Raw genomic sequence first — 273,317 nt, 5'->3', positions numbered from 1 at the left:
CCGCCAAGATCAATTAAATTGATGAATTCCCGCAGAAGTGGGACTTTCAGCGTTTCATAAAACACTCTGAATGGCGGGATCCAAAGAGCTCTTCGGCTGCACAAGTCTCACACATGTCTGCACCACTTCTATTTCTGTTTCGTTCCATCTGCGTGGGGCAGTTCAGAAACGTTTTACTCTGTCACAATCATTTCTAAGAAAGCGTAAATCTAAATCTGACCATCTAGGAGTCCATCCTTGATAAAATATATTAAGACTTTTCTTCTGACAAACAGAAGAAATGCATAACCCGAATTGCCATCATTTATTTTCTTTCACAATTCTTTTCTTCTGAAGGAAATATCTTTCAACTTTGAAGTCCTGAGGAATTATTTTTTGGCATAATTTATTCACTCTGTCCCAAGTGACTGAAACGTTCGTAATTTCTCTCAGATGATGATCCTTTTTGGCTTTTAAAAGACAAAACATCTATAGTTTCACTTTGAAGCACTTTAGAAAAAATTCCTGTGACCCTTACCATGTGGTAAAGAAATTTAAAACAAAAGATAAATTCAAATTTGGAAGCAGGGCCATGGTTTGGACCCACTGATCAACATCAGGAGGGAAGACTCACTCACTACAACTTCCGTGGCCTAAGGGCAATAGAACATGCCTCATCGCAGCTGAGGGGGGAGGTGTTTTAAGAAATCAGCTGCCTTCTGCAGGATTTGTTCCCTGCCCCACTTCCAACGGTTTGGAAAACTCGTTCAGTAGGTACATCGTGTTGTGCCAAGAACAGAACTGAGAGCATCTGAGGTCCCTTCCTCCCTTCACAAGTCTGCATTATTACCAGAACCAGAAGCTGCACAGAACAACTCAAGCCTCCTTCAACCCTGCCCAGTGTTCTGCCTACTCTAGATGTGTTGTCACAGAACTGGGAGCGCATTTCATTCAAGTCAATGCAATTTTTTTTTTCTGCTAATGTATTTTTATAAGCCTGGACGAAATGATTGATCCCAGTCATCTCTTCAACGTCCACGAAACTTGAGAACTTCTCTTTAATTAAGCCTCCTGGATGAGGACTGCCCTTCTTTCCAGATCCAAACACTCTACTGCAGCAGAGCTCAAGGTTAGCCAGCAGCCAGGCATGGCAGAGTGGGCAGGTCTCCAGACTGAGAGGGTTGGCTCCCACTGGGGCTGGCAGCAGCAAGAACCTTGGGTGAGAATTGGATCTCCTAGGTTCCAGGATAAAGCCTGGCATCTACCAAAGACCTGGGGCCAGCAGCTTTGTTTGGTTCTAGGAAAACTGCAGAAGTTCCCAGCCCCAAGACTTGGAGAGGGGGGATGCAGGGTAGTCTCTCCAGCAGCACATCAAGGCATGGCCAGCCTGTCACCTGGACCTGAACTGTGGTGGTGCTTAGAGCTGCAGGGAGCCTCCCTGGTGGCACAAGGGCTTAAGTCGCAGCACTATGAAGCTATCCGCTGCCACTACAGCACGAATTCGATCCCCAGCCAGGGAGCAACCCACATGGCGCAGCAGACCTCTCCTGTCTCGCCCACTGCTCCCCTCAGCAGTGTATTTCAGTCAGTCTGCCTGTTCTGTTCCCGGCTCTGTCTCTGGTGAATCCTCTCACCGCCCCCCCCCCACCCCCGCCGCACCTCTAGCCTGCACCCTGGCTCTTGTATGCATAAATAAATAAATCTTAAAAAAAAAAAAAAGGAAGTAAAAAGCAATAAGCTTCCCGCTTAGTACTGCTTCTGTTGCATCCTGTAAGTTTTGATATATTCTGTTTTACTTTTGTCTCAAGGTATTTTTTTAAATTCTCTTTTGATTTCCTATTTGACCTAATGGTTATTTAAGGGTGTATTGTTTAGTTTCCACACATGTGTAAATTCCTGTTTTCTTGCTGATTTCTGGTTCCATTTCATAATGGGTGGAAAAGATAGACAGAATGATTTCAAGACCCACATAAGAAAAATGTGGTATTTGTATGTTCACATAGACATATGTGAACATATGTGTGTGTATATATGTATATGTGTATGTATATATATACATATATACACACACATATATACACACACACACAGAGAGAGAGAGAGAGAATGGCGTATTATTCAGTTTCTAAAAAGAAGGACATCCTGCCACTTGTGGCAACATGGATGAATCAGGAGGATGTTATGCCAAATGAAATAAACTAGACACAGAAAGACAAATATTGCATACTGCATAATCTCCTTATATGTAGAATCCAGAAAAGTTGGACTTTAGTCTCATTTATACAAGATGAGTAAGTTCTAGAGATGGAAATTACAGCATGGTGACTCCAGTTATAAAGCTGTATTGTATACTTGAAATTTGCTAAAAGAGTTGATCATAAGTGTTCACACACACAAACACACACACAAAGTTACTATGATGTGATGGGTGTGCTGATAAGCTTGATAGTGGTAATCATTTCACAATGAATGATGTAAGTATATAAACATGATGTAAATCTTAAATGTAGATAATTTTTATCTGTTGTTTATGCCCCAGTAAAGCCGGGGTCAGGGGAGGGAATTGGAACTTAATTTATACTGCAGTTCTGAAGAACAAAAAAGACCAGTTGAACAAAACAGGTAGCTGAAGGAACCCAACAGTCAGGAGAAAAAGCATTTCACTCAGAACTGTATAAGCAGACAAACTACCACCTGCACAACAGGAAAAAGAAAACAAAATAGTAACAGCACTGTAAAAAATATCAGAGGCATTAAAAAAAATACTTTGCTGGGGCCTCCCTGGTGGCGCAGCGGTTGAGCACTGGGTTGCAAAGCTGCCTGCAGCCTCTGCAGCGCTGGTTCTATCCCTGGCTGCTCCCCGGCCACTGGAGGAGGGTCCCGCATGGCGCACAGACCTCTGCTGCCGCCCGCTGCTCCCCTCAGCATTGTACTTCAGTCCTTCTGCCTGCTCTGCTCCCCCCTCTGGCTCTGGTGAATTCTCTCACCCTCCCGTGCTTCTGACTGTACCCAGTGCTTGTATAAATAAATAAAAATGAATCTTTAAAAAAAAATACTTTGCTGAACTTTAACTAGGTTAGGAAACATGGTTTTAAATTTATTTTTTTTTCTTTTTTTTTTTTTAAAGATTTATTTATTTATTTATACAAGCACTGGGTACAGTCAGAAGCGTGGGAGGGTGAGAGAATTCACCAGAGCCAGAGCAGGGAACAGAACAGGCAGACTGATGAAGTACACTGCTGAGGGGAGCAGCGGGTGCAGCAGGAGAGGTCTGTCGCGCCATGTGGGACCCTCGCTGGTGGCCGGGGATCGAACCAGCGCTGCAGAGGCTGCAGGCAGCTTCACAGCGCAGCGCTCAACCGCTGCGCCACCAGGGGAGGCCCCATTTTTTATTTTCTTAATATTTTACATCTTAAAAGGACAGGCTTATTAGGAAGAAAAGAAAGAAAAAGAGGCACCTGCACAGTCACAGAGGGACAGGAGAGCTGCTGCTGTTGCTTTGCAAAGGGGGACAGAAGAAGAAAATGGTGGAAACCCTAAGCACAAAAATTGTGTGGATAAAAACAGGCGCCTGTGATGAGAGAGACTCAGGAAACATAACGTGTGAATAATAAAAAGCCTGTAAGGAAAAAAATGGAGGATAAGCAATAATTTTTAAATGAGAAAGAAAATTTTCCATCATTTGAAGAAAGATTTGGTTTTGAAAAGGGTTCGCTGAGTTCCAGGCATACATGATGGAAAAAGCCAGACGTCTAGGCGCAGCCTGGGAAGGTTCCTGAATTCCATGATTAAAGGGAAAACTCTTACAAGTTTTCCCAAATGAAGAACAAGTTACATCGGAAGAAAAGAGAAGCAGAAGGAAACCACCCATCTCATTTGCAAAAAGAGAAAAGCATCCTACCAGCCAAGCTGCTGTTGATCTACCCAGCGAGAAAATGAAGCGCTTAGAGAATTTCTCTATGCAGGAAAATACCCAAGAAACGGACCTTAGTTAAGGCCCTCCAGGCCCAGCAGCTGCCCGGATAGAACCCTCAGGCCCTCCGACCAGGCCCTCCAGCCCCCAGCTTTCTGGGAGAAGCGGGGTCACCAGGACCACAAGTTGGCCTCTTCCCAGTGGCTCTGAAGGGAACCTTAGATACCATTTTGGGGGGGGCAGCGAGTGCCCCCTGAGCTTGCCCTAGGGGGCCAGTTCACCCCATACTCAAGCTGGGAAGGGGCAGCAAACAAAGGGAACACCCCAACAGTGTCCTACCCATCAGGGTGTCTCCAGGTACCTCCAATTTGACGTGATGGCTGCGGGTCACACCCGTGCCCCTGCTCTTTCCTTACCTCAGTCGAATGGACTCCCAAGCCGGAAGCCCAGAGTCATCCTGGAGCCCCTCAAAAGTCCTGAAATTCCACCAGTTCTTCCCTTACTCTTTTTGGCCATTTTCCATTCTCTTATGACCAAATTCCGGCCTGACCGTGGACCCCAGCACAGCTCAGAACAGACACTGCTGTCCCTGCCGGGTCCCCCTCCCATCGCCCACCCAGGCACGCCACAACTTTCGCTGAATGAATGAACCGTGTCTTCTAGCTGGGTCTCCCTGGGGCCATGAGGACGGTGCACCAGGGAGGCTGGTGCATCTGGGGCTGCCAGTCAGGAGGGGACCTCGATGCAGAAATAGACGATGACAGCAGCAGGAAGAGGCAGGTGAGTGGATCTGTGGGGCTGAAGCCCAGACATCCTCTGCCCCACCCTGGGCCCCGGTCTGCACGCTCCCAGCCCCCTCCTAAGTGGCTTCCCTCTCATTGGAACTAGCCCCCTCTCTCCTCCCCAGGCCCCTTTCCTGACTGCCCCTGGGACTTTGCCCAATTCTCAGTTACTCTGTACCCCCTAGACTTAGGCCTCAAGCACAGAGCTAGGGCCGGCTATGCTTCTGCCACCGCGTGGGCACCCAGCAAATGCCCCAGGCAATTAAGGAATTGAGACAGAGTGAGTCTGAGGGAGGGCAGCGTCTGGGTGGAGGTCAGATTTTGCCTATCCAAGCATGAGGTTTCCATGGCAACATTTCCTCCCCCCCCACACACACACACCTCCTGCCAGTGTTGGAAGGTAGCCTTCTCCCAGTCTGGCTTGGCCTCTTGGCATCCACCCCTTGCATGTCTACCTCCTCCGTGGCTTTTACTCCAGTGACCATGAATGACAGTTAGAGACGAGAGGAGCAAGCCCATCCCAGGGCCTTGTACCCCGCCCCTCCAGCAGGAGCAGCACCGGCCCCACTGGCAGCAGGCCAGCGTGCCACCCACTCTCCCCAGTGCCTTCCAGGGCCTCCTGCTTAAGGCTCGGCCTGGCTGTGGCTGCCCCGGGGCGGCACAGGAAAGCAATCCCTGCCCTCTACATCTTGTTAGGCCCCCATTTTCCCCACCATGTGACCACACATCATCACCCCTCCCCAGTCTGACATTTTGTTCCCCTTCTCCTGGCACCTTCCAGGATCCTTCTCACACCCATAGCCCCAAGTCAGTCACTATGACCTGTCAGCTCTCTGTCCTGAAAGATTCTGGAATCCACCCTGGATCCTGCACCTCTCCCCCACCCCTGGAACCCCTGTCAGCCTGGTCAGGATCTTGCAGCTGAGCTCTGCGCAGCTCCGCGCAGCGGCTGTCAGGGGAACTGCTAAGACACAAAGTCCAGCCTCTCCCTGGGGCCCTCAGGGCCCCTCTTGTCTGGCCCCTGCCAACCTCCTTAGGGCCTGGCCCCAGAGCTCTGCAGGCAATCTCCTGCCTCCAGCCCTGCCCAGGCCACTCCCATCACCTGGGATTCTCCCCACTCCCCTTTCTGTCTCAGAAAAAAAGACCCCAAACCAGAAACCCAGAGTCATCCTGGGGCCCCTCAAAGTCCCCAAGGCCCACGAGTTCTCCTCACCTTTCTGGACACTTTCCCCCGGCTTCTGTCTCACCTACCTGACACAGTTTCCACCTGGTCCTGGGCCCCAGCACCACCCCCAGCCGGCAGTGCAGCCCCTTTCCTTGTGCCCCTCCTGTGACCCACCCAGGCTCTCCACAGTGGGTGGCTGGGGGGACCTGAGGAGGAGATGGAGGGAGAGGAGGTTTTGCGGTTGAGATGTGTCATTGGGCAGTGTGGCCAGGGTGTTCCCAGCTCGGGGAGACAGCGATGGCCCTTCTCCCAACCCAGGCTCTTCTTCCTTTGTGGCCCTGCAGTCCTTGACCATACTAAGCCTAGCTCCTCTCTGCTTGTAGCCCTGTGTCTTGGGTGGGGGTCCCCCAGAGGCACAGTGGGAGACAGGGATTCAGGAATATGCCATTTATCAAAGGAGGACGCTTAGGAGAAACACGTACTAGAGGGAGGAAAGCAAGAGAGCGAAGGGGCAGAGAACAGAGAATGGGATCTCAGGTGGAGTGCAGATAGGGCTGGATCTAGGGGGCCTGGAGCAGAAACCACTGCTGAGCTGTAAGGCAAGGGGGGCAGTTTCTCTGTTGTTTCTCTGCACCCACCAATCACCGGTGGGGAGGGAGGGTTTGTAACTTCCTAGGCCAGGTGGCTCTCAGGAGTGCCAGCTCTGAGCACTGGCAGCAGCGGGTGGGTGGGTGTACTGGCTGGGGCTCTGTGGGATTCCCAACAGCATCCCCCCTGGGTGGGGCCGGCGACAGGTTTCTGAACGAATGAGCAGCATGTGGATTCTTGGCCCATGTGGCACAGACCTCCCCCCAGCCCAGAGCAGTGCTGCCCCCTTCCAGAGGTCCTGCCCGGGGCCCTATGGGATGCAGCTTCCAGTTCAGCAGGTCCTACCCATGGGAAAGACACTGGGCCTTGCTCCACTGGCGGTGCCCAGAGTGAGGATGGGAGCTTTAGCCAATGTTCTCATTTTTTCCTCCTAGTAAACATTTTACAGATGGGAGGACAGAGTCTCGGAGGGGTGAAGTGACTCCATGAAGGTCACGCAATTTGTGAGCAGAAGAGCTGCGGGTCACACCCAGGTCTGACGCCTCCCCCTGGTTCCTTCCCCCACTGTGAACGACCTTGGAGCTAAGCCCTCCTGTCCATCATAAGTGACTGGTGAGTCCAGGGTGGTGTGTGTCTCTCTCTGTCCCCTAGCAGGGCTCAGCTAAACTCAGGGTCCCCAAGGGCCACATCTAGCATTTCCAACAGTTGGGACGCCCATGCATGTAGTTTTGCATATTATTTGCATGATGATTGCATCTGGTTTGCATGTGTTCATGCCGAGGGCCCATCAGTGATGCACAGTTTTTTTTTTTTTTTTTTTTTTTAATAAATTTTATTGTTATATTCCCCATACAATTGCAGCCCCCCCATTCTGACCCCAATCCCTCCCCTCCCACCCCGCCCCCCTAAAAGTGTCTCTGGTTCATAGTTTTTGTTGATTTTGATTTTCACTTTCTTATAGTTATTCATTTTCCTGGTCCCTTATTTAAGTTTTCTAGATTCCTGCTATGAGTGAGACCATCCGGTATTTTTCTTTTTCTTTTTGGCTTATTTCGCTGAGCATGATCCCTTCCAGCGCCATCCATGTTGCTGCAAATTGCATGTGTTTATCTTTTTTGAATGCTGAGTAATATTCCATGGTATATATGTACCACATCTTCTTGATCCAGTCATCTATTTTTGGGCATTTGGGTTGTTTCCAAAGCTTAGCTATTGTAAACAGTGCTGCTATAAACATAGGGGTGCAGGTGTTCTTTGGAATTGATGTTTCTGTGTCCTTTGGGTAAATACCTAGGAGTGGAATTGCTGGATCATATGGAAGTTCTATGTTTAGTAGGTCCAGAAATCTCCATACAGCTTTCCACAGTGGTTGGACCAGTTTGCACTCCCACCAACAGTGCAGAAGAGTTCCTTTTTCTCCACACCCTCGCCAACATTTGTTGTTGCTAGTTTTTTTAATATGAGTGATGCACAGTTTTTAAGTGGCTTCTAAGCAACCCTCACTCAATGGAAGCCTCGTTCACCAGGCTTTTCAGAGTCCAGTCGCCTTGATTTCTGGATTCTCCCAGGCCTTCGCCTTGAGCCTGTACATCTACCCACCCCAGGGTCCTGGAAAAGCCTTGCTTGTGCCCAGCGGTAAGGGGCTACTCCAAATCCCTGCCCTAGAAATGCATGTGGATTGGACCATAACCTTTCTCGATGGTGTGGGAGTAATCACAATGCCCCAGCCGGCTTCGAGCACACTGGTGTTTATGTTTCCGAGAGACCGAGACCCGGCAAAGAGCCTCGTGACACAGAACTGCCAAACAGTGGCCCTGCAGGGCAGAACAGTGGAGCTGGGCACACGAAGAAAGGAGACAGGGTGGAGAGTCGGGAGCCCGTGTCCCAGGGCCAGTGCCACCGTCTCTGGCTCAGGGGCTGTGCTTCTCTGAGTGACAGGGAGGGAAGGGCTTGTGCCAGAGGACTGGCAGTTCCAGTGCTTTCTATTTCTGTCTCTTTTAGGGGAAATACATTTCATGAAACTCTGTGTGGCTCCCAGTGATCTCATGTGTGGGCCCTCGATAAAAGAGGGAAGACACACGCTGGGTGGGTTGCAAGGAGCCTGGCGAGGAAAAGGAGCCTCTTGGGATTCTGCGAAGAGCAAGGGCCAGGGAGGGGCGACCCCCGCGAGCAGGGGGCCAAGCCCCAGGACTAGGCGTGACCCCACACCAAGCAAACCCGACTCAGCAGCCTCCCAGCCCCATCCTCATCTTCTCTGCCCCATAGCCAGTTCTTTCCTTCCGCCCCAGGAGGCCCATGAGGAAGGAGGGGTGCTCCAGTGTCTGTCCCCCCACTTTCAATTCCTCCCACGGTGCCACTCACTGATGGACCCTGAATACAAGACTTTTCACTCATGCCTTCCAGGGTTATCTTGTCCTGCCAGCATCGTCCATCCTCCCTGGCAGGTGGCACTTCTGCCGCCAGAAAGAGTGAAGGTTGCTTGCAAGTGGTGTCTGGATACGGCCGGGCAAGCCCCTGTGAACAGAAAGCCCAACCCTTGCGCGGCCCCTCAGCTCGCCATCCAGGTGCGCAAACTCCCTTCCGAGTAGGGGAGGACAAGACCGTCTGCCTCCCTCCCCTGCCCTGGCCTCCCTAGATTTCCTGTCTGGCAGATGCAGAGTGGCCTCATCTTCTGGGGGGGAGACCCCCGCCTCTGGCTGGATTCAGCCAAGACCCTGAGCATCTCCCCCACTGACGTCCTCCACCCCCTCCCCCCAGACCGGGTCCCAGTGCTGGCTCCCGAAACTGTTCCAATTAAAGATGGAGCAGGGTGTTTGATGTCGACCACCTGGGGAGGGGGAGGCAGGGTTCAGCTGTCCTCTCAGCCCCTGTTATGTGGGCCTTCCAAGTGCAGACAGGGTCCAGCCTCCGCCGGGAGATGTGGGCCCCACATCTGGGGCTGGGGAAGGGAGAGAAAGGAAGGGGGGAGGCCTTGGAAAAGGATCACAGCTTCTGGGGTGGGGATGGGGTGGGCGGTCCTCTCCCAGAGCCACCGGGCAGCGCAGCCCCCCCAGTCAGAACTGGGCGGAGGGCGTGGAGCTGGGCGGGCTCTGGCCTCCACCCCTCTGATGCCTCTTGCTTTCAGAAAAGCAGACATGCGGGGGTTACAAGATCAAGAGCACGTTAGAGCAATAGATGCTGTGCATCTTGTCCCCAGCAAAATGGCTCGTAACAGTCATCCCTGTTAAAGGCTCCAGAACAGGATAGCACCTCCGTGCATGTGTGACAAGGATGAAAGTTGTCTTAGTCGTCTCTGGGCTGTCGGATCAGAAACCCCCCAGAGCCAGCCCAGGGGCGGTGCACTAGTGGAAGCAGAAGGGAAGCCTCTCACCAAACGGCTACGCCACACCCTCGGGGACTGCAGCGCCTCCACCCCACCCTGCTCTGCTCTGGCGACTTCTCTCCCTCAGCTTCCTCATGAGCCCCGCAGCCTGATGGCCGCTGCACCCCATGCTCTGACCTGTCACCATTCCTCGGGGACCCTGCACTAGACTGAAGGGTGTTTCCCCAGAATTCAGGTCCACCTGGAACCTCAGAATGTGGCCTAACTTGGAAATTGGGTTTTTCCAGATGTAATTACTTCAGAAGGTCAGGCTGGATTAGACTGGATCCTAAATTCAGGAGCTTGGGTCCTTGTATGATGAGGAAAGAGGAAAAGGCTGTGTGAAGACAGCAGTCGGGGAAGACACCAGAAGTCAAACCAAGTCCAGCACTGCCCACAGCTGGCAGCTGGCGGAGGCTGGAATCCTTCTCTAGAGTCTCTGAGGGACGCGGGTCCTGCTGACACCCAGGCCAGACCTCTAGCCCTCGGGATAGGGGAAGATTAAATCTCTGTTGTTCTAAGCCACCAAATTTGTGCTGATTTGTTTCAGCAGCCCCTCCCCGCCTCCCCCCAGGAAGCTGGGCCCCCTCAGCCTCTGTGTTTCGATTCCAAAGTCCAGGAGAGAGAACACTTGGCCTGCTTGGTCAGGTGTCTGCCCCCTCCTCCCTGCCCCAACCACAAACCGCTCTGGTTGTGAGAGGTGGGGTAGGGGTGGGTTTCTGATCTGCCCCATTCCAGCACCCTTGGGATCATCGTATTACCCAAAGGGTGTGGATTTACATTTCAAAGTCTGGGGGAGGGCGGTCTCTCCAGGTGTGCCCTGGGGTTTTGTGCCTTCTGCACACCCATCAGTCACTAGTGTGAACAGGGCTCCAGTCACCTTGGTGGATGAGACAAAGCAGGGAGACTGCCACTGTCTTGGATGACAGGAGCAGGATTCAAAAGGCTCTTTCCAGAAAGTAAAACAAGGTCATGTGGAATAGAGAGGCTTGCAAAGGCCAACTCTGAGGTTCCGAGAGTCAGTTTCGCAAGGAAAAAAATGGAGGTGGCTTGTGAGAAAGGCGACGTTCTTCGAGCAGACACTAATAGTGACACAGTGCTGTGGACCTGCCAGCAAGCAGGGGAGCTGCACAGGGCAGCAGAGCATCCTGGGCCGGGCTGCTGAGGTGGGGTGTGGCTGGAGGCCGTGGGATAACCTGTCCCCGCCAGGGCGCCAGCGGGTCGCCTGGCCACAGGCACAGGCTGCAGAGGGCCGCAGCCTCAGGGATGGGTAGGCAGATTTGTCCTGGGCACATGGGGACAGCGGCGGTGAAAGGGTTGGCCTGGAGTCTGTTCCAAAGAGGTGGCTGGAGTGCTGCTGCCGGTGCACCCCAACACACGGTCCTGGGTCACCTCCGCTCCCGAGCTCTGGACCCAGGACCAGTGTGACCTGCTGGTGGCGACTGCCGGGGAGCCCCGGGCCCCCGCCAGCCCCAACCGTGTGGCTTTGCTGCTCCTCGGGTGCACACGACGACGGAGAAGCACGGGTGTGTTTGGGGGGCCTCCCAGGGCGCGACGGTCGCGCTGCGGCCATCCCAGAGCAGCCCCCCTCTTCATCGCTCGCTCGCAGGCGGCCCCTCGGGCGTCGGCTCGGAGCTGGGGCGGGGGGCTGGCCGCGGCGAGGGGCCGGCGGAGGAGCGCGGCGCGGCCCGAGTTTATGCTAATCCGCGCAGAGCCCGCCCCCCGCCCCCCGCCCCCCGCCCCCGCCGCGGCCCCGGCCGCGAGCAGCGCCGGCCACTCCGCGGGACGCAGCCGCTGCGCAGCGCGGGCGGGCGGGCGGGCGAGCTCCGGGGGCGCGGGGGCGGCGGGGCGCGGGGGCGAGCGGCGGGGCGGCCGGAGACGCCCGCGGGGTGCCCCGCGCGCCAGGTGGAGCCCGGGGCGGTGATGGGCCGCCGCCGCCTGCCGGTCTGGCTGTGCGCCGTCGCGGCGCTGCTCTCGGGGACGCAGGCCAGAGGCACCCCGTTCCCCGCGCGGCCCGCGCCGCCCGGCGCCCCCCGCTACAGCCTCTACGCGCCGGGATGGCGCCCGCGGCCGCGCCCGGGGCCGCACAAGTAAGCGCGGGCGGGGGGCGGGGGGCTGCGGGCGGGGCGCGCCGCTCCCACCTGCCCGGGCGCGCGCGGGGGCGTCGAGGCGCCGGGCACCCGAGGCCGCGGCGCGAGGGGGCGGCCCCGGCCGAACCCCCGCCGGGCTGGGCGCCCGCGCTCCGGGAGGCTGCGGGGCTGGCGAGGGAAAATGAGCCGAGGGGGCCTGGCGCGGCGGCGGGGATCCTGGCAGTGCCCGCGGAAACCTTTCCAGCGAAGTAACATTTTCCAGCTGCGCTTGTGCAAACTCGGGCGCAGCGGACCAGGTGGAGGGGCAGGAGGAGGGCAGTTGGCTCGGGGAGCACGCGGGGCGCCCCCCCCCACCCTTGCCAGCGCCGTGCCTGGGCCTCCCATCTCCCCCCTGCCCCACCAAGCCAGGTGAGAGGTGGAGCCATGCGCCCCGCGACCCGCCCCCTCTCGCGGTCAGCCTGGTGCCTGCACCCCGCTGGGAGCCCCAGCTTCTGGGCTGCAGAGCTGGTAGGGTTGCTGGGTCCTGGCCCGCGCCGCGGCTCCAGAGCGCAGTGGTAGTCTAGCCGCAGCTTCTGGCCTTCAGGAGACATGGCTGGCTAACCGGCCTGCAGGTGAGCTAAGGTTTCTGCTTGGGATGCGAGCTCAGTTTGAACTCTCTGAATTTGAGAGGTGCTAAAGGAGGAGAGGCTCGCCCACCCTGGTGACTGAGCCTGGAGCTGGGCACATCAGAGCAGGCTTCCTGGTGGAGGTGATGCAAGAAGTGATAAGGGAGTGAGGAACCTGCTTGAGGGCAGGGGTCAGAATACTGCAAGGTGGGATGCATTTCCTCAGGAATCAGGGTAGGAAGGGAAAAGTGTGGTTAATAGGCATTTGGGGGGCCTCCCTGGTGGCGCAGGGGGTTAAGACACAACCTATGAAGCTGTCCGCAGCCACTGCAGTACCAGTTCAATCCCCGGCCAGGGAGCAACCCACATGGCGCAGCAGACCTCTCCTGTCTCGCCCGCTGCTCCCCTCAGCAGTGTATTTTGTCAGTCTGCTGTTCTGTTCCCTGCTCTGTTTCTGGTGAATCCTCTCAATCCCCTCCACCTCTGGTCTGTACCCCAGTTCTTATATGCATAAATAAATAAATCTTAATGAAAAAAGGCATTTGGGCAGGAAGTTGGGATATCAGAATCCTGTAAGACCAAGAGAAGGAGTTGAGAGGTAGCAAAGTCGTTGGTGAAGGGTGGAGGTTGTGGCAAGGCCTTTGAGAGGGAATCTGGGTGGGCATCTTCTCCAGGCATGGAGGCAGAGGAGAGCCCACAGGTGGAGCAGCCACATCTGGCTCCTGGTTTAGTACAGAACTTAGCCCAGTGATCAATCCATTTGGGAAACTGGAATCAGGGGCCATCAGTAGGGCTGCCAGGGAACCAGCCTCCCGGGAACAAGAAGAAGGGACCAGAGAAAGCTAGGGATCTGGTCCCCTGCTGAGGTCCGCAGGTAGGGGATGGCGTAGGTGCCTAGGTAGGCCGGCCGTCCCGGGCTAGCTCTTCTAAGCATGCCATTCTCCCTTGCAGGGCCCTCTGTGCCTACGTGGTACACAGGAACGTGACCTGTGTCCTACAGGAGGGAACGGAGAGCTACATAAAGGCCGAGTACCGGCAGTGTGGATGGGGGCCCAAGTGCCCTGGGACAGTCACGTGAGTGCCCCTACCCCCCAACTCTGGACCCCTGGGCATGATCCCAGGCCTGCCTGTGAGCAGCAGCCAAGTCCACAAGAGGCTGTAACTCCTTGGACTCCCAAGAGCCTACCCAGCCCCCACACAACCAAATGGAGGAGGCCAGGTTGGGGTCCAGGAGCTCAAGGGAACCAGAGGAGGGTTCCTAGGGGAGAGGGCGCATGAAGCAAGGAACAACAGAGATGAAGCTGGGGGTGGGGGGGCAGGATGGGAAGGAGAGAGCAGAGGACCATAGTGACAACGGTTGATTCGAAAGGGACCCTGGGCAGACCCAGGGAGGGCTGTAGTGACCAGTGGGAGGTGTGAGGGGTGAGGGCTTGAAGCCAGATTGCTGGGGCTTAGGCCAGACAGATGGGGCTATGTGGGGACCTGTGGTATTACACACAGGTGTGATGCACAGGCCTGTACTTGGAGAAGTTCAAATGCATGTCTGAAAACAAGCCTGTTGGCTCCAATGTGTCAGTGGGTGAACAGGTACACAGCTGAACAGGTGACCCTAGAGTGGAATTTTTGATGACACTGTGAGCTAAAGGGGTCGAACTGGGCTTGAGATGTTTGAGGCTAAATCCTTTCTGGCTTTCTCCCCAAGCAGGATGGGTGGGGCTCCACCTACACCTTCCCCTGGCAAGTCTCTGAACTCTAGGGGGCCTGCCACCACCCCCACAGCCATCACCTTCACCACAGAAAAGGGAAAACCCCTGGGGGCGGTATGGATATGGAGAAACAAGACCTTTTGCAAGTGTCTAAGAGGGTTCTGAAAACCAGCCAGGGGCGAGGTCACTTGCCAGCGGGCAGGAGCCTCAGCCCACAGGTACAGTCCCGCCCTCTCCCACACCCTGGTCCAGGTACCGCACAGTGCTCAGACCCAAATACAAGGTCGGCTACAAGACAGTGACAGATCTCGCCTGGCGTTGCTGCCCGGGCCTTGCTGGAGAAGGCTGCCCTGAGCATCTCACGGACCACGGGGTGACCCCACCCCAGCTGGAGCCTGAGCCCCAGATTCCGTCAGGACAGCTGGACCCAGGCCCCAGGCCCGCTCCTTCTAGCAGAATGCTTCCCAGCCCCCACGGTGAGTCTGCCCATGGAGACCCTAGCAAGGTGATCAGGATTCTTGGGGAAGGGAAGAGAGGAAAGGGAAGGAAGGGGCTCATCCAGACTGGCTGAGCTCTGGCAGAGGAGGCATCTCATGCTGGGTGTGAGGGTGAGCCCCAGGAGCCGCTCCCAAAGCTGAGGGAGCTACGCCCAGCAAGAAGGGCAGTAGAGAGCAGAAAATCTCCCGGGTGGCCTGGCAACAGGACAAGCTGCAGGAGTCACACCCCTGGGTGTCTCTTCTTTCCCAGGAAGGAGAGGCCCGGGGCTGATAGGTGAGCGGCTGGAACGCCTGGAGGGTGATGTCCAGCGCCTGGCACAAGCATATGGTGCCCTCAGTGGCCTGGTGGCCAGCCATGAAGACCCCAACAGGATGACGGGTAGCCCCAGGGCTCCTGCTACCCCTGTAGGCTTCGGAGGCATCCCAGAGGGGTTTGTGCACCCTGGAGACAGGGCTGGAGGGCCACTTACACCTCCTCTGGATGAGATCTTGAGCAAGGTGACAGAGGTGAGCGACACACTCCAGACCAAGGTGCAGCTGCTGAACGAGGTGCACGGGCTGGCCCTGGACCACGAGGCCCACCTGCAGCGACTGCGGAAGGCTCCCCCATCTCCACTCACCTCCCTGGCACTGCTGGATGAATACGTGGACCAGCGGCTGCACAGACTCTGGGGGAGCCTCCTGGATGGCTTCGAGCAGAAGCTGCAAGATGTGCAGAGTGTGTGTGACCTGCGTGTGCAAGAGGTGCGGCAGCAGTGTGAGGAGGGCCAGGCGGCCAGCCGGAGGCTGCACCAGAGCCTGGATGGCCGGGAGCTGGCCCTGCGCCGGGAGCTGTCCCAGCTGGGTAGCCAGCTGCAGGGCCTGAGCGTGGCTGGCGGGGGCAGCTGCTGCAGCCAGGTGGCCTTGATCAGTGCCCGCGTGGACAGCCTGGAAAGGAACCTGCAGGCTGTTGAGACACAAAGGGGTCACGGCCCCCCCACCAGCGATGAGCTCACACAACTTTCCGCCGCCATGCTAGACGGGGGTGTGGATGGACTGCTCGAAGGCCTGGAGACCCTCAATGGGACGGAGAGTCGGGGGAGGGGCTGCTGCCTGGGGGTGGAGGAAGAGGGGTGGGGAGTGGGCGGCTTCACAACCACATTGGAAGAGCGCGTGCAGAACCTAGAGGAACGCTTGGTGACACTGGCCAGGGAGCTGGACCTTGACAGCACCCCCCCAGGCGGGGCAGCAGGGCCCCTTGTGCAGACAGAGCTGGCCATCTTGGAACAACGGCTCGTTTCCCTGGAGACCTCGTGCACTCCCAGCACCACCTCAGCCGTTCTGGACAATCTCGTGGCAGAGGTGAAGGCCTGGCAGGGCCGGAGCGAAGCGCTCTTACGCCAGGTGGCCAGCCACACCACCCTGCTCCAGCAGCTGAACGGCACCATGGCTGAGGTCCAGGGACAGCTGGCAGAAGCGACAGGCAGTGCACTCCAAGGCGAGATCACCCTGCTCAAGGTCAATCTGAACTCGGTAAGCAAGTCACTCACGGGCCTCAGTGACTCTGTCAGCCAGTATTCTGATGCCTTCCTGGCCGCCAACACATCCCTGGATGAGCGGGAACGCAAGGTGGAGGCCGAGGTCCATGCCATCCAGGAGCAGGTCAGCAGCCAGGGCTCGAGGCTCCGGGCTGGCAGCAGGCAGGTCCTGAGCCTGCGGGGGGAGCTGGAGCAGCTCAAGGCTGGTGTGGCCAGTGTGGCCGGAGGGCTAAGCCGCTGCCAGGACACAGCCGAGGAACTCCAGCATGTGGTGGGCCACTTTGACCAGAGGGTGGCACAGGTGGAGGGTGTGTGCGGGAGGCTGGGCCTGCTGGCTGAGGGCCTGGACAGCTTGCCCATGGAGTCACCGAGGCCCAGGGATGGCTTGTGGGGCCATGTGGACCAGCTGAATCGCACGCTGGCCCAGCATGCACAGGACATCGCCCGGCTCCGGGATGACCTGCTGCAGTGCCGGGCCCAGCTGGCTGAGCAGGTACAACGGGGGCAAGGTGACTAGGTGGGCCAGAAAGGACCCAATCCCCAGATCTCACCAACCCTGGGGACCTCACCCCAGAGCCCAAAACTTGCTTCCAGCCTCCTCTGGCCAGCGCAGGTACCACTTTAGAGGCCACCGAAGGAAGAGTCTTGGTCCAGCTCCATGTGACTGTCCCAGCCACCAAAATCCACACTCGGTGCTCTATCAACTGGACAGTTCAGGATAACGTCAAGCCAAAGACGTCACACCTGAAGGCAGGGTGGACCGGGGACCTCACAATCCCGTCTGCAGATGGCTCCAGCAGACATACCTGGACAAAGACCTGCAGGTGCAGTGACGGGTCTGTCACATCTCCCACTCCCCAGCCCCCGGGGCCTTTGGCTTCCCTCCCCGGCCGTGTGGGTTAGGTTTCTGCAGGAAGGGGGTGCCTCCTGGCATTTCCTCACTCCAGGCAGCTTCACGGATATTATTTTTCAACCAAGGAGCAGAGGTTTCCACTGCCTCACTGGTCCTTCAGGATGGAACAGAGGCACAGACTCAGCCCAGAGTACTCTTCATTCTTTTTGATCTTCCCCCAAGGTGAGAGCTTAGGCAGCTACAGAATCCCAGGGGAAGGGTTTGGGGCCAGGGGATTTGTTGATGTATCTTTTCCCCTACCTTCCCCCCAATGTTTTCAGGGCACTCTGGTATACACATGGTCTTCCCTTTCCATTTTGGGGAGTCCTCCTTGGGGTTAGGGCCTCTGTCCAGAGTGTCCCTTCTATACGTCATGGCCTGCATGAGGCCAGACCTTGGCAGGAGACTGAAGGGGAAGGGCACCTGGCCTTGATCCCAACATCCCTGCAAAGCCCCTGCCCAGCCAGGATGTTCTGGAAATAGAAACTCAGGTACAACATCACCACGGGTCAGCCTGGAAACTGCCTGCGCAGTCCCCAGACCCATCTCTGCTGAGGATCCAGCCTCAGTTTCCCCCACAGCAGCATGTGGGTCCCTGTAGTCCTGCCTTCTGGTTGCTTGACATGTGGTATTCTGCCCTCCACTGTGGTGCTGTTGGGGGAGGGCAGCCCTGGATTAAAGCTTTTGACTCATCTAAGGACATTTTCTTTGCCAAAGACAGGAGGAGGGAAGGCTGGGAGGGGATCAGTCCCAATTCCACAGTTTTTGGGGCAAAAGCCTACTCAGCCATGTGGGCTAAAGCTGGGGAGGGTGGCAGACAGGCCCCCACATGTCCTCGCAGGGTTGGAGCTGTATCCCCAGGGAGGTGCAGAGAGGACGAAGGGCAGTGGGTGGGTGCACCATGGTCCATCGGGAGCCCTACTCCCTTGGACCTTGCCCTGGCTTGGAATTCCCTAATGCCAGAGGGGCTCTGGAGGACTGGGGGTGGGCGTACAGCATGAACTGAGATGCCAGGGCACCCACAAGGGAGAGCAGTGCTGTCTGGCAGGTAGAGGCCAGGGCTATGTTAGGGTCTAACTTCAGAGGGTGTGGCCCAGACCCCCAGAGAGGGTGGGGGGACATTGTACTCCTCCCAGATGCTGCTCAATTCCTCTCTGTTGCTGCCCCACCCCTTCCCTGTACGGAGGGGCCTTGAGTCTCAGTGGGGCCTCCTTTATCTCTGTCCTGTGGCGAGTTGAACCAAGGTCCCAGGATGGCAGGGACAGAGGTGTCAAGGGCAGGGAGAACCCTGCAAAGGCTCAGGTGACAATCATTTAATTGCCGCAGGGCAAGACCAAGCTGAGGCCTGGAGCAGCTGCCCCACCCCTCCAGCTCAGCTGGCAGAGGCAGGACGGCTGGGGGGAGGTGTCTGGCCACCAACAGGCCCACAGCCCCCTGCTCCCTTTTGGGGTTGGTTTTGTGGATTCTACCCACTATACTCAGTCACTTCTGGGCCAGGCCAGGGAAGAGGGGCAGGCGGGGCTGGTTCAGGTCAGAGCGTCAAGGTCCACCATGGCCAGCGGCTCCCGCCAGTAGCAGAAGTTGCTGTATTCAGGATTGGCCAGGTCTGTGCTGGGGCCACGGGCCACTGGCGGGAAGAGGAGCTCCACCACCTCACCGAGCCGCTCGTACCTGTGGGCAGAATGGGATGGAGTGAGCCTGAGCTGCCGCCAGGCCACACCCTCTGCTCTATCAGGAGACTCTGAGTCCTGTCTGGGGGCGCCGAGCAAGGGAGGGAGTCCCGTGTGGAGAGGCTGGGCATGGGGCCGCGGACACGTGGCAGGGTGTGGCCTCACGTGGACTTGTGGTTCTTCATGAGCTCCTGGATAAGCTCTCCCCGGGGATTGACTGTGAAGATGCGCGATTCAGGTAGGCCCACCTGCCGGTAGGCGATGACATCCTAGAGCACAAAAAAGGAGGGTGGGTGAAACACACCACCGGAGGAGGGCAGGAGCTGGCCCAGTCACAGGGAGGGGCACACTCACGTTGGGCCGGTTCCCGAAGGCGGCGTAGAAGGGCTGTCCGTGGGGCAGAAACAGCTGTTGGATGTCACTCAGGCAGGCGATCTTGAACACCTCTGGTTTCTTCTCAATCACCTCCCTGGGGTAGCCAGGGCCATGGGCCAGGAGAGGGTTAGAGGGAGGGGTAGCAACCAGAAGATGCCAGGGTCAGGCATCTGTCCCAGCCTGCAGCTGGCCTGGCCTCGCAGTGGCCCCCTGGCACCTCCCCCGCACCTCCCGGGGGCTGTGGGCTTGCCTTGTATATGAGTGGTTACCTGTGCAGGGCGGAGAAGAGGCTGCTGGGAGACAGCAGAATGGGGCCCTTGGGGAGGCCACAGCCCCGCTCGCTCACCCACCGCAGGTACCCCTTGGTGAGGTCAGCCATGCCGATGGCCCGAGCCGAGCAGTACAGGAACTTGTACCCATTTCTGCAAGAGGTGCGGGGGACACCAGAGGTGGTGCAGAGACATTGGAGATCAGCCATCCCCCATTCTGCCCTGCTGGCTTCAGCCAGCTCTGCCCAACCCTGAACGTGGCCTTCAAACCCAGAGGCCTTTGCAGGGAGGCAACCTGGGGAGAAGAGCAGGGCCAGGCCTGAGAGTGGTGGCCTCAGTAGCTGTCCCAGTGACGGATGAGGGCTCTGGCCAGTCTACAGGTTCCCTAAGAGCATGAACCTCAGAGCCAGACTGGGACCTTAGCCCCAGGGGACGTGTGCCAGAGAACCAAGGACCACTAGTAGGTCTCAGTGCTGCGGGACCTGTCCAGGCCCTTCCTTTGTGGCCCTGCTGCTGCCCAAGCCTGACTTCCCAGGGCAGAGCTGAGACATGCTCCCAACCCCTCCCTGAGACCCTGGGCAGCCCCGTCCAGACACTCACAGGTGAATTTTGTGGTAGAGGCTGGTGATGCCCTGGTGTGTCCAGTCTTTCCCCAGCTGGGGCAGAATGTGGCCCAGGGCGTCCGACCTAGAGCCACAGAAAGGGTCACTCCCAGGCAGCCCCCAGCCCCAGGATGGCCCACTGGGATGGAAGGGGAGGGAGGCGAGTCTCCAGGTGCCCCCACCTGTCCCCCCCATGGGGCCTCACTTGGTGATGGTGCCGTCGATGTCTGAGATGACCACCTTGTCGTCCCATTTCCACAGGTAGATGGTGGCCTTGCAGCGGCAGGTGCCCTGGTACTGAGTGGTCACACTGAAGACCACATCGTTGGCGCCTTCTTGCAGGTTCAGGCGCCGCTGGGAGCCAGGTAAAGGGGGAAGCTGTGACCTGCCACAGCCAGTGCTGTCCACCCCATTCCCATTCCAAAATGTGGTCCACAGGCGTCTCATTCTCTTCTCCCCCCCAACTCCAGAGCCTCCCTGAATTTAGAGAGAGCCACGTGCACACATCCATGTGGGCGGGGTGGCCTTGAAGACACGAAGGAGTGCGGGGGCCAGCCTGTGGCACAGGAGCCCACCCCCTCGTGCTCCTTGGGGATCGAGCTCACAGACCAGGCCGAGCCCGTGAGCCTTGCCCAGGTTCCTCAGGTCAGCCCCAAGGTTGCCTTGGCCTTGGGCAGGGAGAAACCCCATTCAATGACAGGATCCTGCTGGGATCTTCACAGACAGCCCCCCACCAGGGGCGGGGGTACCTGTGACGTCCCCCCAGAGAGAGACCTAGCCCTGTCCTTGTTCCACAGAGGGCAGGCCTCAGTCACGGCCGGTGACCTTGGCTTCCAGACCCCGACCAGCCCGAGATGGGTGTGAGCCCCTGCTGCCACAGCCTGTACCAGGCTGGCCCGAGCCTCTGGGCACCTTTCTGATCGGGAAGAACAAATCTGCGGGGCCACTAGCCCTGAGGGTGAGGATATGACCCACAGGCCTGGGGTTGCCAAAATCTGAGGGACTATCATCAGTATTTAGTCCCTTCACTGTGGCTTCCAGGGGCAGACCCAGAGTCAGCCGGCCCACGGCAGGTGGATGTGTTAAGGGGACACAGTGCCTTTCATGTGAGGGCATCCAAGATGTGGGCCGGCAGGTAGAGAATACAGGCCTCCTGCCCTGGAGGTATTAGAGCAGAGGCTGGCAAGGAGGCTGCCCAGTGGGTGGATTCTGGGCTTTGGTGAATGTGTCTCGGCTGGGCCTGACGGACTCAGGAGGATGCTCTTGGCCCCCTCCTCCCCCAGCCCAGGCACACTTAGGAGCGGGTCACACACAGGCGCACGTGTGTGCACACTTACAATCTGATCTGAGGAGAGGCGAAGGGACTTCTTGAAGGCAGGAGTATAGACTGGAGAGGAGGGCGGCGGGCAGGGGGCCTCGAGGATCACAGGGCTGTCTGGGGCGTCGTCCTCGCTGCTCAGGACCTCGGTCTTCTCCCTGTGGGCATCTTGCCTCAGGCCACTTCCCCCAGCTGAAGGCCCTTCACTCCCAGCAGATGCTCTGCCCTCAGCCCAGGAGCCCTCAGAGACTACCCAGGGGATCAGAAACTCCTCCCTCTAGATGCCACCTGTTTTGGGGGAGGTGGCAGACAGGCGGGTGCAGGCCTGGCAGCTATACCCAGGAAGTGACAGCAGAAAGGAATGGATGAGACCAGGGGCTCCCAGTGCTCGGCACTCGGCACAGTGGGGTGCTAGGCCCTGCCAGGGAGGTTTATTCCCAAGCCACCTGCTTTGGCTTCAGTCAGCCAGTCCTTGACCATCACCCCCCTGCCAACCTTGGGCCTTGTGAGTCATGCCACAAGGATGACATGGATGAAAAACAGGATGAAAAGCATGAAACATGAAAAACAGGATGCAAGGATGCTGGCCCCTGGTGGAGAGGGAGGCCCCATTCCTTAGTAGGGTGGCCTTGTCTGGGCCAGGAGTCTGGACACCCCGTCTGCTCTGCCACTTCCTACTGTGGGAGCTTTGCTGTATTTCTAGTCTCAGTTTTCCCTCCTGTAAAGTGGGGACATTTCTCAGAGAAAAAAGTAGAAGTGGCTGGAAAATGACAACCACGGCTGGGGGAGGGGTGCTGGCTCTACCCCTGCCCACCCTCTGCCCTGTCCACCCTCACCCTGATGCCACCCCCGCTCCCCAATCCAGTTGCAGCTGCAGGGCCCCAGCCAAATTCACTCACCCCCGCTGATCCTGGGCTGTGCTTTTCTCCCTCTGGGTACTGCGCTGTGGGAAGAGCATCCATCCAGTGAACCCCACTTCCTGCTGGCCCTATTTCCTGCCTGTGCTGGCCCCACCCTGTGGCCTTGACCACCCACCTCCTCCACTGGGAAGTCCCTGCGTCGCCAAGAAAACCACCACCGCCCACTCTTCCGGGGCATCTTCTCCTTCTCCAGCTTGTCCAGGGTGTTCTGTGGGCAGATGAAGACCATAGTATTTCCCCCGACATCACAGAAACCCACCTTATTTTGCCCTTGTATTGAGAATCTGGGGCTCATGAGAGAGCCAATTGCTGTCAATAGCTGAGGGCTGAGGAAGGCTGCCCGCTCCTATTCTGGGGTTCTGAGCAATGCTTTATAGGGCCAAGCACAGGAGACCAAGGGACATTCCCACACACCCTCACTCCACCCCAGTCCATACCCCCTAGCTCTAGCTTAGCCTCAGCCTGGCCTCCAAATCTTGTGCATCAGTGTCCCTACTAGAGTAGCTGAAAGCAGTGCTCTGGGAGTCGAGCAAGATCTAGCGCTCCCTGCATGATGCCACCAAGTAGCAGCAGGAAGCACAGCCTATAGGCAGAACTCCCTTCAACCTCCAAGGCCATGGTCAGTGATTCTCTCTCTATATATATGCTAACATCACTGTCTGGAGGGGGTTCCATGACCTTGTGAAAATGCAGATTAGATTGATCTCAGCTGACCATAGGGAGAGCCCAGGCCAAGGCTCACGTGGGAGACACATCAGTTTCCTACAAATACAGAATGAAGGACCCAGGTCAAGAGGATATGGGCTGGGGGGCTACATCTACTGGGCGACCACTTGGGCTGGGAACAGGTTGCAGGAGTCTTCCAGGGGTCTCAGGTGGTGGGTCTGTCTGTGTAAGGTGAGGAAAACCAAGCAGGAGAGTGGCCTTCTTCCTTCCCATGAGCCCTGGGTCCAGAGCTGAGCGTCATCAAAGGGAGGCACCAGCTGTCAGCATCTGGTTAGTGATGTTCTTTGAGCAAGCCAGAATCCAGAACAATGGGCCAGGGCGGGGCAGCACATGGGCGGCTCCCAGAAGGTAGAAGGGGCAGATGCAAGTCAGTATGGGTGGAGGGGGTGGGAGGGGATAAAGAGGCTGGGTTCCTTCCAACCTTTGAGCATTTGCATATGCTGTTCCCTGCCCCTCAGCTGCTTAAAGCCTAGTGCTCCTTCAGATATCTGCCCAGTGGGTGCTTGCTCAGCAGACCCCCTCCTGTGGGCTCTCAAATCATCGCAGTCCTCTCCTCCCAATACTCACAGTTGATTTTTGTATTTATTTGGTTAAGTCTGTGATAAACTGTCTTCCTATGGAGACATAACTATTCCCAGCCTATGCCCAGCACACAGTAGGTATTCAACAAATGCGTGCTGAGAAAGCCAGCGAACATCCATAGCCTAGCCTGGAGGGGTAATCAGGGTCAGGTGAGAAGTGGAACCCCTGTCTTCTAGATCCCAAACCTCTGACTGAAGGCATGTCCCCTGTAGAAAGTTTATCCTTCTCTGGTTTGATCTCAGCTCTAAAGTCCAAATCCAACATGATCCAGCCATGACAGGAAACCAGGGAGTGTTTAGCTGTCTACACAGCAAGGGACAGGACTTCAGGGGACCTCGGTCTCCTCTCCCAGAGTGAGTCTTGCAGCCAGTCAGCCGCCTGCCCATCTCTGCCCACCTTCCACTTCCAGGTGAGACCCCTCTCCCCTGAGGCTCTGACAGTTTCCCCAGGAGGTCCACTGCTGCGCTCACCATTACCTTGGGCAAGTTTTTCTGGAAGGCTTGCAGGGAGAGGATCATGGGGGCAGCTACAGCCCAGTTATAATGCCTGGGGAAACAGGACAGGGTGTCGTGGGGCAGCAGTCACTGCAGGGGCAGGAGGGCAGGCTGACCTGGGGGTGCCACAGCCCAGCCCAGCACTCACTTCTCATTGACTTTGATCACCAGGTTTGGGTCATCCAGGAGGCCAGGGTTTTTGCTGAGATCCTGGTAGGAGACGATGTGCTGGTTGAATTTCTCTGGGCACAGAGGCAGAGAGCGAGGGTGAGGTTGGCCTATTCCACTGCGCCAGCTCCTCCTGGCGCCCTGCACTCTTCTGCTCAGGCTTCCCAAAGGTGGGTCCGTGACCTAGCGGTGCTCCCCCGACCTGTGCTTTGCACCTCTGTCCCACCCCAGGCACTGGCGAGTGAGGATTCACAGGCAAGTCACAGCGCAGCCTCAAGCATGGCTCCACAGGACCTCAGGAGTGCCCTGCCCTGCTGGTTGAGTGTGGGCTCCACAGAGCTGCCCAGCGCAGCCCGGGGGTCTTCTCTGACTCTCCTTGCACCCTGCGCTCACCGCCAATCCTCAGAAGGGTGGGGCCGTGGTGGCTCATACCTAGGGAGATGTTCCTGCTGTCAGCCAGTCCTCCACAGAGGGACAGTACTATTTTGTCCGGGGTGTCTGAAGTATGTTCTGGCTCCTGTTCGGGGATGGGGTCCCCCAGGGTCTTCTGGTTGCCGGGTTCACTCCACCTCCTGACCCCCAGCCCACAGTCACTGGGGGCAAAGAGGCCCCACAGTGTCATGAATATTAAGGGGGCTGGTGGGGGGGTACCCATCCCAGGCTCTTGATAGCCGACGCCCATCCCCCCTCAGAGGCCCCAATCCCAAGACAGACTGACTGGCCCCCAGAACCCAGGCACCTCTGGGGGAAGTAAAGGGCTGCATTCTCGGAGTCCAGCGAGGGTAGGTCATCCAGGTAGATGTCACTGGGGCCCAGGTGCTGGCTTCTCTTTAGGGAGCCTGAGACCAAAGAAGACACCTGTAGACCTGACATGTGCTCAGTACTGTGAGCGCTACGTGTTCCCCTCGCCGTTGGCTGACCTAAGGCAGTGCCGTCCAGCTGAACTTTCTGTAACGACAGACACGCCCTGTGTCCACGCTGTCCGAGCTGGTAGCCACTGGCCATATCTGGCTATTGAGCACATGTGGACACAGGTGCTGTGACAGAGATTAGTTGATTTTAATTTTATTTTTTTTTAATTTTTAAAATTTTTTGAAGATTTTTTTTTTTTATTTATACAATAGCTAGGGTACAGGCCAGAGGCATGGGAGGGTGAAAGAATTTACCAGAGACAGAGTGGGGAGCAGAACAGGCAGACAACCGAAAGCACTGCCGAGGGGAGCAGCAGGTGAGACAGGAGAGGTCTGCCGTGCCATGTGGGAATCTCCCTGGCTGGTCGGGAATTGAACCCGCGCTGCAGAGGCTGTGGACAGCTTCACAGCGCTGTGCTCAACCTGCTGCACCACCAAGAGGCCCTGATTTTAATTTTAAACAGGCATATAGAGCTGGTGATCACTGAGGTGGACATACATGTCTAGTACTGAGCCAGCCTCTGCTCATCTCTGTTTTCTCTCTCAGCCCTGTCCCCTGCCTCACTCAAGACAGGCCAGCTCAGTTCCTAGAACATGAACCCTCTCTCCCTCCTCATGGCCTTGACACATGCGGTTCCCTCTGCCTAGAATTCTCTTCCCCTGATCTCCACCTGGCCAGATCTTTGTTGTCCGCATCTCAGCTCAAACATCACCCGCTCAGAGTAGCCATGTGATTCAAACAGGCCCCATCCCAGCCAATGACTCTGTCCCATATGGCCCAGGGGATGCTCTTCCAGTTGATGCATGTCTGCCCACTGGACTGTGAACCCCATGATGGCTGGTGCCAACACAGTGCCCGGCACATAGTAAGTGCTCAAAATGTGCTTGAAGGTCCAGAGTCCATTTACCCCAGGGGATAAACTGAGGCCAGAGATGCTATGAGAGGGTCCAACCAACACTCACCTTTCCTTCTGGACACCCCCTCTGTGGGGACAGGGATGTCCAGAGTGGTCCAGCTCCATGACTTCAAGGCAGGAGGGGGGTGCATATCCCTGGAGCTCTGAGTCCTGGTTTCCAGTCTTTCAGGGACCCGGGGACAGTGGCCCTCCAGAGCAGGAGTCTCTGTTTTAAGCTGAAGAAGGTCAGTGCCAGTCCCTGTTTGCAGGGTTGGGGGCCCTGAAGGACCCACACCAGCTCCAGCGGCAGGAGGGGAGCAGGACTCTCCCTGGCAAGGAGAGGCTGCCCCAAGGTGGTCATCCAGGAGCACTGAGGACTCGGGTCGCTCGGCTTTAGCCACCTTCAATCAAAGAAATAGGAGAAGATATAGGCTGTGCAGGGCTGGCTCCCACACCCCACAAGGCCTTAGGGGGATGACCCACATCTCAGTAACTCCAAACCTAGACAGCAGGGGGTGCCACAGAGCCACTGACAGGTAGGAATGGGGACTGAGGTGGAGGAACTCACCTTAGGGAGCCTCCCCCAGGCCCACTGCATGTGGGACTCAGCTCTCAGGGGGCTGGGCTCAGGGGTCCTCAGCTCCAGCTCTGAGTCGCTCTTAGGGGAGGTTAGCTCACTGGACGAGAGGCTGCAGGAAACAAGAATTAGAGGCTCCCAAGCCAGCCTGCCATCCCCTGCTGCCTGCTCCAGCCTGGGGGTATTTGTGACATATATTAACGCTTATGTTGCGGCTACACTATAAAAAGAACATGTAAGAGATAAAAAATGCATAAATATATATAAAGAACTCTGACAAATCAACAATAAGAAGGCAATTCAGAAAAAACAAAAACAGGCAAGGCTGAGACTGCTTAATGGTACAGGGTTTCCACGGGGTGATGAAAAAGTTCTGGAACTAGATCATAGTGAATATACTTGATGCCACCAAACTCTGCATTTTAAAATGGTTAGAGTGGTAGATTTTACGTCGTTGTGTGTATTTTACCATAGTAAAAAATATGGGCAGAAAACTCGAACACTTTACAAAGGAGCTACACAAATATGTTTCATGGTGTTAGTCATCAGAAAAAAGTAAATGGAAACCACTCTGAGGCCTTGGCCTGCTTGAGTCCCCGCCTGCTGTCCACCTGGATTCTCACCTGGCTTGGGGAGGCCACTCGCCATCCGAGTAGGGGTAGATGTCTTTGGGCTGTGGTGAGGGCTCGCCGTCTGGCTGGATGCTGCTGAGGGGCCACAGGGACATAAACGGTCACTGAGAGGGCAGGGCACCCCGGGCAGGGCATGGAGTGGACAGACTGGGCAGAGGTGGCACCAGCATGACCTGGACAGCTGGGTTCAGGGAGGTGGAAGCCCAGAGAGGTCAAGGCCCCTGCCCAGGTTCCCATAGCATCAGCAGAGGGAACTTTGACCCCAGGGGCATCCCCACTCCCCCGACCCCCACCTGGTCCCCGAACTCCTCGGGGCCTCTGGACTTGGCCTTTCTAGCAGGGACGGGTCATTCTCAGCGCCGGCCTCCAGCTCCTCTGAGCTAGAATCAGTTGCTACGGCGTCTTCCTTCCGCCTGAGTTTCCTCCTGCGGAGCCTCTTCTTCCGCCCCATGTTGGTGGTGCCCGCAGTGACCACTTCTGGCTCGCTGGCTGTGCCCATTTGGGAGTCTGAGGGGAACCCAGACAGGCCCCCCCAAGGGATGGGTGAGGTGCACAGACGGGGAGGCACGTGTTCCTGTGGAGCAGACCAGGGCAGGCTTAGGGGGTTACAGCTGGGGTGAGGGGAGGTGACCTCACAACAGTCATCCTGAGCACTGAGTCCCAAGCCCTGGAGTGCACTCATCTGGGGTCAGGAACACAGGTGTAGAGACTGGACAGAGGTGGTACCAGCATGACCTTGCCACTGCTGCTAGCCTCAGAGATCCCTAATAAATAAAGCAACCCCAAGCCCAGTGGCTGCATGTGCCCCAAGAAGCCCAGGGTGCCCCATGATACACACCGTCCAGAAAGAAAGCATGCACTTCCCCTTTAAGACTCAACCAGGTGTCACCTGGTTCAAAGAGGCTGCCCTGACTGTCCCCAGCTGAGTTCCAACCCCCTTTGGTGCAACAACAGATCCATCTTCTATTGTTTACACGCCTGTCCCCCAGGTTAGTCTGGGAACCTTCCCTAAAAGCAGGGGTCATCCCCCAAGTGAGTCCACTGCACAGTGTCTAGCATATAGTAGGGGCTCAATTAAAGTTTGTTAAGCTCAAGCAGTTGAAAAACTTCTGCCTCCCTTCTGCAAACACCCCCTCTCTTCACCCCTACCCACACACTTCCAAGGTCCAGCTGTGCACTGACCAAGCCCATCTCCTAGCCATTCATCAGCACCCTCCTCTGTCCAGGGTGCCCAGGAAGGCTCCTTTTCACCCTCTGGGGTCCAGCTGTAATGTCCTCTTCTGAGAAATCTTCCTAGAAGTGAAGTCCGCCTCCCTGCCCTCCCCAGCTCTGCACATGGCTCCTCCAGAAGGATCCTCCCAGCATCATATCCCCAGATGGGCACTCCCAGGGGCGGGACAGGGACATCTCAAGACCGTGCCCAGGAAGGGGTGGGGCAGTGCCAGCCAGGAACTTACCTCATCATTCTCTAGCTCCTGAACGAAGAAGGCCTCTCCACTGTCCCCCAGCTTCATGTGCAAGTCGACCGGCTCCCCGTTGATCTCGATGTCCACCTATGACAGGGGGTAAAGGTCCCACCTTTGACCCTCATACCCAGGCTCCAGTCCAGTGGCCTCCCAAGCTGGTCTTGGAGACCCCGAGGGCCACACTTGCTGAGACTCTTTCCCCCAGACCTTGGTGTGCCCAGTGCTCCCCACATGGAGGGTCTCTGCTTGCTCCCCTTTCTCCGAAAGGCACCTCCGGGCTCTCCTTGACAGGCTGCCCACATTCTCTGGGCTCTGTTGCATGCATCACTCCCTCTGTATCCCTGAGTATGCCTTGGTTTCTGTGCGTGACACACAGGTGACTGTCCCCGGAAAGTGCCCGGACTGAGCACCTAAGCAGTGGTAAGAAGGACCATTTCTTAGAGATTCTATGGAGATGTACATAGATTCTCTCCTTTATCTCCACTGACACCCCTGCAGTAAATCCTGCCTTTCGCTCCACGTGGTAGATGAGGAGACTGAGGCTTGGAGGGATGAAGGAATTTGCAGGGAAGTGGCCAGGTAAGATCATGACCAGTCTGAGTCGCTTCCCTCCCCCAAGCCCTTAACCACTGAGCCACACTGTCTCCTACCAGTACACTTTCCTACTAGGATTCCAGAAAGTTCAGTCACCCCCACATGGAAGGGATGTATTCACACAGCAGACCCTGGTGTGAACTGTCACGTTCACCTGAGCCCAGGGAAGACAGCACAGCTTTACTAAGGGAGAGGAACTGACCTTTGAGTGGCACCCACATACCTGGCCCGGGGATGGTTACTAGCTCCTATTTAATTCTCTCAAATCCTCCCACCCTCCCCAGGCAGAGGAGAACATATCCACCGTGCAGGTGAAGTGACTTGCCAAGAACGCACAGGTGAGGTCTCAGTAAGCTGGAGACAAGGGTGACCGTGGTGCTTGGGACTGTCTACTGCTGCTTCCAGGGGAGAGTGGGGACCTGCTCAGAGCAAACTCCCAAACCAACCCATGAAAACACAAAAGAAGGGGCGCCTCGGCCCTCTCCTGGGAATCATGCCTACCCAGTGACCCCTCCGCTGGCCAGTACTCACCACCTTCTCCCGGGAGCGCAGGACGCCCAGCTTCCCGAAGCGCACGTGGAAGGGCGAGCAGCGGAAGGAGCCGTCCACCTGCTTCACCACTAGCACGTCGATGCCGCCGCTCAGGGTGGCCGGGTTCAGGCCCCGGTACAGCTCCTTCACCGTGCCAAACACGGTCTCCGCCAGCTGCCCCACGTAGTTCATGGCTGGTGCTGGGAAAAGACGGTGCTGCCACTGGATCCAAGGCCTGGTCCTCTCCTGTCCAGGGGAGGCTCCGCCGTGGGACCCCCAGACCCCAGTTATGGTGTGTCCCCTCTGGGGTACCTTTGCGGAGGGCAGCAATCACGTGATGGGAGGTGCGTGCAACGTGGGTCTAGCCCCGGTTCATCCGCTGACACGCTGTGAGACACTTGAACAGCCACCCTTCTCCAAAGGCCAATCCCCACATCTGTCAGACAAGGGCACAGCGTAAGGTAATGGGGAACCTTGTGCCTCTAACGCCGTGAGTAATGATTGACCGCGGTGCCCTGTGGCAGGGCTCATTACATCCTCACCACAACCTGCGTGGCTCGCCGAGCAGGTGTAATTCCTGTTTGTTATTATTCCTGTTTACAGACAAGCCAAGAGAGGCTCAGGCAGGTGGAGTGATGTACCCAGGATCTCCAGCCAATATGGAGAGAAGGCAGGATTTGAACCCAAGCCCATGTGGTTGCAGAACCCTTGGTGTGAACCACTGGGACAGCCTAATTGTGGGAGCAGGAGGGGCTAAGCACCCCTTGCTGGGGTGCAACAGTTGCGGGGGGCAGCCTGATGATTTTTCAGGCCCTAAACCTGCTGGGAAACCAGCAACAGCTATGAAAGCTGATCTCTTCCCAGAAGTGGGGGGTCTCAGTTTTTCATCTGAGAAATGGGTTCAGCTGTCTTGTCTTTGGTCCTAGGAATTGAAAGGGTCGCTCCTGCGCCATCATGGCAGACTTGTAGGAACCCACAATAAGAGGGGGCATACCAGCTACCGAAGGCTCTGCCTAGGTCTATTCCTGGGGTTAGATGCTCTAAGCAGGGCATCCCCTATAAGAAATGGAGGGAATCCCCAGTTTCAAGCCCCAAACTCCTTCCCATTTTCCCAGAAGCCCATCCATGACCCACAGCCTGACTCCAGGGCTATAGTTCTCACCCCTCAGCTGGCCCCACATTCAGCCCTGGGCTGGCCGCTGGCCCATTGAGGCTCTCCTCCTTCCCCCAACCAGACCGGTCGCTCCAGCTCTCCCACACCAGCACACCGGGCAGGGCTGGGCGAGCCGGAAGCAGGAGGTTGTGGCAGTCTCGGAGTAAAACCAGCGTCATAATGAGAGCCGCCTCCACGCTGGCATGGTGCCCAGCTCCCCACCAGCTTCAGCCCTTCCCTGCTGGAGGCCAGTGGCCTCTGCCTCTCTGACTACCAGGCTGCAGGCTGTACACCTCCGAGGTACTTCTCTCTCTCAGACCCTGCATCAAAGCCCTAGAGGACTGCCTGCCATGCCAGACCACACCTCGAAGAAGTTACAGGAGTTCCGAACCCTGTTAAGGCTATTTGGCCAGAGATGGGGGAAGGGCGCAGGCCCACAGCCTGTTTTCCTGACTCCTTTCATTCCGGGGTCCCCAAGCCACACCGCAAAGGGGGCAGCCTGGTCCAAGCTCACCTCTCTAGCCCTGTGATGCCTTGCCATGCAAAATGGGGTCCAGCCCAGAGGTATCAGAGACACGTAGCACCTCAAGCCCCACTCAGCCTCACAAATCAGCATCTGCATTTAACAAAAGTCCAGGAGAGACTTTTGCCCACCAGTGCTTGAGAACAGCCCTCCTCGGTGTGCACCGACCAGGGTCCACTCTGCAAGGGCCGTGATGCCCCGGCCCCAGAGAGCATTTCCCAGAGGCAGTAGATTCTTCTGGCATATGTCAGCATGGCACAAATATAGGGTACGATGAGAATTGCTAAAATAAAAATATGGGATACAACGAAGCTCTTTGAACCCATGAAACATCACTCAAATTCAATACACAGTTTATCTGCCAGGGGCCTAGATGTGCAAGGTGACACTGCCTCTTAGGTTTCTTCCTATCTGACACCAAGTTCAGTGACTGGAAGGTTGGAAGTCAGATAAACTGACAAGGACAGACATATGGTGGCAGGCCGCTAGACCACAGTGCCCAGGAAAAGAGGGGAGGACTCTGGCCAGCAGGATGGGGGTGGGGACTGATTAGCTGGAGGCCCAAGTCTGAGCTGCATGCGCTGCTCAGCTCAAAGAGCTGCGAGAGGGAGGGAGGGGCTCAGCGTGACCTAGTGCTGGATAATTCTTTGTTGTGAGGGAGGATTGTCGGGTGTTTAGCAGCACTCTGGGTCAACACTCGTTAGAGCTGTGACAACCAGTTTGTCTCCAAATATTGTCAAGTGTCTCCTGGGAGACAAAAGTGCCCTCAAATTGAGGGCCACTGAGGTAGGCAGAAGAGATGAATGGCAGATGGCACCCAAGGGACACTTGGTTCCTACTCTAAGCCACCCACAAATATCTCAATTTCCCCTTCTATGAAACATGGCCTCCATTTTTCAGACCCTTCTCAGCTCTGACATCATGGCAGCCTAGGAGTCATTCCTTTCCTTATTCCCCCAGTGCACAAGCAGGTGCCCACCACAGCTGTCTGCTCAGCATTTAAGGGGACTCCTGAGAGGCATGCCTGGGCCACACCTCTCTACCCACACCTGGGCCACACCTCTCTCCCTGAAGGCCCCTCCCCTCCCTGGGACCTGGCTCTGCCTCCGTGGCCTCCAGACAGAGGAGAGGGTTGCTGGCTCCCCTACACCACCCTTCACCCTCAAACTAACATGTCTAAAATCAGTCACTTCATCTTCCCCCAGGGGACCTCAGTCAGCAGAATACTTCTCAGGATTCAGGGGGCCCCTCTGTCCCAAGCCCTCTAAATCCTCTCCCCCAATTTCCTCTTCATCTAGCGCTTCCTTTTTTCCTCCTGCAGCCCTAGGTCAAGGCTTTATTACTGGACACTCAGATCACGGGTGGTACAAGGCACTGAGGGGAAGGCTCTCGACAGTCTATCCTCTGCCACTTACTTACTGGCTGTGCCCAGGGCAAGTCACTTCGCCTCTCTGAGCCGTCCTTCCAGCCCCTGAAATGGGGACCACAGAAGGGATGCGTGAGTGACTGCGGAGCTAATTCGTGCAAAGCACCAGCACACCATGACTGCCACACGCACCACCTGCAGCATCAGCATCTGTGTTGGCATTGTGACAGCCACAGGCTGTGGGTGCTACAGGTCCCACTGATGCACTGCCACTGCCCACAGTTGAGAAAGGCTAGTCTCCCTAGCTCAGCACTCCTAACTGCAAGATGGTGGCCCCTCTAGCTGCCAAGCGAGTAGGGGAGCCTCAGTCAGGCCTCATGGGGCGCCCAGGCCTCAGCACCCACTCTGGGAACATCCGCCCAGCTCGGCCCCACCACAAGGCAGCCAGAATGAGCGGCCCTGGGTCTGAGTTCTCAACCCTTCTGGACTCCCAGATTTAGGGAAGTGTGGGGGTGCACCTCCAAATAAGCACTCACTCGGGCCTTCACAGCAAAGCCTCAGCCCTGCCAGTCTCAGAGCCGCCGGGCAAGGGTCAGGTCAGGTCCCGTGCAGCAACTGGGGGTCCTCAGGACCAGGAGGGTGGGCTCCCCGCCCAGGGTCACACAGCCGGCGGGGGTGAGGCTAGGCCAGCGCCCCCTGGGGGGTTGCGATCTTGTCCTCCCCGATGCCACACGCTGGGTGTCCCGGCTCCCCGCCTCCGTGGCCAGCGGGGGTAAGCGCGCGCCCGACCCCCCTTCCGATGGCCAGAGACGGACTCCGACCTGCGGACAGAGGGAATGAGGTTCCGACGGCAGGACAGACCGGCGGGAAGGGGGTGCCTCTCTTCCGCCCGGGGTCGGCCTACCTGGGGAACTGCCCCCTGGACCTCCGGGACCCGGAGGTGCCGCCTCTCCCGAGCGCGCGGAGCCACAGGTAAGTGGCCCCGGCCCGGCACGCGCGGGGCGCTTCCTGCCCCTCCAGGACCCGGGGCGACCCCGGCTCCGCCCCTTCCAGGAGCCCCGCGCCGCCGCCTCGGGCCCCAATCCGTCCAGGCTCCGCCCCCCGAGAGGGCCGGCCCCGAGCCGGTGCCCACGCCCAAGGGCGCCCTTTCACCTATCGAGGCTGGGGCGGAGCCAGGGTGAGGCCCCGCCCCGCGCGCCCCACCCAGCCCCCTCCTGCTCCCCGGTCCCGGGGGCGACCCGACGCCACGCCCGGGTGGCCTGCCACCTCTCCACGCCCAGGCGCGGCGCGAACCGGGGCTTTTCGAAACGGGAAGGCTGATTTCCTTGCAGGCTTTGCTTCCAGCTCGCGGTGTGACCTAAGGAAATTCTTCCCCAGGCTGAGCCTGATCTCTGTCTCGCCCAAGGAGATAGCCAGCCACCTGCGAGGACAGGATGTGACTTTGTAAAGCACCTGGCGCTCAAGCATCCCCTCCTAAGGGGCAGCTTTCCCCGACACGCACGCATATCCACTCTGCGCCCTACCTGTCCCGTGCAGTGTGGACCCGTGTCACATACTCACCTGCCCACAGGTGTCACTGCAGGGTTACTCGAAGGACTTGACTATTGTCCGTCTCTTCGTTTGAGTTTGGACTCCGTGGAAGCCGGTTGCGTTCATCCTTATCCCTAGTGCACAATTCAGGACCTGCACACAGTAGGAGCTCAATAATGCACAGTAGGAGCTCATTAATGCCCGCGGCTCCTCCCTCCGTCCATCCAGCCCACCGGTGGAGCGGCAGCGCGCGCACTACCGCCCCTGACCAGCAGAGGGCAGGCGCTGACCAGCCTTGGGCCGGGCCGTCGCGCTCTCCGTGGGCCGGCGCCGCGCGAGGCGCACAGGTGAGCCCAGGTGCGCGCGCGCCTGGAGGATCCGTCTGCCCTCGCGCTTCTGGAGAAGTTCGAATCAGGGAAAGGTTTTTTTCCCTTTGGATCTGCGGCTCGCGACCTGTCCGGGATCAAAGACCTCTCCCATAACTTGTGAGGATGTACGCCCCAGCGAAGATGAGCTGAGAAGGACAAAGAGGTAGGAGTTTGCCATATAAAGAGCGAGCGAGGGTACCGGGGGAAGGCTTGCAGGAGAGCAGGCGCACTGGCGCAAAGCCAGGCTTAGAATGGATTGGGTGGTGGGGAATGAGAGGTGTCTGCCAGTGTTCTGTGACCCAACTTGGCGGGACCTGGTAGGAAGAGACTGCCCTCGGTTGGCTTTAGGGCAAGTCATTGGTGTCAGTCCTGAACCGGGGCGCGTAGGGCTGGTATCTCCGAAAAGCCCCATGGGAGATGAGCTCAAGATGGCCTGCGGGCAGCACAGTGCCACAAACGTGTCTGTGAGGGCATTATATGTAACCGTGACCCCCGGAAACATCCCAGCCTCCCAAAGAGCCTGTAAAGGACAGGTCTGAGGTGGCAGCTGCTGATGCCACAGTCATCTGCTTCTTTGGGCCTCCATTTTTTCATCTGCAAAATGGAGCTAAAATCTACCTAGCCGGATTGTATTGTGTGGATTAGGTGGGGTGAACCAAATCAGTGGTTCTCAACCTTGGCTGCGCTTTAGTGGAAGGAGCGTGCCCTGGGCAAACATGGATGCCTGGGGGGCTGGATATTAAACCTTTCTAGGTCATTGTAATGTGCAACCAAAGCTGAGAACTACTGAACTAAATAAAACGCGCTAACACAGCACAGGACACACACTAGGCATTTGATAATATTCATCACATATGTTTTTAAATGGAGCACAAGTTGTTTTCTTTATTCCTCATAAGAGAAAAAAATGATATAAAGGTTCTTGCAGAAATTGGATTTCTGACAAGCTTGTTTCCGGAACTATATGAATCATCTGGGATTTGGTGTTATTATGGGGGTGGGGAAGACAGAGCAGCCTCTGGCAGTGTGACTTGTTCTGACACCCAGCTGAGCTGAACAAGTCAGGGACCACCCCTTCAAGCTTGTGGTTCACATCACCATGTTCAAGACATCCTCTGAGAATGCAAGCAGCGTGGGTTTCTCCCTCCATCCCACCCCCATTTGGGGATTTAAGGATAGAGGGTTTTCTCCCTTCCCTGACTATGCTCACCAAGTGGGTAATGCCACTGGCAACTGTTCGCTTCTTGATTAATCCAAGTGCAGGTTGCTCTTCCTTCCTTGTAGAAGTGGTAGCCTTGGGTGCTTTAGGCCACAGGTCAAATGCCTACTTCCTGTGCTCTAGGACTTTCTTTCTGGGCGAAACTGGCATGAAGTGAGAACCCGCCCACACAAGCCTGCAGCTGTAATCACTTGTCTTGGGGAGCAACACTGGATGCAGGTGCAGCTCCTCAGCCACTCCTAGGGGCCCTGTGGAAGCTGGGAAAGAAGGTAGAAGATCTTGGAGCTGGCTCTTTCCAGCATGCTAGGTTTGGGGGTTGGGGGCAGGCAGCAGTATTTTGCTAGAATTGCTAGACTCAGCAAATTAAGGACACCCAGTTACATTTGATTTTCAGATTAACAACAATTTTTTTTAGTATAACTGTGTCCCATGAAATATTTGGGTCATGCTTATTCAAAAAAAATTAACTATCGTTATCTTAAATTCAAATTAACTGGATAGCTTTTATTTTTATTTGCTAGAGCTGGCAACCCTATGCCTAGCCAAATAGCCAAGAGAATCCAACATGTAGGGTTTGCTGCTGGCAATGGCTTCCTGCCCATTGTTGCCACATTCAGCTTCCACCTGTCACTGTCCTGCTCCAGAACTGTGTGTGGATCCCAGCTACTCCCACAATGCAGTGAGGCTTCTCTGGCTGCTGGCTGGGCCTTGCTCTCCTGCCAGCCCAGCTGACCTGCTAGGGCCCTTCCTTACCTCTGTGCTTGGACATATTTTTCTGCTGAGCGTGTCTCTTGCCCACTCCAGCAGTAATTGAGAGCAGGTATTGAGCACCTTGTGGGTACAAGCACCATGCAGAGTCCCTCATTTGCACTGTCTCATTGGAATTTCACAAAACCCATGGTAAGGGTGGTGGTTCTCTTATTTTACTGATGAAGAAACTGATGCACTAAGAGAGTGATTCTTAGAGTGTGGCCCCTGGGCCAGCAGCAGCACCTAGAAGCTTGTCAGAACTACAAACTCTCCACACCTGATGAATCAAAAACTCTAGGGGTGGGTTAGTGCAAGCAGCCTGTATTTTAATAGCTTCCCATCACCAATCCACCCAGGTGAATCGGATGCATGCTCTAGTTTGAGACCCCTGTTGTAAGAAATGAAGTGACCGTAGGAGTCCCCTGCCTGGGCGGGGGGTATGGAGGAAAGCAGGGGACCGCACACACAGTGCTTATGGTCCAGGTCTGATCATACCTAGACCAGGCACGGGAAATGCTGCAGCCAACCCACAGTTGGGGGGAGGAGGGAGGAGAAAGGAGGACAGTGTCGATCGCTTGACTCAGAGTAAAGCAATTGCTGTGTAAGATGATGAGGGCCCAGGTGGGCCAGGATGGGAGCAATCAAGGAAAGCTTTCCCGAGTAGATATGTAAGCCTGAAAAACAAATTGGAATGAATTAAATGAAGTAGGGGAAGGGTGTTCTGGGCGCAGGGTAGTTTGTACAAAGACCGAGCACCTGGAGAGGGTTCAGTACTGAGGATGGAATGTGAAGGGAGGTACAGGAGTGGGGAGGTGCAGGGATTCCTCTGCCCTCAGGGCCAAGAAAGAAGTTTAGGCTTCTTTACTGATATTAAGAAAAGCCTTCTGGGGCCTCCCCTGGTGGCGCAGCGGTTGAGCGCTGGGCTGCGAAGCTGCCCATCAGCCTCTGCAGCACCGGTTGGATCCCTGGTCGCTGGCAAGGGTCCCACATGGTGCGCAGACCTCTCCTGCCGTGCCCGCTGCTCCCCTCAGCAGTGTATTTTGTCAGTCTGCCTGTTCTGTTCCCCGCTCTGGCTCTGGTGAATTCTCTCACCCTCCCGCGCTTCTGACTGTACCCAGTGCTTGTATAACTAGATAAATAAATCTTAAATTAAAAAAAAATGTTAAAAAAAAAGTCCTCTGGCTTGAGGTGGAGTGAAGATATGGGGGCAGGGACAAGCAGAGACCCAGTGCCAGGCTTTTCCTTGCCCCTGTAGCCAGTAGGCTTCTGCCCTCTAGGACATCTGCACAGACTCAGGCTGTAATCATTGCAATCAGCGCCAGGTTCCAAAACCAGTCAGAAGGAGCTGGGAAGCAGCCTGAGTGTGAAGGGGTGGGGGTTGGGGTTGGAGGGTGGGAAGGGCCCTGCCGCAGGCTCTGCCTCTGCACCCCACCCCACACCCCCCAGCATCCTAGAGGAAGCCAGGCCACTGCCCTGGGTTGCTTTTGTCTTCCAAGTTCCCTTTCCCTGCTGATGTGGCTAAGGCTGCAGGGCTGCTGGGACCTCTCCTCTGAGCCAGACCCTGGGCGTGGCGAGAATCCCTAGGTTGAAGGGAGGAGACATCCCTTGCTATCCCCCACTGTTGTCAAGGAAGCCTGTGGTGCCAGTGGAGAACTGACCTCTGACCAGATTGCCTGGCAGTGTGGGAAGCGTCAGGGCGGTTTATGGCTCCGGCTGTCCTTCCCAGAAAAGCCATCAGTTTGGCGAAACTCCTCTGAGAGGTCTAGGTTAGGGGAGAATACTGAAACATTGTTAGCCACTGTAAGCAGTGGAACTTTCTGTGTGTTCTAAAATTCCTGCAGGATTTACCGACTGCCCCATGGGACTTGAACTTCAGCAAGGGGACTGGCCTCCTATTGGTCCTCTTTTTATTTGGGGACACTCTCTGCCCCGCCCTCCAGCAGGAGGACCATGTCTCATTTGCTTTGCATTTCAAGGAGGATCTAGCCTGGTGCCCTCCATTTTAATAGATCTTCCAAAATACTGTTCAGGGAAAACGAAATTATGCTGAGCATTGAGTCATACATAGAGTGGTCTAACTCTGTGGAAGTGGTGGTCTAAGTGCTGAGACTGGCCGTGAATATGGGCCATGGGCATTAGGAAGCCGTCGATGGTTGTTGAGCAGTAGAGGCTCACAATGCTGCTAGTCCCTGAACTAGATCCCGTGTAAATGGACTGTCCTGCCCTCGTTGTTCCTCCATGTGAACAGCGCTGTCTTCCCCCATCCACGTAGTTAATGCCAGCTCACTGCTGAGGCCCCAGCTCCACTGTTACTCTTTCTGGGAAGCCAGGAGTCACTAAGGTGACTCCTAGATACTCTAAGGTACCTCACACCTTGTAGTGTTCATGACTTTTTTTTTTTTTAAATTTTTTAAAGATTATTTAGGCATACAAGAACTGAGGTTCAGGCTAGAGGTATGGGGGTGAGAGGATTCACCAGAGACCAAGTGTGTACAGAATAGGCAGATTGACTGAAATACACTGCTGAGGGGAGCAGCAGGGAGTCAGGAGAGGTCTGCCGCAACATGTGGGTCACCTCCTGGCCGGGGATTAAACTCGAGCTGCAGGGGCTGTGGATAGCTTCCTAGTGCTTAACCCCTTGCACCACCAGGGAGGCCCCTGTTCATGCCTTTGTATAATCCCTTCCTCTTGAGTGGGTGCAGAACCTCTGACTTCCTTTTAACCAACAGACTATGGCCGAGGTGATGGGATCTCATTCCCATGATTATATCACCTCATCTAAATGTCTTCCAGCACTCTTCCTGCAAACTCCCCTTGCTGACTTGAAGTAAAAGCCACGTTAAGCTCATGGCAAGGAGCTATGGGTAGAGAAGTGGCAGCCTCCAGTTGACAGCCACAGGAAACCAGGGTCCTCAGTCTGACAGCTGCAAGAAATATATCCTGCCAACAACCTGAGTGAGCTTAGAAGCGAGTCTTCCCCACTGAGCCTTCACATGAAAATGCAGCCCAGCTGTTACCTTATTGGCAGCCATGAGTCCTTAGATGACCCAGCTAAGCTGTGCCCAGACTTCTGATTCTATTAGCTACAAGCTAATAGATGGATGTTGTTCAAAGCTTCTAAGTTGGTAGTGACTTGTTACATAGCAATAGCTAACTGCTATACTTTTGGGCTGTTAAATTTCCCTTATATAAGTTTCTGCACCACCATGCACCCCTTCATTTAATGCTTTATGTGCTACTTTATTATATATGTCATTTGATGAATGCTGTGCCATCACAAGGGCACTTTTTGCCCATTACCATATCCCAGAGCCTCACTTGGTACCTGGCACACAGAAGACTCCCAAAAAGTATTAGCTGCATGTGTCAGTGAGTGATGCTCCTATTTAATCTTTACACCAATCTGCTGAAGAGGTAGACATTGTTACAGATGAAGAAAAGGAAACTGATTTTTTTTTATTTTTATTAATTTTTTTCTCACTTCGTCTAGTCCCCATAGCTCTCCTGCCACCTTATCACCATGACCCATCACCATATTCCCTTGTGTTCTTCCTTCCCCTGTTTTGCCCCACCTCCCACCCCCTCCTTTGCTGTATGCCTCAGTTCTGTGGTCAGCCTGCTAGTTTTGACTTTTTCTTGACCTTTCGTTTGGTTTCTCTATATGCTATATATAAGTGAGACCATCTGGTATTTATCTTTTTCCTTCTGACTAATTTCAGCTAGCTTAATCCCTTCTAGCTCCATCCATGTTGCCACAAATGGCATGAGTTTGTCTTTTTTGATTGCTGAGTAATATTCCATTGTATAAATATACCATGACTTTTTGATCCATTCACCTATTTTGAGGCATTTAGCTTGTTTCCATATCTTGGCTATTGTAAATAGTGCTGCAATAAAAATAGGGGTGCAGGGGAAACCAATTATTAACCTAAAAGTATACTGAATGGAATCTTACTGTATTCTTAACAAAATTTTGGTTATACTTGTCAAACAACCCTAATTTTTAGGATGATCAAAGAATAATTTAAAGGATTTGAGAGCAGGGTGTAGATTGCACTGTTGCATAGTCTGGCATCTTCGCGTTGCACGGTATTTTTCCCCAAAGCTCAATCACCCAAAACTACTTCTGGGCTCCTTAGGTTGCCCCAAGGCTTCCCTTAACCCTTAAGTCTTAATTCTTCTGAAACTCCTGCCGGCTCATTGTCCTTTTCTGACCTAGCACTGCCAGCCCCTCCTCCGCAGGTGACTTCTATGACCCCAGCCATTCTCCAGCATCGCTCTCATCCACTTCTTAACATTCTGCACCTTTGACAACACTTGCAGTTTCATTTTGTACTCCATTTGCATTGTCCTCTCGGAGGTCAAAGCCATCTGTGAAAACCAGTCAGTTCTGTCGAAAACCCCTCACCTCCTACCTCTCTGCCCTCCTCTCCTGCTGCACTCCCCTCACTCAGCCTGCAGCGCAGCGTTCCCCACAAACACCAGCACTCTCCCCTCTCTGCCCTGTGTCCGGTGGTGTCCTCTGCTCAGGATGCTCTTTCCCCAGCCCCCACGTGACTCACCTCCCCTCCAGCCTACTTAAATGTCACCTTTTTGCCTTGATCACCCACCTTTTCCTGTTCTAATCCTTTCCAGTAGCACCAGCCACTTTCTCATATGCTATTCGTTTACTTTTTATTTTTTTAAAGATTGTATCCAGGCATTACAGCCATTTGCTTTTTTTTTTTTTAAGATTTATTTATTCATGCATGCAAGAACCCGGGCACAGGCCGGATGCACGGGAGGGTGAGAGGATTCATCAGAGACAGAGTGGGGAGCAGAACAGGCAGGCAGACTGAAATACACTGCTGAGGGGAGCAGCGGGCGAGACTGGAGAGGTCTGCTGCGCCATGTGGGTAGCTCCCTGGCCGAGGATTGAACTCTAGCTGCAGTGGCTGTGGTTAGCTTCATAGTGCTGTGTCTAACCCCTTGTGCCACCAGGGAGGCCTGATGTCTGCATCTTTGATGGTGTCGCCTCTGCCCAGAGTCTCCATCCCTTGCTGCTGGCCTGTCTCCCTCTGGCCTCTCTCTCCAGTACTCTGGACCCTGCCCAGGTGACGTGTTGCAGGTACCTGCCAACTCAGGAGGGCCTTCCTAAGGCACCAGTGTTTTGACCTCATTGTGTCCCCACCAAATCTCCCGCAGGTATGAAATACTAAATTCCAGCTTTTTTTTTTTTTTTAAAGGACCAGTTTGTTTTAAAAGGAAGGAGAAAGAAAGGAGACAACGTGGGAAGCAAGGAGCAGGGTGAAGAGGGTGGAGACAGAAGACAGGCAATGATTTTCCTAGGCCCCCCCGCCCCCCACCAGCTCTCCAGGCACCTCAGAGTGGCACCAGCCGTGGGTGCGGGCTGTGCCACGTAGCCTGAGTGTGTGCCACGTGGCAAGAGCAGTCCCGTTGAGTCATGGGACGCACAGCCACGCTGTTTTGTAGTTTGGTGTGTGGAGTATTTTTATTTTTTACAGCCCAGCTGTCTGGGTAATGACTTCCTTCCAGCGACCTTGTTCACTGAGGTGTCCCTGAGCCACCAGCTGAGTCACTGCATTCCTTGCAACTCAAAACACTGGCTGGAACACCAAGGTCCAGTCCCTTCATGTAGGTGGGACCTTGGAAAGCTGCCAGGGAGCACCCCAGAAAAGCCAGGCTGCTGAGGCCCCATCTCTACCCTGTACAATGGTCCACTATTAAAGAAGCAGGCAGACAGGCTGGGCCAGACTAGGACTGGGGAACGTCCCTAGTCATCGAGATGGCCACCCTGGCAGAGGCAGCTGCTGGGCCTAGAGAATCTACTCTGGCGGGGTGACTGGGAACCTTGGTCCTCAGAGTTACCCCCAGCCACATGCTCCACTTCTTTGAGTCCAGGCTTCTCCTCCTGCAGGTCTTATGCTCTGTGCAGCCTCACCGGTCTTTTATTTCTGGATCTCATAGTACTGTGCACTATGTTTTTGATGATTTGGCCAATGTCTGACTTACTTACTAGACTGCAAAGTCCTTGAGGATCTCTGGTTTTATCCAGTGCTGTAGACCCTGAACCTGATATGGGCAGATGCAGAGTAGGAAGAGAGTGGTCAGGGGAGACAGGTAATATCTTGAGCTGGGGGGCCTCCGTGGTGGTGCAAGGGGTTAAGCATCAGCACTATGAGGCTATCCTCAGCTACTGTGGCACAAGTTCTATCCCCCGCCAGGGAGGTGACCCACATGGCGCGGCAGACCTCTCCTATCTTGTCCGCTGCTCCCCTCAGCAGTGTATTTCAGTCAATCTGTCTGTTCTGCTCCCCACTCTGTCTCTGGTGAATCCTCTCACCATCACCCCCCCCCATACCTCTGGCCTGTACCCCAGTTCTTGTATGCATAAATAAATCAATCTTTAAAAAAAAAATCTTGAGCTGGGAGAATCTATGGGCACTCAAGCTCATTTATGGTCCAACAGAAACTGCATGTTTAGAAATGAGATGACTCCATGCCCTGCCCTGTGATAGGACTGGGGCGGGCTGCCATACCTGCCTCAGGTCCTGGGACATTGGGGCAGCAGTGTCCCAGCTGTGGGGGCTGGCAGACAACAGACTCTGACGTCAGACCTTACTCTTGTAGTTTTCTTATAGTGTTCTCTGGAGGATAAATTCATGACTTTATAAATTACTGTCATAAACACAATTGACCCCCCACCCCCACACATGCACCAATTCCTCTTTAATTGCAGAAATGTATTTACATGGCAGTTGGAGATCTCTTTGTGTTAAGCCGGGGGCAGGAACTATATCAATAATTTGTACAAGGAAACATAAATATAAAGGGGAGTTGGTTGCCTGAACCAAGCTGTCGGCTACCTTAGCCAGCCCTGGCATCTGGCATTCCCTGTGTTGCTTACCTGCCTCCCTCCCCTGGGCTCTTCAAGGGTTGGGAGTTGAGGGGATGATGCTCTGGAAATGTATTGGACCTTTATAAATTCTGGTTGACCTAGGGGGGAGTGGTAGAGGAAATGAAGCAGAATATAAGGAATGAGACAGGTACCCAAGGGGAAAGCAAGCTTACAAGAGCCTCTCCACTGACCCAACGTTGAGATTTAGGCCTTATTGGAGAGAGCAGGCATCCAACCCACTGGACAGTGGATAGGTTTGCTGTATGGCAACAGGATAAGTCAGAAACTGGCCATTGGGATGACAGAATAACTCAGCAGAGGGTGATCAGCACCTGGTCTCCCATAGGCCACTGCAACCACAGGATGTGGGAACAAGATCAACATTGGAATAAAATATTAGAAATTAGGAAGTCCCTGAGGCTTCTCTGCCATGCAGAATCCCTTTAGCACTTTACTGATAAAACCTAAGATTGTGCCACTGGCAAAAGAAAAAAGTTCAGTGAGTTGGGCTCTAGTGTCACAAAGGTAGGCAAAGCAGCATGGATTGAGGGCTAAGAGGCAATGAGTGGGTTAAATTGGAGGTAGAGCTTTTCCTAAGAAGATTAATGGGACTTCTTTTTTACCTTTGAGCCCGTATAATGCATCAGACAACATGCTAGTAGCAGTATGTAGACTATCTCATTCACTTCTCATAACATTAGGAGGATAAGTTAGTTATTCAAACTCACACTGGGGTGACTAAAGAAGACAGGAGCCAAGCCCAGGAGTTCCAAATTCAAATCCTTACTTATAGACTCCATTACATAGTCTCCTGGATTCTTTCTTCCAGATTTAACAAAGGCAACATTGGGATTAATGGAGAGTGTCCTTTTCCATGAAAAGAACCTTCTCTAGGAAATGAACTATTAAGTTAAGGAATCTGTCACTATTCTGATCCTATAGGAATCTAATTCTAATCCTTGTTTCTGAGCCACTGTTCCAGCTCTGTGCTCTGCCTGTGATACTCCAGTATCACTGGAGTATGGTGATACTCCAGTCTTGGGGGAAAAACAACAACAACATATATATATATATATATATATATAGAGAGAGAGAGAGAGAGAGAGAAAGAGAGAATGAGAAAGAGTGTAGACTTTTCATGATCTCTGCCTGCAGTTGTTCACAGCTGAGACTCTGCCTCCTGTGATTCCATAGCGCTGACTACTACTCAGAGCTGTGCAGTGAGTAGCTAGAGACTGAATGCTTTTGGTTTTGAGTAATAGTTCACTCAAAGTAGAATTAATAATAAAGGGACTTTATTGATTTATATACCTTTATTTGGTATGTCTGTCAGCTGCTTTGCCATGCCATGGAATCAGTGTAATGGGATGTCTAATAAGCTCTCTCCTCAACTCAAAACAATTCCCTTTTGTGTGGTTTTGCTCCACTGAGTTGAATTCCTACTAAACTGCAACACCTGTAAATTGGCTGTGATTGCCCTGGGGGTGGGGGCACTTGATTTAGGTTGTGTCAGTTAGAGCTTCTTTTCTGACACTTTGGAATTGGAATCCTTAGGGACTTGTAGTTTCTCCCTGGGTTAAATTTAATCATGTACCTGAGCAAGTTTGTTAGACATACTTCTCATTGCATTACCTGGAAGCAGAGAAAACAAGTTTGCAGGGAAAGGCCTACTACACCTCTTTGCTTCTAAACCATCCAGAAGTCCAGCAGGATTCTTGCTTTTGGCCAGAGACATTCCGCCCTTCTCACCACCCCCCCGAAAGCCTTAAGATGTATTTCCCTTAAATTTTTCTTAAACTGACCTGATGGGTTACTGGTATTTGCAGCTAACTCCTAAGAGACTGATACATGTCCTTTACTTCTGGTCCCTTATGGAAAAAAGGTCACAGTTGGCTGTAGCTCATTCCAATTAAATAGAGATCAGGTTGTAATTCTATTGCATCAACTATTTTTTTAAAAAGATTTATTTATTTATGCATACAAGAACTGGGGTATAGGCCAGAGGTGTGGAGGGTGAGAGGATTCACCAGAGACAGAGTGGGGAACAAAACAGGCAGATTGACTGAAGTACACTGCTGAGGGGAGCAGCGGGTGAGTCAGGAGAGTTCTGCAGCGCCATGTGGGTAGCTCCCTGGCCGGGGATTGAATTCGTGCTGCAGAGGCTTGCGGAGAGCTTCATAGGTTGCGTCTTAACCCCTTGCACCACCAGGGAGGCCCTGCATCAACTATTCTTCAGGCAGATTCTTTCCTGCTTGAGAAAGCTTATCAGAATATGACTAAGGGCAGGTGACATTATAGAAATCACCTGGGAGCTGCTTAAAATATTTTTTTTTTTTTTAAAGAGTTATTTATTTATTTGTTTGTTTGTTTATTTGTTTATTTATACAAGCACTGGGTACAGTCAGAAGCGCGGGAGGGTTAGGGAATTCACCAGAGCCATAGTGGGGAGCAGAGCAGGCAGAAGGACCGAAGTACACTGCTGAGGGGAGCAGCGGGCGCTGCAAGAGAGGTCTGCGCGCCATGCGGGACCCTCCTCTGGTGGCCGGGGAGCAGCCGGGGATCGAACCGGCGTCGCAGAGGCTGCGGCCAGCTTTGCAACCCAGCGCTCAACCGCTGCGCCACAGGGGAGGCCCTTAAAATATTTTTAAAAGGAGAATAAGTTGCCTCCTTCGGTAAGCCTTAATTTGTGACATACCTCCCAACACTGATATCAAGTATATGCTGTTTCTTTGCCTGAAGTCCCCTCCTTATCAATGTTTTAGACCCAACCTCCAAGTCACCTACTCTGGGAACCCTTTCTGCACTCTCCTGTGTAGTATTAATTATGTCTTTCTCTGTACTTCTCAGAGCTGTTGGCACAGCCATCTAGTGTTAGATATTTTCTTGCAGAAGTAATTCCTTACATGTCTGTCTCCTCTGAAATGCTGAGTTTCGCAGTGCTTGGAAGAGTGCCTTGTTTATCTTTGCATCCCACAGTGTCTCGAATGGAATAGATGCTCAGAAAAGCTTCATGAGTAAATGACATTAAATTGGAGTAACACGTCCATGTATACTTGTATTCATTCAAAAAAATACGTATAGTTACCTAACCATGTCAAGCCACGTTCCACATGAGGTAGATGAGCAACACAAAGTCCCTGCCCTCAGGACATTACAGATGATATTCAGAGCCTAAGGCCTGAGAGGAAAAGTGAAGCACAGTGATGAGGGTTGGGATTTGATATTTTAGTTGAGGGGTCTGGAAAGTCTTCTGAGGAGGTGGGCTTTTTATATTAAATTATTTTATACTATGGCAAGATTGGTTTACATCACTGAATATGATTTAAGGGTACACCTTTTCAGTTGGTGTGAACCATGATACAATTTCAGCTCAACACCAAAGCACCCATAATTCTCCAGCAGAGTCCATTGGACTCTCTCTGCCCTGTGCTCTGATATAGCTGTATTTGTTTATTTTTGCTTTTGTTTCCCTTGTCATTGTATTCAGGTCCCCAAAGATATCACTGAAGCCAGTGTTATGAAATGTTTTCCTTATATTTTCTTCTGTGTATTTTATGGTTATAGATTTTACATCTGACTCTTTAATCCAGTTTGCATTAATTTTTGTGTACAGTGTTAGATAATGGTCTAGTTTAATATTTTTGCATATGTCTGTCCAGTTTTCCCCACCCCATTTCTTCAGTCTAACCTCTCCCAACTAAGTTATTTCAGCCACATCTTCCCAACACCATTTATTGAAGAGACTTTTCTTCCTCCTTTGTTGGTTCCTTTGTTGTCAATTAACTGTCTATATAAGTATTGGCTTTTTTTCTGGGCTCTCATATCTAATTCATTGATCTTTGTGTTTTTTAATTCCAATACCATACTGATTTGATTATAATAGCTTTATAGTATAGTTTGAAGTCTCTGAGAAGGTGAAGAAATTAGAAGAATTTTGGAGTAAATATACATGTCTTTCTGATACTGTTGAGGAAGGAACACCAAATGCAAAAGTCCTGAGGTAGGAGTGAATTTGCATGTTCCCAGAACAGGAAGGAAGCTATGAATGGAGTGAGAGCGTAGAGTGGAAGGAGATGCAATTAGAGAGGTGGGGAGGGGGAACATCACATAGATTCATGTAGTCCCTAGAAAACAAGATTTTGTCTTTCCTCTGAGATGGGAAATCACTGGAGAATTTAGAGTAGACGAGGAATTTATCTCGACTTAGGTTTTAACAGAATCCTTCTGGTTGCTTAAGAACAAACCCTATGAGAGCAGAGTGGAATCAGGGAGAGCAGGTAGATTATTGTGATATTTCAGGACAGAAATGCTGGGGGCTCAAGTAAGGGCATTTTAAAGGTAGAGCTGACAGATTTACTACTGGATTGTATATGGAGTTTGAGGAAGAGAGGAGTCAAGGATGAATTCAGTAACTTGGCTAGCGCAGAAGGATGCAGTTGACATAAACTAGGTGGGGAAGACTGTCACTTGCACAGTTTGCAAGTCTGGCTTTGGATATGTCCAGTTTGTTATATTGCTCAACGTGTGTTTGTTCCCTGGTTTTCAAGATCTGAAGGTTATAGTAATGCAGTATGAACTTAAATCAGCCTTATTTACTAAACACCAGGTACTGTGCAGAAAGCTTCACACGTGCTGTCATTTAATCCCTTCACTCACTTCTACTGGCTTAGTTACTAATATTTTGATTGCCCTTTTATGGATGAGGGATTAAATAGCATGTCCAAAGTCGCACAGCCAATTATTGACCTGCCGGTGTAAGACAGACCCGGTATTCCAACCCAGGTATGTCAGACTGCAGAGCCCTATTTATTAAGCCCTGGATACTAAAGGTGGAGACCACTTTCTGATCGTGCTTGGAACGTGTGACAAGACCTCAGAAGTGGGACCCCCATCCCAGTTTTTACAGCTTACACGACAGGAGGTGTGAAGGACAGCATTATTGTACCTTGGTGGGGAAGGGGGGTACCTGATGCTCGTAGCTCTCAAGTACCTGAAGAGTTGTTAAGAAAGCCGTCATCAGAAGTTGATAGGAAACTGAAGACCTCAAAAGCAGCAGGAAGCTGGCGGGGCGGGGTGGGGGGAGTGGGGTGTGGGGGTGTGGGGGGGCGGGAATAAAAAAATCAACTCCAGGGAGATGTTTGTGCGACACTGGACTAGGGGGACAGGGGGTAGAGGGGCCAGGCAGGGGCCAGGGTCTCAGCGCTGCCCACAACCTTTTGAAGGTGTAGCCCGGGGTGGCCTTTCTTACGTGGTCCCCTAGAAAGGCCAGGCTCTGGAGGACAAGCCCCGAGAAGCTCGGGGACCACAGCATCCGCCTCCGTCCCCCTCCCCCGCCCCCCTCAGCGTCCGAGCGGGGGCAAGCAGGGCGCGCGCCGGCGCATGCGCCCAGGGCAAAGTCCGCTCTGCTACGTCAGGGGGCTCGCGCCGCGGAGGCCCCGCCCCCCGGGCGCCGGAGGCGACCTGGGCGGGGGCCTCGGGCCACGCCCCCAGCCGAGTCGAGCCGGGCCGAGGGGAGCCGAGCGCCTCCGAGCTCGGCCGAGCGGAGCCGAGCGGTCGGGAGTCGGTTGGTGCAGCTGCGTCCCCGCCGCTCAGCGGTCCGCGGCCCCGGCGTCGCCGCCGCCGCCTCCGCGGGGCCTGCGCCGGCCGCCCACCCGCCCGCCGGGAGGCCGGGAGGCCGGGAGGCCGGGAGCGCGGGGAGCGCGGCCCGGCCCCGGCGCCCCGCCGCCGCCGCCGCCAGGTGAGCGCCCGCCGCGGCCGCCGGCCCCGCGCGCCCCGCGCCTGTCAGCCCCGCGCCCGGGCGCCCCCCGCCCGCCGGCCCCGGGGTCCGCGCGGGCCCCCCGCCCCGCCGGCCCCGGCCCCGGCCCCGCCGCGGGGCCCGCCGGCCCCCGCCCGCCGCCCGCGGTCTGTCAGCGGCCCGCACCCCCATGCTGGGAGGCCCCGCCCCTTCCCCCCGAAGCCCCGCCCCGCGCCCCATCTGTCATCACCCCCACCCCGGCGCGGGGCGCGGCGCTGGGCGCGAGGGTCCCGCGGCCCCGGGAGGCCGGGCGGGGTTCAGTCAGGGGGCCTTCGCGGGCCGCAGGGCTGCGGGGGAGTGACGGGGGCCGTGGCGGGAAGTGGGGGCCGCGGGCCCCGTGGCTGCGGAGTGCGCGCGGCGTGGGCGCCCGGCCGGGGGAGGGCGGGGCGGGCCTGGGGTCTGGGGGCGCGCTCGAGCCCCCTGCCCCAGCTCGCGCGCGCCCCCCGTCCTGCGGGATGCGCAGCCCGTGCCCCTGGTGTCCAGAGCTGCGGCTAGGCCGGGGGGCCCGCCGAGCCCCTCTCCAGCCACTCGGGGGCAGCGCCCCCCGCGCCCCGCTGGCCCTCGCCGGAGCGGGGAACCGTGGCCCGAGGCCTGGGCGCCCCGGGTGCGCGTGAGCGGAGTTGGGGCTGGTCGAGGCACCCCGGCCTGGGGTTTCCTCAGGCCCGGGCAGTGATGGGGGGCAGCGGGCGGTGGGGCTGAGGCGGGACGGGTTTGCGCCTCCGTCGTGTGGAAGCGGGAGGTTTGCGGCGCCGAGCAGGGAGCCCCGCCTCGCCCTGGGGAGCTGCTCCGCGAGGGGCAGGGGCCGGGGCCGCGCAGGTGGAGGCTAGGCGAGGGCGCACGACTTTCTGGTTTTGTCTGGGTCGTGGGGACACTTGTTTTTCTTCGTGAGCCGTCCGTGCATCCTCGATTTTCAAAAAGGATCACGGGGGTTTCCATGTAGCGTGTTTCTGTATAATGTTATCTTGATGTTCTCTAAGAGGTAGTTGCAGTATTGCAATACTTCAAGACCGAGAGAAGACGCCCCCTAAAACAATTTATATTTTGGTGTGTAGTTCTGAACCACCGGGAAAGAGCCCAAAGCGCGCTTCATTAGTTGGAACAATTTATTCGGGCTTAATTTGTTTCTAAGAGACAGGCAGTGGAAAAATCCAGCAGCAGCGGAGTGGTGTCAGCGTCTTCGGAAATTAATAAAAAGGGCCCTTCTAATTACTGCCTTGGAAAGATGGTATCAGAGCTGCTGCGGAGGACAGAGCTGCTCTGCAATGATAAACATATTAACCAAGTTAGTTTTGTGACCTTGATACGTCAAGCCGCTTCATTTGTGCAATGCTGCATAACCGGCCAACTTTGCATGGGAAGTGAGGTGATTTTGGGAGAAAATTCTCAAGTTTTGTGGGTTGTTTTTTTTTTTTCATATGTAAGATTTCAGATTCAGGCAGTCTCTTTGTGGGAGTGGGTTTTTTTCTTTTTTGGAAGATAACATTAAAATTACAAAAAGAATTAATGTTTAAGACAAAAGTTAGCAAACAAAGAAAGAGGTAAGAAAAAAGTCCAGCAACCCATAAACCTCAGTAAACAATGGTTCAGTTTTTAATCCTTTTAATCTTTTGTTCCCACGTGTAAGTATTTTTTTGTCCATAGATGCTACTATACTAGAAGATTGTTTTATTGTGGTTTTTTTTTTTTTTTCACTTACAGATTAGGAGAGAGCTGTCTTGGTTTATGAGTAATGACTTGTTTTGCCTTGTGATCCTTTAAAAAAAAAAAGTAAATAAGATCCTCTGCTAAGAGAGCTGCAATAGCTCTCAAAATCTGGAACCCTTTCTGTGGCTTCCATGCTCCTTCCCAGCCCTCACTTCCAGCCTTGCCAGGCAGTTTTCTTTGCTATTCCTTAAAAGCCTCAAGCATGCTTGAGTCTTAGTGTCTTTGCATTTGATGTTCCCTCTGCTTAAAACTCTCTTGCTTCAGATGTCTCTACATCTATAGAGCCTGACGAGGCTTTCCCTGACCACTCTGGAAAATACAGCCCATTCCCTGTCCTCCTCACCCATTTTACTTTCCTCCACTTGCTAAATATTGTTGGTTTTTTGTCTCTTCCCCCCAACTCCTCAAAAAAAAAAAAAAAGGGTGAGGATTTTTAAAAAATACTGATGTAGCCTTAGAACAGCCCCTGACACATTGTAAGTGCTTCATCAATATTTGTTGAATAAATGAATGCATGTTCTTAATCTATCCATTCTTGTGACCTTGGTAGCTGCCTAGACTTTTAGATAACTATTTCATGGAGTAGGATAACAATGCTTTAAAAGTCAGGATAGTTGTCTTCTTTACATATCCCAGAAGAATTTTACAAAGTAAGACTTAGAGTGTTAAAAGGAATTACAGTCTTAATTTAACTTGAACAATTGAAGGAAGGAACATTTTGGCAAATGTTACTTTCCTTTTTATAAGTTATCCCGGTGTCGTTGGCAATCCTTGAAAAGTATAAAGTATCCCAGTTATGTTTACAGCTATGATTTCAATTTGGTAGTTCCTTGTGATAGTATGAACCTCAAGAGCATAGTGAATTTTTTGTGTGTGTGTGTCAACAGATACCCAGAGATATAATTACAGCTTTAATATATTTTCATTTGAGCAGTAACTGTTATGTTTACTTTATTTTCCTGGCAATTCTATCCTTTTCAACTCCCTGCTTATCAGTTTTTGGATGGTCTGGTAGGTATACTTAAGGTTTTTCTTTTCTTTAACATTTTAAAATAAATCCTTGACCATTTTACATCTCTCATGTGACTCTTGAACACTTCGGAAGTGCCAGTTTCGTCGTTCAGGATGAAATGAGATATGTAGTAAAATATATAATTACATTTTCACTATACAGATAGGAAAATAGTACCTTTGGGCAGAATTTTTTACAGAGAGGATATAGTTTGAGTGTAAGCTTTTTAAAGGATTGAATTTTAAGAATGCTAGTTTCAATTTTAGTGAATTTTATAAAAAGTCATCTTTTTGCTCTTAAGGAAAATTATCCTTTTGAACACATTCCAAACAGATATCAAAAACATACTTTTTTTTTTTTACCCAAAATATACAAGAGCTTGGGCTAAAAAATCCTAAATGAAAATTTTATTCTAAAGGGAATGTGTTCAGAATTTATTTTTATTTTTTTCATAGGCATTTACTGAGCATTTATTTGCGACAGCTCTATGTATTTTTGTATGGGCTGTATTATCATGTTCAGTTTTTGATTACCAACTTGGTTTCTTATTTTTTTTTCTCTTTTCTAACTCTATTTCCTGCTTTCTCTCATCATAGTCTCTCCTCAAATGATCTCACCTGTTTCCAGGACTTTAATGACTTTGGAATGTAGGTGACTCTCTCAGTTAGACTTTCCACCTGGACCTTTTCAAGTTCCTGCATTTTCACCTACTGCCTTGCTGTTAACTTCACTTGCTGCTTCACAGTAGTCTTCATTCCTAGCCCTGACCCAAGTCTTCCATGTCTCAGTGTCATTACTATCCACCTGTTGTTCAGTGGGCATCCTTGATTCTTCCTGATCACTTCTTCTGCAGCAGCTTCTTCCCCCGTGCCCCCTCTCTCACTACATGTGCCTGTCCTGTCAGTGCTTTAACAAAATTACAAGCATTTCATTTATGTGTGTTTCCTTTTTTTGGTCTACATCCCCAAGAGACTCAAGCTCTGTGAAGGCAGGGATGGTCTTGTCTTGTTTATGGAATAGTCCTGATACCTGCCTAGAATCCAGTAGGTGCAGTTCCTCAGTAGTTTATTATTATTATTATTATTATTATTATTATTATTATTATTCCAACTTTCTTGAGACTATGTGCCAGGTCCATTGCTAAGTGTATTTGTTGTGCATTATTTCTCAGTCTTGGAAGAGGCCACTAATATGGTATCATTTACAGTATCATTTGTTTTTTAGTTGAAGAAATTGAAGTTAGAGAATTTAAGTAATTTTTGAAGTTACACTGCTAAAAATTGATGGAACAGGAATTTGTATCTATGTGTCCTGACTGTAGGAACTTCCTTCTTATTCATTACAGGTTTCTCCTATTACCTGAAAGTAGAACATTCCTCATTCCTATTCAGTGTGATTTCGTAGGTTAGGCTTTGGGTCTTGGAATGCTCAGAAAGTTTCCATATAAATTAATGGTAATAGCATTCCCAGACCCAAAAAATAACCTACCAAATAGGGAAATTCTGCTCTTGAATAGCAGGGAAAACTGACAGTGCCTTATCATATGAATGTAAGAATGAACAAATTGAAATGTGGTATAATACTAATATTTTATGATTCCTCATGCTTGTGTTTCTAAGCATATATTGGGGTATAAAAAAATAAGAGTTCTTGGTTTAAGGGGTTGCATTCTCCTGGGAAGTAATCTGTTTATAACCACTAGGTCAAAGTACATAGATTAGTTTGTATTTAGACTGTGTGTTTTAATTTTAGTTTTGCCACTTACTAGCTGTAAGCCCTTGGGCAAATTAACATGTTTGCATGTGTTTGTTTAGCTGTAAGTGGAGAAAAATAATAATTCTATCTCATAGGGCCATTGTGGGGAGCATAATTATATATCAGAAACAATCAGTGTTAGCTAATAATAATATGAGGAAAAACCCTCAGGAAAAACTTGTAACTGCCTCAACAAATTAGAGTTTGGTTAAGAGTAGACGACAGACAGTATTGTTTCACTGACTCTGGTTGAAATTTATCAAAATTATCAGAACATTGACTATTTGACGTGGAATTTTAAGTATGATTGTGATTTTGTTGGAGCATGGTGACTTTATGTTTGGGTTTAACTTGATCAACTGCTGGTAGGTAAAATAGTTTTCCAAATTCTTCTCTATCTTAAAGATTCTTAAGGTAAAGAACTCTTTGCAGGAGCTGGTTGTTTTTGAAAGTCTGGCCACTTTTTGTCCCTTTTACTAGAAAGGTACTTTCCACCATTATTGCTTGCTTCAGTAGTGATCATCAGCAGGGATCCTACTTGAAACAACGAAGCAAACCCTAGACCCACTGCAGGCACATTGGACTTGGCAGTACTTGTGAAATGTCTGGGTACAGTTGTGTTTTCTGGTGGGATAGTTTATGAGTAAGTTCTTATCTGATGGCTTCCATTGTCTCTGTAAAATAGAGGGTGAGGCTGTCTGCTAAGAGTGTGAAGAAGTCAAAGGAAAAACAGGAGATTTGACATACAACTGAGGTCAGAAAAAGGGAGGGTGAGTGTGGGGCAGCCTTCATGATCCCCAGGCAGTGTACAGGGCTCTGTTGAGGTGGGATACATGGGTTTATGGGGGCACCGGTAACCTTCAGCTGGCTGGTTTAAGGAACACAGAAGGCAAATAGTTGGATTGAGCCAGGGTTAGGGTTTGCTGGATATAAGTGGCAGAAGGAGAGTGCAGCAGATGAACAAGGGTATTGGCCAGGGAGTGATTAACATGGCAGGGAAGGGTCTCTAGGCTGCATGAAGAGGAAAGAATCCAGAGGTGTTGATGAAGTCGGGAATGGGTGTATTGGAGTGATGGAGTGTTAGAAGGATGTGATTGGAGAGGAACATGTGAGTGGAAGAGTTCAGAGTTGGAGAAATTAATTATAGGACGTGCTAGGCTTCTGTGTTATACCATAGACATGAATGGCTGAAGTGAATTCAGGGAAGATGAATGAAGTCGAGGAGGTCAAGTAACTGACAGGCTGGAGAGTTCTTTGGGTCAGCCATATGGTCAGAGAGGCCATCAGAAGGATGGTAGAATATTTTGGTGTAGAGAGTAGAAACTTGTGCTAGGGCTTCAGTGATTGAAGTACCAGTAAGGAGAAGAGGTATTATGGTCTGTCTCTGTAGCCCCAAGAGATGAGGAGATTTTGCCTGAGGACAGTGACCTGGAAGCTTTATTGGTTGCAAAGTCTTTCTAGAAGTTGATGTTAGCCCAGGTTTATTATACTTCTGAATGAAACCCATTGAAGTGGTCAGTTCCAATGGGATATAGTATTGTCTTTCTAACTTGATCATGAAAATTATGCATATTAAAAATGTGGATTCCAAGACTCCATCCCAGATCCACTGAATTAGAATTTCTAGGAAAAGGAATAGAGAAAATGTATTTTACTCCCCTTTCCCCACCCCACCTCCAACCTGGTAATTCTTTTTAATAAGGCAAGTTTGGGAAATGCGGCTATAGTGGATATGAGAACATGGGGTCTAGAAGCCAACTGCATTGAGTCGAAAGGAGGCAAGACTAACGAGAGCAAGCCTTAGCCCATGATGCTTGATAGCTTGGCTTTTTAGTTCTCATACCAGAAGCAGTGAATTAAGGGACACTCCACTAGAGGCAGATACACTAAAAACAGCAAAAAAGGGGCCTCCCCGGTGGCGCAGCGGTTAAGCTCTGGGATGCGAAGCTGCCCCCAGCCTCTGCAGCGCCGGTTCAATCCCCGGCTGCTCCCCGGCCGCCGGAGGAGGGTCCCACATGGCGCGCAGACCTCTCCTGCCGCCCGCTGCTCCCCTCAGCAGTGTACTGCGGTCCTTCTGCCTGCTCTGCTCCCCGCTCTGGCTCTGGTGAATTCTCTCACCCTCCCGCGCTTCTGCCTGTACCCAGTGCATGTATAAATAAATAAATAAATCTTAAAAAAAAAAAAAAAGACAGCTCTAAAAAAATAAAAAAATAAAAAACCAACACAGCAAAAAAGACTGCTCGTAATGACAGAGACAGAAACCTTATACAAAATAATTCAAAGCATAGTATCTGGATGAGGAAACAGCCCTGTTTATTTCATTATTCTCTGAATAAAGTATTGAATCATAATTACTCTGTTGAACAAGGATAGGTCAAATTATGGCTTGATTAGTTCAGAAAGGCTGAGAAGGAAGTAATGCAACTTGGAAAGCTTTCCATCATAAACTAGCATGTTTTATTGCTTCCGTTATCTGCAAAATCAGTTTATGTGATATGATTTTGTCTCTGAAAATATTGGATTAAAAGATCACTTGGTCAATGGTGACCTAAAGACAATAGCAGTTATTGTCCCCAAGGGCTCTCATGAATAACATACTTAATATCATGATACCAGAGGCTCCTGCCACTCCATTCTTCCCATTTTCACCTAGAAAATTCTGTTCCTTTTCATAACAAGGAAGATGAACCTTGCAAGAAAATAGCTGCAAGGAAGGGATCTTGAAGTTAACCGTCCTTGGCTGACCACTTAGAATTCCCTATTGCTAGTAAGGAAATTTTGAATTTGAATTGTTGTGTTTAGAATGTTTATACTTAATACATGGCTTGTCATATTCAAACTCTAACACTTTGGAAGAGTATGTTGTCAGTCCTACTAGAAGTAGTTGCTCTGACCTTGAGCCTAAAACTTGATTTGCTCCATCACATGTTGCTGTTCTTACTTCCTCTTACCACCGCTGGTACTGAGAAGCCTGGCTTCTCAACTGGTAAACTGGGTGCCAGACAAGGGGTAGCGTCTTGGTAATATGCCTGTCACCTAACACATCCTTCCACTCATTTTCTCATCTCCTTGGTGAACTGCAGGGAGCCACTTGAATGCTCTTCTTGAGAGAGAGAAAATGGCAGTGGAAGTTTAGCAATGCCACTGCAACTGGAACTTTTAGTTTGTAAGTTGAGGTTTTTAAAAAGTAGTCCCATTTAGGAAAAAAATAGGAATTTAGAGTATTTTTCCTTTCTAAAAAAAATATTTCCTGCTTAAGTTGAGAAATAATGAAGATCAATGAGAATTTTAACGATAGTTCTATATGCTTTTGTATCACACTCTTGCCATACAGAGCCCAGGAGCCCTTGGAGGCTTTGCTGTGTTTGAATCAGAGTATTCAGTTCGTCAAGTAATTGTATGACTGCTGTGAACTAGATACCTTGAGGGTAAAAAAACAAGGTTCTTGATCTTGAGGAACTTTTTTTTTTTAAGGTTAGACAACTTCATTTAAATCTCTAGCCTCAAGGAGACCATCCTGTGTGCTGCACAGGATGATTATGGGTATAATCAATATGTAGGATCACAGATTAGAAGAAGTTATTTCTAGAGGTGATTGGAAGTAACAAGAGGAAATTGGAGGATTTCAGGATGTGTTTGTTTTAAAACTGGATCTTGAAGGTGGGGTAGAATTTTCACTACTGTATTTGATAGTCTTTGTTTACTGAGGCATTATTTATTTTAGCAAGACCACAGAAATATTATGGTGCTTAATGAATTAATTTTGAGTTGTCTCACTGATCCAGAATGCCTCGTTTCTTAATTATTTTGGGTAACTTGTCTCTAATATATGAAGTACTCTTAAGGAATGTGTGGTGGAGAAGAGCTTTTAGGGAAGCCCTTTAAGTCATTTTGGGATTATAGTGAATTACCTCAAATCACACAGGAACTGGAAATACAGTGCTGTGGTGGTGAATAGAAAATGAGAAGAATAATGGAGTGCATATGTTTGACTACATGGATTAGGAATTGGGGGAAGATGGCGCTCTAAGCTTTGATGACGAGGCCTTCCCAGGAAAGGAGAGTTTGCTAGATTAGGAAGCCTCTTCAATAGCCACCATGTCATTTGTGATCTTTCTCAGGGATGCTTAGCTATGAGGGCAGCTCTGAAGGAGGCTAGCTCCTTGTTCGCGCTTACTCTAGCATGGCTGAGCACAGAGAGTTTTACAGAAAGGCTGTGAAGCTTTGCCCAGAACGGCTTTTTCTGCTCCAGGCCTACGTGTGCCTTGTTTCTCAGCTTGGCCTGCCACAAAGCTGTGTCTGCTGCCGTGGAGTGGATTCTCTCAGGTTGACATGTGTCTCTCTGGGTGAATACTCACTGCTTTGGTAATAAGCCCATTTCTTGCCTGTAAGTTAGTTTGTAGCTGGACCTCGTTGTGCCTGATAACTTGCAGTCAGTTCTACCGTCCTGTGTTAAGGCTCTGTTTTCACTTTTGTACTTGCCCATCAGTTCAACTCTTAATTTTCCAGGAAGGTTGAAAACATACTACTTGCTACCTTTTGTGCTGTAATGGAGCTTTGGCTCAGAATTCTGATCTCTTTGCGAATCAACATACATGGTTTTGGAAAAATCACATTTTCCTTTTTGCTTATTTCTGATAATGCCAATTGCATTTCAAAAGCCAAGATATTTGGCAATGCTAAAAGCCCCGTTCTACCATGCAGGTGGTAGAATGGTGGTTAAGGAAACTTTAAGAAAATGAATTTGGGGCCTCCCCGGTGGCGCAGCGGTTGAGCGCTGGGTTGCGAAGCTGCCCGCAGCCTCTGCAGCACTGGTTCGATCCCCAGCTGCTCCCCGGCCACCGGAGCAGGGTCCCGCATGGCGCGCAGACCTCTCCTGCCGCCCGCTGCTCCCCTTAGCAGTGTCTTCGGTCCTTCTGCCTCTTCTGCTCCCTGCTCTGGCTCTGGTGAATTCTCTCACCCTCCCGCGCTTCTGACTGTACCCAGTGCTTGTATAAAATAAATAATAAAATCTTTAAAAAGAAAAGAAAAGAAAATGAATTTGGTCACTTACTGTATGCCAGCTGTATGTCGGGTACTCTGCTCGAAATCATGGTCTCTGTCTGGCCTAATGGTGCTCACAGCCTGGTGGGTCCATGGTAGGAAGCCATGACAGATTTTAAGATAACTGTAGGCCTGGGAGAAGAAAGGCCAGGTGTCTAGCGCTACTTTGCGATTTCATCATCACCTTAGGCACTTGCCTGTATTTTCTGTCACCTACAATAAAAAAGACTTTTAAAAAGGTGTATGAGGGCCTCCCCTGGTGGCGCAGCTATTGAGCGCTGGGCTGTGAAGCTGCCCGCAGCCTCTGCAACGCCAGTTCGATCCATGACCGCGGGCGAGGGTCCCACATGGCCGTAGACCTCTCCTGCTGCCCGCTGCTCCCCTCAGCAGTGTGTTTCATCAATCTGCCTGTTCTGTTCCCAGCTCTGGCTCTGGTGAATTGTCTCACCCTCCCTCGTTTCTGACTGTACCCAGTGCTTGCATAAATAAATAAATCTTTAAAAAAAAAAAAAAAAAAAGAAAAAAGGTGTATGAATTTTGTGTTTTGGTGGTGTGAGTAAAGCATGTGTGAGGGTATGAAGTTGTATTTCCAAAATTATACAGCTCTGTAAGTGACCAACAAATTGATACAATCTGAGAAAAGAAAAATGAATTTTATAATGCATGACATTATGCGGAAAAGAGCTTTGCAAAAGTCAGGTTACTCTATATGCAAATACAGATGGGGGTAATCCATCCTTGTTAAATAAGAATGACTAATGGAGGGTTCCCACTGCTCTGTGACTTCAGAGAATCTTTAAATACAATACTTGGACTAAATATTATTACTGTTTTCCTAATTTTAATGCTTAATAATAAGAAAACTATCTTTTGGTGCCTAGGGTTAATAATTAGGCTAGTCGTTGCTAAAGAATTACACATAGGTTTAATACACATAGACATTATTTCAGAAAATAATGCTTTTAGATATTTACTGTGCAAGGGGAATTTTTTTACTACAACAATGGATATATGATAATGCTAATAATCTAATATAGACCTTGGTATTACAGTTCGTTAATGATGCACTGTAATAATTGTTTGAACAGTGACTGTAATTAAAGTAGACTTTGTAACTAGAATGTGATCTGTAGTTTTTATAGGTTCAGATCTGTAGGGAGCTTTGAACTGTGTGCTTCTTTTTTGGTTCTGACTTTCTATTATTTTAACAGCCTCTCTTACCTGCCCTTCACTGAAGCACTAGGCTCTTTCATTGTAGGTAGTCTCTGCAACAACCTAGGCAAGACCCTTAGTCCCTCTGACCCTCAGTTTACTCATAAAATGCCACATTTTCTTTGCCTTGCCAACTTAACAGAGTTGTTGAGATATTCAAATTCAAATGAGTGTGGGAATGGATGTGCTTCTATTTGAGTGATGGTCCTCATTCAGGCATAGCTGTAGTGGTCAGGCCGTTTTGGCAAATGAATGCTTCAGAAGGGTTGTGTCTTGAATCTTATAGCACAGCCCTGATTCAAGTTTCCTGATTCTTTCACGTCATCATTCATGCCTTCTACATCTTGTCGTCCTCTCATTTAATAGCATTTCATTTTCTATCTGGTGGCTAACACTAAGTTTCTACGCTGTATCAGATGCTGCTCAGGGTTCTGAAGATACTGAAGTGAGAGGGCCGTACCCGAACTCCAGATTTCCAGCTGGAAAATGAGCCTGAGACTGAAGCATCAACTCTTGCCTGAATTCTAACCTCCCTTACAGATTTCAGACTTGTCACCCCTCTCATTGCAAGATCCCATTCCTCAAAATAAATCTGTGTGTGAGAGCACGTGCATGCGCATCCTATTGGCTCTGTTTCTCTAGAGAATCCTGACCTATTTGGTACTCAACAAATGCTGTCATTATTGGTGCAGAAAGAAAAGGATGTAGTATATTAAGCAAGATGCTTAACATGGTTTTAGCCGTGTCAAATTTGAGTTGTCCATAGAATCTGCATGCAGATACTGGTAGGCAAATGTAGTTCGGTATGGAGGGATCATGATATGTGTAGTCTGGACTGCTGATATATAAGTTTGAAAATTGCTAGCATATAGCTGTCAGTTAAAGCTATGTTTGCAGATGATTTCAAGCAGAGAGAGTAGAGTATGTAAGAGAAGAGGCATAAAGACAGAGCCCTAGGAAATATCAATATTGAGCAGGAAGGTGGAGGAAGAGGATCCTGTGAAGGAAACTAAGAAGGAATTGACAGAGGAGGCTCAGACGAGATGTTGGAGATCGGAGATCCTGGAAATGATGGCAGGAGGTGATCCAGCACCATCAAATGCCATAAAAAGGTCAAGAGAAATGTTGGAACATGCTCACTGAATTTAGCTTCCAGGAGGCTTCATTAGAGGCGACCATTTCTATGTCAGAAGGCATTAACAGTATGTGAAATAGAGCATATGGTGAAGTGTGGAGTTGTTTGTTTGCCGCTGCTGTTGCCGCTTCTTACAGGATCCTGGGTTCTAAAGTATTGGGGGGAAGGGGCTGTGGGCTTCCAGAGGAAGGGGTGGGGTGGTGTTAGGATGAAGGGGGCTCTAGCATGTACCTAGAGTGATTAATAAGTGGTTAATCAAGGTCTTTTCTGTGAATGGAGTTCCATGCCCAGGGATGGTCAGTGGGAAAGATGGTCAGCAGAGGAAAGATGACTCTTCATTTGGTGTGGGAAAAGGATACATTTATGGAAGGTAGGGAACTGGAAGTTTTGCCCTCATAAAAGTTTCTCTTTTCTTGGACCTTTGGCACCAACTGATAGCCAAGGGGAGATGGTCAGTAAAGTCTTTGAAGACAGAGGTGAAGGTGTAAAATTACTGGTTCTTGAAAGTGGAGGCTGATTATTGTTCCCATTGTCTGGTGAATGAAAGCTATACTCCTCAATCTGCCCTTAACTAATTCTGCCAGACTACTTAGCTTTAAAAAAAAAAAATCATTTAGCACCTTTGCATTTCAGCAGAGTATCTCTGCTTAGCTCTAGAGTATGACTTTGAGAGAGTAGAGTCTGTGCTGAATATACCATTGGATTATGAGTTGTGTCCTGTTGTCCAGCCTTGGTTCCTTTATTTACTAACTACCTGAACTTATCTGTTTCTAATTTGTAAGTTGCTAACGGCAACAACAACAATAATAGCCAATGATGACTTTAAAGTAGTAGTAAACAAAGGGAGGATAAGTAGTAAATAAATGGAGATGGTTTCATAGAAGGCCCCGAGAAATCCTACAGGCTTTTGTATACATTTGCTTCTTTATCACTGGAGTTCTCTGTCTTCTCTCCGACTAAATACTAGCTGTAATAGATAAGCCCTGCTGAATTCTCAAAGAGTAGATGTTTTCTTGCTCACTTCAAATCCAGTCAACTCAGGGATGGGGCCCAGAATGACAGAGGCACTTCCAGCTTCAAACCATGGTTTCCAAGGTTACCTGGATATTGATGTCCAGCAGGATGGGGGAAGAGAGAGGGAGTGGATGACTATTTGGGAGGTTTTTATACACCAGCCTAGGATGGGGAATAATGACTAAGGTCCATGGAGAGATGGCTGAGAGGAGACATTTACTGGATGAGAGATGAGTTGAGGTATATGGGGTTTTGTGGGCGCAGAATGGTGGAGGGGTCTCTGAGAATAGTGAGGCAGGACCTGTGCAGCTTTAGGACAGAACAAAGAGGCTGCTACTTCTGCCCCAGTGGACAGAGCTTGGGAAGAGCCAAAGAGCCAAAGAGCCTAGGACTGATTCCTGGTGGAGGCAAGCATTGCAAGGATGGGAGAGAGGTCCCTGGGTCAGGGGAGGAAGGTGTATTTCCTGTTAGCTGACTCCCTGTTCCTAACCAAGCTTCCTGCCAGTTCTTCTTGCAAGTAGCCTTTTTCACAGACTCTACTTTCTCAACTCCTCAGCTCAGCCCTCTGTGCTCCGGATCTGTTGCTACAACTTCCCTGAATTGTTTTGGGCAAAGGGCACCCAAGGCCCTTTGTGGCTAGCCAAGTCCAGAACTTGAGCTCTCACCTGGCTTGACTTACAGCCAGTCATACTGGGAGTGGTTTTGACATGCTCTTCTCCTTAGTGCTCTGTCTCTGGTCCCTGATCCTGTGGCTCCTTTGTGGTTCCCTAAGTCTTTAGCTAGTCCTGAAATCATAATGCCCCAGGCTTCTGACTTTGATCCTTCTGGGTTTCCTCTGTGCCTTTTGGAATAGCAAAAGCTTTCCTGTCCACCAAGCCAACATCTACTTGCTTTCCAGCTTCATCTCAGTGCTCCTACTCCAGGCAGTCTTCCCTAATCCCTCATGCTGGCTCAGTGCCACCTCTTCTCCTTTGCCGTTTTCTTTTTCTTTTTTAAGATTTATTTATGCATACAAGACCTGGGGTTCAGGCCAGAGGTGTGGGGCGTGAGAGGATTCACCAGAGACAGAGTGGGGAGCAGGACAGGCAGACTGACTGAAATACACTGCTGAGGGGAGTAGCAGGTGAGACAGGAGGGGTCTGCTGCACCATGTAGGTTGGCACCCTGGCTGGGGATTGAACTTGTGCTTCAGTGGCTGTGGATGGCTTCAGAGTGCTGTGTCTGAGCCCCTTGTGCCACCTGGGAGGCCCCTCCTTTGCCATTTTCTACTGAAGAATTTAGTGGATATGATAGCACTTAGCACAGTTTACTTATTTGTATTCCCAATCTAATGGTGCTTGAAGGATAGTATTACAGTGAAATAGCCAGTGATCTAGGACAAAGATTGCTTTCTCCAGTTCAAGTGAAAGCAGTTCTTTATAATGAAGGTATCTACACTTGATTGTATATCCTTTAGTGGAGCATTCATTTCTCACTGAGTCAGAAATACAGTGAATATCTCTGTGAATAGAAGGAACTAATTTAGCTCAAAAGAATCAGTGGTTGTCTCCGTCTTCTGAAGGGAAACAAATCTGAAAGTTTGAGAATATTAATTGCTTCAGAAGAGCTTCCAAATACCTGCATTGCCAGATAATTTGGTTCTCCTTGTTCTTACTCCCACCCCAAAACCTGTGACATGTGTGTCCTATTTTGTTTTTCCACAATTCTGGGTCTGCCATTACAGTTGCCTCCATGGTGATGAACACTAATGTTCTCCAGGGCTGAACTGTGGTAGCCTTTGAAGGCAGCAAATGGAATGAATGAAAGATGAGCTGCTGCTTTTATGTTTTTCCTCCTACTAACCAGATCGTTGTGTGAATGAAAAAAAAAAAAAAAGACACATAGAGACTGTGCAGTGTACACTCAGGCATACAAGCCCCACAGCTGGAATTTCAGTAAGGTTTTGGATGATTAATGTCACTGTGCTTCTCTTTCAGATGTTTCCCCCCACTACTCTTTGAATTCATTCTTCTTGCCTTTTTCTCAAATCCACTTTATCTTTTTTGGCAGGTGGAACAAAGGAAAAAATATTGAATCACTTTCTTCCCAGTGTTGTGATTTTTAGATCCTCTTGATTTTTTTAGTGTTTCGTTTGCTGAGCCTGCAGGAGCAAAGAGAAGTGATGCCTTAGATGAAAACGAAACTATTAATATTCATTACTCAAAACAATTCTACTGCAGTACTTGTACATTTTTGATGCAGTGTTGGGGTGATTACTTTTTTTATTTTTTATTTATTTATTTTTTAATAGAGGCATGTTTTATTTATTTATTTATTTGTTTGATTGTTTTTGTTTATACATGCACTGGGTACAGTCAGAAGTGCAGGAGGGTGAGAGAATTTACCAGAGCCAGAGCTGGGAGCAGAGCAGGCAGAAGGACCGAAGTACACTGCTGAGGGGAGCAGCGGGCGGCAGGAGAGGTCTGCGCACCATGTGGGACCCTCCTCCGTGGCCGGAGAGCAGCCGGAGATCGAACCGGCGCTGCAGAGGCCGCGGGCAGCTTCGCAACCCAGCGCTCAACCGCTGCGCCACTGGGGAGGCCCGTGATTACTTTTTTTAAAAAAAAGATTTATTTATGCATACAAGAACTGGGGTACAGGCCAGAGATGCAGGGAGGCGAGAGGATTCATCAGAAACAGAGTGGGGGAGCAGAACAGGCAGACTGACTGAAATACACTGCTAAGGGGAGCAGCAGGTGAGACAGAGGTCTGTTTCGCATTGTTGGTTGCTCCATAGCCGGCCTGGGATCGAACTCGTGCTGCAGAGGCTGTGGATTGCTTTATAGTGCAGTGCTTAACCCCATGTGCCAGCAGGATGGCCCAGGGCGGGGAGGGTGATTACTTTTTAAGGGAGAAATACTGCAGGGTTGTTGTCATTTATTGTCAGCTATAGACATCTCTCCAATGAAAAAAGGCTGCCTAAGTATGTGTAATAGTGGGCAAAAATTGAGTCTCTGTATCATTCTCTCATAAATGTATTGTTTTCAGAATGAGAAATGCTTACATGAGCTGCATACTATGACTCCCATTTAATGTTTATTTCTGGTGTCCCAACAAGACATTAAGATTTTAGACTCTGAGACCATAGGATTTTCATTATGCCCACCGGTAAGATGCCAACTCCCCGTCTTATATGGGGGGAGTCTCTATTAACCCAAGAATATTCATTGGAAACTACTATCTGTGTCTTAGAAATTTTACCCATTGGGCTTCCTTAGTCTTTTTCGACATAACTTCAAGTACTTGGCGATAGCTGTCATCTTTTTATCCACTAGGTCCTTGTTTTTGTGGATCCCTGGTTTCCTCATATGTAACCCCCTTCCTTATTTTGCATATAATAATCTTAATAGCTTTTCCCAAGGTTTTGTGAGTTCTTTTCTGGTAACTTTCTCTCTTACTGAATTTATTCTCAGGTGAAACCTGCCCTCATGGAACTCACCTTGAGTAGAGGTACTAAAATGTCTATTTAATGGAATATTTCTTATCCCTGTGGGTTTGCATTTGATAGCAGTGTAATATGTTTATTCCTAAAAGAAAACAAAGATCTTTAAGTCCTGCGTTGCAGGTAGAATTGCCAGTAAGGCCATGGAATTTGTCTTCTAGCCAGAGGAGCAGCTTCAGCTGATCAGATGATAAAAGGTAGCATTGATGGAGCCTGCAAGGCATGCCAAGGACTGTTACACATATCATTTAGTTTAATACAACAGCCCTGGTTAATACTGCTATTGTTAATAGTAGATACTGTTACTGACCTCATTTTAATGAGGAAGAAACTGAGGCTTAGAGAGGTTAGGACTTGCCCCGTTTCACATGTCGCATCACATGTTGCAGTCTGATCCAGACCTTGAGCTCTCAGCACCCCGCAGCACTGCTTCCCTTAGCTCCTTTCTGCTCAGTAGAGTTCTGTGCACAACTCTCTTCTTCATATTTAGCTTTCTGACCTTCTTAATTAAAATGTGAGTTTAAACAACAACGAAAAAAAGGAATGGAATGGTTCTTTACAACTCACCAGGGGACGTACAAGAGCGTTCTGTACATTTTGGGTGTGACAGTGGAAAATGAAGTTGTTAGTTCTATGTCTTGAGGTCTGTTAAAATAAGATTAGACTTCTGAGTTCCTGGGCTTCCCCTGGGGGCGCAGTGGTTGAGCGCTGGGCTGCGAGGCTGCCCGCAGCCTCTGCAGCGCCGGTTCGATCCCCCGCCGCCAGCAAGGGTCCCACATGGCGCACAGACCTCTCCTGCCGCCCGCTGCTCCCCTCAGCAGTGTGCTTTGGTCCTTCTGCCTGTTCTTCTCCCCGCTCTGGCTCTGGTGAATTCTCTCGCCCTCCACGCTTCTGTCTGTTGCCAGTGCTTGTATAAATAAATAAATAAATCTTAAAAAAAAGAGAGAGAGAATAGACTTCTGAGTTCCTTAGTCTTGGATGGCTAGGGTCACTTCAGACCTGAAAAGTCCATCTTAAATCTGTGAAAGTCAAATGCAGTCATGGTGAGCTAGGAGTAAACTCAGAGGAGGGTTCCTTTTGATTTGCCTATGGGTGGCTGACTATCATAGACCAAAATGGGAGAGAGTATAACTTTTGTAGTTAAAAGTTGAACTGGCAGCCAGATACTTCTGTTAAATTCTATTTCTGACTTCTACACTTAACCCCTGTGGGCCTCAGTTTACTTATTTCCTGGTAGTTGAGAGGGCAAGAAAGGTATGAGGATAGGACCATTTGGTTAACCCACATTTTCTCTTTTAGAGGTTCAACTAGCCATTTTGGCATTGGCAAGTCAGTCAGTTGTGCCCTGTTTCCCAGCGCCGTCCTTGGAAGAGTGGCACCGCTGGAAGGATGCTGCTGAGTTGGGGAGACTGCTATTTCCCTTTTCCCCAGTCCATAATAGATTGCCCCCTTGGATACCATTGTTAACTTGAGATAAAGCTGGGATTTATTCATGAGCTTGGGCTGAAAAATTAAAATATAGGTCTGCCTCGAACTTCTCCCTCAGTTCACAGGACTCCAAGTGTTTAGAAACTGATGCTAATTTCCCTGTGGTCTGAGGAGGGTAGATGTTGTGGGGCAACTTTAGGCAACTGGGGACCATAGGCTTACCTTGTGCGTCTGGCATTGTGGAATTGTGCTTGCTTGCATGTGCATCTCAGGTTGGGGTGAATTCTGGAACTGCCCATTTCCTGTGATTCAAAGGTATAAATGATTCTGGAATGCTATAGATAGGATTTTTCCAAGAGGAAATGTTCATATTCTGGACTTAGAATAATTGTGGAGAGTTTACTTAATCAAGTATGGGTAGGATGTAGAAGGACAGTTCTGGAACCTGAACTTATGGCAGTGGTGGACCTATCACCACCCCTCATTCCATTGGGAAAAAATGAATCATGTTGTTATCAGAAGCCATAAGGGGTTGTCACTTAGAAGTGGCCACCATAAGAGGAGCAGTGACTAGGTTGAGGGGTAAACCCAGCTCAAGTGGAATGAATTTCCTGATCTTATCCCTTCCTTTACCTCCCCCACCCCTTTTCCCCCTGTATTCTTTCTGGAACCCAGCATTGAATGAACTCAATCAGAAGGCAAAGGGCACATGGGCCTGTCAACGCCAGCCATAAAGATCAGCCTGCTGGGGCAGAGAACATAAGTAGCAAATGTTGACGAGTACATCTGGAGGGGCAGTAGGAAGATATTTCAGTTTAGGATCATGCAGTTTCATAGTGGATAGGACTTTGTGTGTGTGTGTGTGTGTGTGAGAGAGAGAGAGAGAGAGAGAGAGAGAGAGAGAGTGTGTGTGTGTGTATATAGGGAGAGAGGAAGGTGGGGAAAAAGGATAAGACAAGCATTTCTTGAGCATTACTATGTGTTAGCGACCTTTTTATAACACAATCATCTTTTGGGGTAAGTGGTATTGTCTCCATGTGCGATATGGAAAAGTTAAATCTAGAGCTCTTGGCCCTAAGTAAGCTCAGTATTGGTAACAGAGGGTAGCCAGATAGCCCTCACATCTGACTCTGTAGCCCATTCCAGAAAAACACAGTTCGTGGTATTGCTGGGAGAACAGGGAAGGACTGTAAAAGGGCTGCTGTGTATTTTTTTTCCCTTCAATCTATGAACTTGAAGGGAAAAACTCAACTTGGCATGAATGTTAAGTGAGATCAAATAAGGTGAAAAGCAAAATAGAATCCAGAAATTAGTTTTGCATTTTACCCAAAGTTCATGGGCAACTGCTGTACAAAGTCCTTTTTACTTTCCACAAATGTTAAGCACTTTTCATAACACGAATCTCATTATCTTTTCCTTTTGGTTGTTTATAAACTTAAATAGTTTTATAAAAGACAACCAACTGAAGATTAAGGTTAAACTATGTGTCACCTTTGTTATTTTATTTCTTGCTAATGTACACATTCTTAATGAGTTTTAATTATTTTGGCTGATATGTTTAAAGTATTGAATAATTAACAATAAAAAAGACATTTTAAATTAAGGCCTCCTAACACCCTAGGAAGTAAACTTTAAAAATTTCTCTTTTTCCTAGTTTTTGTTGTATGTATGAATAACTTTTATATGGCTAGTATTGTTCAGGTTTTTTTGTCATTATAAGTATTTTTCCATGTTGTATATACACTTCAGAATTATTTATAATAGTTTATCAATTTACCATAAACATTCTTCAACCTATTGGAGAATGTTATTTTTAAATAAATAGATTATGCTATTTATAAAAAGATTGACAGTTTTGTTGATCATTTAAGAGCTTTATTTTTCTTTAAAACATTGTTCATTTGTATTCCTGTTACTGGTTTCCCTCCCCTTCTTTTATTCTTTTTTTTTTTTTTTAAATATTTATTTATTTATTTATACAAGCACTGGGTACAGTCAGAAGCGCGGGAGGGTGAGAGAATTCACCAGAGCCAGAGCAGGGAGCAGAGCAGGCAGAAGGACCGAAGTACACTGCTGAGGGGAGCAGCGGGCGGCAGGAGAGGTCTGCAGGCCATGTGGGACCCTCCTCCAGTGACCAGGTAGCATCCGGGGATCGAACTGGCGCTGCAGAGGCTGCGGGCAGCTTCGCAACCCAGCGCTCAACCGCTGCGCCACCGGGGAGGCCCTCTTTTTTTTTTTTTTTTTAAAGATTTTTTTATACAAGCACCGGGTACCGTCAGAAGTGCGGGAGGGTGCGAGAATTCACCAGAGCCAGAGCAGGGAACAGAACAGGCAGACTGACGAAGAAATACACTGCTGAGGGGAGCAGCTGGCACGGCAGGAGAGGTCTGTTGCTCCATGTGGGACCCCCGCCGGTGGCTGGGGATCAAACGGGCCCTGCAGAGGCTGCGGGCAGCTTCGCAGCTGGCTGCGCCACCAGGGGAGGCCCCTCTTCTTTTATTCTTTCTGGCAGAGGGAAGGGAATTTTTTTTTTTTTTTTTAGGATAATTTCTCAGAGGTGGGTTGAGCAATTCTGAGGGTTATCAAGGAACATTGAAAATAGAAGTTTTAGGGATTGCTGTGAGAAGCAAGATTATAAGTGAAGTAAGTCATTAAGCAGAGTTGTTGCTTAAAATATTAATGTGGATTTTTATTAACTCCTAGGCTTTAAAAATTATTGCTGGGCCTCCCCGGTGGTGCAGTGGTTGAGCGCTGGGTTGCGAAGCTGCCCGCAGCCTCTGTGGCGCCGGTTCGATCCCCGGCTGCTCCCCGGCCACCAGAGGAGGGTCCCACATGGCGCGCAGACCTCTCCTGCCGCCCGCTGCTCCCCTCAGCAGTGTACTTTGGTCCTTCTGCCTGCTCTGCTCCCGGCTCTGGCTCTGGTGAATTCTCTCACCCTCCCGCGCTTCTGACTGTACCCAGTGCTTGTATAAATAAATAAATAAATCTTTAAAAAAAATTATTGCTACAAGAGAAACTAGACATATATGTTAACTTACAAAATTTAGTTGAAACTCTTCTCTCTGTGGTCTTTGCTTCTGGCATAATGCCAAATCTGGTTTCTATCAAATCTGGTTTCTTCCAAGAGGTACTTGTACAATAGTGTTTCCTTCTAGATTGGTGTTGCTTGGACTTTAATGAAGCCTCTTCAGCATCTTCATGTGTCATCAGTAAAAATGACGAATAAGAGAGGTCTAGGGAAGAGCTTTGTGGAAACCTTTCTAATCTCATGCAACCCCCTAATCCCATGCTTTTTAAACTGTGATGTGCATACAGATTACCTGGGAATGGGCTAAAATGCAGCTTCTGATTTAGAAGGTCTGGTTGCAGCCCAAGAATCTTTTTTTTTTTAATATTTATTTATTTATTTATTTATACAAGCACTGGGTACAGTCAGAAGCGTGGGAGGGTGAGAGAATTCACCAGAGACAGAGCAGGGAACAGAACAGGCAGACTGATGAAGTACACTGCTGAGGGGAGCAGCGGGCACGGCAGGAGAGGTCTGCGCGCCACGTGGGACCCTCGCCTGCGGCAGGGGATCGAAGTGGCACTGCAGAGGCTGCAGGCAGTTTTGCAGCCCAGCGCTCAACCGCTGAGCCACCGGGGAGGCCCTACTTTTATATTTTAGACTATGGAAAAATTGCAGAAATTGTACAGAGTTCCCATATACCTTTTACTTAGCTTGTACCTGGTTTTCTTTGGACTTTGCCCTATGTACCTATTCCTCTGTTTATTTTACTTTATATGCTCTTGATGTATAAACCATAATCATGTGTGAATCATTGAGCATGAGAAGAAAAGGTATTTTAAAAATATATGCAGGGCCTCCCTGGTGGCGCAGCGGTTGAGTGCTGGGTTGTGAAGCTGCCCGCAGCCTCTGCAGCGCTGGTTCGATCCCCAGCCGCCAGGTGAGGGTCCCACGTGGCGTGCAGACCTCTCCTGCCGTCTGCTGCTCCCCTCAGCAGTGTATTTCGGTCCTTCTGCCTGTTCTTCTCCCCGCTCTGGCTCTGGTGGATTCTCACACCCTCTCACGCTTCTGACCGTACCCAGTGCTTGTATAAATAAATCTTTAAAAAAAAATTGATGCAGCCAACTTTTCCAAAGCTATATTAATTTAATTTAGTACAGCACCTACTTACATTCACTGCTGTAAACCTACTTCTGCAAAGTCATTTATGTTCTTTTCAATTTGCCTTTCTCTGGCAGCATTTCTCATGTATTTTCATATAATCTTAAACTTTCAGGTGAATTCTCTTCCCTGAGCTTCTGTTTTTCATGTGGGTAACCTTGAGATTATGTGACTTCCCTTTCAGTTTTAGGAGTACTACTGAGCTCAAATCTCATCTCCACCACTTTACTGACTCTAGGACTAGAGATGTTGCCATCACACAATACCACAAATTGTTTAAAATTACCTAAAAGCTTCCCACACTTAACAGGGAGGAAACAAATTATTGGGTCATCTTTCCAAATTGCAATTTAGGGAGCATTGCCTAAGGAGCTAGGAAGGGGAGGACACTAGATGAAAAAGTGGGAAAGGAGAGGGAGGAAGGGAGATGGTAATTAACGTTTACTGAGTGCCTGTGACCACTTCTCCGTGTGTTCATTTGGACCTCACAGCTACTCAGGCAATTTTATTATCAGAGGAACTTTGTCTCTGCCAGTATCACCGAGTGATTAAGAACAATATTCTGAGTTGAAATTCCTGCCTTGCTAACTGTGTGACCTAAGACATGTCCCTTCACCTCTTTGTGTCTCACTTGGCATCAGTAACGTAATACAGCATCTACTTGACAGAGTGTGAGGATTAGATGACATAAGTGTGTAAGGTGCCGCGCACAGAGGCTGGTAAACTTTAGCATTCAGCATAGCAAGTTATTTATTCTTTACTACCTTTTAGACCTATGGTATTTTAAAGGAGAACTGGAATTTTAGTAGCTTAAAAACAAAGTTGTGGCTACGGATTGAACAGGTTTTCCAACAACCATAACAGTACTTTTCAGACATGAAAGTGCTTTCTTTTTAAACTGGTCATCTCGAAGCCCACCTACTTATTCTGGTATTGCCTTTGCTCAAATGTGTTTGGATTTCTTATTACTGGTTTTTAGTATGTTGGTTTCTCTATTAAAATTACAACTAGGACAGAGATGATTATCCATAAAGTTAGTTATTTGTTTATTCAACAAACTTTTATTGATCACCTACTATTTGTTAGACATTCTGCTAGGCACTAAGAATATAGGATAGGATCATTTCCCTGTGGTATTTGTAATCTAGGGGAACAAAGGCCTTTACCAGCACCTGGGATTTTATCAAAAATGTCAGAGTAGGGGCCTCCCTGATGGCGCAGGGGTTAAACACAGCGCTGTCAAGCTACTGCCAGCCACTACAGCACAAGCTCTTCTCTGAATCCCAGGCTTATAATATAGTTACCCGTGGGGAATGTTCGGACTGTCAGTATAATTTTTTCTCCAGATAGCATTTTGGTCAGCTAAAACTTGTCTTCTGTAGTCCAGTTTATGCCTGTCAACCTCTAGCTTGTTACCCTTCCAGTAAACTTTGACATTGGCTAGGGAAGCATTCCAAGGTTTTTTTATTTTTTTAAATTTGTAATTAACATTACATCATACAAATCTAATCATGTATTCATGGAACAAATACTAAGTGTTGTGTACAAGTCACTGTTTTGTGCAAAAGGGATGATAGCACTGAACAAAAAGTCACTGCTCAATCATAGAGATTTCAAGTTCATGAAATAGTTTCTGAACTTGTAGTCAAACATGAAATAAAGGAAATGGATCATTCTGAAGGAGATGATGATGTGGTTTGGGACATACTGAGCTTGGGAGGCAGTGAACCATCTAAGAGCAAATATTTGGTGGACTACTGGCTCTGTGGTTTTGAGAACGCTGATTTTGGGGATTACTGGCATGTAAGGTGGGGCTTGAAGCAACTGGAACAGAAGGGGTGGTCAGCAAAGGAAAGTGAGTGGTCTGAGAGTAGGAGAGAGATCAGTGCCTTGTAAGTACCAAATACACGTTTATGAATTTATTTGATCAACAGCCATGTTCCTTAAGTGATTATGTAATAAGCATTCCTTATTTGGTAATGTGACATTGTGAAGCAAGGACAAATTTCTCGTTTGGGGGAAACTTTTTTCTTTTTTTTTTTTTTTTTTTTTTTTTTTTTTTTAAGATTTTTTTTTTTACATTTTTTTTTTTATTTATAGAGGCATGTTTTTATTTATTTGTTTGTTTGTTTGTTTGTTTTGTTTATACATGCACTGGGTACAGTCAGAAGCGCGGGAGGGCGAGAGAATTCACCATAGCCAGAGCGGGGAGCAGAGCAGGCAGAAGGACCGAAGCACACTGCTGAGGGGAGCAGCGGGCGGCAGGAGAGGTCTGCGCGCCATGTGGGACCCTCCTCCGGTGGCCGGGGAGCAGCTGGGGATCGAACCGCTGCGCCGCAGAGGTCGCCGGCAGCTTCGCAACCCAGCGCTCAACCGCTGCGCCACCGGGGAGGCCCCGAAACTTTTTTCTATTACAAAGGTTTGAGAAGTAGAGGTTTTTGTATAATAACCTTTCCCATTTTTCCATTTTAGAAGTAATGTGCGTGCACACGTAACATCCAAAAAACATGCACATAAAGAGAGTAAGGTTTGTTCCATTTCTCTCTCTCTTCACCCTTTGCTCACCTGGGACCTTTTTCTGTGACTTTCCATGTCATGTTCCTAAAGGAAGCTGTGTTCTGAACAGAGTTTAGGTTGGAGATTGAAAAATGTGATTCCTCTTGTCTTTGACTCACAGAGACCATAAGTAAGTTACATTACTGTTGAGTGACTGCTTCCTCCAGAGATGTACTTGCTTTTGCCTTTGGTGGTTGATGACCTTGCTTTTATAGGACACCTTTCAACTGCATAGTTGAAATGGGGTTAGCTGAAGTTCCACACTGGACTTGGGGAAGCTCTAGTATAGCCCCACAAATGCAGGTGGAGGGGAACAGCTCACTTCGAGGATATAAAAAATCATTGGCATGTGAACACATGAGCATCCCCTGGCCCCAAAGCATACACCCTGATGGGATGTCTGGAGTTGGGAATTATCATTGGATGCACTGAATTTTAAGTATTGCTCCTTGTACCAGTCTTGAACTTTTTGAGAAAATTAACTTTAGGGAATGTTAGTGAGAAGTAGTCATGAGACTCTGTACATTAAGTTCCTTATTTGTCCAGTTTCACTGCATGTAGTGAATTTAGGTTTTGAGAGTTGATGCTTGGCTATCATTGAGAGGTGAACTCACTAGATAATTGTATCTAATGGCCTCTGAGGCATTGCTTCCATGGACTTAAATATGCATGGAAGTATGTACTAGAGGACGATTGTTGCTTGACAGAGAAGTTGGAGAAAGTATGTGACTGATCTTGGTGTTTGCAGCATATCGTAGGATCTAGAATTTACTTGTTTTTAAATATATATACAATCATTGTTCATTTTTGTACAATGTTTGATTTCTCCTCTCAGGTGTAGTCCCATTCAAACCGAGCACCATCACCATAGTCCCTTGTGCTCTTCCCACCTCCTGCTTTAATCCGTCTCCCTCTCCCTCCCCTGCAGAATGTCTCTGATTTATAATTGCCTGTTAGTTTTGTCTTTTTATTTGTTTATTTTTCCTGAGGGTCTAGAGTTTAAATGAAAAAATAGTTGAGAGCAAACTCACTTGAAAGGATATTTAGTATTTCTTTGACAACTTACTGCTCTCTGCTCTTTCCCATCTTAGCAAAATGGTACATTCATGGACTTTGTTGTTAAAGTCAGAAAACTGGGAGTCATCCTTGAAGACTCTGCCTGGCGCCCAATCCACCAGGAGATCTGTTCATCCTACCTCCAGCACATACAGGACATCCATCTTCCACTGCCGGGATCTTAAGGCAGGCTGCTGTCACCACTGTCCAGACCTTATGCAATAACCTTCTCTTTCTTCTATGCTCTTACTAATCTCCCACCCATTCTACATGCTTGAAACTCTTGAAGTGGCTTCTATTGGACTTAGGATAAAATTTTAAAATCCCCAGCTTGGTCTGTAAGCCTGTGGGTGACAAGGCCTTGTACTGTCTAACATCATTTTAAGCCCTCTTACCTCCGCTCAGCACCATCCATTCAGTTCCCGGAGCAGGGCATTCTTTCATTTGAACCTTTCTCTGTAGGCATCAAAATTTAAATAACATCAATGTTTTCTCCACAAGTTAAAAAAGACTTTAAATCTATGTCTGCTTATCTTCTCTTTCTTCTTTGGTTCCCAGAGTTTTTTCAGAGTGTCCAATTAGTTAACTACATTATGCCTCTTTTCTCTGAAGAATTCTTTTCAGCAGTTGCATAGCTCTTCACATTCCATTTGACCAATAATTAAGATTTAACCATGAGTTTATTTTATTGATCAACACTGTCTCTTGCATCCCAAACCAATTTTTATTTCTTAAATTCAAATTAAATTTGCTATAATGCAACTTGGAGTGTCTTACCTCTCCTCTCCCCCTCTCCCTGCCCCCCGCCCGAAATGCAGAGGTGGGGAACTCCATGGACTTCTTCCATAACCTCAAATATCATTATTTTGCCTTCATACTTAAATGATAGTTTTAGGTGGTATGGGATTCTAAGTTTAGATCTGTTTCTCCTTCACAGCTCTGTAGGAATGTCTTCATTTTTGTTTTAGCATCTGGTGTTACAGATGAGAAGTCTGGCGCAAATCCAGTTTTCCTTCTGTTATGGTTAGCACTCCCACGCCCCCTCCCACCTTAGAATACAAAAATCTCCTCATTTTGGCAATGAAATTTTTTTTCCTAGTTGTATTTAGGTGTTTCATTTTTCAATACTGTTCTAAACCACTGGCAGACCTTTACAACCTAGTGCTCAGATCATTCTTAAACCCAGATAAATTTGGTCCTGCTATTTGTTATTCTTGGATAATTTCTTTTAGTAGTCCCTTTAAAAAAAGTTAGAAATATTATGTATCTATATCACATATAATATAAGGTATATATTGAATCATGTAGATTTATCTTCCTTTCCTCTGGTCAGAGTTCCTTTCTCTTGGCTTGGGATAATTTGTCAGTTCAGTCTTCCATATCAAACTGTTTTTGCTGTTCTGCTATTCAGACCTCTAATTTTGTCATTTTGTTTCTTTGTTTCCTACTAGCAACTCTAACTAGTATTGCTCTCTAGCCCAGTATCTAGGTTTTTAAAGTGGTTGGTGTCTTTATAGAGCTTTCAAGAAATACTAAAATTATTTTGTTTCCTGTGTTAATTCTTGTTTCTTCTGGGCTTGGTTCCTCTGATTTGGTGTCACTTTTCAATAGATTTCCTTAGTGTTTTAGTCTTAGTTGGTTTTCTGTTCATACTTAGAAACGAGGAGCCAGACTAGTGGTCTTCAATCCTGAAGGTGCATTAAATAATTTAGAGAACATTTAGGTACAAGTACTAACCTCTGTTGGGCATCCTGGTTGTGTGACGGTAGTTATAGTGGGTTCCCTCAGCACAAATGGGAAATATTGTTCCTCTAACAGTAAATTCAGAGTACAGGAGCCCTGGACCTGTTAACCCTCTAGGGTTCAATGGGGGTGTATGCCTTGCTTGGTTTGGGTTGCTTTTTCTCCATTCTCTAATCCCAGCACTTAGTGGGTGGTCCCCTACTGCTGACACCTTTACTTCTTTATAGAGAGCTGTTCTGACATCTTAACCTTTCTGAGAACACTGGAAAATATAGCTGTCTGCAAATCTTCATTATTCCAACAATCTCTGGTTCACTTCTGTTTCCACATCTAGCTTCTACTGTTTCTGAATTTGGGTTTAGTTACCCCCAGGGTAACTCACATTTTTAGAAGTCTCTCCTTTGGCTTGGTTCAAGTTGAAGGTTCCTCTTAGCACTGTCATCATTCAGTTCTGATTGCTTTTTTTGGCCCAGAATTTCCACTATTTTCCTGATGGCATCTTTCCTATCTTTAGCTTGTGCCACTGTGGACTTATTCTTTCTTTTATATTTTTATAACATATAGTCTTACTGTTGTAATAAATAGTATTTTACATTTGTCACTTTAAGGAACAGAGAGAAGTATGTGCTTATGCTCCATTATTTGCTGTGAACCAGAAGTCCCCAAATATTTTGGTTACCTCTGAAAAGTGTTAGACATCTAAGGAATTTAGCAGACTGTTCTTAGAAGAGGAACTACAGGTAGTTTAATCAAATGAAAAACTACATTCCAATTGTGGAAAATGCTTTTAAAGTTGTAAGATATCATTTTCACATCAGCAAAGAGTGTTTGAGGGTGGAAACTATGGTGGGAAGTATTGTAGGGAATTTAGGAGTGTGTGTATGTGCGCGCGCGTGCGTGCGTGCATGCATGCATGTATGTGTGAGAGAGTGTGTATGTGAGAGAGAAACAGAACTTAATGCTAACAAAAGAAGTACATTCTTATATACTCCTTGTAGAATGCAAATTAATATATATCAATGCACTTTGGCAATACAGGCCTTAAGAATGTTCATACCCTTGGCCAAGGGATTCAGATTCTTGCAATTTATCCTAAGGAAACAGTCATAAGCTGAGTCAATAATTTATATGCAAAGTTCTTTATCTCCACATTATAAAATTAATAAGCACAAAAAAAGGTAGGTATTCGATACCTAGGTACTAGGTATTCAAGTTTCTAGCACTGGGTAATTGTTAAATTATGATAATCTATGCAACTAACAAAATTCTACAAACAAAACGAAGTTAACATATAAATAGTTAGAACAACTTTAGTGGCACAGGGGTAATACTCATGTGATGATACTAAATGAAAAAAGATATATTCTAAAACAGACCTATTCAGAATTCTATAAGAAAAGCATATGCAAGGAAAAGTTAAAATGTAGCAGTAATGATTGTTTTTGTGATTTAAATTATATAAAATTTCCCCTGTATAGTCTTATATTCTTCTGTTTTCCACATTTCTATAGTAAATACATTATCAGAAAAAAAAGCAATATTTTAAATTGCCAAGCAGTTGCACAAAGAAACATGTGTGACCAGTAACCTCAGTAGTAATAACAAATGTAAAAACTGCTCAATGGCATTGAAAATGTTAACTAAATGTACTTAGGAAAAAACAGTAGCAATATATGCAGTATGATCCCAGTTTGGTTAAAATTTGTGTGTGTGTCAAAATGTTGAATGCTATCTCTGAGTAGTGGATATTTGGAGATGACAGTTTTCTTCCTTACGCTTATGATTTGGATCATGTGAGTTTTCCCTCCCTGTAGTCTTCTCTGCATTTCTGTATTTTACAGTTTTCCTATATTGAATGTGTTACTTTTATAATCAGGGGAAATCTTGTTCATGCATTAAAAAGATCAAATTAGTCTTTCCATTTGCTATACTATATTTTCCCTTAAACATGCTTTAATTTTTTTAATTTGGAAGTTGGAGTTAGAGAATTCTCTAGAGTTCAAATTTAAGAATTAAATGAACATGTACATGTAACTTTCTACATTATTTTTTATTTATTTTTTTTTTTAGAGGCATGTTTTATTTATTTATTTATTTGTTTATGCATGCACTGGGTACAGTCAGAAGCGTGGGAGGGTGAGAGAATTCACCAGAGCCAGAGTGGGGAGCAGAGCAGGCAGAAGGACCGAAGTACACTGCTGAGGGGAGCAGCGGGCGGAGAGGTCTGCGCGCCATGTGGGACCCCCTCCGGTGGCCGGGGAGCAGCCGGGGATCGAACCGGCGCCGCAGAGGCTGCGGGCAGCTTCGCAACCCAGCGCTCAACTGCTGAGCCACCGGGGAGGCCCTCTACATTACTTTAAAGAGATTTCTTTGTTTTGTCTAAAGATGAATTATTTGAGAACTTCGACATATATTTGAGAACTCTATCTTGCCTCTGAGAATGTTGGTCACATAGGTGGAACATGATAGAAAACTGTCTTTTTATAAAGATGGTTGAACATTATTATTTCTGAAAATTGAGACATAATTCACATACAGTAAAATATATAGTAAGTTTTGACAATTGTTTATATCCAACCAATATATAGAACATATTCATTCCCCGTAAGTTCCCTCATATTCCCTTTTTGTCCATCTTCACCATCCAAAGGTAATTTCTATTCTGATTTTTATCGCCATATATTTAATTTTTCTTTTTTAGAACACTGTATAAATAGGGTCATAAAAATGCGTTCTCTTTTATGCTTAGCTTCTTTTGCTTAACATGATTTTGAGATTTATCCATGCTGTATATTATCAGAAACTTTTTCTTTCATTTTTATTACTGAATAGTATTCCATTGTGTTAATACCACGATTTGTTTATCCATTGTCATGTTGACAGACATGAAGGATGTGTCTAGGTTAGAACAATTTTAAAACAAGAGGTGGTTAGTTTGTAAGCATGTCATAAAACCTGGCATGCCACCCTGCTTCTCTTTGCCGTCTAGCAGTGCTTGCAAATTAGGCATTTGCCTTGCACTTAAAGGCTGTTTCCAAGCGCTTGTAACTAAGAACACCACAAAGAGTATAAAAGAGCAAAATTAAAGTGGGCCTGCCAAATCCCGGGTGGATGCCTCAGGAGTTCAGCTTTGCGCACAGAACGGCAAGCCTGCAAATTAAGCAGAAGCTTCTTTTACAGAAAGAAAGAAAGAGGGAGGGAGGGAAGGAAGGAAGGAAGGAGGGAAGAAGGAAAGCTAACTAACTAGTAAAAGACCTCAGGGCACCCAATCAGGGACCAAGAAAGTCACTACTGCACTGAGACCAAACCACAGAAGTTGTTTTGAAGCGGGCGGAGGGGTTACTGTGAATGCTGAGCCTTGACTGGAGGAGAGAGGCTGCAGTGCTTCCTCACCCCAGCAGGCTCTCTGGTGGCCCTGCAGCAGGTGTTCTGAGTTCCTGTCCTGACTGCCTTCTGCTGGTGCTTCTGGGGTGAGGAGTGCCCAGATGACTTCCTGTATGAGCTGTGTAAAAAACACATCTTCTTGGGACACATAATTTGATAACTGGAGACCTCTCCTCCCAGACTCAAGTGTCTATCTTACTTTCAGGTGTTCTTTGTACTACCCAGGAGCAAGAATGGTGAGTTCTGGGTTTCAGAAGCCGAGATGTCTCTCTGTGACAGAATAGGGCTCAGCTCCACCTTACCTCAGCTCATTCTTTGGTAGAGCTTATTTCCCTGTGTTCTTTACATGCACCTCCAACAAATAAAGGGAATGTGACTTTTTTTTCCCATTTCCTCAAGCATTGCCTCTCTTTTTTTTTTAAGATTTATTTTTATTTATTTATACAAGCACTGGGTACAGTCAGAAGCGCGGGAGGGTGAGAGAATTCACCAGAGCCAGAGCGGGGAGCAGAGCAGGCAGAGGGACCGAAGTACACTGCTGAGGGGAGCAGCGGGCGGCAGGAGAGGTCTGCGCGCCCTGTGGGACCCTCCTCCGGTGGCCAGGGAGCAGCCGGGGATTGAACCGGCGCCGCAGAGGCTGTGGGCAGCTTTGCAACCCAGTGCTCAACCGCTGCGCCACCGGGGAGGCCCAGCATTGCCTCTTTATCCCACCTGTTCCTGCATCTCCTCAACACAATGCTCAAGTTAAACTGAGTGCAACTAGAGCTGAGGAAATGTGGAGGGAGAAGTACAATTACTCGGTTAGCTTGTTGAAAACACTCTTAGAGGATGGAGAATTGTGTGGGCTCTGAAGAAAGGGTTCTCATTAGGCAGTGGCAAGAACAAAGAATGTTCCCTCCACCTGCCATAATAAGGACTTTCCAGTTCTAGAAGAATGTATGACAGAACTCATGCCATGAGAATGAGTCTATCGTGGATTTATGCTGATTGGCAAAGCTGGCCATTCCATGTGCACCCGAGGCCTGTGTTTCCTTTCCCTGGACTCTGGGCTTCCTACCTGCTTATCTCCTGATTGCTGTTTCTTCTGTTGTTTTTTCCCTGTTGCCCCATTTTCACTTGCTCTCTTCAACTTCAGCTTTCTGGTTAAAAAAAAAAAAAAAATCAGATCTTCCAACTTGGCATTCACTAACACTCCCTGCCAAGTCCCTGCCCAGGAGCACCTTTGGTTTCATTATAGATGATAAAATATGTGCAATTAGATTCTCCTTCCCAGGATTCGGTTGCTAGTTGTTTTTTTTCAACATCAAATAGTATCTTCTAATTGAAATTATTTACCAGCAGTTTGACTCTTAATACCCTTTCTGATATTTTGGGATTACCTTGGACATGACCCCTGTCTTGAGAGAAGGTATCAATTGACCCTTTGGAGATTTGACACCAAACATGGGAGCTGAAACAACCACTGTCCCTCAGACCAACAATCTGCTGGTCTTCCGTGGCTTTTGCTTTGGGGGAATGTATAATTTCCTTGAAATTGCCGGTCTTAGAAAAAGCCACAGTTATTTTTCCTGGATTGCTATGTTGTCTTCTATTCTAATTTCGATGTGAGATAAAGAACAGATTGTGTCTAACCCAAGTTACATTTATAACTTCAAGTGTTCTCTCATGAGCAAATGATTTTCAGAGAAAAGACTTAAGGAATTTCTATCCCCCTGCTCCCTGCCCCCCCCCCCCATTATAGTTGAGTCTTTATGCTCTAACTAAGCTTGTTTGAGCAGTTATTGCCAAGACAGCTACTCTTTCCTGATCAACTTTTGGGGGGATTTGCACTATAATGAAAGAGGATTCATGACATCATTCTGTGAAGTCTGTTATCAGTGAATATATAAGATTCACATATGCAAATTCCTCTACTAGGAAATGAAGATGATGAAAATTAGCTATAAATGAGGGAATGGAAATCCTTGAATAGTGACCTTTTCTGTAGATGAAGCAGCAATAAGCCCTTCAGTAATTCACATGTCACCTCTGCAATGTGAATATTGGATTCTGTGGCACTTGTAAACTTCATATTTGTGAATTACTGCAGGGTGTTAGTAGATAAATATAACTAAAGGAAGTTATTGCATTGCCTTATCTAGGACATTTTTTAAAAAGATTTATTTTTATTTATGCATACAAGAGCTTTGGTACAGGGCCTCCCCTGATGGCGCAGTGGTTGAGCGCTGGGCTGCGAAGCTGCCCGCAGTGTCTGCAGTGCCGGTTCGATCCCCGGCCGCCAGCGAGGGTCCCACATGGCGCGACAGACCTCTCCTGCCGCATCCGCTGCTCCCCTCAGCAGTGTATTTCATCAGTCTGCCTGTTCTGTTCCCCACTCTGTCTCTGGTGAATTCTCTCACCCTCCCACGCTTCTGACTGTACCCAGTGCTTGTATAAATAAATAAATCATAAAAAAAAAAAAAGAGAGAGAGCTGGGATACAGGCAAGAGGTGCGGGAGGTGAGAGGATTCACCAAAGCCAGAGCAGGGAACAGAACAGGCAGATTGACCAAAGTACACTGCTGAGGGGTGGAGCTGGTGAGTCAGGAGAGGTCTGCTGCACCATGTGGGTTGCTCCCTGGCCAGCCGGGGATCGAACTTGTGCTGCAGAGGCTGTGGATTGCTTCATAGTTGCATCTTAACACCTTGCGCCACCAGGGAGGCCCCACCTAGGACATTTAAAGGTGACAAATTATATCATAAAATGGAAAGGCTGTGCATGAATTGGAAGACTTTATATTATAAAAATGGCATTATTACCCAAATCAATTTATGGATTTCACTGAATAACTACCAAAATCCTGACAGCCATTTTTTTTTTCAGAATTAGAAAAACTGATCCTAAAATTCATATGGAATTGCAAGGAACGCTATCAAAACAATCTTGAAAAAGAAAAAGTTGGCTGACTCATTCTTGCCAGTTTTTTTAAAAGTTAAAGTAACAAAAGTTTGGTACTAACATAAGGACATACATAAATCCATGGGATGGAATTGAAAGTCCAGAAGTAAACCTATGTGTAATAATCAAGTGATTGTTGACAAGGGTGCAAAGACCATTTAATGGGGGATAGGATAATCTCTTTGACAGATGATGCCAGGACAACTGGATATTCACATGCAAAAGAATAAAGTTGGGTCCCAACCTGACTCCATATATTAAAATTAACTCAAGATGGATCAAAAACCTAATTGTAATAGCCAAAACTTTTAGGAGAAAATAATGTTAAATTTTCATGACTCTGGATTTAGTAATGGATTAATGGAAATTATACCAAAAGCATAAGCAGCAAACCTTAAAGTAGATAAATTCATCAAAATTAAAGGTTTTGTGCATCAAAGGGTACTATCAAGAGAATAGCAAGGTAGTCTACAGAACGAGAACGTATTTGTAAATCTGATAAGGGGCTAGTATCCTTAATATATAAAAAGTACTCATAACTTCATCAAAAAGACAGACGACCAGACTAAAATATAGTCAAAGACTTAATTGGACATTTCTCCAAAGACGATATGGTGAACAAACATGGTGAACAAACATATGAAAAAAATGTTAAATAGCCTTGGTCACTAAGGAAGTGCAAATCAAAAGCACAATAAGATGCCACTTTACACCCACTAGTATGCCCCTAATTTTTAAAAAGAAAAACTAAATAAACAGAAAATAAGCAGGATCATGAGGATGTGGAAAAACTGGAACCCTCATGCTTTGTTGGTGGGAATGTAAAATGATGTAACCACTATGGAAAGCAGTTTGGTGGTTCTGCCAGAAGTTAAATATAGAATTAGCACATGACCCAGTAGTTCTACTTCTAGGTATATACCCAAAATAATTGAAGACAGGCATTCAGACAAATATTTGTACACAAATATTTATAGCAGCACTAACCGCAGTAGCCAAAGGCTACCCAAATGTTTATCAGTGGATGAATGGATGAAGGAATTGTGGTTTATCCATCCATGAAAAAAAATGAAGTACTGATACATGCTACAATGTAGAACCTCAAAACATGCTAAATGAAAGGAGGCAAACACAAATCATGCAGATGTGTGATTGCATTTATATAACATATCCAGGATGGGTAAATCCATAGAGGTGTAAAGCTGGTTGCCAGTGACTGGAGAAGGGGTACTGACAGTGATGGCTTAATGTTTATGAGGGTTCATTTTGGGGTGACTAAAGTGTTTTAGAAATAGATAGAAATGACGGTTGTACCACATTGTGAATATATTAAGCGCCACGGAATTGTAAGCATTAAATTGATTAATTTTATATTATGTAAATTTGCCTCAATTTAAAAATTTGCATCATACAGTTGTTGTGATCTCATAAATAACTGTGGCTTTGCTGTCATAGTTACCTTGTGACTGTTGGAACCCATATGCTTTGTAGCATTAGTCCATTGGGAAAGTTCTTTCCAGCTGTGGGCAGGAGAACTCGAAGACAGATGATCCTACGTGGGTTTCTTCCTAAAATAACAATTAAGGAATATAGTTTTGCTTTTTCATTTTTACTTGTTGAAGCTGGGTACATGTCTACCTTGAATGGGCCCTGATTGTTTAAAAATGTGATCTGGACTGATATTGGTTGGTTTCTTCATTTAATTTGAAAAAGCATGTTTAAAATAATTCTGTATCATTTGGAGATGATGGAGCACTTTTTGGTTTTCTGAAAATTAAAGTAATTTTTAAAGAATCTAAAATAGGTGTATGGAATTGCAGTAAGATTTTTCTGATGGTTTGCTATGCTGCACTGCTAGAGATTTTTGTGACGCTTTCTAAAACCATCACAAGTGTTTTTTATTGCCAGTGTAATTGGTGTCTGGAATAAGGAAATTCTGTTGTCAGCTCAATCAAGCAGATTGTGCAAAAATAACCCAAGTTTCTTATTTTTATCTTTTTTTTTTTTTTAAAGGAGGAACTTTAGGTTAGATTCTGGGAAATGATGAGACTGAGAGCTACTTCTTAGAAAGGTAGAAGTGCTTTGCCTGCAATCGTGAAGTGTTTCTTTAGGAATGAAGTTGATGCTTCTGCCCTTTATTGCTATATCTGCCACTGGGTTACATGTGCACCTGTTTCTCTAGCAGATGTATTCATGCTGGTTTCCTTGCACACTTCCACCTGGTTCTTCTTATGACCCAAAGTATGCCATCCAGGCTGAGTTTGTAGACATGAAACTAACAAAACTCATTGGCGTGTAGTGGAAAAATCCCCAGTTTTTGGCACCATTAGCATACCAATAATTAAACTTGAGAATAAAGGAATACTGTCTTGCTTTTGGTGGGCTTTGCAGTTTTTACGTTAGCAGGCATCAGATAGTCACAGCAAAATAGCTGGATTAAATGTAATAAGCTGAAATAAGTGAATGTGAATATTCAGCTTAAAATTATTATTGCTTCTGGCCTGCGTAAAGTTAGGAAGATATCCTTTCTGTGATATTCATTGGATAATTTTTTTTAAATAAGAAAATACCAGTTTTTAAGTTGTGGAGAATTGTTTTTCCATACATTATTAAATAGGAAAATTTTCCAGTAAGAGCTAATTTAGACATCGAGCTACTATACCATGACAGCAGATGGAGAAAGTGCAATAGATGGATGAGATGTCAGCTTACTGCAAGATTATATATCTGCACAAGGACCCCTGTCAACAGCAACATAAGCACGTTTCCATGCACTTTCCTTAACCTTTCTGTGCTTTAATTTCCTCACCTACACAATTAAAATATTACCATCTACCTCATAGGGTCATTATAAAGGTTGAATTTGTTAATGTAGTTAAAATTCTTAGAATAGTGCCTGACACACAGTAAGAGCTTGGTATGTGTGTGTTTGAGACATAAGAATGCCGGTGAAAGACGCCTGGGAGCTACTTAAGTGATGGCTGCTTTTTTTAAATGTATTTTTTTTAAAGATTTTTTTATTTTATAGAGGCATGTTTATTTATTTGTTTGTTTGTTTGTTTGTTGTTTTGTTTACACATGCACTGGGTACAGCCAGAAGCACGGGAGGGTGAGAGAATTCACCAGAGCCAGAGCGGGGAGCAGAGCAGGCAGAAGGACCGAAGGACACTGCTGAGGGGAGCAGCGGGTGGCAGGAGAGGTCTGCGCTCCATGTGGGACCCTCCTCCGGTGGCCGGGGAGCAGCCGGGGATCGAACCGGCGCCGTAGAGGCCGTGGGCAGGTTCGCAACCCAGCGCTCAACCGCTGCACCACCAGGGAGGCCCTGATGGCTGCTTTTTGAGGGCAACCCAGTTTATGCCCGCTAATCCTTGGAGTTCTGACTGTCTCTAGTGTACCCATGCCTGGCTGAGGTGTGGACACCATCTGGTATACCTACTTTAGGGCCATTCTCCTGCCGATGTGCATCCCGACCAAAGCGAATACTTGGGAAAAGAAAGAACTGAAAAGCAGTGTTTTTTCAGCTGTTTCCCAAGCAATTTAAAGATTGCATAAAGCATTTCTTGCAGCTTGCTGAAAACATAGTTAATTGTGTCATCATTTGCTAAGAGTCAGGGCTCTAGCAGAATGGGGCAACACAGGGGTACAGGTCAGAGACAAAGGTGGAAGGCAACATGGTGCCTTGGCCTGGGACCTCTAGAATGTATGCCAGGGAAACCACAGCGCTTTCAGTAACGGTGTGCATCTTTGAAGTCATAAGACCACACACATGAATTAATTTTATTATTTCTGCGAAGTGATCTCCAACTTAGCTACTCGTTGTTGGAAAAAGTGTTAAAATTACAGTTTTTAATGCACCTTCTTGTTCTGACCTATTGTTGGAAACAATTGTTTGCCATCTTTCTACTTACATATGGTTAATGTGGGGGCAAGGTTTATAATGTTTAGTTTCTACTAGCATTATTTCTCTTATTCCTCCAGATTTATTGAAATATAATAATTATATTGAGATATAATTGATGTATAACATTGTCTTTTGGTATATGTATGTATTGCAGAATAACCACAGTGTTTAGTTGACATCCATCACTGCACATAGCTACAAATATTTTTTTCAAGATGAAAGCTTTTAAGATATCTCTTAGCAACTTTTAAACATACACATATGTACTATATGTACGTATATAGAGAGCTACACATGCATAATCTAATATATAGCTCTCTCACTTTTTCCGTATCCATTCACCTATTGATGGACACTTAAGATTTAACTATTGTAAATAGCGCTGCAGTGAACATGGGAGTGCTTTGCTAGCATTTTTAATAGTTTTAAATTGCTAGTTTATAATTTTAATGACTTCAGTACTCTTCCCATCCCTTGGGTTTTCTATTAGTGTATAGTTCTGGTGTAAGTGAATTAGGAAAGGAGATTGATGAGTTGGATAACTTCTTAGAATATACCTTGTCTCTTATGAAGTAATAATATGCTGCTGCTTTTATAGGACTGAATTGCATCTTCAGAAACAACAAGTGAACCTTTAAAGATGCATACAGGGTTGCATAAAATGAAGAGAGAAACTGAGAAACAATGAAGTAAGGAAAAAGTATGTTTCCCAGGTAAATAGTATGTTTCAGAATTTTAACACATTTCTTTCCATATCAGTTACCAAGACTTTGTAACATTTAAGGTTTTATCACCACATTTAATCTTTGTATTGCTTTTAAACAATTTTCTTCAACTTTTTTTCTTTTCTGTTTTTTCTTTTCTTTATGTTCTCCTCCCTTGGTTTTTATTACTGAACTTTTTTTTTTTTTAAGATTTATTTATTTATTTATACAAACACTGGGTACAGTCAGAAACGCAGGAAGGTGAGAGAATTCACCAGAGCCAGAGCGGGGAGCAGAACAGGCAGACTGACAAAGTACACTGCCGAGGGGAGCAGCAGGCGGCAGGAGAGGTCTGCGCGCCATGTGGGACCCTTGCCGGTGGCCGGGGATTGAACCGGCGCTGCAGAGGCTGCAGGCAGCTTCGCAGCCCAGCGCTCAACTGCTGCGCCACCAGGGGAGGCCCTACTGAACTTTTTTTTAAAGATTTATTTATTTATGCATACAAGAACTGGGGTGCAGGCCAGAGGTATGGGGGGAGGGCATGCGGTGGTGAGAGGATTCACCAGACAGAGTGCAAAACAGAGCAGGCGGATTGAGAGCAGGCGGATTGACTGAAATACAATTGAACTCGTGCTGCAGTGGCTGTGGATAGCTTCATAGTGCTGAGACTTAACCCCTTGTGCCATGAGGGATGCCCTATTGCTGAACTTTTTTGACCAAATGACTCTTTTTTTGGATTAATCCAGGAAAAAGAGTAACTATAATAAAGAAAAAATCAAAATTAACAAGCAACTATAAACCAGAGACACACTATGGTGGGGGGAGGGCAGGGAAAAGAGGGGTTGGGGTCAAAATAAGGGGGGTGCAATTGTATGGGGAATATAACCAGGATGAAAATGCATACATTGTGCAAAAATGGAAAATAATGTAAGAAATATATAAAAAATTAGTACAAAAAAGAATGTCTTTGATTAATAAATATATCTCAAGAAATTTAATTAAAAAGGAGAAAGTATTCAAAATAAATAAATATATAATTTAAGGGATTTCTTACTCATTGGATTGGAACCTGTTACATTTTTAGGTTGTTCACTGGGTATTATAAAAATAGAGTTGTATTTTATGTCTGTGATGTGCAGGTTTAGTTCAAGGTTAACTATAAGACTTACACTGCTTTATTAAATGACTGACTTGGAAAACTAGAACAGGGCCTCCCCGGTGGCGCAGCGGTTGAGCGCTGGGTTGCGAAGCTGCCTGCGGCCTCTGCAGCGCCGGTTCGATCCCCGGCTGCTCCCCGGCCACCAGAGGAGAGTCCCACATGGCGCGCAGACCTCTCCTGCCAGCAGTGTGCTTCGGTCCTTCTGCCTGTTCTGCTCCCCGCTCTGGCTCTGGTGTATTCTCTCACCCTCCCGTGCTTCTGACTGTACCCAGTGCTTGTATGAATAAATAAAATAAATCTTTAAAAAAAAAAAAAGAAAACTAGAACACCGGTTTAATTATCAATTATCCAAACTATGTTCTCTGGCTACAAGGCCCGTGGTATTACCCTCTGCAACACTGTAATGCTAAATTTAATACTTAAGACAATTAATGTGTGTAAGTTGACCTAGCTTTTATTGGATGATATAGATGTGCCCTAGTAGATATTTTTGAATAAAGGAAATCTACTACATTATTTTCCATTATAAAGTGAGGACATTTTCCTCTATTCTGAGTAGAAATTTTTGGAAAGAAAGGAGGGGAAATGGAGACAGTCATCTATAGTATACAGTGCTGGAAATTCTGTGCACAGGATGCCCACTCCTCCTCTACAAGCCTTGGGGCACCCAGCCCACACTATTGCTTCCACAGTTGTAGTTCCTGCAATTTCCTGCCTCATGGTGCTTTAGTCATGAACCACAGCATGGTTGCTGTTGGATACATGATGTATTGCATTTGACCATTCTTAACTTTGAGTTGTAAGATTGAATAAAAATGCTTTAGTGGCCTTGTATATGGATTTTCTAAACTAAAAAATTTTTAGGGCATAAGGCATTTGTTTTTTCAAGTGAATTTGTGAACACATTTTTTGGGTTTAAAATTTTTTTTTTAATTTTCTTTTTATTTATATATTTTTTTACATCATTGTTCATTTTTAAACAATGTTTGCTTCTGTACCCCCCTCAGGTGTAGTCCCCACAGAATTTCCTTCACCAGTGTACCCATGCACCATCACCACAGTCCCTTGTGCTAGTTTGAGCATCTTACAATTAAGAATAGATGGTGAATATTAACATGAATTTTTGGTATCTGTTGGTATCATGACACAGTTTTGTTTTTTTTTTTAAATAGAGGCATGTTTTATTTATTTATTTGTTTGTTCGTTTTGTTTATACATGTACTGGGTACAGTCAGAAGCGCGGGAGGGCAAGAGAATTCACCAGAGCCAGAGTGGGGAGCAGAGCAGGCAGAAGGACCGAAGTACACTGCTGAGGGGAGCAGCGGGCGGAAGGAGAGGTCTGTGCTCCATGTAGGACCCTCCTCCGGTGGCCGGGGAGCAGCCGGGGATCGAACCGGCGCTGCAGAGGCTGCGGGCAGCTTTGCAACCCAGCGCTCAACCGCTGCGCCACCAGGGAGGCCCTCATGACACAGTTTTAAAAATTAATCTTTTCCTAGATTCTATTTACTGTTATTTTCCTTTAAATTTTTGAGCATGAATTTTAAGTAAACCTTTACTATAACTTTCACTACAGTTTTAAGATTTGTCTGGGTTAGTAGAATAAACTAAGAACCTGTATCTTGACCTATTTTAGGCATGATTTCTAGAATGTGAATCATTTGTTTCACAGATTTTGAAAAGATTTACTAATAGATCATCAGAAACTAACTGCTTTGTGGGGACATAGTTGATTTTCTCAAAAGATGTTAGTATATAGTTAAGTACTTTATTTTTTCAATGTTAGAACTTTACATTTTAACAGGAAATTCATCTGTTTTTATCCAATTTGTTAGCATATTCATAGTATTCCCCCCCAAATGTATTATCTCTTTTGATGTTCTATTTTTCCATTTTTATGCATTTCCTTTGTGTAATTAAATTTATCAGTAGTATCACTTTTAGTCTCCTTACAGAAACTTTTATTTGAAATATAAAACTTTAGAAGTACAAGAGGGTGGAGTGAAACGTCAGTTTCTACTCATTGCTTCTCCTCTGGCTGTCAGCACCCCTCTCATAGGCAGTGCCTCTGGCCAGTTGCTTGAGTCCTTTCAAAGTACTTTGGTTTTTGCTTTCAAAATATCTAATTCCTTCCTTTTTTTTCCTTTGTTTTTAGAAAAAGGTTCCTTTAGATTTTTGGTGGTTTTTCAAGACCTCTAGTTGCATATTTAGTTTTTATTTTTGTTTTTTTGATAACACTTAAAACAATACTTTTCAACTACTTTTTCCAGTCTATAAATTTCTTATGTAGTGATTTTGTTCTATTTTCTACTAACGTCATAGCTGTTATTTTTTAGAGGTTATTTTTTTATAACAGAATTTTGTTGGATTTTGTTTTCTGTTTAACCAGTTTTGAAGATTCTATAACTTATGTGCAAACTTTTACTCTTTAACTTATGATTAGTACTGTAATTGTTGTATTTTATATATTATTTGTTTAAATTTTAATATTTTTTAGTTGTCTCTTCATTATACCTCTACTTTATGGAATATTCTTTCTTTCCTTTTAGCTTTTAAACAGATTTTAAAGGTGAACATCTTTTATATTCTCTTAGCACTAAAAATAACTTTTGTTTCTATATTTATTTACTATCATTAAAGCAAAAGCAGGAACTTTCCTTTCCTTCCATATAAGGAAATTTAGTTTCTCCCTGTTTTGGCATCTCCTCTTCCTATTCCTTATCTACCCCTGTAAATTTCTTCCTTTCATTTTACATTTGTTCTGCAAAGTGTACTAATTCTCTTGGGCTCCAGTCTGGTACTCTTAACTACTCTTAAAAAAACCTTCTTCTTCTTTTTTTTTTTTTTTGGTGGGACCCTCGCCAAGGCTATTCTTGATTCAGAGAGTGAGTTAACAATCACCAAGGTCTCACTCTGAGCTGCACTAGCACTAAACTAGGTGCAGGAGATAGAAAGATTAGACAATTCTAAATCTGTTCCTGCCTTCAATGTCCCCTTTTTGGTTGAAGAAGCAGCGCCAGAGCAAACCAACAATGGCAAATGAGTGACGTGTCAAGTGTCCTGGAGACACAGAGGAAGGGAGGGAGTGATGTTTGGTGAGTCAGCAACGGCATCCTAGAACCTGAATGTTACTGCACTGGTAGGTCTTTGTGAAATAGAGGACAAAGCAAAAACACAAAACCCTGAAAGTAACCCATGTTCATCAAAGTCTAAATGTATCCAAGTGGATAGCAATGAGGCTGGTTGAGGAATTTGGGGCCAGATTGTGAAGCACTTCAAATGTCTGGTCACCAAATTTCAGTTGGTGTTTATGGGCCCCACCATAAAGGTCTTTAAGAGAGGAATCCCCTGTTCACATTTGTTTTTAGGAAGAGCGCTGTGGCTATCCTGTGAAGCACAGGCTGCGGGGAAGGATGTCAGTTCAGGGGCTATGGTAGTCCTCCAGGTGAGAGATAAGGAGAATTTGAGCAAGAGGGTGTAGTGGTGGTGATGGAGAAATGAAGATGAGGTATTCTGAAGTAGATCTAAAAATATTAGTGTCTGACCCAGGTGAGATTGGGAAGTTGAGAGTGAGATGGAGAGTTTTTTCATTTGTTTTAGAGAAGATGATAATAGATGGTGGGAATATTGACCAACTTATAGGATAGGATAAAGAGGTGGAGGGTTGCAGAGGTGAACTTGGATAGAGACTGGGGCGAGTTTATTATAGGACTTCCTGAATTTCAGAAACCTTCTAGAGGACTAGGAAAACTTGTCCAGGAGCAGCTGACAAATATGGGTGAGAAGAAGTTCAGGTGAAATGTGAGGGCTGGAGATAAGGGTGTGAGACTCAGTTGCTCCAAGAAGGATGTCAAAGCAGTAAGAGTAGACATACAATACCCCTAGGTAGAGCATATGTAGACAAAAAGGAAGAGGGTTTAGGATGGGCTCTTAGCAAAGACAAGTCTTTACATGCAGAAAATCAAAACGTACTGAGTACAGTAACATTTCCAGCACGGAGTGGTGAGCTTTTTCAGATGGCTTACTTTATCTTCTCAATTGCCCTGTGCATGGAAATTATTACAACACTACTTAGGGGCCAAGAAACTAAGGCTCCAAGACATTGTTCTAAGCTAGTAAGTGGGATTACAAATCAGGCCTGAATGCCAAGTCCACGCTAGAGGAGGAGGTAGGGGAGAAGCAGAAAGAGTGGTGTGGAAGAAATGATTTCCTACAAGGGACAGTGGCCAGAGGAGCCACCCATCGAGAGGTCCAATAGGATAAGGAGAAATGAAGCCACTGGTTTTCTCAATTAGAAAACTGATCGTGATCCCAGTCTGCTCAGTTCCCACAGAGCTCCTCAGTCAGCTCACACTGGAGCGGGAGGAGTGGAGAATGCTGACAGCAGCCGGCAGCTCTGGGGGACGGTTCATGGTAGAGCAATGACGAGGGGACCTGGTCTGGGGGGTGCGTCATTTGGTTTGTTTGCAGACGACAGCTTGAAGCATTCTGATTTGCTCATTTTTTTCTTTGATTTAGTATCTTAAATTGTTTTGTTTCTGGGCTTCTATTACTAAAAAAAATAAAAATGAAAATAACTGCTGGATTCTGTCTCATGTAATCTGCTTGTTTTACTTGTTTACTTGACATTCTTTTTTCCCCCTTTTTCTTCCACACATTGTTTTCAGATGTCTCCAGGCTGTGTCTTAGTGACCCATTCTGACACTAATTATGTGTGAGAGCTTAGGAGCTCCTTTGTGTTTCTTCTCTCAAGTCTTTCCATTCTGGAAGTGGTTTTCTTCTGTCATACAAATCCTTCATTCATTTCTACTTCCCCTAGAACTGTCATTCATAGACTATGCCCCTCTTCCACGTGATAGAATGTTCTTGCATTTTTAACACAGGAGAGTAGAGTGTGAAGAGTATGTGCTCTGAAAATAGACTGGTGGATTCAAATCCTGGCTCCCACAAATACTGAGTGACCCCCAGCAACTACTAACTTAGTGACTTCGGCCTGCTAGCTTCTTTGGACCTCAGTTTCCTCACTTGTAAACTTGGGGCAATAACAATACCTAGTACCAAAGGGTTATGATAAGGGTTAAATGAACTACTGCTTGTAAAGTGCTTGGAATGAACCATGTGCAGCATCTGCCTGTGCTCTACTGTTGTTAGCTGCTCTTGTTATTGTTCTGGGGGAAATTAGTAAGAGGTGACCTTTTCTTGACTGTCATTTGCACTACACAAATAAAGTGATAAATTTACAAGGCTGTTGGAGCTTTACTTGATAAACTAGAAATAGGCGAATCCTGGGAACCAGGTTCCCTCAAGTTTTGAAGGAGTTCAGCAATGATGCATTTAACTCTTGGGCCAGATGTGGCATCTGGAGTTGCAGGTGTCCACTGGGTGACCACATTCTTCTCATAACTTTGTCCATTTGATTTCCCTTGAATACAGGCTATAAATTTTTTACTTCTTACTGAATATTTCTTTCAAAAAGTTTTTTTAATTTTGCTCAACTCATATGTAATAACAGAATGCTGGCCAGCCAGCACACAAAGTTAAGGAGCTTTCCTGAAGTCCACGGCAGGTCTGAGATTCAGCTCGTGCTCTCTGACGCTAGCGGTGGTTCCCAAGGGAGAAAGGATCACTGGAGTATAGTCATGAAACTGTGGTGCTGGCTTTCTTTGGGCTGCTAAAACAAAATACCATAACAAAAAACTGGGTGGTTTACTTTTAAACAACAGAAATTTATTTCTTATAGTTTTGGTGGCTGGAAGCTGAATGCTAGCATGGTCAGGGTCTAAGGCGGGCCCTCTGGTGGATTGTGGACAGCCTTTCCTTGGATCCTTATCTGGTGGAGAGGTGAGAAAGAGCTCTGTGGGGGCCCTTTTATAAGTGCACTAATCCAATTCAGGAGGGATTACCCTCTTGACATAAGCACCTCACAAAGACCCACCTCCTAATATCATCACATTGGCGGTTAGAATTTAAACATGAGGGCCTTCCCAGTGGTGGCACAGGTGGTTGAGTGCAGCGCAGTGCTGTGAAGCTGTCCGCAGCCTCTGCAGCGTAGGTTCGATCCCTGATGGCTGTGGAGATACCCACATGGTGCAGCAGACCTCTCCTGACTCGCCCGCTGCTCTCCTCAGCAGTGTATTTCAGTCAGGCTGCCTGTTCTGTTCCCCACTCTGTCTCTGGTGAATCCTCTCACCCCCCACACCTCTGGCCTGTACCCCAGTTCTTGTATGCATAAATAAATAAAAAATAAAGGCAACAATGTGGAAAGTCATCAACTTTTACTCAGAGAACTTAACACAGTTCTCTTTCCCATTCTTTTTTTTTGTTTTAAAAGATTTTTTGTTTATACAAGAACTGGGATACAGTCAGAGGCGTGGGAGGGTGAGAGGATTCACCAGAGTCTGAACAGGGAGTAGAACAGGCAGATGGACCGAAGTACACTGCTGAGGGGAGCAGCGGGCGGCAGGAGAGGTCTGCGCGCCATGCGGGACCCTCCTCTGGTGGCCGGGGAGCAGCCGGGGATCGACCCGGAGCCGCAGAGGCTGCGGGCAGCTTCGCAACCCAGCGCTCAACCGCTGCGCCACCGGGGAGGCCCCCCACTGTATTTAGTAGTTATTTCTTATTCTTAGTTTGTGACAATAATTCAAGCCCTTCTTGTCATTCATGCCTTTGACACTTTTTAAGAGCTTTACTCAGTTATTTTGTTGGATATCCCTTCATTTGGGTTTGCCTGGTGTTCCCTCATGATTCCACTGCATGTAATGGGATGATTGTGCATCTTTAGCAAAAATACCAGAGAAATGGTGTGTTCTTCCTTAGTGCATTGCACCACAGCGTTCATGATGTCAATATGTCTTATTACTGGTGATGTTAACCCTGAAGATGGTTGCTCTGTTATAAAGTTACTCTCTTGTCTTTCCTTTATAGTTAATGGACATGTTGAGGGAGTTTATTTGAGACCACGCAAATTCTATCAAAGTTTTTTTTTTTAATATGATTTTTTTTTAATTTTTTACATCATTGTTCATTTTTAAACAATATTTGCTTCCCCCTACCCTCTCAGGTGTAGTCCCCATAGTTTCCTTCACCCATGCACCTGTGCACCATCATCTCAGTCCCCTGTGCTCCTCCCTTCTCTGGACTTAAAGGACTACTGGCTCCCTCATTTACAAACCTGCTTCACTTTGCCTTAAAAACTCCAAAAGATTAGTTGATATGCTTTCCCCTTGCCATTTCTATTATGCAAGCACATTATTATACTTTTTCATTTGTGCAGTTTTATAAAAACAGCACATCTTCATTGTAAAAAAAAAAAATCACCGTGGAACATTCACATCCACACCTTTAGAGATTCATACTTGTTAAGGACTGAAAGCTATGTTTCCCCAAAAATTCATGTTTAAATTCTTTCTTTTTTTTAAGATTTATTTTTTATTCATGCATACAAAAACTGGGGTACAGGCCAGAGGTGTGGGGAGTGAGAGGATTCACAAGAGACAGAGTAGGAACAGAACAGGCAGACTGACTGAAATACACTGCTGAGAGGAGCAGCGGGCGAGTCAGGAGAGGTCTGCTGTGCCATGTGGGTAGCTCCCGGCTCGGGGATTGAACTCGTGCTGCAGTAGCTGTAGACAGCTTCATAGGTTGCGTCTTAACCTCTTGTGTCACCAGGGAGACCCCGCATTGTTGCCCTTAGGTTCATTTTCTGATATGTTGAATTTCTTAGGTCTTTCTAAAGGATACAGTAATAAAAAGCTATGTTAATGGGAGATATTTTTTTCTGAAAATTTTATGAGACCAAGTGGACAGGAAATTAGTTAATGCAAGATACAGCTCTTAACAAAACAGTTCCCAAATTAAATTTATAGGGAATCACTGGTTCAAAGATCTCACTTAGTACCCTGGTGTTCTCTGAAGATACTGTCTCAGTTGAGGCCACAATGGCCTGAATGTTGGTGCATATCCATGTGGAGATGATCAGACCCAAAGGGTGCTCTGGAGGCATGTGTGGATGCAAGTCCTCCTTGGTTATTAGGAAGTAAGCATGTTAAAGCCTCATAAACAGAAAAATCCTAAAAGCTAAGGGTTTATAATACCTTTAAATGAAGATTGTTTCAGGGCCTCCCCGGTGGCACAGGGCCTAATACACAGCACTATAAAGCTATCCGCAGCCACTGCAGCACAAGTTTGATCCCTGGCCAGGGAGATACCCACATGGCACAGCAGACCTCTCCTGTTTTGCCCGCTGCTCCCCTCAGCAGTGTATTTCAGTCAGGCTGCCTGTTCTGTTCCCCATTCTGTCTCTGGTGAATCTTCTCATTCCCCACACCTCTGGCCTGTAACCCAGCTCTTGTATGCATAGATAATTAAAAAAAAAAAAATGAAGAGTGTTGCAAAGGACAGCAGGCTGGGGGTCTGCATGGCACCTAGGGGGATTTGGAGAATGGACTCTCTCAGAGTACCTCCACTCTGTCCAAGGATACCACACTCACTGGGATAGATATACTGGTTGCTGCAAAGCTGGACTAGCCTCATGTGCAGGTTGAAAACCTTCTTAGAAGCTTTAGATACAGAATTCTCTTTCCCAAGGGTTGGGAAAGGATATGTTCCTAACCATTAGGAAGTAAGGTTCCTAACCTTTGCCATGCCTGGGTAAATGACAGGATTAGAACAGTGAGGGTCCTCTGAAAATGAGGAGGAAAGTCTGTCTGTCTCACTGTGTTTGGTTAGTATTAAACCAATTCTGTCCACCAAATTAAGAATTTAGCAGATGCTTTAACCTGTACAAGCATCATATTTCTGAACTTACAAATCTGGGACTAGAATATTTTTTTATTCAGTCACAACTATTTTTTAAGCACCTATTATTTGGCAGACACTACACCAGGTCCTTAGAATACAGCAGTGAGCCAGCTAGCTGGAGTCCCTGCCCTCATGCATCGCACAGATCAGAGCACCCCCCCTCCCCATCCCCCACCGGCCTGGGCCGGCCACCCTGCCTGCATCGCTTAGAGATGCCACCACTACAGAGACTTGGTTCACACCAAGGTAAACGCTCCCCTGTATGTAATCCTAGAGCTTTTTAAACCTTCTTACATTTTACTTTGTTGTTATTGTTATTGAGGTAACATTAGTTTAGCACTCTGTTTAGGTTCCAGATTACATTTTCTCTCCATGCTCGCCATCAAATGTCCATTTACCGTCCACCACCAAACTATCACCCCCTTCTACCCATTCTTTTCCTCCTCTTTCCACAGTGGTAACTACCATTCTGTTATAAGATTTGAAAGGTTTATTTCTGGTTTCTTTACATTCCACGTCCCAAGGCAGCTGAAGTGTTATGGCAATTTCCAGAGAAATCAGGTGGCACTCAGAGAGGTGGAGGGAGAGATTTACTTGTCACACCGGCGGGCTCAGTGGGATGGCTCCCAAGAGGCTGAGCACGCAAGAGTAAAAATGGCAGGGAAGGGGGTCAAGGTAGCCATGGCTCCCACTGTGAACAGGCAGTGCAGTACACCCAGCAACTTCTCTGCTCCAGCAAGCAGCAGAATCTCAGGAGCAGACTCCCCCAAGCAGCAGACTTGGGAAACTTCCTGCTTTATTATGTTGGATTTCTTCTGTAATATTTTTTGATGAGATTTCTTGAGCGTATATATTTGAGGTTTAACCAGATCATTTTGAATAATCTTTTAGTCCCTCTCTATTCTACTTCAGGACTCTGATGATAATGTGACTGTTGGTTCCTTTGTTATTCTCTCACAAGTGCCTGAGACTGCTCACCTGTTTTTTTCAATCTGTCGTCTCTCTTTATTTTGGGCAAGTTTTACTCACCTGTGTTCAAGCTCGCTGATCCTGTATTCTTTTATCTCCTCTCTATTATTAAGCCCAACTAGCAAGTATTTGCTTCTATTATTGTATCTTTCTCTTCTATAATTTTCAATTGATTCTTTTTTATAACATTTCTTTGATGAGATTTTTCTGTTTTTTGTTCATTGTTGCAAGAGAATTTATAGTTGCTTATTGAAACATTTTTATGATACTTACTTTAAAATCCTTTGTAAGCTATTTCCAATGTCATATTACTCTTGATGTTGGTATCAGTTGATTATCATTTCCTGTTCAAGTGTTTTTCCTGATTCCTGGTGTGATGATCTACCCTGGACATTTTGTCTACTTGTGTTAGGAGACTCTGAGCCCTTTTTAAATGTTTTATTTTACCAGACAGTCACCTCTTTGGATTTAGCATGCAAGTTGGGCTTACTTTTATGGCCTGATTTCAATGCCAATTTACTTTTCAGAGCCACTGGTGTTACTATTTTGGTCTGCTTAGTTGATTTGGTGCAACTGGGGATGCTATTGTCCCTGCCAGCGCTATATGATGGGGAGGGGATGATGTTCCCAGGCCATGCTACCTGGTACTTCTAGGTGAGTGAAGGGCATGTCCACCCTGCAAGAGTGAAGAGTACTTCTGCGGATCTTGCAGGGAGGGAGAGTGCTTCTCCAGACTTTTATTATCAGTGCGTTCCTGATCTGTCAGCCTTATTGGTGCTGCAGCTGGACTGGTATTGAAGTGCATTTCCCATTCTGTCATGGGGAAGAATGATCCTAACTGGCTCATTCTTGGTGTTGCTAGACTAGGGTTTGGAAAACATGGGGCTGACCACTTTCTTTTGTTGGGGACAGGGAGACGGTCATAAGATGCCTGCTCTTAAGTGGTTTTTCCAGTCTTGGAGTCCTTAACCTGTATACCTTTTTCTCCCTTTCAAAAGCTTTTGGTTGCCACCACCAGTGTTATTTTCAGGGTATATAGTTGCACTTAGCAAGGAGGTTGGGATAGGGGGAATAATTGTTCATCTTTTCTAGACCAAGGGAATATTTTGTATAACTATTCATCTTTTGGATGATCAGGTTGTTTTAAATGGTGAATACTGTAGACATCATGACAGGGGACTTTCCAACAGCCTCACAAACCCTAAAGGCTTCCTTACTCCACAGACTCCCAGGCCTGGGTTGGGGCCTGGTTGGCCGCCCAGTACAGGCTATTACTCATCTGTCTTCTGCTTGCTTGACTGGTGATGTCAGTTCTTCGTGTCTGCTTTAAAATCAGGCAATTCTTGTTGTTCCTATGCTCATTGAATAATGCAGTAGTTTGTAACACTTCTAGCATGACTAAAACATAAACTATTGCCTTTGTAAAGCCTTTCTTAACCTATCCTTTTAGTGAATTTTGTCTCTTTTGACAAGAATTAATAGTAAACTTAGTCATGCAAATTTTTGTGATTTAACAATGAAATATGTAACTTTACATGAGTGTTTCTATTTCATGGTTGCAAACAGTGTCTGAGATTTTCATAAATTAATATGAAAAAGTTTTCAATATTTTCCACTTGCAAATGAGGATTACAAGGTCATCTCAGGTCTTCCACAGTAAATGTGCTTTAAAAAAATTCAAGTGGGAAATCCTTTATATTGAAAACCATGGATCCCTTTGTATAGTTTGCAAATAATTTCAGGTTAAAATTGCATATTATTTATTCCCACCCACTTCCTTTATTGGCTGTGACACACAGGAATTACGCCCATTGCTTGACTAACCTTTCTGACCTTTTGTTACTTGGCTATAAATTGACTTGGGTCTTTTGCAAAAACACTGTCAGGGGGGAAAATCTTTTTGTTAGAACCCAGCCAATTCCTGCTTCAGTGCAGAACAGTTTGTTCTCCTGAAGAAATGAGCCAGTTCAGTGAACAGAAAAACATAGCCATAAACTGGCATCGCCAAAAACTGCAAAAGCAGTTGCCCACACCATTGCTCCATGGAGCAGGGAACTTTATAAAAGAATAAGCGTTTAGGAGAAAAAATACAACTTTGAGTTCCACTGATTTTAGGTAAATGTGATTGCCTGGTCAGAGTTATACCACTTACAAAGGATTTTTCTGAGCTCTGACAGTCACTGACATTTTAACAATTTAACAGGAAAGTTGTAGATTCCCCCTCTCAGTTGCAGACTGCTATTGTACATTGTAGTTGACTTTCCCATTAGGTTGGAAGCTTTTCTGTTCAACAATGTGAACATTTCCTCATGCTCTGTGCAAGGCTGGGATCTGAACCCATCCCCCTGAAGAGACATTTATAGTAACCTAGTGAAGTACAGAAAACATGAAAGATAATTACAGTGTGGCAGTGCAGTAACAGTAAAATATCCAAGACACAAACAAGGCAGTACTTAACAGACTGTCACAGAAGCAAGAGCATTTGAGTAAGCTTTGTAGACTGTCTAGAAGTTTGCCAAATAAATATGAGGAGAAGAGCATACTGGGCAAAGAGAGGACTATATGGAAAGCTGAACTTTGGACAGTTAGTTACTCCAAGAATTCTTGGGTGTGGACTGTGAGGAGGGAGGTAGACTGTGAAACTGGAGAGGGATGGAGACCAGATAACAAATGTCTCTAGTGCCACATGAAGCAGTTTGGGATTTATGCTGTGGGCTCTGGGGGATATGTAATGATTTTAAGCAGGGGCATGGCCTGGGCAGAGCTGAAGTGGGAAGGCTTGGGTTTGCAAGGAACCATGAGTTCAGAAAGGACAGATTGGGCCAGACTAAGAAAGGACCGTGATACCAGGCTAAAGTGAACAAACTTTATACTGCAAGGGATTCACCAAAGACAGTGGCATATGTGTTTTTGGAAAGGCAGGTGGTTGTGATGAAGAGAATTGTATGGATGTGTGTGTGATAAGCATCGTGGATAACTGAAGACCTTGTAGCAGTCTACATGTGAGATATCTTGCATGGGTGCCTGTGGTGACTAGGGATTGCAGGGAGCAAGGAAGGAGAGAGGAAGCCTAAGACTTCTGTTTGACTTTCTATACACCCATCATGGTTGCTTTCACGTGTACCATCTCATTTAATTTTCATAACAACCCTATACTGTGCACATTGATACCATTCCCATTTTACAGAAGAGAAAACTGAGGTTTAGGCGGTTAAATCCCTCACCCAAGATTCACGTGACCCACCTAGGGAGTTGTTATGTCAGGGTTGGAACTCCAGTTTATCTGACTCCAACCATAGTAAACGCCATCCTTGAATAGTCCTTACATAACTGTACCTACTACCCAGTGTTAGCCAATGCAAGTGTGAGCTAGTGTTAGTGTTAGCAAGTCTCAGACTGCCTACATACTCACCCTGAGAACTACGCCTGTAATAGCTGTACAAATACTTGATTTTAGTTTTACTGCTACAATTCATTTTTGAAAGCCTATTTTTTCTTCTTAACCTATCATCTCATGAAAAAATTAGATACATGATTTTATTTCTTAAAATTTCACAATTCTAGAAGAATGGCATAAGATATAAATGAAGAACTATACTTAAAGAAAATGTAATTTTGTAATGTGTGTGTGTATGAGTATATGAAGCAATTCACATTAGAATCAAACTCTGACTTTTAGAAATTAGAGAACCTCTTAGGATTAACATGAAGTTATAGTATGGTAATTTTTCATAAATAATACATTTTCAGAAAATGCTTTGCAGCTATCTCTACTGTGTGTGTGTGTATATATATATATATTCACCATTATATATATATATATATATATATATATATATATATATATATATGAAGAAGGGTTTTACTGAGACAAGACCATTTTCAATCAATTCCCAGGACAAATGAATAATTCTTGGTTAATGGATCAACTTCTATTTCATGACCAAAAGGAAATACTGTCCCATTTGGGTTTGGAGCCTTGAGATTCCAGCATCAAAGTCTGTAAATATGGAATGTTGCAAGCTGCCCCTTCAGCATCTTGTGCTCAGCCTTTCTTTACTTCTCAAAGTGGAACCAGAAATCATATTTTTGAGATAGAAAAATGCTGGGAATGTAGGAAAAGTATCTAAATCTTAAGTATGTTGTTTTGTGGTATCACTATTAAAAAATGCAGCTTTTTAAGGAAAAATTACTAATGTGATTGAACTGAACTGTATTATACCCATGTAATTCATAGATCTTATAGGCACTCTGACAAAATAGAGATTATATATAGCACAGGAAAAGAAAGACAGTCCTACTTCCCTCAAGTGGCTGCCGAGCATAGTGGGAGAAACTCTTATGTAACTGGGTGTGCTCATTAGTTCTGCTGTAAATTCACACAACTGGGCCTCTGCGGATCCTTTGTTTGCCTCAGTGTTAACTCTTACTTGCTTCCTCTGTGGTTTTGGGACCTGTGCCTGGCACATGAGAAAATGCTGGAGACACAACTTGAAACACAGCCCCTGGCAGGCTAGTCTAGTGGAGCAGGCAGACAAGCAGGCAGCTAAAGCTCCTGTGGAACAAGAAGTGGTGGGCTCTGCAGCCTGGTGGAACCTGCTAAACATGCCTGGGGGCACTGGTCATACTGAGAAACCCCTTAGTTTGTGAGCAAAGAGAAATTACTTGCCTCCATGCACCTCACTTTTGTCATCTGTAAAAAGATTATACTACCCACATCATTCCTTAGTCTTACACAGTGCCTTAAAAATCGAATGTAGAGTCTTGTGCAATGTGCCTGGCCACTTAATTGGCACTCAGTGGACTTTTTATAAATATTCATTTCTCTGCCGCTTTTCTTTCCTCAAACACGCAGGCCCAACCCTGCTTTGTTTTCTTTTTACTGAGAAACATGGTCCCCTTTGTGAACTCCGCCAGCATTTCTCTTGAGTCTCAGAATTTTCTCATCTTCATTGTCCTTCTTTTTCCTTCCTACTTCCTAGGAGTGAGTATCCCAATTCTTTTCCCCCTTTCCTAGGTAACAGCAGCCCAAGGATGCGAGATTCGGGAGTGGGAGATGGCCTGTGAAGGTAAGGATGACAGTGTAGTCACATACACGTAATGGATCATAATTTCTCCTATTCCAGGCCCCCTCAAATAAGTTGGGGAATTCCAAGTTCCTGTAGTATTTCCTGTGTCTCCCTCTCTTGATTCAGTTTCCTAAAAGGAGAAAAAAAGAGTAGTGTTTTGCCCTCTCAAAACTGGCCTAGTGCTAGAATTTTTCCTTCCACCTGCAAATATTTTACTCTCAGCTGGGTCTTCTTCAAAGGGACCCCACCGTGGCATTACATTTGACTCCACTTCCCCTAATTTGTCAGTGTCTACCCAAGGGAGTCAGTGCGAGGAACTCAGCATATGTCTGTTCCTTTCCTACCTGGTTTATGGCCTCCCCTTTTCACATGACTCCTCCCAGTCCCACACCCAGCCAGGCCCTAGTTTGGGCATATCTTCTTAAGGTGGTGCTTTCAACAGGGAAAATTTGGCAATGTCTGGAGACTGATTATCATAATACCAGGGCAGGGTGGGAGGTGCTACTGGCATCTTGTTGGGAAAGTCCCTGGATATTGATAAATATCCTACAGTGCATAGGAAAGCCTCCAGAACAAAGAAACTGCCACTGAGGTCAAGCTTGAGAAACACTGAGCTAAGGGTGTCCTGCACAAGTCCTTCTCTGAGCTTACCTGCCTCCGTGCTCTCTGAAATGCTTGCTGCCCTTTTCCTTCTGATAGCCCCTGCAACAGGACTTACTCTTTCTCTCTCTCTCTCTCTTTTTTTAAGATTTATTTATTTATGCATACAAGAGCTGGGGTTCAGGCCAGAGATGCAGGGGGTGAGAGGATTCACCAGAGACAGAGTGAGGAACAGAACAGGCAGACTGTCCAAAACAAACTGCTGAGGGAAACAGCGGGCGAGACAGGAGAGGTCTGCTGCACCATGTGGGTTGCTTCCTGGCCGGGCCGGGCATTGAACTCGTGCTGCAGAGGCTGCAGAGGCTGCAGATTGCTTCATAGTGCAGTGCTTAACCCCTTGTGCCACCAGGGAGGCCCCTCTTTAAAAGCAGTGTAAGAGCTTAGTTATAATGAAGATGACCACTCAAACTCCATTTTATAAATAATAGTATTCCAAGACCTCATATCTTGCAGTTTCAGAGTCGCATCATGGAATGAGATTCAGTCTGGCACTCAACTGTAACATTCCTGCTCTGTCATAATAGATATCCTCTTCCTGAGCTTTAGCTTCACACAAGTAAGATAGAGATAATGTCCATTTCCTGAGCTTTTTGAGGCTGTGAGGAGATGTTAGCACAGAACCTGGTCCATGATGGTCAATCATATGTGCTCTGTGCTAAGAAATATGGTGGAAATGCAAGATTTCATTAAAAATTGAATCTGAAAAATGAAGCTAATATCTCAGAAATGACCCTGATAGTAGGTAGCTAGGGGTCATGTAGAAAACAGAATTGTTCCCTTTGCCTTGATAACAGCAATCTTAATTGCAGACAGCAACTTGCCATTACACTTTATGAGAATGAATAGAAACCCTCCAGCACCGGCCCCGTGGCCCGTGCTGTTCACTGTGGAAGTACTGGCAAGTGTTAGGGGTACTGGAAAGTTAATGCTTTCTCCTTATCCCATGGAAGCAGAAGGAAATCCCATGTGCTTCAGGAGATTTTTTTACACAAGAGATGTTTTCACACAGGAGATATTTCTTCCTCTCTTGGAACACTGGGGTCCTAGAACCATACCCTGAAAGCTGGGAGGTCAGCCCTGACTTGCGCTCACCTGAAGTCCACGGCTCTATTAGGGGCACTGCTGAGGTGTGAGAGGGAAACTGCAGGCATTTCACTCTCACAGTTTTCTGGTACCTGGAGGCCAGCAGATGAAGTGATATTTCATTTTGCTCAGGTATTATAATACATTAATTTTCCCCCACAGTACTAAGAGGTTACTAACCGTTGATCCTGTGGACAAAGGCAATTTGTATATACTTTCAGGTTAGGGCTTATGAAAATAATTTCAATATTCAACAGTGGAAATACATCTAGTACCTGCCCAGAGAATTCCAACCTTCCTCTATATGTGACCTTATCTCGAGAGAGAGAGGAAGTCTGTACAAACGGGAATGAGCTGATTCTATCCTTGGAGCTATCTCTGAAACATCCTAAAGCCCACAAAAATGTCGTTGACCTTCCATTTTTATCAATGGCTAAAATATGAAGAAACCCTCTGTGAGTAAGTTATATTGGTCAGGGGCCAATGGAGAGACGGTGTGTGACCAACTGGACATCAGCATCAGTAGCGCTCACACAGCCACTAGCAGCATCTAATGCTCATCCTCGCACTGTGCACCTCCTTCAATTTCTCCAGAAACCTAGGGCACTTAACACTACATCCCAGGACTTGGCTCTTCACTCTAGTATACTCTCTTGTGCTAGTCACACTTACCGGATGTTTGTGTCTGTTTTCTTGCCAGCCAGATGTCCTTAGAAGCAAGGCCTTGGGATCAGGAAGATCTGGATTTGAATCCCAGATGTTGCTTTTTGCTTATGTGTACTGAATCAAGTCACTTAACCATTTAACTTTGGTTTTCCAATTTGGAAAGTTGGTGATACTTATTTGTAGGATTGTTGTAGGGTTTAAATTAAATAAGGAAGTAAATGTAAAGCAGTTGTCACAGTGCCTGTCATGTATTAATTTCCATTCAGTCAGTTGGTGCAGTGGTGGTTGTACTTGAGGATAGAGACATTGATGTTTTTTATTCTCCCATTTCCACCATATTTCTCAGCAACAGAGCTGAGAATCTAGTAGCACTCAGATATTTTTTATTTGAAATAAGTGACAGGTGCACACATACAAAAAACAAGCGCTCAGGATAATTTGCTTAAAAAAAAAAAACTTTAAAGGGAATGTTTGTAAAGTGAGCTCATATGATATATAAGGAGGAGTATGAGCTAAGTGTGTCTGTTTTTTGTAGTAAATTGGGTCATTTGAAGAGAAAGCATTTGGACCATTTAATCTTAGCCCTCTGCTGAAATGACTTTACTTAGTTACCATTTAATGCCCTGTCTTCTGCCTTCTGGAGAATCAAGAATGGCCTGTTTGAGTGTGTTTTACTGTATCTTTCCAAACTTAGCTTGTTGTCCTCACCTTTACCTATATTCCTTTACATAGAGTTCCAAGACATTTTTCTCCTTGAGGTTCTACCTCCTAGAGATTTGTATTTGATAAATGATAAAGTGTCACTCAAAACCCTTGATCCTGGTGATGTCAGTCAAATGTAATACTGTACGAGGCGGGGAGGACATGGTAGTTGTCTCCATCCCCTCAAGTGCCTCGTTTCCCTCCCTATTCCCTTCCATAGCAAACAAGCAGTGGATGCTTTTGTCTTCTGGTAGAGAGATATTGGTTCCACCCCCAGCTCCAGGGAGGAACAGTGTCTGTTTGAACCTAATCAGGTGTAAACCCCTGCATGTTGCCACAGTGATTAACCTAGTGGCAGTTAGTGCCATGGGGATTAGTTCAGGTTGTACATGTGTCCCGGTTCAGGCCATCAGAATGTTTGAAAAGGGTCCTCAGGATTTTGAGAGGCTTCCCCAAAGTCCTCTCTGTCCTTCAGGATGGTTTGGAGACATGAAACCTGCAACTGCTGTGTCCATCTTGCTGTGATTAGGGAAGCTACTCATAGGATGCAGCTTTTAAATAAAGTAAAAAGAAAGAAAACAGATCCTTGCTTTCACTATAGAGCAACTGAAGCAAGCCCAGCCTCTGGACTTTCCACTTCTGTATGCCAGTAAACACCTTCTATTGTGAAAGCTGTTTTGAATTGAGTTTCATTATGAATCCAGTCCACAGGTAGATAAATTTCCTTCATTTTTTTGTGTATTGGTGATTCTATTCTGTAAATCAAAGCCCCACGTTGGAGGGAGGGGAACAGGAGTTGAAAGGGCTGTTTTTGCAAAGTTTGAATTGCTTATATGCTTGTACCTATACACTAATATTATTCAAATTTGTCAGGTTTTGATTAATGAAAAACAAATTTAGGCAAAACTACTGAATTAATAAATTTTGTATGTTTTTACAGTGGACAAATATTAAAAGCATCATGTAAACTTTTGCAAAAAATATTTTAGGTAGACAAATCATTACTCAGATAAATGTTTCTTCTGTTCTTCCTCTCTACTGCTATTCTTTCTCAAAATCCTTTCTCACCCAGTTTTCCTTCTTAGCCTATCTCAACCTCCATTAGAAACATTTGAGATAAATTTAATTCATTTTATTTAGATGGTTACATTGCATTTTAGCTCAACTCTTCAGGCCCTGTATTAGTGAGTTCTGCATACATGAAAATAAATACTGGGTTGAGTGTTTAATATCAAGGAGCCCAAACTGAAGTTCAGTACCATACAGCAAGTTGGGTATTAGACAGAACGCTTGTAATTACAGATGTCATTTTTTTGACTAGTAAAGGACACTGCAGGGGAATGCCTGTAATTGGTGTACTTAATGGATACCTACTGTGTGCATATCACTACTACTCATGGCCCAGCACTGAGTCGTTATCTCACAAAGCTGCAGTTCTTTGGAAAGAAAGACACATACACCAGATGCTATATCAACCAGGGCTACTTTTATAGAGGAATACATCCATAGACCGTTCTGGAACCTCTTTCTTAGAACCACTTGACCACAAGAGGACTCTGGAACTTTGTGTTTAATAAATTGTGATTACTGCTAAGAAATCTGCTATTTGTTAATGAAACATACTGCTCAAATGAAACATACTGCTTATACTGCTTTTTCCCCATTTCTTTGACATTTTTGTTTGTTTTAAAATATATGTATATAATATGTTTAATATATGTATATATTAAACATACATTTTTAATATATGTATATAATATATATGTTTTACATCATTGTTCGTTTTTGTACATTGTTTTCTTCCCCCCCCGCAGCAGGTGTAGCCCCCATAAAATTCCCACCACCAATTCCCCCATTCACCATCACCATAGTCCCTTATGCTCTTCCCTCCCCTGTTTTGACCCCTACCCCTCCCCTCCCCTGCAGAATGTCTCTGACTTATAGTTGCCTGCTAATTTTATTTATTTTTCTTGATCCCTTATTTGGTCCCCCTATATTCCTCCTATAAGTGAAGCCATCCGATATTTTTCTTTTTCCCTCTGGCTCATTTCACTGAGCATAATCCCTTCCATCTCCATCTGTGTTGCTGCGAATGGCATGAGTTTATCTATATTTTTTGATTGCTGAATAGTATTCCATCAAATGGCATTTTCTTTACCTTCTCTACTACCACTGATTCTTAATCAGTAGTTCTCAGCCTTTTTTTTTTTTTTTTTAAGCAATACATGGCAGTATTTGTGCCTAAATTTTAACACTCCTTCCAGGCATGCATCCATACAGACTTTGCTGCAAATTAAAATGTTACAATAATTCGTAATTGTAACTCTCATGGAAAAGAGTCTGCTGCTCCGGTCTGCATGGGTGTAAGCGCCTTACCTGAGAGCTCTGGTCACTGCCACTAAAGGATAATTGAATGCAAGGGAGAGAGGCTTATCATAAGGACAACCTTGAGTTGTCTCCTAATTTGTTCAAAACAAAACAAAGCAAAGCTTACCAACTTTGGTACTTCATGTTAGCAGAGCAAAGGCTTGCTTAGCTCCCCAGTAGTTACTGCTCCTGCATGCTACTTCGAGCATGCTAGTGGGAAGGCCAGGTTGAGGCAGCCAGCTGGCTGCGGAACCCTTATTGTAAGACTGTGCTGCCACTTTCTTGTGACACTAGAGTCAAAAGCAAAAGGGACTTGCTGCCAGTAACCCAAAGGGCTGTATTCAAGCAGTGACCTATTTTCTCGCTGTAATCGGGTTGGGTTTCTTTTTCCCTTGCAAGGCAGTAATCTCACATTCTTTTGAGTGCACGAGAAGCCAATTCCTTGTTACCTCTTTGGCTTGGTTGTTTTTCAGTTTGATGAAGGTCACTCTTAGTGGGGAACAAGAATATCTGCCCTTTCCCCAATCCAAATAAAATGAAAGTGTAGGGAAGTATGACCAGGTGAGAATAGATGGATTGTGAGGAAAAACAAAACAACGTGAATTGCATTAAGAGGGAGGTGTTTGGCTCTTTAGGTCCAGTGCTCTGCTTTTTAAAATCCTAATGATGCTTGCAAGCTAGTTACTTAGTTATTCATCAAATTTGGTTTGAGCCTCCTATGCACAGAGTGATAGAAGCACACTGATAAAAAGATCACAGCTCTTGTCTCAGCCCACAGTCTTGTGGGGGAGGAATCTTGTATCCGCAGTTACAATGCATGGTCGCCAGTGCTGAGAGAGCTGAGCACCAAACAAGGCCCTGGGAAGGAGGGGGAGACTGAGAAGGGTGTCAGAGAAATTCCTTCTTGAGCTTGCAGCCAGACTGCTGACCTCCCAGGGCTCTCTACCCCAGCCCATTCTCGCCTCCATCAGACCAGTGCCTGGTCTGTGTGGTTACTGGTTGGTTGGTACCACCTTGGTAAGTACTGTGTATAATGCGTTGGTGTCAGCTTCTTCAGGTACATTTCTCATAGCGCCTCAAGCAGACCTTTGGGACAGGAAGGGAAAAAACTGTGTTGTATGGCCCCATTCTGGCATGACGTGCCTGAGGTCTGTGCTTTTTTTTTTTTTTTTTTTAAGGCTTTATACCTAGGATAATATATGCTCAATCTCTTCTGCCTGAACAATGCCTCTCACCCTTTAAGACCTGCTAACATAGAATGTAAGTTCTGCTCTCATGTCCTGAGATACCCCTAGATAGTTCTCTGGTGTTGCCACTGCCTTTCCCTTTCCTCTGTTAGCACATACAACTGTGAGATTCAGCTTATTTCTCTGTCTCCTCCATTTCTGTGAATCTTGGACACAAGGCCTATATTTCAGTCATGTAGGACACACCAGCTGCTTAAGCAATAGTGAGTCACATGAATAAGTATGTAAATCATGTCAGTGAAGTTCCCACCCAGCACCAAGATAACTGAAGATATGGAAAGAACCTCAAAACATCCTTGATTGATTTTCAGACATTTTGAACTTGTAGAATGTCTTTTCTTCTTCAAAATAAAGAGAAAGTAAATGGAGAAAGTTTTGACACAGACCTTGGGAGAATATAAAAGGTTGCCTGTTGGCATTCAGGAGTAAAAAGGAAAATTAATAAGGAAGGGCTCTGTACACCATAAATAGAGTAGGGGAGGGCATGTTGGGAAGACACTCCATTTAGGTATTCCCTCACTTTTGTGTATGATAAACTCCTGAATGCAGAACAAAACTCAATTCAGTGGGTAGACAGCATTGTCATGTCTCAGCATGAAATGTTTGTGCCCGCTGATGTATAGAAGTCTGAATTCAGCATTGAAAAGGTGATTGGGAGGTAGTCATGTTTCATATTTAGAGAAATTGAAGTTGTGTAAGAGCCTTCCTGGTACCAAAGGGGACAGGGCGTAGTAAGCGCTTCGTTCAGATGGATGTAGCGATTAAACGCACAGTAGGCGCAGCCTGGTATAATTTCCTCTCGGCTCTATCATCTTTGGATCTTATATTTCGAGAAATCCCAGTGTATGTCAAGAGTCTTCTAGAGTGAAAGTTATGTACACCAGAGGGTGCTGTGTTGCAATTTTCATATCTTTATTCCTTTTTTGTCGTGTGGTAACATGAGATGATTCCTCTGAAGATTAACCATGAGGATTTGCCCTCAGTAAAGGGTGATGGAGCCTGAACGCACCCTCTCCATTTGCTGCTTTCTTAGCATCATAAAGGTGGTTGGAAGTAGCTACACCACATACTCCCTGAATCGGCTTTAAATGTAAACTAGTTCTTAGTCATTAAGTTCTCTCTTTCAAACTTGACAACTTTTCTCATGCTGCAGCTTCAGTCCATTTTCGGTATTCTCTCTCTCTTGTGGAAATGGAGACCATCTGGTCACCGTCATCTGTGTAATAACAATGATTGAAGATGGTTGTTAAGTCACCCCTCGGCCTTTTCTCTTGTCTAGGCAAAATTGTCTCTGTTCCTGTGGCCATTCCCCATAAATTTCATTTTCCAACCCTTTAATCATCTTGGTGGCTTTCTTTGGAAACAACATCAAAGGCTCAGTTTCAGTGCCTCTATTCTGGTGAGATCTGGGTCTCAAGCAAAGGCTAAAATGTGACTGTTTTTAACCATCCCGTTTCCATAGCCAACCCTCACACTTTCGGGCTGATCAGAAACCACTAACCATTAGGACTCATTTACTGTCTTTTTGTTGTGATAAACTTTATAAATATTATTAATGTGTTGATTTTATTTAAAATAAATTTTAGCTAGTAAATAATGCTATTGGTTAATAGATTTTTGCAGCCCTGTTTGTTGCCTTTAAGAAACTTTTCGGAGCTGTCTGATTGTTAATAGGAAGTGTTATGTCTTATTGGAGGATAATCTGAGCCTTTTTTGTGTTTCCTTCAAGTATTCACTCAACATCTGAGAGTGTTTACTGAATGTCGGGCGCTGTGCTGGGGATTGAGGATGCAAAGATGAACACGGTATGACCCCTAACTTTAAGGAGCTCACAATAGAGAGGAAAAGTCAGATATGTACCCCAAAAATTACATGACAAGGTGGGATGGTTTAGAAAGTTTAGAAAGGCTTCACTGAAGATGTTATTTTTTAATTTTTTAAGTTATTTTTATTTTTTGTGGGACCCTCGCCGGCTACCGGGGAACAAACCGGTGCTTCAGAGGCTGCAGGCAGCCTCTCAGCCCAGCGCTCAACTGCTACGCCACGAGGGGAGGCCCTGAAGGTGTTATTTTTGAGCTGGATCTGAATATGAATTAGTCTTCAGGTATGAGAGGTCTAACGGAGACTAGTGAGGGGACGCTAAGACCTGTGAGGGCCAGGAGACTGATATGCAGTGAACACTAGGTATGGTCATGCATGGAATTAAGGGATTGGAGAGGCGGGGACATGTCAGACTGAAAAACTGCCTATGCGAAGCCAAGTATCCAACAGAAATACACCGTGAGCTGCATGTCCCATTTTAAAATCTTAGGGGCCACACTTTTAAAACTAAAAATAAATAAATCAAGAAATAAGCTACTAAGCCTTGAAAAGTCATGGAGGAACCTTAAATGCATATTACTAAGTGGAAAAAGCCAATCTGAAATGGCTGCATACTATATAATTCCAAATATATGCCTTTCTGGAAAGGCAAAGCTATGGAGACAATAAAAAGATCATTGGTTACCAGGACATGGGGAAAGTAAGGACAGACAGAGGGAACACAGAAGGTTTTTAGGGCAGTAGAACTGTTCTGTATGATACTACAATGGTGAAAACATGTCTTTATAAATGTGTCCAAATGCATAGAATATGCAATACCAAGAATGAATTGTAAGGTAAATTGTGGATTTGAGATAATAATGGTGTCCATGGAGGTACATCAGTTGAGTCAAGTATACCATTCTGGTGGGGAGCACTGATTAATGGGAGAGGCTATACATGAGTGGAGGTAGGGGTGGTATGGGAAGTCTCTGTACCTTCTGCTTAATTTTGCTGTGAATCTAAGTCTGCTCTTTTAAAAAGTATAAAGAATAAATAAATGAACAAGTCAAATTATTTTTAAGAATATATTTTAGTTAGCCTAATATATCCAAAATATTAATATTTCAACATGTAATTAATATAAAGGTTTCTAATGATGTATTTTAAATCATTTATTTTTGTACTAACTCTGAAATCTAGTATGTACTTTATATTTACTGCACACCCGCAGTAGCCACATTTCAAGTACTCAGCAGACATATGTGGCTAGTTGCTACTGTATGAAATAGAGCAGGTCTTTTGAATGTTGAAACCTGGGCTTGCCTGACTCAAAAATTCTTCACTACAGTGCCCTCCCCTCCATAAGCACTGCAATGAAAAGCACAAAAGGGAGGGAGACTGCAGACTTATTTTTGTGCTGTTGGCTATTGTCTTCTGTGCTGCCTGGCGGCCCAAGTTCAGTGTGTCTAGAGCAGCATTGTCCACTAGCGATGTGATGGGAGCTACACTTGTGATTTTAAATATATCAGGAACCACATTGAAAAGTAAAAGGAAAGAGATGACAAAAAAATTTTAAATGTATTTAACCCAGTATACCCCACATATTATTTTAGCATGTATTAAATATTAAAAAGTATTAACGGAGGCCAGTAAATCAATGGAATAGCTTAGAGAGCCCAGAAATTCCTCATGCATATTGTCAAATGATTTTTGACAGGCGTGCCAAGACCATTCAGTGGGTAAAGGATAGTCTTCCACAAATGATTCTGGGAAAACTGGATATTCCCCTAAAAATAATGCTGTTGGACCCTTACCTTATACCTTTACACCTTTCATTTAAAGACATTTCTCCAAAGAAGATAAACAAATGGGAAGATAGGAAAGGGCAGCATAAAGGATGCAGGAGTCATTTTTGGAGATGGGGTTGGAGAGTGAGAAGAAGTTCTAAGCATAGAGCATGATGGTTGATTTTTGTTATTTACTTTTTTTTTTTCTCATGAATTCCAAGGTAAGGGGAAGCAGAAACAGTATAGTTTTTAAAACCTATGGGAACAGTGGGAGTTGGAAGTGATGGATCTGTAGCTCGGCACTTTTCAGGGCTGGCAAGAGTGATTTGAGAATCACTTAGCTGTAGAAAATTTGAGTCTTGAACAGAGGTGAGTTGGCTCCCTTGTGAAGAGCTTGTAGAGATGCAGGATTCTTTGGGTCCTGAATGGCTTTGAGACTTGGAAGAAAGCTGCCAAGGGGTCAGAACGAGCCACTTGACCAGTGCACTTGGTGCAAGCAGTTTGGACAGAATAGGGAGAGAGAATGGAGACTCCAGCGTACCAAAGGCTGAGTAGGGAAGGAAATTGAATAAGTGGGGCAGTAGCATCTAGATCTGTGAAGGAGGAGAGCTGGCGGGAGAGGGCCAATTAAGGGAATAATTTTTATTATGAGAGTTAAGTGGTATTTTAAAAGTAAGTCATGAAAATTTGTTGTCCAAGACTATCATAGAAACACCACCAAGCCAGCAGTTCTTTTGTTTCAAGATAACAAAAGATAATCAAATATAATTTTACCAAATTTGTGATGGCAGGTACATGCCATCAAATTCTCATATATGCCATCAAGAGAAGCTTAGAAACTGGGCCTCCCTGGTGGTGCAAGGGGTTAAGTCTCAGCACTGTGAAGCTATCCCCAGCCACTGTAGCAAACCCACATACACCTGCAGATCTCTCCTGTGTCACCTCCTGCTCCCCTCAGCAGTGTATTTCAGTAGATCTGCCTGTTCTGCTCCCCACTTTGTCTCTGGTGAATCCTCATACCCCTCACCCCTGCACCTCTGGCTTACACCCCAGCTCTTGTCTACATAAATAAATAAATCTTTACAAAATAGATAAAACAAAAAGGGTGTTCAGAGACTATCTCCAAGGGCTGTGATATTTAGGAAGTGAGGTGCTATAGGCATGGAGGGTCCCAGCTGCTGTTGCTTCTGTGGCCCTCTGAAGTCTGCAAGGGCCTTACGGGCCACAGAGCACACTGTAATAAAAGACGGGCCTGAAACACCCCTGATGAGGTGAGAGGGTGGAGTTCTAAGAAAGCCCAGAGAACTGTAAACAAGCACCTGAAAATGTGTATAAGGGTAGCTTTAGGGTGAAAGAATCCCAGTCCTTCCAAATTCCAGCAGTGGTCCCTAATTCACTAGCATAGTTCACCTCTCTGGACTGCAAATTCCTCATCTGTTTGGGGACCGAAAGTAAATACAACTTTTACTTTTAATATATTTCTGGTGGTTTAGTAATGGTATTGGAATGATTAAAACATGCTTTCTTCTAATTCTCTCCTGGTTGGGCTACATCTTGAATGCTTGTTCACTTTTAATTGCTACATTTTGCGAGAAACACCGACAAATAGAATGTATTCAAAGAACTGGTCACTAGAGAGAATATGGAATGAATCCTGGCTGCTTCTACTTCATCTCCATGACTTTCTTAAACTGTAGGAAAGGCTGATGTATAGAGATAGTGGAGTGGTCATGTAGTGAACAGTGTCAGCTTGTCTCGTATCTATTCGAAAGGCAGATCTAAAGCACGGAATCAGGTCCAGCTAAGAAAGGAACTTTGTAATAAAGTACTATATGTGATTATGCGCTCCCAGACTGTGAAAATACTCAAACGGAGACTAGATGACAGGTTGCTGTAGGGGTTTTTAATTGGTAAATTTAAACTCCATCTTGGTTGTTTCTGAGTTATTTTAGAATTCTGGCTTTAAGTGGGAGGGAGGCAGAATATATTTGGTTGTCAGTATTATATTTAATTGTATGTGAAACGACCATGTACGTCACTATAGAAATTAAACCAGAAGCCCATCTGTATTCATTAGAAGTTTGAAATGGAAATGAGCTCTGATGGTATTCACCCCGCCGCGTTTTCTTTAAGGACCTCTGCCCCAGTTCCCTTAGCCGCTCACTTCTTCACGCATTGAAATTCACACACTTGGGCAAATGTGCTGATGCTTTTTCTGTTTATACATTCAAATTTTAATTGTTCTAAGCACATAGCACATTCACGTTGCTTAGAACTTTAAAGGTTCATAGAGAAAAGCTTTTCTCTCCTGTTTCTCTCCCCAGAGGCAATTAATTGTTCATACTCTCATGTATTCTCATGCATTCATCTAGGGATACTGTAAGTATATATACACACACATGTAGTTGTTTTCTTCTGCACTTTGCTTTTTGAAAAGTCAACATACGTGAAGGTATCTTGAAGATTAGTCCATACCCATATAAAAAGTGCTCCCATGTTACTTCACTCCCCTGACAGTGGGCATTTAGGTTATTTCTCGTTATTTGCTATTAAGCGTTGACAGTGTTATACATACATACATTACTGCACACATGTACACGCATATTTGTAGGCTGTGTTCCTGGAGGTGGAATTGCTGAATTAAATAGGGAATGAGCATTCCTAACTTTGTTGGTTTTTTATGTAGTTCTCAATAGAGGTTTTACAAATTTTCTCTCTTGCAAGCAGTGTGCCTTATTTTCTGATACCCTTGCCAACTCAGTATATTCAGATGTTTAAAGCTTTTCCAAAGTAAATAAAAGAATCAGTGATTTTAATTAGTATTTTTCTTACTCTGGATGTAACCAAACCTCCTTTCTCATGTGTGCAATCTTGCTGGGTTTTGTAGTGAGGCCATTGAGGAAGTCATCAGTGCAGTTGACCCTGGAAGGAGGAGGAGCATCACACCCACGGAGTGAGCCAGGGAGTGCGTTTTTAACTGAATGTTCTTGAGAATCAAGCTGGCCACTAGCCTGTAGTCTGTTTAGCCTGTAAACTATCTGGCCCACACTGGAAAAATTCAATTAAAACAAAACAAATGTAATTCAGAAGTAAAACCACATTCAGAACAAACCATTTGTATTGATTTAAAAATTTTTTAGTTTTTAATTTTATAAAGTAATTTACTTTCGTACTTGGGACAAAAGTTAGGGTGTAAACACATTTTAAAGTAACACGTTAAAAAGGAATCGTCCCATACCTCCATGGGTGCAGATTCTGGCTTGTTGGCTCTAGTGGTATCCTAGGTTTGCTCCCAGCCTCCCTGTCCCAACCCTTTATCCTCCCACCCTCCCGCCTCTCTTTGTGTGTTTGGCAAAGACTGTAGTCTTTTCACTGGGAACACTGGCATTGCACAGCCTCTTTGCTCATTAGTATGACCCAGTAGTTTTCTGAAACAGATGTGACCAAGCCAGCTCAATTCAGTTTTTTACTTGGAAAGAGAACTTCCAGTCTTAGCAGCACATACTGTCTTTGCTTTTTGCAATGAACTTACCTTACCAGGCCCAGCCCTATCTTCGTTGATGGCAACACCATCCTTCTAATTGCTGAGATGAGAAATCTGTTACCCCTGATTCCTGTGCGTACAATGCTCACACACTCCATCCAGTCCTTTGGGAAATCGAATGGCTCTGTTTTTACAGTGTATTCAGCAGATTCTAGTCACTTTCCTTTACCTCAGTCTCTACCATCTAGTCCAAGCTGCTGTCATCTCCTGCCTGGATCACTGCCATAACCTCCTGACAGGCTTCCTGCATCTCCACTTGTTTTTCCTGTGACTGTTCCAGCACAGCCTGTGGGGTGTCCTGTAGGACACAAGTTGGATCATACCAACCCTGTTCCAAGCCCTCCATGGCTCTGCCTGCCTCAGAGAAACCCAAGTCATCACAACAGCCCTGCACAGTTGGCCTCCTCACCTCATTGCCCTGGCCTGCTCTCTCAACAGTTCCCATGAGGCTGTACTGGCTGCCTTGCTGTGTTTTGAACACACCAGGCACACTCCCACCACTGGTCCTTGAACCAACTAGTGCCTCTGCAGGCTCTTCCCACACATCCACGGGGGCCCTTCCTCCCCTCTGTGTCTCTGATACAGTGTCACATTCTCAGCAGGAACTCCCCAACCATATTTAAAATTCACCTCATTTCCTCCCCATCCCCTGTACTTCTTGTTCTCTCTCCTGCTTTATTTCTCCCCTTTGCACTTAATACAGTTTCATTTACTTATTTGTCTTTCCCCCCAAACTAGAATATAAACTCCAGGAAGGTAGAGGTTTGTATATATTTTTTATCCAATATTCTAGAATCTAGAACAGTGCCAGGCATAGCATGGGCCCTTAGTAAACATTGTTAAATGAGTTCATGATCCTTTTCTGTACCAAACTTGTCCCTCAAAGTATGCCAGACCTAAACTGGAACACCGAGTGTCATCTTTTGTTACTGGTTCTGGTGATGTGAATTAAATTCCAGAGCCCTGGTCCATATTTTTTCTGGGGGAATATCATGGTGTAAATAATCTGGCATCATGTTACTAACAACTTTTATGGAAGGATTAAATATGTCTCAAGAAACTCCATTAAGTAAAGTGATAAATATATTCAGGCTCCATCTGAAGACTGAAATTTAGACTCAGGTGCCGCTCTTGAGAGGTCTGCAGACAAACAAGAGCGTGTTGGGAGAAGAGCCGTGGGGAAGGTGTGGACGCTTGGAGTCAGGACAGGAAGTGCAGGAACAAGGTGACTGGCGTGGGAGGGGAGAAGGCCCTTGGGGAACATGACTTTCAGATGGTGAAGAAGGTATCATTTAGAGGATTAATGGATCTACAGATTTCTTTTTTTTTTTTTGGAGACATATAACTATTTTTTTATGCCCCTCTACCCTATCAATAGTAGATCCTGCTTTTGTGGGACCTGAACTTTAGTAGGGATTCTCTTCTAAGGGGGAAAAAAATCATAAAGAATATAAGTATAAATTCATAAAAATATGGATACAGGCCTTGGAAGGTGTCCATATAAATGAGGGCCAGAGAAGCTAGAACTTCATCGGCCTCACAGTACATCCACCACATGCAGATCTAATGTGCCAGCAAGACGGAACTCTGCATAGTTCCGCAGAGTCTTTTCTGTTCCCTCTGTAGCTTTGCGTAAAGTGGCCCGTCGATCTAGAACCCTTTTCTCAGCATATCTACTTGACAGTATCTACTTATCCTTCAACCTCTAACTCAGTGACTGCCTCCTCTGTGAGGAGCCTCCCAGGTCCCCCAGAAACTTGGGTGGGTGATGAGTCTTTCCTGTGCTCCCATCGAAGTTTACACTTGGCTTCTTGTTGGATTTCGATTGATTTGCTGGTCTGACTTGCCCATACTGTGTGTGTCAGCATGGGCTGAATTATGTTGTAGTAACAAGCAACTCCAAAAACCTCAGTAGCCTGAAACAACAAACATTACTCCTTATGCACACTTTGGGTACATTGTGGATCAGTTTTTGTTCTCCCGTTAGGATCCAGGCTAATAGAGTAGCTACACTCTGAACCCGGCTAGAGAGTAAATAGTGAGGCAGAACCTGTACTTTCTTCTAAAGCTTTCCTTGGAGATGACCCATTTGATTGCATTTCATCGGTCACACCTAATTTTAGGTGGACAGGGAAATCCAGTATGCCCAGAAGGAGAGCAAGTGCTAGAACGCAGATTTATTGCCTAATAACCACAACAGATTATTGACTTCTTGAGTACATGAATGACATCTTTTCAAAAATCTTTGTATACCCAGTGCCTAGTACATAGCATTCAGCAAAGGAAATATACAGAAAGGTAATTTGGGGTGGGGGGTGGCTTTCAAGGAGCCATTTCCAACATCTTTAACTTCAGTAGTAGCTCTGCCGACCTTCCTGTCTCTGCTGATGCTAAGGCAGAGGCTGTCCAACTGCCTAGTGATACTTAAAGGTGATTTATGCAAAGATTAGTCATTGAAATATGTGCTCTGTTAAATCCCCTTAATTCCGAGACCTCTGTGTTTATATCATAACCACCTTTTTGAGCGTGAGAAAGAATAAATTTGTGTTCACTATGGAGGTGATAACATCTGACTGGGGCAAGCTATTTCTGTTCATGACTTGACAAAAATAAGAATTTTTGAGGTAGAAAGCACATAGAGAATGTGCTCAGGTAAATGATGGCTACTGAATGCAGGAGGGACTGTGACCCTTAGATATCCAGAGAGTGACACTAGCCACTCTGGGCTTGACAGTGCTCTAGCCCTTGAGGAGTCAGGCTTAGAAATAGATAGATTTTTTTTTTTTTTTAAAGATTGATTTATTTACACAAGAACCGGGGTACAGGCCAGATGTGCGGGAGGGTGAGAGGATTCACCAGAGACAGAGCGGGGAACAGAACAGGCAGACTGACTGAAACACACTGCTGAGGGGAACAGCGGACGAGACAGGAGAGGTCTGCTTCACCATGTGGGATTCTCGCTTGCCTGCCAAGAATCCATGCTACAGAGGCTGCGGACAGCTTCACAGCGCAGCGCGGTGCTCAATGACCTGCGCCATCAGGAAGGCCCAGAAATAGACTGAATTTTTGTAACTCCTTTCTTTGAGCAGAAGTCCAGTGATTCTAGCCCACAGATCTGCTGGACTGCAAGGTCCCGCCCACACACATTCCTGAGGGTGGATGGTTTCCCTTGTGTTTTTTTATTATCGATTCTTACTAACTTTGTTAGTAAGCCCCACTATATAATTGTTCTCTAGTCAGATATAAGAGTAAATAATACATCTCTTCTTTTGACAGCATAAAACATTATACAAATTAGGGGCCTCCCCGGTGGCACAGCGGTTGAGCGCTGGGTTGCGAAGCTGCCCGCAGCCTCTGCCGCGCCGGTTCAATCCCCGGCTGCTCCCCGGCCACCGGAGGAGGGTCCCACATGGCGCGCAGACCTCTCCTGCCGCCCGCTGCTCCCCTCAGCAGTGTACTTCGGTCCTTCTGCCTGCTCTGCTCCCCGCTCTGGCTCTGGTGAATTCTCTCACCCTCCCGCGCTTCTGACTGTACCCAGTGCTTGTACAAATAAATAAATAAATAAATATTTTAAAAAAAAAAAAAACTGTTTAAAAAAAAAAAAAAACATTATACAAATTAAGGATCATAACAGCCCTGGCAAACCATTTCATTTTAATTTAATTTTTATTTTTATTTTAAATTTAATTTTAATTTTAAAAAACACTGGAATAATTCATCCTGAAAACCATTGAGCCCTATGTAAGAAGATTCAAAATAATATAAATAATATAAAAATAATTAAAGATAATGGGTTTATTTTTTTAAAGATTAATTTATTTATACAAGAACTGGGGTACAGGCCAGAGGTGTGGGGGGGTGAGAGAATTCACCAGAGACAGAGTGGGGAACAGAACAGGCAGATCGACTGAAATATACTGCTGAGGGGAGCAGCGGGCGAGTCAGGAGAGGTCTGCTGCCCATGTGGATAGCTCCTTGGCCAGGGATTGAACTAGTGCTACAGTGGCTGCAGATAGCTTCATAGGTTGTGTCTTAACCCCTTGCGCCACCAGGGAGGCCCAAGATAATGGGTTTATTATTCAGTTGGTATTTAGATTGAATGTGGTGTAAAAAAGAACACAGGAGTCAGAATATCAATCTCTGCCACAGATCTGCTATATGACTCATCCTATCACCTCTCCTTTCTTAATTTAAAATGTTTACCAATATAGCTTAGAAATGTGTATACTTGTTGAACTGAGACACTTATTTCTGTGTACTTAACTTTAGGAAATAACTTGATAGAAGATTTAATACATCCCATATGCCCAGAGTTGATCTTATGGTCACTTAGGAGAGCTAGATGCTCGAGCCCTGTTTCATGGCAGAGGATGATGCATTATTTCCCCAGTAGTACATTACTAGGTGGTAATGTACTAATGCATTCTAATATAATTATGAAGATTATGTTTTTGATGTGTATTGTTCAGTGGGAAAAAAACCCGACACAAGTAGTGTCCATTCTGATAAAGATACATATAGAATATTTGAACAGGATGGGAGGGCATACAAAATTATAGGTGGTTTTGTCTTCTTAAAATTCATTTAATACTATTTTGTTTTTACAATTAAAAATTAAATAGAAATATGTGCATGACATTTCACATCAGTGGGGGCCATGGTGACAAGAGCTTAGATTTGGGCCTTATGCTTATCTTTATCTCACACCAACTGGTTTTTAATAGTAAATATTTTTATCATGGTCATTATCATTAGACTTACAAAAAGTTAGTTTTCTTTGTTTATTTACTAAGAATCGGGGGTGGGAGGAGTAATGGAGATAATTTAATTTTCTTTACATTTTTTTAAATCAAATCCAAACAAATGATTTTGTTATTAGAATTACTAATAAAATCATTTTGTTATTAGAATTACTATTTAAGTCATTATCAGCTTTACAATTTGCTAAAAGACAGGTAATAGTGATCATGGTGATGTTATGTTAATAATAAGGATCATAGGGACCTCCGTGGTGGCACTAGGGGTTAAGTCTCAGCACTAAGAAGCTGTCTCCAGCCACTGCAGCATGAATTCGATCCCTAGCCAGAGAGCTACCCACATGGTGCAGCAGACCTCTCCTGACACGCCCACTGCTCCCCTCAGAAGTGTATTTCAGTCAGTCTGCCTGTTCTGCTCCCCACTCTGTCTCTGGTGAATCCTCTCACCCCCCCACACTTCTGGCCTATACCCCAGTTCTTGTATGCATAAATAAATCTTTAAATAAAAAAGAAAAGAAAACTGAAAAAAAAATAAGGATCACAGAAAAAACTTTTCTAGTAACACCTCATGAAATAATTACTATATAACTATTTTACATGTAAGTAAATCAGTCACCCCAGCTTTTTTTTTTTTTTTAAAGATTTATTTATTTATACAAGCACTGGGTATAGTCAGAAGCGCGGGAGGGTGAGAGAATTCACCAGAGCCAGAGCGGGGAGCAGAGCAGGCAGAAGGACCGAAGTACACTGCTGAGGGAAGCAGCGGGCGGCAGGAGAGTTCTGCGCGCCATGCGGGACCCTCCTCCAGTGGCCGGGGAGCAGCTGGGGATCGAACCAGTACTGCAGAGGCTGCGGGCAGCTTCTCAACCCAGCGTTCAACTGCTGCGCCACTGGGGAGGCCCTACCCCAGGTTTTGAAGTGAGTTTCAAATGGATCAAAGATTTTAGTTTTCTTTTATTTTTCATTTTTAAAGATTTATTTATTTTTACAAGCACTGGGTACAGTCAGAAGCGCGGGAGGGTGAGAGAATTCACCAGAGCCAGAGCAGGGAACAGAACAGGCAAACTGATGAAGTACACTGCTGAGTGGAGCAGCGGGCAGCAGGAGAGGTCTGCGTGCCATGTGGGACCCTTGCCCAGCAGCTGGGGATTGAACCAGCGCTACAGCTTCGCAACCCAGTGCTCAACTGCTGCGCCACCAGGGAGGACCAATTTTAGTTTTCTTTTAAAGAAACAATAAAGGTACAAAATTAATATAATAGTGAAAAATAAAAAAGTAAAGCACAGTGCATGTTCACGTGTAATATGGACACCTGAGGTGAGACCACCCCTCGAGTGGCTAAGAACAGACAGCTTGTGGGGCCACAGGCTGGGACTGCAGGTCCCCTGACTCTCTCCTTTGGGGCCTAGCCAGTAACAGAGGTGATCCCTCGGCCATGGCCTGGAGCGGGTATGACAGGACAGAGGACTGGAAAAGGCCGCAGAGAAAGACCTGCTGGATAGCAGCCATCTCCCTACCCCCGCCCCAGTCCACACTGTAGCTGATTTGGCCTCTGGTCCAGCTTGGGAGAGGCAGAGGCGGTGTCTTGTTGTCGTATGTGGGAAGGCTATAAAAAGAAAAACCCTTGTTGGCCCAAACATTTAAACAAGAATTACACTGGGGCTTTTGTTCTCATTCTGACATGGTCAGAATTAATTTGGAGGTCCAGAAGAGGATTTTTTGTTTTTGGTTTTTGAAAGTCGAGTTACTTAGACAAAACACAAACCTATGGCTTGGGTCTATCAGCTGGTATCAGAACATCCCCAGGTCATTCTTTAGGGCACTTTTTAGTTGGGGTTAGGTGAGGCTCCTGACTCTACATCTGTGCTGCTGCTAAGCTGCTTCTGAAAAGGCCTTCATCCTTGACACAGGGCTTGAAGATTTGAAAAAGGGAAGAGGCCTCAGTGATAGAAGGCAGGCTATGGAGTGTGTCTGGCTGTCTGAGAAACACACAGAGCCTCAGAGAGCATAACGTTTTTTTTTTTTTTCCTCCCCCCTCAGTTTCAATAGGGAAAATTTTCTTTCTGCAAACAACTGAAAAAACTCTCCTTGGAAACTATTTCTTTGGCCCTCATGGAGCCACTGGATCTTGGACCGCGAGGCCCTTGATGGGACAAGCTTTCACCCTCTGATCACCCAGAGCAATTGTCACCATGGCTAGCAAGAGGAAATCCACCACCCCGTGCATGATCCCGGTGAAGACTGTGGTGCTTCAGGAGGCCAGTGCAGAAAGCCAGCCTGCTGAGGCTTTGCCTGAAGGACCCCAGCAAGATCTGCCCCCAGAAGCACCAGCTGTCAGCAGTGAGGCAGCCCAGAGCTGCAGCAGTTCCGACAGCACTGTACTGGCCAACGGGCATCGGAGCACTTTGGATGGCTATTCCTACTCCTGCAAATTCTGTGATTTCAAATCCCAGGACATGACTCAATTTGTGGGGCATATGAACTCAGAGCACACAGACTTTAGTAAAGACCCAAATTTTGTATGCACTGAATGCAGTTTTCTGGCAAAAACCCCCGAGGGACTATCTCTGCACAATGCCAAGTGTCACTCAGGGGAAGCCAGCTTTGTGTGGAATGTGGCCAAGGTAGACAATCATGTAGTTGTGGAGCAGAGTGTCCCCGAGAGCACTGGCACTCCTGAGCAGTCAGGTGAGCCAAATGCGGAAGCGGGCACTGATGGACAGGCTGAAATCATCATTACCAAAACTCCAATCATGAAGATAATGAAAGGCAAAGCCGAAGCCAAAAAAATTCATACGCTCAAGGAGAATGTCCCCAGTCAGCCCGCTGGTGAGGCCTTACCAAACTCATCAGCTGGGGAAGCAGAGGTGAAAGAGGGGGACCACTCCTTTATCAATGGGGGGATCCCAGTCAGCCAGGCACCTACCAACACAGCAAAACCCCCCCATGCCTCCAATGGGCCTCTGATAGGAACAGTGCCAGTCTTGCCGGCAGGCATAGCACAGTTCCTCTCCCTCCAGCAGCAGCCCCCGGTGCATGCCCAGCACCACACCCACCAGCCACTGCCCACCTCCAAGTCCCTGCCCAAAGTGATGATCCCCCTGAGCAGCATTCCAACATACAATGCAGCCATGGACTCCAACAGCTTTCTGAAGAACTCTTTCCACAAGTTTCCCTACCCAACCAAAGCCGAGCTCTGTTACTTGACGGTGGTCACCAAGTATCCAGAAGAGCAGCTCAAGATCTGGTTCACAGCCCAAAGGCTGAAGCAGGGTATCAGCTGGTCCCCTGAGGAGATCGAGGATGCCCGGAAAAAGATGTTCAATACAGTCATTCAGTCTGTACCTCAGCCCACAATCACCGTTCTGAATACTCCCCTGGTTGCCAGTGCTGGCAATGTCCAACATCTCATCCAGGCTGCTTTACCAGGCCATGTGGTGGGACAGCCAGAGGGCACGGCAGGAGGACTGCTGGTCACTCAGCCACTCATGGCCAACGGGTTGCAGGCACCAAGCTCATCTCTTCCCCTCACAGTTACATCTGTCCCTAAGCAACCAGCTGTTGCACCCATTAACACTGTGTGTTCAAACACAGCTTCGGCTGTGAAGGTGGTCAATGCGGCCCAGTCCCTCCTGACTGCCTGCCCCAGCATAACTTCCCAAGCCTTCCTTGATGCCAGCATCTACAAAAATAAGAAATCTCATGAACAGCTGTCAGCTCTGAAAGGGAGCTTCTGTCGGAACCAGTTCCCGGGACAGAGCGAGGTTGAACATCTGACCAAAGTGACGGGCCTCAGCACCAGAGAGGTGCGGAAGTGGTTCAGTGACCGGAGATACCACTGCCGGAACCTGAAGGGCTCCAGAGCGGTGATGCCCGGCGAGCACGGCTCCATCATCATCGACACCTTGCCAGAGATGCCCTTCTCCCCGTCGGCCAAGGCTCCTGAGGTGACCTGCATCCCAATGGCGGCCACCCTGGCCACCCACCCTTCTGCCAAACGGCAGTCCTGGCACCAGACCCCTGACTTCACACCAACCAAATACAAGGAGCGAGCCCCTGAGCAGCTCAGAGCCTTGGAGAGCAGTTTTGCACAAAACCCCCTTCCTCTCGACGACGAGCTGGACCGCCTGAGGACTGAAACGAAGATGACCCGAAGGGAGATTGATAGCTGGTTTTCAGAGAGGCGGAGGAGGGTGAACACGGAGGAAACCAAGAAGCCGGGCGGAAGCGCCTCTCAGGAGGAGGAGGAGGCCCCCGAGGACGAGGGTGAGGAGAACCCCGCCAGTGACCAGAGGGTACCTGGTGAAAACTGCTCCCCAGAAGCATCCAGCAGCCACACCTCGGCAGAACGCAAAGTCAGCCCCATCAAAATCAACCTCAAGAACCTGCGGGTCACCGAGGCCAACGGCAAGGGCGAGCTGCTGGCCCTGGGCGCCTGTGAGCCCGAAGATGACGGTGCCAACAAATCGGCGGAGCAGGCCCCAGGCAAAGTGAGCTTCAAAAAGACAGCCCAGCAGCGGCACTTGCTGCGACAGCTCTTTGTCCAGACACAGTGGCCAAGCAACCAGGACTATGACTCCATCATGGCCCAGACAGGTCTGCCGCGGCCGGAGGTGGTGCGCTGGTTTGGGGACAGCAGGTACGCCCTGAAGAACGGCCAGCTCAAGTGGTACGAAGACTACAAGCGGGGCAACTTCCCACCAGGGCTGCTGGTCATTGCCCCGGGCAACCGGGAGCTGCTTCAGGACTATTACGCGACTCACAAGACGCTGTACGAGGAGGACCTGCAGAGTCTCTGCGACAAGACCCAGATGAGCGCCCAGCAGGTCAAGCAGTGGTTTGCGGAGAAGATGGGCGAGGAGACCCGAGCCGTGGCAGACACAGGCAGTGAGGATCAGGGCCCTGGTGTGGGGGACCCGGCGGCAGCTCACAAAGTGGGCGTGAGTGACACCTATTCCGAAGTGTCTGAGAACAGCGAATCGTGGGAGCCCAGCGCCCCTGACGCCACCTCAGAGCCCTTTGACACACCGAGTCCCCAGGCTGGACTGGAGCTGGGTAAGGAGTTCACGGGAGCCGGGTCTGGGCATGGCAAGGGGCACGGAAGGGTGGGCGGGCACTGAGTTTACTGCGCAGGTGCACGCGTCTCTCTCAGGCAGGCTGGCAGCAGGACTCATCCACCTGGCTGCTTCCGGGCAGTTGACGGCAGAAGACCCTGTAGCGTGATACGGTAAGGATGGACGCCCGTTTCGGCCAGTGGAACATAGTGAGCCCCCGGGCTCCGGGCTGGCCTGGCCATTCTTCAGCAGGGAGAATAGGTCAGAGTGCCATCTGCCTCGGGCAGAGCCACAGCTGCTGCTTGGGGACGGCAGCAGGACTTGTGAAGACATTCGACTCAAACTGGTGAACAAAAGGAAAGAGAGCCCTCAATCCTCCGTAGATATTGAAGTGCTTTGTTTCAATGACAGAAGTCCTGCGTTTCGCATTTTCATTGTTCCTCCTGATACAGAAGAAATGGAAGATCACCTTCACCTTCCCTCTTAGATGTATGTGGAATCAAAAACCTAAGTTTTGTTCCTCAGTTTCTCTGGCGCATTATATTGTACAAAAAATTAGTGATTGTTTTGTTGAAGACACAGCTTTGAAGCCAGAGATAAGTTATATTATTGGGTGTTGATTTTCTAGGGTCTTGGTCCCTGAGTTTGCAGCCCCTCTCCCTCCCCACCCTTAGGTGTAGCGTCCTCACCACAGGATGGTCAGAAGTGACGAGTTTCGCAAGAGGCTGTGGAGACTGAGGAAGTCTGGAGTCTCAGAGTCTCTGATTTGTGGACCTTTTGAAGTTGGTTCTGGGGCCTCGTATTCCCAGACTTAACCTTGTGTTTCCCCAGGCCCCCAGGAGTCAGTGAGGCCTTCACGGGGGGCATGACGGGCACTAGGGAACAGATTAGGCTTCATAGGGCTGCTTGCAAGGGCCCTTGGGCGTCTTGTCCAGCACAGGGCCCTCCTCTCGGGCTGTATCCACCCTTTGGCTTTGCCCACATACCAGCATAGATTGCTGGGACTAGGACAAATTAACTTCTCTTGGTTTTTAAACCAAATTTTTTATTAAAATTTTACTGAACTGTCCTCTCTAGTAGCATCCAGTATTCAGCTCCTTGATGATTAGAAGCTGGTAAAGCAATTCCATTGAAGAGGATACTAGAGAGCAATGTTTAAAGAAATAGAAACATTAGGTTACACACTAGGTACTTCTTCCCACTAAATTTCAAGTGTGTTCTCCTATTTTCCATGAATGAGCAGAAAATCAGTTTTGAACAGAACTTTCCTTCAACTCTGTGGCTTCTAGTTCGTGGATTCTGTGATGAGTCACCTACATTTGTTTTCTAGAAAGGTCACTTGGAGGATCAGAGTATTGGGGACGGATTTGAGAAAGACAAGGCCAGAGAAAAGCAAGCCAGTTAAGCTCTGTTGTCTTCCAGATGAACAGTGCTGAGGTTTGGGTGAGAGCGGGCTGGGCTGGTGGTGGGGGGGAATAATGTGGCCTGGGGGCAGGACATCAACTCAGCGTCCATCAGGACCTGATGGCTCGAAGTTCTGCTCCCCGCATAGCAGCTTTGTGACCTTGGATGAATCAGTTAACCATTAAACATTGAAAATTTTACTAAATTTTACGTCTGAGTCCTCATCTGTACAACAGTGGTACTCCTAACAGTAGAGTGGGTGAGAATCAGATGTGTTTCAGATGGCTAGCGGCAACTCTTTAAATGGAAGCGGCTTTAGGATTTATTTGGAGAGAAGGGAAAAGCAAGTATTTAGTGGATGAAATCAGGGGACATGGTTATTGAGAGGAGTAAAATGTGACTTGGCTAGCAAGCAGCCATAGTCCTCTGAGGTTTGGCAGTGGCGCCTGGGTTAGCACCTGGCCCTGGACCCACAAAACCTCTTCCACATTCCCTCGGGTGGAGAGTGGGGCAGGGGCTGGCAGGGAGGCATTGCTCGTGTATTAAGAGGTCCCCGAAGCCAGTGACGGCACCACCCAGGTTGCTCTGGGGGCCGTGTGAGAGGCAGCTAACGTGAACATGACAAGCATGTGTTTTCTCCTCAGAAACAGACTGAATTTGAACCGAACGCTGTGAAGGACTGGGCAGTCTGAGATGCCACCTGCCACGTGGAAGGGGCCAACCCAACTCTCTGCCGCCACTTGCCGTGCCTGTGTGCGGCACCGTCACGCAGGAGAGCTTCCAAGACTTCCGACAGCCCAGAGCCTGCCGCCACCTTCGGCCTGTTACCATCCAGCAAGCTGGGAGAGCAGAGTTCTCTTCAGTTCTTCCGCCCACAACGTAGGACCTTTCCTTTGCCTTCCAGTGGATAAAATAGTTCAGATTTCATATTCATAGACACAGAATCGAGTTTTTAACATATAAACCCGCCTATACACATTTAATAAAATACCAGATTATAAACACTTTTAATACATAGAAACTGGCTAGCAAAGCAGTACATTGTCTTTTGCATCATCTCTGGAAATGCCCTGTGTCTGTTCTCTGGAGATGGCTGGGGCCGCACGCGCCCGCACCCTTCACGGTCGGGCAGGAGTTACAGCACACTCAGAACTACATCTGGAAGCCCCACGTACCCCTCTTTGCATTCCCCAAGGAAAGCATCACCTTGGAAGAGATCGCTGCTGCGTCACGTGGTATCCGGCAAAGTTTCTCGCCAGACTTCCGTTGCCTTATGGGATAATCAGTGCAGAGCCCATAATTTTAAAAAACAGGCTGGTCATGTCACTAGTATTTGATCATTTCTTCTCTAGTTGTTACAGTAATTCTGCTTTTTTATGGCAGTTTCAACCATGAACTCTTATCAGATGAACTAAGGAAACATTTGCTGTTAAGTCTAATGTACCCACCTATGTGTTTGCCTTTAAAAAAAAAAAAAATATGGACGCGTATAGATGGAGAAAAGTTGAAAAAGACCCGTGGTGGGGGTGGAGGTAGAGTGTGCCCCCATAGCCTGTAACTTCCCGCAGCCCCTGAGCCCTTTCTCCACATTACTCCAAAGCGGCCCGTGTTTGGGCAGAAAGAGCCACGCTTGCCCAGTAGCAAGAGTGGGAGCTTCAGGGGCCCTGGGTTTCTGGAATCGTCAGAGCTGTAATGGTCTTTGGCACAGAGGTGTGCAGGTGGGGGTCCCTCACAGAGTGAGTGCCAGAGGAGCCTGGGCTCCCACTCAGGGCCTGCCCTGCGTGCCAGGCTGTCGCCCCAGAGGTGCTGGACATCACTGGGCTGGCGTCTGAGAATGTTTTTAAAGTATATATTTATATCCCCAATATGGAAACACAATCTCCGACCTAACCCTTGTATCCATTTTTTAAAATTGAGACCATCACAGGAAAAGGTGCCTTTGAAGCATTGGAGGACCTGGCTCACCAAGCTGTCCTAAACTCAGCAGAAGACCCCCAGCGCCCCGAGGCTGCTGCTCTGAGAGCAGCAGGCACAGTGGGGCAGGTCCAGGCCTCGCCCACAGCCCCGCCCGCTCTTAGGGCGCCTGCTCCCCAGAGCACGGAGGCCTCCAGGTCTCACTGCAGCCTGGGTGGGTGGCCCCAGGAGACTAGGCGAGAAGTCGGAGCTTTGGGCAGGGCATATTCGTGATGGGTCAGGCACCTCCTCCTTCCCCATCCCCTTAGGGAGCTGGGCCTGGCAGGGCACCTGGCTGGGCTCTGACGACCGACCGGTGATGGCGGGAACATCTACTGCCCAGAAGGAAATTTTGTTTGGAAACCAAAAGCCTCTGAACCATTGTTCTTCTAAAGTGTCTTCTCCTACCCTCCCTGACCCAGCAGGGGCCACCTCTTGTCTGTCTCGAGCAGGTGACCTGTGAGTACTTGGCAAGTTTTGCAGCCTGTTTTTGTATCCTTTTCATTTTGGCTGTGGCGTTGTTAGCGCCAAAGGCCTCTTTAGGAATTACCAAGAGTGGCGAGTGACTGCCTTCCTTCAGAGAACAGACACCTGGAATTTTCCCTTTAGTGTTTATGCACATGCAGATTAATTTACATATACACATAGTGCAAATACTCATTTGATACTTTACTCATGAAATGCACATCTGACGTGCGCGCTTGAACTAAGTGGCACGTGGGTACTGGGGGGAAGGCTGTCACCCTGGCCACGGCTGGGGCACCCAGCACGAAGCCATCTCTGTGTCTGACACCACCCCGCCAGCACGCCCCCAGAGCCTCGAGTGCACTGGTCGAAGAGGGGTGTCTTTGGGGAAGATTTTCTCAGTTGCTTTATTTGTATTCACATTTCATTTACAACCCAAACAGCAAAACAGGAAAAAAATATTGTGGTGGACGAGTTCATGCAGAACACAGAGAGCCGCCTGATCTCGGCACCAGCTCGTCTTTAGGGTGGCCAAGCTGCAGAGCTGCCCACCAGCCAGGGCCATGTCGCGAAGGGCAGGTAAGGAGCCCAGCACACTGGACAGACCCTCCTTCCCGTGTGCTGGGGCCGTGGTGAAGAAGCGGGGTTTGGGCCTCGTGCTTCAAAGAATGTGATCAAAGGTGAGGGGGAGAGGTGTAGGGTGATCCGGCAGATGCCCGGTGGGACGTGGCGGCAGGTACCCGGGGCTTTGGCGACAAAACCGTGAACACAGCCGCCGCCACAGAAGCACCCTCGCTAGCCCGGAAGCGAGCTGCTCCCACCGTGCTGGGGGATGTGGGCGGCAGCCGCCGGCTTGCAGCCCTGTCGCTCGGCAGATCGCGGTAGTTTTGCACAGTGCTGAAGGGGTGGGGCAGTCTGGGGGCTGCACGGCTGAGAGAGGTGGGGTGGGGTTCGTCCCTCCTGGAGAAAAGCCTGTTTTAGAAGGTGACTCATCTCCCCCCCTTGTCTGTATGCACTTGGACGCATCAGTCAGTAAAATGTTTGTGTTCCTTGTTGCTATGTCTTGTTCGCGTTTGGCTCATTTTTCACAGGAGGTGGTAGAGCTGATGTTAGTGAAGTCAGTCACCATTCTAGGGGAGTCTGGATTTAGGGTACGTGTCTCCTGCTCATTGTGATGTTCATTCTTGGCCATTAAGGAGCCTTTTGACTTGGGAGGAGCGTTGGCGTGTTGAGGAGTCGCGGGCTCCTGACGGACTGCCCTGGCCGGAGGGCCTGCCAGCGCTTGGGGGGCCGGTAGCGATGGTGGGGTCAGAGCGCCTTCTCTCGCTCGGTGGCCCGTGGCTGTTACGTGGACGGACCAAAGCGCCTTGACCCGTGCCCCACACCCTGCTCTCCAGAAGCGAAAGGAGGGGCGCTGGGCCGTGCGGCGGCACCTCGCAGGCCCCCCATGCGCTGATGGCTGCAGCTGGCCTGGGAGATGTCCCCCCCGGAAGTTTCGGCGCCTTCTCCAGGGCTGAGATGTGGCTTTTGTAGATTTTCCCCCCACTCAGTGAGGGGTTCAGGAACCAGCCCCGGGTCCCCTTCCTCTGGCCCTGGGCTGTCTGAGCCAGGCCCGCTTTCCGCACGCGTCCTCTCCCGCAGCCCGCTGCTTGGGGCGCCCCGTCCTGCGCCCCGTTACTTCGGTCTTCCTCTCCTCGGGCCAGAGTCCTTGGGCTGGAGCAGCGCTGTCGGTTCCGACATCGCAGCGGGGTGGGTGCGGGCCCTCTGCTGGAGAGGGAGGCCGGCCCGCGAGCCACGCTGGGGTGGGGCTCCTCAACCCCTTGGGCCGTTTCCCTGGGGCCGTTTATCTGTTAGGCTCACCCGGCAGAAGGTGCGCTGTCGTGTGTCCCTTTGACGCGGAAGGCTCAGTTGTAGGCTAGAGAAGAAAAATCGTCTAGACAAGGAAGGTCTGCCCGGCAGTCCTCTGCCAGAGCCAGCTGCTGGCCCGGGGGAGGCTGACAGGACTGTTCTCACTCCAGACGGGCGCTCCCTCTTCAGAGGCCTCCCAAGTCACTTCCTTTCTCCCCGCCTCCCTGCCCGGACCTCAGAGAGCACCTGCCTCCACAAAAGCTCCGGCTCCCGAGAAAGCTGCTCTCAGAGCCGGGCTTCATGCAGTGGAGGTCCCCGCGAGGCTGTTTGTTCTGGCCCTTTCTTAGCGGCCCAGCCCTGCCACACCGGGTGGAGAGGCGGCCGGGGGTGACCTCTCAGCAAAGCAGTGGACTTTGAATTTGGCCGAGCGACTGGATGAAGTGGTGATCACGGGTGCTCGCTCCGCCGGCCAGCTCTGCGTCCCAGATGGAACCAACAGGCCCCGGCTCAAATTTGTTCCTGCTGGAATCTGTCTTCCCAGTGCTGGGAGGGAGGGGCGATGGGGGGGGGGCAGTGGTAGCCTCGCTGTTGGCTGTGTCTGAGGTGAGAGCGCTCATAGAGCAGTTGGATCCAGAGAGGCCCTGGGGAGCCCCGCCTGCCCACAAACCTGGTCTCTCATTGGAATGAGGCCCTAGTCCTTCCTCAGACGGCAGGCAGGGCAGCCTGGATCCAGCTGCCCCGCAGTCCAGAGCGGGGCGGAGGCCTGAAGTCAGGGATGGACTAGGCAGGCCCTGATGATCAGACCGATGGACAGAGCCAAGCCTGCTTCCTTGACTGCTAAAAATCCAGTCTTCGCGTGCATGACCGCAAGGCTTCAGACTGTGCAGTCACTGCTTTGTCTCTGGCCCTAAGGCTTCTGCGGTGCCTCAAAACCTGGCCTGTGCTGCTGCCCAGGCAGAGCAGAGGTCGGGTGGGCACAGCAGGCAGGCAGGCAGGCAGGGCTGCTTGGCAGGGAGTGTGGCCGCCTCTTCTGGCGGTGTCGTGTGTGTCCTGCCGTGCACCCGTGGGGAGGGGCAGCCAGGACTCCGCGAGGGGTCTGTTTCCCTGCCGTCAGCGCCTCTTCTCCGAGGACTGGCCCCCGCGCGGCGTGTGCACACGGGCACTGTGTGTCCACGGACAGCGTCTCGGCTAGTACCGTGCAGCTCCTGCTCTTCTGCACAAGTGGGTGATGCAGAAGGACTCGCCTTGGCGGTAAAATGTCTAGGGTAAAGGCTGTGCAGTCAGACGGCAGCAGGCCGCCGGCGCTTGCTCCGTCTTTCAGAGCCAGACCCCCGGGTAGAAACGCTGCGCGGTGTTGGAGGCGGCGCCGGTCCGTGCCCGTGAGGTGGTGGTTTCTTGCCATTTGTTTGAAAAGCAGGCCCCAGGGTACCTGTGTGACCGGAGCTGAGGCATCAGGCCCCGCGTGCCAGGGAACGGGTCACCCTGTGCAGCAGCTCCCCCTGTGCTCCCGAGAGGCGGCTCTGTGGAGCTGTGTCGGGCCGGGCCGTGCCATCATTGTTGTTAAAAACCAAACACGCCAAGCTCCCCGCGCCCCTGCCGGCCATTGTGCGTTGAGTCGACTGAGCGCGGCTTTTGTGCGCGTCGGGAGGTTGCCAGAGGCCCGCAGGACGCCTTCCTGATGTCATCCGGATCCCGGGTTTCCACCACCCACTTGTGTTCGGGTCTCCAGCACAAGCCCTTTGTTCCCGAGGAGGGCGGGCGCCGGGGGCCTGCCTAGGAGGGGCACGGGAGAGCCGGGAGGAGCCGTCATCTTGGTGCTAAGAGGCAAGTGCCCTGTTGGTTTGTCCAGAGGCAAAGCAAACTCCCCAGCCCGTGCAAGAGGGTGGCCTCCTGCGGCAGCCAAGTGCGCGCCCACGGCCTGGGCCCCAGGGAAATCCTTCGCCCGGGAAATGTTTCTAACGGAAAGACGAACACGCACCTTTGGAGAGGGGCTCCCGGGCGGGGAGTGGGCGGCCCTCTCGGGGCTGAGTCTCCAGCCCTCACAAGGTCCCCTGTGGGGATGCTGCTATTTCTAAGATGCAAATTGCACATTTCTTAGATTTTGTATCTGTGGATTTGGATAAGGGAGGGGGACAGGGACAAACTGCTTGTACTATTTGAAACGGGCGGAAACGGTACTTCAAATCTTTTGATTGTTCTTAAATAAAAATGTAAATGCATTTCACATTGGCCGATTTTCTTCTGTGGGGTCTGAAAGGAAAGCACATCTGGTTCAGCCTATGGGCAAGACAGACCGGGAGCGCCGGTTTAGGGGCCGTTTCCCTGGGCTCCCTTGAGAAAAGCGCCACCTCCCCGATCCCCGCAGCTGCGCCGCTGTACTGGCTGTTACGTGAAGAAGAGTGATGGCTTGGAGATTCCGCTGCAGAGACAAAGTCAAATTGAGTCAAATCTGGAGGCATCAGGCATCCTGAGCGAGGACGCTGAAGCCAGACCAAGCTGGTGTGGAACCTGAAGCCAACTGGGAACGTTTGAAAAATACTGTGCCGGGCCCCCAATGTTGGGATTTTCCAGAAGCATCCCAGAGGAGTGCTGTGTGTGTTGGGGGGTGGGGGTGGCAGGTGGGGGGAGTGGGTGGGGTGGGGTGGGTGGTACTGGCTCAAGCTAGCCCCCCCACCCCATGGGCCTCAAGTCAGCAATCATCAGGTTTGCTTAGAGGAAACTGAGTTGAAACTGAACCATGAATTTGCTTGACTTTGGTTGACACGTTTTCTACTAGGAAGAAGGATCCGAGATGGGCGTGCCTCAGACGGACAAAGCTGCCTTAGGGAGGACGGCCACACCTCCTCAGGTGAGGTTCCAGAACCTCAGGACATGGAGGTATGTACCGATTAAGTGACTGAGACCAAAGATGTCATGGGCACACCCAGCTCCCAGCAGGACACGGGGCACAGAACCTCGTCCTCATTGATTTCGGGAAAGCTAGACGACTGACGCAGGAAAGCGGAGATCAAGAAAATCCAGGTAAATTCCCACCTGACACCTCCTGCAGTTGAGAATCCCTCCTGGGAAGTGAGCCAGGAGGCCACAAGCCCGTGTTGGCACTGTTTGATGCTGCTAGACTATGTCGGTGGGAGACGGGAAACATTTATAACCGTGACCCCAGGTCTCCAAGTCGCTGGTGCGGAGGGGCCTACAGTGAGTCAGGACTGGCCCCAAGTCTGAATGTGGGAAAAGACACTTTAAACCTGCTTCTCCAGAGCCACCTTGGGCTTGTCTTGAACCAAAGCTGGTTTCTCCAATACCACCCGCCCACGCTGTGGGGAAGGTGCGCCATCTGCCAGGGTACCCATGACTGTCAACAGCCCGCTGTTCCCCTCACCTGCATCATCTCAGGCTCCCTGGGCCCGGCCCCACCCACCCAGCGAGTACCTCTCTCTCTCTCCTCCTCCCCAGCACAGTGCTGTGAAGAGCCACAGGAAGGGAAGGGCCTTTCAGCCACGCTCTGAGCACAAGATGCAGAGGTGACTGAAATGGCACCAACACTCCATGCTTGATGCGACACTTCTGACAGGTTTCTGTGGAGCTGGGGGGGTCACGAGCAAAGCTGGCTCGTCAGAAACCTGGGCTTGTTTTCAGGTGGCTGCATGTCATCAGCCTGACAGCGGATGGGCTGGCAAGGGTGGCCTCACACTGCCTTTGGGCCCGGAGGAGGGAAGACCTGCTTGACCCGTAAGTTAGCAAAATCTTCCAACTTGCTTCTGCTGGAGAACTGTGAGGCAACTGTCCTTAGCTCCAGACAACGGCTTCCCGAGCCCCCCCAAAAGCACACGAATTAAAGGAAAAAGGACATGAGGATGATTTATTTGGCAGTCAGATCTTAAAGAGGGCAGCAGAACTAGCAAATGGCCAACCCTGAGCCCACACCCGGGCAGTGGGTTTGCGTGTGCTGAATGCTGGCTATGCTCTGGAGGCGCCTTTGCGCCCCTGGGCCTGGACCCCAGCCTCTGCCCTCAGAGGTAGGGACAGCCCTCCCAACCTTCCCTGGGTCTCTCCACTGGCTACACAGACTGCCACGCGTGCAGCAGCTTCATTCAGCACCTGCCTGTCTCCCCGCCTACCCCTCAGGCAGACAACTCCTCAAGCCCTCGTTTATTCCTAAGGGAAAGCATGTTGAGTAGTTGTCGCCTTAAAAAAAAAAAAAAAAACAAAAAACCCCAAAAAAACCTCACCAGAATCGGCTTTGCTATTTCTTTTCTTCCCACCCCTACCCCACTGCTAGTGCCGTAGCTCCCCAAACTGAACCTCTCCCGACTCGGCAGGCCCGTCTGCCGCGCTCCCCTCAAAGGCTCTGCTCCGGTTTCCCTCCAAGGGCAAGGGGCAGGAGGAATGAATAACTTAAGTTACAATGCCATTGAGAAGAAAAATAATACTGCTATTTTTAACACGATCCCCTATATCTTTCAGGCTGGGATGCGTCCCCAGCCGTGGGCAACGTGCCCTTGTGCTGTGTCCTCCTCCTGGGGCAGGCAGAGGCCCTCTCCAGGCAGGCCCTGCGCTCCTCTGACTTGGCTCCAGGGCCAAACTTGGGGGGCTTTACCCTCCCACCCTGCCCGGCTGTGGTTTTAAAGCTACAGGACAATGTAAACTTTGTTTGTTGCCCTGGCCCAGAGAGGCTGCTGCTCTCCGCCACACAGGAATGTCAGCGGCTCCTCAGGGCCTCCTGCACCACCAGCTGAGGCAGCCTCTCTCTCCAAGGGGCTGTGGCCATGGTCCCGGCCCGAGGCAGAACGATCCGTCTCCAGAAGTCAGGGCCAGATGTGTGTGCTTAATGCGAGACACGGTACAGTTTTTGCCTTCACCCAGAGTTGGGGCATGGAGGCCCAAAACAGTAATACATCTCATTAATGGCTTGGTTTTCGTCTAGCATTCACTGCTGGAATCAGGCTCCCGGCTGCGAGACCAGGAGGGCTCCGCGGCAGGCCGCTTCCAAAGGAGCCGGTCACGGCATTCCACGAGGCGTGCAGCACCTGCTGCTCTCAGCGAGCTGGTGCCACTAGAGGCGGTTGTCTCCGCTGACCCGAGTCCTCCGTGGGGCCCTGGAGAGAGGGACAGAGCATGCTGACGCACAGCCCCGTGGGACAGTCCAAAGCCAGACAGGCCTCACTCTCCTACCCCGCAGAGAGGACAGCAGAGGCGGCGGCCTAAGGAACTGCTGCCTGTCCCCAGCCTCACAGCGTGTGCCCAAGCTCTGTCCCCTCACCTTCTTTCCCGACTGTCAAAATGGTCTGTGAGATGCTCCTGGGAGATGTGAAAGTCCTCAAAAGGCTGCTGGTAACGGGCTTCAAAGGAGCCTTCCCGGGCCCGGCCGTGAAACAGCTGACCTGAGGCCTCGGAGCCCCGCTCGCGCAGGGATGTACCACCAAAGGGACTGAGGTCGCCGTTCTCCTGCTTCGACAAGGGCAAACGCAGAGCCGTCGGCACCTGGTGAGCACCGGGCCCGGCCTCCCCGCCCCCACCCCGGTTCTCCCCCGCCCACTTACCTTCGCAGGGAAAACATCGATCTTGACAAGCAGGGAGGCCAACTCCAGGTCCTCGCTGTAGTTGTTCTTCAAAGGCACTGCTCTGTACCCTAGAGGAGGGAGGAGGAGGGCCTGGCCCTCAGTCCAGAAGGAAGCCCAGCAGGGGGCCAGGAACCCCCGTCCCCCAGACCAGGTCGTGGGGGGCTTCATTTTCAGGAAGGGGCCCACCTGTCTTCAGGCCTTTCACCGGGAAAGTAGCCTGTGCCAGGAAGTTCTGGTCGCTGAACATGTCTTCCTCATACACCACAAAGCGCAGGAAGGCGAATTCAGGGTTACTGATCTGGAAGTGGAAGGGCTTGGCCGGCCACACGGGGTTCAATCCATTGTCCACTGCAAAAGCAAGCGCCAAAGGCCTCAGGCTCCCGCCAGACAGGGTGAGGTCACTGGCAAAGAGGGGCTTTCAGTGCCTCACTGGAGACGGTGAGTGGGGGAGACAGACTTACCCACAAACTCTGTCTTCTGCTTGGTGCTGTCATACTCGGCTCCAGCCACCTCAATCTCCACAAAAGGACACACGATTCCTCGGCCGTTCTTCGGCAGATGCCGAGCTCCCAGCACCTGTGAGGTGGGCAAAGATGGGCCCTGGGTTGTCCTTCCTGCTCACGCTGAGTCCCCTCTGCACAGTGGAGGCAGTGCGCCCCCTGCTGGGCCCCAGGACACAGCCCCGGCAGCAGGGTTCTAAGCATAGCTGCCACCAACAGAAATTCATTTAGATTTAGACAAAATTCCCACGTCACACGCGAGTTTTGTAGTTTACTTCATGTTGCTTTAACATGAAACTCTCCTCTCTGGGAAGCAGCACAGCTCACTGCGCTAGGACGCTGCCCAGGCCCTGCCCAACCACAAGCCCACAGCACCGCACAGGGATGGCGCGGCCTTCACCAGGAGGCCCTGGCACTCAGGACTGCAGCAATGGGAGCCCTGGGACCTCGAGGGGGGCAGGTGGGTCTAAGCCCCGGTCTGGTAAGTGCTTCAGAGACCCTCATTCCTGGGCACAGGCCCCTGGCTCACCACTGCCACCACCTTCCTGCTCTTCTCCCAGGCGGGGGCTGCCCGCAGCTTGGCCTCCCTGGGCAGCCAACTCCTTCATGCCAAAACCCAGCCACGTTTAGTCCAGCTGCTTGGCCTGTGCCACTTGGGAGTTCAGCTTCACTCACGATGGAGGCCTGAGCTGCCCTTCTGCCTCGAGGGACAGTTAAGTCCTCAACATCAAGAACCACCCAGGACCCCAGCCGGCACAGCACAAACAGCCCCCTTCCCGCCAGGAAGCCCAGAGCAGCACCCACCTCGATGCAGATGGCGCACGGCTCCAGCCCACGGAGGCTGCTCTTGTCGAAGGGGTCAAAGGCCTCCTCGCGCATGGTGCTGGGCTGCAGCACGTAGCCGCAGTGCCCGCCGGCCATGAAGAGGGCCTGGTTCATCTGCATAGGCTTGTCTGGAAGAGTCAGATGACAGACTCCAGCCCACCCGCCCCTCAGGGAGCTGCCTCACCCCAGTCCAAAGGGCATCGCCTCACCTGGGGTCTGGAAGTTGAGGGCCACGAGCTGACTGCCGCAGATCCACATGGGCAGGGGGTCGTAGTTGGAGGAGTCCAGCCGCTGGCCCTTGGGATAGATGCGGGAGAGCTGCAGCCGGTTGTATTGCAGGAACTTCTTGCCTTTGGCCTTGTTCACGTATTTCTCAGCCTTGGTCTCCGGGAAGGACGACATGTCCCGGTAGCAGGCTCGTTCCGTGCCAATCTCTGGGTCAAACAGGGAGAACACTCACAGGCTGGACCCCAGAGTGCCGGGGGCTCGGCCCCAGCAACCCTGGGATAAGGGATTAAACACTCCCCCAGCACATGCCAGCCATGGAGAGAACCTGCACCTCCCACCCCCAGCCCCCCCTTACTCTCTTCATCGAAGGGCACAGGCCGGCAGTAGACGACGAGCTCCGAGAGCTCCAGGGCAATCTTCTTCCTGCGCTCCATCATCTTCCCCTCGGTGAGCTGGGGACACACACACGACTGTAGCCCCGGGCCAGAGCGCATCCACAGTGGGTGCTCTGGGCCCCCCGTCTTCACTGGAAAGTGAGAGCCTTCTGTCCTCAGCCTCACCCCAGAATCCTCCTCCTCTGCCCCCACACCCCAGTGACGTTTTGTCACCGTTCAGGAGCAAGCAGGCTCTCCAGCAAGAAGGCCGCCTCTGGTTTCCTGGACTTCTGTGCTCGCAGCATCTTCCTCCCACCACCCTGGCCCCACAGCCCCCCACCTCCCCTCCCCTTTATCCCACGCAGCCACCTCCTGACCAAGTAGGCAGGCTGAGGCCAAGCCTCAGTTCCGAAGGCCCTCAAAAACCCCGCCGATCTCCACACCTCGGGAGGCTGGCTTTCTCCCCGCCGGGGTGCCTATGCTCACTCTCTCTTCCCTTTACAGCCGAATCCCCCCACCCCCAATACCGTGTGCTTCCAAGGCCACAGCCCTGGAAAATCCTTAGCATCCATCCCTTCTCTGCCGCTCTGCGTGGCGTGTAGCTGCCACTCTTCAAGCAGCCCCTCCCTACACCAAATGACCAGGAGGAAAGGAGCGTCCAGAGGAGCCCCCTTCCCAGGGTGACCGCCTCCCTCCTGCTGTTCCTGCAAGCTCCGCGGACAACTCTCGCTGTGGACGGCTGGTCCTTCCAACCAAGCTCGGGCTCCATCTCCTGCCTCCGCCAGCTCCTTCAGCGGTCAGCGTGAGCGCCGGCTCCGGTCCCAGCAGGCGTGCCCTCACCACTCGATACTGCCCACTGCCATGCACCCCTGGCTGTGACTGACCCTACCCTCGCTAGTGTCACTAGGGTCATTCGCTGCTACCAAATCCAGCCTCTTTACCTCTACCCGCCCCCCAGCTGCCGCTTCCTCACCACCGACACCTTCACTCTGTACCACCTCCGCTTCCAGCCCAGGACTCCCCCTCTCACCGCCCCACCTGTGTACCCGACCACCCACTAAGCTGGCCACTTGCCTGGCCCCACACAGCTCAAACTTAGCACACACGCAACAGGCCATGCTGCCGTCAGCCTGTCTCCTCCGATCCCTGCCTACCAGTGGAAGCTGCGACACCTGAGATTGAGCTACTCTCGGGGGCAGGAGCTGGAGGCGTGAACCCCTCCGGGCAGGCTGACCCCACCCAGCATGTTCCCGGGCTCCGGCAGGTCCTCACCCTGGCATCGGCAGTCTGGGCCACCTCTCGGATCTTTTTCACCCAGTCCTGCAGTTCCTCCTGTGAGTCGGCAGCAACATCCAGGGACCAGTGTGCCACCGACGCCATGCTGATGGAGAAGACGAAGAGCCGGCTGTTCTTGCCCTCGGGACGGATGGCTAGGAGAGCGAAGAGACAACTGCTGGGAGCAGAGAGTTCTAGGGCCCCTGTTCTGCAACCCAGGCACTGGCTCAAATGACCGCTCATTACCTTCCTCTTCCCCACACGGGTGAGGAGGAGATGGTGCTGGTCTGCCAGGCCCACCTTACAGCTGAGGCCAATGCGGCTCACAGACAAGTGGGGAGGGAGCAGTGGGTCAGGGCCCTACCTTCAAGCACACCCCATGACCCAACCCATTAGGTTGTGGATGTCAGCAAGTCATCAGCATCCACAGTGCCTGGCTCGGGGAGCAGCAAGAGGTCAAAGTTGGGGCTAAGGAAGGGAGGAGGCTGGGGTGTCCAAGTCCAGGGAGAGCTCAGAGTGAGGGTGGCATGTGGGGCTTCCTCACTGGAGCGTGGAGTCACAAAGGAAACCCTGACCCTAAGGCCGATGGATGAGGAAAAAGGAGGAAGGGCTCACCAATCTGACAAGCCGGTACATCCAAGACACCCCGCAGCAAGTCCCCCAGGGGACTGTTCTCGTCCAAGTGCTGTGGGAAGCAAGGCCAAGTGTTTGTGAGCACGCCTGCGGCATACACGTGAGGGAGAAATACATCTTATGGGCCGTCCTGGTGGCACAAGCAGTTGAGCACAGCGCTGTGAAGCTGTCCGCAGCCTCTGCAGCACGAGTTCCACCCCAGGCTGGCCAGGGAGCTACCCACATGGCGCAGCAGACCTCTCCTGTCTCGCCCGCTGCTCCCCTCAGCAGTGTACTTCAGTCGATCTGCCTATTCTGCTCCCCGCTCCTCTGGCCTTTACCCCAGCTCCTGTATGCATAAATAAATCTTAAAAAAAAAAAAGTGTCCATGTGACTCAACAAACATGGCACATGCACCCTGGAGCCGGTGAATATCACAGGGCACAGAACAGGTGTGTAGACAAGAGGAGAATCAGGATGAGAACCCCACCAGCCAGCAGGGCCCCATTCTCACCTCCCTCTCAGGCTCCAGGGCTGCTGGGCTGACCATCTCCTCCACGTAGTTGGACGGGAACCACAGCTGCTTCTTCCCACCGTAGTCCCCCCGCCACCTGTGGGAGCCACAGTACTGACCCCCAGCACCACCACAAACTCCCCCGAGGAAGGTGTTCTTTGTCAGGGGTTCTGCACCTAAACCAGGCCATGGAGGGCGCTGCTGGTGCACACGTGGGGGCCGTGTCCACAGACATGCTTCCGGCACACTCTTGGGTTGGCACCCACAGCCCACCACACCACAGGCGCTCCAGGACCCGGCCTACCAGCCTCCCTCTTGCTTCTCCACATTCTGGATGATGGCGCTCTTGGTGAAAGTCAGCTCATCCTCTCTCTGGGCCTTGTAGTCGAAGAGGGCTTTGACCGCACACTGTAGAGGTGAGTAGTGCCAGTCACCACAGACAGCGCCTCCCAGACACTCCTGGCCGGGCCTCAGGGTGCATACATGTGCTGGGAGCTTGTGCAGGCGCTACTGCCAGCAACAGCCCTGGGGCCGAGCCAGTCTCTGCCACAAAAGCTGCCACCCCGGGACACCGGGAGAATCTTGAATCTGTTCCCCAAGGGTCAGGAATGGAGAGGCCTGGGAATGTCTGCTGGTGCCGAGTGCCTCCCTGGGACCCAGAACTGTGGGTATGGCAGGACCCCATCATCCCTTTTCTGGAAAGTGGAAAAGACACTGATCCTTGGCTTGCAGGCCACGAATGGGAAGGCATACAGCTCCATACTCCTGTCCCCTTAGAGATTCTAACAGATCACTATGAGGCAAGGGAGTAAGTGGCAAAGAACAAACTTTTCTAATCAATGTGCCTGCCCCTGTCCTGCTTTTGCCCCAAGGAGATGGGGGTTTACCCGGAGGAGTAGCCTGCAAGGTCAGTGTGGCGCCTGGGACAGAGGCCGGGGTGGGGGTCGGCCCCGGGAGAGCTGCGGTCATACGCTAACCACACATCTCTCATCACCTCTCAGGCCTCGGAAAACCACAAACACCACTTCTCCACAAAGACCACAGATAGGCCGTAAGCACAGACATGCAAGCCCCAAGGAGCGGGGGACCGTCCCCAGTTTCCTGTACCCAGAGTCTGTACCTTGAAAGTTGGCATGGGGTTTGCCTCCACATAGAAACCAGGGTTGCGTCCCTCATACAGGGCCCCGTAGTCTGGCTCCTGGAAAGGGGACAGCGGAGATGTGCCAACGCCCCAGAGAGGAAGAGTAGCCGGAGCTGCCACATGCTCCCTCCCCCTGTGCACCTCCAGGCCACCAAATCTGCCCCCTTCACTGGCACCTGTTCCACTGGCGTCCCCTAACCGCAATGGGATGGACTCAGGGACCGGTCTCTCCCCCCCTTCCTCCACCGCTGTGTCCTCCAGGCCCGCCTCACGACTCAAATTCCTGTTCCTCAACGTGCCTGTTGAGTCCCTCATTCCACAGCACACGCGCCTGCTCTCCTCCCCCCTCACCCCAGCAGAGCGCCCCCTCCCTGGCCACTCAGTCAGCTCTCCGTCCACACGCCCTCCTCTGTGCAAGCCGTGAACCCAGTCCAGAGCCCGGGTTGCCAGGGCCATGAGCCCTGCCTGCTTTCCTCACTAGCCTCCCCCATGTAACCCTCCCCTCCCCTGCACTGGGCTCCCCTCCGCAAGCCCAGTCTGGCTGGCTCAGCGTCCAGTCTCCGGCCTACCCTCTCCTTGTGTAAACTCCAGGATGTCCTCATCCTACACCTCAGCTCAAGAGGGCTTTCTCCCCCCATTCTGCACCTGCCTAACCCCTGTCCATCCAGACAGGGCTGCTCTATTAGGACACCTTCCTGGCACCCACACCGTGACTCCCCGCTGGTCTAAGTGGCCTTCTGTCCCACACAGCCAGATCACTCAATGACTAATAGACTGGGGTGCCCAGCAGCTAGCCCGAGCATTTCTGGGGGGCCACGCTGATTCAACTGACTCTCCCCCCTGCGTGCCATGCCCCCTCAGCCTTGAGGTGCTCACAGCTGTGCCAATCTTCTCCAGCGCCTCCTCATTGATGGGATAGCGCAACTTCATCTTGCGGTACAGGGGATGTTTCTCATAGTAGCTGATGAGGTCCACCAGGCTATCAAATTCCGAGTTGCCCAGCATCACTGTCTGGCCCTCCTGCTGGACACGGCAATGCTTGATCTTGCCCTCAGCCCTTGATAAAAACAGAAGTCACACAGGGCAGCCCAGACGGAGGCAGAGCCTGCACTCCTGCCCTCCCCAGCACCTCAGGGCCACACCCCTCACCGGAAGGAGATGGCATACGAGTTGGGATCGCTCCGTTTCCGCACCAGGAAGGCACCATCACGAGGGACACGCATCAGCATGTGCTCGGCCTGCGCTCTAGTCAGGCTCGCGTGGTACCACCTGAGGACAGGCCTGAGTCAGCCCCCAGGCCCCTCGCCCACCAGGCCCCCGTCCCACCCCGCCCCCGCCCTCACTCTTTGCTTTCGTGGGCGTTGGTCTGTGGCACAGGCTCTGAGAGGCGCATCTCAAATTCGTTGCAGCGCAGGGGCACCTGCTGGTAGTGGGTGATGAGGTCATACAGCGAGTCAAAGACGAGGTTATCTGTCAAGAAGAACTTGGGCGTCCCTGCATCCTGCCGGGAGTGAATCCGGCAGTGCTGGACTTTTCCGTTCCGCCTAGAGAAGATGGGGACACAGTGAGAAGTAGGCCAGAGCCCTGCACTCCCAGCTCACCCCAAAGGAGGCACCAAATCTCAAGCTGAGGGGAACCCACTAAGGAGCACGGGTCTGAGGTCAGGCCTGCCCAGTAACCCAAAATGAGTGTGTGCATGTGGGGAAGCATTTCGCGTGCACGCCCGGGGCAGCAAACGGGCTGTGGAGATGTCTGGGTAGTGCTGCAGCTCCATGCACACGAGCTGGGTGCGTTACCAGAAAGAGAGGGTGTAGTCGCCCACGAAGGTCTCGCTCTCGCGCACTAGGAAGGAGCCGTCGGGGGCCCCTGTCTCGATGCAGTACTCGGTGAGCAGGCGCTCGGCGATGTGCCGCCCATCCCGGCCGGCGCCCAGCTTCCCATGGAACCACTTCTCGTTGGAGTGCAGCTCTGTGCTGCCGCTGGCCTGTGAGGGGAAGGGCGAGAGCAAAGATGCTCGTGACCATGACCCCCGCCCGGCCCCTGGTGTTGGGCTGACCTCTCACCTCTTTGGGCTCCTCCTCATCCTCATTGCCCTGGTCACTGCTGGTCTCCTCGGAGTAGTAAATCTTGCTGCTGGTCAGAACGAAGTAGTGGGGATACCACTCCTGGAAGAGACCAGAGCCAGGCTTAGGACCCAGGGCTCTCTCATCACCTTGCCCGGCCCCACCTGGCCCTGCCCTCACGTGGTTCACAGGGTCCTCCAGGTAAAGGATGCCATTCTTGATGGAGTTGCTGATGTCATTCTCAGAGTACATCACAGACGTGGGCACCTCCTCGTAGGCACTGCCCTCCGCCAGCTTCTTGTGCTGTGGGAGACAGTCAAGGACATGGCCATGCCAGCCCCAGTCCTAAGGGCCTTCACCCCTTCACCCAGGCCTAGAGTGAAAGCTGGAGCTGTGGTCGGGGAGGGGCGCTGGGAAGGGGGTGCCCCCACCGGCCTCCACCCCTACCTTGATCAGGATCTTCCTCTTGAGCTGGTTGGGTGAAGGGAGCCCGTCGGCAGCGATGTCCACGGGCTTGGTGAGGAGCGTGTCCCCGAGCACCTTCTTGAAGTACTGAGCCATGTTCCTTTGCTGGGCAATGCTGCAGTGGTCCTCGATGGACAGGATGACCGGATACCTGCAGGGCAGGAGCCAATGCAGTGACACACACCCTGCCGTTTTGTAGGTCAAGGCTCAATCCAAACAGCTCTGCCAAAAGTGAGGTATTAGGAGTCGAGGGCCCTGTCTACATGGGAGCTAATGCAAAAATAGAGGTCAGTCCTGGGCTCTGGAAAGATGGAGGTTGTACAAGGCAGCTCTGGGTGCGGTGGGGATAAGGGCTGAGTCTGCTGCAGAGGGACGCCGCCAGGGTTGGTTCAATTATGGAGGGTGCCCCAGCTGTGCAAGACACAGCCTACCAAGGAGGGCAGGAGAGGCTAGGGGCCCCTGGTGATCCCTTCAGGGAGGTGTCTGAAGCCCAGTAACCACAGAAAAGGGGTGAACAGGAACTGCAGGAGGGCAGGCAAAGCTGACAATTCTTTGGGCTGTAAAGGGAAAGGAGCTGGCAGAACAATGGCCTGAAGTATCTCTGAAGGATGGGAAGAGCCTGATGGTGTTCCACAGGCTAAAGAGAAGGATCCATGAAGATAGGCGGGCCATGGCTGCAGGGAACAGGGACAACTTGGGAAGCCAGGGCTCAGGCAGCAGTAGAGGAGGAGAGGCCAAGAGGGAGGATGGAAACAAAAAGGCAAGGGGACAGGGCATTTGAGGCGACCTGCTGTCCTAGGACTGAGAGCCGGGTCAAGCCCACTCACTCTGAGGCCACGAAGGCATGTTCCTTGATGGTGTGCAGCACGTCTGAGAACTTGATTTTGGTGGTGAGGGTGTGTCCGTGGTAGATGACCGGCATCCCATCTGGGCCATCCCAACAGTCCACTGGGGAGCGACAGGCCCACGGTCAAGCAGGCAGGCCTCCCCAGTTCCTCCCCAGCCCTGAACCCCACGCACACTCAATGCAGCGACAGCCCATGCGCAGGCAGCGAGCGTAAGCCTCCAGGGAAGACTCGCTGGAGAACTGGTCCCCCGTCAGGTACCTGGAGAGGGAAGGACAGGCAGGGGCGGTCAGGCACACCCCTCCCTCCCGAGGTCAGGCTGGGGGGGACGAGGGCCACTCACGTGTTATGTGAGGAGGAGATCCAGTAGTGGGACAGAGGGTTGTTCATGGTGTCCGGGCACACAGCATCCAGCTGCGAGTTCCACACACTGTTCTCCTTAGAGAACAGGAAGGTGACGAACTATCCAGGAACAAACGGAGAAGGGGAGAGAAAATGAGTTCCAGAGGCGAGGCGCAGGGCGGGGGGGTGGGGTGGGGTGTGTGTGTGTGTGTGTGTGTGTGTGTGTGTGTGTGTGTGTGTGTGTGTGTGTGTGTGTGTGTGTGTGGCGCAGACAGGGATGTGGTCTCAGCTGGAGCAGGCAAGGCGGACAGTGGGGGGTCATCCACTTCCTGGGAACTGGGGGGAGGGAGAGCGGGTTTTGGTCAGTCCCAGCCGCCCATTCTCTCTGACGAGGGGTCAAAGGCGGGGCTCACCTCATCCAGGAAGAAGTAGGGCTCCTCGATCTCCCGTAGGGGGTCTCGCAGGAAGCTGAGCATGAACTCTTGTACCTGGAGTTGGTCGACAGCCCACAGCTCCTAACGGGAGTGGGGATGTGAGACACCTCCAGGGATGGGGCCAGCCTGCTCAGTGGGGCAACCTGTCCCAGTCCCAAGCCAGCCATACCCCCTGGTACTCGAGGAGAAACTGCTGGAACTCAGGAAGGGACACTCGACAAAGCTCAGGTCGCTCCCCTGCCCTGCAGGAAGGAAGGGAAATGCCTGAAATGGCCCACAGACAACATGGGGTGCGTGGAAGGTAGAGCCCCGTTCCCCACCAGCAGAGTGGCCCAAAAGGGTCCAGCATGGCCTGTCTCCCCCCGCCGCCTCCCGCCTGCACTGGGAATCACCAAGGGGAAGAGCCGAAGGGAGCCCCTTAAGGAAAACCCCCCTCCACACTTCAAACCAAACCTCAGGGCACTGGCTTCCAAGAAGGGGAGGTCCATCTGCAGGAGACAGAAGCCGGTCAGAGTGAGAGCCCCAAGAAGAGGCCACGTGGGAAGGGGGCGCTCAGGAAGAGGCTGGGGAGGCAGATGGGGTAAGGCCTCAAAAGAAGAAGAGCTGAAGAAATGGCGCCCAAAAGCCCCCAAGCAGGACAGCAGGGCTGAGGCGAGCAGGGCGGGGGCTGGGGCGGGACAGCAGGGGCAAGGGCCGTGGGAGGGCAGGTGGCTCATGCACCGTCTTCTGGGCGCTGTACATGAGGCTTCGGTACAGCTGAGCAAACTGCCCGTAGGTGATGTCACTGCTGCGCTGCTCCAGGTCCTGCGTGGTGGAGGGCAGGACGGCTGGTCAGCCCACCGGCCGGGACTCCTGGCCTCCCCTACCCAGCCTGTACTCGGCCCTTACCGTCAGCCGCTCTCGGAGGAAGCGCATGTTGGGGACCCGGTAGTTGACCTGGGACAGCATGTTCTTCAGGTCCTTCGCTGATATACTGAGGACACAGGGACATCCCATGGTTTTGCCCAATCTCTCATGACCTTGACCTGGGGCTGGACAGGTCAGCACAACACTACTCTGGGAGCTGGTGTCCTAGAGTGAGGCTGGAACCCAAGGGGCCAAGGAGGTCCCTCCCTTTCCTTGGGCCTGAGTCGCCTCATCTCAGCAGAGTAAAGCCCATGATTCTGGCAAGGAAGGAGGGACCGGGCTCAGTGAAGTGGGTCAGGCCTGGGCGGGGAGGAAAACCCCCCTCCCCGGCCCTCCCCCCAACACAGGGTAAGCCTGTGGCTCTGGTCCCTCAGCGCCCCAAGGTGACTGTTGGCCCCACCCCAGGACAGGCAACCAGCCGCTTGCTCCTATGGGGCACACTGAACACTCCCAGTGGGGGGTGGTGCTCGGCGGTGCTGCCCCCGGGAAGCTGGGCGTTGGGTCCTCAGCACCAGGCACTGCGTGGAGGAAGGTCGTTCTCAGTAAACTAACATGCTGGCGACAGCATTCTCTGGGGGTCTGAGTGGGAAGGGTCCCTCTAGGATGCAGGACTGAGGGCCACAGCTGGGCCCGGCAACAGGACAGAAGAGATGGAAGGAAAAGGAAGTTTTCCCTCCTGGAAGGTGCCATCAGTGCCTCTGCCTAGAGGTCTCAGAGCATCATAAAATGGACACAACATAAATGAACTCAGGCGTTCCATGGAAAGGCTCAGTCAGTGGCAACTCACTGTTCCACATGCTCAAGCGAAAAGCCTACTGTCCTCAATTCCGCTCTTGCTTTACACCCCAAAAGCAATTTGCTAGGAAACTCTATTAGGCTCTATCTTCAAAACTCAGCACCATCAAAATCCAACCACTTCCTATCAGCTTCACCCTGAGCCAACCCACTCATCCATCCCCAGGGTGTGGAAGCGGCTTTCTAACTGAGCTCTCCGGCTCTGGCCTGCCCCGGGCTCTCCAAGAGCAGACAGCAGCCCTCGTAACTGAAGTCAGGTCATGTCACTCTCTTTTTCATAGCAACAGCCGAAGGTCCTTGCCATCTCTCCCTGACCCCTGGCTGCCACTCCACAGCCTCAAAGTTGTGAGCTTCAAGGCCTTCCCCCCTCTTCCCAAACACTACAGGCCACCCTGACCCTCACTTCCAGGACACTAAGAGCTAATTCAGCACCTTCTGTCTCTGTACACAGTGGTAGGGCACAAAGCACACTGTCTAGGTCCCTCTCACCAGCCTGCATCAAGATTATCAGAGGGCTTTCTGCAGAAAGCTACCTGGGTCAAAACCACTTGCTCACTGCTGGCCCCATCTGAGCCGGGGCCTTTGGGCCTCCTGGTTCTCTGGGCAGAAGGCCCCAGGCATGGCTACTGTCCTGGCTGCTCCAACCCACCGTGCTAGGTAGAGCCACAGCTTACTACATACCGGTCCTCACGATTCCGATCCACCGAGTAGAACTGCTTCCGCAGCCACCTGGAGAGAGAGAAAGCCAGAATGAGCACTACTACTCCAGCAGGCCATGTCTGGGCCAGGACACCTGCGTCCCTGTCCCTGCTCCCTGGGTCCAATACCTGTGCCCCAACCCAAACCATGTCAGGAGTGGTTCTTACCTCTCAATCTGCAGGGGTGTGGCTGCCTGCAACGTATCCTCCATCAGCCAGGTTAAGCCCTTGATCCACATGTTTACTTCCTCCTCAGAAGTAGCTGTGGGCAGGGATAAACCACTCAGCCAGGATACATACCTCCCACTGGCAGGGAGCCAGCGGACATGCCCCTAACCACCCTCTACCTCCTCCAGGCCCTTGACTTCCACCTTGCAGACTCAGGGTCTTCAAGCGGAATTCCATTCCATACAGGATGACAAAACAGTGCGACTGGTCTGGTCGGAAAGCAGGGTCTTCTTGGTAGCGATCAAAATCTCTTGAGGTCTTCCCTGGGCGGATCTCCTTGATTTCACGAATGTCAACTAGGAATGCAATGAGGTGGCTAACATCAGGCTGGGGTCACAACCCCAAAACAAGGGCACCTGGTTTCCCACTCACCCCACTCTCCCTCAAGAAGGGGCCAAAACACAAAGACACTTCCTCAAGGGACAGTGCTAAGACCACTCAGTCTCTCAGCAATCAAAGAGAACTGGGCTGAGTCTAACAGCAGGCCTTTGCTAAAAGCCCTCCGAGAGAGCAGGGACCTTCATCCATTCTGGGCATCTTCCCTTGCTGAGAATACAGGCTGGTCACGCAGACCTGGGGAAAAGGTGGACTCCAGACATGGGGCTCAAAGGCTGTTCTGTGAGGAACATTTCCTGACACAAAGCACACAAGCCAAATCCTAAGGTCCCAAGAGCAGGACTGGGGCTGGGCAGGCCCATATGGAGTTCAGGAACCACAGGAGGAAACAAGTCCAGAGAACTGGGTACAACCCTGAAATGTCCCACCCTAAAAGACACCCCCAAATAAGTCTCAGCAAGATGCCTTATTCCCCAAAGCAGCAGATCCCGGGTCCTCACACAGATCAGGGAAGCACACAGTTCTGAATGACAGACGCCAGCCTTGGTCACTGGGAGAACTTGGGAGACGACACCAAGTGAGTCAATCACCTTGTCACAGTCTCGGTTTTACCACCTGCAAAGCACAGGGCTCAAGCGCCTTTCTCTAGAAGGCAGGGCGAGAGAGAAGCCATGCAGACTCTGGAGTGAGGCTGTCTTGGCTAGAGTACGCCACTTCCACCTTGCATTAACTGTGTGGTCCCAGCAGAGTGACAACCCCTCTGATCCCACTGCTTCAACTGTGAAAAAACGTAGTGATAGCATCATGAGGGTGTGCGTAAGGCCCACAGTCATAATAGCTAAAAGCACCCATGGGGGAGCCCTGATCAGTGCTGTTTCCCTCTCTGACTCCCTCCCCAAAGAGTGCTCAGGCACAGATTCAAATCCCAGGTCTGGAGAAGGATGCCCTCTCTCCTGGGGCTTGTTGGGGGCCTGGACAAAGGGAGGCAGCCTTGGGGAGGATAGGGTCCACTGAAGGAGCCTGTCTCAGCCATCACCAGAGACAACCCTTAGGTCTAGAGGCCCTTCAAATGCTCTCAACCCAACTGGCCCAGAAGATTTAGAGCTAAGAACAGCAGTGCCAGCACTCTGCCTGGCCACTTCCACCCCCAGAAGCCCTCCCAGCCCAAACTGCACAACCACTCTGGCTTCAAAGTCCCAAGGAGTCCACACCCCCAGGCTCTCTCCCGATCCCTCCAGTCACAGCTGTCCCCTCTCTATCACACCTCCAAAAATGGCATCACACTTCTGGCCCAACATTACCAGTTCCACTTGGGCCCTGCTCCGGTGCCCTCAACAAACCCCTCAGGCCTTGTCCTCCAGTCAAAAGTCCTGACTTTCCTGCCAGTTGCCCTGCCCTAGTTCGCCTCATCAGCTAGCTAGTCATTCTCCTCGACTCTTCTTAATCTTTCTACAACATTATTCTGATCCCTCTGGACCCCACTCAGTTCCTCCTGAGGTTGCTCACGGCCAGCCTAGTGAGAACATGTTCCTTTCATGGCCTTTGAGGCCCTTCACCACAGGGCTCAGTGGCTACCTCCCCAGTTTCTGCACCGCCCCCACTTCTTTTCTCCATCCTAACTAAGCTAAGCCAGGGGCAAGAATAGTCAGTGCTCCCCATTTCACCCTGGGCCCTAGTGGGGACTGTCCGCCTCCGAGGCGCCATTCTCTCCCACTGAAGACCCACTTGGAGTGCCATTCTGAAGAACCACACCCAGCACACGGTGCTATGTGAATAGATGCTCGTCTCCCCTGAAATCTGACACAGCCTGTACAGTGGCTCCTGAATGAACACATGGCAGTAGGAACACGAGCTTTGGAATGAGCAACAAAATGGAAGTGGGGTTTTTAAGATAAGGGGTTATACTCAGGTCAAAGTGAAGAGCGGGGAGGTGGGGGGCGTGGGGGGATTGAATCACAAAGACCGACCTGAGGAGAGTTTCCAAGGATGGAAGGAAAGCTGAACAGGGGAAAGGCCCAAGCCAGAAACTGCAGAATAACCCACAGACTCTTCCCTTTGAAACAGAAACCGGCATGCTCTTCCGGTGCAGAGCTGCTGTCACCCCCCCCCACACCTTGCACACCGCCGCACAGAAATGCACACAGGCCAGGAACTGCGGCTCCACTGCCTGTGTCCTTCCTCTCAAGATGCCTGCCAATCATCAGAGGGAGTCCCCCTCCCATGGCGACTGCTCAGCGAACAGCTGGCGCCTCGGGCAGAAGCTGGCTCCAGATCTTCCCTCCCCACGCCCGCTCTCGCTCCGCTGGAAGGCCCGAAGCGAACCTCTGGCCTGTCTTGTGCTCTTGGCCACCTTTCCACTGAGATCAGGTTGGGAGAAGAACAAACTCTTACCCCAGTCAGGGGCCAGGCAGGCACAGCGCGGACTGGGGCCAGACGCCCGAGTCCCGCCAACTTCTGTACTTTCCCCATCAGGAGGCGTCTGCTTGGCCCTCCAAGCCTACAGTGCCAACAGCAGGCAGAAAAGGACACCACCAGGGTGTGATGCTCTACAGTTTCTTGAAAGCCACATCCTGTGTGATGTCCTGACCCCACCCCCATCCTCCTGCCTCCCAGAATACAGTGGGGTCTCCTTTCCTGAGTGTGGGGACCCGAGAGACTGCCCTGAGCAGGCACAGCCTCCGCCCTGGCTGAGGGGTGGGATCCATCCTGCACGGTCTGGGTCAGGCCTGCAGTGGGACAGAAAAGGCAGGACAGGAGAGCCTTCCAAGGACCTGGGAGCTTGGGGAGGGAAGAACTGTTCAGAGGAGGAGAGCAGCATCCTAATCCCAGAAAACCACTGACCCAGCACCGGTCTCCGCTCAGAATCATGGGGACACAACATTCAAAAAGAAAAGCCGGGGGGGGGGGGCGTTTTGAGAGGCCCTGCCTAGGCTGGAGATGGGGGAGTGAGCCAAGGAATATGTCTCTCAGGACATGGTCAGAATCCCACAACCCGGGGGACATAGTGGGAAGGAGTGTAGGGCGCCTGCTGATGACAAAGACCCCTTTCTCCACAGTCACACCAACCAAAGAGGACCTCCTTGGGGGCTGTAAACACAACCCCAATTCCGCCCATCAGGAGCCAAAGTGTGCTCACATCCCCAACCCCTCCAGGTCGGAGTTCTATGAGAAGGCTGCCGAGGCTTCAGACAGGGCGAGCACCATTCCAAGCATGGTCATGGTAGACAGTGACAAGATAAACCGCCTGGGTTGTGAGGAGGACCCGGTCTCTGGCATTTCACTGCCCACAAACCCTCATGAAGAACTAGACTAGGCTTCCTTAACAGGTTTTGGGCTAATGAGGAGCCACCTGCCCTGGGCCAGGGACTAGCATCACATGCCTGCTCTCGGGAGCTAAAGATCTTTCTCAAGGCCAGGCTACTGGTAGGCCCTGGTGAGGTCTGCCTCTTCCCACAGACCAGGAAGTTGGCTCTGACCATCCCTTTCCTAGAGGTTGCCCAGGCCTAGCAGAGAATACGCACACAAGGTCTTAAATTCTAGCTATGTGACTCTGGGTACTCCTTCCCTCTTTCAGCCTTGGTTTCTCTATCAGTAAACTGGGCATTCCCTCCACCTCACAGTGCTGCAGTAGGGCCCTGCGAGGAAATGCTGGTCCCAGTGAATTCTGGAGAATGCCTGCCCCCCTGAGTCTGTGCCTTGTGCCCTTGACACAGGGCAGCATGGGAGAGAATTGCAGCCACATGCCCAAGCTCTGTTGGAGCAAACCCAAACCCAGGAGAGATGAAGCAGAGCCATAGCTGCTTCAACCCAAGAAAATAAATTCAAGCAGCCACTTCCCCAGCCCAAAAAGCGGTCTCGTGGTGTATGGGGACAAGAGGGTCTCTTGCAGCCCTTGAGTTCAGGTAAGTGCATGCAAACATGCTCTAATTCCAAGACCACATTCTGAGCCTGTTCCAGCCACACAGCACCCCACCTGCACACTCACCAACAGTCTGGGGACATGTGTACCCCACCACCTCACATATGGGGGGAGGTACAGAACAGAAGACAAACAGCTGTGAAATCACAAAGACCTAGTTCCAAGCATATGTGGAGCTGTCCTCCTCTTTGGTAGATCCCAGACAAAAAAGGAGGGCTTGCAGAGAGGTGTGCCCGCCGTGACCCTTTGGCAGACACAGACTGCTGCACAAAGACATCACATGGGAGAGTCAGCATCGGTCTGCCCCACTGCCCCCAACCTTAGACTGGCTTTTGTCTTTGTTTTTATGTGGAAGGACATGCTGGCTGCTTGGCAGCAGGGGCAGCTCTAAGTACTAAGGCAAAATGCCACAAGACTCAATTTGCAAAACCAAGGCTATGTGACTACACAAGGAGACCCTCCCTTCTCTCCACTCTTGGCCAAGTGGATAAACTCCTGCCTGAGACCAAAAATTAAAGACCAGCAGCTCCTCAAAGCAGAGTGTGTGGGTCAGGCAGATCTGGAAAGCAACTGCCTTTTGGACTTACCAGCAAGGCAGTCACTTTCCCTTTAAGAGCTTCAATTTCCTCATCTGAGCCAAGGAACTGATGTGATCCCAAGCACATTTGGGAGCAGTGCAGCTCGACAGCAACAACGGATGTTGTTGCTACTCTTAGGGCCGGCTCAGAACTTGCCCCCACAGGAAAGCAGGCCCCCAGCCCTGGGACGGCACCCACTCCGCTGGGGAAAGAGAGGGGAGGGTGCCATCAAGGGGACAAGCTAAATGGCAGGCAGCCAGTCTGGAGCCTGGGACGGGGTAGAGGACAATGACCACAGAGGACACTGTCTGTGGTCAGTCCTCTGGAGGTAGGGCTGCTTCCTGTCTCGAATTCTGTTCCCCACCCCTCCTGAACATAAGGCCAAGCCATAAGCCGGTCACCAGCTCTCCTCCTGCCCAGTGCACGGACACGGCTACTGCTGGGACATGGATAAGGGCACACTCCCAGGACAAGAGGAACCCCAGGGAAGAGAAGTGAGGCATCAAGGGAGGGTATCAAGCCTTTCTCAGGGGTCCTTAATGAGCCTGGTTCATGATTCTCCCAACCCTGCCCCAGAGGGTAGAAATGTGGCTTCCCCCTAACCATGGTGGTCCTAAAATGGGGAGAGCAAGTCCAAGCATCAAATCCGAGACCCTGTATTAGACTCTAGTTTCTTGGCCAAGAGTTGATTCCAGCATCCTCTGCTCTCAATGAAGTCACTTTCTAAACAGTCCTACACAGAGAGAGACCCCCTGGCCCTCACCTATCAGGTGAGGGAAAGCACTGGCAGGGTAGCCAGGAGGCAAGGAATCGCTGAGCCTCACATTCCTCATCTGCAGCTGGGAGGGCCACGCCTGGTGAGCCTTCACTGGGCTGCAGAGAGCTGTCCGTGATGTGAAAGACATGACAGTGATTTTACCGGAACGGAACAGGAGGACATATTGAAAATTAAAGCCCCCAAATGAAGAAGATATAGCCAAGGAAATCAGTATAATCAAAAAAGGAAAAAAAACAAAAAAAAACAGAAACAACCCAGAAGGAAAGGACACATCGCTCCCAGTTCTGGATGTGAAACCTGCTTTCTCTGCATCACTTTGCTGTAAACCACCCGTATAAAAAGACAAGTAAATACAAGTTGCAACTTTAAAAAACTGCAAGTCATGATATATTGTACAATCCAAAATATAAAGGGTTTTATTAAAATGTAAAGAGGGCGAAAGAGGTTAGTGACTATTACCTGGACGGGGGGATGGGTGAACGTGAGCCCCCAGATGCCCTACAGAGGGTGCTGGAGGGAAGCGGACGAAGCCCAGTCCTCCTCATAAGGGCCCGAGTCCAGTCAAGGCAAGGAGCCACAGAGACCAGACCCGAGTTGGCACATGCCACGCCCACGCCCACACTTATGTTTCAGTCAGCCCAGGCCCGTGACGCACCTGGTGCCCCACCACTCCTGTCACAGTCAGTGCTTACTGGTATTTAGGCCACTGGGCTGGGAGCTCTCCAAGAAAGAAACCACATTTGATTTCTCTCTCCATTCCCTAAATCCAGGTCCTGGAGTGGCCGCAAGCTGTGTACACAGTGCTTAGGGCTAGTAGGGAGCCTATCAAGGCTCCAGAGGTAACTGCTAAAAGAAACAGCAGCAGTCACAAAGGCTCAAATACGGTATCTTGGAAGGCTTCCTGAAAGAGGTGCTGCAGTGGAGCTGCAAGGCGCTGTAACAAATATGGAAACGCACTGGTCAGTGAAAGGAAAGTGAGGGCAGAAACAGGAAGATCAGGCACATTTAGGGGGACATGGCCCCTGGGGCCAATGCAATCTGGAAATGCTGGGAGGGTTGTAGTCTGTGGGAACCACAGGAAGCTGATGGAGATTAGGAGACACAAGACTGTGAAAAAGGCAGGGCACTCTGGGTACCAGGCTCTGCTTGGGCCTAAACCAAGGCCAGCAGGAGATTCAAAGAAGTGTATAGCTCATCCCGGAAAAGATCTATCAGTCACTCTCCACCCATAGCTGAGGCAAACCATGGGCCACTCCCAGCGAGCCCCTTCTCCGCCCCCAGGTCAGCCACTACCTTCATCACCTTCCAAAGAAACTACACACCCAGGGCCCGAGGGAACACAAATGGCGAGGAGTCTTCTTCCCTAGAGGATAATGAGACAGAAGAAGCCACAAGCCTAAGCAATCCAGCCCCACAGTTCTACCACTGCTATACAAAAAGGTCCTTGCACAGCCCCCCAAAGGGAGAACAGGCACTGCACCCCAGAGGCAAAGGGGCTCGGCCCCAGGATGCTCTATCAGCCCGGAACATACAACTTTGACAGGACTTTCATAGCAATGAAGGAAGGATGGGGGTGGCTGAAAAAGACAAAGAACATGGGCACAGGAGGAAAAGGAAGTTGACGTAGTCAGGGGCACAGCAGTTTCCACACTGGCTGCTTATTGGCCAAGGCCTCTGGAAGGAGTGAGTGTTTTCCTCCTGTCGTCTTTTCTGTTCTGAGACTACAACCTTCTCCCTTCCAGGAGAAAAAGTCAAAGCAGCCCACAGCTCCCACGAGAGGAAGGCGAAAGCAGAGGCATGGGTAGCGATCTACCTCTAACTGGAAGGTGAGGATCCAGGCACAGGGTGGGGTAGCAAAGGGATGGCAAGGCTGGGGCTTCTCTCCTCACTTCTGTGTAGCAGCAGCCTTCAAACCCGACTGTTGAGAGGACCTTGGCAGAGTGTGCCTTCCAGCACACACGTAAGGCAGCCCCAGCCAAACCCTTAAGCCCAGAGTATACTAAGGACAGAGCTCAGCCTCCGCTCCCAGCTGGGCTTTTAGCAGTCACTGCTCCCCCAGACACCTGACAGAGAAGAGCAGCCAGGCCTGACTTGGCATTTAGCCCCTCTTCCACACCTTGGTAAACAGGAAAAGGTCACTCAGACAGCTGGACAGAGGTCTGTGGGACCCTCCTAGGAGGGATCCTGCACCCCTATGTACTCACTGCTTCAGGTCACAGCTGTAGAGGATCCTCGCCAGTACATGAATCATCTAGAATCTAGATTCTAGACACATCTATTCTCCGGAGCAATGAGGAAATGGAGGTGCCAAAGGGTACTGTATGGTTTCAGGGTGGTTCAGGGCAGAACTGGGACTCTCTGACCACCCCTGACACTGGGTATGTATACACAGGAAAGCAGGCAGCTACAGCAAGGCTACCCCAGGCCCAGACAGGCAGCCCTCTTTCCCAGGACGCTAGGCGAATCCCACCCAACTCCGAGTAGAACAGCATGGCCAGGACACAAAAGAAGGAAGGGAAAAGAGGCACCCCCCAACTCAAAGCTGGGAGAGAGCCCAGCGGCTGTCTATTAGGCTTGTTCACTCCATCATCTGAGCAAACCCTTATTAGGCACCTATTTCCTCCACACCAGGCCCTCGTTTGGATCTCAGATAAAGAGATCAATAAGGCATTTGAGTTCCTGCCCCTCAGAAAGCCCCTGAGTGATGGAGGAAACAGATGGGGAAGTAGATAAGTAAGAGGCTGAGCAAAGATCGAGACAGGGAGATGTCTGTGGCCTGAGAGCAACCGAGAAAGTGAGCAGTTCTACCTGGGACGTCTCAGGCCTGAGGAAGGCAGGTATGGTGGGCTGACCAGCCCACACCGGGCGGAGGGGACCACAGAAGCCAAGGCATTGGCGCAGCAGTTTGGTTGTTCAGGGAACAAAATGGGAGGGGAGAGAAGGTGGGGCCATGCCAGCCTTCAATGCCACAGTGAGGGAAGCCACTGCAAGGAGAGGTACTGATCCCAACTTTTCTACCAGGCAGACTGTGGGTCACCTCTGGGGCAAAGGTCCCATGAGCTGTCCCTTGCCTCCCCTGCCAGCTGATGCCACTCACATTCTTTCTAGACAGCCTTTGTCTGCAAGGCCCCAGAACAGCTCATCTTCAATGGTCCAAGGAAGTTCCCTCCCCACAGTAGCCACTTGGAGAGGCAGAGAACTGCGCTTAAGTCACTTTTCTAGCCTCTTTCCTGACCCTCGGAGCAATCAATATGGCCCACCAGCTCGAAGTTCTGCCTGTGCCTTCTCCCTCACACCTTCTGGTTTTTCAGCTTTTTCTTAGGTTCCAAGTCCATCCCCATCACACACCGGCTTTCATGAAGGCCCAGAACAAGGTCTTCTCTCCTGATGCCCTACCTTCTTCCTAGCAATGCCATCCACACCTACAGCTTGAAGTGCCTCCCGTAACAGATAATTCACAAGCAGATCACTAGGCCAGCCCTCGCCGCTATGCTTCGGACTCTTCAATCCACTGCCCACTTGCTGTCTCTACTTGTTCATGTCAAGAACACCTTAAAGTCAACACCTCAAAACCAAACACACTGTCTTCTCCCACCAAAATCCACGCCTCTTGCTACTGCCTTGGGTCACGTAAATTATCACCCCCAAACAGGACATAAACTATCATCCTTAAAATCGTCCTTAACATTTTTCTCTCACTGCCTGCAATCTAATCTCTGAGCAAGTCCTACAGGCTTTATTTTTGCTCACAATCATATTTACCAAGCACCTAGAAGAGTGAGCACTGTGAGTGTATTGTAAGGCCATTTGACTGACTGTTGTCTCTACTGGAGTGCACTCCCTGGGGGCATGGACATGTCTGTCAGCCTCAATGCCCCACTGCCTAGCAGGAAATCGCATGTGTTAGAAAAAGAAAAGAAAAATCTGGTGCCTCCCTTCCCCAAGGAAACATCAGACCTCTGACTGGCAGTCTGAGTAACAGGGGCTGGAGAGAGGCAGAGACAGGCCTTTCCCTGTGGAGCGCGCTGTGCCCCATGTCACCTCACCAGCCTCACAGCCCTCCGCCTGTTTAGTTTCTGTGTCACTGCCACCACCAGCCCGGCTAGTCAGCTCCCTCTTTTGGGAGAGATGTGGTACCAGCACTTCAAACCCCAACAGGGTCAACCTTGACCAGGAGACAGGAGACGCTCAAGTAAAAGGGAGTTTTCATGTCAGGGACCTGCTCCCTCAGACCCTGCGTGGGCACACCCCAGTGGGCTCTTCTATTTAGAGCTGCTTGTCCCAGACTCTCCTCAGCATCTGGCCACGGTCCCTTTGGCACAAAGTCAAACATCTCTCCTTGTGCTTCTTTTGCTTCCTGGGGAGGCAAGGCCCCAGGAACTTGCCTAACTCACTGACTCCCCAGAAGTCCAGCTCACATTCTTCAAAATCACATCCCCTATTGAAAAGGATGCTACCTTGGGACCTCCCCTTTCTGATTTTAACACCCTAGTTCTGCTCTCTTAAAAACAGCCTCTGGCTTCACCTTCCACCCGGTTTGCACAGAGCCTCATGGTTCCAGGGTGGGACAGCTCTCAGGCCAGGCACCAACAGTTCTATGCATTCTGCTCTTACTGGAGAGGATGCTGGCCCTGAGAGGGCCTGAGCATAACCCTAACAAACTCACACCTGCCACCTTTTCTAACCTCCTCAGTGGAAACACCAAAAGCTTCCTGAAAGGCTACATCCCCAGCTAGGGATTGACAATGAACACAGGTACAGTACACTCAAGGATTGCTGTGGAGGATGTGCCGAGGACAGGATGAGGGTTGCCTCCAAAGAGCCAGAGGACCACCAGGTGGAAGAGGGAGAAGTGGTCTGCAGAGCATGAGAGGAACCCCTCATACCTTACCCCTGTGGCTGCCCAACTTCCTGCCCCCCAAGGGGCTGAGAAGTCTGTGGGACGTGTGGCCAACTCTTCTCCTCCTTCCTAGGGTTATTCACTCTATGAACCTGGGCCCACACTCTGGGTCTGAAGCTAAGTTCACTCAATCCCAAGAGGTTAGAATTCCCGTACTACACAGTCCGCTGTGATCAATACCCTACCTCCTCCATGGACAAGGCCAAGCCAAGGAAACTGTGCCCTGGAGGCATCCCTTAATCAGTTCCCTTAGGATATTTCAGCTCAGCCACATCTCCAGGTATCAAGAAGACAGGACACCAACCCCAAGGTGAATGGCCTACCCCTACCTAGGAAGAACGTGGTCCCTCAGCAAGGCCAAAACCCTCACATTCTGGTCAGTCGTTCGAGGCCTGAGCCTACACCTGTTCCCAGACGCCTCACCACCTTTGTACCGCTCCTCTAACCCACGCTGGCATGCTGTGCCAGCCGCAGGAAGGGAAAGAGGGAACCCACAGGGGCAGGGCTGGCTGCTACAGAGAGAAAGCCGATTCTGCATGGGTGCTTGGGCTCACTGTAGGCACATGCTGTCTCATGCCAGCCACAGGTTTTCATGATTTTCTCCTGTTCCAGACTGCAAGCTTCCCAGGACCAAGGACTAGGTCACATCCTTTTCTTGCTTCCTAATGCCAGCTCCTCTGTGCTAAGCCTGGGCTTGGCAGAGGAGATGCCAGTCTTCTGCAGGAGAAAGCCCTGCCCGGTTTATTCTGCATCCTGAGTCTTGCTAAAGACAGGGCCACCCGCCAACACAGGGAAGGGCCCGGAAGGAAGCAGCAGAGCCTATACACAAAGCCTGCATGTGGGCTATAAAAAGGAGCCCTCCCTGCTTCCCCCAGGATGGGCCCAGTTCCTAGGAGGTGACGAGTGGGGAGAGAGCTAGTACTTGTGCCTGGGCACACAGCCACTGCAGCCTCTCAAAGACTAGCCAAGCAACACCATGAAAGAACTAGTCTTGCAAGGAGGGGCTGAGAACTTTAAGGACTGAACCAGGAATGCAAGTGGACACTCTCAAGTCCCATCTCCTGGGACTATAGGCCTCCCCAAAAGCAACTATGCCCAAGTCCTCACTACCACTTTCCCCAACCCGGGCATTCAGGACCACCTCCTCCTCACACTTCTCTCACTATTTTCTGGTAGCTGAGGGCACTCTTTAAAGGTCTTTTAGTGTCCATGTTCCCCATTCCCTCTGGATAACCCAGCACACCCAGTGAAGGGGCTGTGGGGAGCAGCTGTGCTGAGAGGTGATGAAAGACTCTAACTGGGGGCAACAGCAGGAAGCTGTGGCCACAACAAACAAGGCTCAGGGGCAGCTCAAGTAAGAGCATGCGTGTTGGGGCAAAGGCAGGGAGACAACAACTAGGCAAGCGCACACAATAATACCTCAAAATCTTAACACAAGTGACTTATTTCCAAGACCTCAGCCAAGGCTGCCTCTTAACCCAAACAAGTAGCAGCCTACTCACAACAGCACAGCCACACTCACCGCTCTCCATGCCCAAGTAACAGGAACTAATTCTTCCCCAGGCTCCATTCTCCAAACCCCTCTCCTGTCTTGTTTGCCCAGAGTATTCAGATTATACGGAGGATTGAGCAAGAACCACTGAGGCTACTCCCCAAGGTGTGCACGGGCAAGACATGCATATACAGCATAAAAGAGGGCAAGACATGCATATACAGCATAAAAGAGAAATGAACCTTGGTTGTCAGCCACCGAGATCTGGGGTCACTCGTTATGGCAGCACCCTCAACCTCTCCTGACTAACAGAGCAGACTGGCTTATTTCCTTTACAACACTCCCCAGGCCCATAATTATTTAATCTATCTGGCTGTATGTGTTCTTTGTGGTTGTGTCTTTCTTAACCTTTGTGTTCGCTACTGGATTCCAGCTGCGTGGCACAGCAGCAAATACCAGAGTCTGAAGCCAGAAAAGCACCAGGGTGTAGAGACCCAAGAAAGCTGGGTCTGGAGGATCGTTTGTTTTTTAAGGAAACAGCAGCTATGACGCTATGAAAGCACACCAGGTGCAGCTGCTATTGCCACCGCGAGCAAGTCAGGGTCTGGCACAATCACATTCAGTTCAGTGTGCCTGACATTCAGCAGTTGGGCTCACAGTAAATGTGGGATAAAGCAAGCACATGAGGCTGCGCGCACGCACCTGAGCGTGTCATCCTCAGGACTCCTGGAAAGGCCCTCTCCCAGCACTGGGGGCGAGGAGCCCAGGCTCCCATTTCTCTGGTAGAGGCTCAAGTGTGGCTGTTACATGAGCCAGTAAGGGCAAGTCAGAGCAAGTCTATTCTGTCCCCCCTCTCACCCCCAAATAAGCTGCTGCTTCAATCGCTGGATGATTGTGAGGAAGCGTCTCAATGGGGGAGCCATGGCAAGATGAGGGCCACAGAGGACCCAGGTGGGGTCAATGAATCCAGTGCGCCCACAGATGGAAGCCCAGGCTGGTGGAACAGCACGTCTAGCTGGAAGGCAGAGGAGAGGTCAGGTATCTCTGGCCACATAAAAAGAAACTCTGGTCTTACGGGAACATCCTTACTGTCACTTTCTCCTGAACATTGCAATGCAAATCAAAATTCTAAGCTCTGGTCCCAGCACTGCTCTGACCTTGCCCTTGGGGTCTTGATTCCCTCGTCTGTAACTGCTGCGCTCTCCTGAATCATGAAATTCTTGTGGAGCTCAATCAACAAAACAGTTGAGAAAATACTCCATGAACTCTGGTGACTATTCAAAAGCCCAATGTTTCTCATGCCCTGGTCCTCTGTATACAGATTCAGGGAAGGAACCAAGAAAATAAGTAGGAAACAGACTTCTAGTGCAGGTTGTCAGAGCGGGCACTGGTGGCAAGCTCTGGTGGTGGAGAAAAGAAATGGACCTCTGCAGTTAGTTAAAGGGAAGGCAAAGGAAACAAATACTTATGAAGAGCCAAACACTGTGCTGAGCACTTTCACACAAAATCTCTTACTCACATACAGTCTCACTGGACTACTGTCAATATACACCTCTGTAAGGAAGAAATAATTTTAAGCTGAAAATCAGTTTCAAATAGGTTAAAGTAACTTGCCCAAGATCACAGTTGAGACTCAAACCCATGTGACTGTAGCCACAAACCCTCTGTTACTGCAGCCCAAATACCCAGGGCTGTTGGAGGCCATGCCTCACCCTTGGCTCTGCCTAGTCTTGTTATCATTCTGCTCTTAATACTGGCCCCCCAGGGAAGCACAGGTGCCACGATTCTCTACCAGGGCACAAGGAATTACTCCCTTCCTCCTACCCTACTCCTAACTCTCCTAGGACTCTCCTTAAAGCCCCCAATAACTTGTTCAGTTCTCTGAGAGGGAGAGAGAGGGTAAAGAAGTCAATTTTCTAATCTTTGTGATATTAGGCCTCATTTTCTCCCTCCAACGTACCCATCTCTGCCCTCCCTAAAGCCATGTCCCATAGGAAACTGGAGAGTAGGGAGAGACACCACTAATGGATGGTGATGGCAGAGGCAGGCCCCCCCATAATGAGGTGGTGGCATTAAAACACTTGGTGCAAGAGGACCTCCCTGGTGGTGCAGGGGTTAAAGACACAGCACTATCAAGCCATCATCAGCCACTGCAACATGAGTTTGATCCCTAGCCAAGGAGATAACCCACATGGCGCACACCTCTCCTGTCTCACCCGCTGCTCCCCTCAGCAGTGTATTTCAGTCAGTCTGCCTGTCCTGTTCCCCGCTCTGTCTCTGGTGAATCCTCTCACCCCCTGCAGCTCTGCCCTACACCTTGGTTTTTGTATGCATAAATACATCAATCTTTAAAAATAAAATAAAATACTTCATGCAAGACACGGTTCTCCCGTCAATTTGCTAAGCATTTCTCTGGGCTAAGCACTTAGAAATAGGCCATTCTGATGCCGCCACATGATACTACACAGCTCTTTCCAGTCAACGGCCCTGTCACCTGTGACAGCACTGGGGAGGAATCCTGGCAACAGAGGGTTGTGTGTGCATGGGTGTGCATGTGTGTGCGGGGAGGGGGGGGGTGTCTGCGACTCAGAATCCAAGGGTTAGTGGCCAAGTACCAACCCCTCAATACAACAGGTGTTCAGCTCCCTTCCACTATGTGGATCTTCCTGGAAAATTTAATCCTTAGCTTCCTCCTGTGAGACCCCCCACACACTGAGCATTTTACCATGCCACATTCAATGCAAAGCACTTTACACAGATTCTCCTCGAATCTTCACGAAAAGGAGATAAAAGCATCTTGCTGCTATCCACTTTTATACTGATAGAGCCCAGAGAGGTGGTCACATGCCCATGGCCACAGAGTAAGTAAGTTGCACGGTAGGATTTTAACTTTGGCAATCTGAGTTCAGAGACCAATTCTAAAACTCTGTGCTCCACTTTCATCCCTGCAGGCCCAGTCCAGTCCACTGCCACTGCGTCCTGTTCTCCCTCAGGAGGTCTCCTCTCTCCTACAAACTGCAGTAGCTTATTGGACCCTCTCCTCAATCGCTCCCAAACAAGCAAGTCAATCCTGCGTCAGTGTGTGCTGACGGCCACTGCTTACAGGATGAAGCGGAACCTGCTGAGCACACTGTGCCCAACCAGCCCAGCTTCATCTCTATCACACAGAACACATTCACGACCCCCTGCACAGTGATCCCCAGAGCCGCAGCAAGCTCCCCAATCACTCAAGGCCCAGGTCGCAGCTGACATCCCCCGTGAAGCCTTCCTGGCTCTATCCCCTTAACCCCAGTTCGCCTAGCAGCTCTTGTTACTCTGTACTCAGCTCTAGGCACACACCTTTAATATGGGATGTGCACAGTCATAATTATGCATTCCCAAGCCTGTCTCTTCCAAGAGTCTGGGAGCTCCTCAATGGCAGACCAGATCGCATACATTCTTTGAACTCTCAGTGCCTAGCACTGGGCAAATATTTATTAAAGAAATAAATGCCCTCATTCCAAGGGGCTACCCAAATCAAAATCTAAGGACCAAGATCTCTAACTTGTGAGTAAAGCCTATGCACTTGTGTGTGCGTGTACGCACGCGCGCACGCACACACACAGCAAAGCAAAAGGTGGGAGCCCCCAATGCTGGGTGTGCTAAGTCATCTATAAAGCAGGCCCATTTTCTAGGTTCACAGGAAACAGAGACGGCCCTGCTGGACAGGGGACCTGGCTGGGCTGGTCTGGAAACCTACACATCGGGGCAAGCCTGGGGTGCTGAGGAAACACTGAGGTCTGACTTCCCCTGGAAAAAACTACAGAGTGCTTCGGCAGCATATACACTGAAACACGAGAGACAGGAAACACACAGGCAGGGGCGCTAGCTCTGGAGATATGAACATGTGCTCTCGTCCCTCTCCCACTGCAGTAAACAGCCTGGCCCCTCTTACATGCCTTGGGCTCAGCCCTAAGGGAGCCTCTGGTTTGTCTCCTCACCACGACAGAGGCCAAGTCCCAGTATCACCTGCTGCTGAGCCTACCCACTTTATCCAAGTAGTTTTCTTCCGCTACACCCAACCCAACTATCACCAAAGGTACCACCCAGAGTTGTTATTGTTTTAGTTTCCCTGAGGCCAAGGATCTGTTTTCATTCGCCACCCAAGGGGGCCGAGCATGTAGAAGAGTATCAACTGAAGAGTACATGAAAGCCTGGGGCTCCGAAAGGCCCCAGAGACATGCTTGGCTGCCATTCGCAAAGGCTCCTCCTGAGCCACTGTGCCCACAAAGATCCCTACTGAACCATCTCACCCCAGAAGGGGAAACTGGGCAGCCAAAGAGGCCAAGACTGTAATGTGGTCTGATTATGAAGATTTTTCCTCACAGAGGAGCAACGCAGACCACAGGGCCTGAGGCCCACTCACAGCACAAGCCTAGGGGAGTCATCTTGGGATTGGCCAGTCAGCCAGTGACTTGAGGGCTGGGTCCAGGTAAGGTGCAGTCACACACCAGCACTGTTACCCGTGGCACAGTCCTACCCTGTATTTTCATTCCCTCATTAAAATGGACTAGTCCCAGGGCCCTTGTGACAATTAGCCAAGGAAACATGAAGAAAGGGCTCTGTAGCACTCAGCAGGCAGTCTGGAACTGCTTTGTATTCACTTATGTCACTATATGCAACATGAAAAGCTAAACACCAGCCTGGTTGCCAAGGTACCACAATGACAACTGGCCACAAAGCACTTCCCCATCCCTCTTTTGTGGGGGATTTTCCCCATCCCCCAGGCGCCCCGAGATCAGAAGGCGCAGTCCCGCTTCCCAAGTGGAAAAGTGAGAAGGCAAGAGAGGGCAGGAGGCCAGAAGAGGTCTCCTACATGAGTGCTGTGTACTTTCACTGCACCACACCAGTTCCCCTTCAGGGCCAGTCAGGTTACCCGTATTGTGTGGTACCCCGGCAGGGTGAGCCAAAAAAGGTCAGACACCTGAGGAATTTGGGTAAGAGGCCAGGTGGCAGGAGACCCGGCTGGCAACCCAACTTTCCTCAGAGCCTGCACAGCGGAACTGCGGCAATCAGAAGGCCCCGACAGGTGTGCCCATAAGCAGGCACAAATAGGGTAGCTTCTGTGGGAGGTTCCATGTGTAAGGTCTCAACTCCACATGAGATCTACCAGCCCTTTCACCCAGACCTCTCAAATGCCAGCTAACGATAGATCACTGAATCGGTACCCCTCTGGCTGGCCCAATCCACAGGGGCTGAGGTCATCAGGTCCTCACATTCTTGCCTCCATTGCCCAAAGGTCTGAGACACTATGGACTAGATTTCCCTCACCCCCTGCTGTTCAGATCCCAACTTACAAACAAGAAAGTCATACCCAGGAGTCAGATGTGCAAATCTCCATATACTTAATCTACATAGACACTGTTTTACAAGGTAGGTGGGTGATCGAGTGATGGGTTGGGACAAAGCAAAACCATTTTCCTCCTTTCTCTGGGTGGCGCTCTAAGTGAAATGCGACCTTGGTCCCTGTCCTCCTCCCTTGCACCTTCTCCCTCTCTTACTGACACACTCATCCTCCCTCAACCCAGTCCAGGGTGTAGAAGAGCAGCCAGAGTTTATTATTGCTTTTGCTACTAACACCTCACATTTATCAAACACTTACACTCTTTCAGGCACATGCTAGAATGTTTCACATGCATTTTATAGATGAGGACATGAAGGCTCAGAGTAAATAAGTAACAGACCAGGAGGTATATAACTAATATGTGGGCTCCAAACCCAGCCTGTCTTCAACCACTATGTTGCACTTACTGCCTCCTGGTCACATTCATGGTTTGAGAGAGTCTGCTATCCAGATCTTTATCTGGCACCTTCAGCCACTGCCACCCATTCAGCAGAGCAGAGGAGATCACAGAAGCAAGGATGGGGGCTGTGCCCAGAGCCTGAGGCCTGGGTGATGTTCCCAGAGCTGTGCAGCTCTCCACAGTATCTCTCCTTCCTCCACTTTGGAATCTGGATACTCAAGTCACTAAAATTTTCTCCCAACAGCTGAGAGTGATGATGGGGGCACAGAAGCAGGAGGCTGCCACTTAAAGTTCAGCAGCTGTGTGGGATCTGGAGTTTGTAGCTGCGGATGCTGCCTCACCACAAGACCGACCTTCCTCCCAATCTCCTCAACCATCTACATCTACATACCCAAGAAGGTCTGTAGGCCCTTCCTTTGGGGGTGTCACTAGCTGACGCCCCCCCCTTCACCACGCAGTCATAGTTCTGAATCTGGCTCTAACATCAGTCTCTGGGGGTCCTTGCAGGAAGCAACCCACAGCCTGAGCTGCAGACACTCTCTCGTGCTCGCACGCAGGAATGGACGGCGGAGCTGGCTGCCCAACTGGGCACAGCACAGGCGCGCGCTAAGTGGAATAGCCGTGGGGTTTTTAAAAATCCCCCGCTTCTTTCTCCTCAGAGACCTGCACAAAAGCAGCCAAACTCAAGCCTGGGAGACAAAAAGGCAGGAAACCAGTAAGAGTAGCCGTTTCTGGCTCCCTGGACACAGTACACAGGCGGCTAGACCCCAACTGGCTGCCTACTTGAGAGGCACCAGGCTGGCCCTTCTGGAACGAGGCTCTTGAGAACGTGCTTCCCACAGCACGGGGCGCCTGACTCCTTTACCCAAAGTTCCTGTCCTGGCTCTGGGTGTCTGCTCGTCCACAGACACCCAAATTCATCTTTAGGACCAAAGAAGGGGGGCAGGGAGGGAAGCAACGACTGCTTGCTTTCAGGCTCTTCCAGACCGAACAGGACCACCTTCCCCCGCTCCCCCGGAGGGAGACGAGCAGGCCCGGCTGTGCTCCAGAATCACCCCAACCCCAACATCCGCCCGAGTCCTGCTCAGGCGAACCCAAAGATTCCGCTGCAAGTAAGAGGCCGGCCTGGGGGTCCGGAGTGTTCCACCAAGGCCGCTCTTTTCTGGAGAAGGGGTGGCAGCCGCTGACCGTCCGGTCCGGCCCCACGTTCGGGGGCCGCCGTCTCGGCTCCCTCCCCCGCCCGCCCGCCCCCGCCGGGATGTGGGGGACCCGACGTCCGCCCCGCCGGCCTCCAACGCGCGGCGCGTCCCAGGCCTCTGGACAAAGCGCCGGGCACAACCCCCCGGGTTGGGGGAGGGGGTGTCCTGTCAGGTGACCGAGGACCCGGATGCCCCCCGCCCCCGGGAACCCCCGGAGCCCGCGCGGGGGCGGGGCCGGGGGAGGGCCCCAAAGTTCGCCCGAGCGGCTCCCGCGGCCGGCCGGGGCGCGCCGGCCCCCCCGCGCCCGCGCCCGCGCCGCCCGCCCCGGGGAGGGGGCGCACTTACTGGCCCCCTCGATCTTGTCGGCGCCGCGGCTCCACGTGATCTGCCGCGTCTCCAGCTTGACCTGGAAAGTCTTCCGCTCGGGCCGCTGCGACTTCTTGGAGTAGAACAAAGTCATGACGGTGCCCACCTCCAGGCTGCGGCAGAGGTGCAGCACCTCGGCGTCCGAGGGCGCGCCGGGCCCGCAGCCGTTGGCGCAGGGGGGCGCCGCGCCCGCCATGGCTCCGGCCCGGGCGCGGCGGCGGCGGCGCAGGCCCGGCGGGCGGGAGCGGGCGGCGGCGACGGCTGAGGCGGCCGCGAGCGGGCCCCGGCGGCGGCTCCTGCGGGGAGGCGGGCGGGGCCTGAGCGGGGGCGGGGCGGGCGCGGGCCCCGCCCCGGCCGGCGCCGGGAACAAAGGCGCCCGCGCGCCCGTGGGGGGACCCCCGCCCGCCGCGCCTGCGCCCCGCGACCCCCGGGCGGGCCCGGGCGGGGGCGCGGGGTGCCCGGCGGCGGGGGCGCGCGCGCCCGGCCGCCCCCGCCCGCCCGGCGCGGCCCCGCACCCCGGCCGGCGCCGCCTCAGCGCGTCGCGCGCGGCGAGCCTCGCGCCGCCCGGCAGCCGCTCGCACATGCCCGGCGCCGGCCCCCGCCCGCGCAGGCCGCCGCGCGCCGCCTCAGCCCAGCCCGCCCCGGCGCCGGCCGCGCGGCGGCCCGGGCGAGGGAGAGGGCGAGGGAGAGGGCGGTGCGGGCGCCCCGGCTCGCCGGGCCGACCCAGTTACCTGGGCGGCTGCCCGACGAGGAGCCAGGCCAGGCCCGGCCGCCTCACACCCGCGGCGGCGGCGGCGCAGGCGGGTCCTCCGCGCGCTCTCCCGGGAGGGTGGGGGCGGGGCCGCCCGCGGATTGGCCCGCGCGCTCTGACGGACAGCGGCCCGGGCCCGCCCTCCGCTGGCCGTGCGGGGCTGCTCCGCAGGCCGCCGCGGCGCCGCTGGCTCTCGCCGGTCGCGCCCTGCGGCCAGTGTGGCTTTCGGAGGGGCCCGGCTTTCGGAAGCGCCCCCAGGCCTGAGCATCCTCTCCGCGGCTTTAAACCCCGGCCGCGCTGGCTGAGGCCTGACCCACAGCCCCCGGGGGCCTCGGTCGCGTCCCTGGCGTGGGCCACTGCCCAGCTCACGCGTGTCGTTCCCCCGGGGCAGGGCTCGGCCCAGCTCCACCTCGCCGCGCCCCTCCTGACAGTGCTCTCCCGAGCTCTGGCTTTCCTGGCCCGACTCCCCTTGTTTTCCGCCTCCCTCTCTGGCCGCTGCCTTTTGGCCTCGGAAACTTCTCTTCCTCTGGTTTGGGTCCCGAGCCAGTTCCCTGGACGACCTGACCTTTCTCAAGGTTTCACCCCACCCTGCCCCGCCCAGGCACCCTAATGCCCAATCTGTATCTCTCCTGCATTCCACTGCTGCTCCTCTTCCCCCGCAGCAGCGCGGGTGTCCTGCCTCCCTCCCTAAACTGCTCTTCCCACAGCCTTCACTCTCAGCACCTGGCACTAAACTCCTCTCAGGTGGAGGGTCTCAGACCCTTTGAGATGCCCTCAGTTCCGCTGAGTCCACAGCAGCCCATCAAGTCCAATTCACGCTACTGGGAGGTCACTCCACTCCACCTACAAGCCCAAGGTCCGTCTTTTCCTGTCCAGCCTGTTTACCCTCTTTGGTGTGGTCTGCATCTGTTTTCCAGGCCTTCATGTTTAGAATGAAATTAAATCACAGCCCCTACCTCCAGCCTCAAACCCTTCATGACTCCCCACTGCACCTGGTCTGGCAGGCCTTATGTGGCCTAGTTCCTTTCTCTCTGATTTCATCTCTCATCACCTCCTCTTCATCCTTCATTCTCCAGTCACAAGGCCTTTTGTAGTTATATGGATGATTCACACTCTTTGTCTTCCTGAAGCTGTTCCCTAAACTTACCCCTGCAACCCTGGCTCCTTGGGTCACAGAGCACAGCCTGCTATTGTCCCAGAGGAGCCTGTCTGAAAGATGGTGAACCAGAGAGAACAGACCACTTACTGCATTTCTGAGGTGAGAGGCCCAGTGAAAACTGGAGAAAGATCCAGATTTCCTGGAATTGGTGAGCATGTAAGAGCAAGCAACTTCCCCAGCTAGGGCGTAACTGATAGTGTCTGGGGGCTGTCTGTGACATGTATTGCTGTTGTAGTAAGTGTGTGTGTGTGTGTGTGTGTGTGTGTGTGTTTTGATTTCCCAAATGCAGCCCCAAGAAGTATGAAGAGGCTTTGTGCTGGCAGGCTTCAGCCACCTAAGGCGAGGTGAAGTGGCTGAGATGGACTGCCACCTAGTGACGGGCCTTTAAAGAGGGAGGGAGGGAGGGAACTGAAGCTGACCCCGTGTCTGGTGCCAGGCTGCAAGGCTTGTACCTGTGGTCCCACCTGATCCTCATGATTACCCTCTAATGGAGGAGTATTGTTCCCAATTTACTGAGGAGGAAACCGAGATTCGAGTTCTACAACTTGCCCCAGGGCCACATAACAAGCAGGGGTTTGAGCCCAAAGCTGCCTGAGTACATGTATTTTCTGCCTCACAAGAGAGCCATTGGCTTAAGTAGGGTCTGATGGTCGAGGTCAGTTAGTAGGCACGAAGCTAGCTGGCTGATGCGGGTGGATGAGGAGATGCCCTAGGCCTGGCTGGCCCTGGATGCAGGGAAGGCAGCGGATGGTCAGTGTCTGCGCGGTGTGGCTTGGGCTAGCTTAAACTTAAAGTGGTGCTGCACCTACGTGCAGCCAACTGCATCTCCCTGTGCCTGGCACTGGGGCCATGAGTTGGGATAATGAGAAACCCAGAAGCAGCCCTCCAGGGATTTAAACATTAAACAAATAAACACTGTTATGTGATGAGGGCTGCAGGGAAAAAGAACAAAAGCCTCTGAGAGAAAACATTAGGGAGACCTACATCCGCTCTAATAGACCAGGAAGACCTCAGCAGAGGCGTAGAGGATGTGAGTAGAGGGTCCAATGAATTATTAGGAGTGGTTTGAAGAAAAGTACTTTTTAGGCAGAGGTAACAGCATTAAAAAAATCCTGAGGTCAGAAAGGTGTAGAATTAGGTGGCGAGAGTTTACTGTATTAGGGGGATATTGGGCATGGTGGCAGTGATGAGGAGGCTGGGGAGGTGGGGACCGAATGAGATCCTCTTCCATTTTATTACTTTAAAAAGAGAGAGATTTATTTTTATTTGTGCATACAAGAACTGAGGTGTAGGCCAGAGGTGCGGGGGGTGAGAGGATTCACCAGAGGCAGAGTAGGGAGCAGAACAGGCTGATCTACTCAGATCTACTGAAATACACTGCTGAGGGGGCCAGCGGGTGAGACAAGAGAGATCTGCTGAGCATGTGGGTCAGCACCCTGGCTGGGGATCTAACTCACTAGCTTGATAGCACTGAGGACTTTAACCCCTGCACCACCAGGAAGGCCCCACCTTTTCAGTTTATTTTTAACCACTTTTCCAGGAGGCTGCCTCCTAAAATGCTATAGTCTTCTTGAGCTTCTTGTGACAAGTTGGGCAGCCTGTGGGCTGTGATGCACCTTTAAAATCAGTTTCTCTAGCTTCTGAGAGCTTCCCAACTTGCAATCCAAACATCCTTGCATTTGTCCCTGGAGGCTCCAAAAACCCTTGTTTTCAGTCTGCTGCCAGGCCTTTAATCAGGGAACAGAGCCTTTTTTCCCCTTGGGACTTCTGAACCAGCATCCCCAGGCCTCAGGTACCTCCCTTCACCAAAAGAGGTTCAGAAAAATCAGGGCATGCAGTGGGTGTGGCTGGTATGGGCTTCCCCGAGCTCAGCATATGTATGGGGACGTGGGTGTTACTGGCAACGCATGCAGCTGTGCTGGCTGGGAGGGAGCAGCCTAGCACCCACACATGGCACACGCCCGTGACAACACCCAGGCTAGTCCTGCTTGGGCCTATTTCTGTGAACACTCATGCTTTAGCACGCCCTGGCCTACACTAGTCCCTGTGCTGGGAGTCTGGGGAGGAGACCCAGCCCAGATGCCGCTCTGGCTATGTGGACCTGACCTCACACTTAGAAAAGCACTTGGAGTATAGTGGACGCTTCATAACTCCCCGGCACCCACACTGGCTTATTTACTTCTCATTATCAAAGCACTGTGAGGTAAGTGCTCTGATGACCCCCATTTTACAGATGAAAAAACAGCCATGGAGAGGCATGCTAAGATGCACAGCTAAGAGCTGGCAGAATGGGATTCAAACCAGGCAGGTTTCTGGCTCCAGGATCAGTGTGTATCCTCAGCCTTTTCCATAAGACCCTTACCCCAATGTCTTTTCTATTTTAGTTATCTGGTTAAATGTTGCCACAGGTTGGGTTTTTTGGGAAGCAGGCTCTGTGACAGAGGTTAGTGTGCAGAATGTTTATTAGGGAGTGCCCTTGAGCTCAACACTGTGGAAGGGAGAGGAAGGAAATAGGAGGGGACACTGGGAGAAGTTAACTGTGATGCAGGCCTGATAACAACCACAGCCAACCCCCCAAGGAGCTCTGTTGTGTGGAACTGGTCTGAAATGGCTGGGCCTTTCTAGCCCCACCTTTGTCAGCCATTGGATGGAGGCTGCCCTGGGAGGAGCAGTCTCTTGCCAGGCAGCTCTGCAGCCTAGGTGATCTTAGACTAACACAGCTCTGGCAGTAAGAATCTGAGTGGGCACGTCACCATGCCCGGCACAAATGTATTCTTTTCCAGTCCTTAAAAAAAGCTTAGAGTACTTAAAACAAAGCTTAGAGTACTTAAAAAAAAAAAATGTTGTACCATAAAAAGAGATATGCTATATAAGAAGGAAAATATGGGTTAACATGACTCCTGTTATTGAGAATCAAATGTGGTTCACTTCCTGGTAACCACAGCAAAAAGTCTTTCCATTCTGGTATCTGATTCCTTAGGGGAGAAAACTTTCCTGGGGTTAAATTATAAAATAAGTTTCTTATATGGAGACTTCTTTGATTGAAATAGTGGACAATGATCTTAATAGTATAACATATACTGATGCAGTTTTCACCTGTTCCTTGTAATGAACTTGTGTGAATACAGAAGGTGTAATAAAAGTGTAGCTCAGGGAAGGACAGTCCACCATTGAAGACAGGCAGGTTTATAGATTTGTGCTGTCAATACACTGTTCTTTAATTTCTACGTAGTTGGTGAAGTTAACGCTCTGACCAGCCCTCCTCTGGGGCTGTGAGCCAGCCAGTGCTTACTAAGTACTCACCTTAATGCCACTTGAGCTCTAAACTTGTGGCTCCAATTTAGTCATTGGGCCTCATCCTTCCCTGGGATGTACTGTCAGCCCCCCTATCCCCCACCCCAAAGAGCCTCCTGTTTCCTATCACTCCAGACAAAGCCAGGCCTCTCCACTTCCAGGAACTCTGTTGTCTCTGTAGATTCTCTTTCCCTTTGCTGAGGCCCCAGTAGTGGGACCCAGACACTGAGGAGGAAGAGCTGAGCTCCAGATGTACCTTTTTGGGGAGGGTGGCAGGGATGCTGTAGTTACTGAAGGAAGAGTAGAGCCTTTTCTAGGCACTGGCCCAGACATAACTGCTATTTTTCCACTTCTGTCCTTTTCTCCAAACTGACAGTTATTAACTCTCCTTTGTAGCAGTGAGACAAGCAGAGATGAGTCCAACCAAGCTGCAACACCAGCAGAACAGAAATGGATGATTCAGTGATAAAGGCCTCTGGAGTGACAAGAAAGGACATCTGACCTATCTAGATCTGCTGGTGACCGTGGGAATAGAGCAAAGTGAGATAGTGTCTATGCCTAAAATATGACAGCTCCAAGTTTAAGGCAATGCTCATTTTCCCAGTAAGATCACTCTAGGTATTTGGTGGCTTTTGATGCAACTAAAATATAAATGTTTTTAGACATGCATTATTGAGATATACACATGAAACAGTTTAGTGACTATTTTAAAGCAAATTTTAAAACAGAATTATTAATTTATGAACATTTTGTGGTTTTCCCATTCTCGACTTTCCAATCACGTTCAAACTCATTATGTGAATCTCATTTCTATGTACTTGTCACTGTTAGAGCCATTTCTTGAGTCTCCTAATATAATTTCTCAGAACACATTACCACCTTCTAATTGGAGAAAACAGTTGAAAAATCAGTTTCACTAAGGAGTAACAAAATTGAAAAGTGCACCCTTTTTAAGTGTAAAGTTTGATGAACCTAGAAAAATGTACACCCTCATGTAACTCCCACCCAATCAAGATATAGAACATTTTCATCACCCTGAAAAATTTCTTGCTACCCCTTTGCAGTCAGTTTTCCTTGTCCCCATCTGGCAATCACTATTCAACATTCATATACTACACATTACTATTCAGAATTTCATATAAATGGGATCAGAGAGTATGTACTTTTGTGTCTATATTCAGCTTGTTTTTGGGATTCATCCATGTTGATATAGAGAATATTTTTTGATTCAGTATGTGATACTATCACTAGAAATACTGACCTAATATAAAGCATAATTACCTTTTTGCATAATATTAAAACAAGTTTTTGAAAAAATTCTCTCTAGATATATAATTCATATGCATAAAAACAACTTACTGTATTGCATTAAAAATGTTATGGAAAATTTCAAATGTATGTAAAGATAGAAAGATACCATAGTGAGTGTCCATGTGCCTAACAATGCCAGTTCCAATGATGAACTAGTGGCCAGTTATGCTTCATGTCAAACTACCCACTAACCCCTTCTATAGTATGACACCAATCTCAATTCTGTAATGATATCCAGAAATAGTTGTTTTTCTAAGATTCTTTAAATACACACAACTACAGAACCATTATAAAAGCTAAAAATTATCAACACCATTGATACTTAAAATGATCTTTAAGAGGCTTATTTTTATGTAATACTTGGGATTATGAGGGATAATTACTAAGTCTGTGGTAAATTTACTTGTCCCTCTGTTTTTACTGGCTTTGTCAAGGGACGACTTATAAGCATCCCAAACTAGCTTGACTGAGGTTATTTCAGGGTAATGTGCTTTCTCTAAAAGTGCATTTTGGTTCAAAACAAGTTGTGAGAGCATCCCATTCTGAGGGATTTTGTAGGAACTCAAATATAAGTCAACCCTTAATAGAAAAAAAAGCCGAAATTTTCAGTGAGGGAAATACGGTACTTAGGAAGTGATCTCAGTTGGTAATTAGAGGTGGAAGTGAGGGAAACCAGACGGATGATGGCTACCTTTAGGTTCCAGCTGGGGACAGAGTGGATGGTGTTGCCTTTCAGAGAAGTGTGAGACCCAGACCATTAGGCTTGGAGTAGCGGGTACTGGGGCCACTTTGGAATTTGAGATGAAGTAGCCTGGATAGATCTCCAGAAGAGAAGGAGCTGGCAGTGAGTGGCTGGAGCTCAGGAAAGGGTATAGGTTAGAGAAAGGGGTATGGGAGCCATCACCTTTGCCTGTAAATGAATCAGCCATGCTGTGAGAACCACAGCAGTTAAGGACCTGCAGAGAGAGGAGTAAAACCAGAAGAGTGGCATAGTGGAAGCCAGAAAGAAGTGCTTTAAGGGAGTGGTTACATATTGTATGATTTCATTTATGTGAGGTATCCAGAAAAGGCAAATTTCTAGAGAAAGTGGATGAGTGGCAGCTGGGTATGGGAATGGGGATTAACTATGAGCAAGAGCATGCAGGATCTTACTGGGAGGATGCTATTCTAAAACTGATTTATGGGGATGGCTGCACCACTAATTTTTAGTAGTTACTAAAAATTTCTGTACAGCTGAAATGAGTAGATTTTATATGTAGAATATGCTTCAATAGAGCTGTTTGAGGGGGAAAAAAAAAGGAGTGGTGAGTGTCCAATGCCACAAAGAACTTAAGATGCAGAACAGAGCCCATTTACAGGTTTGGTGGCTCGCTCATTGTGGTCAAAGTGGAGGGGTGCTGGAGGGATGATGGGAAGGAAGCTAGTTGCGGTGGGTGGAGGAATGACTGGCTAGTAGATGACTCACTCCAGGTGCTTGTTTGTGAAATGGAGAGTGAGAGGGTGGTGGTTGGAAAGGACAGGAGAGATTTTTCAGCTCTAAAATGCCACAAAGGCCTGAGGTAGATTTAGCGGGGAAAAAGGACAGGACATGCTGGCCAGCTGTGGGGGTGAGGGAGAAGCCAAGCAAGCACTAGATATCTGGCTTGGGTAGCACTTGGAAGCTGTCTCCCCCTGCCCATAGTTAGACTCGGGCAGAACGGCCTGATACATCTTCTATCTACTCACTCCCGGTCATGGCAGGAAGTAGGGTGAGGGAACCCACGCACTGGATACAGGCAAGAGGGTGTGGCTCCTCCTGACTCCATGCTCAAGCATCCTTCAAAGCCCTTTGTAACCTGTCTGGCCTCTTTCCTCAGCCCCAGTGGCCAGATCACTTCCCATCCTCTGGCTTGCTTAGACCTGTTACCACCGCCCAAATACCCTTCACAATCATTTCCGACCAACATCTAGTTGCCTTGCACCTGTCCTCACAAGACTTGCATAGGCCCTTGCTGGGAAAGGTATCGCAGCTTCCTGCCCACTAGTAAAATCGTACTAGCAAGGTCTCTTGTCCCTGATTTCTCTAGACAAACTAGGATTTGTCCCCTAATTGTGGCAAGTCCTGCTAAGTCCCAATTCTGAGGTCCACCTTCTTGTTACCCGTCCATCACCAGTTAAGTATATGAATAAGGTACTGGAAGAGCCCCTCTGTTGCTATTCCTTACATAAGAATTAATATCTAGCTACAATTTCCTGCTCCAAAGCAAAGATGGCCACAGAACTTCCTTTATTTCCTGGGGTGAATGCTATCTCCCCTTTCTAGCCAATGAAATGCAAACTAAAGAAAAGGACCTCCAGGATTCTGTGCAGTGGGGCCACCATTATCCCAGCCCCATTATCGCAGGGGAGTTCAGAGACTATCAGGAGATGATTCACCTAAATATGCCTGCACAGGCTAGCAAGCCAGAGCACCCAGGCCTTAGTGACCAATTCCAGCCACTGTAGCCTTCCTGTTCCTTGTTTTGAGCTGGAGACCCCACCCTTCACCCTAACTCCAGACTTAGCTGTAACCTAGGATAAGAAAAAGAACAATTTTTGTTAGAGCCCCTAGCCAGCTACAGTATAGAAGTGCTCACAGACCACTTCCTCTTTGAACCAATCCATATACTGGAGGAGGTTTGCATTCTACTTGAGAGAGGGCTCCTGGCCTCTGGTGTTTTAATTGTCTTGCTACCCTTAATTCTTGCCACCCTGACTTATAAGCAAAGCCAAAGCATCTGCCTTCTGCTCTAGCCAGCAAGCATGGTTATTTGCACTCCCCAAATATGCCTTCCAAATATACCTGCTCACAAGAGCAGGTGGGATGCAATAATTGTATTAGAAGCTTCAGTTTGGGTTAATATAAATAAACACATGCAGCTCTGGGCAAGCCCTGCCCAGCCCCAGCTCCAGGAGAGGGTACCACCCTTGCTGACTTGAGCAATCATATCACATACTATATGCCGGCCCCAGAACCCCACTCTGGCCCTGGGTAACAAAGAAGCAGACACTAAGTTTTCGTTAAGTTGTAGGAATTTATTTTAAATAACCTACAGTTGATTAAAAGGGAATTCATGATAAAAATAGAAGATACTTGAGGAAAGATGTGGGAAATGGACTCTGCACACACACTAAACTAACAATGCCTCTAAACTAATGATTATAGCAAAAAATGTCTTCACATTAAAATTCTGCTTTTTATGTTTTTTTTTTTCCATTTTTTACACAATTACAAAAGAAAAAAATAAAAGCCCTAAAATCTTGATTATTTTTCCTTTTTGGACCAAATACTCATTCTCCTCTAAATTTATTGACTTGTGGAACTTTTATACAATAAAATCTTTCAAGTGAAAGACTGGGGTTTAAAAAGAAAAGAAAAAAAAAAAGATGGAGTTCTGAAAGGGTACAGAGAATGCTCAGAACAAAGAATGATGGGAAAATGGTTTCAGTCACTGATTATTTCATTATCCTTAGACTCACTCACCCTTCATCCCCCCCAACCCCAATCTACACGATCTTTAAGATCAAGAAAAATGTTTAAATATTTTAAAATAATTAAAAATAAAAATTCACATTTAAAAAGGAACACTCAAGTCAGGAAATATTTTCCCATCATGCTTTTCTGTGAACAGGTGTCTGAACCAAAACACTGCCGATGTCACGTCTGCTTCAAGTTTAATGAAAATTGATTCCCATGACAATAGATAGATAGTGACGACTCTAACAGGTGCGCCGGGTTTTTGTTCTACTTAATTTTAAATTCCTGAAATGGGGGAGAGGGGAGGGAGTTTAGGAATTCATTTCTATTAAAATATAGAAGTTATTGCAAAACCCTAACTGTAAAAACGCACCAATATAATCAGACTTCGTATACAGTAGCTAAGAGAATCCAAATGCTTCAGTGAAACAGTGAATTTGCCTGGCAGAACTCTGACAAATTCCCATCCACTTGCCCTCTTGAAAATAAAAACAAAATTCAAAACAAATCATACAGCTAGAATTTTGATATCTGCAATATTTTTAAATAAGTTGTCCATAGGACAACTGGCTCAGCTCTCCCTTATAATATCTCCAAGTTTATCTTTTTCGCAAAGATGTTGGTTTGTTAAGACTTGCTGCCTCTCTCCCTCAGGTGTGAGGGAAAGTGAGGCTCACAGTTTATCCATCTTCCTCAAACCACACTGTTCCTCTCCACAGAACCTGCCTCGAGACTGGCTAGAACTCGTAGTCCTCGTCGGCCATGTCAATGGCCCAGGCAAACTTCTCCCTCTGGGTTTTGTTGTAAATTTTCTCAATTGGAACCCCCCACTTCTTGCACCTACAAAACAAGGGAGAAAGAAGGGAGATTAGTATGATCAGGGAGCAAAGACCTACCTGGGGCTAGGGCTCAGATATGCTGCATTTTCCTTTACATTAATCTAGTGAGGATGAGAATGCCCCAAACAGCTTCTCAAAAGATTCATTTGCTCACTCGTTTAAATATCACTCATTAAATAACCTCTAAAATAGGTACCACTACATACAGCTCTACTAATGGAAAAAAGTACAGATGAAAAAGCAGAGCGATGAAGTCGTCTGCTTATGTTTTACAGGGTGAGCGAGCACAAAGCTGACAGTGCACCCAAGCAGCCTGGCTCAGATGCCATGCTCTTAACCACTGCACTATATTGCCTTTCAACAGAACCCAAGAGGGCAAAAAAAGTAGGAAAGGTACAAGAGTTGGCAGAATCCCTGACCCAGAGGCAGGTGCCCTAGGGCATGATTCCTCCACCCAAGTCCAGAACTGAGTAACTCAAGTTAAACAATAAGGTGCCTTTAAAAAAAGCCACTTATTTCGAATGTTATTTTACGCCTGTGTCAACTGTGACAGAGTGGGAAGGGCAATTTTTTTTTTTTTCCAACAAGGTTTAAATAATCTTCTACCTTGTCTTAAGTTCCACAAGAATAGGGGCTAGATCCACCTTTTAAAAACAGACAAACATGCCCAAAGGCAGTGTAACAGCACTGACATTTAGGACCATCCAGGATGCCCTAGTACATGTTTGTTGTGCACAGAAGATAGAAGTTTCCCAGAAGACTAAAAGCATATGCTTTGGAATGACACCTGAAGGCCAATGATGCCCTCAGAACCCTGCCACTCTTTTCAAACTAATGGCAGAAACTCAAGAGGGTTCAATGCTTACCAAGCCACTGAGATCCTAGGGTCCAGATAATTGAGTTTGGAGGTCCCCAAGGCAATCTGTTTATTCTCCTCTCGGTCTGTGGCCTGAACTTCAAGCTTCATCAACTGCTCCTCCAGTCTCTGCACAGCCTTCTTTTTTGACTCTACCACCCTGAAAGAATGGCAGTCATCAAGAACCATGCCTGGCCTGTGGAACACAGTACTGTAACCCACCCCCCCCGAACACCTATCAACATAAAAACCCCAAATCGTAGGTTTCCAAAAAACATCACTTTGAAACCCTAGAAAAGTTGGGGCCCTGGCTACTAATACACTTGCTTTTATCTCTCAACCAATCCCCAGCTTTGCACAATGCTGGGCACATACTTCTTGGTCTTTGCATCCTTCATGACCTTGGCATCAGCCTTAGCGCTTTTCAGGTCTCTCCGGGCATCTGCTAGTTGCTCCTTCTTGGCATCAATCTGGGTGAGGAAGAACAGCATTAAGATTTAGCAATAAATGAGCGTAGAGAGGAAAAAAGGGCACTATCAGAGAAAATGAAACCTAAAGTTTGTTTCCACTAATCAGGCTCAGTGGTTTGCCAGGTAAAAAAAACACGAGGGTGGCATCGTGAAGACAGAGTATGAATGCACAGTAACTGCTGAATTCAACTACTATTTGCCCAAAATGTTCTTCAGTGGCCCTTAAAGAAATGAGGGTTCTATAGGGCCCTTAAGGAAATGAGGGTTCTATAGCTCTTAATACAGAAGCACAGGGGAAGTAATCTATTGGGTTTAAGACTATAGGTGATGAGTTAATCTTTTAGTCCCTAGATACTATGGCTTTGGGAGGGAGGGTTATAGACGAGAGTGGTTTATCTAGTGGATCCTGCAGCCTTTATTCCAAGATAGTCTTTATGAGGCTGAGAGAGCCTCTGCATCTACTGAGCAAGCCCAGCTCCTCCCTCAGACTGTCTGCACTCTGGGAAGGAACTGCCAGCCTCATGAAAATAGGATACACTCAAGAGACTATCCAGCAACTAAAAAATGGCAATTAAAAGATGCCTAGGAAGACCGACAGCTCACCTAGTCTACTACAAACAAAAACATAACATGGCCTAGCCCGTTTTAGCATTCTGTCTTGAAGAAAGCTGAGACAAAAAGAGAACTAGAGTAGTTATCACTCAAAAACAAAGGTTTGAAAACATTTCTAGAAATCTCAGAGAGTCCCATTTTATAAGACAAGGGCAGTTCCAGCTGCTACTGCTTGAGAGAACCCTGGAAGCAATTCTGGAACACCCAAGTTTTTAGTTTCTGCTTAAGGAACCAAGTGGGCAACAAAATAAAACTACAGATTCAAGTTAGCAAACTCACATGGGTGGGGCAGGGGAACCCCAGATCTGTGGTCACCTTGCTGACCCATGAGGTCAAGGGAACCTCCACAGAAGAACATGCCTGACTCACACATTGGGCTGTTGCTCTCTGAGCCTCAAATTGTCTGTTAGATAAACACACAGCCCAGGATTGGAAACAGAGGCCACCATTGTGAGAGAAACATTAAATAGATTTTACTATGAATGGCTTAATTCCAAGATCTATGCTGAAGAAACTGATTCTATATACAAAAGCATCACAGAAACCACTAGCCAGAGTCTTCTTGGGGCTAGAAATGCAACAAATCACAATCTTTTAACCATTTCTGTGAATTTTAAATTGGTAAGCTATGTCAAATTCTCTCCACGCATCAAAGACTCCATTGATTCACTTGGCAAACAGGGGTGTGTGTTTGTTTTGTGGGCACACAGGAGAGGGTTCCTGGGCTTGGAGGGCTCGACTGGCAGGCAGCCTGGGCTGCCCAGGCAGTGGATCCAGAGGGACATCAACAAAAGACCTCCTCATGTCCCAGGGAGTGGTCTCCTAAATTAGGGAAACAACATCTGAAGATTCATGTTTCTATTTCTAGCTTCGAATGATAGATAACAGGAGAATAAACGATACGACCAGAGTGGAAGCAAATGGGAGCTGCTGGGATGGGTGGTCTGTATGATTCTTTGCCACCTACCATAAGGTTGATTCAAGGATTTCAGAAACCCATGGACATATATTCATTTATTATGGGGGTGTCACCTGCTCAGGAAAGTCCAATGGTACCTGCAGCATGTACTACAGAGTATGTGTGTCCTCTGACCAAAATATACTACTACTCCTGGGTATTTGATCTTGAGGAAATTTCAACAGAAGAAAAACACTCCTCTAAGTGTGATGAAGTCTCACTTTACAGCAATAGTTTATACATCTCTCTGTCATTTCACAAACATCTAGCTGAAATGCAGCATTTGTTCTTTAATTAATGCAAGTAACAAACCACAGTTAATATCAGTAATGACTATGATATTGTCGCTGATAGATCGAGCACAGACATTTTCATATCACAATTGTTGCAAAAACCTAATAGCACCATTTATATTAACACCTTGAAATTTATAGCAGTTATTAGACTCACCTTAAGATCCTATTAGTAAGTTAATAAGGAAGCACATCTATTTAAAATATATTTTAAAAAATATATTTAAAAATGTTTTTAAACATATTTGTTAAGAACTTTGTTAACTGTTGTTGGTTTCCTTTGCTTCCCTATGTGTTTGCTATCCAGCAAAACAATTACAAAATTAGATGCCGATTAGCACATTAGCATGTGCTAGTTATATAGCCACTGCTAACACAGAAATGCTCACACCAAATGTTAAGTGACTGTAGTTTAAAAGCTCAGGGCCAGGCAGAGTTGGAGGGGGAAGAAAGGCATGTGGAAGAGAAAGAGCATTTTCTTGTTTGCTGTCAGCCTCTCCTCCTTAGGGCAGCAACTCTGGCATATAGCCTGTATTCAACAGACGTTTGATAATGAGCTATATGAAAATATGATTCATTGGAATGTGTAAAAATAAAAACAGTCGTGATAAATTAGGGAGATATTAAATACTGTTTTAATATCTTTTCAATTTGAAACACTCCAATTTGGAAATAGTTGTATTTCTGTGCTGTGATAAGAAACTGTGATGACACTACATACATTAATCTCATGTAGAATGAAGACAATAATTAGCATTATTTCAAAGCATTATTTCAAAGTTACCTTTTAAAATAAGGAGAGGCCAATGTAGAACTTTCTGTCTGCAGAACAGAGACTTCCTGAACAAGAGCAGTCTGATAGGCAATATCTTGATCAGAGATTAACTATTATCATATTTCTGTTTATTTTTAGCATGGGCCTTTCTTTCAGAAGAGACCCATAACTGAACTCCTGGTATCCCAGCCTGAAGGCTAGACCATGAGTGCTTCTCATGTTTAAATTACCTACCCACAATAGACATGATTCCCTTCTTTTTGCTGCCCCACCACCCAGATCCAAAATACCTTAGTCTGCAAGTTCATCATGGACTTCTCAAAAGTTTTTGGTGGTGCCCTCTGATGGTTACAAAGAATTGCAACAGCTCGATTGGCACGGTTATAAGAGAGGATCTTTGCTGGGATGTTCTCATCCGCTGGAAAAGTAAAGTCAGTTTATATACCAGGAGAGAATACAAACGCCCTTCTCAGCTCTTCATCCTCATGATTTTACTGACCCTCTTGTCTCATCAGATTTAAGTTCCTCCAAGAAGGCCAAAATCTGACAGTCGACAGTCATCTGTTTGCCATGGTGCCTGCCCTAACCCACCCACTGTAGCCTGAAAAAAATGTGGACTTGGGACAGAAAAAGTCTATAGAGAGGAGGCTAAGACAAATGAAACGTTAAGTTTTACATATTAATACCAGAAGGTAGTATATTTTTTAAAAATGTCATCCAAGGAGTTATTTTTTACTGATGTCACGTGTCATTTTTTTTAACGTGTCATTCTTTATCCCACATCAAATACTGACTCTCAACATACCCACATTTGACTTTTCTGATTCATGTTTTAAAGTCATTTGACAAATTTACAGATAGTGAAAATTTGCAATTACAAGAGCTCCAGGGAAAACATTTTGTACATTTGGTGATATCTTCCTTCTACGGTGATTTTTCAGGAGAATACGATCTATTCTTAAGGGAAAATAAGAATGACAGAAACCTCAGGGAAAGGACTTGCCCTGTATATTTTTTAGCAACCATGACCACCTCACTGTCCCCAACTTAACAGATCATAGCATTATGTCTTCACTCACTAGCTTTTAAGTAATTACATACAAACCACAAACATAGACATTTTTAGAATAAACAGAAAGGCCCTAATTTCATGTATACACATCTTCATGTATACACATCTAGAAGTTGGGGCAGAAACAGGGAAAATAGCACTGATGTATGTTTATCCAACTAAGCCTTAGCTTTCTACTAGAGGTATAGAAGGAAAATGTTTTCAGTCACAGTGTTAAGGATAAAAAGTGAAACAGATCTAGGTATGAGCAAGGACACTGGATATCAGTAGTTAGGGTGTGGCCCTGTCTGGCAACGCAGTACTTACGAGCTGTGAGTTCTTTTAACTGCTGCTGTAGCGTGATGGAGGCATTGTATGTTCGGAACACCTTGGCTGTCAAGCCCTCCATGAGATCCTGAAGATGCTTATTTAAAATACCAGTCTGGAGAAGGCAAAACAACAGAGAGGATGCTAGGATTTAGGTAAAAGCCATTATTACCCACCCCTCCTGGTAAGTCCTAGGACCTTTATTCCAGTGAAATCACAGCCTTGTCAAATGTATTACCCTGAAAAGAAATTTTACAAAGAGGGAAAAGAATTTCAGATTATAGGGTTGCATGATAGCTCCCTATGAAATATTTCAACCTTAAGCTGGCCAATGAAGCAAATTTGTCCTTGCCTATTAAGACTATCCCTGATAAGATGATCAGGGACAGGTTTTGGTTCTCCAGCAGAGGTAGTTGGCCATCCAGCCACATGAAGGTTCTGCAGGAGCCAAGGGAGGATAAAAAGCAGGGTCTGTCTAACCCTGGTCTTAAGACATTGGCCAAGAATTCACTGTGTACCCTAAAGGAGGAAGAGTGTATATGATGACACAGAATACACTGAATGAAAAGCCAAAGTCACACCCAGGCAAATCTCTCCTTTAGGAACTTGTGAGGCTCTGGCCGGGCCCCTCTTCAACCCAGAACGCACTGTCCACTCACATTGAGTCTGTCAAAAAGATCATCCTCAGGCTGTTTGTTCTCCATAAATAGTTGTAAGTTCTTAAAAACCTGAAAGAAATAAAGAAAGCCTAATTATTATTTTTAAAACCCGTATTTTGGAAATAATTGTACACTTGCAAAAATCTATAGCTGCCCTTGCCCCACCCCAGACACAAAGAACAGCCATAACTGTACATTTGCTCATTCTCTATCCATTGGGGGTACTTAAATACTTCAGTATGTTTCCTTTTTTTTTTTTTTAACAGATTTGTTTTTATTTATTTATGCATACAACAGCTGGGGTGTAGGTCACAGATGTGGGGGGTGAGAGGATTCACCAGAGAGAGTGGGGAGCAGAACAGGCAGATCTACTGAAATACACTGCTGAGAGGAATAGCGGGTGAGACCAGAGAGGTCTACTGCGCCATGTGGATCAGCTCCCAGGCTGGGGTTTGAACTTCTGCTGCAGTGGCTGCGGAGAGCTTCATAGTGCCGAGACTTAACCCCTTGCATGACCAGGGAGGTCCCCACTTCACTATATTTCTTAAGGAAAGAGATAATCATGTGCACACACAGAGTATTTTATCAGGTTCATAAATCTACACTCATACATACTTTAATCTACTGTCCATATTCCAGTTTTGTCAGTGTAATCTTCTCGGTAGGAATCCAATCTAAGGTCAAGTATTACAATCAGGTCTCTTTAGCCACCTAGCATTCTCACAGCCAGCAAAGTCTGATTAAATATCAGAATGCTGAAGGGCTATATTGCTGGGATCCTGTACTCTATAGGTCTAGGTTCAAGCCTAAAACTTTGGGGTGGGATATCATGGATATACAGTATCCTCCTCAACTATGAGCTTGCATGTCTGGAGACCAAAAGGCTTACCTTTTCATTCAATCAGAAAATGGAGAGATATTGATCAAAGTTACAAAAGTAACAAATGTGTAACAGGACCAGAGGACATGGGAATATGGTCAAATCATTAAAACAATGTAATGAGTTAAATCTTACATAGAGGGTTGTAATGAGTTAAATCTTACATAGAGGGTTGTTTGTGAGGGCGGGTTTTCAAGAGCATGCTCTGTTGAATGTTGCTATAGGAGACAGCCCCTCATCCCAAGGAAGGCAGCATGAGGTGGAGAATGAGGGACTAAAAGAAGGTACACAGTACACCAAGCAATACCTATCCCTTTTCTTTCAAGCTGTTTTTTTGCTAGGTACAGAGCATGGAAGGAATGGGAGAGGAAACCAGATCAGGTAGCACAGGCCACATAAACTTACTCGTTTCTCAACAGGGACCTTGTTATAGTATCTTATTGAGTCCTTCCCAAGGAAGTCAAATTCTACCACGTATTCCTGACCATCCAACTCTGGGTGCAGATTGATGTGCTCCACACGAAGTGAGCAACAACCCACAGTGTCTGCTGTTTCTCCTTCCTCCTTCTCATTTCCTGCTCTCAGAGCCAGCTGTGGGGGGAAGGGGAGGTGGAATAAGGATGAATAAAGAAACTTGAATTTCACAGAATCTCTAGGAAACCAAAACCAGAAGCCTACCAATTCTCTTTGCGGACAGAGTATCAGTCTGCAAGGTCTGGAAATTCTGTATTTTGCATTGTTACTTATTCCCCTATAAAATGAAGTATGGAGTCATAGGGATAGTAAACTTTCCCAGAGAAGCTTCTCTTTGCTCTGTCTTCTCTAATGGGGATGGAGGAAAGAAAGAACATTCTCTTAAGATGGCACATTAGGGAGTGTTTGTACTCTGTGCAATCAGACTCAAAAAGTTAAGTCTCTGAATTTGGCTTAATTTTTTAGAAAATTCAGAATTTGTGCAAAAATGGGGCAAAAACATGAAATCTTTTTGTTCTAAAGACTACTACTAAGAAGTTGACCTTCAGAAGATGGTCTTTCAGACTGTGGTTGATATGTATCAGCAGATTATTTAAATCCATTTAAAGGGTTATAACCATCTTTATAAAAAAACAAAACAAACCAAAAAAACCCAGAATTCACTGCTAAGCTCTTGTGCGACTTGTTTCAGTTACACACAGCACAATATATTTGTATATGTTGGGTTATGATGTAAACTAATTATTTTTAGTTGCTCATAGTCAAAAAGCTTAAAAAAAAAAAAAGCCATGTCAGTATTTCTGGCACACTCATTTTCATAAAAATTCTATTAGACAAACTGTATTCAGACAGCAGCAGACACTAAACACCACTCTCTTCTACCCTCTCCTTAGGAGACCAGAGACTGGGTAAGTAAGACTATGGCTTCTCCAGTACTTAGTACAGGATCTGGAGGGTAGATGGTTCCTCTATCTTTGTTATATTAAACACATTAAGCAATGTGACAGGAAGAGGCTCTCACTTTATCAATGAAGTACAAGGCAACAGCTCTCTGCCGGACTTTCATCTCTTTGGACTTCCAGTCTTCTCGATACTGATTCCGGATCTTGTCCACACATTTCTTCAGTCGCCGAGCAGTCTCATACTTCTGCCAGTCTTTCTCACCCTGCAAAGACACAATCCCAAATGTGGACTGCTTAGGGATGGATGGTACAGACAGAGTTTGAATACCCAAGTTCAGGGCTCTGAACCAAAGAGAAGGAACCTGAGTTGAAGCAAGGTAGAAAAAGAGGACTGAAAAGAAATTTAGGGCATTTAACTTGATGAGAACTCATGCTTTCCCATGTCACTGTTAAGCACAATTGGCTCCTGCTTAATTGCTAAGTCCCTGGCTTTCACTTTGTAAAATGTTTATGTTCTTGGGGAAAACCCACATGGCCAAGTCCCCAAAATTGACTCCTTTCTGAACACAAAGGGTATAAACATCCCCATTCCTATGTGAGCATCACAGCTTTGCTGCTGAATCTGTGACCCAACAGCACTTTTCTGAGAGGATTGAATTTCATTAAATTCAAGACAACCATTCAACTTGATAGAGCTGTGAAAGAAGCAGAACACCACAGACTACAAAGTGTAATTTACTAAAGAACACAGTGGCTTCCAGGAAGAGCTGTAATTATTCACCATTTTCTAACTTTTGCTTTAAAATTATTCTGATTAGGGCCTCCCCAGTGGTGCAGCGGTTGAGCGCTGGGTTGCGAAGCTGCCCGCAGCCTCTGCAGCACTGGTTCGATCCCCGGCTGCTCCCCGGCCACCGGAGGAGGGTCCCACATGGCGCGCAGACCTCTCCTGCCACCCGCTGCTCCCCTCAGCAGTGTACTTCGGTCCTTCTGCCTGCTCTGCTCCCCGCTCTGGCTCTGGTGAATTCTCTCACCCTCCTGCGCTTCTGACTGTACCCAGTGCTTGGATAAATAAATCAATCAATCTTAAAAAAATAAATAAATAAAATAAATGATTCATGAACTGGGCAGTATTTCTTAAAGAAAAAAAAATCATTCTGATTAGTTTTAGGAAACAATGTTACTGGGAAGACTTTTTATAACAGTTTTGGTAAAACGTTTAAAAACTGATTCTAAAGCAATGAAAGGTTTTTTAAGGAAGTCTAAGATTAAGTCAAATCAACTATGAGAGGAAAATATCTGTTACCATGTTGAGGGAGTAAAAATCTACTTTGGTCAGCTGCTTGGGCGATTTTTTTTTTTTAAGATTTATTTTATTTATACTAGAACCAGGGTACAGGTCAGATGCGTGGGAGGGTGAGAAGATTCACCAGAGATGGAGCGGGGAACAGAACAGGCAGACTGATGAAATACAACTGCTGAGGGGAGCAGTGGGGAGGAGAGGTCCTCTCACCATGTGGGTTGCTCTCAGGCTGGCAGGGATTGAACCAGCACTGCAGAGGCTGCGGACAGCTTCACAGAGCTGTGCTCAACTGCCTGTGCCACCAGAGAGGCCCTATCTTGGATGACTTTTTATTATTTTTATTTTTTAAAGATTTATTCATTCATTCATTCATTCATTTATACATGCACTGGGTACGTCAGAAGCGCGGGAGGGTGAAAGAGCAGGGAGCAGAACAGTCAGAAGGACCGAAGTACACTGCTGAGGGGAGCAGCGGGCTGCAGGAGAGTTCTGCGCACCATGTGGGACCCTCGCCCGGCAGCCAGAAATCGAACCGGTGCTGCAGAGGCTGCGGGCAGCTTCGCAACCCAGCGCTCCACCGGGGAGGCCCCATTGGGCGACTTTTTAAAAAACTAGGAGGACTACCATATTTTCTAACTACATATACAATAAGCACATTGAGATCATGATCTGTAGTCTAGACTGTGAAGTGGTATTGCGGAATGATAACAAACATGTCAATATTCTTATGTGGCTCACTATTTCTCACTTGGCTGATGCATTCTTAGGAGATTATGCCACGGAACAGAGCACCAACAAGGGAGTGAATAGCATTCTGGACTCCAAACATACATTATTTAAATAAAAGACACACTACCCAGCTCTATATAAAATTTTTACCATGTCTGAAAGATAAAATCCAACCAACTTTCTATACAAGCCCATTTTAAAATAAGTGTCTTTTTATTATTGATTTGGAGAGTTTTTTTACATATTCAAATACTTTTTCAGATAATATTCTTTTTTATTCACTTCTCATTCTGAATGAGATTTTAAAAAGAGTTTGTTATACAAATTTAAGTAGTTCCAGTCAGTTCTGACAATTTTATTTTTAAAGATTTACTTATTTTTATACAAGAGCTGGGATACAGGCCAGAGGCGCAGGAGGGTGAGAGGATTCACCAGAGACAGAGCGGGGAGCAGAATAGGTAGATGATAGAAGTACGCTGCCGAGGGGAGCAGCAGGCACGACAGGAGAGGTCTGCCGCACTATGTGGGATTCTCACTGGCTGGCCGGGATAGAACCCGCACTGCAGAGGCTGTGGACAGATTCACAGCGCGGTGCTCAACCCACCACCAGGGTGGCCCCAGTTCTGACAATTTATAATGCATGTTACAAATATCCCTTTTATCATTCCACAAGGTTGTCTCATGACCCTTTCTCAGTTAATCCCCATCCAAGTCACTGCTGTTCCTTTAATCTGATTTCTATCATCATAGATTAGTTTTGGTTATTCGAGAATATTATATAAATGGAATCATACATTATCGACTTATGTTTGGTTTCTCAACATGTTAAAATTCGTTCATGTTGCTACATGTGTCAGTAGTTCGATTTCTTCTAATTGCTGGTATATATGGTATATTCTGTGACTGTCCCTGGTATATGTTTATCTATTCTCCTGTTGCTAGACCCCCAGGATTTGTCCAACTTCATTTATATATTTATACAAGAACTGGGGGGGTATAGGCCAGAGGTGTGGGGGTGGTGGAGTGGTGAGAAGATTCACCAAAGACAGAGTGGGGAGCAGAATAGGCAGATCTACTGAAATACACTGCTGAGGGGAGCAGTGAGCAAGACAGGAGAGGTCTGCTGCGCCATGTGGGTTGTTCCCTGGCCGGCCAGGGATCAAACTTGTGCTGCAGTGGCTGGCAATAGCTTGATAGCTGTATCTTTAACCCCTGCACCACCAGGGAGGCATGGCACTGAGAATATTCTAACAGGACTAAATGCAATAATCCCATACTCTATTTGAAAGAAAGTTATGATAAGTTTTGTTTGTAAAATGAAGATGGGTTTGAAGAAATTTATTTTTACTGAGGGCTACTTGTCCAGAGTATGAGATGAGGTAATGCTTCCAAGTCTGGATTGGATTTAGCAATGAGTACCTACAAACAGTCCTTCTAGATCCAAGGTTTATCTGAAATCAGAGAGCGTTGTTGAAATCACAGGTTCCACAAGACTGACTGATATTCCCTTGCTATTTCAGATTCTATGTACATCAAGTACAGAGTAGAACTGGAAGAGAACAGAAATATCCATGAGAAAATATATCCTGGGGGGCCTCCCTGGTGGGGCAAGGGGTTGGGCACTAGAGTATGAAGCGGTCTGAGGCCTCTGTAGCACGAGTTTGATCCCCGCCCCCCCTGGAAGCAACCCACATGACGAAGCAGACCTCTCCTGTCTCGCCCGCTGCTCCCCTCAGCAGTGTATTTCGGTTAGTCTGCCTGTTCTGTTCCCCACTCTGACTCTAGTGAATTCTCTTACACCCCAAACCTCTGGCCTGTACCCCACCTTTTGCATGCATAAATAAATAAATCTTTAAAAAAAAAAAAGAAAGAAAATGTATCCTGGGAAAAAATCCTGGCGGTAAGGCAGAACCAATCAGGATGAGTATAAGGACACATGAATATGCTCAGGATAATCTTTTCAGTTCTTGGAGCACCTAATACTGTGGCTCTCAAGGCAAGTAGGTCAATCCAAGTTCCCAGAAATGGGGAAGGATGGGGCATTTCAAAAGGACACAACACCTGAGCTGTCTTTCTTCCTGGACTGCCCTATTTTTAAATTTTCAAAAATCTGCAAGGTGTATCATGTTGAACTAAATTTCTTGATGGACTAGGTACAACAATATTACATGGGAGAAATGAATGAGTAAAATACAGACACAAGAACTTCAAATAAGGACTCTCAGAATAGGAAAACTCTCTGGAGGTTGAGGAGAAAGGAAGTCCCATTACTGGACATGAGTCTTCTATGGGGTAAAATCACCAATTACCACCCTTCATACTCTACTACAAAAAAAATTTTTTTTAAATATTTTATTTTTATTTATTTACACAAGCACTGGGTACAGTCAGAAGTGTGGGAGAGTGAGAGAATTCACCAGAGCCAGAGTGAGGAACAGAACAGGCAGACTCATGAAAAACACTGCTGAGGGGAGCAGCGGGCAGCAGGAGAGGTCTGCGTACCATGTGGGACCCTCGCCTGGTAGCAGGGGATCGAACCGGTGCTGCAAAGGCTGCGGACAGCTTCACAACCCAGCACTCAACCCCTGCACCACCGGGGAGGCCCTCTACTACAAAATTTTTTAAAAAATAGACTTTCGCGTCTGATGAGGTCAGTAAAATTATGCTTTGCTCTAAATACATGAAAGTGTTCCACAAAAGAAAGAGAAACCTAAAGTTAGGGTCTGTATTAGTTTGGACTCACCTGAGCTAGAAAACATCCTCTAAGAAATGAACACAGAAGTAGAGAACATAGAGGAGAAAAATGAAAGACAGACAAAACCCACCTCTCAGTAAAAAGAGTCTGCAAACAAAACTCCCAAAAGACACGAGGAAAATGGCACAGGAAATGGTCAACATGCAATAATTACTACATGAATACACTTCAGGTAAACATTCTTTTTTTTTTTTTTTTTTTTTTAGGATTTATTTATTTATTTATGTAAGCATTGGGTACAGTCAGAAGCGTGAGAAAATGAGAGAATTCACCAGAACCAGATTGGGGTACAGAGCAGGCAGACTGACGAAATACACTACTGAGGGGAGCAGTGGGAACGGCAGGAGAGTTCTGCGCGCCATTTGGGACCCTTGCTGGCGGCCGGGGATCGAACGCACACTGCAGAGGCTGCAGGCAGCTTCGCAGCCCAGCGCTCAACTGCTGTGCCACCAGGGGAGGCCCCTCACTTCAGGTAAACATTCTGAAGAACAATTGGACAAAGACTTCCAAATAAATGTTTAAAATATTAGGGTTTAAGGATTTTTTTCAATAAATGAAATTCAAGCAAAAGAAATGAGTTGTAAGAACTAGAAATAAAGGGTTAAACCTTCGCTTATAGGTAACGGTCTACATAGAAATTCCAAGACATGTTCTTTTAGGATGTGTTCAAGCAATGTCACCAGACACAAAATCAATGCTCAAAAATCAACAGCATTCCAGTAATAACCAACAGAAATGTAACAAACATTTCTTTTACAATAACACTAATAATCATAAGGTCCCTAACAAAAGAATTTTTCAAAAATATGTAAAACCTCAGTGGAGAAAATTCTAAAATACTGGAGAATATATTCAAAGACATAGATTAATGGAGAGGTGTATCACATTCATAGATTGGAAGACTCAATAAAATAATGTCAATGTTTTTCCTCTAATAATCTATAAATTCAATGATGCAACTCTAATAAAAAAAATCTACTCTTCATTAGAACTTGACAAATTTACTTCATTATCAGTATGAGATAGCAGAAAGCCAAAAATAGCCAAAACAGTTTTGAAGAATGAAGATGAAAGAAATTTGTCCTACTGAACAGTAAAACTTCATAGCACAGTAAACTAGCCATAGTAGTTAAGAAAAGTATGCCACTAAAAAAACACACAGGACAGAGTCCAGAAACTGACATATAGGGCCTCCCTGGTGTTTCAGGGGTTAAAGACAGCGCTATCAAACTCTGGCCAGCCACTGCAGCACAAGTTTGAACCCCTTCCAGTTAGGAGCAGCCCACATGGTGCAGCAGACCTCTCCTGTCTCACCCTCTGCTCTCCCCAGCAGTGTATTTCAGTAGATCTGCCTGTTTTGCTCCCCAGTCTGTCTCTGGTGAGTCCTCTCTCACACACACCCACCCCCCTGGCCTGCATCCCAGCTCTTGTATGCATACATAAATAAATCTCTTAAAAAAAAAACCTGACATATATGCAGAAAAGTGATGTATGACAGAAAGGGTAATATAGTTTTGGGACAATGTGATTATTCCTTTAGAAAAAATAAATTAGATCTCAACGTTACACCACATGATTCTCGTGGGTGATCCAAATGTAAAAAGCAGAACTTCAGAATGTTCACACAGATATGAAAAAAGAGGAACTTATGAAGAACTATACACACTATTGGAAGGGTATAAGGTTATAAACTGGTTAAAGTCCTTCAGAAAACTGGGAAAATAACAATCTTTAAGAGAAATTTCTAGTCACATAGAAAAAAATATGTCTAATTCCAGCACTGTTTATAATAGCAAAATACTGTAAACACCTCTAAATGTTTCTTGACAAAAGAGCAATACCATGTAGATCAAGTAAACTGGATAAAGTGTATGTCAAGATAATAAAATCTCTAAAACCAAAGTTGAATGAACAAACAAGTTGCAAAACTATCTCAGTAACATGGCTTATTTAAAATTAGGGCCTCCCCGGTGGCGCAGCGGTTGAGCGCTGGGTTGCAAGGCTGCCCGCGGCCTCTGCGGCGCCGGTTAGATCCCCGGCTGCTCCCCGGCTACCAGAGAGGAGGGTCCCACATGGCGCACAGACCTCCCCTGCCGCCCGCTGCTCCCCTCAGCAGTGTGCTTTGGTCCTTCTGCCTGCTCTGCTCCCCGCTCTGGCTCTGGTGAATTCTCTCACCCTCCCGCTCTTCTGACTGTACCCAGTGCATGTATAAACAAAAAAAAACAAACAAACAAATAAATAAATAAAAAAAAACATGCCTCTATTAAAAATAAATAAATAAATAAATAAAATTAAACCTTGGGGCCTCCCTTGATAGTGCTATCAAGCTATCACGAGCCACTGCGGCATGAGTTCAATCCCCGGCCAGGGAGCTGATCCACATGGCTCAGCAGACCTCTCCTGTCTCGCCCGCTGCTCCCCTCAACAGTGTATATCAGTAGATCTGCCTGTTCTGCTCCCAACTCTGTCTCTGGTGAATCCTCTCACCCTCCACACCTCTGGCCTAGACCCCAGTTCTTGTCTGCATAAATAAATAAAAATAAATCTTAAAAAAAATAATAAAATTAAAACTTATGAAATATTACATAGTGCTTATACATACTTAAAAAAATGATTTATTTATGCATACAAAGCTGGGGTGCTTTGACCAGAGGTATGGGGAGTGAGAGGAATCACAAGATAAAGTGGGGAGCAGAACAGGCAGATCTATTGAAAGATACTGCTGAGGGGAGCAGCGGGCGAGACAGGACAGGTCACCATGTGGGTTGCCTCCCTGGCCGGGGACTGAACTTGTGCTGTAGCAGCTTCAGATTGCTTCATAGTGCTGAGGTTTAACCCCTTGTGCCACCAGAAAGGCCCCTGTTTATACATACTTAAGTATACTGTAAAATACACACAAATGAAACATTAAGTTCATTATAGTAATCTCCAGGGAAGATGAACAGGAGAGAAGGGGCTTCAGCTGTGTTTATTGGAATACTTTTATGAAATGAAGTAACTGAACAAGCAGGGCATAGTGCTATGGTTTGACACAGCCAGATAGAAGGGCATGAGTGTTTACATTATCTATTTTATGTATTTAAGTTTCTCATCTAAAATAAAACCCCAAATGCTTCTCTCTCTCTTTTTGGGTTAAATAGGGAATGCTTCTCCTGTTGGCAGTGCAGTTAAAAACTACATGAAGCACTGTCAATCTCTAGCCTCTGAGGCACTCATTGTTCAGCTTTGTGGGAAACAGCCAAGGAGGACTGGCAGAAAGCTGAAGAAATCACATCTCTTTTCCACGCAACAGTAAATTGGTTAAGTCGTTAACCATATTTATGACTCCTCTTAGAACGCTAACTTCAGTGACTAGTCAGCTGCTTTGTCCCGGGCATAAGGTTTTAAGTAGGGCCATGTCTAGGTAACTTCTTGTTTTGCTTACACAACAACCACTGAGAAACCTGCACAAATCCTTACAAGATACTGTCAGAAATACACTGGCTGGCTCTTTGCTTTTGAGATAACCTACCTGGCTTACTCAAAAAGCAAGGATTCACCCATCAAAGACTTTCCTATCATCACCTCAAACCTTGTTAAGAGTACACAGTGCACACTTATTTGGAGTCTGTTCACCTCTCTCCTTTCCACTGCCATCAAATTGTCTAGGTCACCATTGTTTATCTTACTATTTCTTATTCGTGTCCAAACCAGTAGCCATAGAATAAACAATTATGGCACAGGTTTTAAAAACAAGATTGGAATTATTCCCCTTTAAAACTCAGTGAAATCCTGTTTTACTTAGGGTAGTGTAAAAAAAATTTAAGAAAGGGTCTGAACATCTGGCCTGCATTTTCTCTCTAGCTGCCTCCTCATGCGCCTCTTTTTTGCAGCTCACCGTACCCCAAATATACTATCTTTCTCTCAGTCAAGACCCCAGGTTCGTTCTTTCTTCAGGAATTTAAAAAGGCCATTTTCTCTATCTGGGACACCCATTCCCTTATTCTTCCTACAGACAGATTATATTCATCCTATAAGTCTTACCTTGAAAGTTACTTCCTCAAAAAGGCATTGCCCTAAACCCCAGAGGCAAGATCAGGAGTCCTGGTATACTCTCAAATGATATCCTTTATTTTTCCATTGTAGTATTTACTACAGCCTGTATTTATTGGTGTGATTATGTGTGCTGCCTGGGGTTATATGTTCAAGACATTCCTCTGTTCAAAGTGCTTCAGTGACTTACCGACTGATACAGATCATGGCCCAGTCTCTATAGCATGGCACTTGAGACTGAAAAGCAAATGTCAGAGGAAAGTGCCAGGGGGCTAGAGGCCTAAGTTAGAGTTACTAGATATTAGATCTTAGACAAGTTTTCTGGCCTTCCAGAGACTAAATTTACTTATCTATAAAATAGTGGCACTAATACATGTCTGGGGGTGTTAAGAGAATCAAATGTTAGCTTAGCTTATGTGAAATAGTTTTTAATAGCAATCCAACATCATTTTGATAATTTTTTATAGTCAAATACACAGCATAAAATTTACCACGACACTCAATATATTCACAATGTTGTGCAGTTATACCAAGGGATAATTTTTTTTTTTAAGATTTATTTATTTATTTATACAAGCACTGGGTACAGTCAGAAGCGCGGGAGGGTGAGAGAATTCACCAGAGCCAGAGGGGAGAGCAGAGCAGGCAGAGTGACGAAATACACTGCTGAGGGGAGCAGCAGGCGGCAGAAGAGGTCTGCGCACCATGTGGGACCCTCGCCCAGTGATTGAACTGAACTGCAGAGGCTGAGGGCAGCTTTGCAACTCAGCGCTCAACCGCTGAGCCACCAGGGAGGCCCGATAATTCTTTCTGTTACTTTTTTCCACACCCCTCTAAGTCTATGACACACAAATGCATGTTTGAAATACCTCTCTTTAAGGCCTGCTGTACCCTAAGTTCCTTCATCAAGTTCCTGATCTCTTAACTGTTAGGAATAACTGCTCTATTAATCTAAAGCATTTATTTAACATATACCTTTCTTCTGATGCCACTGAATTCTTACCCAATTTGCCTACAAACCTGCAAGTACTTTGAGGCCAAAATCATTGTTTACCTTTGTACTCCCTACAGTTTTGTACTATTTCAGAAGAGTAATAAATGTTTCTCTAAATTTATTGACTTTTTGCTCACCAGAATGATTTTATACTTACTGATTTACTTAGTTTCTGATTCTAGACTTTAGTGTAACTGATTTAAGAAAATTGACATTTTCCAACTAAATCAAAGAAAACACATAGATGAGTATTTTCATTAGAACACAGTACTACAGATGAGGAAATTATAGTTTTGTCTCACCAAGACACAGACTTTTAAGCAGTGGCTTTCATCTTAGCCGATGTTTAATAACCTACAAACGAAGATAAAGGGCTTTAGTCCTAGCTCACGTCATGTAAACATTCACCATCTATACAGAAGTCATTCTTGACTGTGTGTTTTCTTTTTCTTTTTTTTTTTTTGGGTGGAGTCCATTTTCCTTTTAGGCACTGTTCACATTTTCACAACATGTCTGAGAGAGGAAGCTGGTGAGACTATCCCAGGCAGGACATGCCAAAGCAGGCCAACAATAACTGACTGTCCTTCCAATACATTCCCCCCTTTCAGTAACAGTATTGATAAGTAACAGCACATGGGTATATGTGCTTTAACATGTATTATCCTATTATCCTTCATGGAACCTACCCAGATCAAAACCTTATGAAGCCAGAAATATGTAAGACACTAGATTTTCAAATTTCTGTCTGGATTAGAAACAATTACATCACCTTTTTCAAAGCAAAAAGGCAAGGAAGATGAGAGCTGTAGAAGTCTATCTACATTTATTACATTCTGACCACTGAGAAGTTAGCAATGGTGACACCGTGCCAGGCACATAATGGGATCTCAGTAAATATTTGTGGGTTTTTTTTTAAAGAATTTATTTATTTATACACACACACACACACACACACACACACACACACACACACACACAAGCACTGGGTACAGTCAGAAGCGCGGGAGGGTAAGAGAATTCACCAGAGCCAGAGCGGGGAGCAGAGCAGCCAGAAGGACCGAAGAACACTGCTGAGGGGAGCAGCAGGCGGCAGGAGAGGTCTGCGCGCCATGCGGGACCCTCCTCCGGTGGCCGGGGAGCAGCCAGGGATAGAACCAGTGCTGCAGAGGCTTCGGGCAGCTTCGCAACCCAGAGCTCAACCGCTGCGCCACCGGGGAGGCCCTCAGTAAATATTTGTGACACAAGAAATAGATACACACCAGGGAGATCACCAAATAATGCTACCCATGAAGATATTTGCCTTCTTTTTGTGGGGAGAGATTTGTCAAAATGTTTCCAGAGACCAAGAACATTATATTTCAACAAAATGACATTTTTAAACCTCACTAACTGGTAAGGCTCTTATATACCACTTACCTTGATTCGTGAGCTGGGGTTTAGCATGATGTACTTAATGGAACCTTGGATGTTTTCTGTCCAGGAAACCAGCCAAGTCACCTTGTTATCATGTCGGACTTCTTTCCATTTATGTCCTGGAGGAGGAGAAGGAACCTTGGCATCTCTGTGGAAATAAGAAAGCAAGAGGTGTAAAATGAGAAGTGAAGAACAATTTTATCTTTCAAAACCTGAATTGGGTAAATGAGCTAAACATACATTTCTAAGTTTCCTCCTTACTAGTCAATACCTGAAAGAAAAAAACAAACTAAAAAATTGGAAGATTTATATATGGAAATACTGTGGTTTCCAAACAGTTTTTTGTAATTTGGGTAATATCCCCATCGATCAAGTATAATGGAAGCCCTCCACTTCATTTCCAACCCAAAGGATGAAGTCTTCTCACTTGCTACAATTGATAATTATATCCTCAGGCATGATCCGTCTCTTCAGCATGCCCATCTTGGGGTGGTTGCCACGGCCACGGAAAAGCCCAGGAGGTTCTATCTTGAAGTTGGCAATCCTTTCTTTGTGGCTATCCATAATACAGAAGCCATATTCTTTCAGTAATTTTTCATTCTCTTCTTTGATTTTCTGGAAGACAGCAAGGAAGTAATCAAAAAAGATTCAAATTGCTGCTCTCTGCTCATAAATTCTTCTGTTTAGTGGGAGAACAGGTCACATGGTAGAGAAAAGTCTAAAAATCACTAAGAAAGGGAAATCTCTGGAAGATTTTTCAAACTTAAATACAGTAAAATTAACATAAGGGTCAATGGGTAAGGACTAACTTTACAGATTCAAATGAATTCTCTTATTTTAAAGGATATATTTATGAGTATTTATTAAATATAGGTATTTATTAAAAATACCTAGGTATTTTTAAGCGTAGCTTTAAAAATAAACACTGCTTTGAGTAGAATCAGGATGGGGGATGAGAAAGAGTTCTGACAGGCCTTATAAAGAACATCTTTTGGCCTCCCTAGTGGCGCAAGGGGTTAAGCACCTCACTATGAAGCAATCCGCAGCTTCTGCAGCATGAGTTTGATCCCCCCGCCGGCCAGCGACCAACCCGCATGGTGCGGCAGACCTCTCCTGTCTCACCTGCTGCTCCCCTCAGCAGTGTATTTCAGTCAGTCTGCCTGTTCTGTTCCCCACTCTGTCTCTGGTGAATCCTCTCACACCCTGCATCTCTTGCCTGTATCCCAGTTCTTGTACGCATAAATAAATAAATCTTAAAAAAAAAAAAAAAAAAAAAAAGAACATCCTCCTCATGCTTTCCAATATATCCCAGAGACAAGGAGTGGAACAGCATATCACATGGGATTTCAAGCTCAAACTAACCTATCATGAATTCTTTCCTAGGTATATGGGCACATACATACTATTCTGTGATTCTTACTCCAAAGTGGATGGGGAGGGGATTTAAAGTCTCCTCCTCATCCTCTACAGACTCTTCATTCATAAACTTGGCAATTCAATTTAACTAAATCTTGCTGCCTTATGAGAAGACATAGATTCAGAATTTGCTGGTCACAGGATATTTCTAAAGTATAAGATGGTACTTCTAAAACCTCTCTATTTTTGGATCACTATAAAGTTTCAAAGTTGTTTCTGAGTTTAAAAACATTCCCAAATAAACAAAATTTCACTGATTTGGAGAACTGGGGAGAAGATAAAGTTGAGTCTAAAGAATAGGATGCAGTTAATCTTTCTTATAGTAACTGATGACTTTTTTTTTTTTTAAAGATTTATTTATTTATACAAGTACTGGGTACAGTCAGAAGTGTGGGGGCCTCCCCGGTGGCGCAGCGGTTGAACGCTGGGTTGCGAAGCTGCCCGCAGCCTCTGCAGCGCCGGTTCGATCCCCGGCTGCTCCCCGGCCACCAGAGGAGGGTCCCACATGGTGCGCAGACCTCTCCTGCCACCCGCTGCTCCCCTCAGCAGTGTACTTCGGTCCTTCTGCCTGCTCTGCTCCCCGCTCTGGCTCTGGTGAATTCTCTCACCCTCCCGCACTTCTGACTGTACCCAGTGCTTGTATAAACAAACAAACAAATAAATAAATACATAAATAAATCTTTAAAAAAAATTGCTGCTAAAAAAAAAAAGAAGTGTGGGAGGGTGAGAGAATTCACCAGAGCCAGAGCAGGGAGCAGAGCAGGCAGAAGGACCGAAGTACACTGCTGAGGGGATCAGCGGGTGGCAGGAGAGGTCTGCGCACCATGTGGGACCCTCCTCCGGTGGCCGGGGAGCTGCCGGGGATCGACCCGGCGCCACAGAAGCTGCGGGCAGCTTCACAACCCAGCGCTCAACCGCTGCGCCACCAGGGAGGCCCAGTAACTGATGACTTTAAAATGAAAGGTCAAATAGTTACATAATACAATGGCTTAAATTATATTAATATTTAAGCTCTTTAAAATATTGAAACTATGGTGCTTTGAAGTACAACGTATTCATTAAAATCCTTAATTTGGGGGCTTCTGAACTGAAAAATTCAAACTCTAGCTTGGATTCCTCTAGATCAGGGGGTAGCAAACTTTTTTTTAAATAGAAAATATAGTTCACCCTTGAACAATGTGGGTATTAAAAGCACTGATGACCCCTTCCATCCTGGTGTAATATATAGTTAGCCCTCAGTATTACATATCACACTCATAGCCTTGATTCAACCTACTGACACCTGCAGTTGGTTGGATGTGTGAAAGCAGAATCTGAGGTAGGAAAAAACTCATATGTAAGTGGGTCCCTACACTCTAAACCTGTATTGTTCAAGGGTCAACTGTATTTTTGGCTTGTGGGCCATATGGTCTCTTTTACAACTACTCAACTTGGCTACTGTCACATGAAAAAAGCCACAGATAATATGTAACCTGTGGCCATGTTTCAATAAAACTTAACAAAAGGAGGCAGCCTACTGATACTCTAAAAGAAAATGACATCCTGGCTGGACACTAAAAAAATTCTCTGGGAATGAGGCTGACCAAAGCTAGAAGATGGGAGATGGAGGAGTGTGACTAGATTCCAAAGTAAAACAGATCAAAGAACAGAGAGCTACATGGCCAGTATTATTTTATCTTTCTTAAATCTGTAATATTTAGGAGCCTATGTGGCTGCAGCAGATCTGCCCATCCATAAGTATTGTATTGTTGAAGTTACTGACTGGTCTTTAGATCAGTAAAACAACAGGTTCTTATGGTGAGCCATCAAAAAAGTGCTTATTCACAATTTTCAATCTGCATATAAAACCCTCAAGAAAATTTTTGCTTTATTAGGCTGAGAATCCTGTATCTTTAGTTTAGGACTCTGGGAAATTATTAAAATCAAAACTATGTTGTAAGAGCCAACAAGAATATTAGATGGGCTAATCATTATTCCAGCATTTTCAAGAGTTTTAGGAATTTTGTAATACCTGTTTTTCTTCCTTGCTCATCTGTTTCCGAGCTTCTGATTGGGCTTTGAAATACTGGCTCATCTGAGTAAAATCACATTTGCTTAGGTTGGTGATAACATTCTTCTCTTCGTTAGTCATTTCCTAGTAAACAGAGGGAGATCGAAGAAGGTAGATACACTTATAAACCCTGAGGTGTCTTTGAGATAATAGCAAAAGCACCATTTTTTCAAAGATATCTGGAGAAGTAATCAATCTAAACCAGTGAGTTTTTTAAAAAAAGAATTATTCCCTTATAGAACATGTAACTTGTAAAATTTTTCAGTGACCATTGAAAAAAGAAACAGCTGTGTGATTTCTTGGACTCCTTTGTGTATCCCCATAAGCCCCAAGGTAGGAATAGCACAGCTGGAATATCACGTATCTGTATCATCTAATAATGAGGGAAATATTCCATATTTACTCTCTTAGAAATTTATGCTGCTCTATTCACTTATTTTAGTCTCTGTCCACATTATCCCAATTGCGATTAATGCAACTATTTAAATAGAAAATGAGACTGTTTAAAATCACCTAGACAAATAAAGAATGTGGTTTCAAAAGCAGAAAAGTATCTAAAGAGCAAATGAGCAAGAGTCAGGAGGCAATGCAACATCACATTAACATCTCTTTGTAACCGTAGACAGGGGCAGTCCTGCAGAGACAAATTTCCCTTTGCTTAACTAGAGATTAAGGTTTTCTATTTGGCCTAATTGATAAAATATTAGAGAAGAAATGTTAAGTATTCTTTTCGGGTAAAATCCTATATAACATGGTAAATAAACAGAAAAACAACCAACTTTTAATACAATAAAATTAATAAAATTCAATTTTATACTAGGGATCTCTTTTGGTAAAATTATTTATTGCTTAGTAGTGGGTCGATATTTTTCAAAGTGCAATACATGAGAAACAATACCTTTCTCCAGTCTTTAAAGAAATTTTTCCTAAATACTTCCTTAGTAGTATATTCATGGTCGAGCATTTTTGCAAAGAATGTAGCTACTTCTTCTGCTTTGGGGCTCAGCTTCATGACTTTACCTAGAGAAAAAAGTGGTTCCAAAAAATAAGGTGTTGTATTCATGATCTGAATAGAAATACTGAGCTCTGGAGACTCCTTCCTTAATTATGGTTTACTTTCTCAAGGTATTTAAAGGCCTGGTGACACATGACAATAACAAAGAAAATATACTGACCTGTATTACTTGCACAAATTTTCCTTCTCTTCAGCAGATATCTACCTGGCTCATTCTCTGGAGACTGCTATTAAATCATTCCTAGATGCCTGCTCAGGACAGGGACGGCCTGAGGGAGGCCAAGGGACTCTTCCTTTTGTTTTCAGTAACCAGGGCCCTCTTTATCTCCTCAATTGTTTTTTAAAATCAAATCCTTCGAGGGATTCCCGCCATGGCTTAGTAAGTAACATGAATTCAAGAATGGGGAGGAATGAGGGAGGGAGTAGAAGAAAGGAATTGTGGGGAAAAGAAATAGGCATCTTTCTTCTTTAAACTCAGGTGGGTTACAAATATATATATATATATATATATATATATATATATATATAAATCTCCTTAGCAAGTAAGCCCAGACATCCCATCCTAACAGCTTAAATAAGACCTACCTCTAGAACTGGGCTACCTTTAGACTAGTGATATCAGCACTGAGAGGGAATGTTAGAAATGCAGACTTTCAGGCCCTATTCCAGACTTGACTAAATCAGAAAGTCTATTTTCATGAAACACCGAGCTGGTCTGTCTGTACACAGAGTTTGAGGTACACTGCTTGGGAACACAGACCATGAGGTTGCCTATTTTAGGGAAACAGGATTTCATCCAGAACACAAGGGATGACTGGGACTCTTGGCATTGTGCACATTAAATAAAAGCTGTCCCAAAGGAATCCTGATGTGATACAAATGAAACTGCTAAATGGTTAGAAAAATTGAACAGGGCCTACGGGTTTTGTGTACTTTAATAAGTTAATAAAGAAAAAGTACTTAGAAAATTTAATCTATGTTTCAAATAGAGTACTTTAAGCGTCACTCTTAGGGCCAATTTCCATCTTTTTCTAGAAACGCCAGCCTTATAACAGCCCCTGGAACTAATCCATTGCATAGTAACATCATTTGGCTATACTTAAAATAATGTTAAATACTATTCCATTACTTTACTATTACATAGGTATTAATAATTCACCAAGGGTTTTCATATCCGTTATAGAAAACTGAAACTTAACCAGAAACCCACACCTTATCTCATGGTGGTTGGGAAGATAACATCTCCCTTGCGGGGATGTAGGGAACTGCAGCACAAAATTGGAAGTAAACAGAACCTGTCGGAATCTACAACTGAAAAGGCCAACAGGTGGCGTGCTTTCCCCTCATATCCCTCCCCCAGGGACCAGACTTTTGCCCTTCAAAGAGGACTGGGAACACAGTCTGGCTTTTAAAGGTTTCCAGCAAGTCTTCAGAAATCCCCTACTCAGGTTTGAATCACAGTTGCCAGTAAAGTTGAAAACATTAAGTCACTAGGAATAAAACAATTAAAAATAAAATAAACAGCATGAAAAGAATGTAAACTGTTCCCTTTTCTTCTTATCTTCTTTTTGGGAATGGGGGGGGGGCGGTAACATTAGTGTGTAAAATGCATGAATGTAAACTGTTCTTGTGTCTATTTGGAATAAACTAAATTTCATGAGTAGCTGGAAAAAGAGAGCGAGTGAGAGAGAGCACGAGACAGACAGACAGACAGACAGACAGACAGAGACACACACTCTGATAGTGACTCTGACTCTTTGGGCAACTTTTCTGAATTCTGTACCAAGAAGAAGTATTTTGATGCCTGTTTTAGATGAGCTGTCAGAAATGAAATGACAGGGCTTTCCTGGTGGCGCAAGGGGTTAAGACACAACCTATGATGCTGTCTGCAGCCACTGCATCACGAGTTCGATCCCAGGCCAGGGAGATACCCACATGGTGCAGCAGACCTCTCCTGACTTGCCCGCTGCTCCCCTCAGCAGTGGATTTCAGTCAATCCACCTGTTCTGTACCCTACCCTGTCTCTGGTGAATCCTCTCACCCCCACACACTTCTGGCCTATACCCCAGTTCTTGTACGCAGAAATAAATAAATCTTAAAAAGAAAGAAAAAGAAATGACAGCTCCCAGCCGCAGAGTGGTGGAAGAATGATCTGAAAATTCCTGGCAATGGTAGCACTCTGTGGAAAAGCTGTGTTCCTGGAAGAGGAAACTGCTGAGTCAGAACTGAAAATATGAGGCTCTAAGCAGAGGCAGTAATTCACTAATTGAGCCAGCCCATGTCCCACCTCCCTGGCAGGATCTAAAGAAGTCTGAGAACTCTGTTCCCTAGAGAGTAAGCAGGATTTAGAGCATCAGTTTTGAATTGGTCAAATCCCACTTCTTGACAGTGCAGAGCAGGAGTTCACACAATCAAAGGAAAGAAATCCCAGAGGGAAGACCAACTGAGAGAACGCTAGAGTCCTGGAACTTCGACTCCTATAATGAAGGACAAGGCAAGACACCATGGCAACCAGTGATGGCTCAGGTCCCTGCCTCCCATCTTGGAAAGTTAAGAGAATCCAAAGGCCAGATAATCTAGTTATCCCCTCAAATCATTTTGAAAAACAAAGTGAGACTACTAGTTGAACATTCTAAAACTCTCAGTAAACCTAGACTTGGGGTAAGGATACCTGCACTTTTTTTTTTTAAAGATTTATTTATTTATGCATACAAGAACTGGGGTACAGACCAGAGGTATGGGGGGGTGAGAGGATTCACCAGAGACAGAGCAGGGAACAGAACAGGCAGACTGACGAAATACACTGCTAGGGCAGCATTGAGCAAGTCAGGAGAGGTCTGCTGCGCCATGTGGGCAGCTCCCTGGCCAGGGATCAAACTCGTGCTGCAGAGGCAGTAGATAGCTTCATAGGTTATGTCTTAACCCTTTGCACCACCAGGGAGGCCCGATACCTGCACTTTTATAAATCGTTTTTTTTCAAGGTTCTGGGCCCTTTCCCTATATTGCAGTTTTGACTTTGAGTCATATCTGAGTGTCTCCAAGAATGACTCACTGTGAGAGCTGACAGAATTCTGCCCTGTGCTCTCTGGTCAACACAGTTCAGAACGTTTATCTGATATAAGTTTTTGTCATTAACTATGGGGATCCTGCTAGACTGCAAACTCTGAGACAAGAAATTAGGCAATACTGTTCACTGCTGTGTCTTGGTGTCTGAACTCAGGCATACTGAATAGACATGGTTTTAATAAACAAATTCCAGGTTGCTCAATTTGACTTGTCCCTCACTTGCAAGACCTGGCCTTTTAGTATAAACTACTACTTTGCCTATAAGCATCTGTGGCTGCGAAGCCATTCTTAGTGAACAAAGAGATGTACCAGAACTCTTGAGTGTTCGTGATGCTTCCCAGCAGGTTTTTTGCTAAGTGTTTCTCAAAGTTTGGTCAGCAGACCACCTGTTCCAGAAGTACCCAATGCAACTCCTCTCCTATTAAATGAGCCCAGATTTACTGTGGTGAATGTTAAGCACATAAAGTTTTGACGAACAATTTCTATACTTTTCTGGACAGTCTCTTGGAATGAGAGTTAAAAGCTATTCTCAAATGGGCCTCCCTGGTGCCTAGGGGTTAAGTCTAAGCGCTATCAATGCTACAGCCAGAGCGCAATCCCCAGCCAGGGAGCTAACCTACATATGGCATAGCAGACCTCTCATCTCATACCCTACAACTCTGGCCTATACCCCAGCTGTTTTATGCAAAAATAAATAATAAATAAAATCTTAAAAAAAAAAAAAAAAAGGACTATTCTCAAATCCCTCAATCCAAGGTCAAAATAACAACAGACAATTAACAATTTTGAGGGTTCTACAAGAACCAGGAAAAGCATTTCTTTAGAGCTGTTTGTCAGGCTTGACTGTGTAAGGCATAGTATTTTGTTATGTAGTGGGTGTTATGTAAAGACACCTACTATCTTTACCTAGAGGCTACTGGTAGACTAATTAATTCTTAAACAAATTTATTATTTGTAGTGACAAGCAGCTAAGCAGCTTGTCAGCTTTCACTACACAGCTGAAATAACTACTATCATTCAAGCTTTTCTAGTAACTCTGTAAAGAGTAGTTCTTTAGAAATGAAGTTCAGATAAAAATATTTAGTTGTGGATCATGTGCTATGAGCCATGTAGATTGGGTCCTTTTGGGACCATGTAGATAACACATTAATAGCCCCTTTTCTCAGGAACTCTCCTGCACTGTTGGTGGGAGTGCAAACTGGTCCAACCACTATGGAGAGCTGTGTGGAGATTTCTGGACCTACTAAACATAGAGCTTCCATATGATCTAGCAATTCCACTCCTAGGTATTTACCCAAGGACACAGAAACATCAATTCCAAAGAGCACCTGCACCCCTATGTTTATAGCAGCACTGTTTACAATAGCTAAGCTCTGGAAACAACCCAAATGCCCAAAAATAGATGACTGGATCAAGAAGATGTGGTACATATACACCATGGAATATTACTCAGCATTCAAAAAAGATAAACACATGCAATTTGCAGCAGCATAGATGGAGCTGGAAGGGATCATGCTCAGCGAAATAAGCCAGAAAGAAAAAGAAAAATACCGGATGGTCTCACTCATAGTGGGAATCTAGAAAACTTAAGTAAGGGACCAGGAAAAAGAATAACTATAAGAAAGAAAATATCAAAATCAACAAACAACTATCAACCAGAGACACTCTATGGGGGGTAGGGAGTAGGGAAAGGAGGGCTTGGGGTCAAAATAAGGGGGTTGTAATTGTATGGGGAATATAAAAATAAAATTTAAATTAAAAAAATTATATTAAAAAAAATAGCTCCTTTTCTCACAACACTTTTCCAATACCAAACAGATCTTTAAGAGTTAAGTAAACACTAAATGGCCTTTCCCCCCAAACCACATAATGACAGTAAAACAAAATAGACTGTACAGTACAAGAGCCTTCCTTATTTTCTATTTCTAAATAGAAGCAGATTCTTTTCTTGGCCAAAAACTGGACAACCTTGGAACAACTCACCATCATAGTAAAACTTGACACTTTCTGGCAGAGGTTCATATGGTGGAGCAAATACAGGACCTTTATGTTCTAAGAATTTCCATTTGATGCCTTCAGGATAGCGCTCTTCCTCCCACCTTTAAAAGATAAAACACCTCATTTAGTGATCACTTCACCAATTGTATCATCTACTAAATGCAAAAGTAATTATCTGCTCTATTGATTGGTGCTTTGGAATGACTCTTGCATCATATTCGAGGCCTGATCAAAATGAAAAATATCCTTCAACTTTGAAGAAAGTCCACATTCATAATAAGATGGAAAACCCAGATAAATGGAGTGGAATACCTTTCAACAGTTCAATTCAAAGACAAAGATATAACCATCACTCACAGAGTTCACCAACAAATGAGGGATATGAAAATGGAAACACTTGTATTTACCACAATAGTCTAATAAATAAAACCACAATGGTACATATTAACAGAGGTATTATTTATGCTATTGATACATAGGATACGACCACCTGAGAGTAGAGATGTCAAGTCAAGCAAGCTATACAGGAGAAAATAAATGGATGAAAAAGTGCATAATAAAACAGAAGACAGGGAAATAATAGTTCATTTTGTTGAGTTTAAGATATTTAATGCGCTGTCAAGTGCTACCTAACAGACATTAATAAATGAATCTAAAATCTTAGTGGAAACAACTTAAAAACATTTTATTCAAAAATGACCGAACATACAAAAAATGATACAATGAACACCATATAAACATCAGCTATACGAGAACTTTTAAAATTTCCTATTGTTAAACCATTTCAAAGTAATGATACCTCACTGCTAAATGCTTCAGCAAACATTTCTATAAAAATATTCAATTATAATACTTTTATCATAAATAATGAAATTAATAGCTCCCTACCATAATTCTAAATATCCAAACCCAAATCTTGCCGATTCTAACAAAAATGTTATTTTGCAAACCAGGATCCAATTAAGGATCATATATATTGCAATTGGTTGCTATGTCTGTCTGTTTTTCTCTGCAATTACACAGACCTTCTTGTCACCACGGCCATTTTGTTTTTGAAGAGTCAACTGTTTTACAGATAGAATTTTTTAAAAGAGATTTATTTATGCATACAAGAACTGGGGTACAGGCCAGAGGTACAGGGGGTGATAGGATTCACCAGAGACAGAGTAGGGAGCAGAACAGGTAGATCAACTGAAATACACTGCTGAGGGGAGCAGTGGGCGAGACAGGAGAAGTCTGCTGCGCCATGTGGGTCACCTCCCTGGCCAGGGATCGAACTCGTGCTGCAGGGGCTACAGATTGCTTCACAGTGCTCTGCTTATTAACAACTTGCGCCAGCAGGGAGGCCCACAGATAGAATGTTTTTAAAGTTTCACATATTTAATCCTTCATTATTGTACCTTAAAATGAAAAGCCCTAGAGATCTGTAGTAATAATAGTATTACTAGAAAACCAAAACCAACTTATACGGTAAAATGATTTCCGACAAGGGTGCCAGGGTCATCCAAAGGAGAAAGGGCAATCTGTTCAACAACTGGTTTTGGGGAAACTGGATATTCACATGCAAAAAATGAAGTTGGAGGGCCTTCCTGGTGCGCACAGAGTTAAGTCTTAGCCCTATGAAGCAATCTGCAGCCTCTGCAGCACTAGTTTGATCCCCAGCCAGGGAGCTAACCCACATGACAGCAGACCTCTTTTCTCTGCTCCCCTCAGCAGTGTATTTCATTCAGTCTGCTTGTTATGCTCCCCTCTCTTTCTCTAGTGAATCCTCTCATCCCTCACCCTGACCCCCTGCACCTTTGAAAGACATCAAGGTGACTTTCTCTGGTAGGCCGAACTTAAGAATTCAAGTTAGGTATCAATTTAGTAATTTGTGCTAAAAGAGGGATCCGGGAGAAGTGTTAGAACTCCGTCTGAGAAAGAGACATCCACATACTGTTTGAAATCAATTTCCCAAGTATTTAACGAGTATCTCCAAATACACTGTAAAATGAGTATTTTTTACTTTATAAATTTCAGTAAAAAGGGCATATATAAGAATTTTCTGTAAGTTAATCTCTGGAATCAAGGACAGTTTCTCTGGTTTAAGGAGAATGTCAATCCACCCATATTCCACAAATTTCTTATCATCTTTTCTGATCACATCCATGGAATTTTGGGCTTTTAACACTAATTCCTTATATCGTAATCCTCACTCCTATAGCATTTGACCTTTGCTAAGCTAAGAGACACGAAACTCCATTTTGAGTCACACCAGACACCAATTCTTATGTCTTTTGTGAGCAATATCTGTTCAGAATATACATGGGACTTAAGTTCCAACAAGTCAGTCCTGACACAAAAGTATACTGAACTCTAGGCAGAACTGAAACACTACACAGTTAAAAACGGAGGATACACATTAAATAGATCTTTATGAGCATATGGCCACCACTTGGGGAAAATGTAATTCAGTAAAGAAACCCACTGAAGGATCAGGACCATTTTCCAATCCCCATAATTACCAAAGAGAAGGATCAAAGGGGTTTCTTTTTAACAGGATGAAAAAGTCTGCAGACTTCTGGGAGAAGCAAAAAGCTCTATACATTTGCCAAGTTGGTAAAGTGTATAATTCTTTTAGTGGGATAGTAAGGGGAAGAGTAGAAATGAGAGTATATGTCATTTAATTTTCTTGACTCGTCACTGCACCACTGACCTCAGATATAGTGATAGAAGGAAAGGCTGAGCTATTAGTTAAGAGGCCAATCATTGCTGTGTTCTACTACTAAAAACTAACACTGTAACAGCAAGCATTATGCAGAGTATAGCAATCACACTTGAAAAAAAGCATACATTGTAAACTGCTGCCTACCACCAAATCAACCACCTTCAGTTGAAGACTTACTGGTCTCACTTAAACCAAAACAAGAATAAGAACCTAAGGTCACAGCTTCTCAGAATTAATATGTAATAATATTCATAAGGTTTTCAACTACAGAAGCAAAATTAAGCTATTGAGACCCCTCTAGGCTACCTAATTCCACATACAAAGCTGCAACAGGGTAAGAATACATCTGCTTTAGGGCCTAATAAGCACTAAGACTCCAAGGGAAGGAAGAGGACAGCAGGGAGCTAATGATGACAAGGAAGTGAACTTGTTTATGCAACATTTACTGAGCACCCACCACAGAATCCTCAGAGGCAAAGCAGACTAATAAACTACTAACTCACCATTTTCATGACTTAACCACTAACTTATATAATCACTTCATTTTATTTTTTAAAGCATTTTATTAAGTCATAAAAAACTTTCAATATGATGTCATTGAAAATCTTTGATTAAATGGCCAACAGGCATATGAAAAAATGTTCAACATCCCTTATAATCAGGAAAACGCAAATCAAAACCACAATGAGATACCACTTTACACCAGTGAGAATGGCACATATTAAAAAAAACTAACAACAACAAATGTTGGCGAGGACATGATGAAAAGGGAACTCTCTTAAACTGCTGGTGGGAGTGCAAACTGTTCCAACCACTATGGAAAGCTGTCTGGAGGTTCCTCAGACTACTAAAAATGGGAGCTACCATATGACCCAGCAATTCTACTCCTAGGGATCTACCCAAAGGACACAAAAATATTAAAAAAAAAAACCTGCACTCCTATGTTGACTGCAGCACTATTTATAATAGTTAAGTCTTGAAAACAACCCAAATGCCCAAAAATAGATGACTGGATCAGGAAGATGTGGTACACACACACACACACACACACCTGATACTATTCAGCAATCAAAAAAGATAAACTCACGTCATTCGCAGCAACATGGATGGAACTAGAAGGGTTATGCTCAGTGAAATAAGTCAGAAGGAAAAAGAAAATATCAGATGGTTTCACTTATAGGAGGAATACAGGGGAGCCAAATAAGGGATCAGGGAAAAAAATGATAAAAAATACAACACAACTAAACAAAAATAAGTGGCAACTCTCAATTAGAGACATTCTACAGGGGAGGGAGAGAGAGATGGACTAAAATGGGGGCAGGAAGAACATAAGGGACTATGGTGATGGTACACAGGTGACTTTGTGGTGGAAATTCTATGGGGACTGCACCAAACAAAAAAAAATCAATTTTGCACAAAATGAACAATGATGTAAAATATATATAAACAAAGTTAACCTTTGATTAGTACCAAGAAAAAAAAAATGAATTAAAAACAAGGAAAATAAGACATGGTCTTTGTTTTCCGACTCTGACCTAGGGCCGAGAACCTTTCCTCTGTGATTTTCCCTTTCCACACTTTCCTGTTAACATACATACACAGCTATTCCGGTCAGCTCTGCTACCAGAATCCTACTTCTTTTAGATATCTCCCTAGTCATGTATCTTCACCCTTTTCTTAGAGGTAGTGGGGACATTACTGTTCTAAGTTACAAAAGTCATAACATACATGTATACTACTGCAGATTCTTCACACCAAACTAGGAGTAGTAATCACCTCAAAGCTGGATAGGAAAAACGAATAGAAGACTTTAAAATGACAAAAAACTGACATTTGGTTCCAACTAATACACTTTTAGATTTAAAATTTTCAACATAAATATATGTATTACTGGTGTAAAATTAATGCAAAATTTTAAGAAAAGTCAGTATTAAAGAATGTTTATTTCAAATTTCTAAACAAATTGTATCATGCAGAAACCAAAAAATCCCCACCTAAACACTTCTCAAAAGAAATGTTTGTTATTACTAAACATCCTGTCCTCCATAATGACGGAACCATCATGATGTGAGGAGAGTGGCTCTTTTCTCATACTTACGACCCTCTATATTCTAATACTTTTTACTCTTTACTAATCTGAGACACTGAGCAAAGAAAGATGTATCAGTTCTTATTTTTCTTTGCATCTTTACTTGTGAAGCTGACCATTTTTTAGTATGTTTACTACTAATCATCTGTTTTAATGAACTACCTAGTCCTCACTTTTCTGACAGACTGCTCCTTTCAAGTTTGTTTCAAATGACTTTTCATATTAGAGTTCTTAGTCCTTTGTATTGCAAATATTTTCCCTTAAGGTATTTGGAAAATGGTATGAGTTTGTTTAATCTTGGTGCATGAATACATTTATAAATCTTTTCCTTGTGGGAATGATTATGTCTTGCTTCAAATGTTCTTCCTTATGCTATGAATATAAAACTCTTCCAGCAGGTATTCCTGTGGTTAATTTTTAAAACATAAAAAGCAGTTTCCCCGGCATGATTTATAGAATAAACCATTCTTTCCCCTGTTGTCTTAAATGCAATTTTCTTCATATGTTAAATTCCCATACATACACAGGTGTTGTTCTAATTTCTTCATAATAGCACGGGACGTAGTTTTGCGATCCAATTGGTTAAGAGTTAATGTTTTAACTAAAAACTTAGTTAGAACTTAGAGGGATTGAAAAACTTATTTCAAAAATGTTATTCTAAAAAATTCTCTTGAATACTACCCTCTCCCCTCAAGTATCAGGCTATTAATTTTAATAATTTAACATTCTTGCTTATTAGGTCACAGAATAAAACAGCTGACACTTTGACCCAGTGCTGAGGTGTTACCATTTCCACTTCTGTTCCTCCTCTTTCTTCGGTTTCTTTTTCTTGCTATCTGGCTCGGGAACTTTTTTATCTTTATCTTTATTCTTGGGTTTTTTCAATTTACCATCCTACAAAGAAACATGGTAAGAAAACACATAAATAATGACCAATCACATTTCCAGAAGTAGTTTTAGAGGATCATTAGGAAGAAAAATTACAATCGCAGGATATTAGAGCTGGAGAGGTCATAGGTCCAATTCTCTCACAATTTGACAATGAATAAAAATTCACCAGTACTTTTCTCAGGGCAGTATTTCCCCCAAACTTCCTGACAAATCATTACCTGAAAAAGTAATTAAAAACACTGATTCTGCAAGGGAAGAGTCCAGGAAACTATTTTTTTTAGCCTCACGGAAGTTTGGGAAAACATTGTTTTCCAAGTAATCCTGATGTCTTAACCTAACTTAAACCTTTTCTAATACTACAAAATAATGGGGATAGGAGATTTTGTATTATATACTTTAGATATAGATTGAAAGTAAATTTCTGATCATGTTTAGCTGCATACTTTCTGTCACTGCTGTTTGCATATACAAAGTCATGAAGCAGTAGAGAGGTATTTGGGAGGTCCAAATATGATTACCAATTCTTACAGCAATATTTCTTTATGGCTCTTCTTTGAACTGTGATCCTAGATGAGTTGTCACAGTGGAGGAGGAAAAAAGCATCAAACCTGAACAAGAGTAATTCAAGCAACACAGACAACTCTCAAAACATATACACAACCACACAAAAATGTGCTATTCAATAGGTGGGGTTCCCTGATAAACAGAATCCAAATTCTATGGAAGATTTTTCCCTTTTATTTTAATCAAGATAATTTAAGCTATATTTTCAGTTTTATTTAGCAAGGAAATGTGGTTTTGAATCATCTTAAAATCAATTACAGAATGGCAGAGTTTGAAAGGACTTTGACTTGACCTCTTCCAGCTGCAATCAAGGAAACTCAAAGGCTTTATCACTTGCTCTAGGTCATACAGCACTACTGACCATGAGAGCCCAAGTTTACCAGAAAAATAATAGAATGTGACTCATGGGAATGAATGGAAGAGATAAATATTCTAGGACTACATAAGTTGGAGTAGTGGAAAGACTACAATACCACACATTTTTAAAAAGGGACGGAAAATGTAAATGCCTAAGTATGAGTGGGAGGAGCACATTCATTCAGATATCGTTTACTATTTCGGCCGAAACACCACAGGCAAAGGAAATGTTTTCCAGTTAAGGCATTTTCTAAACAAATTCTAACCAGGCATAGGAAGGTTCATAAGGATACTACTAGCTACACTATATGTTTTCAAGCCTCAAAATGGGATAATCAGTCTCTGAGAAACTTCAGAACAATTTCCAAAAATGAAAAAACCATAGCCAGCATGAGAAGTTTACTGACTGATCCTGCCATATAGGGTCTCTACAACAGTTAGGCTGTATTAAAATTCAGCCTGTCAGTCTGCATTTTCTCCTCCCCCTATATGAGGAGGATTGTTAAACAGAAAAATTAAGAATCAGTGATTCCATTTTCCAAATAGTTTAACAGTTATTACCTTCCAAACTCAGAGAAAAGGTATTGTTTTCTACAAATGCAACCAAAGCAATAGAAAAACAGAAAATGAACATCTAGTTTAACATTTCTTTACTGACTAGTCTATACTAGTATGTACTGAAGATAGAGTTACTAACTACCACTACTCAGTATTTCACTGTCAATTCCTTGAATTGGCTGGCATAAACTTGATCTTCTGCCAAAGGTAGACAAGTTGTCAGAAAAATGCAGTTCTTTAAATCTAGGACCTGATCATCTCTTCACAGCTTACCTGCTTGCTAACTGTCTTATGATTTCATTGAACTGTCTTATGATTTCCCCATTCTTGTTAAGTTAAAGTCCTCTAGGGGGCAGGACAGCATGACAGCTAGTGTGCTGGCTCTGGACTCAGACTGAATGGGATCAAATTCTGACACTACCAGCTAGCAGCCGTGTGATTTCAAGAAAAAAACTCAAGCTCTCTATACCTCAGTTTCTGCATCTAAAAAGAGAAGATAATAGTGGCAATATTTATTCCTAAGGGCTGTCTGAAGTATAATACATATAAAGCACTGAAGAATTATACCTGGCACACAGTAAGCACCCATTACATTCAATATTAATCATCATTATTCTTACTACCACACCATGAGTGATTATATTCTAGGAATCACTGTTCCTTATTGTCACTCTTTACTGCTACAACTTCAAGTTATGGACTTCACACTTTCAAATCCATTTTGCCCAATGTGGCGATTAACTTCAAATGCAGACTATGAACTTAAATTAACCCAAATCCCTTCTTCTCATAGAATAGTGCAAGACTAAGATTTTGATGAATTTCTGGTATCTTTTCCTTGAATTATTAACAACTCTTTTGGTGAATAAATAGAATGTATCAAAAGGAGGAAACATGTTACTACATTTTAAATCAAATAAATTATTTTTAAAAGTACTTGGATTGTTGTCTTAAAATCAATTACAGAACTGCAGAGTTTGAAAGGACTTTGACTTGACCTCTTCCAGTTGTAATCAAGGAAACTCAAACGGAGGCTTTATCACTTGCTCTAGGTCATACAGCACTACTGACCATGAGAGCCCAAGTTTACCAGAAAAATAATAGAATGTGACTCATGGGAATGAATGGAGAGATAAACATTCTAGGACTACATGATAAGTTGGAGTAGTGAAAAGACTACAATACCACACATTTTGGAAAATATAAATTTAAGGAGGGTAGATTTAAGGAAGGTTATAAACTGGAGAAGAAAGAAGGGAGGTGTGGTGTTCCAGACAGAGTGAATAGTATGTGCTGCATTAAACTCTGGAGCACAAAAGAATATGGTGTAGAAACGAAACAAAGGAGGTCAGTGTGTCGAGAACAAGGAAAATTAGAAAAGAGGCACAAGATAAGAGAAACAAACAATGCAGGATCAGAATGGGAAGCATTGCAGTAAAGAGTCTGAATTTTATACTATGTCCAAGGGGTACCCATTAAAGGGCTTTTAAATGGGATTGATTGTTTAATAGTGAAAAACATTCTTAAGGAAAAGTCTTCTGGATTGTAAGCCAAAATATGATTTGTTTTTTTGTGAACATTTTCTCTGTACGTGTGAAGGCAATGTAGTTCCTCCACAAACAGCAGTTGGCACCACAGCTATGGGGAAGACACCAATGACGGTTCAGGGATCTTAAAACTAACTGCCATAGCATTCTCTTCCCAGTGTTCCTCTGTAACAGATCAATACAATTCCTAAAACCCAAATCAAAATCCCAATTGGTCTTCAACACTTGTTTTATGGAAAATTTCCTATTTAAACTCAAGCCCCAATGGGCCAAAATTTCTTTACTAACCTCTTCTTCCTCTAGTTTTCGTTTCTTCTCCTTCTTGATATCTTCTGTTTTAATTTTCTTAGGTTTATAATCAGCACTAGAAAGGGAATATGAACATGCAATTAACCAAACCATGATTCAGCAGTTTTCATCCAGAGGATTAGGACTTCCAAACTCTTGGAGGCCTCCAAGTTAGGCAAGACTGTCATGAGGATGAAGAAAGTAAAGGTGGCCAGACCGAGGACCAATAGTTACAGCTCTGTACGGAACAAGACAACAACTTTATACTACACACAGGCCTGGGAGAGGAGTAGGGAATATATACAGAAGCAGACACCACTCTAAGACGGGAGCCTGGGAGCCAAATGAACAATACAACAGTAGTTACTAAAGAGTAATAACTGGTTAGGATGGGGAGAGAAGAAATGCTGTATGAATACAAATAACATTCACAGGTACACTTCCCTTTTCACCACCCTTACTTTCTTTCAAAAGTCCCTTGCAGATTCCTGGCACATAACAGGCTATACAAGATTGAATATGTAAATATATATTCTCCATTTAAGCATCAAATTATCTACTTATTTGCTTATCAAACCCCAATTCTCGTAATCCAAAAAGGTTATCAGTTACCCAGTCCATTAATCACAAATACCAAATGAGTAAATCATTTAATGCAGTTTTTCTACGTAGTGTGCAGATACATCACAGTTATTCTTTAAACAACTCCTTTTCAAAAATCCTTTGGTTTTTAAAAAAATTCAAAGTAAGATATATACTCACTCATCCTCATCTCGGGGTCTCTTTAATGGTTTTATATCCTCTTTAGGAGGAGCAAAATAGCCATCATCCTCAGGTTCATCTTTAATCCGTGGTGGACTATAAAGAGAAATTGCTAGTTAATGAGTATATAAAGTAATCCAAAGTGAAGATACATTATAACTCACTGAAAAACCACTAATTTATTGGTAATGCTCATTTGTACATACTTTAAAGTTTTCCATGCACATTTTCCTCATTTATTTTTTTACTACAAGCCCTGTGAAGCAGGTAATATTGTCCTCATCTGGGCCTCCCTGGTTATGCAAGGGGTTAAGATGCAACCTATGAAGCTATCTGCAGCCACTGTAGCACGAGTTCGATCCCCCCACCAGACCTCTCCTGTCTTGCCCGCTGCTCCCCTCAGCAGTGTATTTCAGTCAATTCACCTGTTCTGTTCTGTTCCCCATTCTGCCTCTGGTGAATCCTCTCACCACCACCAGCCCCGCAGCTCTGGTCTGTACCCCAATTCTTTTTAAAAATATTTTAGTTTTTTTTTAATTTTCTTTTTATTTATTTATGTATGCATACAAGAGCTGGGGTAGAGGCCAGAAGTGGGGGGGGGGGGAAGGTGAGAGGAGTCACCAGAGATAGAGTGGGTAACAGAACAGACAGATCCGCTGAAATACATGGCTGAGGGGAGCAGTGGGCGAGTTAGGAGGTCTACTGCACCATATGGGTTGCTCTCTGGCTGGGGATTGAACTTGTCCTACAGTGGCTGCAGATAGCTTCATAGGTTACGTCTTAAACCCTTGCACTACCTACTAGGGAGATCCCAAGGACCCCAATTCTTGTATGTATAAATAAATATTTTTTAAAAAATACTGTCCTCATCTTATAGATTAACAGATCGTATCAGGGCTCAGGATCAATTCTGAATCAGTTTTTTTCCCCTACCTACATATTAGCTGCCTCTGCCAGTATAACCTGAACAATAGCAACAAATTGACATTGTTTCTCAGCCTAGCATGAGGGATCTGCTAAGTATCTGATCCCACAAATGATCTGAACCAATGACAGTGCTCCAGAACTTCTATAAGGAAAGGACTAAGGAATCATTTCCTAAACTTACCTTAAAGTTCTAAAAATCTGGCCAAAATGTACATATATCCAGTCAGAGAAAAATAACCAAAGCTGGCAGTGCTGCAACCAAAGGGCACCCACATTGTAAATGAGGCCATAGCAAACTTTAGCCACTCTAAGCCAGATCAATTCAGTGTTCACTTTCCTACCTACATTTACTTGCTTTATACTTTAAAAAGTATGGCTCACTAATTTTTAAAAAATATTTTGACTTCTGAATAAAAAAAGATGATTCTGTTAGACCATTATCTTAAACCAAAAAAGGAAGAGGAACAAGTTTTAAAAACCCTCTGAAACCAGAGCCTGAGATGATCCCTGGCCTTGCACATCTCATTAGAACCCCATTGCTGACAGCAAGATGCACCTACAAAGCTGATTCACTCAGGGTGTGCTGCAGCTTCCCAACACAAAGCTGCCCAACTATGAAGGGGCCCAAGAAATAAACATCTAGACTCAGCTGCAAAGAAGGTCAGGATATTCATTGGGTTTCAAGAGTAAAACAAGGCTGGCCCCCATTCTACTCCCAAAGCACCCTTGCTTCCAGCAGAATTTGAATGTTGAAAAAGATTAGTTTTCCTTCTTTTTTTCTGCACACTCCCTGAAATGCCAATCTCTATAGTTGTTTCCCCTGCCCAGAAATCACTGACATAGTTCCAAGGGTACAAAATCTCCAAAAACTTTGCACCAAAAGGAAAAAACTCACGGCCATTTATCCAACTAGTTGAGTAAATCCTAGTATCGTCACCCATGAAGACACACATGCAAGCTAACAAGCATCCAGCAAATGAATATAAACACCACTGCCTGCCTCGAAGGTGTGTCCCTAAGTCTCCAGAAAATATGAAACTAAACTGAGGACTACACACCAAGTCCAGAGAATTTACTCACATTTAAGTATTAATTTAATAAAAGTCCTAGGTGGTCTCTTGGCAGAAAATAATTACCCTGTGGATCAGTCACCTTAAGAAATCAGAATACCTAGGGCTAGTAGCTTCAGCTCTAATCAATTTAAACGTTATTATCCCACATCCCTAGAACAGTTACAACAGGTGCCTGAAGAGGGTACCTGCTTCTCCTTATCCATATGACCTCAGGATACATGGCAATTTTCAAAAATGTTCTCAAGGAAAACTGAAAGCACCAAGTTTCAAGAAAGTAAAACTCTCTAAATACTTTGTCCTAGTCAATAATGCAATCACTTCCAACATCTATTAAGTCCATGCTCCTATTTGGATGAGTGAGTGAAAATCTATAATTATAAACACCTAGATTTTTGAAACTAGATATGAACTTTGGGTTTATCTGAGGGAATTGAGACTGATAATGAAAACAGAATCAAAATGGCATGAACAATCCAGAAAAGTGACTTCTACATTGTGTACATTTTTCTCTCCTAGAAAGAGAGAACATTTCTACTCAAATCTATGCCCACTCCTAAAATGCAGGCCAGTCAAATAAGCTTCTATAATGAGCCTCAAAAGATTTAGTAAGGAAAAAATTCACACTAGGAATTACTACCAATATACGGAGGAGTTTCTTTATGGGAGAATTAAAATGTTCTGAAATTAGTGGGGTATGGGAAGGTTAACACAATCTTGAAATTTATTAACATACTAAAACCCCAAACTACACATTTTAAAAAGAATGAATTTAATGGTGTGTAAAGTTATCCCAAACTTTTAAAATTTCTTTCTGTTACTACTCAAAACAACTTTCTAGAAAATATGCTGGTCAACCAATCTCACTACATGGTGCTACAGAAATGCTCAAGTTGGTTTACACCAAGTCCTCTCACTGCCGACTTCTGTGTAAACATGGAGGTTGTCAGTTCAATGTGTTTTAGGTAAACTCAGACAGATTATGGCATGGGCAGCTGGGTGGCTGAGCAGAGGAGTCTTACCTGGAAAAGCCATTTTCCTTCTCCTTCTTTATTTTTGCATCCCCAGAGGCTCTAACCTGGAGAGTAAAATAATAGTGACTAATTAGTACTTTGAAAGAACTAAATTTGAAAATGTAAGTTATTTGAGATTATCTTCTTATTTGAGAATATTTGGCCCCAATGCTATGGCATCTTGATCCCAGACTGATGCTTCTTGTTAGCAAAACTAAACAAGTGAACAACAGGTCTTGACATTTTTCTAAAACTCAATTTTTACAATTGTTCAGGATGAACTGTCTGATTTATTGAGAAATGTTTCCCTTCAAAATGGAGGCTTTTTATCTTTAAATGATGGCATGACCCCCCACCGCTCAATAAATATACCCCATTCCACTTCTCAAGGATTTGCCCATGGCAGTTCAGAAAGGAAATAGATAGTATAGTTGTTGCCTCTGAAAAGAAAAAAATGAAAATCACCAAGGCAGGGGTGAAGAGAGATATATTTTTCTTTTTACTACATTCCCTATTTTATCGCGCCTTGAATCTACCAAGTACCAACATGTCTTTTTCAAAAACTAAAATAAAAACTAACCAAAAAAGTCTATACACAATACTACTCATCTGCAGTCATTCTGAGATTTGTATGTGTTATCCTGGAACCAAAAGCCACAAAGGGCACATCAATATCACCAGATTTTCACTCAGGAAGAACCTTCATTCAACAAAGAAGCAACATATCATTAGGCCCTCTCCCAAAAACAGAAATAATTTTTCCATGAACCAAAGTTGACATTTCCAGAAATACCACATCCTCAACTTATCCATTTGCCAAATAAAATATGATGATATGGATTGATTTGGGACTGAGAAGTACAGTGGAAAAGGCTTTGGTTTTTAGTTTAAGACTACGGATGGCTCTAAAGTCTGAAAGACACTATTTCACGCAAAGGTCAAGGTACTTTACGGAAGTCCTTTCATTACCTGCTTGTATAGGTAAACAAAACGAAAAGCATATCACCACATCTCTTCCTTCTCCACTGTAAAGTCCTGTACCTTTTCCTCCTTTCGTTTTTCCTTGTCTCTGTCTTTGTGTTTGTCTTTATGCTTTTCTGAACTTCCATCTTTGTGTTTGGTTTTCTCCTTGTCTTTGTGTTTTTTTTCAGAATCTTTATGTTCACTGTGAAAAGTAAGACACAAAGAATTAGCCCAGGGTAGAGACCACAAGGGTTCATCCCACAAGATACCCTAAGGTAACATGAATTGTGGGAACTTACAATCTCCTAAATATCCAGTCCTGACAGAAGATTCAAGTAGAGGTTCTCAGATACACTGGACTTTATTTTGTTCGATATTTTTATTTTTACAAAGGAACCAAGAGAGAAATGTCATCATCCTAAACAATAACAGCTCATTTTTTTTAAAGTGACAAAGAAGATACAGCAAGCCCACCATATATCCACAATACTCTACCAGCAAAAAATTATAATGTTAAGCTCCAACTTTAGCATTCACATCTGATGTCAGGGGGAAAAATAACATTCCAAAAATGCATTTGATGACTCTGTGCCAGACTTGAGACAGCATGCATATCAACCAGGGCTGGCCTTTGCATAGTAAGCAATCCAACATGGGACATTATCTCCTGCGACCTTTAACTAGGAAAAGCCAATCACTTGCAAATGGCATTTTATAAATCCTGAAGGCCCTTCCTACGCTATAGGAAATGACCCATCTAAAGCAAGGGCTATTGACACACTAGTACTACTGGAAAAAAGACAATACTCCTCTGGAAAGCAAAACATGACATTACAAAGGCAAGAGTCATTAAAATGTTCATATTCTGGTATCAATTCTCCTGGAGATTTCTCTATGAGAAATAATATTACATACAAATGTTCATTTTTGATACTTCCCATAAAAAAGCAAACACTAAACCACCAAGAAACTTGATTATAACAAGAAACTAATATTACCAAATTATACACCTGTTATGCAATAATTTGAGCCCTACAAATTTACATTAAAAATGTTATGACACAGGGCCTCCCCTGGTGGCGCAGCGGTTGAGCGCTGGGCTGCGAGGCTGCCCGCAGCCTCTGCAGCGCCGGTTCGCTCCCCGGCCGCCGGTGAGGGTCCCACCCAAAAAAAAAAAAAAAAAAAGTTATGACACAAATGGAAAAAAAATAAAAAGAGTATATAAAACTTGCATGTGGACAAAGACTAAAGAGGTAACAAGCAAAAATCACAAACTGTAGTTTTCACAAACTGTAGTTTAAGATAGTAGAATACTACATAACTGTTTCCTTCAGTCTACGGGACAGCAGTTTAGAAACCTCCCTCTGTACACCTATCAATATATTCCAAAACTTAAGAAAAGGGAGTTCAAATTCAAGTGCTATGAGTTGGGGAGAAAAGAGGGGCAAGCAGGAGAGGGAAGACCAACCTAGATGCGGAGAAGATGACAATAGCCTCAGTGACAGGGACAGTCAAATCCATGGAGAGACTCTATCAGCCCTCGCCTTTCCTACCATGCACTGTATTCCCCATTTCTCACATTTTATGACTTCAGCCCAGGAAAAACAGATTTGACCAGCAATATCCCACTGAGCTATTACTATCCCATGAAGTCTATTCTAAAGAGATTTGGCCAACATACGTGCTACATTAAGTTCAAATAAGGAGAAATAACTGATGGCAACCAGTTAGGTGAAAGTCACAGAACCTGGATAAGGAAAGCATCTGCTGTCATGTCTCTGCAAACGAAAGGAGTCCCAACTCAAGAAAGGAGTTTGGTTTATAAATTAGCATAAAGTATAAAAAAATCTAGCCAGGAGAACAGAGGAACTAGCAGAAACAGGGCTACCATTTCAGGGAAAATGCAGAAACTATCACATATGGGGAAAAAATGGTGCCCACTTTCTCTCATTTATGTATTCCTCCAAGTGACTGTCATTAGGTTATTTAGATGTGCCACATACTGAAATAAGTTTCTACATGAACCACCTTTTCTTTTTAACTCCTGAGGGCTGAGCCTAGGTTTAAGTGTGCTTGGAGGAACATGGTGACCAAGTTCTCCCACTATGCCTTTTGTTCTCAGCATCATTATGACACTCTACTCAAAGTGTTCTCATGCTCTGTTTTCACCACGTTTTACTGGGGAAAAAAAAAAATTCTTTATTAGGTGAAGAAGTGAAAACTAGCAAGCTGACCACAGAACTGAGGCATACAGCAAAGGAGGGGGCAGGAGGAGGGCAAAACGGGGGAGGGATGAATACAAGGGAATACGATAATGGCTCACAGGTTTCATGGTAGTGGGAGAACTATGGTGACTATACCTGAGGGGAGAAAGCAAACATGGTACAAAAGTAAAGCACGTATGTAAGAAAAGAAATACATTTAATTGTATAAAAAAAATCCTTTATTTTGTGAAAAATGGTGAGTCACAAACGCTAAAGTAATCTTACCTTCCAGTTCTCATTAATTTCTCCAGCATTAGAACGTTTGGTGAGATAACAAAGTTAATGAGACTGCAACTGAGTCTTCAGGAGTTTACACACATAAAAACACATGGTTTTGCTATTACAAGCAAAATGCTTGAGAACTTACTAATCCACTACACAAGTTTTAGCGTTTTTTACTAAACAACTATACGAGGAATTAATGGTCATCTATGTTAAGTTTTAGCTCCTCCCCCAAGAAAAAAACTTTCTAAGCAAGCATTATGCATGACATTTTCACATACATCATTTTCATTCAATCCTCACAACACTCTTGTGAGGTAAGTTTTATTATACCCTTACGCTGATTTAGAAACAGAGGAGCCAATGGTTCAAAGTCTTATTCAAAGTTACAATGTCAGAAAGAAATGAAACTGAGATATAAACTCAGTATTTCCATCTCTAAATTCAGAGCACCTTCCACTAAATCACTATCATTACATTTCTAAGAAGTTGTTGTCACTTAGGGTAGACGGGTGTTAGAGACAAATGCATGGCCAGTCTGAGATCTGATATATAGGTCAAACTGTATCCTAACTGTAAGTAGAAACTTTTAGAACAGAGATCTCGGGTATCTGAAATGATGTAACTTTTGGGGATAGCTGCTTCCCATTGTGTCTTCTCATAACTATAAATGCCAGAAACAGGAATCTAAGTTTAGGAATGCTCTGTCTTCCTTTATGTCTTACCTCCCTGCCTTGTTCTCTTTCTCACTGAAAGCAAATCTCAGAACATGAGTTTGCTTCATTAGAAAACTGGCTTTTGTGCCTTTTGGTAATCACAGCACAGGCAATCCGAGAAGTATACATACAGTGCGCCCATTTTCAGCTTTGTGGCTCATTACCATACCAAATAGAGTTCAGGGAAAAGACATCAAGAAATGACAAGGCAGGGCCTCCCCGGTGGCGCAGCGGTAGAGCGCTGGGTTGCGAAGCTGCCCGCGGCCTCTGCGGCGCCGGTTCAATCCCCGGCTGCTCCCCGGCCACCAGAGGAGGGTCCCACATGGCACGCAGACCTCTCCTGCCGCCCGCTGCTCCCCTCAGCAGTGTACTTCGGTCCTTCTGCCTGCTCTGCTCCCCGGTCTGGCTCTGGTGAATTCTCTCACCCTCCCGCGCTTCTGACTGTACCCAGTGCATGTATAAACAAAACAAACAAACAAGCAAACAAATAAAGAAAAACATGCCTCTATTAAAAAAAAAAAAAAAAAAAAAGAAATGACAAGGCAGTGAGACAATACCCAGGCTACCCCAGGAAAGTGAAGTAAGTCAATGGTACTTCCTCTGCCTGCTAACCAGAGGGAAAACTATACAGGAAATTCAAAGTTCCTGCTAGAGCAGTTAACCCTCTGCAAGTCAAATTTAATCACAAAGACCAGAATGAGATGAAATTATCAAGACTTTCCAAAGGAAACTCACTCTCCTCTACTCCCAACTATTTTAATATGAGAGCAAGTTCTGATTCTTATTTTTTTAATAAATTTTATTTTTATATTCCCCATACAATTGCAACCCCCCCATTCTGACCCCAATCCCTCCCCTCCCGCCCCCCACCCCCCAAAAAGTGTCTCTGGTTCATAGTTTTTTGTTGATTTTGATTTTCACTTTCTTATAGTTATTCATTATCCTGGTCCCTTATTTAAGTTTTCTAGATTCCTGCTATGAGTGAGACCATCTGGTATTTTTCTTTTTCTTTTTGGCTTATTTCACTGATCATGATCCCTTCCAGTGCCATCCATGTTGCTGCAAATTGCATGTGTTTATCTTTTTTGAATGCTGAGTAATATTCCATGAAAAACATGGAACGCTTCACGAATTTGCGTGTCATCCTTGCGCAGGGGCCATGCTAATCTTCTCTGTATCGTTCCAATTTTAGTATATGTGCTGCCGAAGCGAGCACAAGTTTTGATTTTTATAAGGAGTGTGCTTAGATGATTCAAGGTTAAGGACATCTTGTGGTACAAGGCATTCCACAGGGGACTGTTAGAAATTTATGTTTATGGAGGGAGCCCTGTTAGATCTCTGAACCTAATGCTAACAACATATATACCTCTGAGTTGATGTTCCTATCCCCACCTCCAGAAATGGAGGGCTGGCTAAGAGCAATCCCCAGTGCCATTGTTTCCTAAGAATCTACTTTTATAAAGCAAGAAGCAAAGGCTCTGGAGGGGAGGGGAAAAGACCTGAGCAGAACAATGTCTAAGGCTATATCATGGAAGGTGGATGGTGGCTTGACAGTGATAGGAAATGGAATCAGTTAGACTAACTTATCACCATCCAGGATTCCCTAACTTTTCTTATAAAAGCTTAAAATTAATGTTGTTTTTATGGTTGCTGAAGAGTAGCACCTTTCCCACTGAGAGGGAGATGACAGAAATTCTGACGAGTGCAGAAGAGTTGCTCATGTGCTGGCTGCTTGTTTCAAGAGATACTACCCTTGTCTTCTTATTAATCCTGCTACTTTCCCATACATTTACAGACAAGTGTCAAAGCCACAAAATGGCTTCAGTTAAATATAACTGAAGGCTGTAATACTGGCAGTTCAGAGGCTGTAGAGAATATATGTTTGAGATACTGAAGGAACTTCTGTGAGGTTAAATAAGAAAACTAAACTAAACTGGAAGAAATCCTCACCACAGTGAGGAATCCAAAGATCTGAGGAACAAATATATTTTAACAATGAGTTGAATCTGGGCTACATGTATACAAATACTAGCCAGCATTCTTGGACCCGCTCTAGTGGTCATACTTTGGGGTAAAATATGAATTTTATCATCAGGAAATCTGAGAGAGAAAACACCTAATTATTGACTTTGCATAGATGCTGACTCCTTGGCTCAGGGCTCATGTCTGTGTGAGAATAAATAAGATCCATCACACCAACAAGAGTCTGGACAAGCAATAGTCAACACCGAAGAGCACAAACGAAAGATTCAAAGCCACCCCTCCAGAGTACTCATACCTGTTGTTTTGCTTCTAATTAACTAAAGTCCACTAAGGCAAAAAAGTAATCTACATTATTTTTTAAATGATGCCAAAGCCTTTGGTCTGCGATACTTGATAAGAGCTAAGCAGACAACAAAGAAAGTTGGACAGCGTTCCTCTAAGGGCAGAAGGGAAGCAGAAATGGTGGAAGTAGGGAGAGGGCAGTAGGCAACAAAGAAAGAAGAGCACTTGCCTTCTGTCCTGGGAGGGCATTTGCTAAGTCTTCAGGGGGCAAAAAACATCTGGTATTTTCAGAAACTATGTTGGCTATGAGAAACCATTAAAATCCATTAAAGAAAACAAAAACAATGGTCTGTCCTCTAGCATCAATAGAAGTATTTAATAGATACTTGAATATTACTAAGGGCCAAGCACTCTTCTAAGCAATTTAATCCCCTTAACAAAACTCAGAAATACGTACTGGTATCTTCATTTTACAGATGTGGAAACTGGGACATGGCACTATGGCACAAGGAAACCCATTTATTGAGAGATAACTAGGATTTAAAGTCAGACAGCCTAGCTCCAGAGTCAAGCAAACCACTCTGTTATAGTGAAAAAGAGCCTCTTCTAAGAGACTAAGGCAATAATGGCTATGGGAATGATCTTATTCCAGCTATCTGCCTGCTCTTCATGGCAGCAAGCAGACCCCTATAGGTTTCAGTCAATGGGATCATAAGGGTTTCCTCTGAGTGAGGTCCAGAAAGCATTAAAAGCCGTGGAAGGAGGAAACCATTGCCCTTTCAAAGAAAGCAGAGAACTGAAGCTTAAATCCTTCGTTGAATAAAAAAATTCTAGGTAATTTCTAAAGTTGCCTGGAAAAAGAAGCAAAGGTTCTAAGAAATGAAGATTCCTCAATGCCCATTACCATTATAGGTTACTAAACAAAATCACTGAACAAACACTTGGAGTAGAATGGAATCTTAGAAATTATTTAATCCTGTTTACGGGGCAGAAAGGGTAAAGAAAAGTCCCCAAAGCTGGCAAAACCAATATATATTCTGAATTCCCATTTCTCCCCTATCTAAGTTTCCTAATTCTGTTAATAGGGTAAAAACAGCCACTCATTTATCTAAGTGCAGAATCCTTTCTCTTAGCTTCCTCATACCATTTATTACACTAGGTCTTTTATTTCCCTTTCTCAACCATTTTCAATGACTTCGTGCTTCTTTCAGAGTCAAGTCCCAATTTCTTTTAATGGCTTTGACTCAAGTCACTTTTTTGGCCTCATTTTTCACTATTCAATCTTCTTTTAACCTAAGCATATCCAACTCACTCAATTCTTCCAAGAGCAAAGTACATAACAGTACTTCCATGTTTTGTTTATGCCCGTCTTGCTCTCTGGAATGCCCTTTTTCTAACCATCAACTTCCTCTGTTCATCTCTCAACCATCTTCAAGTCTAGTTCAGGTGTCAGCTCCACCAAGAAATCTGTTTTTTTTTTTTTTTTTAAATGATCATTATTGATTATAACTGGGCTAGATGTAAGTGAAAAGTGAGACTCCAAATTGGATGTTATCAGTAACTACTAAATTAGAATTCAAGTACTAAAACTGAATCTCCAATTTCACTATCTGAAAAATATTCTCTACCAGGCTTTGTGGTCATCGTCTTCATCATCATGTCAATTTTTAGTATATTCCCATTTCTAAAGAGTTATCTGCAAAGTTGTAAAGAAATATTCCCAATATTTTGAGCTTAATGAGGCCAATATTTTATCAGCACTTTAGCAAAATGGAAAATGAGACCCAGAAGTTAAGTGGCTTAGATACACAACTAGTTAAGGATGGAGCCTGGACTTACGCTTTAGTGTACTTTTCGATACTTCACATTAATTGTTGTAATATCAGAAGTGTTATTCAGATTCCTAATTTCAGAACTATCCAACCAACTCCACCAAACTAGGTTAATTGTCCATTTTATAAAAACAAGTAGGTAAGTCAAGAACTTTGGTAAACAGCTCACCAAAAATTCAAATTTTATTACTTCCAGAAAAATGTCTCCTAATCTGAAAAATGATTACTTAATTCCAGTATATTTTCCTAAAATCTTATATTCTCTCAATTCTAATTCAGGTAGGGTCTGAAACTGAAGGAAAAGCAAGTCAAAAGCACCCATATATATTTCTCACAATGACTTTACAGTAATTAGCTCTGCCAACACGACTGGAAAAGCACTTCCCTTACTACTTCACAGCAGTACTTACTCTTCTGTCTTCCCTGGCTTCCACAAATTTGTCACTCCAGCCTGAGTGCCAGGTTTAAAATTGGCAAGAGATGCACAGTCAAAAACTAGCATGAAGAATTGCATTTTTCAGATGTGATAGTCTTTATTTTCACCAACTGCTTTTAAAAATATTCCTTATATAGATGAGATCTAGTATTATAATTCCTAGCTAAGAAGGCAAGCTTATAAAATAATTATCTGGTGAGATCCTAACACCCAATGATTCCTTGGCATCTAGTAAGAGTATTCCTTTTATTTCTTTGAAGAGAATTTATTGAGTTTTTTTTTAAAGGACCTGAGTAGTAGTAAGTATTAATGCTATCAAAAAGGAGTGTAAGAGATAAATGATAGAAGAAATTTTCGGAGACTTGGGGCTCAGAGAAGGAGGCAGTGACTGAAATGATTTGTCATTTAAAAACATAAACTGACTACCACATGCATACAAGAGGTGCTTGCATTTAAATACAAATAGCTTAGTTATAAAACTGACCTTCCCTAGGGAGATTTTTTTTTTAAAATGGGAAGAAATAATGTAGTGGGAGAAAAATATAATAGAACTCAGAAGCACTGGTCTTTCTCAGCCTTCACACTGCTTTCACTGCTTCCACACTGTCATGTGAATTCAGGCATGCCACCTCTCAGACTTATGTCCATACAAAAAGATCTTTAATACCCCCTATCTTTTTGCAGTTTGAATGAGAATAAAAGAGAAAGAGATAAGATAGGATCTTATCTTATAAGAGGTGGGCGCACTCATACTCTTTCTCAGCAGAAAGGCAAGTTTTCCCCATTCTCTAACATACAAATTACACAATTCTGTTGCCATGCAGGAAAAACATGTCTCCCAGATTGGGTCCTAAGAGTAGCCTAATGAGAAACCATTTATGTTAGTATCTAGCAGAGAAAAAAAGACAGAAACACATTAGTATAAAACTTGTTTCCTTGTAACAGTCTCAAAATTAGGCAATCTTAGCAAAGTGTTTGAATAAAATGAAACATTTTGGAATAGAACATGCTGAATGTTAATTATTCTGGGCTTCAGAGGTGATTAAACAATCCTCAAGGTTTCCTTAATCTACTACAGAAGAAAAACAAAGAAACCCAGAACTACTAGAAAGATCAGAAGTCACTCAAAAAGAAACATGCTGTATACAGGATTTTACTGAAATACAACCAAAACACTTGCTTTGTTGCCAAGAGGTACACTGTCAGTGGAAAACAGGATTAGCCGGTCTAATCGTCTTAAACTTATTCACATGTGAATGAAGAGACTCAAGACTAAATTTAGTTGTATGCTAACCAAAACTTGGACCAATTTTCCCCCAAAATCTGTTGTTTCCTTAGGTATTCTGATTAGAAATAAAGTAAGTATTAAAAGATACTAAACTGCAGAGAAAAAATTCCTGAATATGCCTATACTGTGATCTGGGAAAAGTATGTTTTGGGAAAGATGTACAAAATGTCATATCACATTTGTAGAAGCTCACAGTGAAAAATCTTTTATACTTACTGATTCCCATGAGTTCCCTTGGAAGCAAGTATTAATGTAAGGAAACTGAGGAAAATAAGGAAGCTTGAGTTGAGGGAGGTTGGAGATAGGCCTTCTTGTAGACAGAGGCTATCAAGGCATTACGGATTTTCAAGAAAGAGGACATCAAAATCACACCCTTCATTTTTTTTTAAAGTTTTGTTAAAACAAGGCAGAATCAAACTTCAAGTTGCAAATCCTTTCACGTCTCTTCAACCTAATTATTTCCACCCGCCACAATGATAAATGATGATTTATTTACCTGTGCCAAAGAAGAAATGTTTTCAAAGCTTGGATTTTAGGTATTAACCTCTATCTTCTTAAGAGAGTGAAGTCTTTTTGTACACATTTCTAGTAACATAAAAATCAGTATTTCTTCATCTGCTCTATAAGCATTCACTCAGATGATTACGTTCTCATTGGTCAAAGATTACCTCATATTTTTGGCATTTCACATCAACTAGCACAGTATAAACATGGAAGTAGGATAAGTAATTGTTACACATGATCCAACAACCCTACTCCTAAATACATATCCAAAAGAATCAAAAGCAGAGACTCAAACAGATAATTTTATGCCCACATTCACAGCAACATTATTCACAATAGCCAAGAGAGATGGGAATATACCAAGTGTCCATCAATAGATGAGTGCTCTTCTTTTTTTTAATGTCGTATAGACATAGGTATAAAAAGGACTGAATTCTGCTATGCAACAATACAGATGAACTCTGGACACATTATGTGTTAAGGGAACCAGCCAAACAGAAAAAGGACATTTTATGATTCCATTTATGAGGTACCTAAAATAGACAGATTCATAAAAAGTAGAATAGAAATTGTCGAACAATGAGAAGAATGGGAAAGTATTATTTAGTGGATTCAGAAATTATTTAGGATAAAAAAGTTTTGGAGATGGATACCAATGATTACTGTCTAATATTGTAAATGTACATAGTGCCATTTAAAAATGCTAAACTTGGGGCCTCCCTGGTGGCACAAGGGGTTAATACGCAACCTATGAAGCAATCCGCAGCCTCTGCAGCACGAGTTCAATCCCTGGCCAGGGAGCTATCCACATGGCGCACCAGACCTCTCTTGACTTGCCCGCTGTTCCCTTCAGCAGTGTATTTCAGTCAATTTGCCTGTTCTGTTCCCCACTCTGTCTCTGGTAAATCCTCCCACCACCCACGCGCCCCTGGCCTGTACCCCAATTCTTGTGTGCATAAATAAATAAATCTTAAAAAAAAAAATGCTGAACTTTATTATATATATTTCACCACAAACACAAAATACTTGTTTAAAAAATGGCATGGCCAAGAGCAACTACCTTTTAGCAGACTGATAATGTATGGAGAGAGAGAGAGAGAATGGTAGTTGGTAAATCCATGGTCATCTACTCATTAATTCAATAAATAACAAATGCCAGTCTCTGTCAGGTACTCCAGTATGTCTTGAGGATGTAAAATGAATACAAAAAACCCCAATTATGCTCCCAGGGACCTTTAAAAGTCTAGTAAGAGCATACAGAAAAGAGACAATTACAACACAAAAAAAACAATGAGGCATACATAGCTCATTTTCAAAGAGTGGTTCTAGCCTAAATATATCCTAAAAGTCTTTGGGCTTAACCACTTGTCTTCTACACAACAATGGAAGCAAAACGAACAAGACAATGACTTAGTGAGGCTGGATCCCAGAGGGTAGCAGTACTGAGTTTCATTTATATTGGTGATCACTGGCTTTTATAAGAGCTGAACCCCTGATAATCCAATGAAAGCTAGAAATATTCTCCCCAGAAAAAACTTGTATACCTAACTTTTTGCATATAATTTTAGGGATTCAGAGACAATGATATCCGAAGTTAAAAAATTTTAATTTGTACCCATTAAAGTACAGAAAGAAAAAATACCAAGTCTTCATACAGTCACCTTTTGTCAAGGCAAGCTCTTTGCACTTGTTTAAATGCCATCATGTGTTACAATCAATTATAATGAACTTATTTACATTTTTAAAGTGGCACATAATGAAAGAAAATTCATCATACATACTTTGTCTATCTGTTCTGAACAATGGCATCCCTAGTAAGGTCTGTATTATCAAGACCATCCTCTTAGTAACTCTAGAATCAAATATGATCTTTACTTACTTTGCTATACATGCTACTTACCTGTGGCTCAAGGTAATGTCTATTCCAAGTGAGCCAAGCCAGTTAACCCCCTGCTGAATGTGGTGAGGGAAGGGGCTTTCTGATTCCACTCTTACCTATTGCTATGCTTGGACTTTTCTCGGTCCTTCTCCTTGTCCTTCTTATGCTCTTTGTGCCGGTGTTCTCGATCTTTGTGTTTATCTTTGTGTTTATGAGAATCTGCAACCATAAGAGATGAGTCAGTTAAGTGGAATCAGAAGCTGGTCAAGAAGCACAATGACAGAATTCAAATAGCAAGGTAGCCATAATATCACATTGCAATGGAAGAATAGATTTCACAAAGCAGCCCAGAAAAAGCATCACACTCTGTCTTATTCCAAACACTCTGTGGGGGGAGAACCCAATCTATGTAATCTGTGGAAAATCTAAACCTCAAGAGATCTATTTCGAAATCAACTCTAACAAGTAAAATTTCTACACATTAAAATACACACATTTCAAAGACAGTGTGATAAGTCTAACAAATATGTGCATGTAATCCAAGCCACAATCAAGATTTAAAACAATTCTATCACCCCAGAAAGTTTCTCTTGTGTTCATTCCCAGTCAAGCCCCACCTTCCACCACTTTGTTTGGATTCCTAGAATTTCGGATGAAATCATATAGGATTTACTTTTTTTGTCTGACTTCTTTCACTTAATATTTCACAAATTATTTCTGCCGCTGCCAGATGTATCAGTTGGTCAGATTTTATTGGTGAATGGTATTCCCTTGTATGAATATACTGTCATTTATTTACCCATTACCTGCTGGTGAATATTTGAGTTGTTTCCAGGTATTGGTTACTATGAACAAATTTGCCATTAACAAGTCTTCATGTAAACATGTTTCTATTTCTCTTGGGTATATACTGGTGAAATTACTAGATCATATGTTAAGTGTTTTTTAATTTTAAAGTAAACCACCAAACTATATTACAAGGTGGTTGTACCATTATACATTCCCACCAACAACTATTAGAGTTCTAACTGCTATAAATTCTCACTAACATAATGCCTATCATTATCAGTCTTTAATTTCAGCCATTCTAGCAGGAATATAGTGATACTTTACTGTGGTTTTAATTCATTTTCTTGGTGATTAAATGACAAACATCTTTTTATCATATGCTTATTGGACACTCTTCTTTGGTGAAGCATCTCTTCATACTTAATCATTTTAAAAATAACTGTCTAAGTTACAAGAGTTCTTTGTACCGTCTGGGTCACAAATTTTTGTTAGATATATGTATGGTGAGTATTTCCTGGCAGTTAGTGGTTTGTCTTTTTATAATTTCTAATAATATCTTTCAAAGAGCAGAAGTTTTAAATTTCTATTAAGTCTGTTATCAATTTTTCTTTTTATGGGTGTACCTTTTGGGCCCTAAGAAATCCGCCTGCCCCTAAGGTCACATAGATGTCCTCTGTTATACCCCTAAAAGCTTTTACAGTAGTGAAGGCAGGGCCTCTTTATCTTCTATCCTTACACAAAATCACACTATCTTGAATACTATAGCTTCACACTGAAGTGTTCTGGTGTTTCACAGTGAGGACAGAAATCAGGTAATATACTTTAGGTTTATTCTTTTTCAAAATTATTTTGGATATTCTATGTTTTCTGCACATAACTTTAAAATTTCAAACTTTCGCTTAAGTTTAAGTTTGTCAACTTTTTATGAAAAGCTAGTTGGAATGTGTGTTTGTTCATAGGGCAACTGGAGAGAAGTAACATCAAAATATTGTTTTTTCACCCATAAACATGGTACCTCTCTTTGCTTATTTAAGTTAGTGACTCTCAAATTTTAGTGTATTAGAATTAACCAAGGGTTCTATTTAAAATGCAGCTCACTGGTGTCAAGTCACCCCAATGATGAATATGATAACTGGAATTTGTAATCACCTGGAAGATTTTCGTTTCCAAGCTCTAAACTTGCATTTTGACAAATACCAGCATAAAAAAGGAAAAGTAGTTAAGTCTCCAAAAACACTAAACTTAGAGAAAAAGGAAACTAAATAAAAGAAAAATGAAAGTAATTTCAGATAACCAGTAACATTATCTTTTTGAATGCATAAAACTCCAAAACTGATTTTAAAGCCAGGTCCCCAAGCCTTGTAAAGCAAATGTAAAACAAAAATGTATGGTTACAAACTTAAGAGTTGGAGCCAAATTATTCCACTGATACAAGAAAGCCAAGTTGAAAGATCTGAATCCCAAGTGCCCCTAATTTAAAAAGATGTTATTACATACCTACTATACGCTCAAAGAATGCTAGGTGTGCTGTGTCAGGTACCAAAGAAGTGTAACATGACAAATGCTTTAAATATTCTGAATTTCTAAAGAGAAATGACAGAGAGGCAAAACAAGGTATCTCCTGAACACTGAAAGTCTATAAACAAAATTACTGACAGGGATACTGCAGAGATGATCTACATCAGGTAAAGTGACAGATTAAATAACCCCTGTATAGAGAACTTCCAGGTTAATGATGTCTGCAATTTGCCTTAAAATACCCTCAAGAAGGGCCTCCCCGGTGGCACAGCAGTTGAGCGCTGGGTTGCGAAGCTGCCCGCAGCCTCTGCGGCGCTGCTCCCCGGCCACCGGAGGAGGGTCCCACATGGCACGCAGACCTCTCCTGCCGCCCGCTGCTCCCCTCAGCAGTGTACTTTGGTCCTTCTGTCTGCTCTGCTCCCGGCTCTGGCTCTGGTGAATTCTCTCACCCTCCTGCGCTTCTGACTGTACCCAGTGCATGTACAAACAAACAAACAAATACATGCCTCTTTAAAAAAAAAAAAAAAAATTTTTTCTGGTAAAAAAAAAAAAAAAATACCCTCAAGAAAAAAAAGGGATGGGTGTGATATGGAGATAGATAAAACAAAATTGGCAAAAGGCTGATGACTATTGAAATTGGGGGTAAGATGCATGGGACTTCATTTTATTAGCTACTGTTTTATATGTCTGAAACTTTTCATTAATAAAAATCTACACATTAAGTGTCTTCCCTTCTAATCTCTTTTTCCTTATTATATATGGGTACAGCAAGGACATGACTAGACTGGTCCAAGAGAGCATTTGTGTTAAGGAACATAAGAGATAATGTTTTATAGATAAAATTAATCCAAGAGGCAGGATGTCCTACTCTTAAGGATGACAGGAAGCTACTTCAAGCAGAAAGGAACAAAATAAAAGCCATATTTAAGAAGATTAAAGGACAGTGTTACTAGAAGGATAAAAACAAAACTAAGCTAGTGGTTTTTGAAGCAATCTTAAAAAATAAAAACCAAAAACTGATAGCAAAGAGGCTAAGAAGGAAGGATAAAACGTAAAAGCATGTTAAAAATTGAGGTAGAATCCAGTTCTAAGAACTCATTGGTTACGTCTAATAAATAAAGGCAAGGAAGGGGCCTTCCCAGTGGCGCAAGGAAGAATTAAGTCTCAGCACCATGAAGCTATCCACCACTGTTGTAGCTGGAGTTCAATCCCCAGCCAGGCAGCTGGTCTACATGGTGCAGCAGACCTCTCCTGTCTTGCCCGCTGCTCCCTCAGCAGCGTATTTCAGTTTATCAGCCTATTCTGCTATCCACTCTGCCCCCCCCCCAACCTCTGGCCTGCACCCCAGCTCTTGCATGTATAAATAAAGGCACCAGGTCCGTATGACTAGAGCCAAGTCTCTTGACAGAGAAATTATTAAGTTAATTGAAGTCCTGTTGTATTTGTTAACAGGAGGACATATGACTAAAAATGTTGGTCAGAGGACAAGCCAATAAATGAAGACAGTGAAGCCAATGAGCATACTGATCTATATTATACCTCATGGTGAAAATATGTGTAGAGAGCATACTAATGGAACTGAAGAGTACTTTTTAGCACCTATCCTTTTCCTCTAACTGGAATTCATCTAAGAATACTGTTAAAATATTTTGAAAAAAGGATCTTGCCACTTCAAGCATCTGTTAAAGCAAAAAGGACTGTGTTGAAGTAATAGATTAGAAATGAAAGATGTGAACCACTGCATATTAAACTATGAGAAAATCTTATTCATTGTGACTTTAGGTCACCTCATGATCTCCTGATAACAACTGTTTCCATGCCCAACATTCAAAAACTAAAGATGAAGACAGGGGAAGGAAAAATGAATTAAGGCAGCCTGGAGAAAAGAGAATACAATTCCTTTTCCCTACAACTTAAAATGGAGGTTACCCTATAAAAATAGGTAAGTAAATAAATAGGGTGAATAGGAACGAAAATCTTCTGTTATTGTTATCTAATGTGTTTCTGGAGATTAACAAAGATATTAAGTAAAGAGACCACCACATGACAGAAGAAGAAAGTTATTTGTGACTTCTCAGGCTGCAGGAACAGTTGCTGGCTAGCATTACACAAGGACTTGGCATTAAATGTGCAGTAAGAAAAGGAACCCTTTCGCCACTGCAATCAGTTCTATTCTTATGCTAAATCTGTTTACAACCATCATATTAAGTCGAAAGCACCCTGCTAAAGACTCAGCAGACATGGACTCCGTCCTTAAGAAGTTACAAATCCAGTAAAGTAATTAAGATAGGAACCCAGTCACTGCCCAAGACACACACAAAAAAGGGCAGAAAACAGAGCCAGGTTGAGAGTACACAAACGTTATCTCATTCAACTTGCTTGTCATTCTCATGATAAGGAAATAGTATTTGTTTTAGAAAAGATAGTAATGAAAGCTATCTCTTACTAAGTATGTATTCTGTGCAAGGTAGTGTGCTTTACCTAACATGTCTAGTTTTCACAGTCCTGGGGAATACTGACATCACATCTAAGACATATACTTGCCTTATTCAGAAAAGGTGCATCTAATTGCTATTAATCCCTACTGAAGGGAGACATGGCAAAAACTACCTCATACTCTCTTTTGACCCAGCAATCCCATATCTAGCAATTTAGCCTGAAGATGCACCTTCAAGACAAGAAAATTCATATTGATCTATATACATGAAGGCAGAGAATATTATGTCTGCAGTGAAGAAATCTTTAATTTTACACTTGCTAAAGTGGATTAAAATTCCTTTCCCTATGCCCAAAACCTCAAATGTCAAAACGACTGACACTAAAGTACAAGTGTTTTTATTGTATCCCGATGCTCCTAAATTGTATCATTTAGGAGCTGTGAAAGTTTTTATAATGGATAACATTTTCCTAAATGTTTACACAGGAAACATGGGTTTCATGATCTCTATCCCTTACATGATGGTAGAGTTTCCTTCTCTGTCCTGCTTTTTTGGTAAGTAGGATTACTTAAGCTATGGGCATTTCAAAAAAACTCTTAAGAACAAATGGGTTCATTGCCTCCTTTGTTTCTCTTTAATGAGAGGAAACTGCCAAATTCTACAGAGCAAGAAGAAATAAAGAACTTCGATCTTAAAAGGCAATAAAGAATCAACCTAGGCTTTCTGGAGGAGCCCATGTTTGAACTAAGTCTTAGTCTATGAGGGAGTTGTCAAGTAGAGGAAGGAGAAAGGGCACTCTTGGGAGATAAGCCACAAAAGCCGGCTACCTGTCGCTATTATTGCTGAGCAATTCATCGTCTCATGATTGGGCAAAACTGAGTGAGATATACTTCCTGACAGCTAGGAAATTGTGGGACTGATTCTTGTCAGGAGAATATTAAAAGACAAAATCTCAAAGTTATTTTAACTCACTGCTCTAAAAGCCATGTGTCCCAAAAGCACTTTCTTAAACAGATATATACACACACTCCTAATTTCTTGTAGTGTTAGAGTCCTGATCCTTGGCTTAGATAGGAGGGAAATAAAACACCTAAGAATAAGAAACTTCAGTCTCAAATGAGTCTAGCAAAATCTGATCCAACTGTTATAAAGTCCCTGAAAAGAGACTTAATTCCAGGATGACAATGAAAATGCAGGTTTAGAATCCAGATATAGTCAGCACCAAGCGGCCAAATCAATGTCAACCAAGCGTAAGATGAAGAGTTGATGCTCCACAGGGAAACCAGACATATACACAAATTACACGAAAGAGGAAGCCAAGTCATAAAACACTTTGTTAAACATGTTCAAGAATGATGAGTTACAACGCAAAATATCATGGTCAAACCCTAATGCTGATGAGCGATATCACAGAGAGCAGAGGATGCTGGAAAGGAATAGTACAGGAAGATAGAGGAAGCCGACTGATTCAACAGTGAAAAAATCCAATTCAGCTATAAGAAACAACACCATCTCCAAGAAGATGTGGTACATATATACCATGGAATATTACTCAGCATTCAAAAAAGATAAACACATGCAATTTGCTGCAACATGGATGGCGCTGGAAGAGATCATGCTCAGCGAAATAAGCCAAAAAGAAAAAGAAAAATACCGGATGGTCTCACTCATAGCAGGAATCTAGAAAACTTAAATAATGGACCAGGAAAATGAAAAACTATAAGAAAGTGAAAATCAAAATCAACAAAAAACTATGAACCAGAGACACTTTTAGGGGGGCGGGGGCGGGAGGGGAGGGATTGGGGTCAGAATGGGGGGCGGCAATTGTATGGGGAATATAACAATAAAATTTATAAAAAAAAAAAAAAAAAAAGAAACAACACCACTCCAAAAAACATTCATGACAACATGGATGGATGGTGCTAGAGATTAGACCAGACCAAGTGAAATGAGACCAGAGATAGACACTGTATGATTTCACTCATACATGGAGAATAGAAAAAAGAAAAACGTGCAAATGAACAAACAAAACAAAAATAAACTAAGATTCAGAGAACAGATTGGTGATTACCACCAGAAGGGAAGGGGGTTCAGCGGTGGGTAAAACAGGTAAAGAAGGTCAAATGTATGATGGTGAATGTAATTAGCCTTTTAGTGGTGATCAAAATGGAGTATTATACAAATGCCAAAGTATAGTGTTACACACTTGAAACTTATAAAATGTTACTTCAATAAAATTTTTTTTGAAGTTGGATTCTAATTTTGTTCTGCCACTTATAGTATGACCTTGGATAAAAGTCACATAACAACTGGGTCTATAAGAAGCCAACATAGGTTAGTGATTTAAGAGCATCAACTCTTTGTTCATCATTGACTTGACACATGCCCTTCGTAAACTCAGCTGTCTTACAGATGAAAAAACTGGGAGTCAGAAAACTTAAGTAGCTTTAAAGAATTTTATTTCAAGAGAAAATCAAATTATTTGTGTACTATATAATAGAATTTCTGGCTAGTCTCCAATGAAATTACAAACATGTGACAATTACTAAGATACAACTATTACTGAACCCTCTTCATGATTAATTTACACAGAACTGAGCCTACAGGATCATTCCAAAAAACTTAGGGTTCAGGTTATACACGTGCACTTAAAAGCGGCAACCATGCCCCATTCACCCTGTCTGACCAGTCAATGACAGAAAGGCTGTCTGATTTTCATTCCTGTACGTAGCCCAGCAAGAAAAGCACTTAAGAAGAAATCAAACTTCGGCCTGCTCTAACAATCTTGTGCCCAATAACCTACAGGTTTCAAGGGATGCACCAAAAACACCAATTAACACCCCCCCCCAAAAAAAAACATTTGGGTTAGTTTACCTACAATCAGTAGGTGGTTAACAGTGCTGCTAAGCTTAGTCACCAGGGTCTCTAATGCAATCACAATTCAGTCCCAGCATTTACACTTTAAGAGCAAAATGGCTAAAGAATCTTCAAAGAATACCGATCATTTTATCAACTACTCCAAGATCTTAAAGCATCTTACCATTCCACAAATTCCAAACTACTGAGGTAATCAGAGAGGGGCAGTGGAGAAGAATCCCTTGCTTCCTTACAAACAAAGACAGCGGCAACTATATGGTGGGTTCCTCCTTCAAAGAGAGTCATTAAGTGTATGGAGGATTGGGGTAGGGAATAGTCATTCAACCAAAAGCTGCCTTTCCCAAATAGGCACTGACAATACAACTCTGTCAAAGATAACCTCTGCTCATCTCTGACAAATACAAAACCAGTGCATTAAGGAAGTAAAAACTGGGTCTAAGTGGGTGAAAACACTGAGTGAAGAAAATAACTTTCTAAAGAAGATATTCACTGTGTGCTCATTTATTAAATCTCTTCTCCTGGGATAAATCCTTCCACCTTCTTCTTCCTCCCTGACCTTCAAACCCATGGATACCACATCCCCAGAAGCTGGAGTTTAAACAAAATCAGTCTTTCTATATACTCTACACTCAGTATGTTCTAACACTAAGAGAAAACTGTTTTTGTCTAGAACAGATTAACAAGCTAGTCTTGGTGATAAAGACTGACATCCGGGAATGTGGTCAATATCAGGGGTGTACAAATCTTTCCAGGCACTTAATGCAAACTAAAAGCAGCCAGGAAGGCTGAAAGCCAGTCACTGGAAGGGGGATGGGTTGAGGAATGAAAGAATCTACCCTGTCCTCACCCCCACATAACTACCTAAATTTGAACTTTACCAAGTTGGTGCAATTTCAATCTAGGAAACCTAGTATGTGAATCCATCTTACTGGTGGCCGATTTCAGCCCATAGAAGTGTCCTTAACACTATTTTACAACTATTCTAATTGAAAACACCTCCAAAATTCCAGGGCACAGTTAATAATAGCCCTTAAAAGCAAGCAGGGCAGAGTCTGGGCTAAAAACTCAACTCCAGATTTTAAAAGAAAAATGTTGGAAGCATTCAGCTCTAAAGAAAAAACTTTAAAAACTCAAGAATGAGAGACAAAACGAGTTATATTTCAATTTTTAGAGTGCAAATTATCATTTACTCTCCCAAGTGTGCATTGTATATAATCAACTTTCTGTCATGGACAAACTTGTCCATATTTAAATTAATTGGGTTTCTCCACTAGTGACCAAGTACTCTTCTCAAGCTAATAAAAAAAAAAAATCTCCAGCTGAGAAGATGGCCGATTACAAGCATAAATATTTCTTCTCTCTTTAGTGGAATTCGGTTCAAAATATTCATTCATTCAATATTTACTAAGTGCCAACTCTGTGGCAGACATTGCTCTAGATGTGGGAATACAGCAGGAATCAATATCAAGCCTCTGACCTCTTTCTTCAGAAGTATCTTTGAAAAGGGATGGGGTGAAAGGGGTTCCATAACTACCCAAGTTTCTCTAGACTTGGGTCCATTAAGTCCCAGAATCATACTCTAAAGTTACAGCTGACAAAAACCTTTTAAGCAGTCATGTAACTGAGTCAAATAAAGGGTCAAACTTACTCAAATAGTTGCCAATTAATTTGCAAAGTGGTTATGTCTATCGTCATATTCAGTATTTGGTAAAAGCTCATCTTCAGAAACATAGAAATACACCACCTTTTAAAAAAAGACTCAGAGTTGCTCAAAGATAGTTCAACATTTTCAATTTTGTTTTTATCAATTCTGGAACACAAGTTCAACTTTCTAAAACTCGTCACATTTTCCAAGCTGTGTATATGTTCAGAAGACATGCAATGAACAGACTTGGAAAAACAGAACCTACTTTGGTTCTTACTAACAGCAATTGCCTGAGATTAGAAGCTAGATGTGCAGAAGGGCCTCGTCAAAGAACATTAAATAGCCTGTAAGTTTGCCTTGGGCCTCAATTCCACAGAAAAAAGGGTTACATGGTCAGAGGATGTTTTCTCTTTCAGTACACTTCTGCTTTTAAATTTGACTGTCTTTACGCTTTTACAACACTACCAATACCTTAATCTGTCTTTTCAGTTCCTTCCTGAAATACACTCCATTTTATTTTACAAACTTCTCTCCCATCCTATTTTACATTATATTCCTTATTAATTCAAGTTCATCTTCTTTCTGGTCTTCTGATTTCATTTCAAGGGATCAACTTATTTTATTTTTAAAAATTTCAGATTTAAATAAGACTACCAAATTGTCTTCAAAAAAGCGCATTTCCTAATAATTACAAGGTCTTCTGAACTGGAGTTTCCAGACTTAATCAGAGCCAAAACAGGCTGTTCACTGTTAAATTTTTATCTAAGAACTAACCAACGACGTATTTGAAACATCGATTCTACTTTCCAACAGTAAGAGGACATCCTTAGAGTTACTGTCGCATCTTCTCATGCATTGTCCTGGTGGTGTCTTAGATCACTTACTGCTGCTGGTCTCAGTTTTCTAATCTGTAAAAAGACCTCAATCGACCCCTAACACTTCCATACACAAGAATTTTATTGTATTTAAAATTGTTTTGGTCCAGGGCCTCCCCTGGTGGCACAGCGGTTGAGCGCTGGGCTGCGAAGCTGCCTGCAGCCTCTGCAGCGCCGGTGCGATCCCTGGCCGCCGGGTGAAGGTCCCACATGGTGCCCAGACCTCTCCTGCTGCGCCCCGCTGCTCCCCTCAGCAGTGTGTTTCAGTCATCTGTCTGTTCTGCTCCCTGCTCTGTCTCTGGTGAATTCTCTCACCCTCCCACACCTCTGGCCTGTACCCCAGTGCTTGCATAAATAAATAAGTCTGAAAATATATATATATATATATTATCTTAAAAAAAAAAAACACCTGCAAATTCACAGTAAACTTTTGACACTTAACACAAGTTCCTTCCAGGGCAAAAAGAGATTACCAAGTAACATGAAAAGAGCCTGTGAACTTCCTATCATACCCACAAGCACCACTCAGGCAGGTGAGCAAACTGGCACCACCCACCAAACCAGGGGTCAGTAAACTTTTTCAGTAAAGGGCCAAGTAGTTAATAGTTTAGGCTTTGTGGCCCATCTGACCTCTGTAGCAGCTACTCAACTCTGCCTCTGTAGTGTAACAGCTGCCCCAGATTACATGTAAATAAATGAACCTGGCTGCATTCAAATAAAATTTTATTTAGGGATACAGGAATTTGAATTTCATGCAGTATTAAATCTTTGATTTTTTTTCCCTCAACCATTAACAATACTAAAAGCATTCTTAGTTCACGAGCTAGACAAAGAAGGTATAGGCTAAAGAACCTTGTACTAATTGTGACTAGAAACTATATCCACTGAAAGAGGGGGTTACCTTTCTCAAACTCAGTGTGCAAGTGAAGAGTATCTTCCTACTTTACCTAAGACTCCTCCCTAACTGCTAAGCTTTCTCCTAAGCGACATCCATGCTAAACCTGGATTTCGCTTCCCTCCTTCCTTCAAACAACCCATTAGTGGCCATTAATCAACATGATTTCAAAGTGGCTAATATGTTCGCCTGTTCTGCAAAAGGAGACAGTCACATGAACAAGAATTCTGAAGGGGAGGCCAATGCTTATTCTGCTTCTTAAGCAGTAAGCTAGTTAAATTTTTTTATTTATTCCCCTTGAAGTAGGAACAACGTCGTACTTGTTCACATGCTGTTAACCATCTCTGATGTAATTCCTTAGTAAATAAGCAGACTACAGAGGTCCTTATAAAATCTGAGGGTGGGGTGTCTAGCTAACCCTTGGTTACCAAAAAGACCCTTTCTCTGGAGTATTCAAATAAAGGTTTTACTGATTTCCTGGAGTAATTGGCTTCATGAACAATCTGAATTGCTAAGAAATAAATTATCCAGAGGTCTTTACCACACAAGCAGGCAAACATTCCTTAGTAGTGAAAGGATTACACATTAAAATAGAGCAGAGCCTACTAGTCAATGCTGTTAGTTGGCCAAGGATCCACTGGAATGAAGACAAATGCTCTAATAAATGACAGCCCTTAGTCTAATACTACATGGATAGCTCCCCTACAGCTCAGAAATCCCAGGAGACAAGTAGGGCCCCCTAGGGTCCCCCCTTTACCTTGTTTTCTGTCATACTGAGAAGCTCAAGATGGTATCATCAGATAGATGGCTACTCTCCAGGCCTTGTCGTTTACTTACAAACAACAGTCTTGAGCCTCGGTTTCTTAAAAAGTAAAGTGGATACAGCGACTGTTCAAATATCAGCTACTTATTTCAGCCCTATTCTATTTTTTCTTCTGTTCCCAAAAACAATTCATCCTAATGTGAAGCTGGGGGAAACTATATATGACCCTGATTATGCAAATCGTTCTATAAGAGCTCATAGGCCCAATTTATGTCAATGATCATCATAGTGGCCAATACTACAATCCTATTTTGTTCAACTGATTAATATTGTCTAGTGACCTGTAGGCCAGTTTACTTACTAGGATGCAATATACACTCACCATGAAAATGCAAATGAGTAAGACCCTAGATGGGGTGTAGAACTCTGAGTTCTGAGCTGCTTTTATTTATAAAGCAACAGCTATGGTGAGGCAACTTCTTGCATGCTGTTTGCCTGCCTGTACAATCTTATATTCTCTAACCATTTACAATCATACAGTCACTTATGACTACAATTTAATAAATTCAAATTAACTTTAGTATGTTATAACAACATACTAATAAAACCTTGCTATTTCAAATGGCATTGTGGACTAATACTAACCATTTTAAAAGGATAATAATCCATAAAGGTATATATAAATGTAAGTTCACATGTGTTGTTAACTATAAAGTAGAGACGACCTATATACTTCCTCATATGGTTGCTGAAATGAGAATTTATTCAATTCAAAAGACCTTAGCATTAACGTGAGGCATTAACGGGGTCAAATGAAATGGAGAACTGTTGAAATTTCCAATTGCTTTGGTAAATACAACTTTACTTACCAGTCATAAAAGCCTACTTAACATGTCACCCAGGGGCCTCCCTGGTGGCGCAGCGGTTGAGCGCGGGGTTGCCAAGCTGCCCGCAGCCTTGCAGCGCCGGTTCGATCCCCGGCTGCTCCCCGGCCACCGGAGGAGGGTCCCACATGGCGCGCAGACCTCTCCTGCCGCCCGCTGCTCCCCTCAGCAGTGTACTTCGGTCATTCTGCCTGCTCTGCTCCCCGCTCTGGCTCTGGTGGATTCTCTCACCCTCCCGCGCTTCTGACTGTACCCAGTGCTTGTATAAATAAATAAATAAATCTTTAAAAAAAAAAAAATGTCACCCAGGATAAGGCAATGTGGACATACAGAAGGAAGGACTGTTACTAGAACTCACAATGCAACTGTTTTGTATTTTAAGTTCCAAGAGCCCCAAACCACCCGTATTCCAAGCCAAATCTAAACATGAATCTCTTTGGTCTTATCTAAAAGTTCCTTTGTCCTGACCCCTTGCCTAGTACTCTCCACTCTACTGTTGGCCCCCCTGCTGGAACCTAGTCAGGGGCCTTCTTCCCTACAAGGCCCTGCACTATGCTGTACAGTTCTTAAGGCCAGACAGAAGTGTGCCTCGCTAAACTAGCCATCTCAAAAGCAGGTCACTTTTGCACAAAGTCCCCAAAGAATTAAAGCCTCAATAAGTGCTCTCCAGAGAACATTTCGACTAAGGTATCATGAGTCCACTGAGGTACCGCATCAAACATAGATAAAGCACTTATTTTAAATTTCAAAAGTATGCGAAACAAACCCAGTTTTACTAACTGACTCACCTTTGTTTTCTATAAATACAAGACTTAAAGTTGGAATTTTTCTAGTCTAGCCTTTGAAAGTAATTAACCAGTATGTGCAAGACCCTTAAGAGGGGTATGTGTATTTCATACACACCTCTGTAGTGAGTCACATTTTCACAAGGACATCCCTGCATTGAAAATGCTTCTCCTTCCCAGGAGGCAGAACTTAAAAGAGAAAAAGGACTTGTCTAACCTGAAAATGTATCTTCTCAGGCCAGCTCAATTAGGGCAGGCCCATTCCTGCAGGCTTGCCCTCCTTGCTTCTATTAATCTTAATGCCTAGGAAATAGTGAAAATGACTACAAACCTCCTGCTTATGCTACCTACGTAGGAATCTACAGCTTAGCCTAAACTGCCTTTATTTCCTACAGCCATTTGTCTCAAAATGCCCCCAAGCCCACACCTTTGTCTGGTCCCAAAGGTGTCAAGCGTGATGATGACTTTATATAACCTACGATTAAATTAATTAAGTGGTCTCCTTTGTCTAGAATATGACTATACTCGAAACCCACGGGCCATTCTCCGGGGACTAGCTGCAGAAGAGTAACCATGAACATTTCTCTCCCAATGAGTTAATGTTTTTTAAGAAGCCTTCCCGGTACTATACATATTACTGACTCCATTAGATTATTTATGTTCCCATTATGAATTGCTCCAACTTCTTAACTCTAAGTAAACTATCACACAAGTATTATGTAAGTACGGAGGCCTAGTCATGGGCCTTGTGATATGACAAAACTGCTTAAGAGAGTGAATTACCACAAAATTAATTCTAGGCTTCTTGTGAACGTCAGGAACAAAGAATTTGGCTAGAAGCTTGTTTTGATTAATCAAGTGATCTTATTTTGTGAGTTAGTTGAGTTTGGGGAGATAGTAGCACCAGATACTATTAGGTGCCCTTTTTCATGACTTGTAACAGGTAAATATCATTACTTTTACAGATGAGAAAACTAGAATCAAGAATTATGACTTGTTCAAGGTCATTCAGCTAATAAGCGCTGAATCCAAGTTTAACTCTGATGTCAGTTGAGTATGTGAACTTTTTCAACTGTTGTTTATTTCTCTTTAAAATGTGAGGCTCAAAAGGAGAAGATGAACTTCAGATCTTAACTCAGTATTCCATTGGTTCTGACACTCTAGTGTGCTTCAGATCACCCAGCTAAAACCTAGGAGCTAAGGCCCCACTCCCAGAGTTTGGGCAATAGATCTGGAAGCTTCTGGTCCTTTTAAAAAGCCCTCTAAGTTTAAGTGCTCAACCAAGAGTTTAAGATTAAGAATTTACATTGCCAATACGTTCTCAGACATTGTTGATACTTTTGATCAGGAAACCACACTCTTAAGAATCACTGTTCTATTCAAATCTCCCATTTCAATCCATGCCACCAGAAGCAGAAGCCCCCTAACTTATCTTAAAGGTAATGATCTTTATAGATTGGATCCCCACCATTCCACTAAACTATGCTCATATCTCTGCTTACTCTCTAAGTGCTGCCTTAAAAATCCTAGGTATATTAGTAATTAAACAATCTCTAGCTCTTTGTGCTTCACTTAATCACCCAAACTTCAAAAATGACATCAGAACTAAATAATGGCTTATTAAACATGGAAGTAGGAGGAAAGCATAAGGAGTCTGATGAGACACATAGCAAAAGCTGCAAAGGCAGTTATCTAACTGCTATTCAAGTAAATGCTCACTGAAAGGTAGAAGACACCTATTTAAATTAGAGTGGGGTATAGCTTTTATGGACATATACTGGAAAACACTTTTCTGGTCCTTTTGAAAAATCCTGTGAGCTTAAAAAAGTCAACCAATGGAGTACATAAATCAAATGAAGCAAACCACATGTTTTAGCCAAATAAACAGTATAGAGTCCAAATAAATCAGATTCTACCTGTATTAATCAGAATCATTTGATTAATCATCATTCTTTACAGAATCAACTTCTAGACACAGGACTAGCAGTATATATTTTTCCAAGCACCTCCAAGTTATGCATATTAGCTTGAGAACAATGAAAATTTTACTTTTAAGTTTTCAATGCTTCTCACTTGATCTTCAAGTAGCTAATGAGCTAGGAGAGAGGGGTTCCCACTTTACAACTGAAAACATTTGCTGAAAACATCTATATTGACCACACAGGATGAAAGAGTGTTTTTGCCCCAAGCCCACACCTTTGGTCACACCTTTGTCTGTTTTCAAGAAGAAAAACATGTACATTTCTTCAGAAAAGAATGTAAAATTGAAGAGGGAAACAAAGGCTTAAAGAGGAAAGCCAGAGGGATGGTCACTTCAGTCTTGGGGGTTAAGTGATGACTGCAGACAGACTTCACTGGAAAGAAAACAAACTATATTACAACTTCGATGATGATGATGATGAAGCAGCAGTAACAACTGGTTCTGTGATGTTTCCAACCCTCCAGGAGTTTATAATAATTATTGCTTTCCTAACGATAGGTAGTAAAATAGAGAAGTATCTGGTAGACTTACTGGATACTTAAACCATACCAATTCTAAAGACTAGCTAATAGGGGGCTTCCCCAATGGCGCAGCGGTTGAACACTGGGTTGCGATGCTGCCTGAAGCCTCTGTGGCGCCGGTTTGATCCCTGGCTGCTCCCCGGCCACCGGAGGAGGGTCCCGCATGGCGCGCAGACCTCTCCTGCCACCCGCTGCTCTCCTCAGCAGTGTACCTCAGTCCTTCTGCCTGCTCTGCTCCCCGCTCTGGCTCCGGTGAATTCTCTCACCCTCCCACGCTTCTGACTGTACCCAGTGCTTGTAGAAATAAATATATAAATCTTAAAAAAAAAAAAAAAAAGACTAGCTAATAGGCATTTTAAGGTAAAATGGAATACTTGAACAGAGCAGAACATGATCATGGAGCTGTGGAAGAAGAATGCACGCTAACCTTTATGGGAAATAGAACTACTATAGAAAACCTTTTTGTTTTTTAAATCAATTTTCCAATAAATGCACTTAGCTAAATTATCTTCACTCATGTACAATAGCATCTGATAGCATACATATTTACAAGTGTGTGATCAGTATGGATTCCACTTGATACTCTGCTAGTCCTATATACCTTTATTATGCTCTTAGTCACTTCTGGACACATTTCATCATATTACACTACAACTTTAAATTACTGCCCTAAAAATTTGAGCTCAATATAAACACTATCTGATATCTAAATTCTAGAAGTTACTATATTCAGGACTACATGAAAAATTTTAATTTGCCCAATGAGAATCTGTTTTCTCACAGAGAAAAGCATACTTCTGCTAACAAACTTACTTTCCTGACATTCTGAGATTAGGGTGGTGCTAACATCTGTAAAAGAGTATTAAATTCTGCTATTTTTGCAGCACAATACATTAAGGGGAGTAAGAAGTAATTTGATTTTTTTTTAAAGATTTATTTTATTTATACAAGAACTGGGGTATAAGCCAGAAGGGTGGGAGGGTGAGAGAATTCACCAGAGACAGAGCAAGGAGCAGAACAGGCAGACAGACCGAAAACACTGCTGAGGGGAGCAGCGTGCAAGTCAGGAGAGGTCTGCCTCACCATGTGGGTTGCTCCCTGGCTGGCCAGGGATCAAACCCGTGCTGCAGAGGCTGCAGACAACTTCAAAGCGCTGTGCTCAACCCGCTGTGCCACCGGGGAGGCCCCAGAAGTGATTTGATTTTTGAGGAGGAAAAAAGGTAATGTTTGTGGTTAAGCCATCACCAGTTGAATCTCCATGTGCCCTAGGTTTTTGTACTGCTAAGAGAACTACCTAGAAGACTTCTCAGCAGTTATGGTGTCTGAGTTTGGTGAGCTTTAGATTTAGAAGTCAAGCATAACAAGTCAGTAATGACAAAAATTGGCTAATCTGTGTTCTTTCTCCTCTTAAGTAGATTCTGAGGTACAATCAAGGACCCAGGGCTCTTGTTTCTTCATTTCTGCTGTTTAATAGTAAAAACTAGTGAATTTGCATCCATTCTGCTGAAAATATACTATGTAAGAATATGGCACAGTATATCTAACATCTAGTCTCAACCACTTTTCTCATATTCAGATCACTATAATACTATGCACTCTGCACCTACCTGAGAAGTTTTAACAATTTTAGTTGTAGTGTTGTATTGCAGGACACATCATGGATTAGGAAGGAGTAAAAATATTAATGTATTTAAACTGTTACATAAAATTAATTTCCCAGGATTTGAAGTACTTAGTCTAATTGCTAAGATTTTAGTTTTCTGAGTGTAGGAAGATGATGATTCCACACTATTTCAGGCAATTTAAAGAATTTAAACTATTTCAAGTAAATACATGAAATTAGCTATGTGATATGTCTCTCTCAAGCAGAAAGTGAACGTGTCCTAGTCACTCTCACAAATATGGTTCAGAAAAACCTGAAAAGTACTTTTCTAAAATTCACGCAATACAAAAAGATAATGAAAAATACACAGAACTTAAAGTTGAAAAGGTTTAATTAGCCTACAGATTTCCTTTAAAAAGAAAATTCTAGAACAGTTAAGAGTCTTTGGAAATGAAAGGTCCAGGTTTCTAATTTCACTGAGAAAACCCACCTCCTAGGGTTCAGAATAAATGGAGATAGAACTCCTTCACTGAAATAGCAAAGCATTAACTGCCATTCCCTTTCACCTTCCCCTTCGTATGACAGGAGTCTTTGTACTGAAGTCCAATGAGAAATACGGAATCTCAAACTGAGGAAGTGAAATATGGACTTATACTAACTCCAAAGTAGTCATTCTGAGAGTCCTAAGGGTTTGTCTTGTTCATCTGTGTCTAATTACTAGTATTTACTTTCTGAATATTTGAATGAAAATGGCAACTTACATTTTATTTGCAATTAAACATAACATTTTTAGTCTCTTAAGTAAATCTCTAAATACTGTACCATACTAAGTGCAAAGGGGTAAAGTTATTCACTAGCAAAAATTCTTAAACTTCAATTTAACTTACTGAGAAACAAAGTGGTTTGTACAAAGCAAAGCTTAAGCTTGTCACTATACTGAAGACCAAAGTTGCCACAAAGTCAAGTAACCTCCTGAGCCAGTCTCAGTTTTACAGCAACAGTATCATACATTCAAGGTTTCCTAGAGACCCTTCCCCCACAGCACCCAAATTTAAAGAAAGTAAAGATGTTCCTGTTGTAGAAAAGACTCATAAAGCAATCTCTAGAAAAGGCACTTGTGTTTTGTTTGTTTTTTTAAGGATTAGCTAAGAACTAAAATTTTGTTCTAAGTGTCACCTTTCCTAAAGTAATCCTCACATGCTCTTTAATCCTCCAATCTTGTGAGGTTGAAGATTATTAGATCTAGTTTAAGGGTGAAGAACAAAGACTTGGAGATGAACTTGCTCAAAGACCTAGCCATTGAACAGAAGCTCAGAACTCAAATTCAAATCTCCTTGACTCAAAGTCTACGTCTACCACATTATGGTCATCTGATTTGAGGGGGAGGATGACAGAATCCCACAAAAGACTATTCACACCGAATCAGAGAAAAATAAGTTACGAGGAAGAGGCCAAAGCTTTCAAAACAATTTTAAGTCCAACCTTATTTTATTCACTCTCACATACTGAGGGCGATAATAGTCATGCATTATTAATATTCACTTTTCTCAGAAGTTTCTTCCCATACATTTTATGAGCCATGTTCCTGAGATGTATCTTTTGAAGACTGTATCTTTAAAAACCTTTAAAACTACTTTATCTGGCCTACCATGAATTGAATATTAATGCTGAAGTCTGTTCCTGAAGTGATACTTCTCTGATAATCCTTTTGATCAATGGTATAAGAGCTCTAAGATCCATTTGGTTTAATCTAATAGGTATTAGTTAACACATCCCTTGATTTCAGTTTATTTTCTTTAAGTAGTAATCCAAAATAAGAAATTCAAGGTAATTCAATATTTTCATTAGCTAGAGGTATGAGCCAGTATCGAAATTTCTGCTGAACTGATATCTCCCAACTGCCCATGTTCATACACAATTGCTAACATGGAATTTGCTACTAAATTCTCATACCTAAGCTTTATTATTTAAGCTGTTCTTGTTCCCAAGGATTTCTATTTCACAGAAAGTTGAATCAATCCTTGTAAGTAACCATCTGAACAAAAGAAAATTAAGAAAAAAAAAATCACAAATAATGAACCTGGCATTTCACTTATTAAATACATCTGAAAGGTTAAGTCTAGGTATCTGTGATAGAAAATCCATAGCGCTGAGAAATCAGTTACATCAATATATTTCTTTCATTTCTATGCACAGCTTGTCTATTGTCAAGACATTCTTTCAAAAATGACCACCTCGCCTAAAATTCCTTCTTAGAAAAGTAGGAACCACATAAACATTTTACTCCAACTTAGCCCAAGTCTAGATACAGATACATCAGCTTTTATGTTACAGTGATTGCTTATAGTCAGAAAAGATCAGTAAAGATTATGCAGTTCAATTGGGTGAAGACTCAACCAACCCAAGTTATATGCTGTTTACTATGTACAAGATTGAAAACGTCAACGATTTGAAGTACCAGGGAATACCGGTGAAAGGAGTCACCAATGTCTCTTCAAACCTAGTGTTCAAAATAATTCACTTCATGCACTTACTTAATTCTCAATAGCTACTGCAACATAGAAGGATCATTCTTGTTAACGATGAGAAAATGAAGTATAGTGGTCAGGGCAGATTTCATAAGAACGGGTACTTACCTAGATATTTTTCTGGTTTCCACTCTTTCAATTTTACCTCTACTGCACAAGAGAATGATCTCTTCCTATTCTCCCTCTTCACCACTTACACCCTTAATGTGAATCCAGTTCCTTAACACCAAAGCATCTGCTGATAATCTAATACCCCAGGGGTAAGGAGGTCTAAGCTATCTCTACCTTCAGATAATTAAACATCTGTACTAGAAGTTTACCAATTACAGACTCTGCAGACCAAGGCAGTATATGGTACCAAAAAAAACTTCCATTCTTGGTCTCCACAAACCCATGCAATCTGTACTATCAGCATTCAGATATACTACATATAAAATGCACTGTCTAGTGAGCTCTCAAAAGTAGTTCCCTTCCTTTTATTTTCCCCTTCTGCTGCTGAGCAAGAACTCAGATAGTTGACAACAAAGAAATAAAGAGGCTACTTTATTGGAACTGGGTAAAGTAAGGGCTTCACAAAGGACACTACTACTGAAACCAACCATCAATGTGTTTATGATGGTTTACAAATCTGCACATTTATATGTGGTAGCAAGATTAAAACTGGGATTTTTTTAAAAAACTAAGTGGCAAAAGGGTGTATCAGTGTAATGTAGGACTAGCCTTCAACATAAATTTTTTTTGTAAACTCCAAAAAAGCAAGGATATATTTCCCAAGAAAGGTCCCAGGCATCTGTTTTTGTCAGACTGCGCTATTACAAAGAATACTGGGAGCAAGAGTGAGCTGATTTTTGTTCTTAAAAAAATACCCTGGGATCTATAGGAAATGTCGGTCAGAATACCCAGGGATCTATCTTTTAAATTTGCTCTCAACATCAACAACCAAGATAGGAGTCTCAAACTCTCCAATAATGCTGACTGCTTTAACACCTTTCATTGAAGCTTATCTAGGTGCATCCCAGGAATGCTAATGAATTGAGTTCTCTCCCTCTTTAAATTCACAGCAACAAAGTTAACTTCAAAAGCTCAAAAAGGAATTGAATTATCAGCCTGGCAGTTGCACATACACCCCTCCCCTCCCACCACCTTCACTGCAAACCCGATAGGGAGAGCAGAAGAGAGATGTAAATAAAAACATTTACTACATATTTAGGAAAAATTCTCAAGAACAGCACAAAAAAGGTAAAGGTGACAGAGAGATAACTCAGTGGATTTAAAAACTTCAGAAATTAAAAACAAAAATAAATTTAAAACATAAGTTCTTATCTTCCTTGTAGTTTATTTTTTTAAAAACAAATTTAAAGACATAAATGACAGATAAAGACACTTAATACATGTCTGGATAATGGCTTGATGATAATGCAATCTACATATTCCAGATAGTTAGCAGTGCTTTTCTCCCAATTTGAAATATTTTTAGAATCTTTCTTGAACACACAATAAAAATCGTATACAACATATATTTGCTGTTAAATCATTTCAACAAGCTATTAGTCATTTCCTATAACACTAATATCTAGTAGATACTTCATTTTAAGCCTCTTCCCACCTAATGGTCAAGGCCACTTCCCCACCTCCCCCCCCCCACCTCCCCACCACACCCAAGCAAGGCCTTCTATCAACACAAAACACACTGTGTGCACCTAGATAAGTGGCTTAGGGAAGGGAAGGGGTATTGGCAAAATGCTAATTATTTCTTGTGATGGCCTCTATTTTAGATTTCCTACTTAGCTACTAGCCTGGAGTCATGGGGACAGAGAGCTGCTTCTCAAACTTCAGATTTACAAGTCAAGGAAATAAAAAAAGACTTGTTCTTTTATTACTACTCAAAGTTTAAACACATTCAAAAAGCTTTCTTTAACACAATGGCTCATTCACTTCTTAAGGATCAGTTAGGAACTTCTCCCATCTCAAACATTTTACCTTAAGAAGCAGAATTCTTAACTGTTTGACCAATTGCTCTCATTATACAAAGTTAAAGGTTCTAAAATAATTAAGGGATAGTCAGATCATATAAACCACAGGACACGGAAAAGTCACCCAACTGACTTTAACCCACCTCCAAATGTAATGAGTTGATTATATTTTGTTATTCTCAAGTAATTTCTTTTTTAACCCCACAATCCCACTCAAATACTAATTGCATAGCTTAATTCAAACATAAATTACGTAATCCCATTTGAATCCATTTTCCTAAATCAACCTAGAACTTCAGTTCAATACAGTTCATATAGGGAGGATTTGATCCCTCACAAATCACACTCCTGGGTAAGCAACTGCGTATTTGAAGAAAATTAGCTTTGTTTTGCACTAAAAGTATGGAAAACATTGTTAAAAATCTTCAATGTACATGTTCATCCACACCCAAGAAATATAACACAATTTGAGTATAATGTAAAGGCTCCTAAAATGAAATACAGCCAAAAATTAAAAAACAATAGAATCATTTCCTATCCCATTAGCAGCAGAGAACAACTGTTACTATAATTAATGTATAACACAAAATTTTTCTAACATATTAGACTCAAAAGGCAGACATTTCTTGCACTCTCCCCACACAGGCTGAAAACAAAAACCACCACCTAATTTTGGAGTACAAAGCTTCAAGACATATTAAGAATCCCTGGCACTTGTATAAATGGATATTAATTAATTCACCAAGACCCAGAATAAATGAATGAATCGCTTTCAAGTTCTCTATTTCCCCACTTTTATGGTAATGTGAAAGAAAAGTAAGAATCAATTCTTTCTCAGTAATTTTAGATTTGAGGATTGATCCTGGGTTCCTATTTTTAATTTTACTTTATCCACTTACCAAAGAAAAGTAGGAGCTAGCCATATTACCTAGTTTACACCACTCAAACCATTAAGTATTTCTGATTCCTGTAGTAACACGCAGGTTTTATTCTCTCAGGAACACTGAAATCTAGAGCTTATGAATTCTGATATGCTGGTAATCTAAAAAAACATATACTAAACAAGCACCTCTGCTTCATGTCTAAGTGTGGTATAAAGATTCTAATTCTGAAAAGGTGTCCCAAGGAGTCCGACTGCAGTAGAAAAACACCACTGGAGCCCAATGCTTAAGTGTTTCTGGACTGAGTAGGAAAATGTGCCAGATTCCTTTGAAACTGTGGGTAAATTTGCAGTTTTAAAAATGTGATGGGAATATTCAGATAGCCACATCATCAGTCTTCCAAACCCCACCCCCCCAACTCCATCAGTGCCCAACAGTTGTACAGAACTACACTATCTGTTAGCATCAGAAGCAGTTGTATTTAATTCCGTCATCCAAATCAACACAAGACGATGCCAACTATGATCCCATGTAATATGGGATATATTTCTTAGAATATTGATGGAATCAAGAAGTACACTTTGTTCATGCTGGGAAGGAGCCTACCACTCCAGAGTAGATATAGGAAAATATGTCAAATCCTTGAACTGGAGCAAGATCAGTAGGACCCAAGTTGGTATTAATCAGCTCTACAGATAGCTAGGCAGTCTGCATAGTGCTGTAATAATGACTAAGCCCCACTATAGTTAGTGCTACCAACACTCAGAAAGGAAGCCTTTTCACTTGTGATTGTGGTTTCTACTCCACAAGCGTCTAGTTTACTGTCAATATTTTAAATAAAAATACATTTCAAAAATATCAGTTTTCCCAGCAGTTGCGTATGGACCTGACAGAACACTCTAAATTTTATACAAACAGCAACAGTTTTGGCTACTGTAAAGAATGAGCTCCAAAGAGCAAAAAAATCTTTTAGTTCTTAGGGGATGAGGACAGGCAACTGAGAGATGTTGTTTTAATGCATGAACTTGCAAAGTTAAGTTGTAAGATGGATTAGGTTGACTTAAAATCATATCTAAGTACACTCCTCTTAACATGAACATCACAAATGACCTTTAAGCATAATTAAACATGATTTTTATTTTTTAAAGTCAGAGTTACTTAAATCAGTGACTAGTTACCAGTATTCTACTTAACAGAGCAAGCACACGCTTACTAGCGTGGCATCTTTATTCCAGACTGGAGTAAATTACTCCAGTGTCAGACCTTTAGGGTAGTAGGGAGCAGTTAGTGTTTTTTCTCTTTAAGGAGCAGGTTTAGATAAAAAGTAAACAAATGACAAACTATCCTTCCTGACTGCCTTTCTCAACTCAAAGTAGAAATGTGTAGCTTTTAAATTCTTCATATTAGAATCATGGATCCAAAGCCTAAATCTGTGAGTTGAGTAGTGCCCAACTCACTGCCCTTGGGCAAACTAGTAAATAAACCTACGCCTATAAAATGGAGATAATGGTACCTAACTCCAAAGGGTCTTTAGGAGGTTAAATAAAATTAACTAATCCAGGGAAAGAGCTGTGGTTCATGACTGGCAGACAGTAAGTACTCAGTAAATACAGGCAACTATTGCTGGTACACCTGAACAAAACCCATTCTAAAAGTCAGTATAGTCAGTTCAGTTCAGCTCCATAAAAATGGCCATAAAGATCAGTAACATACTCAGACCATAATCATTCACATAGTCAATAATTTCTTTGTACAATTTAGGTGAGAACCACAAAGGTTAACATTCTGAAAAGAACTAAACTTCTTTCATTACTAATAATACTATCTACCCAGTCCAGTGTGAGAGTCAAAAGATGACTTTTGGAGGGTATTAAGATCCTATCTTCCTCCAAGAGGTCAAAAGGACTTCTTGCATCTCACCTCCTTTCTTTGCTCCCACATTCCAAAGAAACAGATCTATGTTCTCTGAAGTCTTCTGAACTGCAAGAGCCTCATCTCCCTCTTCTAAAATCCTGACAGGTTAAACGTGATTAGGAAATACTCCAACCCCCGACACTCAGCACCTAGTCTTGCACAACACCCAGCTCAGAAGTCACCTCCTTTGAGAAATTTCCCCACCCCCAGACAAAATTAAGTCCTAGTCTCCCAAGGCATTTTGGGTATACATATGCTCCAGCATCTACCTTGTAATTAACTAATTATGTTCCCCCCTAATAGACTGGATTGAGGACAAGAGCACTGTTGTGGGGGAAGTTTCAGCTCTAGTACTAAGCACAGTGCTTGGTCTAGATTAGGTACTCAAGAAATGCTACACTTTAGCCATATACTCTCCTTGTAGAGTACCACCTCTTTTTGGATGCCCCTCCTCAAAATATGAACATGAAGCTGCTCTTAGCAGAGCAATCTTAACACCTATGACCATGATCACATCAGAAAACCTACTCATCATCATCAGCTTCAAATAACAGAGAGGTTCCCAGAACCCAATGTAGCATCAGGATTAGTGGGAATTCCCAGCAAACTACAGGGGGTACCTTTTCATTCAGTGCGATTGTTGGAAAGTTTTCAGGGTGAGGTTTTTATTGGGGGAATCTTCATGGGTAACTGAAGTGGAACACTGAAAGAACAAATGCCTTGATTTGGCTGAAAAGGGTTCAAAAACATACAGATCCCGGAAAAGTAAGCTAGTTCTTGGTTCCTGAAAAACAGCAGCTTCTGAAAAAGAATTAACAGGAAGCTGGGGTGGATGCTGGCCACTCTTTGTTTCAATAAATAAAATCTTTTTCTCCCCAGAGGCCAACAGAAAAGGCCAATACACCAAATCCAGAGGAGATGCTCAACAACCTTTATTCCTGACAAGTACACTAAACTGCATTTCAAAAAAAAAAAAACAAAAACAAAAAACCAATAACAAAAAAACAAACAAATAACCACTGCCTTAGGAACCTCCACCACAATGAAAAATTCTAGTCACTAATACTTTAATTGTTTTTAATCAGTATGCGTGAGTCCAAAATTTACATTGGATGGCCCATAGAGAACTTGCAAACTTTTTGAAGGGAAGTACTATACTACCTTTGCGAAGAACACAACTTGGGGAAAACAATTTCAAAATATGAAGAACTCCACAAAGGGTGGCTTTAGTTGAGAGCCTTAATTCCTATCATAAACATCTTACCAAAAAACAAAAGCAAACAAAAAACCCCAGTTGCCGGAGGGAGTCTTTCATTCTGGAAAGCAGAAAAAGAAACAAACAAGAAGTAGAAAGGGAATAACCCCCAAAATAAAGTTCTCTTCGGAAAAAATAGTAACAATTCCACCTCCCACCCTTTCCTCCCGGGTGAGGTCTGAGATTTCTATGGCTTTGCTCTGCCGAAAGCTCTTTCTGGGCAGCTCGAGGAAGGAGCCGAGGGAGGGAGAGAAGCACAGAAACACACAGCCACTGAAAGGAGAGGAGAGAGAAAAAGAAAATGGCGCAGAGACTAAGTCCCGACCGTCGACAAGGCGACTTTCCCGGGAGGAATCCGGGCCCGGAAAGGCAGCCCGAGGCCCGGCGGCGGGCGACGCGGGGTCTCCGTTGTCCCCTCTTGGGAAGGCCGCGGTTTGGGGGCGCTGGGGTCCCCGGAAAGGGGGCCCACAGGCGGCCCGATGGGAACAATGGGGCCGGTGAGCGAGGAGCCGGGACTTAGTCTCTGGGACGCCATGTCTGTCCTCTGGCCGGCTCGGGCCGGGCGCGGGGCGGGCGGCCGGGGTCGGGGGCTGGGTCGGGGGCACACTCACCATTCAATCGGAAATCCGTCTCGATCTGGGGAGAGGAGAAAGAGGGGCTATGAAACAACAAGCACATCCACCTCGCGGACGCCGGGCGCGCGCAGCCGGGGGCCTGGCCCACCCTGCGCCCCCAGGGATGCGGGCGCCCCGGGAACGCGACACGGGGCCGTCACCCTCCCCCCAAACTGCAACTTGGCGTCCCTCGCCCCGGGCCTAGAGAGCCGACCTCCTCCGCCGGCCGCCCCAGGTCGGGGAGCTCCGGCCTGTCAAGAGGCCGGGCCGGGGCCCGGGGGGCGTCGCGGGGGGCCGGGGCGGGGGTGGGGGGCGGGGGCCGGGCCGGGCCGCGCTCTACCTGGGAATCGTTGTGGAGATGGTCCCCACTCATGTCGGCCGGAGCGGCGAGCGCGGCGAGGGGCGCCGAGGAGACGCGACGGTCCGGACCGGCTTGTGCGGGGGCTCCCGGAGACTCCCGGAGGCGCGGAGAAGCGGCGGCGACGGCGGCCCTGAGGCTCCCCCGACGGCGGAGCGGCGACAGCGACGACGACAGCGACGGCGACGCTGACGGCCGGGCAGGCGACGAGAGCAGACCCCAGCAGTTGTGTAACAGCCTAAGTTCGCATTTCGACCCACTGCGCCTGCGCGGTCGCTTTTAAACGGGACGTCGGCGACGTCAGAGACTCGCGGAAAGAGGCCGAGGGTTGCAGGGCCCGCCCCCTCGCGCTTCTAAAGGCGGAACCGGCTTTGCATGGCAAGCCCCGCCCCTCCCCCTCATGCGCCGCTTTGATTTGCATAGGGAGTTGACTCCTCCCACGACCTCCCACCCGCGCAGCTTCCCTTTCCACTCCCGACCGCTGCTCTCAAAACCGCGACCCCGCTGTTCAGCAGTGCGCAGGCGCAGCCCCGACGCCGCCTCCAGATCCGGGCCGGCCACGCGGCCACGTGGTGGGCCTTTAAAGGCCGCGGCGGGATGGAGCCTGGCCTGGGCCAGCGTGGGCTCTCGCGGCTGCTTTTCCCCACCCCGAGCTACACAGCCGGGCGCCAGAGCCCTCCCCAGAGCCTCCTCGCTCGCCATCCCTAAGCGGACCCGAGCCCCGAGGCCTCTAGGAGACCCCCGCCCCACCTTTTGTCCAGCTTTATTTCACGCTCAAGTCTTAAATTTTATTTTTCATTGTCAGTCAGCTAAAGACCGAGTTAAGCTCCAGTCCGAAGCTCTATGCCTGTAGCCCCAGGTCTTTTGTTCATTCTACAAATATTTATCTAGCATCTATTGTGGAGCAGGAATGTGCTGAGGAAGGGAGTGGCCCCAGGGGTCAAAGGGAACCAGACTTGGGCTTAACTGGACCTCACTCTGTCCACAGCTCTATCCCTACCACCTTGCAGGAGAGACGGACAGAGGGAGGACCAGGACAGAGGGAGATCAATCAGAGAAAGAGCTGTCGTTAATGGAGCATCTACCATGTGCTGCATCCTGATTTCACACAGTTGCTCTGTGATGTTAAATTGTCAGAGATTAGTGACCTAGAACCAGCTACTTGACATCAGCGGCTGGATACCTCACAAGGTTCTCCAGGGCTGAACTCTGTGCTGGACAACCTTCCTCTCCCTGACTTATCTATCGTCCAGCTAAGTGAATCTCTTATATCCATCTGCTTTTCTCCCCTGCCCACAGGTTGTCTGTTGAAATCTTCATTATCTCTTGCTTGGATTATTACAATACACTCCTAACAGAGGGGCCTAGGTTTCCTTTCTGACCCTCTCAGGCACTGCTCTGGCACAGTCGTCAAAGTGATCTTTTTAACTTGCCAATCTAACCATTATCCCCTTCCTGCAGCACTTCCCATTCTTAGTATACTAAGTTTAAAATGCTTGGTGAGCTGCCTAGCTCTTGCATAACTTAATTCAAGTGTGACCTTTGAATTTGACCACATCTATTACCACTTCCATTATTATAACTTAATATTTTAATTGTTCCCTTCATTTACCTTCATCCTAAGTAACATCTATGAAAGAATAATGCCTATAAAATAGTTTACAAATAAATACAAAAATTGTTCATCCTTAGAACATTGAAATCACCTCTATTATATCTAGTGGTAAACTCTTTGGGGTTAATTCTTGTAACTGCTTCAAAGCTCAACCTTAATATGTCTTTCAAAGTCACCCTCCTACCTACATTCCCTGATCCTTTCTCTCCCCCAAATCAAGTGACTCTCATAAAGTATCCTTTTCCTTTGTATACCCCAGATGTTATTAAGTTATTGTTGGAGGCAATTAGTGATTTTTTGTCTAAGGGACCTTGTCTGTCTTAATTAGCAATTGACCCTCAGAAGAGGCATGCAATCAATGTGTGGATGAAACCAGAATAATGCAGTACACATGCAAGTCTAACCAATCTAGGTTTGAATTCTGTTCTGCTGTATCCTCTGGCAAGTTGCTTAACTTCTCTGAGCACCATTTTCCTCATTTCAACACTGGTGATATGGTAGGGCTTTAATAGACTATCCAAGAAAAATAAATAGTTGGTTGAGAGCACAAAGCTATTAAGTGGTGAGTCTTGGATTCAAACTCAGACCTGCCTGGCTCCAGAGTTATGCCCTTTCTCTCAAGCAAGCTGCCAGACAAGTTTCACCTTGCTTTTGTCTCTCCTCTTAGTCTTCCGGTCTCAGAATCCATCTCAGGTCACCAGGCGAGGCATGTAGTTCCTACAACTGCAGTGATGCCAAAATAATTTGAGGACAGCCTTAAGAAATAACAGTGCCAGTGTCTCCTGCCACTACTCTACTGCACTTGCTTTTCATGTCCTTCCAAGGAAGATCTACCAAAGCATGAAAACAGAGCACAGACTCCAAAATGGCATAGCAAGCATGGTACCTGTACATGAACCTTAGATTTCAGTCATCTGGTCACAGGCTAAGCTTCCCTGCATCATGGGTGGCGATAATTAAAGGTTGACTGTCTTATCCAAACCACGTGGCTATTCTCTTGACTCCCAAACTTCAAACCAATGTCCTCACAATATGGTCCATCTACCCCTCGTACTTGAGAAAATTACATCTAAATGCACACAAACTTATTTTAATTGCTATGTCTATATTTCAGGGTGTATGAGAAAAATATTTACCACATCAAATTCATGATTTTGAGGATATGATTGTTTGGGATGAGGTTAGTTGGTTGATTTAAAAAAAAAAAAAACAAAGATGAATAGCACAGAAAGTACATATAAGACAACCTTCAGGAATGACAAGGGCACATTAAATGAAGCCTGGGAAACATTGTTTTAAATCAAGACTACTTGTTTATAAAAATAACCAGCAGGGCCTCCCCTGGTGGCTCAGGCGGTTGAGCACAGTGCTGTGAAACTGTCCGCAGCCTCTGCAGCAGCAGTTGGCTCCCGGCCGACTGGAATGAATCCCACATGGCGCCGCAGACCTCTCCTGTCTCACCCGCTGCTCCCCTCAGCAGTGTATTTAAGTCAGTCTGCCTGTTCTGTTCCCTACTGTCTCTGGTGAATCCTCTCACCCTCCCGTGCATCTGGCCTGTACCCTGGTTCTTGTATGCATGAATAAATAAATAGATCTTAAAAAAAAAAAAAAAACAACTAGCAGATGACAGCTGATATAGGCCTGTTTCCAAAGTCTGTTCCATGAAAGATAGACCATTTCTAGATATTCCATTAAAGAAAGAACTCATACATGTGTACTAATATTGTTATGATTTAAACATGTTAGTCTCCATACTAACATATGTGAATCTTAAAAAAGAGGGACATGGCATACATGCACTGTCTCCAAAAAGTATGTAAGTCCCAAACCCTTTTTTTTTTTTTTTAATTTTTGAGTAGAAGAACTGGGGTATAGGTCAGAGGTTCAGGGGTGAGAGGATTCACCAGAGGCAGAGTAGGGAGCAGAACAGGCAGATATACTGCGAGACACTGCTGAGGGGAGCAGTGGGTGAGACAGGAGGGGCCTGCTGTGCTATAGGTGGGTTAGCTCCCGGGCCAGGAGGGAGGCCCACAAACCCTTTTTTCCACACTACTTTTTGAGAATCTTTGGAATCACTGGACCTCAGGCTACCTGAGGTGGTTATCCAAGATCCACACAACTTTGCCTTATGTTATCAAGTTGACCAAGCTCTTGGCTCCTAGAAATGAACACCAAAAGGGTTGTCTGAAGAACTGTTTTTCAGGGACCTGATCTTCTGTACAGTGTACACAGATGTACAAATATGCTTCTCTCTCTGTGGCCATAATTTGATACAAGCCGAGTCATGCTGAGCAACTCAGATCAACTTCCTTGAGATAGGAGTTGGGAAGGAGAGAGTGGTTTGACCTCTTGTCTTGCAGACAAATCTACAGTAAGTAAATCAGGAAACTGCCCTAGTGGTATTTTCTGCCAAGAGGGTGGGAGAAAGCTGGGGTTTGGGGGGAGAGAAGCAAACATAAGAGATTTGAGGAGAAGGGCCTCCCCGGGGTGCAGGCCCTTAAGCACAGCACTGTAAAGCTGTCTATAGCCCCTGCAGCGCGGATTCAATTCCCGGCCGGCCAGGGAGATACCCAAATGGTGGGGCAGACCCCTCCTGTCTCGCCCACTGCTCCCCTCAGCCTGTTCTGCTCCCTGCTCTGTCTATGGTGAATTCTCTCACCCTACCATGCCTCTGACCTGTACCCCAGTTCTTGTATAAATAAATAAATCCCCCCCAAAAAAAGGAGAGATTTGAGGAGAAGAACCCGATGGAGTTCAGGGCCTGATATCTCTGCCTCCTGAAGCCTTACTTCACTCCTGTTCCTGGGCCTTTGAGTAAAAATTTCCCTTTTACTTAAACTAATGGGCCTTTAATACCACTCTGTCCTAATCTACACTTGATTCTTGGGTACTGTGTCATCCTTTTCGGACGGGACCTGGATGACCCTACTGGCATTTTCACCTTGGGTGATTGCACAATGCTGACCTTGCCAATTCTTGGGTGGTGGTGTCTTTTGGCAATTCTCCCTGCCTTGCCTCAGGACCCCCAACCCTTTCCAGACTTGGACACCTTTAGAAGAGAACTATTTAACAGCTCAGAAAGGAGACTCAGGCTGGCAATTCTGGTAACAACCAGGAACACCCTTTTGCCTGCTGGTAATAAAACAGCTCAACAGAGGTTGAGTGGTGAAATAAAAAAGAAGGAAACCAATGGGATTGCTGACAACCCTTAACTCAGAATGAAAGGACAGGCAACAAGGATGTCAGTGCTTGGCCATATGGCTGGGGTGAGGAGGGGAGCCCATATTCATGCACCTCCTTTATCTTCCTGCCAGAAGACTCCCTTTCTGTAATGAGAACATTTATTCATTCAACCAATATTCCCTGAGGAATGAAGGAGTGGGGATTCTGAGATAGATAGGTACTATACTAAGCCCCCGGAGTACAGAATTAATAAGACCTAGTCTTCGTTTTGGAGGAGTTCCTAATCTGATAACGAGGCAGACTATTTCCCAACTGTTACCATAAGGTACAAGGAATAACAGAGGAGAGGTGGCCAGCCACCGGTTGCTATGGGAACACTGGGTGGGGAAGGCATATCCTACTCACTGGTGGTGGTGGTGGTGGTGCAGGGGCAATATCAGGGAAGACTTCCAGTTGGATGGCATTCTGGAAAGATGAGGAAGTGCTGACCTATGGAAGAGAAGAGAAGGTATTTCGAGAAGGCCAACACAGGAAAAGGCAGAGACTCAAGGACAGGAATTGCTTTGGTTGAGATGGAGCAGAGAGTAAATGTGAAGACATGTCAGAGAAAAAGGCCAGGAAGGTGGAGAGGACTCCCCCAATGATAGCGGAGTTACTGCAGGGTGAGGTGTGATTGGATTTTGACTAAGTGTGAGAACAACCACAGCTGCCCGTGGGGACAGCTTGGCAGAGCAGATACCCCTGGAGATGGGTGGTTTAGTCAGGAGGCTCATGGAGCCCATTGCAAATGCCTTAGAAGCATCATTAACCTTTGGAATGACTGTGTAGATGCAGACTGTGAGGGGGATAGCAGGGTGTTGGCCTGTGTCCAGGCTACAGCCCAGTGAGAAGTTACAACGGCAGCTCCCTCTGAGTCTCCCTCTCAGAAAACAGACTGCTGGGATGTTCTGCTGCTGCCTCCAACTGGAGAACCAGCGGGCAGCGGGAGGCAAAGAGTCAGAAACTGGGGCTCCAGGAAACACTGGAAAATTCTGAGTGTGAGCAAAACCCCAAGCTGATTCAGCAAGTTTCCCCAAGAAAATGGAACAGCCTCCAATGCAACAACCTCACTCAATAACCAGCAGACAGCAACTTCATCCAGAACAGGTTTTGAAGATCTACCTCTCGGTGCCCCCAACAAACTTCCCCTGAACCTCCCTTTCCTTTTTATTGTCCTTGTTTGGCATATAACTCTACCCTGTCTCCATCATGCACACTCAAACCTCAGTACCTGCTGAGTAGATCCTGTCCTCCATATCCCATTAGTAGCTACGCCCTATGTTGAATAGGCCAAGATCTACTTCTGTAATTATCTGTTCCTCCTTCTCCAGGATTCTCATTGCATCTGCCTGTGCACTGACTTCCTTGCAACACACACACCACAGCTATGCACCATGTACCCTGCCTGGTGCTTGGGATTCAGCCATGAACAAGACAGACAAGGTCCCTGCCCTCAAGGAAGTCAGGCTTGGTGGGTGGGACACACATAAAGCAACAAGTAATTGCAACTTACTGTGATATAAAGTACAGTGTGTTTGCTGTATTAGCATCCTTTATAGAAGCTGTCATCCCAGAATTGAGGAGTCAGGCAAGGCCTCCTAGAAGAAATGACTTTTAAATTGACATTTAAAAATGGGAACAGAAGGCCTCCAGGTGAAGGGGAAGGGATGGCAAGGAAGGAATAGGAGCACTAGAGGTTCAGTGAGCAGATGGGGAAAGGCTTGAAATTAGCTAGTGTCGTTCCTTTGGGGAACAGCTGATTATTCATTATGGCTGAAGAGTTGGAGTGTGAGGAGAGGTGGTGAGAGATGAGGCTAGGAGGTGGGGATCAGTGGTAAGTAGGGCCCAACTTCTGCAGGGACTTTTGTATTAGTTAAGGAGTTTGGAGTCTGTCTTGAGAGCAACGGGGATTCACATGAATTTTAGGTTCTGGAGAAATGTAATCTATATGCATTTGGCAAATATCACTTACACTATAGAAAATGTATTTGACATAGTCTAGAGTGGAGGCTTGTCAGACCACAATTAAGGTTGATGTAATCATCTAAGCAAAAATGACAGGGATGATGATGCTGATCAGCAAAAAAGCAGGAGCATGGGGACAAGTACATGTGTTTGAGGGACAACCCTCATGACAGAGGGTTGAAGTATCTGTGATTGGTGATATATATCAATAAAGGAAGGGGGAGGGGTTGAGGATATGGATGGTGATGTCCTTCACAAGGGCAGGAACACTTGGAGATGACTGGTTGGGGTAAAGATGCTTTCAGTTCTGTACATTTTGCAGTGTGAAATGTTCCTTTCTCCAGGTGAAAATGTCTAGTAAGCAGTTGGATAGATAGACTGGGAACACATGAGAGGGACTGGAAATTGTCAGCATTAAGGTGGTACCAAAAGTAATTAGACTAGATGAGGTCATTTGGGAGGGCCTAGAAGGAAAGCCTGATTTTAGGGATGGGCCTTAGCGAGGATGTGAGTAGAACGTGAAGAAGTAGAGGATAGCAAGTTTAGACAAGTTGTTCCAAAGGTTTAGCTATAAACAGAAGGAGGAATATAACATAATAACTGAAGTAACTTGGGATTAAGAGGGTTTTTGTTTGTTTGTTTTATGATGGGCAAGACATGTTCATATCTAATAAGAAGTTCTGCTGATTTCTAGTTCAGGACCTTGCCCCCCACCCCCTTGATAAAGTGCTAGCACAATTGAGCCAGTATGCCAGGAATTCTGGGTCAGATAGAAGGCAGGTTCCTATGGAGGAGACACCCCTCTTTGCCTCTGAGAGATCACAGGCTGCTTTCAATTTCACCTTCACCATTCTAGACCTTTTCCCACTGGAATTCACTCAAGGGTTGATTCATAGAACGCATTTTTCAGGATGACTTATCCAGGCTCCTGGGAATAGTCCCCTCCCAAAAGACAGAGTCCAGTCCCGAAGGAGAGGTCTTATCTTCCCAGCCTCAGCTGATGTACCACAAAAGGGCTTGAGCAGATGAGACAGCAGCTCTGGCAGCGTTGCTGAAGAAAGATTCCCCAGAGTCAAGGAGATAGATTTGCCTCTTCAGATTCTGTAATGTGGCAAAGTTCCCCTAACATTTTTAAAAAAGATTTATTTATCTATGCGTACAAGAGCTGGGATATAGGCCAGAGGTGCGGGGGCTGAGAAGATTCACCAGAGACAGAGTGGGGAGCAGAACATGTGAATCCACTGAAATACACTGCTGAGGGGAGCAGTGGGTGAGATAGGAGAGGTCTGCTGCGCCATGTGGGTTGCTTCTTGACTGGGGATTGAACTCGCGATGCAGTGGCTAGTGATAGCTTGATAGCTCTGTGACTTAACCCCTTGTGCCACCAGGGAGGCCCCTCCCCTAACATTTTCTGACATCTGTTTGGCCTTGTGGTGCCAGGCTGTGGTAGTAGTGCTGTGACAAATTAGACAGGCCTCTACTTAGAGAGACCACAGTCCAGTGGAGGAGAGAACATAAACGTCAATTACAAGACAGTGTACTGGGAGTTTTATGAGAGAGCCTTGGGATTGGGGAGCCAGAAGATTCTTCCTTGGGAGCCTAGACTTAGGGGTTTGATGGCAGAAAGTTACAGGCTCCAAATCCTCCTACCAACTCAGAACCTGGCTTTCCATTTTGGAAAAATGTCAACCTAAGTTGTTTTAATTGGACTTTTTTTCTCTCTGAGGACTTTTCCCTTCTTGGTGAGCACATAAATTCACAACTCACAGACAGAACACTGGGAAAACATTTGCACAAAATCTCCCAGAATGTCACAGTCCAGCTATGGAATCCCCAAATGGAAAACAGGTCAGTTCACTATTGCTCGGTGTTGGAGAGGCCTAGGGCTCAATACTCAGGCCTCTTCTTTTCATTCTGTGTACTTGCTATTGTATCCTCTCTTGTGACTTTAAATGCCAGTTCATTCTAAGACTCTTGAATTCACCTCTATATCCAGGGCCTTGTCCTCTGACCTCAGACTTGCATTTCCACCCACCTACCCAACATCCCTCTGTGGATTTCCAGTGGGCTTCTTGAACACAACCTCTAAAACCAAGCTTCTCTGTTTCCTCCCAAATCTGCCCCTGCTTGGTCTTCCCCATCACAGGTAGTCAATACTCAGGCCAAGTCAGAATCATCCTTGACTCTTTCTCTCACCTGCCCACCCCCATATAAATATATCCCCCATATCAAATATCTGGATGCTAAACATTCACCCTTTCCTTCTGCTTCCACTGTACCCATTGTTTCCATGTGATTTAGTGCAGAAGCTCCCCAGCTTTTATCTCCTGTTTTCTTACTTGTCCTCAAAGGGATAATCCTCAGAACTTGTGATGCTTTAAAACAGCAATCCTTCAGGTTGTGAGATCCTGTCATTCCTCTTCTCAGTCCTCTCCAATGTCTCCAATCTTATTTAGGGTAATAGTCTGTCCTTACAATGGTCCCCCAGGCCCTTTCCTGTCTGTTCCCTGATTCATCCACTAGTGCCCCGCATCGCCCCTCTCCTGTCACACTAAACTCCATATGATGCCCACCACACACCACTTTCCTACTGGCCTCAGAACCCTTGTATTTGAGGATTTTTATGCCACGGACATCCTCTCCCACATATCTCCATGGCCTATTTCCTCACCTCTTTCAGATCCTTACTAAAATAGCTCCTTGCCTGTAAGACTTTTCCTGACTATTCTATTTAAAATTATCGCCTCCTCCCCCATCACTTCCCCGCCTTTCATCTCCAAGGCACTTATCACCATTTAACCTACTAAGCATTTTACTTGTTTATTTTTTGTTTTTTCCCTGCTAGAATAGAAGCTTGATAAAGGCAGAGAGTTGTATCTGTTTAATTTAATGATAAATTTCTAGTGTCTGCAGCAGTTCGTGACACACATAGCGTTAATGTTTGTTGAATAAATAAATTAATTGGGTTGCAATGAACTCCTAACATGTGTCAAGCAGGGACCTGGAAGGTGCCAGGAAATTCTTTATAGTGAATGACATTATTCCCATTTTGCAGACAAGGAAACAAACTTAGGGAAGTTCATCCTGCCTCTCTGTTCCCATAGCAACCTCTACATAACCCAGTACCTATCATTTTGCACTGTCATTATCCATTTCCCCAGCTCCATATAAGGCTTTTGAGTTAAAGAACCATCTATTACTCATTGCTGCATTTCCAGCAGCAATGTAGAAACGAGTAGAAACCCAAGTACATAGTAGGTGCTTTAGAAATATCTGTTGCAAGGATGAAGTGATCAAGTAGGGATGCAAACCCACAACTGTCAGATTGCAAAGTCTCTGTTCACTCCCTCCCACCGTGGTATGTATCTAAGACAGCACAGAGCCAACAGTTAAGAGCATCTTTCCCTGGCAGGATGGCTTCTTGTGCATCCTCATCCACAAAGCCAGAAGTATTTCAGCTATAGAAAATTGTACCCTGGCTGGCAGTTTTTTCCAGTCACGCCAGGAAAACAGAGAGAATTTCTTCACTCAGTCCCTTCACAGTTTCCCCAGATACACAGTCAAGGTCTCTTTTATTCCTCCCCCTCTGATCTGCAGTCTGCCCCACTAGTTTCCCCATTTTCAGCTGCTGGGTTGGGCTGCCTGCCCATGTAACCACTCACCCAGCCTCCAGCCAACAGCTTCTGTGAGCCTTCTCTGGGTCAGAGCAAAATCCAAGTAACCCCCTACCTTCACCCCACCTCCACTGTGAGTTGGTTTGGTTCTCTGTCCTTATTCCAATGAACTCTGCTTTGCCTTTCTTTCTAGACTCTCCCCACCCCCCAAACCTGTGTCTTAGGTTCATGGAGATGGTTCACCATATTTGTGGATGATTTTGGGCCTCTTAGATCAAACTTTTCCCTCTCTTGGACTTTCATTTCTCTAGATTGGTAATTACTAAACTAAGGAGGAGGGGTCCTAGACCCCTTTGAGAAACTGATATGAGCAATGAGCCCTCTCCCTCCAAAAACCACATATATTCTTAAATAAAGCAGTTTGCATGGAAGTTCAAGTGCACCCCAATAAGGAAGTCCTCCTCTAAGTGGTGTCTCTTCTCCACCAACTGCAGATTTCTGGTTGTTATTGGCTCCTAAATCAGCCCGCCTGGTCTATCATGGAAGCAGAAGCTTCTCTCTTCCATATTACTACCAATACCCTTATTGTTGTTATTATTAACATTGCCTACAAAATTTCAACAACAATTTTCACACA

General features: G+C 46.2%; 5 protein-coding genes and 1 non-coding gene across 18 annotated transcripts; 2 read left to right on the top strand and 4 right to left on the bottom strand.

The window, feature by feature from the left end:
- The first annotated feature begins 11,711 nt into the window (after positions 1 to 11,711).
- Positions 11,712 to 19,298, top strand: EMILIN3 (elastin microfibril interfacer 3). Its single transcript, XM_037498896.2, has 4 exons — positions 11,712 to 11,878; positions 13,435 to 13,557; positions 14,442 to 14,665; positions 14,937 to 19,298. Exons 1-4 carry the CDS (start codon positions 11,712 to 11,714, stop codon positions 16,718 to 16,720), a joined length of 2,298 nt encoding a protein of 765 aa, XP_037354793.1. The 3' UTR covers positions 16,721 to 19,298.
- Positions 17,191 to 33,871, bottom strand: LPIN3 (lipin 3). Of its 3 annotated transcripts, XM_054697640.1 has the most exons (23): positions 33,773 to 33,871; positions 33,405 to 33,689; positions 32,922 to 32,973; positions 30,139 to 30,262; positions 29,827 to 30,026; positions 28,693 to 28,788; positions 27,529 to 27,809; positions 27,227 to 27,310; positions 26,595 to 26,715; positions 26,094 to 26,427; positions 24,959 to 25,058; positions 24,652 to 24,812; positions 24,200 to 24,293; positions 24,034 to 24,103; positions 22,365 to 22,457; positions 22,229 to 22,272; positions 21,349 to 21,487; positions 20,217 to 20,365; positions 20,010 to 20,096; positions 19,410 to 19,562; positions 19,120 to 19,234; positions 18,931 to 19,034; positions 17,191 to 18,766 (listed from the first exon to the last, which is right to left on the bottom strand). In XM_054697640.1, exons 5-23 carry the CDS (start codon positions 30,016 to 30,018, stop codon positions 18,622 to 18,624), a joined length of 2,562 nt encoding a protein of 853 aa, XP_054553615.1. In that variant the 5' UTR covers positions 30,019 to 30,026; positions 30,139 to 30,262; positions 32,922 to 32,973; positions 33,405 to 33,689; positions 33,773 to 33,871; the 3' UTR covers positions 17,191 to 18,621. The 3 variants fall into 3 exon arrangements, with proteins under 3 accessions (XP_054553615.1, XP_054553617.1, XP_037354780.1); XM_054697642.1 differs by lacking the exon at positions 32,922 to 32,973; XM_037498883.1 differs by lacking the exons at positions 32,922 to 32,973; positions 33,405 to 33,689.
- Positions 33,872 to 49,345: 15,474 nt separating this feature from the next.
- On the top strand, positions 49,346 to 133,557 carry ZHX3 (zinc fingers and homeoboxes 3). 10 transcript variants are annotated; one of them, XR_005122846.2, is made up of 7 exons: positions 84,480 to 84,611; positions 87,555 to 87,669; positions 103,602 to 103,653; positions 124,310 to 127,324; positions 127,422 to 127,496; positions 128,654 to 128,766; positions 129,372 to 133,557. XR_005122846.2 is itself a non-coding variant. In XM_054697630.1 (6 exons), exons 4-5 carry the CDS (start codon positions 124,462 to 124,464, stop codon positions 127,490 to 127,492), a joined length of 2,934 nt encoding a protein of 977 aa, XP_054553605.1. In that variant the 5' UTR covers positions 64,922 to 65,791; positions 87,555 to 87,669; positions 103,602 to 103,653; positions 124,310 to 124,461; the 3' UTR covers positions 127,493 to 127,496; positions 129,372 to 133,557. The 10 variants fall into 10 exon arrangements, 9 of the variants coding, with proteins under 9 accessions (XP_054553611.1, XP_054553605.1, XP_037354750.1 ...); XM_054697630.1 differs by lacking the exons at positions 84,480 to 84,611; positions 128,654 to 128,766 and adding an exon at positions 64,922 to 65,791; XM_037498853.2 differs by lacking the exon at positions 128,654 to 128,766 and having other exon boundaries at positions 87,555 to 87,656.
- A 2,988-nt stretch (positions 133,558 to 136,545) lies between these two features.
- Positions 136,546 to 170,644, bottom strand: PLCG1 (phospholipase C gamma 1). Of its 2 annotated transcripts, none has more exons than XM_037498827.2 (32): positions 170,130 to 170,644; positions 150,943 to 151,095; positions 150,740 to 150,833; positions 150,555 to 150,602; positions 149,061 to 149,145; positions 148,893 to 148,976; positions 148,626 to 148,660; positions 148,342 to 148,414; positions 148,152 to 148,253; positions 147,740 to 147,858; positions 147,572 to 147,657; positions 147,379 to 147,499; positions 146,534 to 146,702; positions 146,267 to 146,389; positions 146,087 to 146,188; positions 145,820 to 146,007; positions 145,367 to 145,567; positions 145,173 to 145,292; positions 144,900 to 145,080; positions 144,003 to 144,080; positions 143,187 to 143,290; positions 142,883 to 142,979; positions 142,372 to 142,441; positions 141,754 to 141,911; positions 140,463 to 140,559; positions 140,089 to 140,313; positions 139,859 to 140,007; positions 139,016 to 139,130; positions 138,741 to 138,902; positions 138,534 to 138,622; positions 138,254 to 138,438; positions 136,546 to 138,089 (listed from the first exon to the last, which is right to left on the bottom strand). In XM_037498827.2, the coding sequence occupies exons 1-32, from the start codon at positions 170,344 to 170,346 to the stop codon at positions 138,047 to 138,049; spliced, it is 3,873 nt and encodes a 1,290-aa protein (XP_037354724.1). In that variant the 5' UTR covers positions 170,347 to 170,644; the 3' UTR covers positions 136,546 to 138,046. The 2 variants fall into 2 exon arrangements, with proteins under 2 accessions (XP_037354724.1, XP_037354716.1); XM_037498819.2 differs by having other exon boundaries at positions 138,254 to 138,441; positions 170,130 to 170,411.
- Positions 170,645 to 179,704: 9,060 nt separating this feature from the next.
- Positions 179,705 to 262,517, bottom strand: TOP1 (DNA topoisomerase I). Its single transcript, XM_037498807.2, has 21 exons — positions 262,247 to 262,517; positions 261,904 to 261,928; positions 235,284 to 235,386; positions 223,840 to 223,963; positions 222,808 to 222,863; positions 219,789 to 219,884; positions 219,027 to 219,102; positions 215,609 to 215,715; positions 210,011 to 210,126; positions 204,845 to 204,966; positions 203,908 to 204,030; positions 200,908 to 201,095; positions 200,484 to 200,628; positions 189,377 to 189,520; positions 188,287 to 188,472; positions 187,002 to 187,070; positions 186,343 to 186,457; positions 185,255 to 185,382; positions 182,232 to 182,326; positions 181,867 to 182,016; positions 179,705 to 181,001 (listed from the first exon to the last, which is right to left on the bottom strand). Exons 1-21 carry the CDS (start codon positions 262,277 to 262,279, stop codon positions 180,899 to 180,901), a joined length of 2,304 nt encoding a protein of 767 aa, XP_037354704.1. The 5' UTR covers positions 262,280 to 262,517; the 3' UTR covers positions 179,705 to 180,898.
- On the bottom strand, positions 228,073 to 228,179 carry LOC119237798 (U6 spliceosomal RNA). The gene has a single exon (XR_005123433.1). It is a non-coding gene; the product is annotated as a U6 spliceosomal RNA (small nuclear RNA).
- Positions 262,518 to 273,317: the final 10,800 nt, after the last annotated feature.

This window comes from Talpa occidentalis, unplaced genomic scaffold (genome assembly GCF_014898055.3).
Source record: "Talpa occidentalis isolate TD23 unplaced genomic scaffold, MPIMG_talOcc4v2.1 talOcc4.10, whole genome shotgun sequence".
Lineage (NCBI taxonomy): Eukaryota > Metazoa > Chordata > Mammalia > Eulipotyphla > Talpidae > Talpa > Talpa occidentalis.
Note: the sequence above shows the minus strand (reverse complement) of the source record. Positions and strands in the feature narration are given on the sequence as shown.

Bases quoted from the DNA above. Each gene is read 5' to 3' on its own strand.
- TOP1 (XM_037498807.2), bottom strand. From the start codon at position 262,279: ATGAGTGGGGACCATCTCCACAACGATTCCCAG. The intron at 235,387-261,903 runs GTGAGTGTGCCC...TTATGGTTGCAG, and splicing joins GACGGATTTCCGATTGAATG to ATTCTCATAAACACAAAGAT. The intron at 204,031-204,844 runs GTATTGTTTCTC...TCTGTTTACTAG, and splicing joins TCTTTAAAGACTGGAGAAAG to GAAATGACTAACGAAGAGAA.
- LPIN3 (XM_054697640.1), bottom strand. From the start codon at position 30,018: ATGAACTACGTGGGGCAGCTGGCGGAGACCGTGTTTGGCACGGTGAAG. The intron at 24,294-24,651 runs GTATGAGCCACC...CTCTGTGCCCAG, and splicing joins CAGCAGGAACATCTCCCTAG to AGAAATTCAACCAGCACATC. The intron at 22,458-24,033 runs GTAATGGTGAGC...ATCTGCCCACAG, and splicing joins TCCAGAAAAACTTGCCCAAG to AACACCCTGGACAAGCTGGA.
- PLCG1 (XM_037498819.2), bottom strand. From the start codon at position 170,346: ATGGCGGGCGCGGCGCCCCCCTGCGCCAACGGCTGCGGGCCCGGCGCG. The intron at 147,500-147,571 runs GTGCGTGGGGTT...GTCGCTCCCCAG, and splicing joins GGGCTGTCGCTGCATTGAGT to TGGACTGTTGGGATGGCCCA. The intron at 146,008-146,086 runs GTGAGAGGTCAG...TTCCCCTCACAG, and splicing joins ATGAGGAGGAGCCCAAAGAG to GCCAGCGGCAGCACAGAGCT.
- ZHX3 (XM_054697636.1), top strand. From the start codon at position 124,462: ATGGCTAGCAAGAGGAAATCCACCACCCCGTGCATGATCCCGGTGAAG. The intron at 127,325-127,421 runs GTAAGGAGTTCA...CGTCTCTCTCAG, and splicing joins CCAGGCTGGACTGGAGCTGG to GCAGGCTGGCAGCAGGACTC.
- EMILIN3 (XM_037498896.2), top strand. From the start codon at position 11,712: ATGGGCCGCCGCCGCCTGCCGGTCTGGCTGTGCGCCGTCGCGGCGCTG. The intron at 11,879-13,434 runs GTAAGCGCGGGC...TCTCCCTTGCAG, and splicing joins CCGCGCCCGGGGCCGCACAA to GGCCCTCTGTGCCTACGTGG. The intron at 13,558-14,441 runs GTGAGTGCCCCT...ACCCTGGTCCAG, and splicing joins AAGTGCCCTGGGACAGTCAC to GTACCGCACAGTGCTCAGAC.